The sequence below is a fragment of the Lygodium microphyllum genome, chromosome 8 (assembly GCF_053477565.2).
Source record: "Lygodium microphyllum isolate KBCC chromosome 8, Lygodium_microphyllum_v1.1.10, whole genome shotgun sequence".
In the NCBI taxonomy this organism is placed as follows: domain Eukaryota; kingdom Viridiplantae; phylum Streptophyta; class Polypodiopsida; order Schizaeales; family Lygodiaceae; genus Lygodium; species Lygodium microphyllum.
Window position 1 is genome coordinate 156,362,317 of NC_141142.1, and position 288,358 is coordinate 156,650,674.

The window sequence follows — 288,358 nt, forward strand, 5'->3', positions numbered from 1 at the left end:
AACCGACTACACTAGTCGACTGGCGCTATAACTATGCCAGCTGTAAATAGGTGTAACAACCTGAATATAATAAGTAATGAGTCAGTGGCCATGTGAGAGTCATAACGACCACCGACATGCTAAGTGTAGACGTGTGGACCCATCTAACCAGGCGGTCCATCATCCATGTCCACATGTGTTGAGCTTGCCATCTCAACACTCCCCCTCAAGCTCAACTGTATCTCTGCAACTCCAAGTAAGCTTCGAAACTTTTGAAGCTTCTCTGTACCCAATGCCTTCGTGAAGATATCAGCTATCTGATCCTGTGTGCTGACATACACCAAGTCAATCTCACCTGCTAGTACCTTCTCTCTCACAAAGTGGTAGTGTACCTCAATATGTTTTGTCCTGGCATGGAACACAGGGTTCCTAGCCAACTGTATACTGCTCATGTTGTCACAATAAATGACAACTGGACCTTCCACCTGCACATCCAAATCAGCCAGTAACTTTTGCAGCCATACTACCTCACATGCTGCAACAGCAGCACCTCTATACTCAGCCTCTGTACTCGACAAAGCAACTGTAGATTGCTTTTTGCTGCTCCAAGCAACTGCTGCACTACCAAGAGAGAAAATGTATCCGCTGGTAGATCATCTATCAGACATACTACCAGCCCAATCTGCATCTGTGTATCCAAACACCTGTACATCTGTACCTGCCTCATAGAAAAGTCCATAATGTAATGTGGACTTCACATATCTCAATATGCGTCTGACTGCATCCAAATGTGGCTTTCTAGGTACTTGCATAAACTGACTCACAAGACCAACAGCGTAGCTCAAGTCTGGCCTTGTAATGGTCATGTAGATCAAACTCCCCACTATCCTCCTGAACATAGTAGGGTCTTCTATCTCATCCCCAACATCAGCACTCAGCTTCACATTCTGCTCCAACGGGACTGAAAGTGGTTTGCATGCAGTCATACCATACTTGGACAACATATCCAAGCCATACTGTCTTTGGAACAGCCATATACCATCATCACATCTGATCACCTCAATGCCAAGGAAGTACCTTAGCTCACCTAAATCCTTCATCTCAAACTTCATCTTCAAACAGCCCTTGACTTCAGCAATTCCACTATCACTATCACCTGTAATAATCAAGTCATCCACATAGATGACTATGATGACCAAACCTGCATCTCCCTTTCTCACATAAAGTGAGTGATCAGCATCAGAAACATAAAAGCCAATATTGACAAGATACTCTCTGATCTTGTCAGACCATGCTCTTGGTGCTTGCTTGAGCCCATAGAGTGCCTTCTTCAACCTGCACACATACGTGGGATGCTCTAAATCTTCATAACCTGCTGGCTGATCCATATACACTTCTTCCTGCAAATCACCATGCAAGAAGGCATTCTTTACATCCATTTGCTGCAACCTCCAACCTTTGGCTGCTGCCAAAGCAATCACACATCTGACAGTTGCCATCCTAGCAACTGGACTGAAGGTTTCATCATAATCTATGCCATATGTTTGGGCATAGCCTTTTGCAACCAGCCTAGCTTTGTACCTGGTAATAGAACCATCTGCATTGTGCTTAATCTTATAAACCCACTTACATCCAATAGCTTTCTTTCCCTTTGGCAATGATACTAGATCCCAAGTCTTATTGGCCTCTAATGCAACCATCTCCTCATCCATTGCTGCATCCCAATGAGCATGACCAACAGCCTCCTCAAAACATGTGGGCTCAACATCCTCAACTAGTTTCACCATATAAGCATAATGGTGAGCTGCATAACCCTCAAAACCAAATCTTTTAACAGGGTATCTCACCCTGCTAGACGTGCGTACCACTGGATCACTCAATGGAGTCTTTGCATTAACACGTGCTCTCTGCACACCTGGAGTCCTCACTGAAGGAATGCCAAGCTCATCATCCAAGCTCTCTGAGCCACTGGAGTCTCCATCAAGAACTGCATCAATGCCTTCTGACACTTTATTCTTTCCTTTGTCTTTACCTGTAGTGCTACTAGATGCACTCGAAGATGTAGAGGTACTCCTTAGTCTCCCAGACCAAGGACTACCAGATGATGTCTCTGGTCCACTAAGAGTCCGTGATTCTTGCCTTTCAGCCTGCACATGAGTGTCATGATCATCATCAACGTCCAATGCATCACCACTAGATGCATACCAACTGCTCATTTCATCAAAGATGACATCCCTGCTCACTCTGAACTTACATGTGACAGGGTTGTAACAGCGATACCCTTTTTGCTCTAAAGAGTATCCAATAAAGATACACTTTTCAGCCTTTGGATCCAGTTTCTTCCGCAACTCATCTGGTACATGAACATACGCAATGCAGCCAAACACTTTCAAGTGTGAAACATCAGGCTTCTTACCTGTAAAACATTCTTCGGGGGTCATACCATGAACTGCAGCTGTGGGAGTTCTGTTCATAATATAAACAGCAGTATGAACAGCCTCAGACCAAAAATGCTTAGGCATATTCTTTTCAGCCATCAAGGCGCGTGCAACTTCTGCAATATGCCTATTTTTCCTTTCTGCAACCCCATTTTGCTGTGGGGTATACCTGCATGTGAACTGTCTCTTTATCCCATGAGACCTCAGAAAATCACTGAACTCATTTGAGAGGTACTCTCCCCCTCCATCTGACCTCAGGCACTTTACTTTCAAGCCTGTTTCTCTTTCAACTGCAGCCTTGAAAGTTCTAAAATGCTCAAAAGCTTCACTCTTTTCCTTCATAAAATATACCCACAGCTTTCTAGAACAATCATCAATGAATGTGACAAAGTATGAACTGCCTCCAAGAGATACATTTTGTGTAGGCCCCCAAATGTCTGTATGTACAACATCAAGAATATTTCTGCTTACATCTCTATCATGTGAAAAAGGTTGCCTTGCCTGCTTACCAAACTGACATGCTTCACATACCTTCTGAAATTCTGCAACTCTAAATGTAGGCAAACCTGTAACCAACCCTTTGGACTGCATTAGTTTCAGCCTTTGTACATTTGCATGTCCAATGCGTTTGTGCCAAATTTCAATGTCTGCAACAACACCTTTTCCTTTGGCATACATAGCAGCATTCATAGTAGGGATTCCGGCATCTAGAGTGAACATACATCCAACTCTACTTCCCTTTGCTACCAACCTGCACTTGTCATTGAAGTCTTCTACAAAGCAGCCCTTTGCATTAAATCTGACTTGCAGCCCTTGCTCTACCATTTGACCGACTGACACCAAGTTCTTTGTAATAGATGGTACATGTAATACATCTGAAAGACTCTTTGTCTTACCATCATGCAAGGACAAGGGAACTTTTCCAATGTGTGAAATTGGGTGGCATGAGTCATCACCCGTCTGCACATAACCTGCATTCTGCAAATTCTGCATCTCTCCAAACCATTCTGCATGACTGGTCATATGATTGGATGCACCTGAATCAACATACCAAACATCTTCATGTGTTCCCTTTCCTGTAACAGCATTCAGCATATGCTGCATAACGAACAAACGTTCATTTTTGTCTTCATTCTGTCGTGAAGACGATGCATAGTTTCCTTGCTGCAACTTACCACTGCGGATATCATCTCTCTTAGCATAACATTGGGCTGCAATATGACCTGTTTTACCACAGTAGTGGCACACAATACCAGAGTTGTTAGAACCTTTGTTCTGCCATCCACCTCTTCCTCTAAAGCTCCCCCTGCCTCTAAAGTTACCACGACCTCCTGAAACCTGCATATCGCCAAATTGCTGATTCAATCTGTTTTGCTGGTTGTCACTACCACGTCCTGTACCACGGCCTCTTGAAGAGAACCTGCCACGTCCCCTTCCAGAACTGGAGTAGAAAGCTTGGACCTGTTCACCACTTCTTTCAGATGTCTCACTCTGCATGTTGATCTCTTCAGTGATCATAAGGGAGACCAATTCATCGAAATCTGGAAATGGCTTTCTGACATATACGGAAGTTACAAAAGACTTCCAAGCCTTTTCATTGTTAAGTCCACCCAAGGTAGACGACACCAAATCATCATCATCGGGCATTGCATCAATCGCTGCCAATGCATCTGCAATGCTTCTTACTTTCAGTGCATACTCATTGATAGACATTTTCCCTTTCTTCAATGTATTCAACTCTTGCTTGAGTTGAATCTTTCGTGCCTTTGTATTTACAGAAAACATACTTTCAAGTATGGTCCAAGCTGCATATGCATTCTCTGCATTTCTAATGTGTCCCAGCATGTTATTGTCAATTACTGCAGACAACCAATACATGACCTTCTTGTCTTTTGCATTCCATTCCTTTCGTGCCTTTGTCTCTTCTACAGTTGGAGGATCACTCACCTCCGGCTCCTTTTCTTCACCTGAAACGAACTCATAGAGGCCTTTTCCAATAAGGAAGTTCGTGAGACGAAACTTCCATGATGGGTAGTTGTTCTTGTCGAGCTTCTCAATGATGGGGCTTCCACTGTTCTCTGCCATTATCACAAAACTAATACCAAACAGCAAGCAAATCTTCTGCAACCCTTGACCTGTAGTGCACAGCAATATACCAGACAGCCTTTTTTACTGTCTGCTCAACAATACATGCAATCTGCAACCAGTTTGCAGATAAACCTTGTGTTTACTCACTGATAAACACCTTTGAACTTACAGATCTGAAATCTGTAACCTGCGCACCCACGTTCGGTCAATACAGTCGAAGTCACAGTGTACCCGAAACTGCTGTCCGCAACCTTGCGGCTCTAAAACGGGCCCTGAAACGGCCTCAAATGCCCAAAATCTCTGTGGGGAAGCCCTTTAGGGCTGTTTCTTCTTCTTCTTCCACACACTTTACAATGTACACAAAGTATAGATAAGATACAACATAAAAGGAAATGGCCTAATAAGTCAAACAATGCATAACCGACTACACTAGTCGACTGGCGCTATAACTATGCCAGCTGTAAATAGGTGTAACAACCTGAATATAATAAGTAATGAGTCAGTGGCCATGTGAGAGTCATAACGACCACCGACGTGCTAAGTGTAGACGTGTGGACCCATCTAACCAGGCGGTCCATCATCCATGTCCACATGTGTTGAGCTTGCCATCTCAACAACAACCCCACTTGTTGTGGGCTGATTAGCTCGAAATAGGGAAGTACCAAGAATTCCACTTGCACTCAAAGAGCTACTCGTAACACCTAGGTTACTAGGACCACTGCCACTTATGCGTAACGGGCTACTCCTTTGAAGAGAATACCGTCTTACAATCTCCAACTGCCGTCTAGCCTTCTCAGCACGTTCTATTTTTTGTATATCGACTTGATGGTCCTTGTTAGAGGACATAAACCAACTATTTGATCCCTAAAAACCCTACATTGGAGAACCACCACTTGTTGGCGGCTCTCGGAAGATGCACCATTGATGGGACCTAAAAGGGGCCGGCACTGGCTATAGCACTAGCCGGACCTCATGCATACAAAAGACAGCCCCACCACACTGCCTCGCAAGCCAAGAGTGTCTAAAACTCACTTTGCACTAAATACTTATGATGATTTTGCATTTGTATCCAATATGTAGTCCAACGTTCATCTTCCCTTCTCCTCAGAGGGAGATCCCATAACATATAGGCATAATGCCTCATAATACACACATAGGGAAGCACCTGTCGGGCTGATCATCGCAGCTCCACTGCAACTCTCCTATACCTTAGGAATTAGCCCCAAGATGCATCGCTAACACATATAACATGTCAAAGATGCGGGATCTAGAGCATGGAAAAGGCGGAAGCTATGGAGGATGGAAGATAAAGACACATCTCATGTTGACATGACAATGTAGACAACTGTTACACAAGTGAATTAGGTTTCACGATTGAGACTTGAATTCATAAACACAATCTTCTGTATGGACAAAAATGACACAGACACTTGACAGAAGAGACAAGTACTATTGCATTATCATCATATGAAAGTGATAGTTCAAGTACATCATTATATAGAGTTCTTTGGTAGCACTTAATATCCACTGTGCATATGGGATTTTGTCTCTCTTCCTAGAATGGACTGCATCTTCCTAGCCTAGCTGTCCTATACAAAGGGACTAAAGTAGGTGTGATTGCAAATATCTCAACACCCCTCCTCAATCACAACCAAAAGTACAAAGTGTGTAGAGGCTTTAGTAAAAGCAACACCTGCAAAGTGTGGGCACACCATAAACATGGCAAAACACCATAGACTGCAGAAAAGGCTAAGTGTGGGTACCACAAACATGATGAATATCCAAAGGCTGTAGCAAGGGCCTTACAAAGTATACAGAGGTTGTAGTACAAGGATAACCCAGGAGTTTTACAAGTTTATGTTTGAGACATTAGGGCTAGGAAACACAAAACTAAAAAAGTCTATGTGAATAGAAGGACTGATGAGGTTTGTCTTTCTCCTAGTGGCCTTCTTCTTCTTCTTCCTTTGCTCCATTTTCTTCTTCTTCTTGGACTGCAAATAGATAGGCCTTTTGGGACCTCTTCCTTGCGTGGCAAAACTTCTCGGTGTGTCCGGTCCTTTTGTAGAAGTCATAGAAGAGTTGATCCTTCTTGCCTTTGTACCTGTTGCCAACATATAATGCATGCTCATATCTAGAGGTACTTGGTTCTTCCTTAGTTTTTAGCTTATTTTCCTCTTCTAACAGTGATGCCTGGATATCAACAAGTTCAGGATTTGGCATGTTGATTAAAGTTGTTGATACATTATTATATTCAGGAGGCAAACTCTTCAGTAGAACATCGATGCAAACATCTTCTTCCATTTTAATGTTGATTCCTGCAAGTTGGGTTAGAAGTCCTTCCATGTAATTTAGATGTGTGGCAAGTGATGTGCTGGACATCATTTCAAGCCTGAGAAACTCAATCAGGAGACCATACTTTGATGATTTAGACTGTGCACCGAACAAGGTGTCAAGTCTCTTCCATGTATCCTGTGAGGTCTCATAGTTATCCACGTGGTGGATATAGCTGTTGTCTAGCTCTAGTTTGATAATGGCCTAGGCCTTATCATCATTCTTTTTCCAAGTTACAGCAAGATCTGCATCACGAGGCTTCTTTTCTTTTCTAGTGGTAATGGCCTAGAGACCCTTCTTCATCAAGATGAGCTTCATGTGGTTTTGCCAGGTGTAAAACCCAACTCCCTTGAACCGAGCTGTCGGTGAGTCTTTTCCCATGATGGAGAGCTAGAGCAGTAGCAAATCAGTTCCAAGATTCTCAAATTTTACAAGTGAAAGAGCAGATTACAATGTGTCAAGAGACACAAGTAATGGTAGTGTGAAAACACACTATGTTTGACTTAATGTTGAGCTTGAATCTTCATGTTCGGGTCTTCGATCCTTTGTCGATCTTTCTAGGTCCTTCCCCTCCTTTATTTGATTCTAGGGCAGTAGATCAGAGTGGCAGTGGGTTGCTCTAGGTGGCAGGAGAGAGAAAATGATGAGATTTTTTAGCTTGGATGAAAAGGGCTATAGCTAACAGTTTAGGGTTTCAGACATGGCCTAGTTTTTTTCTGACTGTAGGAGCTATACTTGATCATTTCCTAAGATTTTTTTATGGAAAGAAAGCTTGACTCATGGGCTTTCATTGCCCCATAACCATCTCAAGATCTGGTAGAGCAGCAGGCATGTAGGATGACGAAACGAAAATAGGCATAGTTAGGACAGATTTCGACAATTTTAACAATGCTAGGAGCAGAGGTGGCTAATGTCAGCAGCTGTGATACTAGGCTGTTGTGCCTTAACTAGAGGAAGAGGTCTTTAGAAGGAATCATCAGCAAATATGCTTTGTATTAAGAGATCCAATGACTCCAAGAAGGGTATGTCCTACAAGTCACAGATTTAGGCTATGGTAGTGACTGACAATTTGAGCAATGCTGAGCTATGGAGTGGCCAATGTCAAGCTCTTAAGTGATATAGAGAAACCTTGGGAGTCAAGGAACAAATGTCTAGAAGAGATGAGGTTCAGATATGACCTGTGGAGAGAGATCCAGGAGCTTCAAGTTGACAGGGTGCTGCTCGCTATGGGTACCAAGGAAGGTCAAGTAGAGATGGAGGTGAGAAATGGAACCATGAGCTCAACTTGAGCTGACCTGAGGTTAAGAGAGACTGAGAGAGTAGAGAAGGGAGTTATGCCATGCTCGACTGGGCTTTGATACCATGTCAAAGATGCAGGATCTAGAGCATGACAAAGGCAGAATCTATGGAGGATGGAAGATAAAGATACACCTCATGTTGACATGACAATGTAGACAACTGTTACACAAGTGAATTAGGTTTCAAGATTGAGACTTGAACTCATAGACACAATCTTTTGTATGGACAACAATGACACAGACACTTGATAGAAGAGACAAGTACTATTGCATTATCATCATATGAAAGTGATAGTTCAAGTACATCATTATATAGAGTTCTTTGGTAGCACTTAACATCCATTGTGCATATGGGATTTTGTCTCTCTTCCTAGAATGGACTGCATCTTCCTAGCCTAGCTGTCCTATACAAAGGGACTGAAGTAGGTGTGATTGCAAATACCTCAACATAACATTTGCACAAACTCCACTCTTTCATAATTCAGCGTTCGAAGAGATTTTGATTTGTCTCACAAAACTTTCCCCAATGGAAGCACCCGTCTAACCTACGACTTAGGTTTCCGGTCCTCTCAGCGTTGGTCAAAGTTTATCAATCAATTGCAATGCATTCCAGGAGATACCACGTGGCATGCTTGATGGAAGCTGTATGAAAATTTTGCACAACCATTTTATGATTTAAAAAACCATCCATGTGAGGTGTAGAAAACAGCCATTTCATGAATTTTAACTAAGCGTTACGTGTTGCGCTGCTTTAGGGACTAGCATCAGAACTTCCACGCTACTAGTCACCTATATTTAATCATGGAACGGTCCCTAAATGCTATGCACAAATAGGTAAATCAAAATTTCTATATTTTCAGCAATTAGATCATCGCACAAACTTCATCCCTCCCTTACCGTTTAGATGTTGCTGCTGTGCATAGGTGTAAAGGGTTGTTTTGTATCATTTTTGTATGTAAAAAGCAATAAACACAGACTATAATACAAAGAAAAATACCAAACTAAGGCTTAACCTCATGCTTTAACCTTGCCAAACATTCACACACACAAATCTTATTTTTCCATATTTTTTAAGGCACGAAAAACCCAATTTTCTCTATTTTTTGCTATTTTTTCTATTTATTATTCATGAAAAATAGATATTTTCTGATTCATTTTTATTGTCTTATTATTTTGATTGAAACTTAACATTTTCTCTGATTTTGTTTCATTTCCACCTCTTTTCTCCAACTCAAAATAGAAAAAAACCACTAATTTCCATTAAAAATGACATTTTGCGAGTTTTAAAGAATTAATAACGACTCTAAATCATTACGGGTTTTGTATTTCTATAATTCCAGCTCTCAACCATGATGCAAACAATATTCAAACAAAAATTCATTGCATATGAACAACATTAGGACCATGAAACAATAAAAACAAGAAAATTTCTTCATAAAATTGGAGCATACAGCGTGTCTTGCGTGTTGCGGGTTTTATAATAATTATTATGAGCAGCCCACTGACCAACCAGCAAGCATTCTTCAAGGCTGAACCTCTTTCCTCAGCCTCCTCTTCATCTTGAAGCAATCCGACAAGCATTCTTCAGCCCGTCTTCTTCTTGATTTCTTACACATGAATAGCCTCTATGTAGGAGAGAGAGAGAGGAGAGAGAAATACTGGTTTTTTATCTCCACAACTAGGCAGCCAATGGAGGAGCGGTCTGGAGCGATGCAGAGCGAAGACTGAATGTAGATCAAGCAAGTAATTAGTTGGGGGGTTTGTTCACAGGCCCCATCCTCCAAAATCATCCACATAGATGACTATGATGACCAAACCTACATCTCCTTTTCTCACATAAAGTGAGTGATCAACATCAGAAACATAAAATCCAATATTCACAAGATAATCTCTAATCTTGTCAGACCATGCTCTAGGTGCTTGCTTGAGCCCATAGAGCGCCTTCTTCAACCTGCACACATACGTGGGATGCTCTAAATCTTCATAACCTACTGGTTGATCCATATACATTTCTTCCTGCAAATCACCATGAAGTTTTGCCAATAAAGCATTCTTCAGGAGTCATCCCATGAACTGTAGCTCTGGGAGTTCTGTTCATAATATAAACAGCAGTATGAATAGCCTCAGACCAAAAATGCTTAGGCATATTCTTTTCAGCCATCAAGGCGCGTGCAACTTCTGCAATATGCATGTCTTTCCTTTCTGCAACCCCATTTTGCTGTGGGGTATACCTGCATGTGAACTGTCTCTTTATCCCATGAGACCTCAGAAAATCACTAAACTCATTCGAGAGGTACTCTCCCCCTCCATCTGACCTCAAGCACTTTACTTTCAAGCCTGTTTCTCTTTCAATTGCAGCCTTGAAAATTCTAAAGTGCTCAAACGCTTCACTCTTTTCCTTCATAAAATATACCCACAGCTTTCTAGAACAATCATCAATGAATGTGACAAAGTATGAACTACTTCCAAGAGTTACATTTTGTGTAGGCCCACAAATATCTGTATGCACAACATCAAGGATATTTTTGCTTAGATCTCTGTCATGTGAAAAGGGTTGTCTTGCCTGCTTACCAAACTGGCATGCTTCGCATACCTTATGAAATTTTGCAACTCTAAATGTAGACAAACCTGTAACCAACCCTTTGGACTGCATTAATTTCAGCCTTTGTACATTTGCATGTCCAATGCGTTTGTGCCAAATTTCAATATCTGCAACAACACCTTTTCCTTTAACATACATAGCAGCATTCATAGTAGGAATTCTAGCATCCAGAGTAAACATACGTCCAACTCTACTTTCCTTTGTAACCAACCTGCACTTGTCATTGAAGTCTTCTACAAAGCAGCACTTTGCATTAAATTTGACTTGCAGCCCTTGCTCTATCATCTGACCAACTGACACCAAGTTCTTTGTAATAGATGGCACATGTAATACGTCTGAAAGACTCTTTGTCTTACCATCATGCAAGGATAAGAGAACTTTTCCAATGTGTGAAATTGGGTGGCATGAATCATCACCTATCTGCACATAACCTGCATTTTGTAAATCCTGCATCTCTCCAAACTATTCTACATGGCTGGTCATATGAGGTCATATGATTGGATGCACCTGAATCAATATACTAAAATATCATCATGTGTTCCCTTTCCTGTAATAGCATTCATCATATGTTGCATAACAAACATACATTCATTTTTGCCTTCATTCTTTTGTGAGAACGATGCATAGTTTCCTTGCTGCAACTTACCACTGCGAATATCATCTTTCTTAGCATAACATTGGGCTGCAATATGACCTGTTTTGCCACAGTAGTGACACACAATACCAGAGTTGTTACAACCTTTGTTTTGCCATCCATCTCTTCCTCTAAAGCTCCCCGTGCCTCTAAAGTTATCATGACCTCTTGAAACCTACATATCGCCAAATTGCTGATTCAATCTATTTTGTTGGTTGTCACTACCACATCCTCTACAATGGCCTCTTGAAGAGAACCTGCCACGTCCCCTTTCTGAAATGGAGTAGAAAGCTTGGGCCTGTTCACCACTTCTTTTAGATGTCTCACTCTGCATGTTGATCTCTTCAGTGGATCATAAGGGAGACCAACTCATCGAAATCTGGAAATGACTTTTTGACATATATGGAAGTTACAAAAGACTTCCAAGCCTTTTCATTGTTAAGTCCACCCAAGGTAGACGACACCAAATCATCATCATCGTGCATTGCATCAATCGCTGCCAAGGCATCTGTAATGCTCCTTACCTTAAGTGTATACTCATTGATAGACGTCTTTCCTTTCTTTAATGTATTCAAATCTTGCTTGAGTTGAATCTTTCATACCTTTGTATTTACGGAAAACATACTTTCAAGTATGGTCCAAGCTGCATATGAATTCTCTGCATTTCTGACATGTCCCAGCATATTATTGTCAATTACTGCAGACAGCCAATACATGACCATTTTGTCTTTTGCATTCCATTCCTTCCATGCCTTTGTCTCTTCTGCAGTTGGAGGATCACTCACCTCTGATTCCTTTTCTTCACCTGACACAAACTCGTAGAGGCCTTTTTCAATAAGGAAGTTTGTAACACGGAACTTCCATGAAGGGTAGTTGTTCTTGTAGAGCTTCTCAATGATGGGGTTTCCACTGTTCTGTGCCATTATCACAAAGCTAATACTAAACAACAAGCAAATCTTCTGCAACCCTCGACCTATAGTGCACAACAATACACCAGACAGCCTTTTTCACTATCTGCTCAATAATACATGCAATCTGCAACCAGTTTGCAGATAAACCTTGTGTTTACTCATTGGTAAACACCTTTGAGGTTATAGATCTAAAATCTGTAACCTGTGCACCTGTATACGATAGACACAGCTAAAATTGCAGGCTATCTCGAATTGTTGTCCACAACCTTGCGGCTCTAAAATGGGGTCTGAAATGACCTCGGATGGCCAAAATAACAGCAGGAAAGCCCTAAAGGGTTAATCTATAGAATACACAGCTCTCTTCACACCAAATCTCACTACAATCTGAGATTTTTGCTCTACCCTGTTTCTGGTGCCTCCACAGGCACTGTCCAAGAGAAAGAGTGAAAGAATGGGAGAGCTTCTTACCCGTGGCTTGCTTGCTCGAACCTTGCTTCTTCTCCTTCACTTCAACCTTTGAAATTAGCCTCTCTTAGTGGCGCGGCTCTGATACCATGTCAAGAATCACGTGGTGGGGGGACTTTCTCAAGATGCTGCACCGAACATACACAGAATGCACAAGGAGAAGCTCACTCAAGAGACAAGAAGAGAGATGGAGGCCAAAACATTTTCTTGTTGGTTTCTTCTTCTTCTTCCACACACTTTACAATGTACACAAAGTATAGATAAGATACAACATAAAGGAAAGTGGCCTACTAAGTCAAACAATGCATAACTGACTACACTAGTCAACTGGTGCTATAACTATGCCAGCTGTAAATAGGTGTAACAATGTGAATATAATAAGTAATGAGTCAGTGGCCATGTGAGAGTCAGCTGTAAATAGGTGTAACAACAGCTGTAAATAGGTGTAACAACGTGAATATAATAAGTAATGAGTCAGTGGCCATGTGAGAGTCATAATGACCACCGACGTGCTAAGTGTAGATGTGTGGAACCATCTAACCAGGCGGTCCATCATTAATGTCTGCATGTGTTGGGCTTGTCATCTCAATATCAAGCAACATAGGCATGGATTCTTTGTATTTGCACCATTGGAGATTCCACATATGCATTTTAAAGTTTTCAAGTCTCCTACAAGATGCCATTCAACCAAGTATTGACCATACACTTCAACAGAGAGCATCTCACCATGTTCCTGACGATCGATGATGCTTGGAATGCTTGTGCACATAAAGAAAATCTACAGCATCTCAAATGTTTCCTTAAGAACCTCAAATGTAGCGAGCCACTACACATGGCACTTAGATTGAACACTAAAGTTCCCTGGGTTGTTCTTGTTGAATTGTAAAGCTCTATTCATTAGAGTTACACTAACTCTTTTAAGCTTTACTGCTTTGACGACATCACTTTCATCTAATTTTATAACAAACTGCGATTGACCATTACATTCCTCAACAGACATATTGTAGTACATTACCATTGCCAACTGCACCTTGTACAAATCTAAATACTAATTGTTAAGTTCGGTGAACTTCACCTCATATGCATTTTTTGTCCCAACCTTTAGTGTTTCCACACATTGAACATGCATGGGATCTCCTATTAGCTCCAAAACCTTTGTATTAAGTTACCGTTGGGCCTCTATTAAATTTGAAGGTTGAGGAAGAGGCAAATTCTATTTCTCTTAAGGACACGACCAAACCCAGCCTTTACACCTTTGAATATCTTTGAGTAAGTCATTGTGCTAATACCGGCCGTGTCACAAATAGATTGTGCATCCACAGCTGAGAACTCATTTGACACATCTTTTAATGTGCACTCAATTACCTTTTCCTTCACAGCCTTAAACTTAGGATTGCTCAAAGCATTTTCCAATGTACTTGCCTTTAGCAATCTACTAATACAAGATCCAACCTCACCCTCACCAAGTTTCTCTTTTTGAGCTACCTTACATGCTTTGATATATTGCTTCCACTGGTCACTATTCACAATTAACTCATTGATTGGCTTCTTCTTTCGTTTTCTCTCCTATGTTAGCTTGCTGTTGATCTTTCTCAAGTCATCCAATTGCGCCTTTGCCTCCTCATATGAGATACCAATGTCATGGATAGTGTCCTGCATTGAAATAATTTGATTGTCTTATTGAATTATAGTGTCATTCAGCCACTTGTCCTATGAGCTGTTGTATATGAAGTTGATGTGCAGTGATCATATCATGACAATTTTTTATGGTTGCTTGGCAAGTTGTAAATACTTTGAATGCCTAATCATTGAGCCGCCTAGTATAACCAAGTAACCCATATTCACCCTCGCACACATACTTCAACAAATTTGTAATTTCTGAGAAAGTTGGAGGTCTATTGTTTAAGGGGTCAATTGGGTAGATTCCCCCATCAACCCACAAATCCACATGTTTCAATCCCATGTGCCTGTAACTCTGCAAAACCTAAGGGTTGACACTGGTACATTGGGTTCTTTTGAATAATGGGGCATATTCAATCTCTACCTCAATATGTAGCTCTGTCTTTCTTGTGTTCATTTTACTATTAATAGAAATGGGGAGCCTACTTGATTGTCACAAGAGGTAGAATGGAGATGCACAGAGAGGTATACAAAGGTGCCAAGGGAAAGGAGGGTGTAAGTAATTTACTCTGTTAATGAAGGTTGCATAAACACATAGAAGAGGTCAAATAGAGCCATGAGAGAGTATAGATGTGGGGGGAAATAGCTCAGAGGGGGTAGGGATGTCCAAGACTTTTAGTATTTTAGATATTTCTATTTTACCTCCAAAAACATCTCTAAAAGACACGAAATTTGACCAGTTGGTTTGTTTTTTGACCAAAAGCTAGAATATAAAAAATCCCCAAAATATCTAAAAAGAAACTTTCAAAATTTTATTTTCCTTGTTCTTGATTAAAAAATCAATTATCGTATCTACTAATCATTTTGCATTGAAAATGAAGCACCACACTCCCGTAACTAACTCCTTTTTGAATATAAAATTTGGTTGAAAAAGACTTCTTGAATGAGGAGAGAGAAGGAATCCGAGTATATCCTTGTAGATAATATAAAAAAGGCAAAACAAGATTGCAAAAATGGAGAGAGAAGATGATTATTTTACTATTCTTCTCTCCTCTTTTCCTTGTTTTAAGGAGGAGAGAGGGGGGCTAAAAGGCCCATTTTTGGTTTCATTTTTTTCCTAATGAGAAAGTAGCATTATATGGCAAAATTACATGTTTAGTATAACCACTGGAAGACCTAGTGGGAAAGGCATCATGGATAATTTGCTTGATGTTTATGTACATGGGATCCAACAAGTGGTTAATCTATAAGTGGGTCCAGTATGGCAACTCGTAGAAAACTGAGAGCTGTCACATTCTGTTTGGATGCGACTCTGTGTGGACCATTTTCAGCTCATACCAACTTTGGGCATTCATTTGTGTTGGAGGTCATGTAAGAAAACCTTCCCTCATTTCACGACCCTCTAGCAAGAAAGCGGTGTGTCCTTGATATACCATCTTCTTAATGGTTCGTGACCTTTGGGAGTCTAATTGTGGGGCCCACACAATGGACATGCATGATAACTTGAGGTAACGAGACCTGTCCCAACACCTCCATCTAGTGAATACAAACTTGAATGAGCTATGATAGATATTACCAATGAGTACAGAAGCCTGCTTACTTGAGCACACCCCGAATCCTGAAAAGTCATGCATGGTCCACATGAGAATGGCTCGTATATTGGCAGACCATTGACCATCGCGATTGCTCCTAAACTTTGTAGTGACCCCCTCCTCACACAAAATCTTAAGCTCATCGACTAATGGACAAAGGTACACGTCCATATTCTTGACTTTGTAGCGGCCAGGAAGGAGCAAGCTAAGGATGAGGTGTCCTTTCTTCATAGAAAGCTATGGAGGGATGTTATAGTTAACAAGGACTACAGACCACACATTATAAGAAGTTGAGCACAGACTGAATGGGTTCATGCCATCCATAGCAAGACCGAGCCAAAGATTCCTTGGCTCTCGAGAAAAGCTTGGAAAGGTAGAGTCAATGTGGCTCCATGCATGTGTGTCCGCTAATATTTGTTGGACTCCATCTGTGGATCTATTCTATTCATGCAACATTGTCAAGCTCGCCATGCTGGAGGTACGAAACATGTGATGTATACGGGGGATAAGCGAAAAGTCTCTAAGAACTTTTTCAGGGATGGTCTACCCTTGCAAGTTCTCTTGATACCTATGAGCACCACACTTTGGACATATCTCTAGAGTCTCGTATTCTCCTCGAAACAGTACACAATTGTTGATACATGCATGGATGTTGTTGTAGTCCATGTGCCAAGCTTTCGTAAAACATGTTGGATGTTATCATGAGACTCAGGCATGGTATTTGCAAGTGGTAATATCTGATACTTTAGCAACCTGAAAAGAAATCATAAAGCACCTTGAAAAATCATAATTGTTTTTTATGATGGTGCCCAAAAGAAATTAGTCAAACGTACGTAGAAGGTACCTGAACAACTCAATCACACTTGCAATGCTCCACCTGTATTTTGCTTGCACACTTAGGAGTTCAAGTAGTGTCTTCAGGTGAGACACTCACCACCCATCATATAGTGGTATGGATGCTTCCTCTCTAAGTGGATCAGGTGGCTCGACATCCATGGGTACTAATGCATCGATCATTGCTTCCATCTCAGGCTCTAAGATTGTAGGACATTCTGAAAGGTTTCATGTCTCCTCTGGTATTGACGGTATAGATTGGGTAGTGCCTTCCAAGTGGTGGATTGGCTCAGGCACTCCATCCATCGTACACCCACGAAACAGATGTGAAGAATTTGTTGGAAAAAAGAATTCTCAATAGCAAGGTGGACTTTGCTTTGGGAAAGGTACTTGGAATTTCTAAATGTGCATTTCATGAGGATATTATTGATATCATCAAGAGGAAGTTACAAGTTTTGGGAGATTCTACCAATCCTCACTCACAAGGAGATGGAGAGACCTTAAAGTCCCCAAGGGAAATATGATATACAGGAGGTATGTGGGACACATGCACATGATAAAGATGCAAGAATCATGGTGGATTGTAATCAATTTTTGAGATAGATAAAGTAGTTTGATTTGAGTATGATGAGGAGTCTAAAGTCTTTCACAGAAGCTACTATTCAAGGAATCATTGGGCCATGGCTATGATAGAGATTCTAGTTAATGTTGGTGATCTTGATGAGCCATGTGTTGCACCCATAGATCATGGTTCAAAAATTAATTTTATGTCCAAGAGTCTCTACTCCAAAGGAAGGTGGCGGATTGACATGAATCATGGGTGGAGAATTTAGGCTATGAACAACTCATCAAGGGATTTGTATGGTGCTTATCCTAATGTGAAAGTGACTATTGGAGATGTTCAAGATGAACATAATTTCTTTGTATAAGATGTCTCTTCTTACCTTTTGATTCTTGAACAAACATATATTACTACAGCCTATATGGAGACTAAGGTGATGGACGATGGTTCTACTTATGCTGTAATAAGAAGTCATGATGGGCAACATGTTGTTCAGTTCTTGACTGTATGTGTGGATAAGAAGAATCAAGAAAGCCTTCACAAGCAATCTTTACCAAAGATTATCAAGGAGTTCAAAGAGCATCAAGATATGATGGGTTTTCTACATGTACTGTTGTAAAGTGGAACTATAATGGTATGCAAAGAAAAATATTCTCGTTTAATTTAAAAGGTAAAAAAGATTTTTCTACAAGATTCATAGGACTAATAGTAGAAGGTTCCATATGTTTTAGAAAGTTTCAAGATTTACAGAGAAAGAAATAGTAGCATGTTGGTGTTGGGACCAAAAATAGACTCGACACTAGCTCTAGGGATCTAGTTGAGGGCTCTTATGCTTGCCAAACCGCCCTTATAGCCTCGCGGCTAGGAGCATCTGGAGACTATATGCTACTCTAAATAAATCACTCGTTTGTATCAATTTGTAGTCCAACGATGTTTCCTATCCCAACTCCAATAGAGGGACTATACCACATATATAGGTGAATAATACCTTGTTGCACACACCTATAGAGCACCCCTCAGTTGATCATTGTGGCTCCTATGACTCTCTTACATCTCAAGGCTTGGCACCAAGATGCACTGTCTCAAAACATAAAACACAATCGTAAGTAACATTAACCACTCTTTTTCTAAGCTGCATGTTTCAAGAGATATTTTTGTTTTCTCACTTATTGAGTCCCCAAAGAAAATCACACTACCCTATAGCTCAAGGATCCTTACACTCTCATCATTGGTCAATAGTTTTAGCAACCAATTGCAATGCATCTAGGAAACTTTCTCTTTCTTGATGCCATGTATAAGAATGCAAACGTAAGGTGTAATACCATATAGTGTACAAACAAATTAACCACAAATCAGTCTTGTCATGTGAAAAATATTCTTTCTAACATATTGTTGCATTGCGTAGAAACAATACAAGACTAATCCATGCTATTGTTTCTTTAAACTTAAAGGAAGCAAGTCTATATGTAATGATATATGCATGTAAATAAGAATTTCATTGATACATAGCTTTTCACAACCCATTTCTCCCTACCATTTAGGTTTTATAATCGTACCTCAATTTAAGAGGGTGTTTCATGTCACTTTTTTCATGTAGAAAAGTGGTAAACACACACTTTCATATAAGGATGGAGATAGAATGGGGCAAATCCTCATGCCCTGCCTTCATCATACATTCATATATATATATATATATCTAATTTATAGTAAATTTTTGCACATAAAAATAAAAATTTCATTAAATGTTTTATTTTTTATGATTTTAATAATTTATTTTAATATTAATTTCTATATTTTTCATTTTTAAATTTATGAAGCTTAGGTGGATTGTGATCTAGCATTATATTCAATATAACTCTATAGGAACACCATTTGAACCATAGAAATCCATGAAAATATCATTTTTCTACTAAATCTCGCATTACAAGTTTTATGATTTTGCTTTCTATTACATGCATTACTGAGAATGACTGATTATTCTATAGTTTCAAATGTATTTAAGTATATTCGGATATTTTCAATTAGTTTTTATAATAAGAATGAGAGATTCATCATAAAATTCAATAAAAGACGGCTTACTCTATAAACCACATGTGCATTCCATCGTATTTCAAAAACAAGAAGTTGGTGTTGACACTATTTTCTAGCCGCCATTGACACATCCAAATCACTCGATCTATGAGCCATTACATATCTTATTCGTCTTACATCCATGAATCCATTGTCTCAGCCCTCCTCTCTCTCTCTCTCTCCCTCTCTCTCTCTCTCTCTCTCTCTCTCTCTCTCTCTCTCTCATGCAGCTATAGGGACAAAGAACAAAGAGGAGAAAGAAAGATTGAATTTATTTACTACACCAAATCGTGTGCATTGTGGAGCGATTTGAAGTGATGAAGAATTACAGGAATCCATGGCCAAGAGGAGGAGACATGCCTTAGAGAGTTGCAAATGACAAAAAATAATAAAAAATAGGGCACAAAAAAATTTATGCCCCTCCCCCCATCTTGATAGTTTTTTTTTTGGCTTCTTTTAATCAACATGAGCCACTTAAACTTTTAAAAATTTGGTTTACTCTATGTTCACATTATCCCGCAAGTGGTTTTGGGCGAACACAGGGGAAAATGTCTTCGAATTCACAATTTGACTGGATAAGTGGATTTCTAGAATTGAAACCTATTATGTTGGCCTTTATCACTTGCTTTCTCGCTTTTAGATTAGGTAGCTACTTCATAATGCCAAATGTTGCGGTCATTAAATAGGGAGTCAAACAAACTCCGATCAACAAGTGGATATTTGAATTGGATTCCTTGATCCACGATCCATTTTCCACTAAAACCGCCACTTTTATGGCTCTTAGACCACTTTTGTGTTTTGAATTTGGTCTTAAAATTTAGCTTTCACTATCAACCACAAGTTAGAGTGACTTAGCCCATCAAACCCGAAGAGTGATCTACATAAACATAAACCATAAAGAGCATCAGGCTTCTTCAAATAAACTACATAACACATCACAAACACAGCCCTCACCCTATCCCCTGCTGACAAAATCAAAGCATGAAGTCCACAAGGTATAGGTCTAGTATAGTCAAAGATTTGGAGAACTAGTTGCTAACTAGCTACTCCAACACAAACCGGCTAAAAAAGGAGTCATTCTAACTAGTGGTCTCACCTACCTACCTAACCTAGGGCAATTGAATTGAAAACTCCTACTACTGTAACATGCTCGCTTGTCTGCTTGTGGGACATGGCTTAGCAGCCCATCGCGAGGAGGGTCTAGAAGGCTCCGCCTGGCACTCGTAGGGAATGATATAGGGTTTGCAATCTAGGTCTTCCCGAGTCTGCCCCCCGAGCAAAAGTGTCCAACCGTTCCCACTTGGAATCGACCTGAGGTTAGGGTCCCTTTCCTATCAGTAAAGTCTCTAGGAAGGAGCTAGCGTCGAGCTCCAGTTGTACCACCTTTCATAGGGACAACAGAGACGAAGTGGTTTCAAGTTGCACTTGGTTCATGGAGATTGGAAAACGAGAGGGATGCAAAGCTCAACCTCTTTGCCGTACGGCATAGCCCCATTCCTTTCCCCGAAAACAGTATAAACCGAAAATTCTACATCTACTGACACTAGGTCTTCATTGTCTTATTATCTCATCATTTGAGAAAAGCTCCTAGCTAAGAGGGACCACCCTTCCATAGGACATACCTAAGTCACGTCCACCGCACTTTCCTCAGTTTGCTTTAGTTATCTAATTACCTAACACATTACGTTTTGACATGCAAAATCAGCTTCCTTAATTAAACAAATTAATCACGGGTTCCTTCACGTAACTTAGGCATTAACACAAAAACAATGTCAAGCAAGTTCCTTTTTCCCAAGTATCTGTTCTTTATTTATCATAATTCCAGATTACATCCAATATCATGCTTGAAGTCTATCCCAACAATCTATAGGATTGCTGCTCCAAGTTCCACCCGTTGACTAGTACACGGGCCTCGACATCCCATCTCGAGTCATGTCGGCCTCTTGTACAGCATTCGGAGGCAAGGGATTTACAGGCAGAGCCTCACGTGGCACCCAAGCCTCCTCCTGCTCCAAGTACCACCTACGGAGAGACCTCTCATGGCAGGTTAGGCCCATATACCCGGCACGGCTAACAACCCCCTTGGGTAGGGCCAGGCAGACAGTCGAAGGTAACTGTTCCTGCCTCCCCCTCGAGGCTTTCAACCTGAAGCATTAACTACTTTCCTTGAATTAGTTCGTTGAGCAAAGAGATCAAATAATGTATCTAAGTACAAGCACGAACATTTTCGAAGGTCGTTTGTGCCACCGATTGCTAAGGTGTGACTCTCTTTTCCCGGATGCTCCCAGCACCCGATCTTCGGTCTTTTCGCAACTTAGTGAGATCCCAATAACTTCGAACAAGATATGCAAGAAAATGGTCTTGGTAAGTTGACTTACACTCAGTCTTGCCCTTTTCCCTTGGGTTTTACCTTAGGGTATCTTAGTTCCTAACTCAAGCATTACCTGGTCAGTCAAGGCAATGGACATGCCTTATTCGCAGCCCAACCAAGGGTCCTTTAATCTCTCATTCCAACCAAGCTTAGTTAACACACATGGCAACACATGATTCTTCATTTAGGCTTTCAAGATGCAGCTTAGATTCATGCGATCCTTTCAATTCTCTTAGCGCGGTTCTATGCAGGATTTCCCAATCAACCTTAACCATCATGCGCATTGTGCATTTAGTATAGTTGTACCTCCTAAATGACTTTTATCTCTCTTTATTCCTTGCAATGAGTACTTATTTCTAATGCGCCGGATCACGTGTGATTTGCGTATATGAAAGTTTATCTCATGGACAGAAAATAACATTTCATGTGTTTCTTTTAACCATGATTGCGAAACGGGAATTCCAAATGACTATTCATGCACTAAACAAGTTAAAAAGCTATCATTTTATGTGAGTAAACCCTATCATTTCATGTGAGTAAAAGCTATCATTTCATGTGAGGTAAGGCGATAACCTTATCATTTTATGTGAATTCCAAACTCTTTCATTTGCACATGCAACTTAGTTCTTAGAGTAAACAAAAAACCCTATGCATGACATCAATCCTTCCATCCATTCCACGAGAATTAATTCCTAAATTAATTTTTAATGCTTACAACCTGGGCTTGATTCGTGTGTGCTGCGTTGGTCATTCCGCTTGCCCCTCCAGCATTACCACTGGCTTGGACACCTACGCTTCCCACGACTTTCTTCTTAGGAGCCATTCGCCTTGCGAAGATTGGGTAGTCCGGACCTTAACAGTTTCGGTTTGACACGTTTGGTTGGGAAAGACCGCTGGATGGGGTTCGTTGCCGAGAGAGCGGTTTGGATGACTTGTAATGGTTACTCTCTTTCTCTCGCTTCTTTTTTTTTCTTACTCTCCTGCTCTCTCTCCCTCTCCTTCTCTCCTTCTCCTTCTCTCTTATTCCTCTACTCTCTCTCTCTCCTTCTCCTTCTCTCCCTCTTCCTCACTCTCCCACTCCTTTTCCTCTCTCCTTCTCCTTCTCTCCCTCTTCTTTTCTCTCCTTGGTCCTTCTTCTTTTATCTTCTCACTCCTTCTCTCCCACCACTTCTCTTTTCTCTACCACTCTTTCTTCTTCTCCTTCTCTTCCTCTTTCTCCTCTCCTCTCTCCCTCTTCTTCTTATCCTCCTCTTCTTCTCTCCCTTTTCTCTCTCTTCCCTCTTCTTTTCACTCTCTCTCTCAGCCCGTAGTATCATTGCCTTATGCCCCCGTAGTCCCCTAGTGGGGAGGGGTATCATTTTTCTTTTATAGGTTGGGGGGGTGTTATATAGGTGATTGGGGGGGTGTATTATTCTCTCTCACCCTACTTGCGACTTTGCCACCTGCTCTCCATGCTGGCGCGTGTAGTGCTAGGTCTACTAGAGGCTTGGGCTGATGAGGATGATGACGATGAAGATTATGATACTGATGACGCAGGAGGGAGTGATGGAGATGGCGGTGCTGATGACGACGTGTTTAGAGGGAGGATCGGCGGTGCTCCACGACAGCATGTACTTCTTCGTTTTTTTCTTTTTTCTTTTTTTTGAGACATTACATCCTCTCCCCCTTAGAGGAATCGAGATGTCCTCATATTGAGAAGAAATTGGGGAAGACAAGCACTAGTGGGGCTTATGACCTTTGGGTTAAGACCCACCATGTGTTCGTTGTACTACTCTTAATGTTTTAAGTAGTGCACTCATATTATTTGAATTGACCATAGGTACAAGAGAAGGATTTATTCCAAGTACAAGACTTATTACTTCAAGAAGATCTTCCTAGGGTATCTAGTCATCCTCAAAGGTTACAATAGGTTCCAAGCCTTCATCATCATATGGTTCATAATTTTAGCCAAAAGTAGAGTTTAGACAGCTTTGTTTGACTGCACGTTCCTGATTCTCAAGGTCCAACTCACGACAATCTATTTGGATGTGTCCTAGTTCATTGCAGTGGAAACATCGGCGGTTGGGCCATCTCTTACGGATGTGTCCTATCTCTCTGCGCTTGTGGCACCTCTTGTCTTGATCCTGTGAGTCATATTCATCAAAGTTGCCTCATTTAAGTTCTTGCATGATTGGATTCACTCAGAGTAATGCATCTTGCAAGTCCGTTGGGTGCATTGATTCCAATCGAGTGTTTACGGGTGGATTCAACCCAACACAAAACTTTGACACCTGTTGTGTCATATCCATTGGGGGTGCATACTTTAGGAGTGAAACGAACTTTGAATAATATGCTTCAAGGGATAATCCTAGCTGCTTCAAGTCGTAGAATTCATTCACCTTTTGTGTGCGGTAGGTAGGTGGCAGATACCTCCCTCGCACAGCTTCCTTAAGCTTATTCCAGGTGACTATCCCCTCTGAGATCACTTGGTCTCTACACCACAGTTTCCACCAAAGTCTCGCTTCACCTGTAAGCTTAAGTTTTGTGAGCATGGCTTGGTTAGCAGGTGCAATTCCTTCTACCTCAAATTAGTCCCCCATGGATTGAATCCAGATCTTGGCGTCAGCTTGAACAGTCCTTCCCTTGCCATCAAACTCGGGTGGCTTAATTTGCTTGAGAAGGAACTTCTTCTCTTGCATGTCAGCATTTGTGGGTGTAGAAGATGCATGACAATCAAGCCATACCACTTAGGGTATTTTTTCTTAGGATATGTCTACGAATCAAAAATTAATCAATCATGTATTATTATGAAGTTTTACTCTGATACCAATTGTAACGTGCCCGTTGCTTAGGGGACACATCTTAGCAGCCCATCAGGAGGAGGGTCTAGAAGGCTTCGCCTGGCACTCACAGGGAATGAAATAGGGTTTGCAATCTAGGTCTTCCCGAGTCTGCCCCGAGCAGAAGTGTCCAACCATTCCCACTTGGGATCGACTTGAGGTCGGGGTTCCTTTCCTATCAGCAAAGTCTCTAGGAAGGAGCTAGTGTCGAGCTCCAGTTGTACCACCTTTCGTAGGGACAACAGAGACAAAGCGGTTTCAAGCTGCACTTGGTTCATGGAGAATGGAAAATGAGAGGGATGTGAAGCTCAACCTCTTTGCCGTACAGCATAGCCCCATTCCTTTCCCCTAAAATAGAATAAACCGAAAATTCTACATCTACTGACACTAGGTCTTCATTGTCTTATTATCTCATCATTTGAGAAAAGTTTTCAACTAACCAGGACCACCCTTCCGTAGGGACCTAAGTCACACCCACCGCACTTTCCTCAGTTTGCTTTAGTTATCTAATTACCTAACACATTACATTTTGACATGCAAAATTAGCTTCCTTAATTAAAAAAATTAATCACGGGTTCCTTCACGTAACTTAGGTACTAACACAAATACAATGTCAAGAAAGTTCATTTTTCTCAAGTATATATTCTTTATTTATCATAATTTTGAATTACATCCAATATCATGCCCGAAGGCTATCCCAGCAATCTACAAGATTGCTGCTCCAAGTTCTGCCTACACGGGCCTCGAGATCCCATCTCAGGTCATGTCGGCCTCTGGTACAGGATCCGGAGGCAAGGGATTTAGAGCCAGAGCCTCCACTGGCACCCAAGAATCCTCCCGCTTCGAGTAGCACCTACGGAGAGTCCTCTTGCGGTGGGTTAGGTCCATATACCTGATGCGGCTAACAACCCCCTTGAATAGGACCAGGCAGGCAGTCGAAGGTAACTGTTCTTGCCTCTCCCTCTAGGCTTTCAACCTAAAGCATTAAGTGTTTTCCTTGAATTAGCTCCTTGAGCAAAGAGATCAAATAATGTATCTAAGTACAAGCATGAACATTTTCAGAGGTCGTTTGTGCAGCTGATTGCTAAGATGTGACTCCCTTTTTTCGGGATGCTCCCAACACCCGATCTTCGGTCTTTTCGCGACTTGGAAAGATTCCAATAACTTCAAACAATATACACAAGCAAATGGTCTTGGTAAGTTGACTTATACTTGCCCTTTTCCCTTGGGTTTTACCTTAGGGTATCTTAGTTCCTAACTCAAGCATTAGCTGGTCAGTCAAGGCAATGGACATGCCTTATTCGTAGCCCAACCAAGGGTCTTTTAATCTCTAATTCCAACCAAGCTCAGTTAACACATGGCAACACATGATTCTTCATTTGATCTTTCAAGATGCAACCTAGATTCATGCGATCCTTTCAAATCTCTTAGCACAGTTCTATGCAGAATTTCCCAATCAACCTTAACCATCATGCGCATTGTGCATTTAGTATAGTTGTACCTCCTAAACGACTTTTATCTCTCTTTATTCCTGGCAACTAGTAGTTAGTTCTAATGCACTGGATCACATGTGATTTGCGTATATGAAAGTTTAGAGTTTTGTCTAACGATGCAAGTATATCTCATGGACAGAAAATAACATTTCATGTGTTTCTTTTAACCATGATTGCGAAACATGAATTCCCAATGACTATTCATGCACTAAACTGGTTAAAAAGCTATCATTTTATGCGAGTACACCCTATCATTTCATGTGAGTAAAAGCTATCATTTCATGTGAGGTAAGGTGATAACCTTATCATTTTACGTGAATTCCAAACTCTTTTGTTCGCGCATGCAACTTAGTTCTTAGAGTAAACAAAAAACCCTATGGATGACATCAATCCTTCCATCCATTCCACCAGAAATAATTCCTTAATAATTCCTAAATAATTCCATCCATGCAACTTAGTTCTTAGAGTAAACAAAAAACCCTATGGACGACATCAATCCTTCCATCCATTCCATGAGAAATAATTCCTAAATTAATTTTTAATGCTTATACCTGGGCTTGATTTGTGTGTGTTGCATTGGTCGTTCCACTCGCCCCTCCAGCATTACTGGTGGCTTGGACGCCTACACTTCCAGTGAATTTCTTCTTAGGAGCCATTTGCCTCACGGAGATTGGGCAGTCCAGACCTTAATGGTTTCGGTTTGACACGTTTGGTTGGGAAAGACCGTTGGATGGGTTTCGTTTGCCGAGAGAGCAGTTTGGATGACTCGTAGCAGTTACTCTCTTTCTCTTGCTTTTTTTTTTCTTACTCTCCTACTCTCTCTCCCTGCCCTTCTCTCCTTCTCCTTCTCTCCCTCTTCCTCACTCTCCCACTCCTTTTCCTCTCTCCTTCTCCTTCTCTCCCTCTTCTTCACTCTCCCACTCCTTCTTTTCCTCTCTCCTTCTCCTTCTCTCCCTCTTCTTCCTCTTCTCTCTCCCTCCTTCTTTCTCTTCTCTCCTTCTCCTTCTCCTTCTCTCCCTCTTCTTTTCTCTCCTCACTCCTTCTTCTTCTATCTCCTCACTCCTCTCCCACTACTCTTTTCCCTACAACTCCTTCTTCTTCTCCTTCTCTTCCTCTTTCTCCTCTCCTCTCTCCCTCTTCTTCTTATCCTCCTCTTCTTCTCTCCATCTTCTCTCTCTTCCCTCTTCTTTTCACTCTCTCTCTCACCCCGTAGCATCATTCCCTTATGCCCCCGTAGTCCCCTAGTGGGGAGGGGTATCATTTTTCTTTTATAGGCTAGGAGGGGTGTTATATAGGTGATTGGGGGGGTGTATTATTCTCTCTCACCCCACATGCGACTTCACCATGTTCTCTCCATGTTGGCGCATGGACTGCCAGGTCTACTAGAGGCTTCGGTCAATGAGGATGATGACGATGAAGATTACAATGCTGATGACGCAAGAAGGAGTGATGGAGATGGTGGCGCTGATGACAACGTGTTTGGAGGGAGAATCGGTAGCGCTCCATGAGGGCAGCTATGTCTTTGTTTTTTTTTTTTAAAGACATTACATCCTCTTCCCCTTAGAGGAATCGAGATGTCCTCATCTCGAGAAGAAATTGGGGAAGACAAGCACTAGTGGGGCTTATGACCTTTGGGTTAAGACCCACCATGCAGGTGTTGTGCTACTCTTAATGTTTTAAGTAGTGCATTCATATTATTTGAATTGACCATAGGTACAAGAGCAAGATTTATTCCAAGTACAAGACTTATAACTTCAAGAAGATCTTCCTAGGGTATCTAATCATCCTCAAAGGTTACAAAAGGCTCCAAGCCTTCATCATCATATGGTTCATAATATGAGCCAAAAGTAGAGTTTAGACAGCTTCGTTTGACTACACGTTCCTGATTCTCAGGGTCCAACTCAGAACAATCTATTTGGATGTGTCCTAGTTCATTGTAGTGGAAACATCGGCGATTGGGCCATCTCTTACGGATGTGTCCTATCTCTCCACACTTGTGGCACCTCTTGTCTTGATCCCGTGAGTCATCTTCATCATAGTTGCCTGATTTAAGTTCTTGGATGATTGGATTCGCTGGAAGTAATGCATCTTGCAAGTCCGTTGAGTGCATTGATTCCAATCGAGTGTTTATGGGTGGATTCAACCCAACACATAACTTCGACACCTGTTGTGTCATATCCATTGGGGGTGCATACTTAAGGAGTGAAACAAACTTTGAATAATATGCTTCAAGGGATAATCCTAGCTGCTTCAAGTCATAGAATTCATTCATCTTTTGTGTGCGGTAGGCAGGTGGCAAATACCTCCCTCACATAGCTTCCTTAAGCTTATTCCAAGTGACTATCCGCTCTGAGATCATTTGGTCTCTGCACCACTGTTTCCACCAAAGTCTTGCTTTGCCTGTAAGCTTAAGTTTGGTGAGCATGGCTTAGTTAGCAGGTGCAATTCCTGCTGCCTTAAAATAGTCCTCCATGGACTCAATCCAGATCTCGACGTCAGCTTGAACACTCCTTCCCTTGCCATCAAACTCGAGTGGCTTAATTTGCTTGAGAAGAAACTTCTTCTCTTGCATGTCAGTATTTGTGGGTGCAGAAGGTGCTTGACAATCAAGCTATGCCACTTAGGTTATTTCTACTTAGGATATGTCTATGAACCAAACATTAATCAATCATGTATTATTATGAAGTTTTGCTCTGATACCAACTGTAACGTGCTCGCTTGTCCTTTTGCGGGACAAGTCTTAGCAGCCCATCGGGAGGAGGGTCTAGAAGGCTCCGCCTGGCACTTGCAGGGAATGATACAGGGTTTGTAATCTAGGTCTTCCCGAGTTTGCCTCGAGCGGAAGTGTCCAGCGGTTCCCACTTGGGATCAACCTGAGGTCGTGTTCCTTTCCTATCAGCAAGTCTCTAAGAAGGAGCTAGTGTCGAGCTCCAGTTGTACCACCTTTCGTAGGGACACAGAGACGAAGCGGTTTCAAGATGCACTTGGTTCATGGAGAATGGAAAATGAGAGGGATGCGAAGCTCAACCTCTTTGCTGTACGGCATAGCCCTATTCCTTTCCCCTAAAATAGAATAAACGGGAAATTCTACATCTACTGACACTAGGTCTTCATTGTCTTATTATCTCATCATTTGAGAAAATTTCCCAGCTAACCGAGACCACCCTTTCGTAGGACTGACCTAAGTCACATCCACCGCACTTTTCTCAGTTTGCTTTAGTTATCTAATTACCTAACACATTACGTTTTGACATGCAAAATCAGTTTCCTCAATTAAACAAATTAATCACGGGTTCCTTCACGTAACTTAGGCACTGACACAAAAACAATGTCAAGCAAGTTCCTTTTTCTTAAGTATCTATTCTTTATTTATCATAATTTTGGATTACATCCAATATCATGCCCAAAGACTATCCCAACAATCTACAAGATTGCTACTCCAAGTTTCGCCCGTTGACTAGTACACGGGCCTCAAGATCCCATCTCGAGTCACGTCAGCCTCTTGTATGGGATTTGGAGGCAAGGGATTTATAGCCAGAGCCTCCACTGGCACCCAAGTGTCCTCCTACTCCAAGTAGCACCTATGAAGAGACCTCTCGTGGTGGGTTAGGTTCATACACCCGGTGCGGCTAACAACCCCCTTGGATAGGGCCAAGCAGACAATCGAAGGTAACTGTTCATGCCTCTCCCTCCAGGATTTCAACCTGAAGCATTAAGTCTTTTCCTTGAATTAGTTCCTTGAGCAAAGAGATCAAATAATGTATCTAAGTATAAGCACAAATATTTTTCGAGGTCGTTTGTGCAGCTGATTGCTTAAGTGTGACTCCCTTTTTCCCAGATGCTTCCAGCACCCAATCTTGGGTCTTTTTGTGACTTGGCAAGATCCCAATAACTTCGAACAAGATACGCAAGCAAATGGTCTTGGTAAGTTGAGTTATACTTGCCCTTTTCCCTTGGGTTTTATCTTAGGGTATCTTAGTTCCTAACTCAAGCATTAGCTGGTTAGTCAAGGCAACGGACATGCCTTGTTCGTAGCCCAATCAAGGGTCTTTTAATCTCTAATTCCAACCAAGCTCAGTTAACACACATGGCAACACATGATTCTTCATTTGAGCTTTCAAGATGCAGCCTAGATTCATGCGATCCTTTCAATTCTCTTAGCGCAGTTCTATGCAGGATTTCCCAATCAACCTTAACCATCATGCGCATTGTGAGTTTAGTATAGTTGTACCTCCTAAACGAATTTTATCTCTCTTTATTCCTAGCAACGAGTACTTAGTTCTAATGCACTGGATCACATGTGATTTGTGTATATGAAAGTTTAGAGTTTTGTCTAACGATGCAAGTATATCTCATGGACAGAAAATAACATTTCATGTGTTTAAAAGGTTTCTTTTAACCATGATTGCGAAACGTGAATTCCAAATGACTATTCATGCACTCAACTGATTAAAAAGCTATCATTTTATGTGAGTAAACCTTATCATTTCATGTGAGGTAAGGCGATAATCTTATCATTTTATGTGAATTCCAAACTCTTCCATTCGTGCATGCAACTTAGTTCTTAGAGTAGACAAAAAACCCTATGCACGAAATCAATCCTTCCATCCATTCCACGAGAAATAATTCCTAAATTAGTTTTTAATGCTTAGAACCTGGGCTTGATTCGTGTGTGCTACGTTAGTCGTTCCGCTCGCCCCTCCAGCATTACACCGGTGGCTTGGATGCCTACGCTTCCTGTGACTTTCTTCTTAGGAGCCATTCGCCTCACAGATATTGGGCAGTCCAGACCTTAATGGTTTTGGTTTGACACGTTTGGTTGGGAAAGACTACTGGATGGGGTTCGTTGCCGAGAGAGCAGTTTGGATGACTCGTAGCGGTTACTCTCTTTCTCTCGCTACTTCTTTTTTTTTCTTACTCTCCTACTCTCTCTCCCTCTCCTTCTCTCCTTCTCCTTCTCTCTTATTCCTCTACTCTCTCTCTCTCTCCTTCTCCTTCTCTCCCTCTTCCTCACTCTCCCACTCCTTCTTTTCCTCTCTCCTTCTCCTTCTCTCCCTCTTCTTCCTCTTCTCTCTCTCCCTCCTTCTTTATCTTCTCTCCTTCTCTCTCTCTTCTTTTCTCTCCTCACTCCTTCTTCTTCTATCTCCTCACTCCTTCTCTCCCACTACTTCTCTTTTCTCTACCACTTCTTCTTCTCCTTCTCTTCCTCTTTCTCCTCTCCTCTCTCCCTCTTCTTCTCTCCCCCTTCTCTCTCTTCCCTCTTCTTTTCACTCTCTCTCTTAGCCCGTAGCAGCATTCCCTTATGACCCCATAGTCCCCTAGTGGGGAGGGGTATCATTTTTCTTGTATAGGCTTGGGGGGGGGGGGGGGGGGGTGTTATATACGTGATGGGGGGTGTATTATTCTCTCTCACCCCTCCTGCGACTTCGCCACGTGCTCTCCATGTTGCCGCATGGACTGCCAGGTCTACGAGAGGCTTCAGCCGATGAGGATGATGACGATGAAGATTACGATGCTGATGATGCACGGGAGGGGGTGATGGAGATGGCGACGCTGATGACGATGTGTTTGGAGGGAGGATCGGCGGCGCTCCATGATGGCAGGTACGTCTTCGTTTTTTTCTTTCTTTTTTTCTCGAGACATTACAACTACTAAGCAAGGACTCTTATAGCCTGGTCTTTTGACAGTCGAATTTTTCATTTTTCCATTTTCTTTATTCTTCAGTACTTTATACTCGGGTATGTAAAAAGGAGGGAGCTGAGCGTATTGTGACCCAAGGAGAATAAGGCATCGATCTGAGGTCAGTACCCAAGAATACCAAGCTCTTGCAAGGCAACACTAAATACTTTTTCTTCATCTCACTTTTATTTTCACTCCAACCATCCTAATTTATTTATTTTGGTTAAATTCCTTCCCTAGGAAGATAAGGCTTTAGCCTTGAATATCCCAGGTTTGACTCATCTCTCGAAGAACCTACCAAGCCTTTGTAAGAAGGTTATGATCTTCTTTTGGAATTTTTATTCCTTTGAAATTTCTTATTTCAAGGGTTAGAACCCCTTTTTACACGCCTTTGTATCTTATAAATTTCAAATTTATTCTTTATTATTCCTCTTTTATTTGATAAGTTCCTTATCTGCCTCACAACAACTAATGGGGATTCCAAGAACCAATTGTCTATAGCAAAACATGGTCACTAGGACTACCCTAAAAAATAGCTCTTATAGTTCATGATAATGTCTTTACATGAGGTAGACAACTGCTCAAATCTCCCCAGACACACCTAACCTAACGTTGGGACATCATGCCTTGAATGTCGGTCCCCAAAAAAACAAAAATATCCCACATATATATACACATATAACATAAAACACTATATTAGGGAATTTGGAAATTTTCGTGTACTTTGGGAGCCCCCAATACCTTTATTATTTGACCACATGGTCAAATCTTGTTGTCTTATTTAAAGGTGGAGTCTACCCTAAAAATTTCTATATAAGCTACCTTTCCAAATCCCACTTTCAAATATGGATCAAGATTTAGCCACGTGGTCAAATATTTATAACTTATTTGAAAGTTGAAAATTTTCCAGATTCTCTAATATGGTGTTATAAAGGGAAATAACTCACAAATGAAAGGATATCACCTGGACTTGACTACGAGAAGTTTCTGCACAGCAAAAGACTCCCTACATGTGCTCTGTTGAATCTATTTAGAGCAACACTAAAACAAAACCTATTAACCACACCCGCACTAAATAAACAAATGGACCTTTTGGCCTAATGAGATAAACTATTTCATTACAAAATAAATGGCCCTCTTGACCTAACAAAATATGACGATGAAGCACACCATTAAGTAATCTACTACCAAAGCAAACCCTTCGTGCCCACATAAACTCTACTGAAGCACAAAACTAGATCAAGGGGATGGCCATTTAGGCCCTACACTAAATACATCAAATTATTAGCTAATCTCCTTGCATAAATGGCAAGGGTATTATGCCGTTGAACTATCCCATACGTCTATGATAGAATAGGAAGATGGTCAATCGCCATTTGGCTCATAACCCATACTAACCATGGGTGGCAAAAATGGAACATGTCAATAAGAAATCCCCATAGTAGCCCTACTCTAACATTAGGAGGCAATCGTAAAGCTCCTCAAGACCATAGTTAAAAAAGACATTTTCCACAAATGCATAATTAGCCAAGGAGTCTACAAAGCGATTCCATTGTCGAGAAAGGAATTAGCTAGCAAGACACTACCTCAAAGATCTCAAGGATGTCCAAGGTTGCATGATGGTATATCATTAGAATGGGATCCCTCACACTATAGATCCTATTCAATTGGATAATCACTAACTGTTGCAAGTCACCTTTCACCTATAACTGGAAAACACCACCACGTCTGACTAGATGTAAGCCCGTATGCAAGGCCTTGTATTCTACCATGTTAGTCGTAAAATTAGCATCTAAATACACTCCCATTTTTAAAACCACTCGATGACGGAGGTCTTTTATGACAACTCCTACACTCGTACGCTTAGCAGGTCCTCAAGAATCGCCATCAAAATATAATGTATAAACCAAGGCTTCATTGATGTCACCTGCCATGGCAATCAGCGTATTCAAATTATGAAAATCAAAATCTAATCGAGAGAAAGGGTATAAGATAAGTACAATCCCTCCTTCCTCACTAAACTCAATGGGGATGCTAATAAGAATCCAATAACAATAGTGGAAATAGACTCAAATATCCTACGTAAAATAGCTACCTTGCCACTTAGTAATGTGATAACCCTTACTCCACCAAATTAATGCCTTGGTGGTAATACTGCTCTAGATAAGGAATGACTTTTCCTATCCAATAGTCTTGGTACCCTCTGCATGTTTAAGATGGATTGTGAATAACCTGCAAAGGCACCAAGTCCAATGTTAGCCCCTACACATAATAGGACTTCAATTTATTGAAGTTTACTTTATTTTTGAACTCTACCCCTTGCAAATCTACTAAAAGGGCTATATAGCCATTCTTTCCTATACAGACAACCTTCTTATAATAGGGACCATCCCATTTGGGTTCCAACTTGCCTGGGAAGAGCTCACAATGGGCATCATAATATAGAACCAATTGTCCCTTGAAAAATGTGTACTTTCTAGCACGAAGATCATGAAGCATGTTCATCCACTCCTTTCCTACTTCCTTTTGTAACAAGGCTTGTAATCTAATCTCATCAAGATGTGCAAGGGAAGTGAGCCTTTCTTGCAATGCTTGCTCTTCACCCAAAGAATGATTTAGATCAAACCTTAATGTAGACAGCTCAATCTCCAAAGGTAAAACACAATGTTCCCCATATGCTAATTTAAAAGGTGTATGGCTTGTAGCTCTTTTGAATGTCATATTATAAGCCCAAACAGCCACGTACAACTTCTTATCCCAATCACACTTAATTTTTGAAATAGTCATTGATTAAATCCTCAAAATCTACTTACTAGTATTCTCTACTTGCCCATTAGCTTGGGGGTTGTAAGGCATGGTCTTATTATGTTTCATCTTAAGAGATTCCATCAAAGCCTAAAACCACTTTATTCAAGAAATACCTTCCATGATGAGACACAAGCTCCTTAGGTGAACCAAAATAGTAAACAATTTGTTCCAAAATAAAACTAATCATTTTCTTGGCAATATTTTTCATCATAGTGTGGGATTTAGACCACTTTGTGAAATATTTTATCACTACAATGATAAAAAGCTTTCATCTAGTTGACGAAGGATGTATAGATCTAGTGAATTCCATGCTTCACTTCTCAAATGGTAGTATAGCCATAATAGAAGTCAGTGGTGGTGGACACTTCCTATTCTCCCTATTTTCATGTCTCTTATATATATCACATCTCTTACTTTACGCAAATGTATCCTGGAAAATGGATAGCTATTAATATTTGGCTCTCAAAGCTTTCTGCATGGTCAACTCTCCGTGATCAACAGTCCAACAAAGTGACCTCCACAAGTGGAGTCATGACACCTTTCTAAGATAAATAGAACCTCATCAAGGCATCACACATCCGTGATAAATATCATCGACCCCTTTTTGATATAGTGTTCTTGCAAAACAATCAATGCAAATTTCAAGGCTTGTTGTCGAATTTTCCTCTTTTCATCCTTTGACAAAGCTGTTCCAGCCTCTCCTTTTGATAGATAGTATTTATGGCAACATAGTAGGATGAAATGGAGATCGTATTGATTTTGAATAGACCCTCAAGGTCACTACCTTTAGCCAAGACTTCCTTGGACTCCTTGAAATCCACAAGACAGTCAATGATATCCTGCAACTTTGGTGGCTTACTCCTAATTTCATAGTCAAACTCCTCTAAAGTGATTAGCCACTTTGCTAGGTAGTCAAGTTGTTGCAACTTATTCAACAATAGTATTAGGCTCTCTGCCTTTCTCTAAAATGCTACCTTTTCATACATGATGTAGTGCTTTATTTTTTAATTGAAAATGCCATCCCAAGGCACAGCTTCTCCATGTAAGTATAGTTAATCTCAAACACCCCCTATCTGCAAACTGGTTGCAGATTGCACGTATTATTGAGCAGACAGTGAAAAAGGCTATCTAGTGTATTGATGCGCACTACAGGTTGAGGGTTGCAGAAGATTTGCTTGTTGTTTGGTATTAGTTTTGTGATAATGGCAGAGAACAGTGGAAACCCCATCATTGAGAAGCTCGACAAGAACAACTACCCTTCATGGAAGTTCCGTGTCACGAAATTCCTTATTGGAAAAGGCCTCTACGAGTTTGTTTCAGGTGAAGAAAAGTAGCCTAAGGTGACTGATCCTCCAACTATAGAAGAGACAAAGGCATGGAAGGAATGGAATGCAAAAGACAAAAATGTCATGTATTTGTTAAGATTGTGGGAGAGAAGGAAGGAGTCTCACTTGTAGCTTTCGTGCTTGCACAATGGGGGAATACACACAAAGGTGGAGGTTGAAAACAGTTTTCCTCTTCTTAGTTGTGTAAGCCAAAAAGAACTCTAGTACATAGAAAAATAGAATAACCCTATATATGGGTCTCAAACCAAACTCAACTAACTAAGGTGGCATACTAACTGAGCCACGAACTAGAGTAGATAAGGATAGCCGTCATCTAGCTATTATTCATGGGTGGTATACCAACCGTATCTGCAACTAACAAGTCGGTGACATAAATGCACACTGGCCGGTCACGCTGGCATATCACGAGTGGAGCTCGATATCTCAACACTCCCCCTCAAGCTCAATCCCAATTCCTGCACACCAAGCAGGTCTCTGAACTTGCGCAGCTTCTCTGCGCCCAATGCCTGTGAAGATTGTGGGAGAGAAGGAAGGAGTCTCGCTTGAAGCTTTCTTGCTTGCACAATGGGGGAAGACACACAAGGGTGGAGGCTGAAAACAATTTTCCTCTTCTTAGTTGTGTAAGCCAAAAGAACTCAAGTACAAAGAAATAGAAGAACCCTATATATGGGTCTCAAACCAAACTCAACTAACTAAGGTGGCATACTAACTGAGCCACGAACTAGAGTAGATAAGGATAGCTATCATGTAGCTATTATTCACGGGCGGTCTACAAACCGTGTCTGCAACTGACACGTCGGTGACATAAATACACAACGGTCACCCTGGCGTATCACAAGTGGAGCTCGATATCTCAACACTCCCCCTCGAGCTCAATCCCAATTCTTGCACACCAAGCAGGTCTCTGAACTTGCGCAGCTTCTCTGCACCCAATGCCTTCGTGAATATGTCAGCTACCTGATCCTCTGTGCTGACATAAACTAGATCAATAAGACCTAGTAAAACCCTCTCCGGTACATAGTGATAATGCACCTCAATGTGCTTTGTTCTAGCATGATAGACTGGGTTATTTGCCAAGTGTATACTACTCATGTTGTCACAATAAATGACAACTGGCCCATCCGTAGACTGATGCATATCATAAAGTAGCTTATGCAACCAAGCTACCTCACATGCAGCCATTGCTGCACCCCTGTACTCAGCCTCTGTGCTCGACAAGGCAACTGTAGGCTGTTTCTTGCTGCTGTCAAGAATCGCGTGGTGGAGGGGATTGCTCAAGATGCTGCGCCGAACACACACAGAATGCACAAGGAGAAGCTCACTCAAGAGACAAGAAGAGAGATGGAGGCCAAAACGTTTTCTTGCCGATTTCTTCTTCTTCTTCCACACACTTTACAATGTACACAAAGTAAGATACAAGATAAAAGGAAAGTGGCCTACTAAGTCAAACAATGCATAACCGACTACACTAGTCGAATGGCGCTATAACTATGCCAGCTGTAAATAGGTGTAACAACTTGAATATAATAAGTAATGAGTCAGTGGCCATGTGAGAGTCATAATGACTACCGACGTGCTAAGTGTAGACGTGTGGACCCATCTAACCAGGCGGTCCATCATCCATGTCCACATGTGTTGAGCTTGCCATCTCAACACTCCCCCTCAAGCTCAAGTGTATCTCTGCAACTCCAAGTAAGCTTCGAAACTCTTGAAGCTTCTCTGTACCCAATGCCTTTGTGAAGATGTCAGCTATCTGATCCTGTGTGCTGACATACACCAAGTCAATCTCACCTGCTAGTACCTTCTCTCTCACAAAGTGGTAGTGTACCTCAATATGTTTTGTTGTGGCATGGAACACAGGGTTCCTAGCCAACTGTATACTGCTCATGTTGTCACAATAAATGAAAACTGGACCTTCCACCTGCACATCCAAATCAGCCAATAACTTTTGCAGCCATACTACCTCACATGCTGCAACAGCAGCACCTCTATACTCAGCCTCTGTACTCGACAAAGCAACTGTAGATTGCTTTTTGCTGCTCCAAGCAACTGCTGCACTACCAAGAGAGAACATGTATGCGCTGGTAGATCTTCTATCCGACATACTACCAGCCCAATCTGCATCTGTGTATCCAAACACATGTACGTCTGTACCTGCCTCATAGAAAAGTCCATAATGTAATGTGGACTTGACATATCTCAATATGCGTCTCACTGCATCCAAGTGTGGTTTTCTAGGTACTTGCATAAATTGACTCACAAGACCAACAGCGTAGCTCAAGTCTGGCCTTGTAATAGTCATGTAAATCAAACTCCCCACTATCCTCATGAACATAGTAGGGTCTTCTATCTCATCCCCAACATCAGCACTCAGCTTTACATTCTGCTCCAACGGGACTGAAAGTGGTTTGCATGCTGTCATACCATACTTGGACAACATATCCAAGCCATACTGTCTTTGGGACAGCCATATACCATCATCACATCTGACCACCTCAATGCCAAGGAAGTACCTTAGCTCACCTAGATCCTTCATCTCAAACTTCATCTTCAAACAACCCTTGACTTCAGCAATCCCACTATCACTATCACCTGTAATAATCAAGTCATCCACATAGATGACTATGATGACCAAACATGCATCTCCTTTTCTCACATAAAGTGAGTGATCAGCATTAGAAACATAAAAACCAATATTGATAAGATACTCTCTAATCTTGTCAGACCATGCTCTAGGTGCTTGCTTGAGCCCATAGAGTGCCTTCTTCAATTTGCACACATACGTGGGATGCTCTAAATCTTCATAACCTGCTGGCTGATCCATATACACTTCTTCCTGCAAATCACCATGCAAGAAGGCATTCTTTACATCCATTTGCTGCAACCTCCAACCTTTGGTTGCTGCCAAAGCAATCACACATCTGACAGTTGCCATCCTAGCAACTGGACTAAAGGTTTCATCATAATCTATGCCATATGTTTGAGCATAGCCTTTTGCAACCAGCCTAGCTTTGTACCTGCTAATAGAACCATCTGCGTTGTGCTTAATCTTATAAACCCATTTACATCCAATAGCTTTCTTTCCCTTTGGCAATGATACTAGATCCCAAGTCCTATTGGCCTCTAATGCAGCCATCTCCTCATCCATTGCTGCATCCCAATGAGCATGACCAACAGCCTCCTCAAAACATGTGGGCTCAACATCCTCAACTAGTTTCACCATATAAGCATAATGGTGAGCTGCATAACCCTCAAAACCAAATCTTTTAACAGGGTATCTCACCCTGCTAGACCTGCGTACCACTGGATCACTCAATGGAGTCTTTGCATTAACACGTGCTCTCTGCACACCTGGAGTCCTCACTGAAGGAATGCCAAGCTCATCATCCAAGCTCTCTGAGCCACTGGAGTCTCCATCAAGAACTGCATCAATGCCTTCTGACACCTTATTCTTTCCTTTGTCTTTACCTGTAGTGCTACTAGATGCACCCGAAGATGTAGAGGTACTCCTTAGTCTCCCAGACCAAGGACCACCAGATGATGTCTCTGGTCCACTAAGAGTCTGTGATTCTTGCTTTTCAGCCTGCACATGAGTATCATGATCATCATCAACAACCAATGCATCACCACTAGATGCATACCAACTGCTCATTTCATCAAAAATGACATCCCTGCTCACTCTGAACTTACATGTGACAGGGTTGTAACAACGATACCCTTTCTGCTCTAAAGAGTATCCAATAAAGATACACTTTTCAGCCTTTGGATCCAGTTTCTTCCGCAACTCATCTGGCACATGAACATACGCAATGCAGCCAAATACTTTCAAGTGTGAAACATCAGGCTTCTTACCTGTAAAACATTCTTCGGGGGTCATACCATGAACTGCAGCTGTGGGAGTTCTGTTCATAATATAAACAGCAGTATGAACAGCCTCAGACCAAAAATGCTTAGGCATATTCTTTTCAGCCATCAAGGCGCGTGCAACTTCTGCAATATGCATGTTTTTCCTTTCTGCAACCCCATTTTGCTGTGGGGTATACCTGCATATGAACTGTCTCTTTATCCCATGAGACCTCAGAAAATCACTGAACTCATTTGAGAGGTACTCTCCCCCTCCATCTGACCTCAAGCACTTTACTTTCAAGCCTGTTTCTCTTTCAACTGCAGCCTTGAAAGTTCTAAAGTGCTCAAAAGCTTCACTCTTTTCCTTCATAAAATATACCCACAGCTTTCTAGAGCAATCATCAATGAATGTGACAAAGTATGAACTGCCTCCAAGAGATACATTTTGTGTAGGCCCCCAAATGTCTGTATGCACAACATCAAGGATATTTCTGCTTACATCTCTGTCATGTGAAAAGGGTTGTCTTGCCTGCTTACCAAACTGACATGCTTCACATACCTTCTGAAATTCTGCAACTTTAAATGTAGGCAAACCTGTAACCAACCCTTTGGACTGCATTAATTTCAGCCTTTGTACATTTGCATGTCCAATGCGTTTGTGCCAAATTTCAATGTCTGCAACAACACCTTTTCCTTTGGCATACATAGCCGCATTCATAGTAGGAATTCCAGCATCTAGAGTGAACATACGTCCAACTCTACTTCCCTTTGCTACCAACCTGCACTTGTCATTGAAGTCTTCTACAAAGCAGTCCTTTGCATTAAATCTGACTTGCAGCCCTTGCTCTACCATTTGACCGACTGACACCAAATTCTTTGTAATAGATGGCACATGTAATACATCTGAAAGACTCTTTGTCTTACCATCATGTAAGGACAAGGGAACTTTTCCAATGTGTGAAATTGGGTGGCATGAGTCATCACCCGTCTGCACATAACCTGCATTCTGCAAATCCTGCATCTCTCCAAACCATTCTGCATGGCTGGTCATATGATTGGATGCACCTGAATCAACATACCAAACATCTTCATGTGTTCCCTTTCCTGTAACAGCATTCATCATATGCTGCATAACGAACAAACGTTCATTTTTTTCTTCATTCTGTCGTGAAGAGGATGCATAGTTTCCTTGCTGCAACTTACCACTGCGGATATCATCTCTCTTAGCATAACATTGGGCTGCAATATGACCTGTTTTGCCACAGTAGTGGCACACAATACCAGAGTTGTTAGAACCTCTGTTCTGCCATCCACCTCTTCCTCTAAAGCTCCCCCTGCCTCTAAAGTTACCATGACCTCCTGAAACCTGCATATCGCCAAATTGCTGATTCAATCTGTTTTGCTGGTTGTCACTACCACGTCCTGTACCACGGCCTCTTGAAGAGAACCTGCCACGTCCCCTTCCTGAACTGGAGTAGAAAGCTTGGACCTGTTCACCGCTTCTTTCAGATGTCTCACTCTGCATGTTGATCTCTTCAGTGATCATAAGGGAGACCAACTCATTGAAATCTGGAAATGGCTTTCTGACATATACAGAAGTTACAAAAGACTTCCAAGCCTTTTCATTGTTAAGTCCACCCAAGGTAGACGACACCAAATCATCATCATTGGGCATTGCATCAATTGCTGCCAAGGCATCTGCAATGCTCCTTACCTTAAGTGCATACTCATTGATAGATATCTTCCCTTTCTTTAATGTATTCAACTCTTGCTTGAGTTGAATCTTCCGTGCCTTTGTATTTACAGAAAACATACTTTCAAGTATGGTCCAAGCTGCATATGCATTCTCTGCATTTCTAATGTGTCCCAGCATATTATTGTCAATTACTGCAGACAACCAATACATGACCTTTTTATCCTTTGCATTCCATTCCTTTCGTGCCTTTATCTCTTCTGCAGTTGGAGGATCACTCACCTCCGGCTCCTTTTCTTCACCTGAAACGAACTTGTAGAGGCCTTTTCCAATAAGAAAGTTCGTGACACGGAACTTCCATGAAGGGTAGTTGTTCTTGTCGAGCTTCTCAATGATGGGGCTTCCACTGTTCTCTGTCATTATCACAAGAATAATACCAAACAGCAAGCAAATCTTCTACAATCCTCGACCTGTAGTGCACAGCAATACACTAGACAGCCTTTTTCACTGTCTGCTCAACAATACATGCAATCTGCAACCAGTTTGCAGATAAAACTTGTGTTTACTCACTGGTAAACACCTTTAATCTTACAGATCTAAAATCTATAACCTACGCACCCACTGTCGGTCGATACAGTTGAAGTCACAGCGTACCCTGAAACTGTTGTCCGCAACTTGCGGCTCTAAAACGGGCCCTAAAACGGCCTCAAATGCCCAAAATCTCTGCGGTAATGCCCTAAAGGGCTTATTTGCAGAATATACAATGCTCTTCGCGCACACCAAATCTCACTGCAATCTGAGATTTTTGCTCTGCCCTGCTTCCGGTGCCTCCACAGGCACTATCCAAGAGAAGGAGTGGAAGAATGGGAGAGATTCTTACCCGTAGCTTGCTTGCTCGAACCTTGCTTCTTCTCCTTCACTTCAACCTTCGAAATCAGCCTCTCTCAATGGCGCGGCTCTAATACCATGTCAAGAATCGCGTGGTGGAGGGGATTGCTCAAGATGCTGCGCCGAACACACACAGAATGCACAAGGAGAAGCTCACTCAAGAGACAAGAAGAGAGATGGAGGCCAAAACGTTTTCTTGTTGATTTCTTCTTCTTCTTCCACACACTTTACAATGTACACAAAGTAAGATATAAGATAAAAGGAAAGTGGCCTACTAAGTCAAACAATGCATAACCGACTACACTAGTCGAATGGCGCTATAACTATGCCAGCTGTAAATAGGTATAACAACTTGAATATAATAAGTAATGAGTCAGTGGCCATGTGAGAGTCATAATGACTACTGACGTGCTAAGTGTAGACGTGTGGACCCATCTAACCAGGCGGTCCATCATCCATGTCCACATGTGTTGAGCTTGCCATCTCAACAGCTGCTCCAAGTGACTGCAGCACTCCCAAAAGAAAACACATATCCACTGGTAGATCGTCTATCAGAAATACTACCAGCCCAATCAGCATCAGTCTATCCATGCAACTGTATCTGAACCCCAGTCTCATAAAATAGTCTATACTACAATGTGGACTTCACATACCTGAGTATGCGTCTAGCCGCATCCAAATGCGGTTTCCTTGGAGCCTGCATAAACTGACTTACCAATTCAACAGCATAGCTCAAATCTGGCCTGGTAATAGTCATATAAATGAAACTTCCTACTATGCGTCTGTACATAGTAGGGTCTTCCAGAAGCTCACCTGCATCTGTGCTCAGCTTCACATTCTGCTCCAAAGGAACTGAAATAGGCTTACAGCCTGTCATCCCATATTTGGACAGCATGTCCAATCCATACTACCTCTGCAAGAGCTGTATCCCACTTGGTGATCTAATCACCTCAATGCCCAAGAAATAACGCAGCTCTCCCAAATCCTTCATCTCAAACTTCTGCTTCAATAGCATTTTCACATGAAGGATATCTTCATCATTGTGACCTGTCATAATCAAATCATCAACATAAATGACAAGTAGCATAATACCTTTCTCTGTTTTTCTCACATAAAGTGAGAAATCTGCCTTGGAAATCTGAAAGCCAATAGTGACAAGATACTGTCCTATCTTGTCAGACCATGCTCTAGGTGCTTGCTTCAAGCCATACAAGGCTTTCTTCAACCTGCAAACAAACTCAGGATGAACAGCATGCATATAACCTGGTGGCTGCTCCATATAGACCTCTTCTTGCAAATCACCATGCAAGAAGGCATTCTTTACATCCATTTGATGTAAAGACCATCCCTTTGATGCAGCCATAGCAATGATTGCTCTTACAGTTGCCATCCTTGCAACCGGACTGAATGTTTCTTCATAGTCAATGCCATATGTTTGTGCATACCCCTTGACTACTAATCTTGCCTTGTATCTATTCACAGAACCATCTGCATTGTGCTTCACCTTATAAACCCACTTACAGTCAATTGCATTTTTACCTTTAGGCAAAGGTACCAATTCCCATGTAGCATTTGCTTCCAAGGCATCCATTTCTTCATCCATGGCTTTCTCGCATTTTTCTTTTCCCATGGCTTCCTCAGAAGAAGTGGGTTTTGGTTCCTGTATCACTTTAACCATATATGCATAGTGAATGGCTGTAAGTCCATCATATTTCAGCCTATCCACAGGATACCTAGCTCTCGTAGACCTGCGCAAAGTAGGTTCACTCCCAGGTGCTCTCAAAACATCCCTGGTCTTCCTTACTCCAGGTGTAACAATAGAAGGAATACCCAACTCATCATCAATGCTCTGTTCTGAGCCACTGGATTCATCATCCACATAAGAGTGACCTGCATTCACATCAAACATGGGCTGATCAACCTTCTCTTTTCCTTTTCATGATACCTGCAAACCACTATCTGCATTACTTTGAGAAGATTCTCCTGATCTCAATCTGCCTGTCCATGGTGAAGAATGCGAACCACTACTAGAGGACGCTCCAGGTCCACTAATATTTTGTGACTGTTGCTGTGAATTTTGTGCAGCATTACCATTTTGTGCATCTACATCATCAATCACATTTACTGGTTTATACCAGCTACTCATCTCATCAAAAACAACATCTCTGCTCACTGTAAACTTACGAGTAGAAGGGATATAGCATCTATACCCTTTTTGCTGCAGAGAGTAACCAATAAAGATGCACTTCTCAGCTTTTGGATCCAACTTGGATCTCAACTCATCTGGCACATGTACATAGGCAATGCAACCAAAAATTTTCAAATGAGAAATATCTGGTTTCCTACCAGTATACCTCTCCTCTGGAGTCATCCCATGTATTGCTGCAGTGGGAGTCCTGTTCATTATATAGACTGCTGTAGCAACTGCTTCAGCCCAATAAAAATTTGGCAATCTTTTTCATTGAGCATGGCACGAGATACCTCTCCAATATGCTTGTTTTTTCTTTTTGCAATTCCATTTTGTTGTGGGGTATAACTGCATGAATATTGTTGCTTTATGCCATGCTCCTACAAGAACTTTGCAAACTCATTTGAGAGGTACTCTCCCCCTCCATCTGACCTTAGGCATTTTATTTGCAGACCTGTTTCTTTTTCAGCCATAGCTTTAAGGATTTTGAAATGCCCAAAAACTTCACTTTTCTTTTTCATAAAATACACCCAAACTTTTCTGCTATAGTCATCAATAAAAGTGACAAAATAATGACAGCCTCCAAGAGATGCAGCTTTAGTAGTCCACACATCAGAGTGGATTAATTCCAATGGCTTCTCACTCTCTTGAACATGTCTAGGAAATGGTTTCCTTGCATGTTTTCCAAACTAGCAGGCTTCACATACCTTATGCATTTCTGCAACCTTGAATTTTGGCAATCCTGCAACAATATTTTGGGCCTGCATTGATTTAAGTCACTGTATATTAACATGACCAATGCGTTCATACCAGATATCAATATCTGCAACTACACCGGTCCCATGTGCAAACATTGTTGCACTCAATTCAGACATGTCTGCATCCAACGTAAACATTCTGCCCTTCTTCTTTCCTTTTGCTATCAAGCGACCTTTATTTTTCATATCCTCAACAAAGCATCCATGAGGATTAAATCTGACCTGCAAGTCCTGCTCAACCATTTGACCGACAGAAACCAGATTCTTGGTGATATGCGGGACATGAAATACATCGGACAGGTATTTCTTTTTCCCATCCTGCATAGACAAGGGAATTTTTCCAATCTGCACAATAGGATGTGCAGTATCATCACCAGTCTCCACAAATCCTGGTTTTTCCATTTTCCTTGTATCCTCCATCCATTCTGCATGACCTGTCATGTGGTTTGATGCACCTGAGTCAACATACCACACATTGTTGCTTTCTTCTGCACTTGTCACAGAATTGTTCATGTGTTGTACCATGAACAAATGCTCATTTCTGTCATCACCCTGTCTACTAGAAGATGCATAATTCCCTTGTAACTTTCCATTCATGATGTCATTTTGCTTTTTATAGCAGTCTTTAACCATATGACCCATTTTACCACAGTAGTAGCATTCAACATTACTGTTTGCATTTTGGCCTCTTTGCCATCCACCACGACCTCTTTGGCTCCCCCTGCCTCTAGAGTTACCACGTCCTCCTCCATAGGACTGGTTTTCTTGAGTTTGCTGCATATTCTGATTTCTACCACGGCCTCCAAATCGGCCTCCTCTACCTCTGCCTCTACCTCTTCCAGCATTTGAGTAGAAGACAGCTTCTTTTGAAGTTCCTCCTGAAGAAGATGCACCACCATTTCTCTGTTCCTCAGAAATTAGAATAGCAATCAACTCCTTAAAATCAGGAAATCTTTCACGAACTGAAATGGATGTCCGAAACTGTGCATAATCCTTTCCTAGACCATTCAAGGTCACAGAAACTAAATCATCATCTTCCACTGGTGACCCAATGGAAGCAAGTGCATCTGCAATCTTCTTGACTTTCATGTGGTAGTCGTTGATGCTCATATTTTCTCTTTGCATATTGTGCAACTCTTGCTTGAGCTGCATTTTCCTGGCTTGCGTATTTGTGCTATACATTTTTGACAAAGTATCCCATGCCTCCTTTGGCGTACTTGCATCTTGAATATGCACAATCATAGAGTCTGAAATGCTGATAGACAGCCAATACATAACTTTCCTGGCTCTCTCATGCTATGCTTTAAATGCCTGCATTTGCTGTTGATTGGGAACATCAGGAAGAACTGGTTCTCTTCTTCATTTCCTGCAACAAATTCTATCCTTTTCCCATAAGGAAATTCATCATTCTAAACTTCCATGCTTGGAAATTGTTTTTGTCAAGCTTTTCAGTGACAATCTGTGAAAGAGAATCAGATGCCATTACAGAAGATTGCAAAAAATTCTGTCACTGCAAAAACCACAGCTTCACCCTCACAAGGGAAAATCTGCAAAACTGGCGAAAGTGGTATTTGACCACACAGTCACTTCCTAGTGACGATTTTGCATCAACAGACAACAGGGATGATTCTGTAACTCCCAATGTCTCTGCGCACAAGCATACAATGCAATTTTTACAGTAACTATTCACTGACCTGTAGAACAGTGACTGCACAGCATAAAACTGGGCCTTTTCTTGAGTGCGTGCAGAAAACTTCTGCCTCCAAAACAGGCCCCGAAATGGCCTCAAATAAAAAAAACAAGGTCGCCGAGGGCTAAAGCCCTCGCCCGCAGCATATACTGCCCTCTTGCTTCACCGCGAAGGGCGTCTCAACCTGAGACAATGCACTCCTGCACTTTCCGGCTGTGCTACCTGCAGAGATCTGCTCCCAAAACAGAAAATGAAAGCAACACTGCTCCTCTTACCAGAACACCGCGAGCTTGGCTTGCTTTCTTGAGCTCCTTACCATGAACAAGGCTCTGATACCATGTGAAGATTGTGGGAGAGAAGGAAGGAGTCTCGCTTGAAGCTTTCTTGCTTGCACAATGGGGGAAGACACACAAGGGTGGAGGTTGAAAACAGTTTTCCTCTTCTTAGTTGTGTAAGCCAAAAGAACTCAAGTACAAAGAAATAGAAGAACCCTATATATGGGTCTCAAACCAAACTCAACTAACTAAGGTGGCATACTAACTGAGCCACGAACTAGAGTAGATAAGGATAGCTATCATGTAGCTATTATTCACGGGCGGTCTACAAACCGCGTCTGCAACTGACACGTCGGTGACATAAATACACAACGGTCACCCAGGCGTATCACGAGTGGAGCTCGATATCTCAACAATGCCTTCGTAAATATGTCTGCTACCTGATCCTTTGTGCTGACATAAACTAGATCAATAAGACCTAGTAAAAAACTCTCTCGCACATAGTGATAATGCACCTCAATGTGCTTTGTTCTAGCATGATAGACTGGGTTATTTGCCAAGTGTATACTACTCATGTTGTCACAATAAATGACAACTCGTCCATCTGTAGAGATTGATGCATATCATAAAGTAGCTTATGCAACCAAGCTACCTCACATGCAGCCATTGCTGCACCCCTGTACTCAGCCTCTATGCTCGACAAGGAAACTGTAGGTTATTTCTTGCTGCTCCAAGTGACTGCAGCACTTCCAAAAGAGAACACATATCCACTAGTAGATCGTTTATCAGAAATACTACCGGCCCAATCAGCATTAATGTATCCATGCAACTATATGTAAACCCCAGTCTCATAAAATAGTCCATACTGCAATGTGGACTTCACATACCTGAGTATGCATCTAGCCGCATCCAAATGTGGTTTCCTTGGAGCCTGCATAAACTGACTTACCAATCCAACAGCATAGCTCAAATCCGGCCTAGTAATAGTCATATAAATCAAACTTCCTACTATGCGCCTGTACATAGTAGGGTCTTCCAGAAGCTCACCTGCATCTGCGCTCAGCTTCACATTCTGCTCCAAAGGAACTCAAATAGGCTTACAGCCTATCATTCCATATTTGGACAGCATGTCCAATCCATACTACCTCTGTAAGAGCCATATCCCACTTGGTGATCTAATCACCTCAATGCCCAAGAAATAACACAGCTCTCCCAAATCCTTCATCTCAAACTTCTGCTTCAATAGCATTTTCACATGAAGGATATATTCATCACTATCACCTGTCATAATCAAATCATCAACATAAATGACAAGCAGCATAATACCTTTCTCTATTTTTCTCACATAAAGTGAGAAATTTGCCTTGGAAATCTGAAAGCCAATAGTGACAAGATACTGTCCTATCTTATCACACCATGCTCTAGGTGCTTGCTTTAATCCGTACAAGGCTTTCTTCAACCTGCAAACAAACTTAGGATGAACAGCATGCACATAACCTGGTGGCTGCTCCATATAGACCTCTTCTTGCAAATCACCATGCAAGAAGGTATTCTTTACATCCATCTGATATAAAGACCATCCCTTTGATGTAGCCATAGCAATGACTGCTCTTACGGTTGCCATCCTTACAACCGGACCGAATGTTTCTTCATAATCAATGCCATGTGTTTGTGCATACCCCTTGACTATTAATCTCGCCTTGTATCTGTTCACACAACCATCTGCATTGTGCTTCACCTTATAAACCCACTTACAAGCAATTGCATTCTTATCTTTAGGCAAAGGTACCAATTCCCATGTAGCATTTTCTTCCAAAGCATCCATTTCTTCATCCATGGCTTTCTCGCATTTTTCTTTTCCCATGGCTTGTGCAAAAGAAGTGGGTTCTGGTTCATGTATCACTTTGACTATATAGGCATAGTGAATGGCTGTAAATCCATCATATTTTAGCCTATCCACAGGATACCTAGCTCTAGTAGACCTATGTAAAGTAGGCTCACTTCCAGGTGCTCTCAAAACATCCCTGGTCTTCCTTACTCCAGGTGTAACAATAGAAGGAATACCCAACTCATCATCAATGCTCTGTTCTGAGCCACTAGATTCACCATCCACATAAGAGTGACCTACATTCACAGCAAACACGGGCTGATCTACCTTCTCTTTTCCTTTTCGTGATACCTGCATACCACTATCTGCATTGTTTTGAGAAGATTCTCCTAATCTCAATCTGCCTATCCATGGTGAAGAATGTGAATCACTGCTAGAGGACACTCCAGGTCGACTAATATTTTGTGACTGCTGTGAAATCTGTGCAGCATTACCATTTTGTGCATCTACATCATCAATCACATTTACTGGTTTATACTAGCTACTCATCTCATAAAAAACAACATCTCTGCTCACTGTAAACTTACGAGTAGAAGGTTTATAGCACCTATACCCTTTCTACTGCCTGCAGAGAGTAGTCAATAAAGTGCACTTCTCAGATTTTGGATCCAACTTGGATCTCAACTCATCTGGCACATGAACATATGCAATGCAACCAAAAATTTTCAAATGAGAAATATTTGTTTTCCTACCATTATACCTCTCCTCTGGAGTCATCCCATGTATTGCTGCAATGGGAGTCCTGTTCATTATGTAGACTGCTATAGCAACTGCTTCAGCCCAGCAAAAATCTGGCAAGTCTTTTTCGTTGAGCATGGCACGAGATACCTCTCCAATATGCATGTTTTTCCTTTCTGCAATTCCATTTTGTTGTGGGATATGACTACATGAATATTGTTGCTTTATGCCATGCTCCTGTAGGAACCTTGCAAACTCATTTGAGAGGTACTCTCCCCCTCCATCTGACCTTAGGTATTTTATTTGCAGGCCTGTTTCTTTTTCAACCATAGCTTTAAGAGTTTTAAAATGCCCAAACACTTTCTTTTCTTTTTCATAAAATACACCCAAACTTTTTTGCTATAGTCATCAATAAAAGTGACAAAGTAATGACAGCCTCCAATAGATACAGCTTTAGTAGTCCACACATCAGAGTGGATTAATTCCAATGGCTTCTTACTCTCTTGAACATGTCTAGGAAATGGTTTCCTTGCATGTTTTTCAAATTGACAGGCTTCACATACCTTATGCATTTCTGCAACCTTGAATTTAGGCAATCCTGCAACAGTATTTTGGGCTTGCATTGATTTAAGTCGTTGTACATTAACATGACCAATGCGTTTATGCCAGATATCAATATCTGCAACTACATCGGTCCCATGTGCAAACATTGCTACACTCAATTCAGACATGTTTGCATCCAATGTAAACATTCTGTCCTTCTTCTTTCCTTTTGCTATCAAGCGACCTTTATTTTTCATATCCTCAACAAAGCATCCATGAGGATTAAATCTGACCTACAAGCCCTGCTCAACCATTTGACCAACAGAAACCAGATTCTTGGTGATATTCGGGACAATAGGATATGCAGTATCATCACCAATCTCCACAAATCCTAGTTTTTCCATTTTCCTTGCATCCTGCATCCATTCTACATGACCTATCATGTGGTTTGACGCACGTGAGGGGTGCATCAACATACCACACTTCATTGCTTTCTTCTACACTTGTCACAGAATTGTTCATGTGCTGTACCATAAACAAATGCTCATTTCTTTCATCACCCTGTCTACTAGAAGATGCATAATTTCCTTGTTGCAATTTTCCATTCATGATGTCATTTTGCTTTTTATAGCAGTCTTTAGCCATATGACCCATTTTACCATAGTAGTAGCATTCAACATTGTTGTTTGCATTTTGGCCTCTTTGCCATCCATCACGACCTCTTTGGCTCCCCCTACCTCTAGAGTTACCATGTCCTCCTCCATAGGACTGGTTTTCTTGAGTTTGCTGCATATTTTGATTTCTACCACGGACTCCAGATCGGCCTCCTCTACCTCTGCCTCTACCTCTTCCAGCATTTGAGTAGAAGACAGCTTCTTTTGAAGTTCCTCCTGAAGAAGATGCACCACCATTTCTCTGCTCCTCAGAAATTAGAAGAGCAATCAAAGCCTCAAAATCAGGAAATCTTTCACAGACGGAAATGGATGTTGAGAACTGTGCATAATCCTTTCCTAGACCATTCAAGGTCACGGAAACTAAATCATTATCTTCCACTAGCGACCCAATGAAGCAAGTGCATCTGCAATCTTCTTCACCTTCATGTGGTAGTCATTGATGCTCATACTTTCTCTTTGCACATTGTGCAACTCTTGCTTGAGTTGCATTTTCCTGGCTTGCGTATTTGTGGTATACATTTTTGACAAAGTATCCCATGCCTACTTGCATCCTGAATATGCACAATCATAGAGTCTGAAATATTGATAGACAGCCAGTACATAACTTTTCTGGCTCTCTCATGCCATCCTTTAAATTCATGCATTTGTTGTTGATTAGGAACATCATGAAGAACTGGTTCTTCTTCATTTCCTGCAACAAATTCCCAATATCCTTTCCCCATAAGAAAATTCGTCATTCTAAACTTCCATGCTTGGAAGTTGTTCTTGTCAAGATTTTCAGTGACAATCTGTGAAAGAGAATCAGACGCCATTACAAAACACTGCAAAAAATTCTGTTACTTTAAAAAAAAACACAGCTTCAGCCTCATAAGGACAAATCTGCAAAATTGGCGAAAGTGGTATTTGACTACACAGTCACTTCCTAGTGACAATTTTGCATCAACAGGCAACAAGGATGATTCTGTAACTTCCAATGTCTTTGCGCATAAGCATAGGATGCAATTTCTACGGTAACTTTTCACCGACCTGTAGAACAGTGGTCGCACAACATAAAACAGGGCCTTTTCCTGAGTGCGTACAGAAAACTTCCCCCTCCAAAACAGGCCTCGAAATGGCCTCAAATAAAAAAAAAGAGCGAAGGGCGTCTCAATCTCCCGTAGCATATACTACCCTCTTGCTACACCGCGAAGGGCGTCTCAATCTGAGATAATGCACTCTTGCACTTTCCGACTGTGCTACCTACAGAGACTTGCTCCCAAAACAAAAAAATGAAAGCAACACTGGTCCTTTTACCAGAACACCGTGAACTTGGTTTGCTGTCTTGAGCTCCTTACCATGAACAAGGCTCTGATACCATGTTAAGATTGTGGGAGAGAAGGAACGAGTCTCACTTGTAGCTTTCTTGCTTGCACAATGGGGGAATACACACAAAGGTGGAGGCTGAAAATAGTTTTCCTCTTCTTAGTTGTGTAAGCCAAAAAGAACTCTAGTACATAGAAAAATAGAAGAACCCTACATATGGGTCTCAAACCAAACTCAACTAACTAAGGTGGCATACTAACTGAGCCACGAACTAGAGTAGATAAGGATAGCTGTCATCTAGCTATTATTCATGGGCGGTGTACAAACCGCATCTGCAACTAACAAGTCAGTGACATAAATGCACAACGGTCACCCTGGCATATCACGAGTGGAGCTCGATATCTCAACAGTATTGGCTATTTGCAATAATTGGAAATAATATGCTGGAACATCTTAGAAATGCAGAGAATTCATATGTAGCTTGGACCATACTTGAAAGTATGTTTTCCGTAAATACAAAGGCACGAAAGATTCAACTCAAGCAAGAGTTGAATACATTGAAGAAAGGGAAGATGTCTATCAATGAGTATTCATTGAAGGTAAGGAGCATTGCAGATGCCTTGGCAGCAATTGATGCAATGCCCGATGATGATGATTTAGTGTCGTCTACCTTGGGTGGACTTAACAATGAAAAGGCTTGGAAGTCTTTTGTAACTTCCGTATATGTCAGAAAGCCATTTCCAGATTTTCATGAGTTGGTCTTCCTTATGATCACTGAGGAGATCAACATGTAGAGTGAGACATCTGAAAAAAGTGGTGAACAGGTCCAAGCTTTCTACATGTTGATCACTGAAGAGATCAACATGTAGAGTGAGACATCTGAAAAAAGTGGTGAACACGTCCAAGCTTTCTACTCTAGTTTAGGTAGGGGACGTGGCAGGTCCTCTTCAAGAGGCCGTGGTACAGGACGTGGTAGTGACAACCAGCAAAATAGATTGAATTAGCAATTTGGCGATATGCAGGTTTCAGGAGGTTGTGGTAACTTTAGATGTAGGGGCAGCTTTAGAGGAAGAGGTAGATGGCAGAACAGAGGTTTTAACAACTTTGGTATTGTGTGTGACTACTATGGCAAAATAGGTCATATTGCAGCCCAATGTTATGCTAAAAAAGATGATATTCGTAGTGGTAAGTTACAACAAGGAAACTATGCATTGTCTTCACGATAGAATGAAGACAAAAATGAATGTCTGCTTGTTATGCAGCATATGCTAAATGATGTTACATGAAAGGGAACACATGATGATGTTTGGTATGTTGATTCAGGTGCATCCAATCATATAACTAGCCATGTAGAATGGTTTGGAGAGATGCAGGATTTGCAAAATATAGGTTATATGCAGACATGTGATGATTCATGCCACCCAATTTCACACATTGGAAAAGTTTCCTTGTCCTTGCATGATGGTAAGACAAAGAGTCTTTCAGATGTATTACATGTGCCATCTATTACAAAGAACTTGGTGTCAGTCGGTCAGATGGTAGAGCAAGGGCTGCAAGTTAGATTTAATGCAAAGGGCTGCTTTGTAGAAGACTTCAATGACAAGTGCAGGTTGGTTGCAAAGGGAAGTAGAGTTGGACGTATATTTACTCTGGATGCTGGAATTCCTACTATGAATGCTGCTATGTATGCTAAAGGAAAAGGTGTTATTGCAGATATTGAAATTTGGCACAAACGCATTGGATATGCAAATGTACAAAGGCTGAAATTAATGTAGTCCAAAGGGTTGGTTACATGATTTTCTACATTTAGAGTTGTAGAATTTCATAAGGTATGCGAAGCATGTCAATTTGGTAAGCAGGCAAGACAACCCTTTTCACATGATAGAGATGTTAGTAGAAATATCGTTGATGTTGTGCATATAGATATTTGGGGGCCTACACAAAATGTATCTCTTGGAGGCAGTTCATACTTTGTTACATTCATTGATGATTGTTCTAGAAAGCTGTGTGTATATTTTATGAAGGAAAAGAGTAAAACGTTTGAGCACTTTAGAACTTTCAAGGCTGCAGTTGAAAGAGAAACAGGCTTGAAAGTAAAGTGCTTGAGGTCTGATGGAGGGGGAGAGTACCTCTCGAATGAGTTCAGTGATTTTCTGAGGTCTCATGGGATAAAGAGACAGTTCACATGTAGGTATACCCCACAACAAAATGGTATTGCAGAAAGAAAAAATAAGCATATTGCAGATGTTGCACGGGCATTAATAGCTGAAAAGAATATGCCCAAACATTTTTGGGATGAGGCTATCCATACTGCTGCCTACATTATGAATAGAAGTCCCATAGTTGCAGCTCATGGGATGACTCCTAAAGAAAACTTTACTAGCAAGAAGCCTGATGTATCGCACTTGAAGGTATTTGGCTGTGTTGCATATGTTCATGTACGAGATGAGCTACGGAAGAAGCTTGATCCAAAGGCAGAAAAATGTGTCTTTATTAGATACTCTTTAGAGCAGAAAGAGTATTGCTGTTATAACCCTGTCACATGTAAGTTTTGAGTGAGCAAAAATGTCATCTTTGATGAAATGAGTAGTTGGTATGCATCTAGTGGTGATGCATTGAATGATCATGATGATCACGACACTCATGTGCAGGCTGAAAAGCAAGAATCACAAACTCTTAGTGGACCAGAGACATCATCTGGTAGTCCTTGGTCTGGGAGATTGAGTAGCTCTACATCTTCAAGTGCATCTAGTAGCACTACATGTAAAGACAAAGGAAAGAATAAAGTGTCAGACGGCATTGATGCAGTTCTTGATGGAGACTCCAATGGCTCAGACAACTTGGATGATGAGCTTGGTATTCCTTCTGTCAGGACACCAGGTGTACAGAGAGCTCATAGTAATGTAAAGGCTCCATTGAGTGATCCGGTGGTACGCAGATCTAGTAGGGTCAAATATCCTGTTAAAAGATTTGGTTTTGAAGGTTATGCAGCTCAGCATTATGCTTATATGGTGAAACTAGTTGAGGATGTTGAGCCCACTTGTTTTGAGGATGCTGTTGGTCATACTCATTGGGATACAGCAATGGATGAGGAGATGGTTGCATTAGAGGCCAATAAGACTTGGGATCTAGTATCATTGCCAAAGGGTAAGAAAGCTATTGGATGCAAGTGGGTTTATAAGAGTAAGCACAATGCAGATGGTTCTATTAGTAGGTATAAAGCTAGGCTGGTTGCAAAAGGCTATGCCCAGACATATGGCATAGATTATGAAGAAACCTTCAGTCCAGTTGTTGCTAGGATGGCAATTGTCAGATGTGTGATTGCTTTGGCAGCAGCCAAAGGTTAGAGGTTGCAGCAAATGGATGTGAAGAATGCCTTCTTGCATGGTGATTTGTAGGAAGAACTGTATATGGATCAGCCAGTAGGTTATGAAGATTTAGAGCATCCCACGTATGTGTGCAGGTTGAAGAAGGCGCTCTATGGGCTCAAGCAAGCACCTAGAGCATGGTTTGACAAGATCAAAGAGTATCTTGTCAATATTGGATTTTATGTTTCTAATGCTGATCACTCACTTTATGTGAGAAAGGGAGATGCAGGTTTGGTCATCATAGTCATCTATGTGGATGACTTGATTATTACAGGTGATAGTGATATTGGGATTGCTGAAGTCAAGGACTTTTTGAATAAGAAGTTTGAGATGAAGGATTTAGGTTAGCTAAGGTACTTCCTTGGCATTGAGGTGATTAGATGTGATGATGGTATATGGTTTTCCCAAAGACAGTATGGCTTGGATATGTTGTCCAAGTATGGTATGACACCATGCAAACCACTTTCAGTCCCGTTGGAGCAGAATGTAAAGCTGAGTGCTGATGTTGGGGATGAGATAGAAGACCCTACTATGTTCATGAGGATAGTGGGGAGTTTGATTTACATGACTATTACAAGGCCAGACTTGAGCTACGCTGTTGGTCTTGTGAGTCAATTTATGCAAGTACCTAGAAAACCACACTTGGATGCAGTGAGACGCATATTGAGATATGTCAAGTCCACATTACATTATGGACTTTTCTATGAGGCAGGTACAGACGTACATGTGTTTGGATACACAGATGCAGATTGGGCTGGTAGTATGTCGGATAGAAGATCTACCAGCGCATACATGTTCTCTCTTGGTAGTGCAGCAGTTACTTGGAGTAGCAAAAAGCAATCTACAGTTGCTTTGTCGAGTATAGAGACTAAGTATAGAGGTGCTGCTATTGTAGCATGTGAGGTAGTATGGCTACAAAAGTTATTGGTTGATTTAGATGTGCAGGTGGAAGGTCCAGTTGTCATTTATTGTGACAACATGAGCAGTATAAAGTTGGCTAGGAACCCTATGTTCCATGCCAGGACAAAACATATTGAGGTACACTACCACTTTGTGAGAGAGAAGGTACTAGCAGGTGAGATTGACTTGGTGTATGTCAGCACATAGGATCAGATAGCTGACATCTTCACGAAGGCATTGGATACAGAGAAGCTTCAAAAGTTTCGAATCTTACTTGGAGTTGCAGAGATGTAGTTGAGCTTGAGGGGAAGTGTTGAGATGACAAGCTCAACACATGCGGACATTAATGATGGACTGCCTGGTTAGATGGGTCCACACGTCTACACTTAGCACATCGGTGGTCATTATGACTCTCAAATGGCTACTGACTCATTACTTATTATATTCAGGTTGTTACACCTATTTACAACTGGTATAGTTATAGCACCAGCCAACTAGTGTAGTCGGTTATGCATTGTTTGACTTAGTAGGCTACTTTCCTTTATGTTGTATCTTATCTATACTTTGTATACATTGTAAAGTGTGTGGAAGAAGAAGAAGAAACCAGCAAAAAAGCGTTTTGGCCTCCATCTGCCTTCTTATCTCTTGAGTGAGCTTCTCCTTATGCATTCTATGTGTGTTCGGCGCAACTTCTTGAGCAAGTCCCCCCATCAAGCGATTCTTGACATCTTAGCAACCCATCGGAAAGAGAGTCTAGAAAGTGTTGCCCGGCACTCCCAAGGAATGTCATGGGGTTTGCGATCTAGGTTTTCTCGAGTCTGCCACGAAGCAAAAGCATTCCAGCCATTCCCAGTTAGGACTCGGGGTTTTCCTAAGGGTCAAGTTCCTAGGAGGTAACTAGCGTCGAGCCCTAGACGCGAACTATTTTGTGCAGAAACATCAAGGTCGAAGCGGATTTATATTGAACTTGGTTCAAGGAGAATGGGAAACGAGAGGGATAGAAGCTCAACCTCTCTGCCGGTAAGGCATAGTCTCATTCTATTTTCCTAAAATAGCATAAATCGGGTCTCTAGCTCTATAGATTCTAGGTCATTGTTACCTCCTTGTCAATTCCTTTTAGAAAAGTTCCTGGCCAACTACGACCACCCTTCCGTAGGACGGACCCAGGGTCACATCCACTACACTTTCCTTAGGTTGCTTTAGTTATCTAATTACCTACCATATTTAGATTGACAAGCAAAAACAGCTTCCTTAATTAACCAATTAATCACTGGTTCCTTCACATAACTTAGGTGCACTGACTTAGAAAAACAATGTTAAACAAGTTCCTTTTCAACATTTGATCTTTATTTATTAGTCTTTGGAATACATCATATAATCCATGTTGAGATATCGAGCTCCACTCGTGATATGCCAGGGTGACCATTGTGCATTTATGTCACTGACTTGTCAGTTGCAGATGCGGTTGGTACACCGCCCATGAATAATAGCTAGATGACAGCTATCCTTATCTATTCTAGTTCGTGGCTCAGTTAGTATGCCACCTTAGTTATTTGAGTTTGGTTTGAGACCCATATATAGGGTTCTTCTATTTCTTTGTATTTGAGTTCTTTTTGGCTTACACAACTAAGAAGAGGAAAATTGTTTTCAGCCTCCACCTCTGTGTGTATTCCCCCATTGTGCAAGCAAGAAAGCTACAAGTGAGACTCCTTCCTTCTCTCCCACAATCTTGACATGGTATGAGAGCCTTGTTGTGGTAAGGAGCTCAAGAAAGCAAGCCAAGCTCGCGGTGTTCTGGTAAGAGGAGCAGTGTTGCTTTCATTTTCTGTTTTGGGAGCAGATCTCTGCAGGTAGCACAGCCGAAAATTGCAAGAGTGCATTGTCTCACGTTGAGACGCCCTTCGCGGTGAAGCAAGAGGGCAGTATATGCTGCGGGCAAGGGCTTTAGCCCTTGGCGACCCTGTTTTTTTGATTTGAGGCCATTTCGGGGCCTGTTTTGGAGGCGGAAGTTTTCTACACGCACTCAGGAAAAGACCCAGTTTTATGATGTGCGACCACTATTCTACAGGTCGGTGAAAAGTTACTGTAGAAATTGCATCGTATGCCTGTGCACAGAGACATTGGGAGTTACAGAATCATCCTTGTTGCCTGTTGATGCAAAATCGTCGCTAGGAAGTGAGTGTGTGGTCAAATACCACTTTCGTCAGTTTTGCAGATTAGCCCTTGTGAGGCTGAAGCTGTGTTCTCTGCAGTGACAGAATTTTTTGTAGTTTCTTGTAATGGCGTCTGATTCTCTTTCACAGATTGTAACTAAAAAGCTTGACAAGAACAACTTCCAAGCATGGAAGTTTAGAATGATGAATTTCCTTATGGGAAAAGGATATTGAGAATTTGTTGCAGGAAATGAAGATGAAACAATTCTTCCTGATGTTCCCAATCAACAGCAAATGCAGGCATTCAAAGCATGGCATGAGAGAGCCAGGAAAGTTATGTACTGGCTGTCTATCAATATTTCCGACTCTATGATTGTGCATATTCAGGATGCAAGTACGCCAAAGGAGGCATGGGATACCTTGTCAAAAATGTATAGCACAAATACACAAGCTAGAAAAATGCAGCTCAAGCAAGAGTTGCATAATGTGCAAAGAGAAAGTATGAGCATCAATGACTACCACATGAAGGTGAAGAAGATTGCAGATGCACTTACTTCCATTGGGTCGCCAGTGGAAGATGATGATTTAGTTTCTGTGCCCTTGAATGGTCTAGGAAAGGATTATGCACAGTTTCAAACATCCATTTCCGTCCGTGAAAGATTTCCTGATTTTGAGGAGTTGATTGCTCTTCTAATTTCTGAGGAGCAGAGAAATGGTGGTGCATCTTCTTCAGGAGGAACTTCAAAAGAAGCTATCTTCTACTCAAATACTGGAAGAGGTAGAGGCAGAGGTAGAGGAGGCCGATTTGGAGGCCGTGGTAGAAATCAGAATATGCAGCAAACTCAAGAAAACCAGTCCTATGGAGGAGGACGTGGTAACTCTAGAGGCAGGGGGAGCCAAAGAGGTCGTGGTGGATGGCAAAGAGGGCAAAATGCAAACAGCAATGTTGAATGCTACTACTGTGGTAAAATGGGTCATATGGCTAAAGACTACTATAAAAAGCAGAATGACATCATGAATGGAAAACTGCAACAAGGGAATTATGCATCTTCTAGTAGACAGGGTGATGACAGAAATGAGCATTTGTTTATGGTGCAGCACATGACCAATTCTGTGACAAGTGCAGAAGAAAGTAACGATGTGTGGTATGTTGACTTAGGTGCATCAAACCACATGACAGGTCATGCAGAATGGATGCAGGATGCAAGGAAAATGGAAAAAATAGGATTTGTGGAGACTGGTGATGATACTGCACATCCTATTGTGCAGATTGGAAATATTTCTTTGTCTACGCAGGATGGGAAAAAGAAATACCTATCTGATGTATTTCATGTCCCGAATATCACCAAGAATTTGGTTTTAGTTGGTCAAATGGTTGAGCAGGGCTTGCAGGTCAGATTTAATTCCCATGGATGCTTTGTTGAGGATATGAAAAATAAAGGTCACTTGATAGCAAAAGGAAAGAAGAAGGGCAGAATGTTTACATTGGATGCAGACATGCCTGAATTGAGTGCAACAATGTTTGCACATGGGACCTGTGTAGTTGCAGATATTGATATCTGGCATAAACGCATTGGTCATGTAAATGTACAGCGACTTAAATCAATGCAGGCCCAAAATATTGTTGCAGGATTGCCAAAATTCAAGGTTGCAGAAATGCATAAGGTATGTGAAGCCTGTCAGTTTGGAAAACAGGCAAGGAAACCATTTCCTAGACATCAAGAGAGTAAGAAGCCATTGGAATTAATCCACTCTGATGTGTGGACTACTAAAGTTGCATCTCTTGGAGGCTGTCATTATTTTGTCACTTTTATTGATGACTATAGCAGAAAAGTTTGGGCGTATTTTATGAATAAGAAAAGTGAAGTTTTTGGGCATTTCAAAACTCTTAAAGCTATGGTTGAAAAAGAAACAGTCCTGCAAATAAAATGCCTAAGGTCAGATGGAGGGGGAGAGTACCTCTCAAATGAGTTTGCAAGGTTCTTGCAAGAGCATGGCATAAAGCAGCAATATTCATGTAGTCATACCCCACAGCAAAATGGAATTGTAGAAAGGAAAAACAGGCATATTGGAGAGGTATCTCGTGCCATGCTTAATGAAAAAGACCTGCCAGATTTTTATTGGGCTGAACTAGTTGCTAGAGCAGTCTACATAATGAACAGGACTCCCACTGCAGCAATACATGGAATGACTCCAGAGGAGAGGTATACTAGTAGGAAACCGGATATTTCTAATTTGAAAATTTTTGGTTGCATTGCCTATGTACATGTGCCAGATGAGTTGAGATCCAAGTTGGATCCAAAAGCTGAGAAGTGCATCTTTATTGGTTACTCTCTGCAGCAAAAAGGGTATAGATGCTATAACCCTTCTACTCGTAAGTTTACAGTGAGTAGAGATGTTGTTTTTGATGAGATGAGTAGCTGGTATAAACCAGTCAATGTGATTGATGATGTAGATGCACAAAATGGTAATGCTGCACAGAATTCACAGCAGCAATCACAAAATATTAGTGGACGTGGAACGTCTTCTAGCAGTGGTTCACATTCTTTGTCATGGATAGGCAGATTGAGATTAGGAGAACCTTCTCAAAGCAATGCAGATAGTGGTATTCAGGTATCACAAAAAGGAAAAGAGAAGGTAGATCAGCCCATGTTTGATGTGAATGCAGGTCACTCTTATATGGATGGTGAATCCAGTGGCTCAGAACAGAGCATTGATGATGAGTTGGGTATTCCTTCTATTGTTACACCTGGAGTAAGGAAGACCAGGGCTGTTTTGAGAGCACCTGGGAGTGAACCTACTTTGCGCAGGTCTACCAGAGCTCGGTATCCTATGGATAGGTTGAAATATGATGGATTTACAGCCATTCACTATGCATATATGGTGAAAGTGATACAGGAACCAGAACCCACTTCTTTTGAGCAAGCCATGGGAAAAGAAAAATGGGAGAAAGCCATGGATGAAGAAATGGATGCCTTGGAAGCAAATGCTACATGGGAATTGGTACCTTTGCCTAAAGGTAAGAATGCAATTGGCTGTAAGTGGGTTTATAAGGTGAAGCACAATGCAGATGGTTCTGTGAACAGATACAAGGCAAGATTAGTAGTCAAGGGGTATGCACAAACATATGGCATTGATTATGAAGAAACATTCAGTCCGGTTGCAAGGATGGCAACCGTAAGAGCAGTCATTGCTATGGCTGCATCAAAGGGATGGTCTTTACATCAGATGGATGTAAAGAATGCCTTCTTGCATGGTGATTTGCAAGAAGAGGTCTATATGGAGCAGCCACCAGGTTATGTGCATGCTGTTCATCCTGAGTTTGTTTGCAGGTTGAAGAAAGCCTTGTATGGCTTGAAGCAAGCACCTAGAGCATGGTCTGACAAGATAGGGCAGTATCTTGTCACTATTGGCTTTCAGATTTCCAAGGCAGATTTCTCACTTTATGTGAGAAAAATAGAGAAAGGTATTATGTTGCTTGTCATTTATGTTGATGATTTGATTATGATAGGTGACAGTGATGAAGATATCCTTCATGTGAAAATGCTATTGAAGCAAAAGTTTGAGATGAAGGATTTGGGAGAGCTGCGTTATTTCTTGGGCATTGAGGTGATTAGATCACCAAGTGGGATACAGTTCTTGCAGAGGCAGTATGGATTGGACATGCTGTCCAAATATGGGATGACAGGCTGTAAGCCTATTTCAGTTCCTTTGGAGCAGAATGTGAAGCTGAGCACAGATGCAGGTGAGCTTCTGGAAGACCCTACTATGTACAGACGCATAGTAGGAAGTTTGATTTATATGACTATTACCAGGCCAGATTTGAGCTATGCTGTTGGATTGGTAAGTCAGTTTATGCAGGCTCCAAGGAAATCGCATTTGGATGTGGCTAGACGCATACTCAGGTATGTGAAGTCCACATTGCAGTATGGACTATTTTATGTGACTGGGATTCAGATACAAAGGCTGAGTACAGGGGCGCAGCAATGGCTGCATGTGAGGTAGCTTGGTTGCATAAGCTACTTTATGATATGCATCAGCCTACAGATGGGCCAGTTGTCATTTATTGTGACAACATGAGTAGTATACACTTGGCAAATAACCCAGTCTATCATGCTAGAACAAAGCACATTGAGGTGCATTATCACTACGTGCGGGAGAGGGTTTTACAAGGTCTTATTGATCTAGTTTATGTCAGCACAGAGGATCAGGTAGCTGACATATTCACGAAGGCATTGGGCGCAGAGAAGCTGCGCAAGTTCAGAGACGTGCTTGGTGTGCAGGAATTGGGATTGAGCTCGAGGGGGAGTGTTGAGATATCGAGCTCCACTCGTGATATGCCAGGGTGACCGTTGTGCATTTATGTCACCGACTTGTCAGTTTGCAGATGCGGTTGGTACACCGCCCATGAATAATAGCTAGATGATAGCTATCCTTATCTACTCTAGTTCGTGGCTCAGTTAGTATGCCACCTTAGTTATTTGAGTTTGGTTTGAGACCCATATATAGGGTTCTTCTATTTCTTTGTATTTGAGTTCTTTTTGTCTTACACAACTAAGAAGAGGAAAACTGTTTTCAGTCTCCACCTCTGTGTGTATTCCCCCATTATGCAAGCAAGAAAGCTACAAGTGAGACTCCTTCCTTCTCTCCCACAATCTTGACAATCCAGCCCGAAGGCTAATCCATAATCCGCCCGTAGGCTAATCCATAATCCACCCAAAGGCAATTCCAGCAATCCTCAGGGATCACTATTCCAAGTTCTGCCCGTAGACTAGTATGCAGGCCTCGAGATCCAATCTCGAGTCACATTGGCCTCTTATGCAGGACCCGGAGACAAGGGTTTTATGGCCAGAGCTCCCCTAGCACCCAAGCGTCCTCCTGCTCCAAGTAGCACCCATGGAGAGACCTCTCGCAGCGGGTTCAGTCCACATACCTGGTGCGGCTAACAACCCCCTTGGATAGGGTCAAACTGACAGTCAGGGGTAACTGATGCTGCCTCTCCCTCCAGGATTTCAACCTAAAGCATTAGCTATTTTACAACATTAATTCCTTGAGCAAAGAAGAACAAACAGTGTTGCTAAGTGTACAAACACAAGCACTCCAGTGGTCGTTTATATGGCCAACTACTAAGGTGTGAATCCTTTTCTCCGAATACATCTAGCATTTGATCTGGGATCAATTGCAACTTGGCAAGATCCCAAGGGTTTCGTAAGCTGTGTTACTTGTTTACCCTTTATCCTTGGGTTGGGGTTTATACCCTGTTGACCCAAATTGTCAATACCTTAGGTTTTCTTATATTAAGGTCAATAAATCCTGGACAACCTCGTTGCCCTAACTTAGTTGGTCAACTTCTTTCTAGGCAAATTCGTAACTCCCCTAACCTTGGAAAATCAACCCCAAGGAAGGGTTATGGAGTAGGATGACTACTCATCCTCTAGAAAATTAGACTTGTACTTAGAACTTGCCAACCTTGTCCTAAGGAGTGGCAATACCATTTTGTGATCTAGACAAAAAACCATGCGACGTTGCAATTTGTTGCACGAGATAGGTATCAATACCAATTTGTGGGGTTTACATCTTTCTTCGTGTGGTATTTCTTTATCAAGAATACCTTTGATCAAGATAATGGGTTTGGAAGTCCTCTTGACCCAACCCAACCTTAACCCTACTAAGACAATAACGCTTTGGCTCTAGGGCTCCTAGTTTCCTTGCGGAAGTCTCGCATTTGGTCATCCGATCACTAGGGTGAGAATCCTACAAGTGGACAAAAGGACACATTACAAGTTGGTATCAAAGCGAACCAACAGGATCTAATATTTACAAGGGAACTTAATGAGGGAAAATAGAGCAAATTTTGCTGTTAAGAACATGGATGCTGGCTTGTAGAGTTGTGAAGTATGGAACAAATTCTTGGTGTTCTAGGTTATGTTTATGTCTACGATGCGTGCTTCGGATTATCGACGAAGGCTAGGTATGATGAATATGCTAGACCGCATCTACAATCCTTCACCCATGTACATGGAACGAAGATGGACAGGTGAACCAGGAATTTACTACATAGCTGCCCACCAACTTGCATACCTTCGGACCAACTTGAAGAGAATCAAGTGGATGGAGGACTTAAAGATCGTGTAGCTGTTCATCTTTGTCGAGGCTCACGCAAACACAGCCTTACATGTCGGTGGTCGAAAGGTTAAGCAGATTAAGTATATGTACGATGAAGTGACTCGAATAATCCCTGCCAACAGAATCAAGGTGTTGGGACGTTATGAGAAGAATGGGTATCAAAGGAAGGGATACCCCAAGCTTCCTATGACCTATCAATTCCTAAAAATCCATGACCCCAATCCATATTATTACTCAGTTCCCGTGGCTGAATGTAACACAATCTTATTCTCCCCAAATTAATGTATCAGCTTGTACTTGAAAGGGCTATGCCCACATGAATGAATAATATTTTTTATCACTATCTGTCTTGGCTATAAGTGTTGGTAAAGGAGTTAAGTGATTAGGTCACTTGGCTAAAAATTGAACTAGGCTTGTTAATGTAATGTGAGAATCATTTAGCAAGTAATTAACGTAAATAATCTTAAAGCCAAGGCACAACCGCAAGTGCAGAGACGGACCCCTACACCAAGTATAGCTGTAATTCAGGAGAAGAAGTTTCTTCTCAAACAAATCAAGCCACCAGAATTCGATGGTAAGGGAAGGACCATCCAAACTGATGCCAAGATCTGGATCGAATCCATGGAGGATTATTTCGAAGTAGCAGGTACTGCACCCGCTAACCAAGCTATGCTTGCCAAACTGAAGCTTACCGGTGAGGCAAGACTTTGGTGGAAGCAATAGTGTAGAGACCAAGGGATCTCGGAAGGGTCAGTTACCTGGGAGAAGCTTAAAAGAGCTATGTGAGGAAGATATTTGCCACCTGCCTATCGCACACAGAAGATGAATGAATTCTATGAACTAAAGTAGCTTGGTCTATCCCTTGATGCTTACTACTCAAAATTCATCTCTCTCTTAAAGTACGCGCCACAAATGGATATGATACAATAGGTGTTGAAGTTTTGTGCCGAATTAAACCCACCCATAAACACCCACCTGGAATCAATGTGCCCAACAGACCTTCAAAACGCGCTCATTCAAGCTACATCGATAATATAGGAGGTGCAGACCAAGCCAAGAAATAATAGGACTTGGTCTTACAGGGATCAGAACAAGGGAGTATATAGGTCTCAGACCAAGAGAGTGCATGGCCAAAACCAGGAGCAAAGGAAGAAAGCTAAGGTGAACACTGCTAATAACTTTGTTCCTGCACAAGGTAATTGCCGCAATCTCTGTTGCTTCCATTGCAACGAGCCTGGTCACTTTAAAAGAAGTGTCCCAAGCTTACCAGAGGACAACGTCAAGGGCCATTCCAAGGAGCTGACCATGGACAAGGAGCCACCATCTCAGGGCTAGAGGGAGAACCTCCAATGTCGCCAGCAAGGAGTTGTGTGATGAAGAAGATCCAACCATGAAAGCTGACATTGAGAGGGCAACAGTTCATGCCGCCCTTTACAAGAAAGGCCCAAATTTCCAATTCTCGATAATTCAAACCCCTTCGGATTACCAAGGTAAAATCTTCAAAACCTTGATTGATTGTGGTAGTACACATTCCTTCATTTCACCAGTATGTGCAAGAAGATTAGGAATAACCACAAATGATGCACCTACCTTACTTGTGGAATTAGCAAATGGTTGTGAGGTCACTTGTACCAGGAAAACTGCTAAGGTGAAATTCTTATTGGGTGGAAAGTTGACTTTAGACAGATTCAGGCTAATGAACCTAGGTGTCCGCGAATGTTTGCTCGGAATGGATTGGCTAATTGCAATCTTCTCACAACGCTAGTGACCACCTTGTAACTCTAAGTCTAGGAGATCTGTTTAGCAACATCCGACGCTATGGCAAGAGCTAAAGCAATGGAGCCTTAAGAGGAACACCAAGAAAATAGGGAATCTATTACAAGAAAATCTATATTGTATCATCAACAAACATTGTTTTCATATTTGATATGTCCACAATAAGAAAAAGAACACCAGGAACAAGAAGTCTTCATGTAACTTCATAGAACAATTCTCCCACGGCTTTAACTTGAACAAAATTTATTATGCTCTTCATAGTCTTCATAGAACTCATCAAGAAACCACAAATACATAAGAGAATACACCACTTTGAATGAAATCATCACATGTTATTCTTCTTCAAAAGTTCTGTAGTTTTCTCTCACAATCTCTCACTCATAGATACACTGTTTTACACAAATTTTGCTCTCACACACACTCTCTCTCACATACATAATCTCTCTAAAATTTACAATGATATAATCAAGAATAATTATTCATAACCCTTCTTAGGTCATGGATATCCCTGCCAAGATGTATGTCTAATATGAAAGGTCACTGGAGCCACCACAATGTTCCTTAAGAGCTCAGTATTGTCACTGTCACTTCAATATTCAGCTACTTCTTCCACTTCTTTGAGCTAATTTGAACTTATATTCATCTCTTTCCAAGATTGGAATTTTTTTCCAAGCTACATATTCATCCACCTTCACATTTACATAGGCATACAGAATAGAAACAAAGGCCTTACAGACAGTCAAACAGAAGGTTAATAGAAGGCATCAGAAAGTCTTTGGCTCACTTAATTCATTCCAAACCATCAAAAATCAATCAATAAGCTTCCAAAAACTCTCAAAATTCATCAATCATCATTCTAATCCCTCATACAGAAGCAAAATAGAAGGTCAACAGACTCAAACTGACACAATCAAACATTAGCATGATATGAACAGAACATGTCAGAACATCACATCTCCACTATAAAACATCATGAGCTTTAAAAAAATAATCACCTTCATCAAAAACACTCTGAAACACTTCCCAAAAAACTAATCACCATTCAAAATCCATAAAAAATAAACCATTGAGTCCTCAAAAATGTTGAGAAGCATGGATCTAGAGCATGGATATGGAGGTTGAAAGAGAAAGAGTGAGCTCATGAGGTAACACATATCAAGACCAAATGTCACACAAGTGAATTAGATTCCAAGATGGAAGCTTGGAATCATAAACGCAATCTGGTGTGTTGTCAATGACACATATACTTTGTTGGAAGTATAAAAGGACTATGACATTGCATTAAAAAGAGAGCAAGTACAATGCTTTATAGGAATAGACTAGGTTGCACTTTCCACCACTGTGCATATGGGATTCTATATCATGAGCCCACATTGCTCCATACAAAGAGGCTAAGCTGAGTGTGATTGCCAATATCTCAACAAAAATCAACTAAAATATCAAGTCATTTCAACCCTCAACATATTCCCACATTTAATTAGGAAGCATCCTCGCGACCTAGGAAAAAGAGAATATAAGTTCAAAATATAGCTCAACTCGGTCTTCTTCGACATCTTCAATAAACACTATCTGTTGGGGGTAAAGGTGCCTCTACCTAGCCGCCCGTGTATTACTACACTGACAGTCACTGCCATTGCGCACTGCTGCAAGTGGCAGGCGCCCGCCACCGTCACTTTATTCTTTATTCTTTTATTGATAGTTTGAATAAAGGAAGGCCCAGTCACACATTGTGACTGTTGGAGTTTCCATTTCTAGTCTCTCACTTTCTTGCCCTTGCTCTCCCACCATAGCTCTCAAGTCCAACCTTCGATCTGTCGCCCCCTTTCAACTAGTATGAGGGCTTTGCTTTCTGACTCTTGAGGTTGGTTCAAGGCATTCTCAGCATCCCATCGACTCCCTACTTGCATTGGGTCTCCTTCCCGGCACCCATATCCGACTCCTTCGAGCTCCCATCACTCCTCGGCTTCCCGAGCACCTTCTCGACATTTTTGGGCACCTTCACGGCATTACATCAGAGGTATTTGATCATTTTCTTCAGGGTTTACTTTAGTTCTTAGGTCACATAGGCTGTAAACAAGATTGGGGTAGCCACCATTGAAGCTCCCTTGCTTCATATCTCACTTGCCTTTGAACAAGACTTGTTGGAGCTTGTTTAAGGCCTTCCTTGGCTTTAACCAAACCCCTCCGAAGCTTAGCCACCATTTTTTGCAACCCCAAGACCAGCATTTACAGTTGGCAAAATCACGCATCCCTCCCATATGTGTCTTCAGCATTGACAATCACAACAATAGCTCTCCCCCTCCATTGGCACTTGGAAAGGCTCCATTTCAGGCATATGAACATGCTTTGATGCTTGGTTTTGATGGTTGATGTGTTGGCATAGCATTTGGACTGATTTAACACTATTTTGGGACTATCATAACAGTCCACATGTAGTTTATGACAGTGTTACGCTGACATTTGATGCTACAACTTGTTTGGCATTGTCATTTGATGCCCGATTGGTCCCGTTTGATGCCCGGATGTTAGGGGAATGTATGCCTATTGTTTGGCAAACATTTGGAGCTGATTTTGGCGCTGAAATTCTCAGTTTTGAACAGTAAATCATTGTTGTACACAGTTGGGCTGAAGTCATTTTAGTCATGTATACTTATGCCTATGCTTTTCGGGCTATGTTTCGAGCATATATGGTGATGTATTGACACTTGGGGCTCAATATAGAGCTTGGTTTTGATTCGGAATTGCTGGTTGAGCTTGAGTTCACTTTGCAAAGAATTTGGATGCTCCGTCCTGGATGTACTTATGGCATGTATGTTGCTTATGTCTGACTGGTCTTGACATGCTTAGCCTGTGCCATTACTACATGCTAGTTACATTATTTGGAGCCTATTGCTATTGGTGCTCGGTCTTGGCTTGACCTTGGATTCTCAGAGCTTACTTGAGCTATTTATTGGCTTGCCAGAGTTGTATCTTGGGATGTACTTGATGTCTTACATGCTTATGGATGCTACATACAGATGCTCTATCGCCTACATGTTCGGGATGTACTATTGATGTATTGTCTTAGACTTATGTCATTGGCATTGTGTCTTGCCTTAGCTTGAGCTCTTAAGCTCCTACATATGGCTTTTGTGCCAGTGGGAGCATTCCTGAATGCTTATCAGACATTGAGCAGGTGGTACTTTTATGCATTGAGCCGTTACATGGTATTGAGCAGTTACAAACACTTGAGACTTTGGGACTTCTTACCTTTTGGGATGATACATCATATGTCTTGGTTCACTGTATGCTTATGAGCTAAGTCTCAATTTTGGATCCGTATCTTTGTGAACTAACACCTACTTATGTCAAGTTTTGGTAGTGGCAGGAACACTTTGCCCCGTTGCCTAGGGGGTGTGCCTACTCACTAGCAGATGTTTGTATGACATGAGATTCATGCTTATCGACCGTCATATGCTTATGCTATGCCTGCATGATATCGGCTTTGGTCTTGGCAATATTTGATTTCCTTGGGATCTGATTTTGGCACTATTAGCTCTCTTTTACTAAAATCTGAAATTTATTACAGCAAGCATATGTGTATGGACTGACATGGATTTTTCATGCTGAAACACTGTGAAATGATGTACTTTCACTAGTACTTAGTGGGCAGTAGCTTTGGTTTCACTTTCTTTGCCATTTTTCCTCAATTTTGGCGATTTTTTGGTCATTTTCTACAGAATAGCAAGCAGTTTTGAACTGTCTACAATCTTTCAGCCTGCATTATGGCGAGTTCGTCCACTGATCATGCTATTTTCAACATCACTAAGCTTGACGGTACGAATTACTCTTACTAAAAGAATAAAGAATAAAGTGACAGTGACGGGCACTCACCATCTGCAGTGTGGAGTGGCGATGACTATCAGTGTAGTAATACACAGGCGGCTAGGCAGAGGCGCCTTTACCCCCAATAACCTCCCACTTAAAGGCGAATTTTCCCTAGTGAGGAGTGAAAAGAAAAAAAAAGACAATACAACATGTACACATGTACAACAGGATGAGGAAAGATGTCATCTCATCCCACGCCCATCAACCTCCTGAGGAAGGCAAAGCGCTCTGTAGGGAGGCTTTTCGTGAGCAGATCTGCAGGATTCTGGTCAGTCGAGATCTTGAAAAGATCAACAGACTTGTCCTCAACAACCCCACGTATGAAGTGATACGTCACCTCAATGTGTTTCGTCTTCGCATGGAAGACCGGATTCTATTCTTGGCTAACTGAATAGCACTCATAGAATCGGAATGCAGTGTAGGGATAGCATCAATACCAAGGTCAGCAACTAAACAACCCAACCAAATGGCCTCCTTGCAAGCCTAAGTGGCTGCAACATACTCAGCCTCTGTAGTAGAAAGGGCCGTGCATTTCTGCACCCTGGACATCCGAGAAATAGCACCTCCAGCATAGGTGAATACATAGCCAGAAGTGGACTTCCTACTATCTGCATGTCCTGCATATTCATAGTCAATGTACCCCACGACTCCTGTATCCTGGCTGCCATAGCATATGCACATATCTGCAGTGCCCTTCAGGTACCTCATGATACCCTTCACGGCATCCCAATGCTTCTTGCCAGGTATAGCCATATAGCATGCCACAACACCAATTGCAAAGGCAATATCTGGATGAGTGGCTATCATGGTATACATAAGACTGCCCACTGTGGATGCATAGGGAATCTTGGCCATCTCGGTCCTCTGCTCATCTGTCTGCAGACAATTAGCCTGTGATACCTTCACATAAGAAGCCAATGGATAGCCGATAGGCTTTATGTCTTGCATGCAGAAGCGCTCAAGGACTTTATGAATGTACTCCCTCTATGACAAGTAGAGGAGTCCCTAATGCATGCCGCGTATCTAATGCACATACCAAGTATGTGAGTGGCATGTCCCAGATCTTTCATCTCAAAGCTCTTCTTGAGAAAAGCCTTAAGAGCATCTAGCTCATCATGAGTTTTCCCAACTATCAGCATATCATCCACATAGAGTACCAAAATCAATAAAGAACAATCACGGGCTTTCTTCCTGTAAAGACACGGATCCATAGCACTCCAGCTATAGCCCTGTGACTACATGAAGGCATCAAACTTATGATACCACTCCCTAGGTGCCTATTTCAAGACATAAAGACTTTTCTTCAATTTGCACACTAGGTGCTGCGTGCCAGGTTCTACAAAGCCCTTAGGCTGCTCCATATTAATCTCATCATGCAAGTCCCCATGTAAGAAAGCTATCTTGACATCCATTTGGTATAAATCCAAGTCAAGCTGAGCAACCAAATCCAAGACTAAGTGCAGGGTGGTCATCTTAACCACAGGAGAAAAGACCTCGTCAAAGTCCACACCATGCTCCTGCTTAAGACCCTTTGCTACCAATCTAGCCTTGTATGCCGACTTGGGGTGTCCAGGGGTACTTTTTAGCTTTTACACCCACTTGCATGGCAAAGCCTTCTTGCCTGTAGGCAAGGAAACCAAATCCCAAGTGTCATTCTTATGCAAGGAATCTATTTCAGACTGCATAGCCCTCTCCCCAGAGTGACTGTCACCCCTGTGCATAGCCTTGTCATAAGTGAAAAGCTCTCTTGCATCTATAACCAAGACATAATGCATCGAGGGCTGAAATCTATTAGGTGGACGTTTGTCTCTAGTAGACTGTCTCACGACAGGCTCTGTTGCCTGCCCAACTACCTGTCCAACACCCTGACCATGAGCATATGTTGTAGCTGTAGGCTGTCCAACTAGCTATGCGGGAGCTCTCACCTCCTCTTGAAATATGACCCTGCGGATCTCAACAACTCGCTCAGGTTGCCTATGCATTTTGCCTTCATGGAAGAATACATCATGACTACGGATGAATTTTAGCACCTACAGATCCTAGAGACGGTAGCCCATCTCGCCTGCATCCCCATAACCAAGGAAAATGCATTTGACACTCTTGGGATCCAGCTTACTTCTCTTGTATCTGGGCACATCGCAAAATGCCTCGTATCCAAAGACACGAAGATGCGCATAAGAGGGAGGTTTTCCAGTCCATACCTCCTCTGTGACTGGAAATCCAACCACTAGAAGGTGATCTATTTATGACATGCACAGCTATACTAATTGCCTCAGCCCAAAAGCTCTATGGTAGGCCTGCATGGCTAAGCATACTGTGTACACGCTCCTGGATGGTTCTATTCATCCGCTCAGCCAAACCATTCTGGGGGGGTGTAGGGGGTAGTCAACTGCTGCTTAATACCCCTCTCATCACATAACTGCTCAAAAGCACGTGAGACATACTCAGCCCCATTATTTGTCCTTAGGCATTTTAGCCTATACCCATACTGGTTCTCAACCAATGCAAGTCATCTCTAAAACACAGCCAAGACATCGGATTTCAGCTTAATGGGATAAGCCCAAACTTTCCGTGAAAAATCATCTATGAATGTAACAAAATACTTTGCACCACCCATAGACTGACAAGGCATGGGCCCACAGACATCCGAATGTACCAATGCCAAGGGCTCACTCATGCGTGGCCTACCAAACTTCTTATGCGTAGACCTAGTCTGCCTGCCATAAAGACAATGCTCGCATGAATCAAAACATGCATAATCAAGGGGCGGTAAGTTTTGCAAACCAAAAATCATTTTCATTCCCTTCAAAGACATATGGCCCAAACGGGCATGCCAAAGAGATACATGTGGGATAGAACCCACAGACAAAACATGATCAAGGGAAGAAGTTGATACAATCAAGGGGTAGAGACTGCCAGCCTTGGCACCTCTCGCAATCACAAGTCTACCTCTGTTCTTCTCCTACAAAGCCTCTACAGAAGCAGAGACAGAGCCTCCAGAGGAAGAGGATGAAAATGATGAGAAAGAAAATGAAGCAGGATATGAAAGTGCAGATGAAGAAGTTCCTTTGATAGCAGACAATCTTGTTGATGTCCCTATAGAGACCTCAGATGCCAAAAATATCGGAGTGTTGGAAGTGTTGGATGGAATGACCATGGTTCCATTTGGGTTGACCAATGGACCACAAAGTATGCAGAATCTGCATAAGCAATGGATCAAAGGCATAAAAATTAAGTTCACAGTGGCTCTTGTCGCCCTAACCATTCATTTGGGAGAAAAGATGATGATGATGCCTCTTGTCAACATAAGCCAGAGTTATTAGAGCCTCGACTTCTAGAAGGTCCGTGCTATGTGACATCCCTAGACACATCCTCTGAAGATGAATCCCTAAGTCCAAAAGAAATCACCACTCACGCAGAAGCAAACAAAGCTCTGCTACCCTTCCAACAATCTCAACAGACAAATAATTCATATGTTTAGAAGGAGGACACTGGTTCTAGTGGAGCATTAGATGATGACACTACTCCCTTGAAAGAGTCACACCTCTATCCAGAAGCAATCCATGGGACATTTATCCACGAAGTGGAAAGTGAAATACAAGTGACGTTTCTAGATACTGACGGTACTAAATGTCACCTAAAAGTGGGTCTCAATCTTCCAAAAGAAGAACTAGTGGTCCTGCGAGACTTACTAAAGGAGAACTTAAATGTGTTTGCTTGGTTATATAAAGATCTAAAGGGGATTGATCCCACAGTATGCCAACATTATATTGACCTAGAGCCTGATGCCAAACCTGTAAGGCAAAGACAAAGGCGTATGAATCCTAATTATTATTCTCTGGTGAAGTCTAAATTATTGAAACTTCTTGAAGCTGAGTTCATTTATCATGTGGCTAACAGTGAATGGGTTTCACCCATTGTGGTAGTACCTAAGAAGAACGGGACACTTCGAATATGTGTGAAATTTTGAAAGCTGAACTCAAGACAAAGAAGGATCATTTCCCTATCCCTTTTACAGACCAACACTTGGACACAGTGGCAGGCCATGAGTTGTATTCCCTCTTGGATGGATTCAACGGATATAACCAAGTCCAAATCGTAGAAGATGACCAATCCAAAACAACCTTCACCACAGAATGGGAGATCTATGCCTATAGAGTGATGCCATTTGGGCTCTATAATGTTCCTCCACCTTCCAACGACTAATGATGTTTGCCTTCCAGAATCATTTGCATGATTTCATTGAGGTATAACTTGATGGCTTCTATGTCTATAGCTTAATACGAGAGCATTGGAGACACCTAGAGCAATGTTTTGATAGATGTAGAGAGTATGGGATTTCTCTCAACCCTGACAAATGTGTCTTTGGCATTTCATGAGGAGTTCTTCTGGGCCATATTGTCTCTGCACAAGGGATTGCAATAGACCCGGCGAAGATTGAGAAGATTGCCGCCTTGATAGCACCAACAAACCTCAAGCAATTGAGAGGATTTCTTGGCCATGTGGACTAGTACAAAAGATTTATTGCACATTTTGCAACCAAGGCAGCCCCTCTACACAAGCTCCTAAGAAAAGATGCAGATTTCTTTTGGACTAATGAATGCAAAGGAGCCTTTAATACCCTAAAACTATGCCTTATCCAAGTACCTATTTTGCAACCTCCTGATTGGACGAAGGAGTTTCATGTACACACAAAAGCATCAATTGAAGGGCCAGGTACTGTCTTATGTCAAAAGGGCCCCTCTAAATTGGATCGACCAATATATTATGCAAGCTAAATGGTCACTAATAGGGAATGGAAGTACATAGTGACAGAGCTTGAGTGCTTAGCAATGGTGTTTGCACTGGAGAAGTTTCGACACTATCTATTGTTAATGCGTTTCAAGTTCTACTACATGGACCATGAAGCCCTCTCCTTCTTAATGAACAAAGAAGATGTCAAAGGACGACTGATGAGATGGTTTCTCCTATTCCAAGGGTTTAATTTTGAAGTGGTCACTAAGTCTGGCCATTCCCATGTCCTAGCCGATCATCTATCACAGATCCCTCAAACTACAGAAGAGGAACATGATGATCTGGACCTTCTTGATGCTTCCTTATTTCTAGTTGAAATAGCTAATTTTTGGTATGCAGACATAGCCAACCTCCTGGCAACTCAACAGTATCCTCCTAGTATCTCAAGTCATGAGAAGAAGAAGCTTCTGTTAGAATCAATCCCCTACACTTTGCTAGATGGTGCATTGTACAAGAGAGGCAAAGATGTATTGAAAACATGCCATGAGTAACCATATGATGGACACTTCGCATGAGAAGTGACAGACAGGAAGGCTTTGTTAGTAGGATACCAGGTCGACCCTCCAGAAGGATGCATATGACTACTGCAAGAGATGTGATGCTTGTCAGTAAATGGGGAAACCCACCAAAACAAGTGCCATGCCATTGCAACCTATTCTTCCCCTAAAGACGTTCTAGAAGTGGAGGATTGATTTTGTGGGTCCCATTGATCCACCCACCAAATGGAAGCAGAACAGATACATCTTAGTATGTATGGATTATGTCACAAAGTGGTGTGAAGCTAAAGCTCTAAAGTAGGACGATGGTAATAGTGTAGCTCTGTTCATATATGAAAATATTATCACTCATTTTGGTAGTCCCCTTGAGTTGGTAAGTGACAGAGGTATTCATTTCCTTAACAAAATCATGGAGGAGCTAATAGAGCTGTATAAGATCTACCATCGCAAGTCCACTCCTTATTACCCCAGAGCCAACGGCCAAGTTGAAGCCACCAATCGCATCCTCTACTCGATCCTGACAAGAACGATTGCCGCACATCGTCGCGACTGGGACGATCGACTTACAGAGGCCATCTAGGCATACAGAACCTCCCATAAGGCAGGACAAACCCCTTTTCAGCTAGTGTATGGCACAGAAGTCGTCTTCCCTGTTGAACTGGAATTGCCCTCTTTGCGAGTGGCAGTTAAAGAGCGCTTGGGAGATGATGAGACACTTCAACGCCGCCTCCTACACTTGGAATATTTGGATGAGATACGTTGGATGGCCCTACAATGCATGGAAACCACTCAAGTGCAATGCAAGGCCTATCATGATAGCTTCATCAAGCACAAGGAGTTCAAAGAAGGTATTCTTGTCCTAGCCTATGATTCAAGATTTGGCAAGTTTCTTGGCAACCTTCAACAACAGTGGATAGGCCCGTACAAGGTATTTGCTATCAATCCTAATCGCTTTGTTCAGGTGCAAATCGTTGATGCCTCTGATGATCCTTTTCTGATCAATGGCTATTGTCTGAAGAAGTACTTCCCTCCCTGGGGATCTTGATAATCATAGTCAACTCACCCTTTCTCTTTTGGGCATTGCACTATCATTTCCTCCGTGCTTCTGATAGCCCTTATGATTCTCCTCATGAGACGGTCTCGTTCTGCTAGCCGCTCACAGATATCTCTCAACCCTACCTTGTTCTCTTCTCGTATTAACCAAAAAAAAGACAAAAAAAACAAACAGACAAAACTATTATGGCAAAAAAGGAAGAAATTCCCTATCATAACAGGCCTTGTTCCAAGAAAATATGGAAACACCCTTGGGCGGGAAGCTGACTATGGAAAATGTGGTAACACCCTACAGTTCAGGATAGCTGACTCACCAACAACATCTTTTCAGTAAGTAATTTGAAGCCACCTCCCTTGGTGCGCTGTCTCTGCAATATCAATCCATCTTCCCTTCTTAACAAGCGACCTTTCTTACAAATCATTGAAGTACCAGACTTGTTGGTTGCCTCCTTGGGTACTCCTCTTCTTCAATATCCTGATGAAAACAACAACCGACACAATCTTCATCACCAACCCCTTGAATGATGTGAGCTTTCATCCTAATAGGATGGGGATGTGAGTATGCATTGCTCTCTATATCTATTAATAGAGTGTGAGATAGAGGGTGGGGTGAGTGACCAATCTTTCCCTTCAAATCAAGAGAGAGGTGAGATGTGTGACTTGAGTGTTGCACGCACAGGATGGGCCTCTCAATGCACAATGCACGATCTGTTCCTATGCACTACACCATAAGGCTCCCTGGCCTTCCTTCTTGCACTGTATGCCGGCACAAGGAGGGATGCACAGTTGCACCATCAAATGCGCACAAGGCATACAACCTCTGCACAAGTAGCAATGAGGATTACATCAATGGGTTTCAGGAATGGGGTTGCCCTCCTGGATCTTTCAACAGAGAGTGAGACAGAGGGTGGATTAAGTGTGACTAGTGTTTCTTCAATCCATTATTGAGAGGTGAGAATTGAGGGACGTTACAACAATTAGTGTCAGGTATATTTCTGTTTCCTTATGCACCCACGGGATGGGTCTCTACCATCAGCACAGGACAAATCACTCTGTTCTATACACTGCACTACAAGGCTCCTTGGCCTTCCTCCTTGCACCTATGCCAGACGGGTTGGATGCACTGATGCACCATCAACTGTATACCCTGGCATACTCCCTTTGCACCATTCCGTTGTCGATTCCTAAACCAGGTGTGAGATCTAGGTTTCCATCAATATTCACTCGCGTGATGCAAGTTCTGGGGCAAGTGACTATTCTCTCATCCCATATGAGTGCCAGTGAGTTGAGTGACTATCCTTCGTCAACGACACCTCCCCTGATAGATTTCATCAACCAGCTACCTCCCTAGGTGCTACTGCATGGTCCCTACAATATAGTCGACATATTGGCTAAATGCTGGAGTGAGCTGTGGTACCTCTTGCAGCCGACTCCAACCCTTCTGTGTAGCAGTGACGGTTCGTTCAACCATACGCGAAACGGGCCAAGTCTTTATAACCTTATTATTATGATTGCAAGTGTACGTTCTATTTTAAGTATGGGGATGCCAGAGTCTAGTCAGTTGATGAGTCCTAGGTTGTGTTGCTGCATTTAACTCTATCCATTAAGGTTTTAAGTGTGGAGACGTGTCCCTGCGCATCTATGATGCATACCCCTCTTCTGCATATACCTCACTTTAATCTGTATGTATGCCATGACCTGATTTTACCCTGATGGGATCCCTTCCCCACCCACTCGTCCTTGTTCAATCCACCCTTGGGGCCCTTCCTTCTCTTTTTCCCTTTATCCCTTATTGTGATGATTTTCCATGTGAACGCATCCTACATTCATCGAAACCCAAATCTCCCTTGTAGCTCTGTTTGTCCCTTTGACTTGACCATTTTTCCTTTTACCAACCCTTGTTCTGACTGCCGGTTCTTGAATTATTAATTTTTGAAGCATTTCCTGTAAATTAGACAGTTTTCCATGTGAACATACCTTTATTGATTCCAAACAATAATTTGACATGACAGTCCTGTCCTTCATCTTTATCCTGACATTTTTTCTTTTTTCTCCTTGTCCTTCCGATGCACGTCTCATCTGATATTAATTTTTGCGCGTTTTCGAGCAATTTTCATGCATATTTTTAACATTTTTCCATGTGAACATGCCCTATTTTCACTGAAATTCCAATTTCATTTGACTTCTATATCCCGCTAGCCTTTTTCCATATTTTTCCTTTTTTCTCCACCCTATTTAGACCGCTGTGTTTCTTGTTATTAATTTTTCAATATATTTTTTGTTCTATTTTTTGTGTTTTTCACATGTGAACCCCTTCTCACTCCACCGGAAGTGAGTTTTAATGTGACAGACCTATGCATCCCCTTTTTGCAGACATTTTTTCTTTTTATTGCCCTTCATTTCGCTACTCGGTTCTTTCCGTATTCATCTTTAAGCCCATTTTCGAGTTTTTTTTTGGGTTTTCTCCATGTGAACACATCCTCTCTCGGTCAAAATCGTGTGTTGACATGATGGATTTGTCGGGCACATTATTTGGCACAATTTTTCTTCTTTCCATTCTGCATTCCGACGTGTTGATTTTCCAATATTAATCCCCGTATGTATTTTTTACGTCGTTTTTTGTGTTTTTCCCAGGGAAACGCCCTGATTTGATCTTGTCCACCCCATTATACTTTTTCGCAGTCTCCCTCTTACCTTGCGGCCTAGTTTTCCTTTTTACCGCATTGCATTCCGATGAACGGTTTGCGAGTTATTAATTTTTCTTTGTTTTGCCATGTCCCCGTGCACCTTGTCTTACGCGTGAACGTGCGTTTTTTTGAATTTAAGCACCTCGGCATGCCCTGTTCTCTTCGCGCCCTTTTGTCTCGAAGTCCTAACCCCTATTGTTTCCCATCCATGTAAATTTTTTTAACCCCGCCCTACGCATGCACGCGGGATAAATAAATAAAATACCAACCCAACCATTACCAAAAACACACACACACAAAACCATTAAAAAAAACACACATGATGATTCAAAGATAACTCTTATATCCTTTATGACTTTGTGTTGGTAACAATTTAAAAAATTGGAGATAATATTCAAAAAGGGTGTTTTCATTTCGTTGTGGTATTATTAGATATACATGTGATAAGTTGGGGTCGTGGTGGAGTGATTGTTGAAGATACTAAAGAAGATCAAATTGAGCTCTTCACTGAAATTACATTCTTATTTTCCTTAGGTCGTGAGGATGCTTCCTTTCTAAGTGTGAGGATATGTTGAGAGTGGAAAAATACTGAATTTTTGACTAATTTTTATCGTTTTTGAGGTCTGAATGGTTGATTTTTTATGGATTTAGACTGATGTTGTATAGTTGTTAATGGAAGTGTTTGAGAGTGTTTTGGATGATATTGATTATGTTTTGGAAGCTCATGATGATTCTTAGTAGAAATATGAAGCTTTGTGATGTTCTGATAGGTTCTGTTGAGGTTCTGATTGGTTCTTATACCTTCTATATAGCTTTTGTTTTGTATTGATTTTCTTATTTATGAAGCATGGATTGATGATTGATGAAGGTTGAAATCTTTTGGAAGTTTATTGAATAGTTTTTGATAGTTTGGAATGGTTTTGGTATGAGTTATGAGGATCTGCTGTTTTCTGATGACCTTCTATAACCCTTTATAGACCTTCCATAGAGCCTCTGTCTCTGCTCTGTTCTTGTTCTGTTCTGTTTTGTAGATCTTCTGTAAGTGTTCTGTAGAATGTATTTGTGACTTTGAAAAAAATTTCTAACTTTTGGAAAGGATGAATCTAAGTTCAAAAGAGCTAAAACAAATGGAAGAAGCAACTGCCTAAGACTGAAGAGAAGACTGAAGTGATAGAGATAGTAGTGAGCTATGAAGAGACACTGTAGTGGCTCTGGTGCCTCTTCAACATAGACATACCTCTTGGGAGGTGCATCCATGACCTAAGAAGGATTATTGAGAGTCATTATTGAGTATTGTAGTAAGGAGATAATGTACTATTGAGAGAGAGAGAAAGAGTCAGAGATAGCTAATTCTATCAAAACAATGTATCTACTATGAGAGATTGAGAGAGAAAACTATGAAGACATTTTGCCAAATTCTCTACCAAAAATGTCAACTCAAGAGGAACAATATGGCACAAGGGGCCCCCTACAATTTTGGTTGGGAATCCCCCTCACATTTATGGGTCTTGTCAGGTGACACCTCTATTTCTTCATATCTTGGCCTCCCATGTCCATTTTTAATGGCTCAAAATGTGATAAGAGCTTTTCAAAGAACACAATGGATCCCTCTCCCTCCCCCCTCCTCCCCCCTCCCCCCTCCCCCCTCTGTCCTTGCATTATGTTAGCTCTATGCTAGCATAATGTGAGAGGACCTTGGGCCAACATAATGCTAGGGGGAACCCTTCAACAATCTTAGGGGATCCTCTTCATGTTGTGCTAGCCTAAGTCCCCCCCCAATGGAATCCACCTTTGGTCATCTATATCTAAAATATATATTTTTCATTGAAATAGAAAGCAAAGCAAATGAAAACATTAAATAAAAAGTAGGAGTGACAAGAGTGAATCGCATATAAAATTTTGGGACAAGAGACAACTCATTTAATACTCAAGAGTTTCAAGAAGAAGATAGATGTACTAGAATGGAGGGAGAGTATTTCAATATAATAGTTGGGAATTACAAAAAAAATGATAGGAAGAATGGAAGGGTGTATGAAACTGACAAAAGTTGTTGCTATCCAGTCTCTTCAATGGTTTGGAAGCCTCTTTTTTTGTGCCTCAATGAATTTGTCCCCAAAAATACCTTAAAATATTTTTTGTTTGATATTTTTATGAATGAGATAAGATATTTATAGAAAATAAAAATATCTATTTTTACCATAATGATAGCTCTCTCCTTAATCATTGACAGACTTTCTCTCTCTAAAGGTAAAAGGCCCAAATGTGAGACTAAATCTCCCCTAATGAAAATGTGGATATATTTAATGGGCCAATACCATTTGAATTCGAGTGTAATGATTTTATAAGCCATTAATTTGGAAAATTTTCAACTTTTTTTGGAGGTTTTTAGGAGTATTGTGAATACAATGGAGTTTTTGCATTCAAGTTTAGAGTTTTTAGGGAGTATTGTGGATCCCACACATTTTTAATATATTTAATTTAATTACATATTTCTTTTTTTTTTGAAGTGTTCTTACCAATTTGCTACATCTATAAATAAGAACCACACATTATGTAACGTGTCCACTGGAACCCTCTAGGACACGTCTTAGCAATCCATCGGAAAGGTTGTCTAGAAAACTCCACCCGACACTCCCATGGAATGTTACGGGTTTTGCAATCTAGGTCTTTCCGAGTCTGCCACGTAGCGGAAGTATCCTGGCCGTTCCCACTTAGGATCGACCTGAATTTGGGTTTCCCTATTTGGTCATTAGCTATCAACAACTAGCGTCACACCTGATCGAACTACTTTACGCAGAACGCCCGGTCTGAAGCGAATTCATGCTGCACTTGGTTCAAGGAGAATGGGAAACGAGAGGGATGCAAGGCTCGACCTCTCTGCCATAAGGCATAGTCCCAGTCCGTTCCCCTAAAACAGCGTGAATCGGGTAATCGGTAATTCCAAGTCATCATTCTCATTACTTGTTTCGGAGATGACGATCATCCTCTGTTCGCCGAAGACATTGAGAAAAGTTCCCGGCTAACCGGGACCACCCTTCCATAGGAGAGACCCCTGGTCCATCCTCCGCACTTTCCTCGGTTTGTTTTAGTTATGTAATTACCTACCACATTAGTTTGACATATACAAACAGCTTCCTTGATTAACCCTGTTATGCACTGGTTCCTTCACGTAATCTTATCACAGGAAATAAAGAAAACAATGCCAAACAACTCCTTTATTATCATTATATCCTTTTATCTTTGAAATACAAGGAGTTCCCACCCTTAGGCGCTTTCATAATCCACCCGAAGGCTATCCAGTAATCCTTCCTGTGATTACTATCCCAAGTTTCTGCCCGTAGACTAGTATGCGGGCCTCGAGATCCAATCCCGAGTCACGTTAGTCTCTTGTGCAGGGCCCGGAAGGCGAGGGATTTACAGCCAGAGCCCCCCCTGGCACCCAAGCGTCCTCCTGCTCCAAGAAGAACTCAACGGAGAGACCTCTCACGGCGGGTTCGGTCCACGTTCCCGGCGCGGTTCACAACCCCCTTGGTTAGGGTCAGGCAGGCAGTCGGGGGTAACTGAAGCTGCCTCTCAGGCACCAACCTGAAGTATTTAGATATGTTTTCATCCATTAGTTCATTGAGCAAACAATACAAACAATCCTTTCTAAACTGTTACAAGCACAATCAATTTCAATGGTCTTTTAGCTGGCAAACTGTTAAGGAATGACTCCTTTCCTCCGAATGCAATCCGCATTCGTTCCGGAATCAATTGCAACTTAGCAAGATTCCTATTATTCTTGGGTTAGGGTCATACCCTTCCCATACTTAAGGTTTTATTGTGGCAGGATCCAGCGACCATGTCGCTTTAGATTATGATCGGTCATTTGCTTCAAGGCAAATACTTAACTTTCCTTTTCCTTGGCAAACTTTTCCCAAGAAAAGTGAATAACAGGATGATTACTCATCCTCAATAAATTAACTTCCTTCAATAACTTGTCAACCTCATTTCGAGAGATGGCAAGACTCTTTGCGGACAAATTCCAAGACTATACAATGTTGCGGCTTGTGCGCAAGTATTGCATCTATTCTACGGAATCCTCCTATCCACTCCTTAGCGTTCCGATCACGGAATTTAACCCTAGCCGAGTAACAGGATTTTGGGATATCCTCCAGTCATTTCTAATTAGGTTTGGCTCATGATTCTAGAATATGCAACTCCGTCGGAGTTCCATCATGATCCTTAGGTTCACAGTTTTTGTCTTAAGCGAGGTCGAATTATCCTTGCCTAAATCCTAGTTACCTCTTAGGACTCCTATGTTTATACGATTCCTTGTGGTTTATATTACTTAGCCAATTCAATTAAGCCTGTTTGCGACAAGGATGATCCTTCTAGGGTGATAAACCAAATCTAACGGAATCGAATTTGCGTAAACATGCGATTGATTGCCGTTTCCTTGGTGAGGTAAAATTACTTACTAATATGTACTCTAACTTTCCTAATTAATCAAGCCTACTACTTTGTAGTCTATGCTCTCGAAACTTATGCCTTGGGGAATCATACAATCTTTCCTTGGTGCACGATAATTTGGTTACTAACTTTTCCTAGGACCTCCTACTAGGTCTTACATCAATAGTCGTACCTACAACCTTGTTGTTTATCCTTTTTCATCCTATGCTTTTACACCTAATTACTGCTCTTAATGATTGACCTTTTTCTCATGACGACTAAGCAATTTCTAACATTCTCCTAGCCACGAAGTCGTTGGTGAACCACAAGCGAAACTAGTGTTATTCTATTCCATCTTATAACTATTTTGCAAGTCATACGTTCACTTTAGTACCCTATTAATTCTTTCCGAATGAAACCTTATGGTGCTAGCCTTTTCCTATGAAATCATTACGAGAGGTATGTTACCTAATGTGCAGCATACGCTTAATCTACCATATCTAGGATGACAAATAATGCACATATAAATTCCGTTTCCTTGCTTAGGATTAGATTCCTTACCTTGATAAGGTACCAACTACATGCATCTAACCCTCTAATCGTTCAATCTTTCATAATGTTCAAAAGATGCATTTCTTTCAATTTCCATATGCTTGTAATTTAAACGTAAACATGAAATTCCCTTTCTAAGCGTGCCTAATCATTTCCTTATGCGGAATTAACACGAAGAACCTGGACTTGTGGAGTCGGAGTGATGTCCACTTGCACATTCGGAGTCGAGCCTCCCGCGGTCGCATCTTGGGATCTTTTTGGAGCCATCGTAGCCGTAAATTCGACTTCCGATCTGCCTTTGTGCTTGTATGCGGTTGGGTTCCTCTTCGGGATAGAGCTTGCGACAAAAGCTTAGGAGTCCCCACGACTCTCGAATCAGCACGGTATTTGGACGGCTTGCGGATTTAATGTCTTTGTCCGAAGTCTTGTCGAAGGTTCTTGTGAGGTCTTTATGGCCTCACCGTCTCCTTCTTTAGAAGTCCCGGGGTATTTAATGGATCTTCGGGAAGATGCCGTGGGAAAGGTCCTTTGGGACAAGTGGTGGAAAAGTGCCTTTTGGCCAGGTGGTGGGAAAAGGGGTTATGAAGGCCTCCTTTTTACAAATGGTGGAAGAGGGCCGTGTGAAAGGGGGTTAATGAGGCCCCCTTTTGGAAGCTTCTAAAGAAGCTTCCAAAGAAGCTTCTGAGCTTCTTCAGCTCACGTGGCTAAGGGGGGAAATCATGGACGACGTGGCGGACAGGATGGCGGCAACGACGGCAGTCTGGCGGCCTGGCGGCCTGCACTGGCGGACTGGGGCGGAGCTGGGCGGCAGCAATCGGCTGGCGGTCTTCTACATGGCGGACCTCTCGTCCTCTCCTCCACGGCCCGACAGGCTTCCCTCTCTCCCAGTCCCCTCTCCTCCCACAGCTCTTCCAGCACAGCCCCTCTCTTCACTCCTCCTACGCAGCTCCTTCCTTCATGTCGGCAGCGGCAACCTCCATCCACGGCCGGCCCCTTCACACGGCGGCTCACCCCTTCACGGCACACGACAGCCTTCTCACACTCTTCTTACCCCCTCCTTCTCCCCAAGAGGGGGTTTTTATAGGCCAAGGGGAGTGAGGGTTCCTCCCCACGTGTCAATTGCATGGCCTCTCTCCCATCCTTCCTTCCCATGCTAGCCCATCTCCTTTCCCCAAGCCACACATCGGCTGGGGAGGGTAATAAAAAAAAATTGCAATAATATCACCTTATCCTCTTGACCTCTTCCCAAGAGGCTGTTTTCCCGCGGTTATGCGGTTTGAATTCCCCGGCCCTATTCTCGTAAGGTAGAGTGTCACTATTTCCCGCGTGTGGCTATAAATCAACTGCTGGCACTAGTGATAATCCTTGTGCGAGATTCATATGACGTGCGGAGAGTTAATATTGACCGTACGCGGTACGCGGAAATATTACATTCTCTCCCCCTTAGAAGAATCGAGATGTCCTCATCTCGAGGTAAACTGGGGATGTCAAAGTTTGAGGGAGCTTTCATCCATCTAGGTAGCATCCTCCTTAGGATGATCTTTCCACTGGACGAGGCATTCTCTCAAGGTTCTGGATCTCAGTTGTCTCACCCTAGCATCCGGCCTTAGTTCACGGATTCCTTGACTAGGCATTACAATTTGTTGGTCATCAAGTACATGATTAGGGCTAGGTACATACTTCATTCTTCAATAGACTGTTATGGAATACATTATGAACCTTTAGGTTTTCAGGGAGTTGCAGTCTATAAACATTAGGTCTTAAGCACTTAAGGATCTTAAAATCATATTCCTCCAATACTTCAATCTATCGACGTTGCCTCATGTTGAGCTCGTTCTGGGTGAAGATCCATTTGAGGCTCTTATGATCGGTTACTAGAGTAAACTTGTTATCCAATAGGTAGTGTCTCCAAAGCTTTAGAGCATGGATGACAGCTAATAACTCCAGATCATGAGTAGCATAATTCTTTTCGTGACTCTTCAATTTCTTTGAAGAGTATGTTACTGGATGATTTTCCTACATGAGCACATATCTTAAGGCAAGCATGCTAGTATCAGTTACTACCTCTACTCCTTACTGTGGTCTAGAAGTTTTAGAATAGGTGCTGATACCAAACTTCGCTTCAACCTATCGAAGCTAGTTTGTTCGGTAGTTGACCATGTAATGGACGTTTGCTTCCTCAATAATTTCAACCTTGAAATGAGGCAATAGTAGTCCTAGGCTTGTCACTTTTGAATATACAAAAAGGAAACTTGCTAATAAGGTCCTACAATTTCATAGTCACCTTATGCTCTTTTCATTCATTCCTTTGAATGTACCGATGATCAATTTCCATATCTTAAGCTATTTCTAATAATGTTCAAATAGCCAATTCATGTTCCAATTGCATTTAACTTGACTAGTTGCAATTGACATGCATAAGTGCTTCCTAATCCGTGAAGTTATCGTGATTAATTTAATACTTTGGTTGACCATGCAATGTTTGCTTCTTCAGTAAGTCTTTCAAAGGTGCTGCAATCAAAGCATAGTTTTTGATAAAGATCCTATACCATCCTGTCAAGCCAAGAAAACTACGTATCTCTTTGACAGATACTGGTATTGGCCATTCAAGCACATCTCTGACTTTGGCTGGATCCACTGAAATTCCTCCTAGATATTTAATCTGACGCTTGAAGAATGCACACTTCTTCATTTTTGCATACAACTTATGGAACCTCATTGTCTCCAACACAATTCGTAGTTGGGCCTCATGATCTTCTTCCTGTTTAGAATAGACTAAAATGTCATCGAAGAAGACAAGCACGAAATCATCAAGATATGGTTTAAAATATCCCGCATTAATCTATTGAAGGTGGCAGGTGCATTTGTAAGCCCGAATGACATAACCAAGAATTCAAAGTGCCCATATCTTGTATTGAAGGCCGTTTTTGGAATATTCTCATCCTTGATCCTGATTTGATAGTAGCCTGACCTGAGATCAATTTTGGAGAAGATCTTTGCACCTTGAAGGCGATCGAGAAGCTCATCTATTCTAGGAATAGGGTACTTGTTCTTGTCTGTTGATTAATTCAACCTACGGTAATCAATACATAGTCGAAGTGTCCCATCTTTCTTTTTCTGGAATAATACTAGAGCTCTCCATGGGGAACTGCTAGGTCTGATGTAGCCTTGGTCTAACAGTTTCTTGAGTTGCTCCTTCAACTCAATAGCCTCTGGAATGGACATTCTATAAGGTCTCTTTTGCAATTGGCGCAGTCCGGGTATTAGCCCTATTTCATGATCAACTTCTCTTTGAAGTGGGCGTTTTGTTAACTCTTCAGAACTACATCCTCGTATTCTTTTAGCCAAGACCAAATTACTTTTATCAATATTCATGTCAAGACAATCGTTGATTAAAAAGTTTTATTCCATTCATATCAACATAACCCTTTCGGGATGCAATTATTTCTTGGGGCGATGGAACAAGTTAATACATTAATTCGAGGAGAATAAGATATTATTGCATTCAGCTACAGGAACTGAGTAGTAGTACGGATTGGGGTCATTGATCTTCAGGAATTGGTAGTTCATTGGAAGATTAGGGTATCTCTTCCTTCGATATCCATTCTTCTCACAACGCCCCAAAACCTTGATTCGGTCAGCAGGGATTCTTTGAATCACTTCCCCGGACACATACTTATTCTGGTTAACCCTTCGACCTCCGACCTGTAGGGTCGCGTTTGCACGAGCCTCAATAAAGACGAACAGCTTTATGATCTTCAAATCTTCCATCCACTTGATTCTCTTCAAGTTAATTTGAAGGTGCGCAGGTTGATAGGCAGTTATGTAATAGATCCCTGTAACACCCATCCATCTCCATTCCACGTACACAGGTGATGGATTGTAAATGCGGTCTAGGATGTTCATCATCTCAACCCTTTGTCGATAATTTGTGGAATGCATCGCGGTCATAAACATGACTCGGAACACTAAGAACCTGTTCCATGCTTCATAATTCTGCAAGACAGTATTCAAAGTAAGGAAATGTTTGGGACACAACATTTGCTTTACTTCTTCTTATTAAAATTTCCTAAAAACAAGTCCTTTGTTGGTTTGCTCTGATACCAACTGTAACGTGTCCACTGGAACCCTCTAGGACACGTCTTAGCAGTCCATCGGAAAGGTTGTCTAGAAAACTCCACCCGACACTCCCATGGAATGTTACGGGTTTTGCAATCTAGGTCTTTCCGAGTCTGCCACGTAGCGAAAGTATCCTGGCCGTTCCCACTTAGGATCGACCTGAATTTGGGTTTCCCTGTTTGGTCATTAGCTATCAACAACTAGCGTCAGACCTGATCGAACTACTTTACGCAGAACGCCCGGTCTGAAGCGAATTCATGCTGCACTTGGTTCAAGGAGAATGGGAAACGAGAGGGATGCAAGGCTCGACCTCTCTGCCATAAGGCATAGTCCCAGTCCGTTCCCCTAAAACAGCGTGAATCGGGTAATCGGTAATTCCAAGTCATCGTTCTCATTACTTGTTTCAGAGATGACGATCATCCTCTGTTCGCCAAAGACATTGAGAAAAGTTCCCGGCTAACCGGGACCACCCTTCCATAGGAGAGACCCCTGGTCCATCCTCCGCACTTTCCTCGGTTTGTTTTAGTTATGTAATTACCTACCACATTAGTTTGACATATACAAACAGCTTCCTTGATTAACCCTGTTATGCACTGGTTCCTTCACGTAATCTTATCACAAGACATAAAGAAAACAATGCCAAACAACTCCTTTATTATCATTATATCCTTTTATCTTTGAAATACAAGGAGTTCCCGCCCTTAGGCGCTTTCATAATCCGCCCGAAGGCTATCCAGTAATCCTTCCTGTGATTACTATCCCAAGTTTCCGCCCGTAGACTAGTATGCGGGCCTCGAGATCCAATCCCGAGTCACGTTAGTCTCTTGTGTAGGGCCCGGAAGGCGAGGGATTTACAGCCAGAGCCCCCCTGGCACCCAAGCGTCCTCCTGCTCCAAGAAGAACTCAACGGAGAGACCTCTCACGGCGGGTTCGGTCCACGTTCCCGGCGCGGTTCACAACCCCCTTGGTTAGGGTCAGGCAGGCAGTCGGGGGTAACTGAAGCTGCCTCTCAGGCACCAACCTGAAGTATTTAGATATGTTTTCATCCTTTAGTTCATTGAGCAAACAATACAAACAGTCCTTTCTAAACTGTTACAAGCACAATCAATTTCAATGGTCTTTTAGCTGGCAAACTGTTAAGGAATGACTCCTTTCCTCCGAATGCAATCCGCATTCGTTCCGGAATCAATTGCAACTTAGCAAGATTCCTATTATTCTTGGGTTAGGGTCATACCCTTCCCGTACTTAAGGTTTTATTGTGGCAGGATCCAGCGACCATGTCGTTTTAGATTATGATCGGTCATTTGCTTCAAGGCAAATACTTAACTTTCCTTTTCCTTGGCAAACTTTTCCCAAGAAAAGTGAATAACAGGATGATTACTCATCCTCAATAAATTAACTTCCTTCAATAACTTGTCAACCTCATTTCGAGAGATGGCAAGACTCTTTGCGGACAAATTCCAAGACTATACAATGTTGCGGCTTGTGCGCAAGTATTGCATCTATTCTACGGAATCCTCCTATCCACTCCTTAGCGTTCCGATCACGGAATTTAACCCTAGCCGAGTAACAGGATTTTGGGATATCCTCCAGTCATTTCTAATTAGGTTTGGCTCATGATTCTAGAATATGCAACTCCGTCGGAGTTCCATCATGATCCTTAGGTTCACAGTTTTTGTCTTAAGTGAGGTCGAATTATCCTTGCCTAAATCCTAGTTACCTCTTAGGACTCCTATGTTTATACGATTCCTTGTGGTTTATATTACTTAGCCAATTCAATTAAGCCTGTTTGCGACAAGGATGATCCTTCTAGGGTGATAAACCAAATCTAACGGAATCGAATTTGCGTAAACATGCGATTGATTGCCGTTTCCTTGGTGAGGTAAAATTACTTACTAATATGTACTCTAACTTTCCTAATTAATCAAGCCTACTACTTTGTAGTCTATGCTCTCGAAACTTATGCCTTGGGGAATCATACAATCTTTCCTTGGTGCACGATAATTTGGTTACTAACTTTTCCTAGGACCTCCTACTAGGTCTTACATCAATAGTCGTACCTACAACCTTGTTGTTTATCCTTTTTCATCCTATGCTTTTACACCTAATTACTGCTCTTAATGATTGACCTTTTTCTCATGACGACTAAGCAATTTCTAACATTCTCCTAGCCACGAAGTCGTTGGTGAACCACAAGCGAAACTAGTGTTATTCTATTCCATCTTATAACTATTTTGCAAGTCATACGTTCACTTTAGTACCCTATTAATTCTTTCCGAATGAAACCTTATGGTGCTAGCCTTTTCCTATGAAATCATTACGAGAGGTATGTTACCTAATGTGCAGCATACGCTTAATCTACCATATCTAGGATGACAAATAATGCACATATAAATTCCGTTTCCTTGCTTAGGATTAGATTCCTTACCTTGATAAGGTACCAACTACATGCATCTAACCCTCTAATCGTTCAATCTTTCATAATGTTCAAAAGATGCATTTCTTTCAATTTCCATATGCTTGTAATTTAAACGTAAACATGAAATTCCCTTTCTAAGTGCGCCTAATCATTTCCTTATGCGGAATTAACACGAAGAACCTGGACTTGTGGAGTCGGAGTGATGTCCACTTGCACATTCGGAGTCGAGCCTCCCGCGGTCGCATCTTGGGATCTTTTTGGAGCCATCGTAGCCGTAAATTCGACTTCCGATCTGCCTTTGTGCTTGTATGCGGTTGGGTTCCTCTTCGGGATAGAGCTTGCGACAAAAGCTTAGGAGTCCCCACGACTCTCGAATCGGCACGGTATTTGGACGGCTTGCGGATTTAATGTCTTTGTCCGAAGTCTTGTCGAAGGTTCTTGTGAGGTCTTTATGGCCTCACCGTCTCCTTCTTTAGAAGTCCCGGGGTATTTAATGGATCTTCGGGAAGATGCCGTGGGAAAGGTCCTTTGGGACAAGTGGTGGAAAAGTGCCTTTTGGCCAGGTGGTGGGAAAAGGGGTTATGAAGGCCTCCTTTTTACAAATGGTGGAAGAGGGCCGTGTGAAAGGGGGTTAATGAGGCCCCCTTTTGGAAGCTTCTAAAGAAGCTTCCAAAGAAGCTTCTGAGCTTCTTCAGCTCACGTGGCTAAGGGGGGAAATCATGGATGACGTGGCGGACAGGATGGCGGCAACGACGGCAGTCTGGCGGCCTGGCGGCCTGCACTGGCGGACTGGGGCGGAGCTGGGCGGCAGCAATCGGCTGGCGGTCTTCTACATGGCGGACCTCTCGTCCTCTCCTCCACGGCCCGACAGGCTTCCCTCTCTCCCAGTCCCCTCTCCTCCCACAGCTCTTCCAGCACAGCCCCTCTCTTCACTCCTCCTACGCAGCTCCTTCCTTCATGTCGGCAGCGGCAACCTCCATCCACGGCCGGCCCCTTCACACGGCGGCTCACCCCTTCACGGCACACGACAGCCTTCTCACACTCTTCTTACCCCCTCCTTCTCCCCAAGAGGGGGTTTTTATAGGCCAAGGGGAGTGAGGGTTCCTCCCCACGTGTCAATTGCATGGCCTCTCTCCCATCCTTCCTTCCCATGCTAGCCCATCTCCTTTCCCCAAGCCACACATCGGCTGGGGAGGGTAATAAAAAAAAATTGCAATAATATCACCTTATCCTCTTGACCTCTTCCCAAGAGGCTGTTTTCCCGCGGTTATGCGGTTTGAATTCCCCGGCCCTATTCTCGTAAGGTAGAGTGTCACTATTTCCCGCGTGTGGCTATAAATCAACTGCTGGCACTAGTGATAATCCTTGTGCGAGATTCATATGACGTGCGGAGAGTTAATATTGACCGTACGCGGTACGCGGAAATATTACATTCTCTCCCCCTTAGAAGAATCGAGATGTCCTCATCTCGAGGTAAACTGGGGATGTCAAAGTTTGAGGGAGCTTTCATCCATCTAGGTAGCATCCTCCTTAGGATGATCTTTCCACTGGACGAGGCATTCTCTCAAGGTTCTGGATCTCAGTTGTCTCACCCTAGCATCCGGCCTTAGTTCACGGATTCCTTGACTAGGCATTACAATTTGTTGGTCATCAAGTACATGATTAGGGCTAGGTACATACTTCATTCTTCAATAGACTGTTATGGAATACATTATGAACCTTTAGGTTTTCAGGGAGTTGCAGTCTATAAACATTAGGTCTTAAGCACTTAAGGATCTTAAAATCATATTCCTCCAATACTTCAATCTATCGACGTTGCCTCATGTTGAGCTCGTTCTGGGTGAAGATCCATTTGAGGCTCTTATGATCGGTTACTAGAGTAAACTTGTTATCCAATAGGTAGTGTCTCCAAAGCTTTAGAGCATGGATGACAGCTAATAACTCCAGATCATGAGTAGCATAATTCTTTTCGTGACTCTTCAATTTCTTTGAAGAGTATGTTACTGGATGATTTTCCTACATGAGCACATATCTTAAGGCAAGCATGCTAGTATCAGTTACTACCTCTACTCCTTACTGTGGTCTAGAAGTTTTAGAATAGGTGCTGATACCAAACTTCGCTTCAACCTATCGAAGCTAGTTTGTTCGGTAGTTGACCATGTAATGGACGTTTGCTTCCTCAATAATTTCAACCTTGAAATGAGGCAATAGTAGTCCTAGGCTTGTCACTTTTGAATATACAAAAAGGAAACTTGCTAATAAGGTCCTACAATTTCATAGTCACCTTATGCTCTTTTCATTCATTCCTTTGAATGTACCGATGATCAATTTCCATATCTTAAGCTATTTCTAATAATGTTCAAATAGCCAATTCATGTTCCAATTGCATTTAACTTGACTAGTTGCAATTGACATGCATAAGTGCTTCCTAATCCGTGAAGTTATCGTGATTAATTTAATACTTTGGTTGACCATGCAATGTTTGCTTCTTCAGTAAGTCTTTCAAAGGTGCTGCAATCAAAGCATAGTTTTTGATAAAGATCCTATACCATCCTGTCAAGCCAAGAAAACTACGTATCTCTTTGACAGATACTGGTATTGGCCATTCAAGCACATCTCTGACTTTGGCTGGATCCACTGAAATTCCTCCTAGATATTTAATCTGACGCTTGAAGAATGCACACTTCTTCATTTTTGCATACAACTTATGGAACCTCATTGTCTCCAACACAATTCGTAGTTGGGCCTCATGATCTTCTTCCTGTTTAGAATAGACTAAAATGTCATCGAAGAAGACAAGCATGAAATCATCAAGATATGGTTTAAAATATCCCGCATTAATCTATTGAAGGTGGCAGGTGCATTTGTAAGCCCGAATGACATAACCAAGAATTCAAAGTGCCCATATCTTGTATTGAAGGCCGTTTTTGGAATATTCTCATCCTTGATCCTGATTTGATAGTAGCCTGACCTGAGATCAATTTTGGAGAAGATCTTTGCACCTTGAAGGCGATCGAGAAGCTCATCTATTCTAGGAATAGGGTACTTGTTCTTGTCTGTTGATTAATTCAACCTACGGTAATCAATACATAGTCGAAGTGTCCCATCTTTCTTTTTCTGGAATAATACTAGAGCTCTCCATGGGGAACTGCTAGGTCTGATGTAGCCTTGGTCTAACAGTTTCTTGAGTTGCTCCTTCAACTCAATAGCCTCTGGAATGGACATTCTATAAGGTCTCTTTTGCAATTGGCGCAGTCCGGGTATTAGCCCTATTTCATGATCAACTTCTCTTTGAAGTGGGCGTTTTGTTAACTCTTCAGAACTACATCCTCGTATTCTTTTAGCCAAGACCAAATTACTTTTATCAATATTCATGTCAAGACAATCGTTGATTAAAAAGTTTTATTCCATTCATATCAACATAACCCTTTCGGGATGCAATTATTTCTTGGGGCGATGGAACAAGTTAATACATTAATTCGAGGAGAATAAGATATTATTGCATTCAGCTACAGGAACTGAGTAGTAGTACGGATTGGGGTCATTGATCTTCAGGAATTGGTAGTTCATTGGAAGATTAGGGTATCTCTTCCTTCGATATCCATTCTTCTCACAACGCCCCAAAACCTTGATTCGGTCAGCAGGGATTCTTTGAATCACTTCCCCGGACACATACTTATTCTGGTTAACCCTTCGACCTCCGACCTGTAGGGTCGCGTTTGCACGAGCCTCAATAAAGACGAACAGCTTTATGATCTTCAAATCTTCCATCCACTTGATTCTCTTCAAGTTAATTTGAAGGTGCGCAGGTTGATAGGCAGTTATGTAATAGATCCCTGTAACACCCATCCATCTCCATTCCACGTACACAGGTGATGGATTGTAAATGCGGTCTAGGATGTTCATCATCTCAACCCTTTGTCGATAATTTGTGGAATGCATCGCGGTCATAAACATGACTCGGAACACTAAGAACCTGTTCCATGCTTCATAATTCTGCAAGACAGTATTCAAAGTAAGGAAATGTTTGGGACACAACATTTGCTTTACTTCTTCTTATTAAAATTTCCTAAAAACAAGTCCTTTGTTGGTTTGCTCTGATACCAACTGTAACGTGTCCACTGGAACCCTCTAGGACACGTCTTAGCAGTCCATCGGAAAGGTTGTCTAGAAAACTCCACCCGACACTCCCATGGAATGTTACGGGTTTTGCAATCTAGGTCTTTCCGAGTCTGCCACGTAGCGAAAGTATCCTGGCCGTTCCCACTTAGGATCGACCTGAATTTGGGTTTCCCTGTTTGGTCATTAGCTATCAACAACTAGCGTCAGACCTGATCGAACTACTTTACGCAGAACGCCCGGTCTGAAGCGAATTCATGCTGCACTTGGTTCAAGGAGAATGGGAAACGAGAGGGATGCAAGGCTCGACCTCTCTGCCATAAGGCATAGTCCCAGTCCGTTCCCCTAAAACAGCGTGAATCGGGTAATCGGTAATTCCAAGTCATCGTTCTCATTACTTGTTTCAGAGATGACGATCATCCTCTGTTCGCCAAAGACATTGAGAAAAGTTCCCGGCTAACCGGGACCACCCTTCCATAGGAGAGACCCCTGGTCCATCCTCCGCACTTTCCTCGGTTTGTTTTAGTTATGTAATTACCTACCACATTAGTTTGACATATACAAACAGCTTCCTTGATTAACCCTGTTATGCACTGGTTCCTTCACGTAATCTTATCACAAGACATAAAGAAAACAATGCCAAACAACTCCTTTATTATCATTATATCCTTTTATCTTTGAAATACAAGGAGTTCCCGCCCTTAGGCGCTTTCATAATCCGCCCGAAGGCTATCCAGTAATCCTTCCTGTGATTACTATCCCAAGTTTCCGCCCGTAGACTAGTATGCGGGCCTCGAGATCCAATCCCGAGTCACGTTAGTCTCTTGTGCAGGGCCCGGAAGGCGAGGGATTTACAGCCAGAGCCCCCCCTGGCACCCAAGCGTCCTCCTGCTCCAAGAAGAACTCAACGGAGAGACCTCTCACGGCGGGTTCGGTCCACGTTCCCGGCGCGGTTCACAACCCCCTTGGTTAGGGTCAGGCAGGCAGTCGGGGGTAACTGAAGCTGCCTCTCAGGCACCAACCTGAAGTATTTAGATATGTTTTCATCCTTTAGTTCATTGAGCAAACAATACAAACAGTCCTTTCTAAACTGTTACAAGCACAATCAATTTCAATGGTCTTTTAGCTGGCAAACTGTTAAGGAATGACTCCTTTCCTCCGAATGCAATCCGCATTCGTTCCGGAATCAATTGCAACTTAGCAAGATTCCTATTATTCTTGGGTTAGGGTCATACCCTTCCCATACTTAAGGTTTTATTGTGGCAGGATCCAGCGACCATGTCGTTTTAGATTATGATCGGTCATTTGCTTCAAGGCAAATACTTAACTTTCCTTTTCCTTGGCAAACTTTTCCCAAGAAAAGTGAATAACAGGATGATTACTCATCCTCAATAAATTAACTTCCTTCAATAACTTGTCAACCTCATTTCGAGAGATGGCAAGACTCTTTGCGGACAAATTCCAAGACTATACAATGTTGCGGCTTGTGCGCAAGTATTGCATCTATTCTACGGAATCCTCCTATCCACTCCTTAGCGTTCCGATCACGGAATTTAACCCTAGCCGAGTAACAGGATTTTGGGATATCCTCCAGTCATTTCTAATTAGGTTTGGCTCATGATTCTAGAATATGCAACTCCGTCGGAGTTCCATCATGATCCTTAGGTTCACAGTTTTTGTCTTAAGCGAGGTCGAATTATCCTTGCCTAAATCCTAGTTACCTCTTAGGACTCCTATGTTTATACGATTCCTTGTGGTTTATATTACTTAGCCAATTCAATTAAGCCTGTTTGCGACAAGGATGATCCTTCTAGGGTGATAAACCAAATCTAACGGAATCGAATTTGCGTAAACATGCGATTGATTGCCGTTTCCTTGGTGAGGTAAAATTACTTACTAATATGTACTCTAACTTTCCTAATTAATCAAGCCTACTACTTTGTAGTCTATGCTCTCGAAACTTATGCCTTGGGGAATCATACAATCTTTCCTTGGTGCACGATAATTTGGTTACTAACTTTTCCTAGGACCTCCTACTAGGTCTTACATCAATAGTCGTACCTACAACCTTGTTGTTTATCCTTTTTCATCCTATGCTTTTACACCTAATTACTGCTCTTAATGATTGACCTTTTTCTCATGACGACTAAGCAATTTCTAACATTCTCCTAGCCACGAAGTCGTTGGTGAACCACAAGCGAAACTAGTGTTATTCTATTCCATCTTATAACTATTTTGCAAGTCATACGTTCACTTTAGTACCCTATTAATTCTTTCCGAATGAAACCTTATGGTGCTAGCCTTTTCCTATGAAATCATTACGAGAGGTATGTTACCTAATGTGCAGCATACGCTTAATCTACCATATCTAGGATGACAAATAATGCACATATAAATTCCGTTTCCTTGCTTAGGATTAGATTCCTTACCTTGATAAGGTACCAACTACATGCATCTAACCCTCTAATCGTTCAATCTTTCATAATGTTCAAAAGATGCATTTCTTTCAATTTCCATATGCTTGTAATTTAAACGTAAACATGAAATTCCCTTTCTAAGTGCGCCTAATCATTTCCTTATGCGGAATTAACACGAAGAACCTGGACTTGTGGAGTCGGAGTGATGTCCACTTGCACATTCGGAGTCGAGCCTCCCGCGGTCGCATCTTGGGATCTTTTTGGAGCCATCGTAGCCGTAAATTCGACTTCCGATCTGCCTTTGTGCTTGTATGCGGTTGGGTTCCTCTTCGGGATAGAGCTTGCGACAAAAGCTTAGGAGTCCCCACGACTCTCGAATCGGCACGGTATTTGGACGGCTTGCGGATTTAATGTCTTTGTCCGAAGTCTTGTCGAAGGTTCTTGTGAGGTCTTTATGGCCTCACCGTCTCCTTCTTTAGAAGTCCCGGGGTATTTAATGGATCTTCGGGAAGATGCCGTGGGAAAGGTCCTTTGGGACAAGTGGTGGAAAAGTGCCTTTTGGCCAGGTGGTGGGAAAAGGGGTTATGAAGGCCTCCTTTTTACAAATGGTGGAAGAGGGCCGTGTGAAAGGGGGTTAATGAGGCCCCCTTTTGGAAGCTTCTAAAGAAGCTTCCAAAGAAGCTTCTGAGCTTCTTCAGCTCACGTGGCTAAGGGGGGAAATCATGGACGACGTGGCGGACAGGATGGCGGCAACGACGGCAGTCTGGCGGCCTGGCGGCCTGCACTGGCGGACTGGGGCGGAGCTGGGCGGCAGCAATCGGCTGGCGGTCTTCTACATGGCGGACCTCTCGTCCTCTCCTCCACGGCCCGACAGGCTTCCCTCTCTCCCAGTCCCCTCTCCTCCCACAGCTCTTCCAGCACAGCCCCTCTCTTCACTCCTCCTACGCAGCTCCTTCCTTCATGTCGGCAGCGGCAACCTCCATCCACGGCCGGCCCCTTCACACGGCGGCCCACCCCTTCACGGCACACGACAGCCTTCTCACACTCTTCTTACCCCCTCCTTCTCCCCAAGAGGGGGTTTTTATAGGCCAAGGGGAGTGAGGGTTCCTCCTCACGTGTCAATTGCATGGCCTCTCTCCCATCCTTCCTTCCCATGCTAGCCCATCTCCTTTCCCCAAGCCACACATCGGCTGGGGAGGGTAATAAAAAAAATTTGCAATAATATCACCTTATCCTCTTGACCTCTTCCCAAGAGGCTGTTTTCCCGCGGTTATGCGGTTTGAATTCCCCGACCCTATTCTCGTAAGGTAGAGTGTCACTATTTCCCGCGTGTGGCTATAAATCAACTGCTGGCACTAGTGATAATCCTTGTGCGAGATTCATATGACGTGCGGAGAGTTAATATTGACCGTACGCGGTACGCGGAAATATTACACATTAATAATCTTGTAAAAATAGAAACCATGATGATGATCAACAAAGAATGAATGTTAAAGTGACTATTTACATACTAACACACTGAAGTCTCCCTCTAGACAAGTACAATATTATGAACCTTCCCTTGTCAACTGAGGAATATTTTAGGAAATATTTCCTTTATTATCGATCTAGGGGTCCTGGTCCCGGTTCCCTATTAGAGAGGCTATTAGCCCCTTCAATCTCGCTAGCTAGGGGCCACTTCCATGGTCCTCAAACCCCAAAATAGGGATCCTTGATAACTCCCACACCCCACAACTTGATGCATTGTGTCTCTGTCAAGAATCACGTGGTGGAGGGGGTTGCCCAAGATGCTGCGCCGAACACACATAGAATGCACAAGGAGAAGCTTACTCAAGAGACAAGAAGAGAGATGGAGGCCAAAACGTTTTCTTGCTGATTTCTTCTTCTTCTTCACACTCTTCACAATGTACACAAACTATAGATAAGATACAAGATAAAAGAAAAGTGGCCTACTAAGTCAAACAATGCATAACCGACTACACTAGTCAACTGGCGCTATAACTATGCCAGCTGTAAATAGGTGTAACAACCTGAATATAATAAGTAATGAGTCAGTGGCCATGTGAGAGTCATAATGACCACTGACATGCTAAGTGTAGACGTGTGGACCCATCTAACCAGGCGGTCCATCATCAATGTCCACATGTGTTGAGCTTGTCATCTCAACAGTCTCAAGTTGCTACCACATAAATACTCTATCTAACCCAAAGGCTAGATTTACAAAGGTTACCTTTTTGCCATCTGGACACGTAGACCTCATCTAACATATAAGTCAAGACCCAACCAATGTCTATGTTGAGACATAGAAACTCCTCATAATGGGGGCATTATAACAACTTAGCACACCATTGATCATTAATGCCACCTTACAAGGGTGAGGTATTGGGCATATCTAATGTCCACCCGCATAGGTGAACAATATCCTTAGCCCAAGGCCAGCCCAAGGCCAAGTCTCTAAAGATGAACTTGAAGTAGATCCTTCATAAGAGCTTTGGTGAAGATATTTTCTCTATTCTTCTCCATTGGATAATAGACAAGCTCTACTATCGTATGCTTGAACAAGTCATGTACATAGTAATATTGGATCTCAATGTGTTTGGTGCATGTATGAAGAACTGAATTTTTGGCAATGGGGATGCAAGTTTGATTGTCACATCTTAGCACTATTACATCTTCATCCTATACTTCCATAATCCTCCTTAACCATACTGCTTCACATGTAGCAAAACAAACTACATTATATTCTAATTATGCCAAAGTTGGTTGCTTCTTAATCCTCCAAGAGAATTTTCTTGAATTTAAAGAGAAACAATATCTAAAAATAAATTTTCTGGAATTACTATCACCTATCCTATTTGAATCAAAATTCCACACAATAGCACTTTTGGAACTATGTGATACCATAGTCAAAATTTCCATTCAAGTATCTAAGCACTCGCATCCCAGCTTTCCAATGACTTTCTTGTGGTTTATTTAAAAACTTTCTCAAAAAACCAATAGCAAAACTGATATCTGGCATAGTGTTGAAAATTAGCATTTGAGGCATATCTTTCGAAATTCAAGCCTAAAAAGAATTTATCTACCTACTAGTACCATGCTCTAGGGCCTTGTTTCAGCCCATACGATGCCTTCTTCAACTTACAAACTTATTTTTCATGATCATGGGGAGCCTCAAAACTTTGGTGACTGAGCCACATATACCTCCTCCTTGAGGTCTCCATTCAAGAATACTAAATTTAACATCCATTTGGTAAATTGGTTATTTTTTATGAGTGGCCACTATAAGTACTATGCAAATGGTGGTCATTCTAATAGTTGGAGAAAATGATTCTTGAAAATCAAATCCTTCAACCTCCTAAAATCCCTATGTAACTAATTTTTCTTTGTACTTTTCTAAGCTACCATCAACCTTGTATGTTACCTTTCAAACCCACTTAAGGATATCCATCATTTTCTAGGTTTTCTTTTCACTACACTTATGTGTACTAAACATAATCCAAACCACTTTATAACCACAATTGGATTATGCATGGAGATTCAAAAGCTTGTACCTACTAGTCAAACAATGCCAACCATTTCATCATTAAAAGAGTAGAAACCCTCATGATTCTTCCAAACTCCATGCCTAAGCTTTTCAATATGCTCTTCTAACATCCATGAGCTCTTCTTCTTATAATCATTATAGCCATGGCTTTCTTGTAACCATGTGCAAGTTGGAAATACTTTTTTGAATGCTTATATATAATGCTCATATATTCCAACTTTATCATTTGGTGAGATCTCTAACTCAAGCTCTTATTCAACCTAATTAGTGGAACATAAATCAAGCATCAAATATTTATACAAACTACCTTGTAAAACAAACAGAACATGCTCATAATGATGTTGTCTTTAGCAATGCTAAACATCTGATTTATGACCAATTTTCAAGGTTTTTCATGAGTGGATATGCAATGTCATAATAATGTCACCTCATTGGAGACTCAAAATTGTTAGATATGCTCAATGTCCCACCCCTTGCAAAGTGCCACCAATGATCCATGGTGCTCTATGTTGCAAGGCTTCCATCATGAGGAGAAGCCATGTGTGATCTTAGGTATTAGTTAGGCCTTGAATTATATGTTAAATGAGGTCTATATGATCATATGGGAAAAACATGATCTTTGTGGGTCTAATCTCCAGGTTAAATAGAGTAGATAAGCTAGTAGTAACTCCAAGGCACATTGCATAGAGTTACAGGGTGTGAAAGGTAGTCTAGTGGAGAGATGTAAAGATGCCAAAAGACTTGGAAGAAGTAATTACCAATCCAACATGGAGAGTAGCTATGAAAGATAAGTATGAGAGCATAATAAACAATGAAAGTTGGGAGTTAGTGGATCAGATCTAGGAAAGATGAAGATTATTGGTACAAGTAAGTTTAGAAGGTGAAGTATAAAACTAATAGCATCTTAGAAAAGTACAAAGATAGTTGATTGCATAATAATTTTTACAAGTTAAAGGACTTTATTTTCAAGAACCATTCACTCCAATTGCTAGAATGACCACTATTTATATACTACTTATAGTGGCCACTCAAAAGAAGTGATTAGTTTACTAAATGGATATTAAATCAACATTCTTGAATGGTGACCTCAAGGAGGAGAAGTATGTAGCTTACTCACTAGGTTTTGAGGTCTCCCATTCTAAGAACAAAGTTTGTAAACTAAAGAAGGCATTGTATGGGTTGAAAAAAGTCCCTAGAGCATACTGTCAACAGATAGATAAATTCCTTTTAGGCTTAACTATAATATATGTGTCTCACATGATAACTTATATGTTTATAGGGATGGTGAAAAGTTTGTAATGGTAGTTCTATATGTGGACGACCTTTTTATTACAATTGGCTATGGAGATATAATTGATTAGACTTGAAAGGATCTAAGCTCCAAGTTTGAGATCACAAACTTGGGCTTGCTATACTATTTTTGGGGATTGAAGTCTTGCCATAGCCTAGCAAAATATTCATCTCTTAGAAAAATTATGCATGTGTAATCTTGAAAGCATTTGGCATGGTTGAGTAAGGACATAACTACACCTATGGAGGTCAATGTGAAGTTATCCATTGAGGATACACCAACACTAGAGGACATTGAAAGGTACAAGAAGTTGATTAGTAGTCTCATATATTTGTGCAACACCACACCAAATATCTCTTTTTCTTTTTCTTTTTCTTTTTAGTAGGGTATCAAACAAATCGAGAGAAAGTCATTAGAAAGATGGGATTTAGATGCTTAGATACTTGAAGAAAACTCTTAACTATGGTATCAAATACAATTCTGGGTATTCTCTAGTGGAAAATTGTGATTCAAAATAGGTAGATGAAAGTGATTCTAGAAAATTAGTTGCTGATTCTTCTCTTGGATCAGTAAAAGGCAACTAATAGTAGCCTTTTCTTCTACCAAAGTAGAGTACAAGGCATATTGTTTTACTATATATGAAGTAATATGGCTAGGAGGATCTTATGGCATATGGGAGCATAAGATCACCCAATAGTGCTAAGATATGACAATCAAGGTTACATCACCATTGCCAAAAATCTTTTGTTTCATGTGCACACCAAAAGCATTGAAATCCAATATCTTTATTTGTGTAATTTGATCAAGGATAGGATAATAGAGATTGTCTATTGTCCAAAAGGAGGAGAATGGAGCAAATATTTTCACCAAATCAAATGTTACTGAAAGAAATAAGAATAAAGTGACAATGATGGGTGTCCACCACCTGCAATGTGTACAGGTGTGCGGGTAGACGGGTATTGTCAATGTAACTAATACATGGGTGGCTAGGCACAAGCGCCTTTACCCCTCAACAACCTCCCACTTAAAGGTAAATGTGCCCCTAGTGAGGAGAGAAAAAGAAAAATGTGACAAAGTAAAAATGTATGTAAGTATAACAAGATGAGAAAAGATGTCATCTTATCCAATGCCCATCAACTTCCTAAGGAAGGAAAACACTCTACTAAGAGACTTTTGGTGAGTAGATCTATAGGATTTTGATCAGTTGAGATCTTGATAAGCTCAATGGACTTGTCCTCAATGACCTCTTGAATAAAGAGGTAATGCATGTCAATGTGCTGTGTCTTTTCATGGAAGATCAAATTAATTGAATAGCACTCATAAAATCCAAATGTAGTGTAGAGACCACATCAATAATGCCAAGGTTTGCTACCAAATAGCCTAGTTAGAGAGCCTCCTTATAAGCCTCTGTGGGCTGCAACATACTCTTCCTTTGTATTAGTACATATGGCCATGCATTTTTGCACCTTGCACATCTAAGAAATAGGAGCTTCAGCAAAGGTGAAGGCATAGCTAGAGGTGGACTTCCTACTGTTTGCATGTTTTGCATAATTAGAGTCAATGTATCCTAGGATTCTTGTATCTTGTGTACCATAACAACAGATGCACATAGTTGATGTGCCTTTTAGATACCTCATGATATCCTTGATGACATCCCAATGCCATCAGCCAAGGGTAGCCATATAGCGTGCCACCACAACTCCCACTAGAAATGGTATGCCAAGACAAGTGGCTGTCATGGCATACATCAAGATGCCCATTGCGGCAGATGAATAAGGGATCTTGGCCATCTCCGCCTTTTGCTAATCAGACTATGGACAATCGGCGTGACTAACCTTCACGTGAGGAGGTAAAGGATAGCCAATAGGCTGAAACAGCTCAAGGACCTTCTAGATGTACTCCTTCTATGATAAGTAGAGGAGCCCCTTTGAGCGATTATACATAATGCACATCCTAAGAATATGTGAGGATTGTCCCATGTTCTTCATCTCAAAGATCTTCTTGAGCTGGCCTTTCACAAGGCGTCTAGCTCATCATGAACACTCCCAACAATTAACAAACCATCCACATAGAGGATCAAAATTGTAAGGATGCCATCACGAGCCTTCTTCTTATATTAACACAAATCCATATCATAGCGGAAATATCCCTATGAATGCATAAAGACATAAGGGCTCTTCCTCAATTTGCACACTAGGTGTTCCTTGTAATTTTCTACGAAGCCCTTATGCTACTCCATGTAAATCTCATCATGCAAGTCCCTATGAAGAAAAAGTTTCCTTGACATCCATTTGATAAAGAGCTGAGTAACCAAAGCTAGTACCAAGCATAGGGTAGTCATCTTCACAACAGGAGAAAAGAATTCATCTAAATCTACACCATGTTCATACTTGAACCCCTTAGTAGCAAATCTAGCTTGTATCCCGGCTTTGGACATCTAGAGTGTTGAGATATCGAGCTCCACTCGTGATATGCCAAGGTGACCGTTGTGCATTTATGTCACCGACGTGTCAGTTGTAGATGCGGTTGGTACACCACCCATGAATAATAGCTACATGATAGCTATCCTTATCTACTCTAGTTCGTGGCGTGGCTCAATTAGTATGCCACCTTAGTTAGTTGAGTTCGGTTTGAGACCCATATATAGGGTTCTTCTATTTCTTTGTATAAGAGTTCGTTTGGATTACACAATTAAGAAGAGGAAAACTGTTTTCAGCCTCCACCCTTGTGTGTATTCCCCCATTGTGCAAGCAAGAAAGCTACAAGTGAGACTCCTTCCTTCTCTCCCACAATCTTGACATGGTATCAAAGCCTTGTTCGTGGTAAGGAGCTCAAGAAAGCAAGCCAAGCTCGCGGTGTTCTGGTAAGAGCAGTGTTGCTTTCATTTTCTATTTTGGGAGCAGATCTCTGCAGGTAGCACAGCCGGAAATTGCAAGAGTGCATTGTCTCAGGTTGAGACGCTCTTCGCGGTGAAGCAAGAGGGCAGTATATGCTGCGGGTGAGGCCTTTAGACTCGGCGACCCTGTTTTTTTTATTTGAGGCCATTTCGGGGCCTGTTTTGGAGGCGGAAGTTTTCTGCACGCACTCGGGAAAAAGCCCTGTTTTATGCTGTGCGACCACTGTTCTACAGGTCGGTGAAAAGTTACCATAGCAATTGCATCGTATGCTTGTGTGCAGAGACATTGGGAGTTACAGAATCATCCTTGGTTCCTGTATATGCAAAATCGTCACTAGGAAGTGACTGTGTGGTCAAATACCACTTTCGCCAGTTTTGCAGATTTGCCCTTGTGAGGGTGAAGCTGTGTGTTTTGCAGTGGCAGAATTTTTTGCAGTGTTCTGTAATGGCGTCTGATTCTCTTTCATAGATCATAACTGAAAATCTTGACAAGAACAACTTCCAAGCATGGAAGTTTAGAATGACAAATTTCCTTATGGGAAAAGGATATTGGGAATTTGTTGCAGGAAATGAAGAAGAACCAGTTCTTCCTGATGTTCCCAATCAACAGCAAACGCAGGCATTCAAAGCATGGCATGAGAGAGCCAGGAAAGTTATGTATTGGCTATCTATCAGTATTTCAGACTCTATGATTGTGCATATTCAGGATGCAAGTACGCCAAAGGAGGCGTGGAATACTTTGTCAAAAATGTACATCACAAATACTCAAGCCAGGAAAATGCAGCTCAAGCAAGAGTTGCATAATGTGCAAAGAGAAAACATGAGCATCAATGACTACCACATGAAGGTGAAGAAGATTGCAGATGCACTTGCTTCCATTGGGTCGCCAGTGCAAGATGATGATTTAGTTTCTGTGACCTTGAATGGTCTAGGAAAGGATTATGCACAATTTCGGACATCCATTTTAGTTCGTGAAAGATTTCTTGATTTTGAGGAGTTAATTGCTCTTCTAATTTTTGAGGAGCAGAGAAATAGTGGTGCATCTTCTTCAGGAGGAACTTCAAAAGAAGATGTCTTCTACTCAAATGCTGGAAGAGGTAGAGGCAGAGGTAGAGGAGGCCGATCTGGAGGCCGTGGTAGAAATCAGAATATGCAGCAAACTCAAGAAAACCAGTCCTATGGAGGAGGACGTGGTAACTCTAGAGGCAGGGGGAGCCAAAGAGGTCGTGGTGGATGGCAAAGAGGCCAAAATGCAAACAGTAATGTTGAATGCTACTACTGTGGTAAAATGGGTCATATGGTTAAAGACTGCTATAAAAAGCAAAATGACATCATGAATGGAAAGTTACAAGGGAATTATGCATCTTCTAGTAGACAGGGTGATGACAGAAATGAGCATTTGTTCATGGTACAACACATGAACAATTCTGTGACAAGTGCAGAAGAAAGCAACAATGTGTGGTATGTTGACTCAGGTGCATCAAACCACATGACAGGTCATGCAGAATGGATGGAGGATGCAAGGAAAATGAAAAAACCAGGATTTGTGGAGACTGGCGATGATACTGTACATCCTATTGTGCAAATTGGAAAAATTCATTTGTCTATGTAGGACGGGAAAAAGAAATACCTGCCCGATGTATTTCATGTCCCGAATATCACCAAGAATCTGGTTTCTGTTGGTCAAATGGTTGAGCAGGGCTTGCAGGTCAGATTTAATCCTCATGGATGCTTTGTTGAGGATATGAAAAATAAAGGTCGCTTGATAGCAAAAGGAAAGAAGAAGGGTAGAATGTTTACGTTGGATGCAGACATGCCTGAATTGAGTGCAGCAATATTTGCACATGGGACCGGTGTAGTTGCAGATATTGATATCTGGCATAAATGCATTGGTCATGTTAATGTACAGCGACTTAAATCAATGCAGGCCCAAAATATTGTTGCAGGATTACCAAAATTCAAGGTTGTAGAAATGCATAAGGTATGTGAAGCCTGTCAGTTTGGAAAACAGGCAAGGAAACCATTTCCTAGACATATTCAAGAGAGTGAGAAGCCATTGGAACTAATCCACTCTGATGTGTGGACTACTAAAGCTGCATCTCTTGGAGGCTATCATTATTTTTTCACTTTTATTGATGACTATAGCAGAAAAGTTTGGGTGTATTTTATGAAAAAGAAAAGTGAAGTTTATGGGCATTTCAAAACTCTTAAAGCTATGGTTGAAAAAGAAACATGCCTGCAAATAAAATGCCTAAGGTCAGATGGAGGGCGAGAGTACCTCTCAAATGAGTTTGCAAGGTTCTTGCAAGAGCATGGCATAAAGCAGCAATATTCATGTAGTCATACCCCACAGCAAAATGGAATTGCAGAAAGAAAAAACAGGCATATTGGAGAGGTATCTCGTGCCATGCTCAATGAAAAAGACCTGCCAGATTTTTATTGGGCTGAAGCAGTTGCTACAACACTCTACATAATGAACAGGACTCCCACTGCAGCAATACATGGAATTACTCCAGAGGAGAGCTATACTGGTAGGAAACCAGATATTTCTCATTTGAAAATCTTTGGTTGCATTACCTACGTTCATGTGCCAGATGAGTTGAGATCCAAGTTGGATCCAAAAGCTGAGAAGTGCATCTTTATTGGTTACTCTCTGCAGCAAAAAGGGTATAGATGCTATAACCCTTCTACTCGTAAGTTTACAGTGAGCAGAGATGTTGTTTTTGATGAGATGAGTAGCTGGTATAAACCAGTAAATGTGATTGATGATGTAGATGCACAAAATGGTAATGCTGCACAGAATTCACAGCAGCAGTCACAAAATATTAGTGGACCTAGAGCGTCCTCTAACAGTGGTTCACATTCTTCACCATGGACAGGTAGATTGAGATCAGGAGAATCTTCTCAAGGCAGTGCAAATAGTGGTATGCAGGTGTCACAAAAAGGAAAAGAGAAGGTAGATCAGCCCATGTTTGATGTGAATGCAGGTCACTCTTATGTGGATGGTGAATCCAGTGGCTCAGAACAGAGTATTGATGATGAGTTGGGTATTCCTTCTATTGTTATACCTAGAGTAAGGAAGACCAGGGATGTTTTGAGAGCACATGGGAGTGAACCTACTTTGCGCAGGTCAACCAGAGTTAGGTATCCTATGGATAGGCTGAAATATGATGGATTTACAACCATTCACTATGCATATATGGTGAAAGTGATACAGGAACCAGAACCCACTTCTTTTGAGCAAGCCATGGGAAAAGAAAAATGGGAGAAAGCCATGGATGAAGAAATGGATGCCTTGGAAGCAAATGCTACATGGGAATTGGTACCTTTGCCTAAAGGTAAGAATGCAATTGGCTGTAAGTGGGTTTATAAGGTGAATCACAATGCAGATGGTTCTGTGAACAGATACAAGGCAAGATTAGTAGTGAAGGGTATGCACAAACATATGGCATTGACTATGAAGAAACATTCAATCCGATAGCAAGGATGGCAACCGTAAGAGCAGTCATTGCTATGGCTGCATCAAAGGGATGGTATTTACATCAAATGGATGTAAAGAATGCCTTCTTGCATGGTGATTTGCAAGAAGAGGTCTATATGGAGCAGCCACCAGGTTATGTTCATGCTATTCATCCTGAGTTTGTTTGTAGGTTGAAGAAAGCCTTGTATGGCTTGAAGCAAGCACCTAGAGCATGGTCTGACAAGATAGGACAGTATCTTGTCACTATTGGCTTTCAGATTTCCAAGGCAGATTTCTCACTTTATGTGAGAAAAACAGAGAAAGGTATTATGCTACTTGTCATTTATGTTGATGACTTGATTATGACAGGTGACAGTGATGAAGATATCCTTCATGTGAAAATGCTATTGAAGCAAAAGTTTGAGATGAAGGATTTGGGAGAGCTGCGTTATTTCTTGGGCATTGAGGTGATTAGATAACCAAGTGGGATACAGCTCTTGCAGAGGCAGTATGGATTGGACATACTGTCCAAATATGGGATGACAGGCTATAAGCCTATTTCAGTTCCTTTGGAGCAGAATGTGAAGCTGAGCGCAGATGCAGGTGAGCTTCTGGAAGACCCTACTATGTACAGACGCATAGTAGGAAGTTTGATTTATATGACTATTACCAGGCCAGATTTGAGCTATGCTATTGGATTGGTAAGTCAGTTTATGCAGGCTCCAAGGAAACCGCATTTGGATGCTGCTAGACGCATACTCAGATATGTGAAGTCCACATTGCAGTATGGACTATTTTATGAGACTGGGGTTCAGATACAGTTGCATGGATACACTGATGCTGATTGGGCTGGTAGTATTTCTGATAGACGATCTACCAGTGGATATGTGTTCTCTTTTGGGAGTGCTGCAGTCACTTGGAGGAGCAAGAAACAGCCTACAGTTGCCTTGTCGAGCACAGAGGCTGAGTACAGGGGTGCAGCAATGGCTGCATGTGAGGTAGCTTGGTTGCATAAGCTACTTTATGATATGCATCAGCCTACAGATGGGCCAGTTGTCATTTATTGTGACAACATGAGTAGTATACACTTGGCAAATAACCCAGTCTATCACGCTAGAACAAAGCACATTGAGGTGCATTATCACTATGTGCGGGAGAGGGTTTTACTAGGTCTTATTGATCTAGTTTATGTCAGCACAAAGGATCAGGTAGCTGACATATTTACGAAGGCATTGGGTGTAGAGAAGCTGCGCAAGTTCAGAACCTGCTTGGTGTGCAGGAATTGGGATTGAGCTCGAGGGGGAGTATTGAGATATCGAGCTCCACTCATGATATGCTAGGGTGACCGTTGTGCATTTATGTCACTGACGTGTCAATTGTAGATGCGGTTGGTACACCGCCCATGAATAATAGCTACATGATAGCTATCCTTATCTACTCTAGTTCGTGGCGTGGCTCAGTTAGTATGCCACCTTAGTTAGTTGAGTTTGGTTTGAGACCCATATATAGGGTTCTTCTATTTCTTTGTATAAGAGTTCTTTTGGCTTACACAACTAAGAAGAGGAAAATTGTTTTCAGCCTCCACCCTTGTGTGTATTCCCCCATTGTGCAAGCAAGAAAGCTACAAGTGAGACTCCTTCCTTCTCTCCCACAATCTTGACATAGAGATACTTTTCGACTTGTATACCCACTTTCATGGCAAAGAATTCTTGCCACTAGGCAAAGGAACCAAATCCCACTATGATTTTGTTGTAGTTAGTCACACTCTAATTGCATGGCCCTCTTCCAAGAGTAACTATCACCTCTGCACATGGCCTCATCATAAGTAAGAGACTCACCAGTATCATCTGTCAACATAACATAATCCATAGAGGGCTCAAGCCATACAAGCTATCATCTATCTCTAGTAGACCACCTCAAAGTTGGCTGTGTGGCCTATATATCTTGTGGAGCATCAAAATGACCTGGGCCACTAGGGCATCAACTATTGCTGCAAGCCATCTAGCTGGCTGCATAGTAATGGGAGGTTCCTCCTGAAAGATAACTCTGCATACCTTAACAATATGATTAGGTTTCTTATGCATTTTCTTCTCATGGAAAACAACATCATGGATGGGGATAACCTTCTGAGCCTTCAGATCCCATAGGAAATAGCCCATTCACATGCATCCCCATAACCAAGAAAGATACATTTCATAGACTTAGGGTCTAGTTTATTGTGCTTGTCCTTGGGTATATGGAAAAAAGCCTCACAATCAAAGACACACAAATGAGCATATGAGGGAGGTTTTCTAGACCATACCTCCTATGCAACTTGATAGTCAAGAGTAGTACATGGGGACCAATTTCAAGTTTACAACATTAGTAACTACCTCAATCCAAAAATTCTATGGTAAGCTTGCTTGGCTAAGCATACTGCAAGAGCTCTCTTTTGACTTGTCCTATTCATGGGCTCAACCATACCATTGTGGGGTGGAATGTACAGGGCAGTCAATTGATGCTTAATACCCCTCTCATCATAAAATTTCTCAAAGGCTTTAGAGACATACTCACCCTCATTATCTAACCTTAGGCATTTCAGCCTATAACCAAATTGGATCTCAACCAAAGCAAGCCAACACTAAAATGTAGCAAAGACTTCCAATTTTTTCTTAATAGGATATGCCCAAAACTTATGCATATAGAAATCAATGAAAGTAACAAAATTTATCATGCCACCTAACAACCTGTAGGGCAGGGGACCATATACATCCAAATAAACAAGAGCATCCATGTGTGTCATACCGGACTTAGCATAACATTGGGCTGCAATATGACCTGTTTTGCCACAGTAGTGACACACAATACAAGAGTTGTTAGAACCTCTGTTCTGCCATCCACCTCTTCTTCTAAAGCTCCCCCTGCCTCTAAAGTTACCACGACCTCCTGAAACCTGCATATCGCCAAATTGCTGATTCAATCTATTTGCTGGTTGTCACTACCACATCCTGTACCATGGCCTCTTGAAGAGAACCTACCATGTCCCCTTCCTGAACTGGAGTAGAAATCTTGGACCTGTTCACCACTTTTCTCAAATGTCTCACTTTGCATATTGATCTCTTCAGTGATCATAAGGGAGACCAACTCATCGAAATCTGGAAATGGCTTTCTGACATATACGAAAGTTACAAAAGACTTCTAAGACTTTTCATTATTAAGTCCACCCAAGGTAGATGACACCAAATCATCATCATCGGGCATTGCATCAATTGCTACCAAAGCATCTGCAATGCTCCTTACCTTCAGTGCATACTCATTGATAGACATCTTCCCTTTCTTCAATGTATTCAACTCTTGCTTGAGTTGAATCTTTCGTGCCTTTGTATTTATGGAAAACATACTTTCAAGTATGGTCCAAGCTGCATATGAATTCCGTGCATTTCTAATATGTCCCAGCATATTATTGTCAATTACCGCAGACAGCCAATACATGACCTTTTTGTCTTTTGCATTCCATTCCTTTTGTGCCTTTTTCTCTTCTACAGTTGGAGGATCACTCACCTCTCCGGCTCCTTTTCTTCACCTGCTGAAACAAACTCGTAGAGGCCTTTTCCAATAAGGAAGTTTGTAACACGGAACTTCCGTGAAGGGTAGTTATTATTGTCAAGCTTCTCAATGATGGGGTTTCCACTATTCTCTGCCATTATCACAAAACTGATACCAAATAGCAAGCAAATCTTCTGCAATCTTTCACAACACATGCACAGCACTACACCAAGCAACCTTTTTCACTGATTGCTCAATAGCACATGTAATCTGCAACCTGTTTGCAGATAAACCTTATGTTTTCTTCTTGCAAACACCTCAAAAATTATAGATTCACAATCTGTAACCTATGCACCCACTTTCGGTCAATACAGCCGAAATCACAATGTACCCTGAAACTGATGTCTACAACCATGCGGCTCTAAAATGGGGCCTAAAATAACCTCGAATGGACAAAATAACAGCATGAAGGTCCTAAAGGGCTGATCTGTAGAATACACAGTGCTCTTTGCGCACACCAAATCTCACTGCAATCTGAGATTTTTTGCTCTGCCTTGCTTCTGGTGCCTCCACAGGCACTGTCCAAGAGAAAGAGTGAAAGAATGGGAGAGCTTCTTACCCGTGGCTTGCTTCTTCCACAAACTTTTCAATGTACACAATATATAGATAAGATACAACATAAAGGAAAGTGGCCTACTAAGTCAAACAATGCATAATCGACTACACTAGTCGACTGGCGCTATAACTATGCGAGCTGTAAATAGGTGTAACAATCTGAATATAATAAGTAGTGAGTCAATGGCATCCACTTCTAGTCAACTCAATCAAAATCACAGTATGCCCTAAAACTGCTATCTACAACCTTGTGGTTCTAACAATAATTTGACATTTTTGTTGTGCCCTACTTTTGGTGCATCCACAAGTACTAGCCAAGAGAAAGAGTGGAAGTGTCAAGAATCGCGTGGTGGGGGGGACTTGCTCAAGATAATGCGCCGAATACACACAGAATGCATCAGGAGAAACTCACTCAAGAGACAAGAAGAGAGATGGAGGCCAAAACTTTTTCTTACTGGTTTCTTCTTCTTCTTCCACAAACTTTTCAATGTACACAAAGTGTAGATAAGATATAACATAAAGGTAAGTGGCCTACTAAGTCAAACAATGCATAACCTGCTACACTAGTCGACTGGCGCTATAACTATGCCAGCTGTAAATAGGTGTAACAACCTGAATATAATAAGTAGTGAGTTAGTGGCCATGTGAGAGTCATAATGACCACCGACATGCTAAGTGTGGACGTGTGGACCCATCTAACCAGGCGGTCCATCATCAATGTTCGCATGTGTTGAGCTTGTCATCTCAACACTCCCCCTCAAGCTCAACTACATATCTGAAACTCCAAGTAAGCTTCGAAACTTTTGAAGCTTCTCTGTACCCAATGCCTTTGTGAAGATGTCAGCTATCTGATCGTGTGTGCTGACATACACCAAGTCAATCTCACCTGCTAATACCTTCTCTCTCACAAACTGGTAGTATACCTCAATATGTTTTGTCCTGTCGTGGAACAAAGGGTTCCTAGCCAACTGTATACTACTCATGTTGTCACAATAAATGACAACTGGACCTTCCACCTGCATATCTAAATCAACCAATAACTTCTGTAGCCATACTACCTCACATGCTGCAACAGCAGCACCTCTATACTCAGCCTCTGAACTCGACAAAGCAACTATTGGTTGCTTTTTACTGCTCCAAGTAACTACTACACTACCAAGAGAGAACATGTATCCGCTGGTAGATCTTGTATCAGACATGCTACCAGCCCAATCTGCATCTATGTATCCAAACACCTGTACATCTGTACCTACCTGATAGAAAAGTCCATAATGTAATGTGGACTTCACATATCTCAATATGCGTCTGACTGCATCCAAATGTGGCTTTCTAGGTACTTGCATAAACTGACTCACAAGACCAACAGCGTAGCTCAAGTCTGGCCTTGTAATGGTCGTGTAGATCAAACTCCCCACTATCCTCCTAAACATAGTAGGGTCTTCTATCTCATCCCCAACATCAGCACTCAACTTTACATTCTGCTCCGATGGGACTGAAAGTGGTTTGCATGCTGTCATACCATACTTGGACAACATATCCAAGCCATACTATCTTTGGGACAGTTATATACCATCTTCACATCTTATCACCTCAATGCCAAGGAAGTATCTTAGCTCAGCTAAATCCTTTATCTCAAACTTCTTCTTCAAAAAGTCCTTGACTTCAGCAATCCCACTATCACTATCACCTGTAATAATCAAGTCATCCACATAGATGACTATGATGACAAAAAATGCATCTCCCTTTCTCACATAAAGTGAGTGATCAGCATCAGAAACATTGAAGCCAATATTGACAAGATACTCTCTGATCTTGTCAGACCATGCTCTAGGTGCTTGCTTGAGCCCATAGAGCACTTTCTTCAACCTGTACACATATGTGGGATGCTCTAAATCTTCATAACTTGCTGGTTGATCCATATACACTTCTTCCTGCAAATCACCATGCAAGAAGGCATTCTTCACATCCATTTGTTGCAACCTCCAACCTTTGGCCGCTGCCAAAGCAATCACACATCTGACATTTGCCATCCTAGCAACTAGATTGAAGGTTTCTTCATAATCTATGCCATATGTCTGGGCATAGCCTTTTGCAACCAGCCTAGCTTTTTACCTACTAATAGAACCATCTGCATTGTGCTTAATCTTATAAACCCACCTATACCAATAGCTTTCTTGCCCTTTGGCAATGATACTAGATCCCAAGTCTTATTGGCCTCTAATGCAGCCATCTCCTCATCCATTTCTGCATCCCAATGAGTATGACCAACAGCATCCTCAAAACAAGTGGGCTCAACATCCTCAACTAGTTTCACCATATAAGCATAATGGTGAGCTGCATAACCTTCAAAACCAAATCTTTTAATAGGGTATCTGACCCTGCTAGATCTGCGTACCACTGGATCACTCAATGGATCCTTTACATTATTATGAGCTCTCTGTACATCTTGTGTCTTGACAGAAGGAATACCAAGCTCATCATTCGAGCTCTCTGAGCCACTAGATTCTCTATCAAGTACTACATAAATGCCATCTGACACTTTATTCTTTCCTTTGTCTTTACCTGTAGTGCTACTAGATGCACCTAAAGATGTAGAGCTACTCGTTAGTCTCCTAGATCACGGACTACCAGATGATGTCTCTAGTCCACTAAGAGCCCGTGATTCTTGCTTTTCAACCTACACATGAGTGTCATGATCATCATCATCATCCAATGCATCACCACTAGATTCATACCAACTGCTCATTTCATCAAAGATGATATCCCTGCTCACTCTAAACTTACATGTGACGAGATTATAACAGCGATGCCCTTTCAGCTCTAAAGAGTATCCAATAAAGACACATTTTTCTACCTCTGGATCAAGCTTCTTCCATAGCTCATCTGGCACATGAACATATGCAACACAGCCAAATATCTTCAAGTGCGATACATCAAGCTTCTTGCCAGTAAAGCATTCTTGAGGAGTCATCCCATGAACTGCAGTTGTGGGAGTTCTGTTCATAACATAAACAGCAGTATGAAGAGCCTCAGACAAAAAATTCTTAGGCATATTCTTTTCAGCCATCAAGGCACGTGTAACTTTTGTGATATGCATGTTTTTCCTTTCTGCAACCCCATTTTGCTGTGGGGTATACCTGCATGTGAACTGTCTCTTTATCCCACGAGACCTCAGAAAATCACTAAACTCATTTGAGAGGTACTCTCCCCCTCTATCTGACCTCAACCACTTTACTTTCAAGCCTATTTCTCTTTCAACTGCAGCCTTGAAAGCTCTAAAGTGCTCAAACGCTTCACTCTTTTCCTTCATAAAATATACCCACAGCTTTTTAGAACAATCATCAATGAATGTGACAAAGTATGAACTACCTCCAAGAGATACATTTTGTGTAGGCCCCAAATATCTGTATGCACAACATCAAGGATATTTCTGCTTACATCTCTATCATGTGAAAAGGGTTGTCTTTCTTGCTTACCAAACTGACATGCTTCGCATACCTTATGAAATTCTGCAACTCTAAATGTAGGCAAACCTATAACCAACCCTTTGGACTGCATTAATTTCAGCCTTTGTATATTTGCATGTCCAATGCGTTTGTGCCAAATTTTAATATCTGCAAATACACCTTTTCCTTTAGCATACATAGCAGCATTCATAGTAGGAATTCCAACATCCAGAGTAAACATACGTCCAACTCTACTTTCCTTTGCAACCAACCTATACTTGTCATTGAAGTCTTCTACAAAGCAGCCCTTTGCATTAAATCTGTCTTGCAGCCCTTGCTCTACCATCTGACCGACTGACGCCAAGTTCTTTGTAATAGATGGCACATGTAATACATCTGAAAGACTCTTTGTCTTACAATCATGCAAGGATAAGGGAAATTTTCTAATATGTGAAATTGGGTGGCATGAATCATCACCCGTCTGCACATAACCTGTATTTTGCAAATCCTTCATCTCTCCAAACCATTCTGCATGGCTGGTCATATGATTGGATGCACCTGAATCAACATACCAAACACCATCATGTGTTCCCTTTCTTGTAACACCATTCAGCATATGCTGCATAACAAACAGACGTTCATTTTTGTCTTCATTCTGTCGTGAAGACGATGCATAGTTTCCTTGCTGCAACTTACCACTGCGAATATCATTTTTCTTAGCATAACATTGGGCTGCAATATGACCTGTTTTGCCAGAGTAGTGACACACAATACCAGAGTTGTTAGAACCTCTGTTTTTCCATCCACCTCTTCCTCTAAAGCTCCCCCTGCCTCTAAAGTTACCACGACCTCTTGAAACCTGCATATCGCCAAATTGCTGATTCAATCTGTTTTGCTAGTTGTCACTACCACGTCCTGTACCATGGCCTCTTGAAGAGAACCTGCCACGTCCCCTTCCTGAACTGGAGTAGAAATCTTGGACCTGTTCACTACTTTTCTCAGATGTCTCACTTTGCATGTTGATCTCTTTAATAATCATAAGGGAGACCAACTCATCGAAATCTGGAAATGGCTTTCTGACATTTACAGAAGTTACAAAAGACTTCTAAGACTTTTCATTGTTAAGTCCACCCAAGGTAGATGACACCAAATCATCATCATCGGGCATTGCATCAATGGCTGCCAAAGCATCTGCAATGCTCCTTACCTTCAATGCATACTCATTGATAGACATCTTCCCTTTCTTCAATGTATTCAACTCTTGCTTGAGTTGAATCTTTCGTGCCTTTGTATTCACGGAAAACATATTTTCAAGTATGGTCCAAGCTGCATATGAATTCCCTGCATTTCTAAGATGTCCTAGCATATTATTGGCAATTACTGCGGACAGCCAATACATGACCGTTTTGTCTTTTGCATTCCATTCCTTTTGTGCCTTTGTCTCTTCTACAGTTGGAGGATCACTCATCTCTCCGGTTCCTTTTCTTCACCTTTGCTGAAACAAACTCATATAGGCCTTTTCCAATAAGGACATTTGTGACACGGAACTTCCATGAAGGGTAGTTGTTCTTGTCAATCTTCTCAATGATGGGGTTTCCATTGTTCTCTGCCATTATCACAAAACTGATACCAAATAGCAAGCAAATCTTCTGCAATCATTCACAACACGTGCATAGCACTACACCAAGCAACCTTTTTCACTGATTGCTCAATAGCACATGTAATCTGCAACCTGTTTCCAGATAAACCTTATTTTTTCTTCTTGCAAACACCTCAAAAATTATAGATTCGCAATATGTAACCTATGCACCCACTTTCGGTCAATACAGCCGAAATCACAGTGTACCCTGAAACTGATGTCTACAACCTTGCGGCTCTAAAATGGGGCCTAAAATGACCTTGAATGGCCAAAATAATAGCATGAAGGTCCTAAAGGGCTGATCTATAGAATATACATCACTCTTTGCGCACACCAAATCTCACTGCAATCTGAGATTTTTTTCTCTGCCCTGCTTCTGGTGCCTCCACAGGCACTGTCCAAGAGAAAGAGTGAAAGAATGGGAGAGCTTCTTACCCGTGGCTTGCTTGCTCGAACCTTGCTTCTTCTCCTTCAGTTTAGCCTTTGAAATCAGCCTCTGTCAGTGGCGCGGCTTTGATACCATGTCAAGAATCGCATGGTCGGGGGACTTGCTGAGGATGCTATGCTGAATACACACAGAATGCATAAGGAGAAGCTCACTCAAGAGACAAGAAGAGAGATGGAGGCCAAAACGTTTTCCTTCCGGTTTCTTCTTCTTCTTCCACAAACTTTTCAATGTACACAATGTATAGATAAGATACAACATAAAGGAAAGTGGCCTACTAAGTCAAACAATGCATAATTGACTACACTAGTCGACTGGCGCTATAATTATGCGAGCTGTAAATAGGTGTAACAATCTTAATATAATAAGTAGTGAGTCAATGGCATCCACTTCTAGTCAACTCAATCAAAATCACAATATGCCCTAAAACTGCTATTTACAACCTTGTGGTTCTAACAATAATTTGACATTTTTGTTGTGCCCTACTTTTGGTGCCTCCACAAGTACTAGCCAAGAGAAAGAGTGGAAGTGTCAAGAATCGCGTGGTTGGGGGACTTGCTCAAGATGCTGTGCCGAACACACACAGAATGCATAAGGAGAAGCTCACTCAAGAGACAAGAAGAGAGATGGAGGCCAAAACGTTTTCTTGCTGGTTTCTTCTTCTTCTTCCACAAACTTTTCAATGTACACAAAGTGTAGATAAGATATAACATAAAAGAAATCAAACAATGTATAATCTACTACACTAGTCGACTGGCGCTATAACTATGCTAGTTGTAAATAGGTGTAACAACCTGAGTATAATAAGTAGTGAGTTAGTGGCCATGTGAGAGTCATAATGACCACCGACGTGCTAAGTGTAGATGTGTGGACCCATCTAACCAGGCGGTCCATCATCAATGTCCGCATGTGTTGAGCTTGTCATCTCAACACTCCCCCTCAAGCTCAACTACATCTCTGAAACTCCAACTACTCTTCGAAACTTTTGAAGCTTCTATGTACCCAATGCCTTTGTGAAGATGTTAGCTATCTGATCCTGTGTGCTAACATACACCAAGTAAATCTCACCTGCTAGTACTTTCTCTCTCACAAATTGGTAGTTTACCTCAATATGTTTTGTCCTGTCGTGGAACATAGGATTTCTAGCCAACTATATACTACTCATGTTGTCACAATAAATGACAACTGGACCTTCCACCTGCATATCTAAATCAGCCAATAACTTTTGTAGCTATACTACCTCACATGCTGCAACAGCAGCACCTCTATACTCAGCCTCTGAACTCGACAAAGCAATTGTAGGTTGCTTTTTACTGCTCCAAGTAACTACTACACTACCAAGAGAGAACATGTATCTGCTGGTAGATCTTCTATCAGACATGCTACCAGCCCAATCTGCATCTGTGTATCCAAACACCTGTACATCTATACCTGCCTCATAGAAAAGTCCATAATGTAATGTGGACTTCACATATCTCAATATGCGTCCGATTGTTGCATCCAAATGTGGCTTTCTAGGTACTTGCATAAACTGACTCACAAGACCAACAGCGTAGCTCAAGTCTGGCCTTGTAATGGTCGTGTAGATCAAACTCCCCATTATCCTCCTGAACATAGTAGGGTCTTCTATCTCATCCCCAACATCAGCACTCAACTTTACATTATGCTCCAATGGGACTGAAAGTGGTTTGCATGCTATCATACCATACTTGGACAACATATCCAAGCCATACTATCTTTGGGACAGTCATATACCATCATCACATCTTATCACCTCAATGCCAAGGAAGTAACTTAGCTCAACTAAATCCTTTATCTCAAACTTCTTCTTCAAAAAGTCCTTGACTTCAGCAATCCCACTATCACTATCACCTGTAATAATCAATTCATCCACATAGATGACTATGATGACCAAACCTGCATCTCCCTTTCTCACATAAAGTGAGTGATCAGCATCAGAAACATTAAAGCCAATATTGACAAGATACTCTCTGATCTTGTCAGACCATGCTCTAGGTACTTGCTTGAGCCCATAGAGCACTTTGTTCAACCTGCACACATACGTGGGATGCTCTAAATCTTCATAACTTGTTGGTTGATCCATATACACTTCTTCCTACAGATCACCATGCAAGAAGGCATTCGTCACAAGGTTGATGTGTATAGTTTAGATGGTCCAAAAATATTAGATTTTGGGCAAAGCTAGTATATTTTAGATATTTTAGATATTATCCTTTTAAAAAAAAGATATGGAGATTTTTAGAACTAGATGTCATTTAAAAGAAAAGACAAGTGATATTTTAGTTAGTTTGAAGATTTTATAAAAAGAAAAATAAAGAAAAGTGAATGGCAAAATCGCGCGCGCCGCGATGGTAGTTTACAGGCAGTAGACAGCACTTCGAACAGAGAAAAGAAGAAGGAGTGAACTAAGAGCTTTCTAACCAAGTGTCTTGGTGTTTTACCCACCTTTCGGAGCCAATGGAACCATCAGATTTATGATCTGAGCATCAGATCACTGATCTTTCCAAGATCCCCCTCCACAAAGAGCTCCACTTCTCAACCACAAGCCCTCTTTTCTAATTCACTATAAATACGGGGCATGGGAGAGGCATAGGAAGCATAAGGAGACACCGAGAGGCTGCGAGAGAGAGGTAGAGAGAAGGATACCCCTCCAAGAGATTGTGAGGAAGAGCTTGAAAGAGAGCTTGAGAGAGAGAGAGAGAGAGAGAGAGAATAGTCACCCCGAGAGGCTGCAAGGAAGAGAATTAGCTCAATTCCCTCTATCTCGATCCTCGACTTAACCATCTTCTCTTACGATCTTCCATCTTGAATCTATTCTACCTTCTTAATCTCTTGAGTCTATTTGCGGACGATGGCCTCCAAGCAAAGAATGTCACGTGTGGATGACAATCCTGCAACCAACAACAAGGCTTCGGGCAAAGGCATCACCGTCAATCCAACTGCAGTTCCGGTCGTAAGTAATGTATTTTCAAATTGATTGATGCTTGCTTTGATTCTCGTATGAGATACGTTAGGCCCCATACTGTAAACGCCCCGAACAACGTAGTATGCTTAACAATTATGATATTTGCTTGTTTTCGAGATTTAATATAAAAGAGAATGAACACTTAAAGTTGAAAATGAAAATTACTCACAAAATTACAGCCATGAAAATGTAAAAGTAATGGAGACAAGATTGAGGGTTGAAGATGGGCAACCCCCCCCTCGAAGGAATGTATTTATGCTCAACCCAAGTCCCTTAGGGAAGAGCTCAGTTACAATCAACCTGAGAGTGAGAAGAAGTAATTCTCACTCTCACAAGATCATGCAAAGATGTACAAACACACATGCATTATCTATTATGCAATGATAAGAACTGATTTCTTTACAATATGAGAGAAGAAAAAGGGGAATTCAGCCTTTCTCCATCGTTGATCAGCAGTACAGGGATAGAGCTTGCTTCTTGTAGCTAAAATGGAAGAAAGAGCTCAAGAAGGAGGTGCTGTAATGAATTTACGGGCTTGCTGTCTTGTAAAACAGCAGTGATAGAAGAGGGAATATGGAGGAATTTGATAATGGAGAAGTGGGGGATGATGATGGGGATGGATGGGGCCAGTTTCTGGCTATCTGTGGGTGCTGTACATGAGTTTACAGCAAAGAAAAATGATGCTCAATGAAGAAAAACGAGCTCTTATTTATAGGAGAGGGGAGAGCTAGTACAAAAGGGGAAAGTGGAGTAGCACAAGACAAGTGTCCAGCCACATGTCATGAGATGTGACAAGTGGTGGGACACTTGGAAACTTGTGTGACAAGTGTCTTGACACTTGTCTCTTCTCTATGGCCTTCCTTTTTGGGTTGAATACTGTCAAGAATAGAAACAACCAAATTTAGTAAGCACAGTCAGAGTACAGAACTTACTATTTTTAGAATGACATCCCTATTTTTTAGGACTAGCATTTTTAGGCTAATTCGAGGCTCCTAAAATTTAGGGACCTCCTAAAATTTAGGGATCTCCTAGAATTTAGGGACCCCCCCAATATGGGTATCATATGAAAGCTTTTTCCGTGTACATCGCAAAAATGGTATCGGAATCTTCATGTGACTTTCCTATGCAAAGAAATGTGCATTTCAAGCTTTCAGCCCACACATGCACATTATACAAGCATTTCATGATCATGCCATCTTGTTGATTGTAACTGTCTGTTCTGGTGGATCTAGCCCACACTTCAAGGCATCAATCCTTTCTGTGTGCGAGTCTAACCCTGATATGCGTGAGTTCTAGTCACAGGCGCCCAATCGGGTCATATAGGTGGAAGTGTGAACTATCTTTTCTCTAACCCACCGTGTGGGTCCACCATAACCTGTGACCACTCATCAGTGGCCAACTCCAATGCACTTTTCTTTATATCTAATTAGTGCAAAGGAAATAAATTTAATAAATCATTATATAGATAAATTAATGAAAAAGGATACAAATTCTGTTTCTATAGAGTTGTGACACATACTATTGCACGAGTATAGGTAATAGGAAAGGATAAATTTCATCTCACCTATTCGGAAGATGGAGTTTGCGAAGTGCATATAACAAGGATAGATAATTGCATCCAGTTACATATGACGTATTTGCTAGTAGAGCAATTACAAGGAAGAATCAGTCAAGCGTTATGAATGGCATAGTCGTCAAAAGAACGACATTAAAAGATTGGGCATGCAAGCGTTAGATTAAAGTATAGTCAAGGGTTATAACTAGCATGATTGCTAAGAGAATATGACATTAAGAATCATGAATAGAGAAGTACTAGTTTAAAGTTTAGATACTTCAAAAGTACTTAGCCTAACAGGCCAAATATTAAGAAAAACTAGATTCTAGGTCAATGCGAGGCCTATTGGAGTCTAATTACTTGAGATCATCTCCCACATATCTTATCAAGTATTTATATGTTATGCCTATAACATGTTTGATATATGAGGATAAATTTCTATTTGCCTCATGACTTGACTAAGAGCTAGTACAAGAAATTGATCATAAGGGTTAAAACTAGGATGTCTTGAGATCCGTTGGATAAGGATGACTTTTACCAATCCAAATTCAGGGTTGGGTTATCAATCAAGGTAAGTGACCTATAGAACTTACATCATGAATAGTGTTTGAACCCTTAACATATGCCCTAGCCGAAGGAAGGAAGTGTTAAGAACATGTTTGCATGGTATTGCTCTTAGATCCCAAGGGAGAGAGCAAATATACGATGGAAATGTTATATCGTCTATTCTTGCATTGTTTGGAAAGAATGCAATTGGTTTTGTTGATTGATCGAACAACATCCTAAATGTTTTTATATTCAATTGGTTGTTAGTTATTGTTTGGATGATTATTCCAAGTGCTTGTGATTTATGGAAAATGCATGGCAAGGGTCTGTGATGACAAGTCGCCATGGGAATAAAGGAATGTTTTCTTAGAAATTGTTATTAGGCTGAATGCCTTGTTTGTGCTTGATTCTTAAAGGATTTAATTAAGGAAGGATATATTGTACGGGTGGATCACGTCCATGGTCGCACCGCGTATTAACCCGAAAAGGGCACTGCTCGATTCATGGGCCGAAGGTCGAGTGGTGAAAAGGCCAACCACGGGAATGATGTTTCGCTCCTAGACAGCTTGTGGGTCAGTTGGAGCTCTGGACACCCCTTGCTAGGTCAAGAATGGAGTTGAAGACCTCCGTGGCCCCCAACATCTGGGCATGTTGGGAGATCCTATTCTAGATAAAGGATTGAGTTTTGGTGCCATGTGAATTGGACCAGTTACTTCTGCAGGGCAGAAGGGATACTTCTGTTGGACAGAAGCGAAACATAATTTCTCCTGTATGGGCGGGAGACAAAGATTAACTTGAAGATAAGTTAAGGAACTTGTTTGATCTTGTTTGTCAATAGATTGCTTTGCTCTGTTTTCGTGTCTGTGCTATAATTTACGCGAACAAACCTTGTTTCCTAAAAGGCTTAATTAATGAAGCTGATTTTAAGTGTCACACATAAATGTGGTAGGACCTAATTAGAAAACTAAAGCTATTAAGGGAAGTGGGTGGGTGGAACCCCCGACGGGTCCATCCTATGGCAGGGTGGTCCCAGAGAACTGGGAGGCTTCTCACAAGTTTTTTTAATCGTCATTCGACCTTTAGATATTGTTAGGTTAGAACTCGATTCATGCCGTTTTAGGGGACCGGAATGGGACTATGCCCTATGGGCAGAGAGGTTGAGCAACGCATCCCTCTCGTTTCCCATTCTCTTTGAACCAAGTGCGGCATAGATCTGCTTCGGGTTGGGTATCTCTGCGTAAAGTAGGATGTCCAATACCCGACGCTAGAATGCTAACAGGAGACCTTGACAACTAGGAACCCAAATTTCAGGTCGATCCTAGTGGGTTCGGTCGTGAACGTTCCGTTGCGAGGCGGATTCGGGAAACCCTAGGCGACAAAACTCGGAACATTCCTTGGGAGTGCCGGGCAGCGACGCTTAGATTCGTTTCTCGATAGACCGCTAAAAGAGTGCCTGGAAAGCCGATGGGCGGGCACCTCACATAGGCTTACAGCCTGTCATTCCATATTTGGACAGCATGTCCAATCCATACTGCCTCTGCAAGAGCTGTATCCCACTTGGTGATCTAATCACCTCAATGCCCAAGAAATAACGCAGCTCTCCCAAATCCTTCATCTCAAACTTCTGCTTCAATAGCAATTTCACATGAAGGATATCTTCATCACTATCACCTGTGATAATCAGATCATCAACATAAATGACAAGCAGCATAATACCTTTCTCTGTTTTTCTCACATAAAGTGAAAAATCTACCTTGGAAATCTGAAAGCCAATAGTGACAAGATACTGTCCTATCTTGTCAGACCATGCTCTAGGTGCTTGCTTCAAGCCATACAATGCTTTCTTCAACCTGCAAACAAACTCCAGATGAACAGCATGCACATAATCTAGTGGCTGCTCCATATATACCTCTTCTTGCAAATCACCATGCAAGAAGGTATTCTTTACATCCATCTGATGTAAAGACCATTCCTTTGATGCAGCCATAGCAATGACTACTCTTACGGTTTCCATCCTTGCAACCGGACTGAATGTTTCTTCATAGTCAATGCCATATGTTTGTGCATACCCCTTGACTACTAATCTTGCCTTGTATCTGTTCACAGAACCATCTCCATTGTGCTTTACCTTATAAACCCACTTACAGCCAATTGCATTCTTACCTTTAGGCAAAGGTACCAATTCCCATGTAGCATTTGCTTCCAAGGCATCCATTTCTTCATCCATGGCTTTCTCCCATTTTTCTTTTCCCGTGGCTTGCTCAAAAGAAGTGGGTTCTGGTTCCTGTATCACTTTGACCATATATGCATAGTGAATGGCTGTAAATCCATCATATTTCAGCCTATCCACAGGATACCTAACTCTAGTTGACCTGCGCAAAGTAGGTTCACTCCCAGGTGCTCTCAAAACATCCCTAGTCTTCCTTACTCCAGGTGTAACAATAGAAGGAATACCCAACTCATCATCAATGCTCTATTCTGAGCCACTGGATTCACCATCCACATAAGAGTGACCTGCATTCACATCAAACATGGGCTGATCTACCTTCTCTTTTCCTTTTTGTGACACCTGCATACCACTATTTGCACTGCCTTGAGAAGATTCTCTTGATCTCAATCTCCTTGTCCATGGCGAAGAATGTGAAACACTGCTAGAGGACGCTCCAGGTCCACTAATATCTTGTGATTGCTATTGAGAATTCTGTGCAGCATTACCGTTTTGTGCATCTACATCAGCAATCACATTTACTGGTTTATACCAGTTACTCATCTCATCAAAAACAACATCTCTGCTCACTGTAAACTTACGAGTAGAAGGGTTATAGCATCTATACCCTTTTTGCTGCAGAGAGTAACCAATAAAGACGCACTTCTCAGCTTTTGGATCCAACTTGGATCTCAACTCATTTGGCACATGTACATAGGCAATGCAACCAAAAATTTTCAAATGAGAAATATATGGTTTCCTACCAGTATACCTCTCCTTTGGAGTCATCCCATGTATTGTTGCAGTGGGAGTCCTGTTCATTATATAGACTGCTGTAGCAACTGCTTCAGCCCAGTAAAAATCTGGCAAGTCTTTTTCGTTGAGCATGGCGCGAAATACCTCTCCAATATGCCTGTTTTTCCTTTCTGCAATTCCATTTTGTTGTGGGGTATGACCACATGAATATTACTGCTTTATGCCATGCTCCTGCAAGAACCTTGCAAACTCATTTGAGAGGTACTCTCCCCCTCCATCTGACCTTAGGCATTTTATTTGCAGACCTGTTTCTTTTTCAACCATAGCTTTAAGAGTTTTGAAATGCCCAAAAACTTCACTTTTCTTTTTCATAAAATACACCCAAACTTTTCTGCTATAGTCATCAATAAAAGTGACAAAATAATGACAGCCTCCAAGAGATGCAGCTTTAGTAGTCCACACATCAGAGTGGATTAATTCCAATGGCTTCTTACTCTCTTGAACATGTCTAGGAAATGGTTTCCTTGCCTGTTTTCCAAACTGGTAGGCTTCACATATCTTATGCATTTCTGCAACCTTGAATTTAGGCAATCCTGCAACAATATTTTGGGCCTGCATTGATTTAAGTCGCTGTACATTAAGATGACCAATGCATTTATGCCAGATATCAATATCTGCAACTACACCGGTCCCATGTGCAAACATTGCTGCACTCAATTCAGACATGTCTGCATCCAACTTAAACATTCTACCCTTCTTCTTTCCTTTTGCTATCAAGTGACCTTTATTTTTCATATCCTCAACAAAGCATCCATGAGGATTAAATCTGACTTGCAAGCCCTGCTCAACCATTTGACCAACAGAAACCAGATTCTTAGTGATATTCGGGACATGAAATACATCGGACAGGTATTTATTTTTCCCATCGTGCATAGACAAAGGAATTTTTCCAATCTGCACAATAGGATGTACAGTATCATCACCAGTCTCCACAAATCCTGGTTTTTCCATTTTCCTTGCATCCTCCATCCATTCCACATGATCCTGTCATGTGGTTTGATGCACCTGAGTCAACATACCATACATCATTGCTTTCTTCTGCACTTATCACAGAATTGTTCATGTGCTGCACCATAAACAAATGCTTATTTCTGTCATCACCCTGTCTACTAGAAGATGCATAATTCCCTTGTTGCAGTGTTCCATTCATGATGTCATTCTACTTTTTATAGCAGTCTTTAGCCATATGACCCATTTTACCACAGTAGTAGCATTCAACATTACTTTTTGCATTTTGGCCTCTTTGCCATCCACCACGACCTCTTTGGCTCCCCCTGCCTCTAGAGTTACCACGTCGTCCTCCATAGGACTGGTTTTCTTGAGTTTGCTGCATATTCTGATTTCTACCACGGCCTTCAAATCGGCCTCCTCTACCTCTGCCTCTATCTCTTCCATCATTTGAGTAGAAGACAGCTTCTTTTGAAGTTCCTCCTGAAGAAGATGCACCACCATTTCTCTGCTCAGAAATTAGAAGAGCAATCAACTCCTCAAAATCAAGAAATCTTTCACGAACTGAAATGGATGTCTGAAACTGTGCACAATCCTTTCCTAGACCATTCAAGGTCATAGAAACTAAATCATTATCTTCCACTGGGAACCCAATGGAAGCAAGTGCATCTGCAATCTTCTTCACCTTCATGTGGTAGTCATTGATGCTCATATTTTCTCTTTGCACATTATGCAACTCTTGCTTGAGCTGCATTTTTCTGGCTTGCGTATTTGTGCTATACATTTTTGACAAAGTATCCCATGCCTCCCTTGGCGTATTTGCATCCTGAATATGCACAATCATAGAGTCTGAAATACTGATAGACAGCCAGTACATAACTTTCCTGGCTCTCTCATGCCATGTTTTAAATGCCTGCATTTGCTGTTGATTGGGAACATCAGTAAGAACTGGTTCTTCTTCATTTCCTGCAACAAATTCCCAATATCCTTTTCCCATAAGGAAATTCGTCATTCTAAACTTCCATGCTTGGAAGTTGTTCTTGTCAAGCTTTTCAGTGACAATCTGTGAAAGAGAATCAGATGCCATTACAGAACACTGCAAAAAATTCTGTCACTGCAAAGAACACAACTTCAGTCTCACAAGGGCTAATCTGCAAAACTGACGAAAGTGGTATTTGACCACACAATCACTTGCTAGTGACGATTTTGCATCAACAGGCAACAAGGATGATTCTGTAACTCCCAATGTCTCTGCGCACAAGCATACGATGCAATTTCTACAGTAACTTTTCACCGACCTGTAGAATAGTGGCTGCATAGCATAAAACTGGGCCTTTTCCTAAGTGCGTGCAGAAAACTTCCGCCTCCAAAACAGGGTCGCCGAGGGCTAAAGCCTTCGCCCATTGCATATACTACCCTCTTGCTTCACCGCGAAGGGCGTCTCAACCTGAGACAATGCACTCTTGCAATTTCCGACTGTGCTACCTGCAGAGATCTACTCCCAAAATAGAAAATGAAAGCAACACTGCTCCTCTTACTAGAACACCACGAGCTTGGCTTGCTTTCTTGAGCTCCTTACCACGAACAAGGCTCTGATACCATGTCAAGATTGTGGGAGAGAAGGAAGGAGTCTCACTTGTAGCTTTCTTGCTTGCACAATGGGGGAATACACACAAGGGTGGAGGCTGAAAACAGTTTTCCCCTTCTTAGTTGTGTAAGCCAAAAATAACTCAAGTACATAGAAAAATAGAAGAACCCTATATACGGGTCTCAAACCAAACTCAACTAACCAAGGTGGCATACTAACTGAGCCACGAACTAGAGTAGATAAGGATAGCTGTCATCTAGCTATTATTCATGGGCGGTGTACCAACCGCATCTGCAACTGACACGTCGGTGACATAAATGCACAACTGTCACCCTGGCATATCATGAGTGGAGCTCGATATCTCAACAGGTAGAACCCACCCTTCAAGTTCAAAAAGGGCATGGGGTTTGGAATTCCTGGCTTTTTTAAAGGCAAGCCAAAACCATTGAATAGTTTGATGGAAGGCCCTCCCTTTTTCTATTTTGAAAATGTTGAGAACGTTCCCAATTCAGAGTAGGAGACCATCAAATGGGATTTTAATGGCATAGATCCAGAGTTCACAGACTCTAGATATTTTTCAGCATGCTTTAGGCTGAGGTGGTTATGTTTATAACCTTCCAGTAGATGGAAGAAGGTTGATCCTTCCCCCTGCTCCCATGACAATCTTTGAGGTGCTTCCGAAAACAAAGAAGTATTGGCCCCCATGGGATTCGAGAGAGAAGCTGAATTGCATAAACACACGGGGTGACCCTAGCACTATATGTGGATTAATCAGAAAAATATTTTCTTCCCATAAAAAAAGCAAGATACCTTCTTATCTTCAACATGAGATTGTCCTAGCATGCAAAATATGGAACTTGGTTTGGGTCAGCCCAGGCCAAGCTACCCCACTTGAACCCCATGAGATTGAGCTGGTGCTTGGATATGATCATGACCACACTTGAGGCTGCTCTACCCTTTCAGATCGGTATGATGCATTGGGCAACTCATTTTAGGTCAATACTATTGCATATAGTCTTTCACCACTGAAAGAATTATATCCGCAAGGTTTAACAATTCTGTCCTTATTCTTGAGCCTTGGTGGGAAAGAAGTGGCATTGCACAAATTGGGTATAATTTTGAAGGCTGTTGTTATTGTGGAGATCAATGATAAATGTAAAAACATAGTAGCCAACTAGTGGAACAAAACCTTCCAAACAGGCCGATTTCTAATGGAGGATGATGTTAGAGATCTTACTGATGATAAGTTGGCTGAGATTGTGGATGCAGTGGGAAAGATTGACCTCATAATTGGGGGAAGCCCCTGCAACAATCTCTCAAGCAACAATAGAGTAAGCAGGGTAGGCTTGGGCGGCAAAGAATCCTATATTTTCTTTAAATTTTCCAAGATTCTGAGTAGTTTAAAACATATGATGCAAGCAAGAGGTTACTTGAATATGACCAAACCTCTTAACAGCTAGCATTTTTTTGAATAGGGCATGATTGGATGTATATACGACATAATTACACCTGGATCATACGCTAGGACATGATATACATGTATAGGATCATGCAGACATGATATACATGTATATACGACATGATATACATGCATAGGGCATATGCATGCATAGGACATGATATACATTACCAACTTTACTTCTTTTTTAGTATTAAAAATATATATCCAATCATTCAAAGCTAATTACATATATGTGATTTCATGCCCTATATACATCCAATCATGCCCTATACAAATGTGATTGGATAGGGCATGATGATTGGATGTATATATAAATCAAAGGTTGACTTGTGCATTTGCAATATATATATATATAGAGAGAGAATTGATCAATACACTCACATGTCTCATTTAATGTTGTGCACTTAACCTAGCCATGCATGCCAATTCATAGCATGAGTAGATTGATGTAAATCTGTTGGCTTGTGCATATGCAAGCTATTCCAATCATGTCAAGGTGCACTTATAGCTCACATATCTTTGATTGATTGATGGATAATATACCTTTCTCTATCTCTTTCGTGTACACCTTCATTGCATTATCTTTCTCTAGCTAAAAACCATTCGTGCTTTATCCACCTATTGATACGTAAGTGGGATAATATGCAATTGTAAGTGGGATGGCCTAGTAAGTCACTACATATAGGTGTGCCAATTGACTTGCCAATGTGTTATCTCTTATCCTCAAGATTTGTTATATATGTCACCACATAGGTCAATTGATTCCCTCAATGCATGCATTGATTTCTTAAATTGTTGCTGCGCGTCTGTAAGCACGTATAATAGGAATTATCTGCGCATATACACGCGCTAACAGATGCACCACGCAAGTATAGAAAAATTTAAAAAAAGTTGTGGCTTTCTTTTCAACCCTGTGCTTTCTTGCGTTTTTTGCGCGTTTTCTACAGTTTGAGCTCGACATCACTACTCGTGTCTATCTATCACTTCATGAAGACAATGAGGCAAGGAAATAAGAGTAAAAAGAGGACAGGAGGAAAGAAGAGCCAAAGAGTAAATAACAAGAGACAAACAGTAAGGAAGAGAACAAGATTGAAGCAACTTACCAAGGGAAGGGAGAAGGAGGACAAGGAGCTTGCAACCTAGCTGCCGCCACCCGTTGGAATAAGCAAAGAAGGTGAGTTCTTCTTCTCTCTCTCAATCTTGTTTGGTTTCTCTGTTTGTTTGTCTCTCTCTTCACATGTTGGATCTTGTCATCTATGGAGGTTTTTAGCTTTTTTTTAAAAGCAAGTTTGTGAAGAAATGGTGCGACTATGCACGTCTGTCAGCGCATCCAGATAATAGTGTAGTGTCAAGATTGTGGGAGAGAAGGAAGGAGTCTCACTTGTAGCTTTCTTGCTTGCACAATGGGGGAATACACACAAGGGTGGAGGCTGAAAACAGTTTTCCTCTTCTTAGTTCTATAAGCCAAAAGAACTCTAGTACATAGAAATAGAAGAACCCTATATATGGGTCTCAAACCAAACTCAACTAACTAAGGTGGCATACTAACTAAGCCATGAACTAGAGTAGATAAGGATAGCTGTCATCTAGCTATTATTCATGGGCGGTGTACCAACCGCATCTGCAACTGACAAATCGGTGACATAAATGCACAACCATCACCCTGGCATATCACGAGTGGAGCTCGATATCTCAACACTCCCCCTCAAGCTCAATCCCAATTCCTGCACACCAAGTAGGTCTCTGAACTTGCGCAGCTTCTCCACACCCAATGCCTTCATGAATATGTCAACTATCTGATCCTCTATGCTGACATAAACTAGATCAATAAGACCTAGTAAAACCCTCTCCCGCACATAGTGATAATGCACGTCAATGTGCTTTGTTCTATCATGATAGACTGGGTTATTTGAAAAGTGTATACTGCTCATGTTATCACAATAAATGACAACTGGCCCATCTATAGGTTGATGCATATCATAAAGTAGCTTATGCAACCAAGCTACCTCACATGCAGCCATTGTTGCACCCCTGTACTCAGCCTCTGTACTCGACAAGGCAACTGTAGGCTGTTTCTTGCTGCTCCAAGTGACTGCAGCACTCCCAAAAGAGAACACATATCCACTGGTAGATTGTCTATCAGAAATACTACCAGCCCAATTAGCATCAGTGTATCCATGCAACTGTATCTGAACCCCAGTCTCATAAAATAGTCCATACTGCAATGTGGACTTCACATATCTGAGTATGCGTCTAGCCGCATCCAAATGTGGTTTCCTTCGAGCCTGCATAAACTGACTTACCAATCCAACAACATAGCTCAAATCTGGCCTGGTAATAGTCATATAAATCAAACTTCCTACTATGCGTCTGTACATAGTAGGGTCTTCCAGAAGCTCACCTGCATCTGCGCTCAGCTTCACATTCTGCTCCAAAGGAACTAAAATAGGCTTACAGCCTATCATCCCATATTTGGATAGCATGTCCAATCCATACTGCCTCTACAAGAGCCATATCCCACTTGGTGATCTAGTCACCTCAATGCCCAAGAAATAACGCAGCTCTCCCAAATCCTTCATCTCAAACTTTTGCTTCAATAGCATTTTCACATGAAGGATATCTTCATCACTATCACCTGTGATAATCAAGTCATCAACATAAATGACAAGCAGCATAATACATTTCTCTGTTTTTCTCACATAAAGTGAGAAATTTGCCTTGAAAATCTGAAAGCCAATAGTGACAAGATATTGTCCTATCTTGTCAGACCATGCTCTAGGTGCTTGCTTAAAGCCATACAAGGCTTTCTTCAACCTCCAAACAAACTCAGGATGAACAACATGCACATAACCTAGTGGCTGCTCCATATAGACCTCTTCTTGCAAATCACCATGCAAGAAGGCATTCTTTACATCCATCTGATGTAAAGACCATCCCTTTGATGCAGCCATAGCAATAATTACTCTTACGGTTGCCATCCTTGGAATCAGACTGAATGTTTCTTCATAGTCAATGCCATATGTTTGTGCATACCCCTTTACTACTAATCTTGCCTTGTATCTGTTCATAGAACCATTTGCATTGTGCTTCACCTTATAAACCCACTTACATCTAATTGCATTCTTACCTTTAGGCAAAGGTATCAATTTCCATGTAGCATTTGGTTCCAAGGCATCCATTTCTTCATCCATGGCTTTCTCCCATTTTTCTTTTCCCATGGCTTGCTTAAAAGAAGTGGGTTCTGGTTCCTGTATCACTTTGACCATATATGCATAGTGAATGGCTGTAAATCCATCATATTTCAGCCTATCCACAGGATACCTAGCTTTGGTAGACCTACGCAAAGTAGGCTCACTTCCAGATGCTCTCAAAACATCCCTGGTCTTCCTTACTCCAGGTATAACAATAGAAGGATGATGGACCTAAAAATGGGCCGGCACTGGCTCATGCACTAGCCGGGCCTCGTCACTACGCACAAGACAACCCCCCGGCCTCGCGGCCAGGAGCGTCTATCAAAATCTCTATCTTCCTAAACATTGCATTTGTAATACGTTGTAGCCCAACTGATCCTAACCCAATATTACTCCTCAGAGGGAGTCCCTTTCACATAGCCAAAAGGCTCGAATCACATACACATGGGGTTCCTCCTACGGCTGAATGCCGTCAACCCTCTGCGACTCTCCTACACCTTGGAAATTGGCCCCTCAGTGCGTTGCTCAACAAATAGACACATCGCACAAAAGTCACTCAAGGTACCAAATAAGCGTGTCCAGGAATGTACCATTGCTTCCTCACGTACTTTCCCATTGACCCCCACGACTAGCCTACAGCATGGGTACCTCACTGCCTCTCAACGTAGGTCATGTCCTAATAAACCAATTGCAATGCATGTCCAGGAGCTGGTCACTGATATTTTCTAAATTCTTTTTCATGCTCTATGCATTTGGTGGATGCCTAGTGCTCAAACATTTAGCAAAACAGTGTCGCGCACAGGTGCAAAAACATTCTTTTAATGGTTTCCAACTACCGTTCGTGCTTCGTTGCATGGGCTTAGCACCGAGGTGATCCTCGTGCTACTAAGCTCTTAATTTTAATTATCATCCATCCTAAATGCTATGCATAGAAATCAGCGACTTTCCCATCATCTCACACGGCATTTAGACATATTTCAACTCCTCCACCCTTCCCTGTTTAAATATTGCATCGTTGGATAGATTTACAAGGTATTTTGACATCATTTTTTGTGTAGAAAACAGAAAAAGACACACTAGAACAAGAAAGTGGGGTTGAACTGAGGCAAATCCTCATGCTTCAGTCCCCACAAACATTCACAAACATTGTTCTTATTTATCTTTATTTTTCGGAACCCAAAATGCATTTTCCCCTATTTTTTAGGGTTTTTCCACCCTTTTCTTATATTTTTCCTTATTTTTATGCATTATTTAATTACTGAAAATTAAGAACAGATTAGGGGCTGTGGCCCTTAGTTCCTTCTTGCAGAAAAATGGAACTTTAATTGATGTTCCTATTCATTTTCCCATTTTTATGCCAAAAAACCATCATTTTTCCTTGATTTTTCATATTTTTCGTGTTTTAATGTATTATTTTGAACCACAAGATGCATATTTTTCTAATTTTTTGATTATGACCAGCAAGAACTCATAGAAAATAGTAGCATGAACAATTTTTATCCCACATATTGAACAACATTTCATCAATCAAAAGCTATAGAATCTCAAATTTCCTTTGAAAATTTTAAATTACCACTTATTTGCATGTTTCGGGTTTCATGTCCATGGCTGCAAATTTGGAAATCAGCAGCACTTCATGTCCAGCACAATCACCAACCACCATTTCCAGCCCGTGGAGCAATCCGATCCATGCCGGACAAGCCTCCATCATTCTTCCTTCTTCCTTCTTCTTCCCACATGAACTTGCGTTTAGAAGAGAGAGAGGGAGGAGAGAGAAAGACTGAAATCAAAGATCTTCAAAGAGGGCATCATTCGATGGGCGAAGGGCGGCGATATGATCAGCAGGGAGAATGTAGGCAAGTCCCATGATCAAATGGGTAGGTTGTTTGCAGGCAGGGATCACCCTCATCCATCCAAAAGGCGCAATTTTCGGCCGCTTGTAGACGTCGTGCTCCTCCATCTCTCCACGATTTTTTTTCCCTAAAATGTTAAGTGGCATCAAATGCCCCAACTCCCCAAAGGTCATGACCACTTGACCAAAGTTTGGTCCACCTTTTCAAATCTTGCCCGGTTTCTTGGCCATTTCCCCGTCCGGACTCCGAATTGAGCTCTGAAAAATCCTGGGCATCCCGCTTAGCATCCCGCATTGGCCAGTAGCTCGTGTCAAGCCGCCCGACTGTCTGAAAATTTATGAAAAATCAACAAGTGTCGCTCGGGCGCCTTTAAAGCACTTTGACGCTTAAAATCGTCTTAGATCGAGCCGCCGCCTTTGACGGTGAATATTTTTCCCTTGATATTCATAATTTTTAGCTATTTTTAAGCACTTCCCGGCACCTAAATTCCACTCTCATTGGCGACACGGGATAGGGCGACTCAGCCCGTCGAATCCACGAACATATTTGCACATAAACAACCAAAGAAGCATCAAACTGATACAAAACAAATATATAATAAAACTCAGCACAATGCTCCCCCTACCCCTGGACAGAACCAAGGCATGACATCCACAAGGAATAGGCCTAGCATCATCTAATAGAAGATCCAAAGTGAGTCACGAACCAGCTGCTCCAACACAGCCAAACTAAAAAAAACCTATCAAAGAGGTTGTCCGAAGTGGTAGTCTACACTACGTACCAACTAAAGACAACACAACTGGGAGATCCTACAAGGCGAGGACTCCTATAGCCTGATCAAAGAGTATTTTCTTTCAGTACATTTCTTCTTTTAGGGTTGTTTATTTTATCAACATACTTGGGCATGTAAAAAGGAGGGAGCTAAGCGTAGTGACCCAAGGAGAACAGGGCATCGGTCTCAGGACCTGTCTCGGTGCCCAAGAACCTACCAAGCCCTCGCAAGGTGACACTTAATCCTTTTCTAATGCTCACTTTTATTTTCGCTCCAACCTTCCTTGTTTTGTCAATTTTTTCCAGCAAGAAGCCACCCCTAGGAAGACAAGGTATCGGCCCCAGGTCTGATTCGTCCCCAGGAACCTACCAGGCCTTCGCAAGGCAATGATCAACTGCTTATATATTTTCATTCCTTTTCTTTTCTTTGCTAGGGGTTAGAACCCCTTTTTACACACCTTCGTATTTATATTCATCTTTTAGGATATTCAGGATTTCTTGGCATCGTCATTATTATCTTCTGGCAGGCTTCTCTAACTGCCTCACTACTAACAAGAACTCCTAGAACGGCTGCCTAGCAGGTTAGCAGAATAGGGCCACTAGGATGTCCTTCTAAAACAGGTCTTTCGATGCCTGACAATGTCTTTACAGGAGGCAATGACTACTCCGACCTCCCTCAAACATACTTAGCCTAAACCTAGGACTTCATGCCTTGGCTGCCGGTCCCCAACAAAATGTATCCCCTCGACAAGTACAAATACACATATAACAGGAAAGAAAGGTACTCGTAAAGGAGAGGTATCACCTGGATTGGCCACAAGAAGCGTCCATCGATGCCGCGACAAAGGCTCCCTCCAAGCTTGCCTTCAAACCTGTCTAGCATAGCACTTAAAACAAAAACCCAATTAAACACACCTGCACTAGACAAGGAAATGGCCCTCTTGGCCTAATGAAATCAGACATGACTTTGCTATAAAACTAAATCGGCCCTCTTGGCCTAATGAAATAAAATAATACTACATAATATCCTCCTGGAAACAACTATGATAGACATCAAAGCATACCATTCCCAGGGGAACAAAGGCTCGTAGCCCTAAACTAGGTGCATTAAATTATGACCCATCCCTCCTGCATATATCGCAAGAGGTGTTCGCATCACATGCCATCTAATTTGTCTGTGGGTCCAAGATAATAAAGGCAGATGAGTCTCGCTTACCCTCTGCATCACCCAAATCAACCATCGTCTGCCAAAGAGGGCATATTCAGAAAGCATACCCCACAAACGACCAGGTCCTGTCTCACCATCAATAGATATATCGGGACAAGGCCCACCATTAAAGAAGAGGTCTTCTTCATACACAAAATTAGCCAAAGAATCAGCAAACTGATTCCAATTCCATGGAATCAGCTGAAAAGACACTCTATCGAATTCGTCTAGCAGGGCTATGGCAGTATGATGGTACATACAAAGGATGGGGTTTTGTACCATGTACATCCCATTGAGTTGATTTAAAACCAACTGAGAGTCCCCTTTCACCAACAACTGGTGGATACCACCCTCCTTTGCAATATTCAAACCCATAATCAGGGCTTTGTATTCCGCCATATTATTGGTAAAATTCGCCCCGAGATAAGCAGCTAGCTTCATGACAATGCGTCGTCGGGGGTCTCGGATGACAACTCCTACACTTCCTTTTTTGGATGCACCCCTGGACGCCCCATCAAAGTACAAGGTGTACGTCCATAAAAGGTTTACATATCCCGCCATCCGAAACTCTACTCGTAATTATGGTAATCGAAATTCAGCATATTCAACGGGTGGACTGTAGGCTCCATCCCTCCATCGTCATTGAATTCAACAGGGATGCTCGTCAAAATTTGTAGGCAGTGATGGCAGAAGACCTTGATCTCCCAAATAAATGTCCCGCCTTCTTGCTCAATCACCTTGTATCCTTTGCTCCACCAAATGAGCTTTCCTTGATGATACCTCTATTCCAAATATGGGTGTTTTAAATAAGGGATCAGATGACCCATCAACCTTTATCACGATTTCCTTGCAGATGTTTGATCGATCTCTCCTAGACCTGCAAGGCAGTCATAGCATTAGTGCAATCAGAAATAATAAGGTTTAATCTTATTAAGATTAACCTTATTTTTAAATTCTATCCCCTCAAGGTCAGCTAACAAGACTGTGGATTTATTCTTTCCTATTCTAACGATCCTATAGGGCCCATCCCATTTGGGCTCTAGCTTGCCTGGAAATAATTCACGTTGTGCATCATAATACAGAACAAGCTGTCCTTTCTTGAAGGCGTATTTCTTGGCTTTGAGGTCATGTAGCTGCTTCATTCGGCGCTTCGCCACTTCTTGGTGCAATAAGCTCTGCAACTTAAGCTCATCTAAATGTGCCAGTGTCGTCAAGCGCTCAAAAAGTGTGTCTTCATCACTCAAAGAATGATTGATGGCAAACCGAATAGTCGGCAGCTCAATTTCTAAAGGCAAGACACACTCCTCCCCATATACTAACTTGAATGGGGTATGGCCAGTGGCTCGTTTGAAAGTCGTATTATAGGCCCACACTGCCACGTATAACTTTTTATCCTAATCCCGTTTCTTTTCCGATACAATTTTGGACAGGATGCCCACAAGCTGCTTGTTGGTGCTCTCAACTTGCCCATTGGCTTGCGGATTATATGGGGTTGTCTTGTTATGCTTGATTTGCCACAACTCTGTCAAACCTTTAATCACCTTATTCAGGAAATGTGTTCCGCGGTCCGACACTAATTCTTTCGGCAGACCAAACGGGGATATTATCTGCTCTAAAAGGAAACTAGCAGTTTCTTTAGCATCATCCTTCCTTGTTGCACGTGTTTCTGACCACTTTGTGAAGTAGTCAGTTGCGACAATGATGTACCTCTTTTGCGTAGTCGACGACGGAGTAATAGGACCCACAAAGTCTATTCCCCACTTCTCAAATGGAAGTATCGCCGTAATAGGGGTGAGTGGTCGTTTCCTATTCTCTCGACTATCATGTTGTTGGCAAATATCGCATCGCTTAACATACGCAAACGCATCCTGGAAGATGGCAGGCCACCAATAACCTGCTCTTAAAGCCTTTTCTGCTGTAAACCGTCCAGCAAAATGGCCACCGTAAGCAGAATCATGGCACTCTTCCAAAATGAATGGCACCTCGTCAGGCATCACACACCGGTGATAGATGTCATCAACCCCTTGCCGATATAATGTACCTGCGATCAAAGCAAACTTTAATGCTTGCTGCTTAATTTTCCTTCTCTCAGCTTTAGATAGTTCAAATCCCGCCTCTCCTGTTGATAAATAATGTGTTATTGCAGCATACCAGGAGGGAATAGATGCCGTATCTATTTTAAACAACAACTCCATGTCACTACCTTCAACCACAGATTCTTTCGGCTCCCCAAAGTCCACAAGACATTCCACGAGGCCTTGCAACCTTGGTGGCTTACTCTTGATTTCATAATCAAATTCCTGCAAAGTGATCAACCACTTTGCTAGACGATCAGGCGGCTGTAGCTTATTCATCAATAGTCGAAGTCCCTCCGCCTTCGTATACAGTACGATTTTCTCATAGAGAATATAATGCCTAAATTTCTTGGTCCCAAAGACCATAGCTAGACACAATTTCTCCATGTAAGTATAATTGATTTCGGATACCCCTAGCTTCCGACTAGCAAAAGTAATCGGGTGGTACCACTTCTCTTCCAAAATTTGGGCTAAACAGCAGCTGATACTATACATGGTGGCTGCTGAGAATATATAAAACACTTCACCTCTTTTAGGTGCTTTTAAAACGGGCGCTCTTGCTAGCTCTTGTTTCCCATCCTCGAATGCTACCTTACAAGGGTCACCCCATACAAACAAACAGCTAAAGGACAATAAATTTGTAAGCGGCAACGTTCTTTCTGCTAAGGCGTTGATGAATCTACGGTAGTAACCAACCGAAGACAGAAAGCTATGAACTTCCTTCAGAGTGCGTGGTGGACCCATGGCAACTATAACTTTGACCTTCTTCGGGTCTGTCGCAATTCCTACCAAACTGACCACATGACCCAGCAATAGCCCATAAGGTACTCCAAAAACACACTTCCGTGGGTTTAGGGCGATGCAAAATTGTCTACAGCGCTCAAAGCATTTTCTTAGAATGATCAACTGCCTTTCTCTCACGGTGGCAGCCCCTAAGTCATCAATAAAAACCTTCAACTCTTCAGGGGATATGTCACCGAACGTCTTATCTGCTGTTCGTTGCCACGAACTAGGTGCCTTGCATAAACCAAAGGCCATCACATGGTACGCAAAAGTACCAAATACAGTGATAAAAGTTGTTTTCAACTTATCTTCTTCTGCAATTGCCATTTGGTTGTATCCTGCAAAGCAATCCATAAACGAATATATCTTCCTACCCGCTAATTGATCCAAAATATGGTCAGTAAATGGCAACGGGTAGTAGTCCTTAATTGTCTGCTTATTCAGCTCCCTAAAGTCTACACATAATCGGATTTGATTATTCTTCTTCTTTCTTATCACAACCGGCGAACACCATTCCGTGTGTTGCACAGGAAAAATCAAACCCGCTTTCCGAAGCTTCTGTAACTCTTCAAACAACCCATCCCTCAGTTCGAAAGGCATACGCCTTACTTTCTGCCGTACAGGACGGCTACCCTCTTTCAACGGAATTGTATGCACAGCAAGACTAGGAGGGATGCCTCTCAACTCATCATAACTCCAGGCAAAGATATCACGGAATTCCTGGATCAAGGCCACATAGTCCTCCCTTTCTGCTGAGCTGAGCATAGAACCTAATTTGATTGGCCACGAATCATCAGGCATACCAAGGTCTAGCTCGATAACATCTGCATCTCTTATACGATCTTGGCCCTCTATCGGCTCATTCAAAGTGATCTGATAGATGTCTTCCATGGTGGATCCCTCTTTAGACTCATCACTCAATGATGTCTCACTGGCAGATAAATCTTCTAGTGTCTCCAATTCTATAGAAGATAGAGGAGCTCTCTCACTCTACAGGGACTCAAGATAAGCATCAACCACCACACGCTGGGCACCTCTGCCAAATATTAGCCGACCGACGGGTATATCTACTTGGCAGTCCACTTGCAAGATCCAAGGTCGTCCGAGTAATACTTGGTAACTTGGACGGCCTGCAAAACGAATCACTCTAAAGTCCAACAGGCATTCTACATTTGCAACAGTGACATGGACCTTAGTAATGCAACCTTTTGGCTGTCTCAAACTATCATCTGCCATTCTAAGAATTGTGGAGGTATCTTTCTGAATCGCAAGACCCAACCTTTCCATCAGTTTAGAACTCATAATGTTAACCGATGATCCCGTGTCGACAATGGCATAATCTACTAATATCCCATCGATATAGGCCGCAACCCTTGGGCAATGCTTCTCAGCATGCTCGAACCAGTCATTACCAACTTGCGCAATACCCAAAGGTTCTACGATATACCCGGTACGTAGGATCTTTCTAAATTCCTTGCGTACTCCTGGGGAAAGCTTAATAAGTTGTAAAAGATTCACATCCGGCTTGACTTCACAAAGAGAGCTCGCCAAATCGAATTCATGATAGTTCGATAGAGCTCGCTTTTCACGCCAAACCATCCGCTCTTTAGGTCGCTGAACCGGCTTTATTGCCTCTTTCTTAACTTTCACCTTCTTCTTTGGTGGTTCCTTATCGGCTTTACTTTCTACGGGCTTCAAAGGTCCCCCTTCCATGGAAGGGTCCAGAACTTGTGTTCCTTTGTCGCCTTGTTTAGGGTTTCCATCGACAGGCTTATCCTTGTCGGCTTCTCTACCCTTTTGAATTGGTTGGGCGATTGGGCTGGTGCTAGTGCGGGATTGTCGTGAGGTCGGGTAGGGCACATGTCGGCCAAGACATGTGCCGTCAACCCTCTGCGACTCTCCTACACCTTGGGGATTGGCCCCTCGATGCGTCGCTCAACAAATAGACACATCGCACAAAAGTCGCTCAAGGTACCAAATAAGCGTGTCCAGGAATGTACCATTGCTTCCTCACGTACTTTCCCCTTGACCCCCACGACTAGCCTACAGCATGGGTACCTCACTGTCTCTCAACGTAGGTCATGTCCTAATAAACCAATTGCAATGCATGTCCAGGAGCTGGTCACTGATATTTTCTAAATTCTTTTTCATGCTCTATGCATTTGGTGGATGCCTAGTGCTCAAACATTTAGCAAAACAGTGTCGTGCACAAGTGCAAAAACATTCTTTTAATGGTTTCCAACTACCGTTCGTGCTTCGTTGCATGGGCTTAGCACCGAGGTGATCCTCGTGCTACTAAGCTCTTAATTTTAATTATCATCCATCCTAAATGCTATGCATAGAAATCAGCGACTTTCCCATCATCTCACACGGCATTTAGACATATTTCAACTCCTCCACCCTTCCCCGTTTAAATATTGCATCATTGGATAGATTTACAGGGTATTTTGACATCATTTTTAATGTAGAAAACGGAAAAAGACACACTAGAACAAGAAAGTGGGGTTGAACTGAGGCAAATCCTCATGCTTCAGTCCCCACAAACATTCACAAACATTATTCTTATTTATCTTTATTTTTCGGAACCCAAAATGCATTTTTCCCCTATTTTTTAGGGTTTTTCCACCCTTTTCTTGTATTTTCCCTTATTTTTATGCATTATTTAATTACTAAAAATTAAGAACAGATTAGGGGCTGTGGCCCTTAGTTCCTTCTTGCAAAAAAATGAAAGTTTAATTGATGTTCCTATTCATTTTTCCATTTTTATGCCAAAAAACCATCATTTTCCCTTGATTTTTCATGTTTTTCGTGTTTTAATGTATTATTTTGAACCACAAGATGCATATTTTTCTAATTTTTTGATTATGACCAGCAAGAACTCATAGAAAACAGTAACATGAACAATTTTTATCCCACATGAACAACATTTCATCAATCAAAAGCTATAGAATCTCAAATTTCCTTTGAAAATTTTAAATTACCGCTTATTTGCGTGTTTCGGGTTTCATGTCCATGGCTGCAAATTTGGAAATCAGCAGCACTTCATGTCCAACACAATCACCAACCACCATTTCCAGCCCGTGGAGCAATCCGATCCATGCCGGACAAGCCTCCATCATTCTTCCTTCTTCCTTCTTCTTCCCACATGAACTTGCCTTTAGAAGAGAGAGAGGGAGGAGAGAGAAAGACTGAAATCAGAGATCTTCAAAGAGGGCATCATTCGACGGGCGAAGGGTGGTGATATGATCAGCAGGGAGAATGTAGGCAAGCCCCATGATCAAATGGGTAGGTTGTTTGCAGGCAGGGATCACCCTCATCCATCAAGAAGGCGCAAATTTCGGCCGCTTGCAAACGTCGTGCTCCTCCATCTCTCCACGATTTTTTTTCCCTAAAATGTTAAGTGGCATCAAATGCCCCAACTCCCCAAAGGTCATGACCACTTGACCAAAGTTTGGTCCACCTTTTCAAATCTTGCCCAGTTTCTTGGCCATTTCCCCGTCCGGACTCTGAATTGAGCTCTGAAAAATCCTGGGCGTCCCGCTTAGCATCCTGCATTGGCCAGTAGCTTGTGTCAACCTGCACGACTATCTGAAAAATTATGAAAAATCAACAAGTGTCGCTCGGGCGCCTTTAAAGCACTTTGACGCTTAAAATCGTCCTAGATCGAGCCGCCGCCTTTGACGGTGAATATTTTTCCCTTGATATTCATAAATTTTAGCTATTTTTAAGCACTTCCTGGCACCTAAATTCTGCTCTCAAAGGAATACCCAACTCATCATCAATGCTCTGTTCTGAGCTACTGAATTCACCATCCACATAAGAGTGACCTGCATTCACATCAAACATGGGCTGATCTAGCTTCTCTTTTCCTTTTCGTGATACATGCATACCACTATCTGCATTGCTTTGAGAAGATTCTCCTAATCTCAATCTGCCTGTCCATGGCAAAGAATGTGAACCATTGCTAGAGGATGCTCCAAGTCCACTAATATCTTGTGACTACTGCTGTGAATTCTGTGCAGCATTACCATTTTGTGCATCTACATTATCAATCACATTTACTGGTTTATACCAGCTACTCATCTCATCAAAAACAACATCTCTGCTCACTATAAACTTACGAGTAGAAGGGTTATAGCATCTATATCCTTTCTGCTGCAGAGAGTAACCAATAAAGATGCCCTTCTCAGCTTTTGGATCCAACTTGGATCTCAACTCATCTGGCACATGAACATAGGCAATGCAACCAAAAAATTTCAAATGAGAAATATCTGGTTTCCTACCAATATACCTCTCCTCTGGAGTCATGCCATGTATTGCTGTAGTGGGAGTCATGTTCATTATGTAGACTACTGTAGCAACGGCCTCAGCCCAATAAAATTCAGGCAGGTCTTTTTCATTGAGCATGGCACGAGATACCTCTCCAATATGCCTGTTTTTTCTTTCTGCAATTCCATTTTGCTGTGGGGTATGACTGCATGAATATTGCTGCTTTATGCCATGCTCCTGCAAGAACCTTGCAAACTCATTTGAGAGGTGCTCTCCCCCTTCATCTGACCTTAGGCATTTTATTTGTAGGCCTGTTTCTTTTTCAACCACAGCTTTAAGAGTTTTGAAATGCCCAAAAACTTCACTTTTCTTTTTCATAAAATACACCCAAACTTTTCTACTATAGTCATCAATAAAAGTGACAAAATAATGACAACCTCCAAGAGATGCAGCTTTAGTAGTCCACACATCAGAGTGGATTAATTCCAATGGCTTCTTACTCTCTTGAACATGTCTAGGAAATGGTTTCCTTGCTTGTTTTCCAAATTGACAAGCTTCACATACCTTATGCATTTCTGCAACCTTGAATTTTGGCAATCCTGCAACAATATTTTAGGCCTGCATTGATTTAAGTCGATGTACATTAACATGACCAATGCATTTATGCCAGATATCAATATCTGCAACTACACCGGTCCGATGTGCAAACATTGTTGCACTCAATTCAGGCATGTCTGCATCCAATGTAAACATTCTGTCGTTCTTCTTTCCTTTTGCTATCAAGCAACCTTTATTTTTCATATCCTCAACAAAGCATCCATGAGGATTAAATCTGACCTGCAAGCCCTGCTCAACCATTTGACCAATAGAAACCAGGTTCTTGGTGATATTCGGAACATGAAATACATCCGACAGGTATTTCTTTTTCCCATCCTGCATAGACAAAGGAATTTTTTCAATCTGCACAATAGGATGTACAGTATCATCACCAGTCTCCACAAATCCTGGTTTTTCCATTTTCCTTGCATCCTCCATCCATTCTGCATGACCTGTCATGTGGTTTGATGCACTTGAGTCAACATACCACACATCGTTACTTTCTTCTGCACTTGTCACAGAATTGGTCATGTGCTGCACCATAAACAAATGCTCATTTTTGTCATCACCATGTCTACTAGAAGATGCATAATTCCCTTGTTGCAATTTTCCATTCATGATGTCATTCTGCTTTTTATAGCAGTCTTTAGCCATATGACCCATTTTACCACAGTAGTAGCATTCAACATTACTGTTTGCATTTTGGCCTCTTTGCCATCCACCACGACCTCTTTGGCTCCCCCTGCCTCTAGAGTTCACGTCCTTCTCCATAGGACTGGTTTTCTTGAGTTTGCTGCATATTCTGATTTTTACCACGGCCTCCAGATCGGCCTCCTCTACCTCTTCTAGCATTTGAGTAGAAGACAGCTTCTTTTGAAGTTCCTCCTGAAGAAGATGCACCACCATTTCTCTGCTCCTCAGAAATTAGAAGAGCAATCAACTCCTCAAAATCAGAAAATCTTTCACTGATGGAAATGGATGTTCAAAACTGTGCATAATCCTTTCCTAGACCATTCAAGGTCACAGAAACTAAATCTTCATCTTCCACTGGCGACCCCAATGGAAGCAAGTGCATCTGCAATCTTCTTCACCTTCATGTGGTAGTCATTGATGCTCATATTTTCTCTTTGCACATTGTGTAACTCTTGCTTGAGCTGCATTTTCCTGGCTTGCGTATTTGTGCTATACATTTTTGACAAAGTATCCCATGCCTCCTTTGGCATACTTGCGTCCTGAATATGCACAATCATAGAGTTTAAAATGCTGATAGACAGCCAATACATAACTTTCCTGGCTCTCTCATGCCATGCTTTAAATGCATGCATTTGCTGTTGATTGGGAACATCAGGAAGAACTGGTTCTTCTTCATTTCTTGCAACAAATTCCCAATATCCTTTTCCCATAAGGAAATTTGTCATTCTAAACTTCCATGCTTGGAAGTTGTCTTGTCAAGCTTTTCAGTGACAATTTGTGAGAGAGAATTAGACGCCATTACAGAACACTGCAAAAAATTCTATCACTGCAAAGAACATAACTTCAGCCTCACAAGGGCAAATCTGCAAAACTGACGAAAGTGGTATTTGACCACACAGTCACTTCCTATTGATGATTTTGTATCAACAGGCAACAAGGATGATTCTGTAACTCCCAATGTCTCTGTGCACAGGCATACGATGTAATTTCTACAGTAACTTTTCACCAACCTGTAGAACAATGGTCGCACAGCATAAAACAGGGCCTTTTCCTGAGTGCGTGCAGAAAACTTCCGCCTCCAAAACAGGCCCCAAAATGGCCTCAAATCAGAAAAACAGGGTCACCAAGGGCTAAAGCCCGCTCTCGCAGCATATACTGCCCTCTTGCTTCACCGCGAAGGGCATCTCAACCTGAGACAATGCACTCTTGCACTTTTCAGCTATGCTACCTGCAGAGACTTGCTCCCAAAACAGAAGAATGAAAGCAACACTGGTCCTCTTACCAGAACACCGCGAACTTGGCTTGCTTTCTTGAGCTCCTTACCACGAACAAGGCTCTGATACCATGTCAAGATTGTGGGAGAGAAGGAAGGAGTCTCACTTGTAGCTTTCTTGCTTGCACAATGGGGGAATACACACAAGGGTGGAGGCTGAAAACAATTTTCCTCTTCTTAGTTGTGTAAGCCAAAAGAACTCTAGTACATAGAAATAGAAGAACCCTATATATGGGTCTCAAACCAAACTCAACTAACTAAGGTGGCATACTAACTGAGCCACGAACTAGAGTAGATAAGGATAGCTGTCATCTAGCTATTATTCATGGGCGGTGTACCAACCACATCTGCAACTGACAAGTCGGTGACATAAATGCACAACAGTCACCCTGGCATATCACGAGTGGAGCTCGATATCTCAACATGTAGACACGGAAATAGACGCGCTGACAGATGCCCACAGAGATGCACTGACACACGCTCACAGAGACGTAGGTATAGACGTTGTATGTAATATGTTTTATCTACACAGGGTAATATGATTTTTGTTGTGTAGATGTGGAATTCTGGATCCTCAAGTACCCCATTCAACAAGGAGCAATTCATGGGGGAGATAACCAATTATCTTGGTCACCCTCCCATTGCAGATGAGGTTTTTAGAGTGATGTTTGGGACACCTATCACATCTTTGCCTACACACGGATCAGCTGAGGTACATGGATCGACCGAAGCACATGCATCTGCAAAAGCACGTGTATCGAGTGAGGTAGAGGGTAGTGCACATCGAGGGAGGAGGAAGAGTGGTGTGGGAGGACGAAGAGGTCGAGGGCTTTGTGGGGGTTGCCTAAGTGGTGGCTCTTCATCACCCTCACCAAAAAATGAGAGAGGTGAGCCTCCACAAATGTACTACTCTATCACTGATATTGATGGTATCTTGCATGACTTTGAGGGGAGGGAAGTGATAGCCTACTTGAGGAGTGTCGTGCATGCCACATACAAAGATTGCATGATTCCCTTCAAGCACCAAAAAATTGGTTTGTGGCAAGAGGTGCTACGGGCAGTACATAAAAGGTACCCTAATCCCGAGAATTCACAATTCTCAGATGATTGGGGACGATCAAAGGTGAGAGACGCGCTTCATAACAAGAGGTCTCACCTTATGACACGCGCCAACGAGTCATTGCAGAGACAAGAGCAGGGGCGCCCTGGATATGGCCAACCGCCCAATTGCCACCGCAAGGAGTCTAAAGAGGCCAAGAAGAGAGCAGCGGAGAAAATGACAAGTTGTCAGCATGCAAAGGCGCGGCGTATCCAGATGGCAACCATAGGATCATCGCATTATGGATCAGGTGGCAAGGAGTCATGGGAGGCTGAGTTTGTAAGTATTATTTGATTTTTTTTAAATTAAATTTTATAATTTGTTTCACTTCATTATGTAGTGTGTTTTAATATGTTGTATGTTCAAATTGTTTTGTAGTATCATATCATTTATAGGATGCCTACTCCTAGAGAGGTAGGCTACCATCGAGGTCATAACCGGGCATCCACTTGGCAGCATTTCTACAAGGAGGGACTCATCACGAAGGAGCAATATAATCGCACCATGAGGATTCCACCACCAGAAGAGATATGTTTTATTTTTTGCATGAAAAGTATAGATAACTCTTATTTATTGTTTGTAATGGTATTTATATACCTTAATCCTTTGTGTAGGCGAACCCTGATGCAGTTGAGGATAGCGAAGGGGGGACTAGCAGTAGCGGTGGCGGCAACAACAGCGGCACAGGCAGCGGTGGTGGTATCAATGATGATGCCTCTTTTGAGGAGATATAGAGGAGCCCCATGCATGCATGCCTCGGCTTGTAAGTTTCATTTTGGATATGTATTACTTTCAGCTAGTGCTTGCGACCATGACATCACAAGCACTAGAACTCATAATGTAAAAACGTTTCATCTATATATATGACATTTCATGTGCTACATACATTGTTTTGTTTTCAGTATCCAATCTTCGAAATAATATTTCTCTGTTATCCCTAAGCATACAATTTGATGCTAATAGGGGGAAAAAAACCAAAGAGCATGTGGCTTTGCAAGCCACATGCTCTGTTTTTTTTTTTCATACCTCTGTTTTGTGCGTCTATCAGCACGTCTAAATTGCAGGATAAATGTGCGTCTATTCTCGTCAAAAACTTTTAGAGTAAACGCGGTTTTAGACGTGTAGATACACGCTTGTATAGACGCACAATATGAATATGTCTACTTTTTTATAAATATGATTATATATTTACGTAGCGCGTTTATATGCACGTCTATATGTGCGTCTAAGTGTGCATGTAACTCTGATCATAAGCGCGCTTTTAGACGCGATTTTGAAGATGTGCAAATAGACGCGTTAATAAACGCGCCAGACATTTCTTTTCACAATTCAAATATCGCATCTACAAGTGCGTCTATGAACCCTTTTTGTTGTAGTGTAGGGCTGCATGAGGAAGATTTAACTCTAGGTAAGTGACCTAAAAACTCAAATCAACGAAAGGTTGTGTAAGTTCTACATACGACAAATTCATTTGGAAATGAAAGTAGAAAAAGGCTACATGTTTAAACATAAAACCCTAAAGCCTAGTAGCATGAATCTTGTTTGCATGTTATAGGATGATCAATTGGAATTATGCTATAACTTAGCCTAAGCTTCGATCTTAACCTGAAAAGTTGGGGTTTTGTAAACCAACTTATACGTAGGCAATGAATCATGTGGTTACGGAAATGGTAGTGTAATTATCTTCAAGAATAGACATGTTAAATTGGTTTAAACCTAAACACCTAAAATCGTGAGGTACTCGTTTAGGAAGGGTTAATTCAATGCAACATATCCCAAAGAGCTAACTAGGGTTAGCACGTTGAGGACATTTACCTAGTCGCTTGTATTGCCAAAGCTGAAACTCCTATACCCTAAAGACTTGTCCACATTCACGGAATGTAGGGATAGTAGGACATACTTGCGAGAAAATGATCTAGGGTTTTCACTAAGAATCTCACACTAAACAGATGAAACTCAGTTTGAACTTGGAACCCTAGGACTAACAATGTCGGCCTAATGCAATCAGGAACAAATTGTTTCATGACTCCATTCAATGGGTAAATAGTCCCATACTTTGGTGTGACACTTGTGCAACAAGTTGTAGAGTCGCACGATCTTGTGAATTAATCACAAGAGAATGGCCAATTCCTCGGAATGAGATTGGTAGATTCTTACGCAAGTTTATCTTACAAGAGGATGAATAATTGTCTTGATATAGTACCTTTCTTGGGTAAATTGACCAAGATATGGGGATTAGATATTTGCCTGGAAGCAAAAGACCAATGAATAAATTGGAATAATATATGAACTTAGGGTATTGACTAAGTCACATTAATAGGGTACGGCCCTAACCCAAGGATATAGGATTAACAAACAAAGCCTTGGGGATCTTGCCAAGTCGCAATTGATCCCGAATCGAGTGTTGGATGCATTCGGAAAGAAGGATTCGCTCCTTAGCAGTTGGCCAAATAACGATCAATGAAAATGATTGTGCTTGTAATAGTTTTAAGAGCACTGTTTTGCTTTGTTTTCTCAAAGAATTAAAGGATGAAAAGATATCTAATGCTTCAAGTTGAAGGCCTGAAGGGAGAGGTAGCTTCAGTTACCCCCAACTGCCCGCCTGACCCTAACCAAGGGGGTTGTTAACCACGCCAGAAAGGTGGACCGAACCCGCCGCGAGAGGTCTCTCCGTTGAGAGCTACTTGGAGCAGGAGGACGCTTGGGTGCCAGAGGGGGCTCTGGCCATAAATCCCTCGCCTTCTGGGCCCTGCACAAGAGGCCAACCTGACTCGAGATTGGATCTTGAGGCCCACATACTAGTCTACGAGTGGAATCTTGGATTAGTAACCCCTGTCGATTGTTGGATAGCCTTCGGGCGGATTATGGATAAGCCTAGGGGTTGGACTTTATGTATTTCAAAGATAAATATGATAACCTGTTGAAAAGAAACTTATTTGACATTACTTTTATGTGTTAAGTTCTATGATTACGTGAAGGAATTAGTGCCTAACGGGCTAATTAAGGAAGCTGATTGATGCATGTCCAACTAAATGTGCTAGGTAATTAAATAACTAAAATAACCTGAGGAAAGTGCAGTGGATGTGGCCATGGGTCCGTCCTACAGATGGGTGGTCCCGTTTGGCTGGGAACTTTTCTCAATCATGATGGACAGGAAGAAGATCATTCAAAGAACACGAACAGCAAGAGTGCTGACCTAGAGTCTAAGTTATAAATGATCCCGATTTACGCTATTTTAGGGAAATAGAATGGGACTATGCCTTATGGCAGAGAGGTTGAGCTTCACATCCCTCTCATTTTCCATTCTCCTTGAAGCAAGTGCAATATGAATCTGCTTCAGACCTGGCGTTTCTGTGTAAAGTAGTTCGCTCGGGTTCGACGCTAGTTGCCATTAGGAAATGACCAATAAAGAAAACCCTAATTCAGGTCAGTCCTAAGTGGAAATGGCCAAAATACTTCCGCTACGTATGACAGACGCGAAAAGTCCTAGATCGCAAACCGTGTAATATTCCATGGGAGTGCCGCACGAAGCTTTCTAGACATCCTTTCCGATGGACTGCTAAGACGTGTGATAACAAGTGGATAAGTTATAGTTGGTATCAGAGAGAACCAATGAGGGATTTGTTTTAAGAAATCTTAATAAGATGACGCTAAGCAAATATTGCTGTCCAAACATTTCCTTAATTTTGATGCTGTCTTGCAGAATTACGAAGCATGGAACAGGTTCTTAGTATTTCGAGTCATGTTTATGACTGCGATGCATTCCGGGATTTCAACGAAGGGCTGGAATGATGAACAACCTAGAGCATATTTATAATCCATCGCCTTTGTACATGGAACAAAGATGGACGGGTGCCTCAGGAATCTACTATATAGCTACCCACCGGTTTGCATACCTTCAAACCAACCTAAAGAGGATCAAGTGGTTGGAAGACCTGAAAGTCGTGAAGCTGTTCATTTTTGTGGAGGCTCACGTAAACTCAACTTTACATATTCAAAGTCAAAGGGTTGAACTGAACTCATATGTATATGAGGAAGTGACTCGTGTAATCCCAGTCGACAAGATCAAAGTGTTGGGGCGCCATGAGAAGAATGGGTTCCAAAGGAAAGGATACCCTGATCTTCCAATGACTTACGGATTCCTGAAGATCTATGACCCGAAACCATACTATTATCCAGTTCCCGTAGATAAATGTAATAAAATATTATTCTCCCCAAACTAAATGTAAACAGTTGCCCTATTATCCCAATAAATGTTGTATTCTAAAAGGGCTATGCCCATATAAATACAATAAGACTTCTTTTTATCAATGTTTGTTTGTGCATGAGAATTGATAAGAAGTTAAATGGTTAGATTGCTTGGTTGATAGCTGAAATGGAGATGAAATATAAATCGTAACGATTAACGAGTAATAACATTAAGAAACCTTTATCCAGGCACAACCCCAGGTACAGAATCCCAGTTCGCCTGCTACATCAAGTACTGTTGTAATCCAGGAGAAGAAGTTTCTTCTCAAGCAAATTAAGCCGCCCAAATTTGACAGGAGAGGAAGGTCCGTCCAATCAGATACTGAAATTTGGATTGAATCCATGGAGGATTACTTTGAAGCAGCCGGTACTGCACCCACCAATCAGGCTATGCTTGCCAAGCTAAAGCTCACCGACGAAGCCAGTCTTTGGTGGAAATAATGGTGCAGAGATCAAGGGATCGCGGAAGGATTCGTTACTTGGGAGAAGCTGAAGAAAGCTGTGCAGGGAAGATACCTACCACCTGCGTATTGCACACAGAAAATCAATGAGTTCTACGAGCTAAAATGGCTAGGACTCACTCTTGACGCATACTACTCTAAATTTGTTTCACTTCTTAAGTATGTACCACAGAAGGACATGACACAGCAAGTGTCAAAATTTTGTGCTGGTTTAAACCCACCAGTGAATACCCGTCTCGAATCGATGCGCCCATTAGATCTTCAGGACGCACTCATTCGAGCTGCCCCTATAATTCAGGAGGTGAAGGCTAGATCAAGAGGTAACAAAACTTGGTCTTATAATGGCCCGAACAGAGGAGCATTCAGGCCTCAAATGAAGAGAGTTCAAGGTTAGAATCAGGGACAAAGAAAGAAAGCAAGGACTAATAATGTCAATAACTTTGTCCCTACTCAAAGCAATGGCCAAAACCTCCATTGTTTCCACTGCAACGAGCCCGGTCATTCCAAGAGGCAATGTCCCAAGCTTGGAGGAGGACATCGCCAAGCACCTTTCCAAGGAATTGGCCGTGGTCAAGGAGCCGCTACCCGAGGCAATGGAAGAACTGCCTGTGTTGCCAACAGGGAAATGTGTGAAGAAGAAGAAGATCCAACCATGGAAGCAGAGTTTGAAAGGGCAACACTCCATGCCGCTCTCCACAAGAAAGGGCCGAATCGCCAATTCTCGGTGATTCAGACACCGTCCGACTATGAAAGTAAAGGTTTCAAGACCTTGATTGATTGTGGCAATACGCATTCCTTTATCTCACCAGCTTGTGCAAAAAGATTAGGAATAGCCATAGTAGAAGCAGCTATCTTGCTTGTGGAATTGGCAAATGGTCATGAGATCACTTGTACCAGGCAAACTGCTAAGGTGGAATTCTTTCTGGGAGGAAATACGACTTCAGTCAAATTTAGAGTCATGAGCCTAGGTATCCATGATTGTCTACTCAAAATGGATTGGCATAAACCTAATGACGCCCACATTCATGGTGGAAAGGGCCAAATTTCCTTTCGAAACTTTGAAGGGGAATTGGTCACAACTCAAGGAGAAGCAGGGAAGCCAAAAATTCAATTGGCCAAGGCATCTTGGATTATAAAGGGAGTCAGAAAATGACTACCTGTCTACTTGATTAAGCTCAACAAGTTAGATCAGGAGCACGAGTCTAGTGAAGGACCTTCATGGCTAAAGGAATACGCGGATGTATTTCCTGAAGAGTTGACAGAACTCCCGCCTCAAAGAGAAGTGGATCATGAGATCAAGCTAGTACCAGGAGCTGTGCCAATTGCAACAAGACCTTATAGAATGTCCATACCGGAAGAAATTGAGCTGAAAGAACAACTCAAGTAACTGCTAGATCGGGGCTACATCCATCCTAATAGTTCACCATGGGGAGCTCCAATACTGTTCCAGAAAAAGAAAGATGGAACACTTTGACTGTGTATTGATTATAGAGAATTGAATCAATCAACTGTCAAGAACAAGTACCCTATTCCTAAAATAGATGAGATTCTTGATCGTCTTCAGGGTGCGAAGATCTTCTCCAAGATTGACCTCAGATTTGGTTACTATCAGATAAGGATCAAGGACAAAGATATCCCAAAGACATCTCCATATACACCTATCCTAAAGATAAGTGGATCTTTAGGATAGGTGTTGAAGCAAAGTTTGGTATCAACACCTATCCTAAAGCTTCTAGACCTTAGTAAGGAGTCCAAGGTAGTAATTGATGCTAGCGCACTTGCCTTAGGATGTGTGCTCATGCAAGAAGGTCACCCGGTAGCCTACTCTTCAAGAAAACTGAAGAGTCTTGAGAAGAATTATGCTACGGATGATCTAGAATTGTTAGTTGTCATCCATGCTCTAAATCTTTGGAGACACTACCTGGTAACAAGTTTACTCTAGTGACTGATCACAAGAGTCTCAAGTGGATCTTTACCCAGAATGAGCTCAACATGAGGCAACGTCAGTGGATTGAAGTGCTGGAGGAGTATGACTTTGAAATCAAGTACCGACCAGGAAAAGAGAATGTAGTTGCCGATGCACTTAGTCACAAGGCATTCCTTAATTCTCTAATCTTGCAAAACCCATCAATAGCTAGATCTCTAGCCACAAAGGTATCCATGCCAAACAACCCAATACTTGAGTTATCTAGAGAGGAAGCATGCCATGATCCAGCCTATCAAAAGATGCTAAGGGAGATCTCTATCAAGGATCAGGACCAAAAGCTGCAGGCTAAGTATCATGATTTCTCTATCAATAGTGGACTTGTCTACTATAGAAGGAGGCTATGTTTACCAGAAAGCCAGTCACTTAAGCAAAAGATATTGTGGGAAGCTCATGATTCCCCTTTCTCAGGACATCCTGACTATGCCAAGACTCTCAATGCAATTAGAAAGAGCTACCATTGGGAGAGGCTTAAAGGTGAAATTCTCAAATATATCACCGATTGTTTGTCTTGTCAACATATCAAAGCCGAACATGTCAAGAAGCCAAGGAAGTTGCAACCACTTGACATTTCCCAAATGAAATAGGAATTCATCAGTATGGACTTTGTTATTGGCCTACCCCAAGTTCAGGGAGGATACAACTCCATCATGGTTGTGGTTGACATGTTGACTAAGGTTGCACAACTTACTCCAGTAAAGACAAACTATAAAGCCTCAGACATTGCAAGATTGTTTATCAAGGAGATATTCAAGCTACATGGGCTACCTAGAAGAATCGTTAGTGATCGTGATTCTCTCTTCACATCGCACTTCTGGAAAGCCATCTTTGAATCCATTGGGACTCAACTCTGTTTTAGCACAGCTTACCATCCCCAAACGGATGGCCAAACGGAGCGAGTCAATCAAGTCATAGAGGATATGCTTAGGGCACACTGCTGTCGTGAGCCAAAAAGGTGGACTCAATACTTGCCTTTGGTTGAATTTTCCTACAATTCTTCTTACCAACAAAGCATTCAGATGACCCCTTTCCAAGCATTGTACGGTCATGACTATCAAAGTCCCCTAAACTTCTCAGATCCAAGCTTGAGGGTTGAAGCTTCAAGGCAGATGTTGGAAGAGATGGATGACCAAATAAAGTCAACAAGATAGGACATCCAAGCCACCAAGGATAGACAGAAGGCATACACGGATTGGAAGCATCAAGATAGAATCTTCGAGAAAGGAGACATGGTCTTCATTCGCGTACATCCAAAGAAAAGTTCTCTATCATTAGGAGATTGTAAGAATCTAAGTCCAAGGTATTGTGGACCATACAAGATTCTCAAGTGCTTAGGACCTAATGCCTATAGACTGCAACTCCCTGAGAACCTAAAGGTTCACAATGTATTCCATATCAGCCTATTAAAGAAGTATGTACCAAATCCTAACCATGTACTTGATGACCAACAAGTTGTAATGCCTAGTCAAGGAGTCCTTGAACTAAGGCCTGACAGGATCTTAGATGTTAGGGAGAGACAACTGAGATCCAGAACCTTGAGAGAATGCCTCGTCCAGTGGAAAGATTATACCGAGGAGGATGCCACTTGAATAGATGAAAACACTCTCAACCATCAATATCCCTAGTTTATCTCGAGATGAGGACATCTCCATTCCTCCAAGGGGGAGAAAATGTAATATTGCCAAGGCCAAACGGATAAGGGCAAAATTTTTTAATTATCCCCTCCTTCTCCCCCAGTCGACAGTCGTGCTGGAGGAGAGGGAGGGGAGGCACAATGACAGAGCACCATGTTGGAGCTCATGGAGGGGGCAAAGGCATGCGTGATGCCGCGTGGGGGAGGGAGGATCCCCTCCCCTACTATATAGCCTGTACCATGGGAGAGAGGTGGAAGGCGTTCACACTGTGAATTGAGAAGGGAGAGGTCGTAAGGAGTCTACACTGCCGCCGCCATTGAAGGGGAGGAGAGAGTCGTAGATGCCGCAACAGCGCTACCATCACAGGGGAGCTTGCCCTGCCGCCATCAAACCACCAGCTGCCGCCATACCCCTTCCTCCACGTGGGCTTCCACGTTCTTCAGAAGCTCTAGAAGCTTCTTAGGAAGCTTTTAAATCCTCCTAGGAAACTCCCCTTCATGTGGGCTTGATAACCCCCTCCCCCTGGGTCCAAAGCCTCCACTTCCTGTAGCTTCATTAAGCCTTCCTCTTGAAGGTTTTCATAACCTCTTTTCCACTCCTTGGGATTTAAACCCCATTCCCATAGGTTTCTCTCCCCCCTCCCCCCTCCATGGAAATAACCCTTTTTAAGGTCTTTTAAACCCTTTTCCTTTTTTAATCCGCTAAAGTCCAATTAGTATCCTTTTTCCCGTAGAGTCCTATTCGAGGCCTTTAAAAAGCCTCGTCAAGCCCTTTTTTTTTCCCCTTGGATTTCCTACAATCTCCCAATTAGCCCAAATGCTAAACCCCTTCCCGTGTAGAAAATTTGCACCTCGGAGCTTCTACAAAAGGAAGGAGAAATTAATAAGTTCCATTTCTAAGGTTCGATTATGAAGGACGGTGGAATCACAAAGGGAGTTTCGTGTGCGAAGGAGACGGCCAACATCATAAATCTGCATCCAAGGCGGAAAGGCCGAATTCACGATGGCTCCTAAGAAAGCACAAGGCGCAACTGCTGGAGGATCGTCTCCTAACATCCATGTGGACATTTCACCACAAGTCCAGGTTCTTCTTCCTAAATTTGATTAATGTTATAATATTTCAATTACGCATGGATCATTTGAGGAATAAGGATGCATGTTTTTTTTAAATTGAAAATACTTTGGCTAATAGGGATTCGATCATTAGTATTTTTTTTCAATAAAACAAACAAAATAAAGTGAGCATAAGATTCCTATGCATTTCTAGCAAGTGGTTTTTATGCATTGCAAGGAAATGAAATTAGATTAATTAATGTCCATTTTTACAAAACGGAATGATGATAGTACACTTCAATTAAGTATGGAAGGAATAAACCACTTATCGCATTATTGAACATTTTTTTTCGAGATGATTCTTAAGGAAAGTTACTAGCAACCGTAGGAAATTGCTAGGGCTGCATGAGAAAGATTTAACTCTAGGTAAGTGACCTAAAAACTCAAATCAACAAAAGGTTGTGTAAGTTCTGCATACGACAAATTCATTTGGAAATGAAAGTAGAAAAAGGCTGCATGTTTAAACATAAAACCCTAAAGCCTAGTACCATGAATCATGTTTGCATGTTATAGGGTGATCAATTGGAATTATGCTATAACTTAACCTAAGCTTCAATCTTAACCTAAAAAGTTAGGTTTTGTAAACCAACTTATACGTAGGCAATGAATCATGTGGTTACGGAAATGATAGCGTAATTATCTTCAAGAATAGACAGGTTCAATTGGTTTAAATCTAAACACCTAAAACCGCAAGGTACTTGTTTAGGAAGGGTTAATTCAATGCAACATATCCCAAAGAGCTAACTAGGGTTAGCACATTGAGGACATTTACCTAGTCGCTCATATTGCCAAAGCTGAAACTCCTATACCCTAAAGACTTGTCCACATTCACGGAATGTAGGGATAGTAGGACATACTTGCGAGAAAATGATCTAGGATTTTTCCCTAAGAATCTCACGCTAAAAAGATGAAAGTCGGTTTGAACTTGGAACCCTAGGATTGAAAATGTCGGTCTAATGCAATCAGGAACACATTGTTTTGTGACTCCATTTGGGTAAATAGTCCCATAGTTTGGTGCGACACTTGTGCAACAAGTTGTAGAGTCGCAGGATCTTATGAATTGATCACAAGGGAATGGCCAATTCCTCGGAATGAGATTGGCAAATTCTTACGCAAGTTTATGTTGCAAGAGGATGAATAATTGTCCTAATATAGTACATTTCTTGGGTAAAGTGACCAAGATATGGGGATTATATATTTGCTTGGAAGGAAAAGACCAATCAATAAATTGGAATAATATATGAACTTAGGGTATTGACTAAGTTGGGTTAATAGGGTACGGCCCTAGCCCAAGGATATAGGGTTAACAAACAAACCCTTGGGGATCTTGCCAAGTTGCAATTGATCCCAAATCAAGTGCTGGATGCATTCGAAAAGAAGGATTCGCTCCTTAGCAGTTAGCCAAATAACGACCAATGGAAATGATTGTGCTTGTAACAGTTTTAAGAGCACTGTTTTGCTTTGTTTGCTCAAAGAATTAAAGGATAAAAAGATATCTAATGCTTCAGGTTGAAGGCGTGAAGGGAGAGGCAGCTACAGTTACCCCCGACTGCCTGCCTGACCCTAACCAAGGGGGTTGTTAACAGCGCCGGGAAGGTGGACCTAACCCACTGCGAGAGGTCTCTCCGTTGAGAACTACTTGGAGCAGGAGGACGCTTGGGTGCCAGAGGGGGCTCTGGTTGTAAATCTCTCGCCTTCTGAGCCCTGCACAAGAGGCCAATGTGACTCGAGATTGGATCTGAAGGCCCGCATACTAGTCTACAGGTGGAATCTTGGATTAGTAATCCACGAGGATTGCTAGATAGCCTTCGGGCGGATTATGGATAAGCCTACGGGTTGGACTTTATGTATTTCAAAGATAAATATGATAACCTCTTGAAAATGAACTTGTTTGACATTGCTTTTCTATGCTAAGTGCTATGATTACGTGAAGGAACAGTGCCTAACGGGCTAATTAAGGAAGCTGATTGATGCATGTCTAACTAAATGTACTAGGTAATTAAATAACTAAAACAACCTAAGGAAAGTGTGGTGGATGTAGCCATGGGTCCGTCCTATGGATGGGTGGTCCCGGTTGGCCGGGAACTTTTCTCAATCATGATGGACAGCAAGAAGATCATTCAAAGAACACGAACATCAAGAGCATTGACCTAGAGGCTAAGTTATAAATGATCCCGATTTACGCTATTTTAGGGGAACGGAATGGGACTATGCCTTATGGTAAAGAGGTTGAACTTTGCATCCCTCTCATTTCCCATTCTCCTTGAACCAAGTGCAGCGTGAATCCGCTTCGGACCTGGCATTTCTGCGTAAAGTAGTTCTCTCGGGTTCGACGCTAGCTGCCGTTAGGAAATGACCAATAGAAAAAACCCTAATTCAGGTCGGTCCTAAGTGGGAACGGTCGGAATACTTCCGCTACGTATATCAAAGAATGATTACTATGTATGCTAAGGGAAAAAGAGATATGTTCTATGTAGACTCGTAAACATCTATATGCATAACATGAATTATTTTTATTCTCACATCTCTGTCATTGCGAAAAAGGTTGCCTTTCTTGCTTACCAAGTTGACATACTTCACATGATTTATGAAATTCTCTAAAACTAGGCAACCATGTAACCAATCCTTTGGATTATATTAATGTCAGCCTCTCCATATTTGTATGTCCAATACATTTGTGCCATATTCTAATATCTACAACCACTCATTTTCCTTTAGCATACATAGTAATCATTCTAGCATCTAAAGTGAACATGAAGCCAACTCTAATTTCTTTTGTGACTAACTTACACTTATCATTAAAGTCATGTACAAAACAAACTTTTGCATTAGATCAAATATGTGACCCTTGCTCTATCATTTAGCTAAAAAACAACAAATTCTTTGTAATTGATGGCACATATAATACATCTGAGAGATTCTTTGTCTAGCCATTATGCAAGGACAAGGAAACCTTTTCAATGTGTGAAATTGGGTGGCATGAATCATCACCTATATGTATGTAACTTGGATTTGTAAATCCTGCATCTCTCCAAACCATTTAGTATGACTGGTCATGTGATTAGATGTACCTGAATTGGCATATCGTATATCATCATGTATCCCCTTTTTGATAACAACATTCATCATATGTTGCATAACAAACAAACCCTTATTTTTGTCTTTATTCTATCATGAAGGCAATCTGTAATTTTCTTTCGCTACAATTTACCATTGCGGATATCATCCTTCTTAGCATGATAATGAGTTGCAATATGATTTATTTTGCCACAATAATGACAAACAATTCTAAAATTGCCAAAACTCTAGTATGCCATCCACCTCTTCCTCTAGAGCTTCCTCTACCTCTAAAGTTTCCATGACCTCTTAAAACCAACATTTCACTGACTTGTTGATTTAACTTGTTCTATTGGTTATCACTAGCATGTCCTATACCATGGCGTCTTGAAGAGGATCGGCCACATACTCTTTCTGAGCTTGAGTAAAATGTTTGGACATGTTTACCACTTCTTTCAAATGATTCATATTGCATATTGATCTCTAGCTTCTCAATGATGGGGCTTTCAACATTCTCTACTATTATCACAAAGTTGATACAAACTTGCAAGCAAGTCTTTTGCAACCTTTCACAACAAGTGCACAAGAATACAATAAGTAACATTAATTGCTAACTACTCAATAGTACATATAGTTTGCAACATATTTGTAGATAAAACTTGTATTTTTTTCCTATCAAATATCTCAAGTCTTATAAATTTGAAATCTGTAACATGTACACTCACTTTTGGTCAATACAACCAAATTGCACTATACCCTGAAACTACTATCCACAAACTTACAGCTCTAAAATGGGCTATGAAACGGTCTTAGATTGTCAAAAAAGAAACTTGCACACCAAATCTCACACATCAATATGAGATTCTTGCTCCATCTTGCTTCTAGTTCCTCCATAGCCACTATTCAAGAGAAGGAGAAGAAGAATGGGAGTGCTTTTTACCTTGGATCAAATTCTTGCTTCTTTTCCTTCACCCTTCTTCAAAACCAACCTCTCTCAATGGCATCACTTTGATACAATGTTAATAATTTCATGATGGGGGGATTTGCTAGAGAGGTGCTGCACCAAACACACACCATACACACAAGAGGAAGCTCACTCAAGAACATAAGAAGAGAATTACTAGTTTCTTCTTCTCTTACATGAAATACAATGTACATAAAGTATAGATAAGATACAACAAAAAGAAAACTCACTTACCAAGTCAAATAGTGCATAACCATAAATGTAGCAATACAAAGGTAAAACATGAATTTGCTTATAAATCTTCTATCAAACATGATACTAGCCCAATTTACATCTGGGTATCCAAACACATGTATATTCTTACCCACGTCATAAAAAAGTCTATAATGCAAAAGTGAAGTTCACATATCTCAATATTTATCTAACTGCATCCAAGTGAGGTTTTCTAGCCAACTACATAAACTGACTGACAAGGCCAACAACATAGCTCAAGTTTGGCCTTGTGATAGTCGTGTAAATCAAACTTTCTACTATCCTATGGAAGATAATGGAGTCTTCTATCTCATTCCCAACATCAATACTCAACTTCACATTTTCCTCCAATGGCATTGAAAGAGGCTTACACACTATTATACCATACTTGGATAATATATCCAAGTCATATTGCCTTTGGAATAGCCATATGCCATCATCACATCTGATCATCTCAATACCAAGAAATTACCTTAGCTCACCCAAATCCTTCATCTTAAACTTCCTCTTCAAAAAGTCCTTAATTTTAGCAATCTCACTATCATTATCACCTGTAATAATCAAGTCATCCACATAGATGACTATGATGAATAAGGTTGCATCTCCCTTTCTCACATAAAGTGAGTGATTATCATTAGAAACATAAAAGGCAATGTTGACATACTCACCGATTTTATTAGAGCATGCTTTATAAGGTGCTTGCTTAAGCTCATAGAGTGCTTTCTTTAACTTTCACAGATATGTGGGATGCTCTAAACCCTCATAACTTGTTGGTTACTCCATATACACCTCTTATTGCAATTCACCATGCAAGAAGGCATTCTTGACATCCATTTGCTACAAACTCCAATCTTTGGCTGTTGCCAAAGCAATCACATATCTAATAGTTACCATTCCAACAACTAGACTAAATGTCTCTTCATAATCTATACCATATTTTTTAGCATTGCCATTTGCAACCAGCCTAGCCTTATACCTACTAAAAGAACCATTATCCAAATGAGCATGACTAACAACATCCTGAAAGCAAGGTGAGTGGGCTCAACTTCCTCAACTACCTTTACTATACAAGCATAATGGTGTAATATTTTTGCAATGAAATATTAACAACCCTAGATCCCACGCAAGAGCAATTTCGAGTGATCTCCTGCAACAAAAAAACTTTGGGCTAAGTGCTCTCTCCGCGTGCATCAACAAACACCAGCCCCGCGTCGCATATAGGAAGTCGTGGCTTAAAACCGTAGCCCAAGCGAGAACACCCCTTCATGGGACAAAAAGATAATGAATTAAGTGCAAATTTTTTTATTAAAGCCCCTCCCCTTTAGCCATTGCATGGCAAGGAGAGGGAGTATGAGTAATGTTGTGGAGGGGCATGGGGAGGAGGGCATGCACCCTGCCACGTGTGTGGCTACCCCCCTTCAAGCTATATGAACCCCCTCCCAAGCTTGAGGGGAGAGAGGAGGAAGGAATTGGTAGTGCTGTTGCCCGCTGTGTGGAGCCGCCCGCCTATGCACCGCCAGGACTGCCGCCGCTGCCTGTTGTTGCGCCCCATCGTCTTCATCTCCATCATCATCATCATCACCATCATCATCATCATCGTCATCATCTTCACAATCATCTCCCCATCCACATCATCTGCCTGTTTTCAGAAGCTTGGAAGCTTCTAATTTGGAAGCTTCTAAGCCAGGTTCACCCATGTGCTCCCGGTTTTCTTAAAACCGTGTCTTACAAGGCCCAATTTCTGCGCAGGGAAGAAATCTTGGGCAGTAGGGAGTTTTGGAAATCGGATAAAGGGCAAGGAGAGTTTGCAGAGTCCAAGTCTACTGTGTCAATGGCTCCTAAGCAAAAGTGGAGAGGAGCACACGCAGGAGCTTCCACCCCGAGTACGCGAGTGGACAACGCCCCGATTCTTAATGCCCACGTTCTGATAATATTCCCGCATGAAAGAATGCATTAAGCATGTCTTTAATTCTCCTAGGAAAATTTAAATGCATTGGGAAATTTATATACTCATTCGATCTACAAAATTTAGTTGCATGTCAAGCATTTGCAATTGCTTGCACTTCCGTGGTTATGGGTAGTTGAAATTCTAAACGTATGATGCATAAGTAAAAAGATGGAATTGCGCAAAGGCATCTTTGTTGCATCGCGCAAAGGATAGGGTAAATAACACATAATGCACTTAGGTAATAATTTCCTAGTTGTGACTCGTGTATAAGATAATCGTAGATGCCCATTAAATGATGTCTGAGTAGTTGCAATGCATGGAAAGGATTTATGAACCTTGCAAATTGCATGCGATGATAGTTACATTCTAGGTTGGGTTAAGTAATAAAGGACGGATTAAATCAATGAAGGACTCATGGCATTCACTCATGCATGGAGTTATTTTATCGAAGTTTGAATTTAAGAAAGGATGCATCTTCATATTAAAGCTTGAATTCAATTCATAAAACGTAGGGTTTTTAATAATAAGCTTTGAATGTCAATCAATATCGCATAGGGCAAGGAAAAGAAATATCACTATAAGTTGCATAAAAGCAGAAGGTATATGGTTTGAAATTGCATACTCGCATGGAATGATACATCTCTTACATCTTGCAATTATTTACATCTTTTAGGAAAAGTATTTGCATCTCTAAGGAAAAGATCACCTCTTGTCGTAAGACAATTAGATCAATTAGGTAAATTTATTGTAATTGTGTAACTCATATGGGATTCATAAAGGCATAAATAGTTAGTGTACGACGAACACCTCAATGTGCTAGATAGGGTTAAGCTATGTTAAAATTCTGCCTAGTATCGCACTTAGGATGCCAACCTAATATTTCCGATCTCAAAGGTACTACCCACATTCACGGAATGTTAGGGTTATCTAAACGCCCATGCAAGAATGAACTAGGGTTTTCACCCTAAGGATCAATTGACCAAATACTAGACTTTCGTATGAGTTTAGGAACCCTAGGGCCAAAGCGTTATTGGCCCAGTAGGGTTAGGGTTGGGTTGGGTCAAGAGGACTCCCAAGCCCTTATCTTGATCAATGGTATTCGTGATCAAGAAAGACCATACAAAGAAAGATATAATCCCACAAGTTAGATACTAACACTTATCTCGTGCTACGAGCTGCAACGCCGTAGGATCTTGTGTCTAAATCACGAAATAGTATTGCTACTCCTTAGTCCAAGTTTGGCGAGATCTAATCACAAGTCAAATTTCCTAAGAATTGAGAAGTCATCGTGCTTCAAAAATCTTCCTTGAAGACTGATTTGTCAAGCCAAGGTAGCAATGAATTGCCAAGAAAGCAATTGACCAACCAAGTTAGGGCGAAGAGGTTGCCTAGGATTTATTGTCTATAATTTAAGGATATCTAAGGTAGTGACAATTTAGGTAAACAGGGTATAAACCCTAACCCAAGGAAAAAGGGGTAAACAAGCAACTTAGCTTACAAAACCCTTGGGATCTTGCCAAGTCGCGATTGATCCAGGATCGAATGTTGGAAGTATTCGGGGAGAAGGATTCACACCTTAGCAGTTGGCCGTATAAACGACCACTGAAATGCTTGTGATTGTACACTTAGGAGCACTCTTTGTACTTATTTGCTCAAGGAACTAATGTTGAAAAAATAACTAATGCTTCAGGTTGAAAACCCGGAGGGAGAGGTAGTACCAGTTACCTCCGACTATCTGCCTGACCCTATTCAAGGGGGTTGTTAACCACGCCGGGTACGTGGACCAAACCCGCCGCAAGAGGTCTCTCTGTGGATGCTACTTGGAGCCGAAGGACGCTTGGGTGACAGGGGGAGGCTCTGATCGTAAATCCCTTGCCTCCGGATCTTGCACAAGAGGCTGACGTGACTCAAGATTGGATCTCGAGGCCCGCATACTAGTTAACGGGCGGAACTTGGAATAGCGATCCCTGAGGATTGTTGGAATAGCCTTTGGGTGGATTATTTGATGTATTCCAAAGATTGATAAATAAAGATTAAATGTTGAAAAGGAAATTGCTTGACATTGTTTTTCTATGTCAGTACCTAAGTTACGTGAAGGAACCAGTGATTAATTGGTTAATTAAGGAAGCTATTTTTTCTTGTCAAACTAAATGTGGTAGGTAATTAGATAACTAAAGCAACCTGAGGAAAGTGTGGTGGATGTGACTCTGGGTCCGTCCTATGGAAGGGTGGTCCCAGTTGGCCAAGAACTTTTCTCAAAGGAATTGACAGCGAGGTAGCAATGACCTAGAATCTAGAGAGCTAGAGGGAACGGAATGGGACTATGCCTTATGGGCAGAGAGGTCGAGCTTCGCATCCCTCTCATTTCCCATTCTCCTTGAACCAAGTACAGTATAAATCCACTTCGACCCTGATGTTTCTGCGCAAGTAGTTTGTCTGGGGCTGGAAGCTAGTTACCTCCTAGGAACTTGATCATTAGGGAAACCCTGATTAAGGTTGGTCCTAAGTGGGAACAGTCGGAATGCTTTCACTTCATGGCACACTCGGGAAGACCTAGATCGCAAACCCCGTGACATTCCTTGGGAGTGCCGGGCAGGGCTTTCTAGACTCTCTTCTCGATGGGCTGCTAAGACGTGTCTTACAAGTGGACAGGGGGACACATTACAGTTGGTGTCAGAGCGAACCAACGTAATCTAATATTTACAAGGAAACTTAATGAGGGGAAATAGAGCAATGTTTCCATTAAGAACATTTCCTTACTTACTTATGGATCCTGGCCTGCAGATTCATGAAGCATGGAACAAATTCTTGGTGTTCCAGGTTATGTTAATGACTGCATTGCGTGCTTTGGATTATCGACAGAGGCTAGGTATGATGAATATCCTAGACCACATTTACAATCCTTCACGGCTGTACATGGAACGAAGATAGACGGGTGAATTAGGAATTTATAACATATCTGCCCACTGACTTGCATACCTTCGAACCAACTTGAAGAGAATCAAGTGGATGGAGGACTTAAAGACCGTGAAGCTATTCATCTTTGTCGAGGCTCACGCAAACACAACCCTACATGTCGGTAGTCGAAAGGTCAAGCAGAACAAGTATGTGTACGAGGAAGTGACTCGAATAATCCTTGCCGATAGAATCAAGGTGTTGGGCCGTTATGAGAAGAACAGGTATCAAAGGAAAGGATACCCTAAGCTTCCTATGACCTATCGATTCCTGAAAATACATGACCCCTCTCCATATTATTACTCAATTCCCATAGCTGAATGTAACACAATCTTATTCTCCCCAAATTGATGTGCCAATCAGCTTGTTCTCCCTTCCCAAAATAAATGTACTCGAAAGGGCTATGCCCATGTGAATGAAATAGACTTTTTATCACTGTCTGACATGGCTGTAAGTGTTGGTAAAGGAGTGAAGTGATTAGGTCACTTGGCTAAAAGCTGAACTAGGCATGTAATGTAATGCGAGAAACGTCTAGCAAGTTTTTAACGTAAAGAAATTTATTGCCCAGGTGCAACCTCAAGTGCAGATTCCTAGTCCGACCCCTATACCAAGTATAGCCCTAATTCAGGAGAAGAAGTTTCTTCTCAAACAAATCAAGCCACCAGAATTCGATGGTAAGGGAAGGACCGTCCAAACTAATGCCGAGATCTGGATCGAATCCATGGAGGATTATTTCAAAGTAGCAGGTGTACTACACCCGCTAACCAAGCTATGCTCGCCAAATTGAAGCTTACCGTCAAAGCAAGACTTTAGTGGAAACAATGATGCAGAGACCAAGGGATCTTGGAAGGGTCAGTTACGTGGGAGAAGCTTAAAAAAGCTGTGCGAGGGAGATATCTACCAGCTGCCTAACGCACATAGAAGATGAATGAATTCTATGAATTAAAGCAGCTTGGACTATCCCTGTATGCATACTATTCAAAGTTTGTCTCTCTTTTAAAGTACGGGCCACAAATGGATATGACACAATAGGTGTCAAAGTTTTGTGCTGGGTTAAATCCACCCATAAACACCCATCTGGAATCAAAGCGCCCAACAGACCTTCAAGATGTGCTCATTCGAGCTGCACTAATAATACAGGAGGTGTAGACCAAGCCAAGGAATAACAGGACTTGGTCTTACAAAGATCAAAACAAGGGAATGTATAGGTCTTTGGCTAAGAGAGCCCATGGTCAAAGTTAGGGACAAAGGAAGAAAGCTAGGGCCAACACTATCAATAACTTCGTTCCTACCCAAGGTAATGGCTACAATCTCCGTTGCTTCCATTGCAACGAGCTTGGTCACTTCAAGAGGCAGTGTCCCAAGCTTAGCGCAGAGGACAACGTCAAGAGCCATTCCAAGGAGCTGTCCATGGCCAAAGAGCCACCGTCATGGCCAAAGGGAGAACCTCTAGTGTTTCCAACAAGGAGTTGGGTGATGAAGAAGATCCATCCATGGAAGCTGACATTGAGAGGGCAACATTTCATGCCGCTCTTCACAAGAAATGCCCGAATTGCTTATTCTTGGTGATTTAAACTCCATCGAATTATCAAGGTAAAAGCTTTAAAACCTTGATTGATTGTGGCAGTACACATTCCTTCATTTCACCAGTCTGTGCAAAAAGATTAGGAATAGCCACAATAGATGCATCTACCTTACTTTGTGGAATTAGCAAATGGACGTGAGGTCACTTGTACCATGAAAATTGCTAAGGTAAAATTCCTACTGGGTGGAAAGTCGACTTCGGTCAGATTTAGGGTAATGAACCTAGGTGTCCACGAATGTTTGCTCGGAATGGATTGGCTAATACCCAATGATGCCCACATTCAGTGTGGAAAGGGCCAAGTTTCCTTTTGAAATTCTGAAAGGGAACTAGTCACAACTCAAGGAGAGGCTGGGAAGCCAAAAATTCAACTGGCCAAAGCAACACGGATAATAAAAGGAGTTAGAAAGGGGCTACCTGTATATTTGATTAAGCTAAATAAGCTAGATCAAAATCAAGAATCTAGGGAAGAACCTTCATGGTTAAAGGAATATGCAAACGTATTTCCTGAAGAGTTGACAGAGCTTCCTCCTCAAAGGGAAGTCGATCATGAATTCAAGCTAGCGCCAGGAGCTGCACCAATCGCAAAGAGACCATATAGGATGTCCATCCCGAAAGCAATTGAGATCAAGGAGAAACTCAAGCAATTGTTAGACCAAGGCTACATCCGTCCTAGCAATTTGCCATGGGGAGCTCCACTACTATTCCAAAAGAAGAAAGATGGAACACTTCGGCTATGCATTGACTACAAAGGGTTGAATCAATCAACCATTAAAAACAAATATCCCATTCGAAGGATAGATGAACTTCTTGACCATCTTCAAGGTGCGAAGATCTTCTATAAGATAGATCTCAGGTCTGGATATTATCATATAAGGATCAAGGAAGAAGATATCCCAAAGACGGCATTCAACACAAGGTATGGACACTTTGAATTCCTAGTCATGTCATTCCGACTGACAATGCTCCTGCTACCTTCAACAGGTTGATGCAGGATATCTTTAGGTCCTATCTCGATGACTTCGTACTCGTCTTCTTTGACGATACCCTAGTCTACTCCAAGCAGGAAAAAGATCATGAACCCGAGCTTCGCATTGTTCTTGAAACAATGAGAGCACACAAGCTTTATGCCAAGAAGAAGAAGTGTGCATTTTTCAAGTGACAGATCGAATATCTGGGATTCATTGTATCAGCGAAAGGAATTTCAGTGGATCCGGCCAAGGTCAGAGACATTCTGGAGTGGCCAACACCAACATCTATCAAATAAATACGTAGTTTTCTTGGATTGACATGATGGTACAGGGTCTTTATCAAAAAACTATGCTTTGATTGCAGTGCCTCTGATTGATCTACTAAAGAAGCAAGTATCAATTGTATGGTCTCCTGCTGAACAGTCCAGCTTTGACAAACTAAAGCAAAGCTTGGTATCAGCACCCATCCTGAAACTTTTGGATCTTAGTAAGAAGTTTGAAGTGATAACTAATGCTAGCACGCTAGCCTTAGGATGTGTGCTCACGCAAGAAGGTCATCCCGTAGCATACTCTTCAAGGAAACTGAAGAACCGTGAAAGGAATTATGCTACCCACAATCTGGAGCTGTTGGCTGCCATCCATGCTCTCAAACTTTGGAGACACTACTTGCTGGGTAATAAATTTACCTTAGTAACGGACCACAAGAGTCTTAAATGGATTTTTACCCAGAATGAGCTCAATATGAGGCAACGTCGATGGATTGAGGTGCTGGAAGAATATGATTTTGAAATCAAATACCGGCCTGGAAAGGAGAATGTAGTTGCTGATGCACTCACTTGCAAGGCATTTCTAAATTCTCTGATCTTGCAAGATCCATCAATATCAAGATCTCTAGCCATAAAGGCATTTATGCCAAACAACCCAATTCTTGAGCTAGCTAAAGAAGAGGCATGCTATGACCCAACCTATTAGAAATCGCTAAGGGAGATCCCCATCAAGGATCAAGATCTGAAGCTACAAACAAAGTATCAAGAATTCTCTATCAATAGTGGACTCATCTACTATAGGACGAGATTATGTATACCGGCAAGCCAATCACTCAAGCAGAAGATACTTTGGGAAGCCCATGACTCCCCTTTCTCAGGACATCTTGGCTATGCCAAGACCCTCAATGCGATCAGAAAGAGCTATTATTGGGATAGGCTCAAAGGTGACGTTCTCAAATATATCATTGAATATTTGTCTTGTCGATGCATAAGGCTGAACATGTCAAAATGCTAGGGAACTTGCAAACACTTGAAATTTCCCAAATAAAATGGGAATTCATTAGTATGGACTTTGTCGTTGCCCTGCCCCAAGTTCAAGGAGGATACAACTCCATTATGGTCGTGGTAGATATGCTTACCAAGGTTGCACATCTTATCCATGTTAAGACAAACTATAAAGCCTCAGACATTGCAAGGTTATTCATCAAGGAAATATTCAAACTACATGGGTTACCCAGAAGAATCATTAGTGATCGTGACTCTCTCTTCACCTCACACTTCTGGAGGGCTATCTTCGAGGCCATTAGGACTCAACTCTATTTCAATACAGCTTATCATCCCCAAACTGATGGTCAAACGGAACGAGTCAACCAAGTCATTGAAGATATGCTTAGGGCACACTGATGTCGCAAACCCAAAAAGTGGATTCAATATTTGCCACCCACTGGTTGAGTTTTCCTACAATGCTTCCTACCAACAAAGCATTCATATGACCCCTTTTCAAGCATTGTATGGGCAAGATTGTCGTACTCCTTTAAGCTTCTCGGATCCAACCTTGAGGGTTGAAGCCTCAAAGCAGGTGCTGAGAAACATGGATGACCAAATCAAGTCAATAAGACAGGACATCCAATCCACCAAGGATAGACAGAAGGCTTATGCAGACTTGAAACGTCAAGACAGATCCTTCATTGAAGGTGATATGGTCTCATTCGCGTACGTCCAAAGAAGAGTTCCCTATCCTTGGGTGGATGAAAAAAGCTAAGTCCAAGGTATTGTGGACCCTACAAAATTCTCAAGTGCCCAGGGCCTAATGCTTACTGACTACAACTCCCCGAAAACCTAAAAGTTCATAATGTATTCCATATCAGTCTATTGAAAAATCATGTGCCTAACCCTAGTCACGTGTTTGATGATCAATAAGTTGTAATGCCGAGACAAGGAGTCCTTGAGCTACGGCCTGACAGGATCTTAGATGTTAGGGAGAGGCATTTGAGATCCAAGATCTTGAGAGAATACCTCATCCAGTGGAAAGATTACCCCAAAGAGGATGCCACTTGGATAGATGAAAGTACTCTCAACCAACAATACCCCCAAGATCTTCTCGAGATGAGGACATCTTGATTCCTGTAAGGGGGAGAGAATATAATATTTCCGCAACGAAATATTAACGACCCTAGATCTCGCACATCCCGTGCAAGAGCAATTTCGAGTGATCTCCTGTAACAAAAAAACTTTGGGCTAAGTGCTCCCTCCGCGTGCATCAACAAACACCAGCCCTGCATCGCGTATAAGAAGCCGTGGCTAAAAACTGTAGCCCACATGGGAACACCCCTTAATGGGACAAAAAGATAATGAATTGAGTGCAAATTTTTTATTAAACCCCCTCCCCTTCAGCCATTGCATGGCGGGGAGAGGGAGTATGAGTAATGTTGTGGAAGAGCATGGGGAGGAGGGTGTGCACCCTACCACGTGTGTGGCTACCCCCCCCTTCAAGCTATATGAATCCCCCTTCCCAAGCTTGAGGGGAGAGAGGAGGAAGGAATTGGTCGTGCTGCTATCCGCCCTGTGGATCCGCCCACCTGCTGCACTGCAAGGACTGCCGCCGCCGCCTATTGCTGCGCCCCATCGTCTTCATCTCCACCATCATCATCATCACCCATCATCATCATCATCTTCACAATCATCTCCCCATCCACGTCATCTGCCTATTTTCAGAAGCTTGGAAGCTTCTAATTTTGAAGCTTCTAAGCCAAGTTCACTCGTGTGCTCTCGGTTTTCTTAAAACCGTGTCTTGCAAGGCCCAACTTTTGCACATGGAATAAATCTCGGGCAGTAGGGAGTTTTGGAAATTGGATAAAGGGCAAGGAGAGTTCGTAGAGTCGAACTCTACTGCGTCAATGGCTCCTAAGTAAAAGTCAAGAGGAGCACACGCAAGAGCTTCCACCCAGAGTACGCGAGTAGACAACGCCTCGATTCTTAATGCCCAGGTTCTGATAATATTTCCGCATGAAAGAATGCATTAAGATGTCTTTAATTCTCGTAGGAAAATTTAAATGCATTGGGAAATTTATATACTCATTCAATCTATAAAATTTAGTTGCATGTCAAGCATTTGCAATTCCTTGGACTTTTGTGGTTAGGGGCAGTTGAAATTCTAAACGTATGATGCATAAGTAAAAAGACGGAATTGCGCAAAGGCATCTTTGTTGCATCACGCAAAGGACAGGGTAAATAACACATAATGCACTTAGGTAATAATTTCCTAGTTGTGACCCGTATATAAGATAATCGTAGACGCCTATTAAATGATGTCCGAGTAGTTGCAATGCATGGAAAGGATTTATGAACCTTGCAAATTTCATGCGATGATAGTTACATTCTACATTGGGTTAAGTGATAAAGCACAGATTAAATCAATGAAGGACACATGGCATTCGCTCATGCATGGAGTTATTTTATCGAAGTTTGAATTTGGGAAAGGATGCATCTTCATATTAAAGCTTGAATTCAATGCATAAAACATAGGGTTTTTAAGAATAAGCTTTGAATGTCAATCAATATCGCATAGGGCAGGGAAAAGAAAGATCACTATAAGTTGCATAAAAGCAGAAGGTCTATGGTTTGAAATTGCATACTCACATGGAATGATACATTTCTTACATCTTGCAGTTATTTACATCTTTTAGGGAAAGTATTTGCATCTCTAAGGAAAAGATCACCTCTTATCATTACAAACACAATATTAGTGAGTTTGGGAATCTCCCAATTCCCATTTTTTGAATACTAAAAAGGTGGCACCCGGATAACATACCCATAAGTTTCTTAAAACCATATGATGTGACCTATCATTGGAAAGCGCTTGAAAAATGGAATCTATTGAGTTATAGAGTGATCGATTTGGAGTTATAGTATTCAAGTTATGACAAATCCAAAGATTTAACCACGTGTCCCAAACTTATGGGAAATTCCCATATTCTCCAATATGGTGTTCGTAAGACAATTAGATCAATTAGGTAAATTGATTGTAATTGTGTAACTCACATGGGATTCATAAAGCCATAAATAGTTAGTGTATGATGAACACCTCAATGTGCTAGGTAGGGTTAAGCTATGTTAAAATTCTGCCTAGTATCAAACTTAGGATGCCAACCTAATATTTTTTATCTCAAATGTCCTACCCATATTCACGGAATGTTAGGGTTATCTAAATGCCCATGCAAGAATGAACTAGGGTTCTCACTGTCAAGATTGTGGGAGAGAAGGAAGGAGTCTCACTTGTAGCTTTCTTGCTTGCACAATGGGGGAATACACACACAGGTGGAGGCTGAAAACAGTTTTCCTCTCCTTAGTTGTGTAAGCCAAAAGAACTCTAGTACAAGGAAATAGAAGAATCCTATATATGGGTCTCAAACCAAACTCAACTAACTAAGGTGGCATACTAACTGAGCCACGAACTAGAGTAGATAAGGATAGCTTTCATGTAGCTATTATTCATGGGCGGTGTACCAACCGCATCTGACAAGTCGGTGACATAAATGCACAATGGTCACCCTGGCATATCACGAGTGGAGCTTGATATCTCAACACTCCCCCTCGAGCTCAATCCCAATTCCTGCACACCAAGCAGGTCTCTGAACTTGTGCAGCTTCTCTGCGCCCAATGCCTTCGTAAATATGTCAGCTACCTGATCCTCTGTGCTGACATAAACTAGATCAATAAGACCTAGTAAAACCCTCTCCCGCACATAGTGATAATGCTCCTCAATGTGCTTTGTTCTAGCATGATAGACTGGGTTATTTGCCAAGTGTATACTACTCATGTTGTCACAATAAATGACAACTAGCCCATCTGTAGGCTGATGCATATCATAAAGTAGCTTATGCAACCAAGCTACCTCACATGCAGCCATTGCTGCACCCCTGTACTCAGCCTCTGTGCTCGACAAGGCAACTGTAGGCTGTTTCTTGTTGCTCCAAGTGACTGCAGCACTCCCAAAAGAGAACACATATCCACTGGTAGATCGTCTATCAAAAATGCTATCAGTCCAATCAACATCAGTGTATCCATGCAACTGTATCTGAACCCCAGTCTCATAAAATAGTCCATACTGCAATGTGGACTTCACATACCTGAGTATGCATCTAGCCGCATCCAAATGCGGTTTCCTTGGAGCCTACATAAACTGACTTACCAATCCAACAGCATAGCTCAAATCTGGCCTGGTAATAGTCATACAAATCAAGCTTCCTACTATGTGTCTGTATATAGTAGGGTCTTCCAGAAGCTCACCTGCATCTGCACTCAGCTTCACATTCTGCTCCAAAGGAACTGAAATAGGCTTATAGCCTGTCATCCCATATTTGGACAGCATGTCCAATCCATACTGCCTCTACAAGAGTTGTATCCCGCTTGGTGATCTAATCACCTCAATGCCCAAGAAATAACGCAGCTCTCCCAAATCCTTCATCTCAAACTTCTACTTCAATAGCATTTTCACATGAAGAATATCTTCATCACTGTCACCTGTCATAATCAAATCATCAACATAAATGACAAGTAGCATAATATCTTTCTCTGTTTTTCTCACATAAAGTGAGAAATCTGCCTTGGAAATCTGAAAGCCAATAGTTACAAGATACTGTCCTATCTTGTCAGACCATGCTCTAGGTGCTTGCTTCAAGCCATACAAGGCTTTCTTCAACCTCCAAACAAACTCAGGATGAACAGCATGCACATAACCTAGTGGCTGCTCCATATAGACCTCTTCTTGCAAATCACCATGCAAGAAAGCATTCTTTACATCCATCTGATGTAAAGACCATCCCTTTGATGTAGCCATAGCAATGACTGCTCTTACGGTTGCCATCCTTGCAACCGAACTGAATGTTTCTTCATAGTCAATGCCATATGTTTGTGCATACCCCTTGACTACTAATCTTGCCTTGTATCTGTTCACAGAACCATCTGCATTGTGCTTCACCTTATAAACCCACTTACAGCCAATTGCATTCTTACCTTTAGGCAAAGGTACCAATTCCCATGTAGCATTTGCTTCCAAGGCATCCATTTCTTCATCCATGGATTTCTTCCATTTTTCTTTTCCCATGGATTGCTCAGAAGAAGTGGGTTCTGGTTCCTGTATCACTTTGACCATATATGCATAGTGAATGGTTGTAAATCCATCATATTTCAGCCTATCCACAGGATACCTAGCTCTCGTAGACCTGCACAAAATAGGTTCAGTCCCAGATGCTCTCAAAACATCCCTGTTCTTCCTTACTCCAGGTGTAACAATAGAAGGAATACCCAACTCATCATCAATGCTTTGTTCTGAGCCACTGGATTCAGCATCCACATAAGAGTGACCTGCATTCACATCAAACATGGGCTGATCAACCTTCTCTTTTCCTTTTCGTGATACCTGCATACCACTATCTGCATTGCTTTGAGAAGATTCTCCTAATCTCAATCTGCCTGTCCATGGCGAAGAATGTGAACCACTGCTAGAGGACGCTCTAGGTCTACTAATATTTTGTGACTCCTGTTGTGAATTCTGTGGAGCATTACCATTTTGTGCATCTACATCATCAATCACATTTACTGGTTTATACCAGCTACTCATCTCATCAAAAACAACATCTCTGCTCACTGTAAACTTACGAGTAGAAGGTTTATAGCATCTATATCCTTTTTGCTGCAGAGAGTAACCAATAAAGATGCACTTCTCAGCTTTTGGATCCAACTTGGATCTCAACTCATCTGGCACATGTACATAGGCAATGCATGTTGGGATATCGAGCTCCACTTGTGATACGCCAGGGTGACCGTTGTGTATTTATGTCACCGACTTGTCAGTTGCAGACGCGGTTGGTACACCGCCCATGAATAATAACTACATGATAGCTATCCTTATCTACTCTAGTTCGTGGCTCAGTTAGTATGTCACCTTAGTTAGTTGAGTTTGGTTTGAGACCCATATATAGGATTCTTCTATTTCTTTGTACTAGAGTTCTTTTGGCTTACACAACAGAGAAGAGGAAAATCTATTTTCAGCCTCCACCCTTGTGTGTATTCCCCCATTGTGCAAGCAAGAAAGCTTCAAGTGAGACTCCTTCCTTCTCTCCCACAATCTTGACATGGTATCAGAGCCTTGTTCATGGTAAGGAGCTCAAGAAAGCAAGCCAAGCTCGCGGTGTTCTGGTAAGAGGAGCAGTGTTGCTTTCATTTTCTGTTTTGGGAGCAGATCTCTGCAGGTAGCACAGCTGGAAAGTGCAAGAGTGCATTGTTTCAGGTTGAGACGCCCTTCGTGGTGAAGCAAGAGGGTAGTATCTACTGCAGGAACGGGGTTTAGCCCTCGGCGACCCTATTTTTTTTATTTGAGGCCATTTCGGGGCCTGTTTTGGAGGCGGAAGTTTTCTGTATGCACTCAGGAAAAGGCCCAGTTTTATGCAGGGCAGCCACTGTTCTACAGGTCGGTGAAAAGTTACTGTAGAAATTGCATTGTATGCTTGTGCACAGAGACATTGGGAGTTACAGAATCATCCCTGTTGCCTGTTGATGCAAAATCGTCACTAGGAAGTGACTGTGTGGTCAAATACCACTTTCGCCAGTTTTGCAGATTTTCCCGTGTGAGGGTGAAGCTATGGTTTTTGCAGTGACATAATTTTTTCCAGTCTTCTGTAATGGCATCTGATTCTCTCTCACAGTTTGTCACTGAAAAGCTTGACAAGAACAACTTCCAAGCATGGAAGTTTAGAATGACGAATTTCCTTATGGGAAAAGGATATTGGGAATTTGTTGCAGGAAATGAAGAAGAACCAGTTCTTCCTGATGTTCCCAATCAACAGCAAATGCAGGCATTCAAAACATGGCATGAGAGAGCCAGGAAAGTTATGTATTGGCTGTCTATCAGTATTTCAGACTCTATGATTGTGCATATTCAGGATGCAAGTACGCCAAAGGAGGCATGGGATACTTTGTCAAAAATGTATAGCACAAATACGCAAGCCAGGAAAATGCAGCTCAAGCAAGAGTTGCATAATGTGCAAAGAGAAAGTATGAGCATCAACGACTACCACATGAAGGTGAAGAAGATTGCAGATGCACTTGCTTCCATTAGGTCGCCAGTGGAAGATGATGATTTAGTTTTCGTGACCTTGAATGGTCTAGGAAATGATTATGCACAGTTTTGAACATCCATTTCCATCCGTGAAAGATTTCCTGATTTTGAGGAGTTGATTGCTCTTCTAATTTCTGAGGAACAGAGAAATGGTGGTGCATCTTCTTCAGGAGGAACTTCAAAAGAAGCTGTCTTCTACTCAAATGCTGGAAGAGGTAGAGGCAGAGGTAGAGAAGGCCGATATGGAGGCCGTGGTAGAAATCAGAATATGCAGCAAACTCAAGAAAACCAGTCCTATGGAGGACGACGTGGTAGGGGGAGCCAAAGAGGTCGTGGTGGATGGCAAAGAGGCCAAAATGCAAACAGTAATGTTGAATGCTACTACTGTGGTAAAATGGGTCATATGGCTAAAGACTGCTATAAAAAGCAGAATGACATCATGAATGGAAAACTGCAACAAGGGAATTATGCATCTTCTAGTAGACAAGGTGATGACATAAATGAGCACTTGTTTATGGTGCAGCACATGAACAATTCTGTGACAAGTGCAGAAGAAAGCAATTATGTATGGTATGTTGACTCAGGTGCATCAAACCACATGACAGGTCATGCAGAATTGATGGAGGATGCAAGAAAAATGGAAAAACCAGGATTTGTGGAGACTGGTGATGATACTGCACATCCTATTGTGCAGATTGGAAAAATTCCCTTGTCTATGCAGGATGGGAAAAAGAAATACCTGTCCGATGTATTTCATGTCCCGAATATCACCAAGAATCTGGTTTCTGTTGATCAAATGGTTGAGCAGGGCTTGCAGGTCAGATTTAATCCTCATGGATGCTTTGTTGAGGATATGAAAAATAAAGTTCGCTTGATAGCAAAAGGAAAGAAAAAGGGCAGAATGTTTACATTGGATGCAGATATGTCTGAATTGAGTGCAGCAATGTTTGCACATGGGACCGATGTAGTTGCAGATATTGATATCTGGCATAAATGCATTGGTCATGTTAATGTACAACGACTTAAATCAATGCAGGCCCAAAATATTGTTGCAGGTTTGCCAAAATTCAAGGTTGCAGAAATGCATAAGGTATGTGAAGCCTGTCAGTTTGGAAAACAGGCAAGGAAACCATTTCCTAGACATGTTCAAGAGAGTAAGAAGCCATTGGAATTAATCCACTCTGATGTGTGGACAACTAAAGGTGCATCTTTTGGAGACTGTCATTATTTTGTCAGTTTTATTGATGACTATAGCAAAAAGGTTTGGGTGTATTTTATGAAAAAGAAAAGTCAAGTTTTTGGGCATTTCAAAACTCTAAAAGCGATGGTTGAAAAAGAAACAGGCATGCAGATAAAATGCCTAAGGTTAGATGGAGGGGGAGAGTACCTCTCAAATGAGTTTGCAAGGTTCCTACAGGAGCATGGCATAAAGCAGCAATATTCATGCAGTCATACACCACAACAAAATGGAATTGCAGAAAGGAAAAACAGGCATATTGGAGAGGTATCTCGTGCCATGCTCAATGAAAAAGACTTGCCAAATTTTTATTGGGCTGAAGCAGTTGCTACAGCAGTCTACATAATAAACAGGATTCCCACTACAGCAATACATGGAATGACTCCAGAGGAGAGGTATACTGGTAGGAAACCAGATATTTCTCATTTGAAAATTTTTGGTTGCATTGCCTATGTACATGTGCCAGATGAGTTGAGATCCAAGTTGGATCCAAAAGCTGAGAAGTGCATCTTTATTGGTTACTCTCTGCAGTAAAAAGGGTATAGATGCTATAACCCTTCTACTCGTAAGTTTATAGTGAGCAGAAATGTTGTTTTTGATGAGATGAGTAGCTGGTATAAACCAGTAAATGTGATTGATGATGTAGATGCACAAAATGGTAATGCTACACAGAATTCACAACAGCAGTCACAAAATATTAGTGGATCTGGAGCGTCCTCTAGCAGTGGTTCACATTCTTCTCCATGGACAGGCAGATTGAGATCAGGAGAATCTTCTCAAAGTAATGCAGATAGTGTTATGCAGGTATCATGAAAAGGAAAAGAGAAGGTTGATCAACCCATGTTTGATGTGAATGCAGGTCATTCTTATGTGGATGGTGAATCCAGTGGCTTAGAACAAAGCATTGATGATGAGTTGGGTATTCCTTCTATTGTTACACCTGGAGTAAGGAAGACCAGGGATGTTTTGAGAGCACCTGGGAGTGAACCTACTTTGCGCAAGTCTACGAGAGCTAGGTATCCTGTGGATAGGCTGAAATATGATGGATTTACAGCCATTCACTATGCATATATGGTCAAAGTGATACAGGAACCAGAACCCACTTCTTTTGAGCAAGCCATGGGAAAAGAAAAATGGGAGAAAGCCATGGATGAAGAAATGGATGCCTTGGAAGCAAATGCTACATGGGAATTGGTACCTTTGCCTAAAGGTAAAAATGCAATTGGTTGTAAGTGGGTTTATAAGGTGAAGCACAATGCAGATGGTTCTGTGAACAGATACAAGGCAAGATTAGTAGTCAAGGGGTATGCACAAACATACGGCATTGACTATGAAGAAACATTCAGTCCGGTTGCAAGGATGGCAACTGTAAGAGCAGTCATTGCTATGGCTGCATTAAAGGGATGGTCTTTACATCAGATGGATGTAAAGAATGCCTTCTTGCATGGTGATTTGCAAGAAGAGGTCTATATGGAGCAGCCACCAGGTTATGTGCATGCTGTTCATCCTGAGTTTGTTTGCAGGTTGAAGAAAGCCTTGTATGGCTTGAAGCAAGCACCTAGAGCATGGTCTAACAAGATAGGACATTATCTTGTCACCATTTTCTTTCAGATTTCCAAGGCAGATTTCTCACTTTATGTGATAAAAACAGAGAAAGGTATTATGCTACTTGTCATTTATGTTGATGATTTGATTATGACAGGTGACAGTGATGAAGATATCCTTCATGTGAAAATGCTATTGAAGCAGAAGTTTGAGATGAAGGATTTGGAAGAGCTGCGTTATTTCTTGGGAATTGAGGTGATTAGATCACCAAGTGGGATACAGCTCTTGCAGAGGTAGTATGGATTGGACATGTTGTCCAAATATGGGATGACAGGCTGTAAGCCTATTTCAGTTCCTTTGGAGCAGAATGTGAAGCTGAGCACAAATGCAGGTGGGCTTCTAGAAGACCCTACTATGTACAGACGCATAGTAGGAAGTTTGATTTATATGACTATTACCAGGCCAGATTTGAGCTATGTTGTTGGATTGGTAAGTCAGTTTATGCAGGCTCCAAGGAAACCACATTTGGATGCGGCTAGACGCATACTCAGGTATGTGAAGTCCACATTGCAGTATGGACTATTTTATGAGACTGGGGTTCAGATACAGTTGCATGGATACACTGATGCTGATTGGGCTGGTAGTATTTCTGATAGACGATCTACCAGTGGATATGTGTTCTCTTTTGGGAGTGCTGCAGTCACTTGGAGCAACAAGAAACAGCCTACAGTTGCCTTGTCGAGCACAGAGGCTGAGTACAGGGGTGCAGCAATGGCTGCATGTGAGGTAGCTTGGTTGCATAAGCTACTTTATGATATGCATCAGTCTACAGATGGACCAGTTGTCATTTATTGTGACAACATGAGTAGTATACACTTGGCAAATAACCCAATCTATCATGTTAGAACAAAGCACATTGAGGTGCATTATCACTATGTGCGAGAGAGGGTTTTACTAGGTCTTATTGATCAAGTTTATGTCAGCACAGAGGATCAGGTAGCTGACATATTCACGAAGGCATTGGGCGCAGAGAAGCTGCGCAAGTTCAGAGACCTGCTTGGTGTGCAGGAATTGGGATTGAGCTCGAGGGGGAGTGTTGAGATATCGAGCTCTACTCGTGATACGCCAGGGTGACCGTTGTGTATTTATGTCACCGACTTGTCAGTTGCAGACACGGTTGGTACACCGCCCAGGAATAATAACTACATGATAGCTATCCTTATCTACTCTAGTTCGTGGCTCAGTTAGTATGCCACCTTAGTTAGTTGAGTTTGGTTTGAGACCCATATATAGGGTTATTCTATTTCTTTGTACTAGAGTTCTTTTGGCTTACACAACAGAGAAGAGGAAAACTGTTTTCAGCCTCCACCCTTGTGTGTATTCCCCCATTGTGCAAGCAAGAAAACTTCAAGTGAGACTCCTTCCTTCTCTCCCACAATCTTGACAATGCAACCAAAATTTTTCAAATGAGAAATATCTGGTTTCCTACCAGTATACCTCTCCTCTGGAGTCATCCCATGTATTGCTGCAGTGGGAGTCCTGTTCATTATGTAGACTGCTGTAGCAACTGCCTCAGCCCAATAAAAATTTGGCAGGTCTTTTTCATTGAGCATGGCACAAGATACCTCTCCAATATGCATGTTTTTTCTTTCTGCAATTCCATTTTGTTGTGGGGTATGACTACATGAATATTGCTATTTTATGCCATGCTCCTGCAAGAACCTTGCAAACTCATTTGAGAGGTACTCTCCCCCTCCATCTGACCTTAGGCATTTTATTTGCAGGCCTGTTTCTTTTTCAACCATAGCTTTAAGAGTTTTGAAATGCCCAAAAACTTCACTTTTCTTTCTCATAAAATACACCCAAACTTTTCTGCTATAGTCATAAATAAAAGTGACAAAATAATGATAGGCTCCAAGAGATGGAGCTTTAGTAGTCCACACATCAGAGTGGATTAATTCCAATGGCTTCTCACTCTCTTGAACATGTCTAGGAAATGATTTCTTTGCATGTTTTTCAAATTGGCAGGCTTCACACACCTTATGCATTTCTGCAACCTTGAATTTAGGCAATCCTGCAACAATATTTTGGGCCTGCATTGATTTAAGTCGCTGTACATTAACATGACCAATGCGTTTATGCCAGATATCAATATCTGCAACTAGACCGGTCCCATGTGCAAACATTGATACACTCAATTCAGACATGTCTGCATCCAACGTAAACATTCTGCCCTTCTTCTTTCCTTTTGCTATCAAGCGACCTTTATTTTTCATATCCTCAACAAAGCATCCATGAGGATTAAATCTGACCTGCAAGCCCTGCTCAACCATTTGACCAACAGAAACCAGATTCTTGGTGATATTCGGGACATGAAATACATCAGATAGGTATTTCTTTTTCCCATCCTGCATAGACAAAGGAATTTTTCCAATGTGCACAATAGGATGTGCAGTATCATCACCAATCTCCACAAATCCTGGTTTTTCCATTTTCCTTGCATCCTCCATCCATTCTGCATGACCTGTCATGTGGTTTGATGCACCTAAGTCAACATACCATACATCATTGCTTTCTTCTGCACTTGTCACAGAATTGTTCATGTGCTGCACCATAAACAAATGCTCATTTCTGTCATCAGCCTGTCTACTAGAAGATGCATAATTCCCTTGTTGCAGTTTTCCATTCATGATGTCATTCTGCTTTTTATAGCAGTCTTTAGCCATATGACCCATTTTACCACAGTAGTAGCATTCAACATTACTGTTTGCATTTTGGCCTCTTTGCCATCCACCACGACCTCTTTGGCTCCCCCTGCCTCTAGAGTTACCATGTCCTTCTCCATAGGACTAGTTTTCTTGAGTTTGCTACATATTCTGATTTCTACCACGGCCTCCTCTACCTCTGCCTCTACCTCTTCCAGCATTTGAGTAGAAGACAGCTTCTTTTGAAGTTCCTCCTGAAGAAGATGCACCACCATTTCTCTACTCCTCGGAATTTAGAAGAGCAATCAACTCCTCAAAATCAGGAAATCTTTCACGGACGGAAATGGATGTTCAAAACTGTGCATAATCCTTTCCTAGACCGTTCAAGGTCACTGAGACTAAATCATCATCTTCCACTGGCGACCCAATGGAAGCAAGTGCATCTGCAATCTTCTTCACCTTCATGTGGTAGTCATTGATGCTCATACTTTCTCTTTGCACATTGTGCAACTCTTGCTTGAGCTGCATTTTCTTGGCTTGCGTATTTGTGCTATATATTTTTGACAAAGTATCCCATGCCTCCTTTGGCGTACTTGCATCTTGAATATGCACAATCATAGAGTCTGAAATGCTGATAGATAGCCAGTACATAACTTTCCTGGCTCTCTCATGCCATGCTTTAAATGTCTGCATTTGCTGTTGATTGGGAACATCGGGAAGAACTGGTTCTTCTTTATTTCCTGCAACAAATTTCCAATATCCTATTCCCATAAGGAAATTCGTCATTCTAAACTTCCATGCTTGGAAGTTGTTCTTGTCAAGCTTTTCAGTGACAATCTGTGAGAGAGAATCAGACGCCATTACAAAACACTGCAAAAAATTCTGTCACTGCAAAGAACACAGCTTCAGCCTCATAAAGGCAAATCTGCAAAACTGACAAAAGTAGTATTTGACCACATAGTCACTTCCTAGTGAGGATTTTGCATCAACAGGCAACAAGGATGATTCTGTAACTCCCAATGTCTCTGCGCACAAGCATACGATGCAATTTCTACAGTAACTTTTCACCGACCTGTAAAATAGTGGGCTGCACAACATAAAACTGGGCCTTTTCTTGAGTGCATGCAGAAAACTTCCGCCTCCAAAACAGGCTCCAAAATGGCCTCAAATAAAAAAAACAGGGTCGCTAAGGGCTAAACCCCGCTCCCGCAGCATATACTGCCCTCTTGCTTCACCGCGAAGGGCGTCTCAACCTGAGACAATGCACTCTTGCAATTTTCGGCTATGCTACCTGCAGAGATCTGGTCCCAAAACAGAAAATGAAAGCAACATTGCTCCTTTTACCAGAACACCGCGAGCTTGGCTTGCTTTCTTGAGCTCCTTACCATGAACAAGGCTTTGATACCATGTCAAGATTGTGGGAGAGAAGGAAGGAGTCTCACTTGTAGCTTTTTTGCTTGCACAATGGGGGAATACACACACAGGTGGAGGCTGAAAACAGTTTTCCTCTTCTTAGTTGTGTAAGCCAAAAGAACTCTAGTACAAGGAAATAGAAGAACCCTATATATGGGTCTCAAACCAAACTCAACTAACTAAGGTGGCATACTAACTGAGCCACGAACTAGAGTAGATAAGGATAGCTATCATGTAGCTATTATTCATGGGTGGTGTACCAACCGCATCTGCAACAACTGACAAGTCGGTGACATAAATGCACAACAGTCACCCTGGCATATCACGAGTGGAGCTCGATATCTCAACACTCACCCTAACGATCAATTGACCAAATACTAGACTTCCATATGAATTTAGGAACCCTAGAACCAAAGCGTTATCAGCTTAGTAGGGTTAGGGTTGGGTTGGGTCAAGAGGACTCCCAAGCCCTTATCTTGATCAATGGTATTTGTGATCAAGAAAGACCATACAAAGAAAGATATAATCCCACAAGTCAGATACTGACACCTAACTCGTGCTACGATCTGCAACGCCGTACGATCTTGTGTGTAAATCACGAAATAGTATTGCTACTCCTTAGACCAAGTTTGGAGAGTTCTAATCACAAGTCAAATTTCCTAAGAATTGAGAAGTCGTTCTGTTTCAATACTCTTCCTTGAAGACTGATTTGTCAAGCCAAGGTAGCAATGAATTGCCAAGAAAGAAATTGACCAACCAAGTTAGGGCGACGAGGTTGCCTAGGATTTATTGTCTATAATTTAAGGATACCTAAGGTAGTGAAAATTTGGGTCAATAGGGTATAAACCCTAACCCAAGGAAAAAGGGGTAAACAAGCAACTCAGCTTATAAAACCCTTGGGATCTTGCCAAGTCACGATTGATCTAGGATCAAATGCTAGAAGTATTCGAGGAGAAGGATTCACACCTTAACAGTTGGCCATACAAAAACGACCACTGGAATGCTCGTCATTGTACACTTAGGAGCACTGTTTTTACTTCTTTTCTCAAGGAACTATTGCAAGAAAAATAACTAATGCTTTAGGTTGAAATCCTGGAGGGAGAGACAGTACCAATTACCTCCGACTATCTACCTGACCCTATCCAAGGGGGTTGTTAACCGCACCGGCTACGTGGACCGAACCCGTCACGAGAGGTCTCTTCGTGGGTGCTACTTGGAGCAGAAGGATGCCTGGGTGCCAGGGGAGGCTCTAGCCGTAAATCCCTTGCCTCCGGATCCTGCACAAGAGGTCGATGTGACTCGAGATGGGATCTCGAGGCCCGCATACTAGTTAACGGGTGGAACTTGGAATTGCAATCCCTGAGGATTGCTGGAATAGCCTTTGGGTGGATTATTTGATGTATTCCAAAGATTGATAAATAAAGATCAAATGTTGAAAAGGAACTTGCTTGACATTGTTTTTCTATGTCAGTGCCTAAGTTACGTGAAGGAACCAGTGATTAGTTGGTTAATTAAGGAAGCTGTTTTTGCTTGTCAAACTAAATGTGGTAGGTAATTAGATAACTAAAGCTACCTGAGGAAAGTGTGGTGGACGTGACTCTGGGTCCGTCCTACGGAAGGGTGGTCCCGATTGCCCGGGAAATTTTCTCAAAGGAATTGAGAGTGAGGTAGCATTGACCTAGAATCTAGAGAGCTAGAGTCTCGATTTATACTATTTTAGGGGAACAGAATGGGACTATGCCTTACAGGCAGAGAGGTTGAGCTTCGCATCCCTCTCGTTTTCCATTCTCCTTGAACCAAGTGTAGTATAAATCCACTTTGACCTTGATGTCTCTACGCAAGTAGTTCATCTGGGTCTTGACGCTAGTTGATGGACCTAAAAACAGGCCGGCACTGGCTCATGCACTAGCCAGGCCTCATCACTACGCACAAGATAACCCCTCGGCCTCGCGGCCAGGAGCGTAACATTGCGTTTGTAATATGTTGTAGTCCAACTGATCCTAACCCAATATTACTCCTCAGAGGGAGTTCCTTTCACATAGCCAAAAGGCTCAAATCACATACACATGGGGTTCCTCCTACGGCTGAATGCCGTCAACCCTCTGCGACTCTCCTACACCTTGGGGATTGGCCCCTCGATGCGTCGCTCAACATCTAAACATTTCGCACAAAAGTTGCTCAAGGTACCAAATAAACGTGTCCAGGAATGTACCATTGTCCTTACTTCTCTTTCCCCTTTGGGACCCGCGTCTAGCCTACAACATGGGTACCTCATTCCCTCTCAACGTAGGTCATATCCTCATAAACCAATTGCAATGCATGTCCAGGAGTTGATCACTGATACTTTTAAATTCTTTTTCATGCTCTATGCATTTGGTGGATACCTAGTGCTCAAACATTTAGCAAAACAGTATCGTGCACAAGTGCGAAAACATTCTTTTAATGGTTTCCAACTACCGTTCATGCCTCGTTGCATGGGCCTAGCACCGAGGTGATCCTCGTGCTACTAAGCTCTTAATTTTAATTATCATCCGTCCTAAAATGCTATGCATAGAAATTAGCAACTTTTCCATCACTTCACACGGCATTTAGACATATTTCAACTCCTCTACCCTTCCCCGTTTAATTATTGCGTCGTTGCATAGATTTATAGGGTATTTTGACACCATTTTATGTATAAAAAGCGGGAAAAACCACACTAGCACAAGAAAGTGGGGTTGAACTGAGGCAAATCCTCATGCTTCAGTCCCCACAAACATTCACAAACATGGCTCTTATTTATCCTTATTTTTCGAAACCCAAAATGTATTTTTCCCCTATTTTTAAGGGTTTTTTCACCATTTTCTTGTATTTTCCCTTATTTTCCTGCATTATTTAATTACTGAGAATTCAAAACAGGTTATGGGCTGTGGCCCTTAGTTCCTTCTTGCAAAAAAATGAAAGTTTAGTTGATGGTCCTATTTACTTCCCCATTTTTATGCCAAAACCCATCATTTTCCCTTGATTTTTCATGTTTTTCATGTTTTAGCATATTATTTTGAACCATGAGATGCATATTTTTCTGATTTTTTGATTAGGACCAGCAAGAACTCATAGAAAACAGCAACATGAACAATTTTTATCCCACATGAACAATATCAATCAATTAAAAGCTATAGAATCTCAAATTTCCTTTGAAAATTTTAAATTACCGCTTATTTGCGTGTTTCGGGTTTCATGTCCATGGCTGCGAATTTGAAAATCAGCAGCACTTCATGTCCAGCACAATCACCAATCACCATCTCCAGCCCATGGAGCAATCCGATCCATGCCGGACAAGCCTCCATCATTCTTTCTTCTTTCTTCTTCTTCCCACATGAATTCCCCCTTAGAAGAGAGAGAGGGAGGAGAGAGAAAGACTGAAATTAGAGATCTTCAAAGAGGGCATCATTGTGCGAGCGAAGGGCGGCGATAGAGTCAGGGTTCAGAGGGAAATGAAGCCCCATAATCATTGTAGGGGGTTGTTTGCAGACTGCCATCTCCATTGATCAACAATGGGGCGCAATTTTCGGCGCCATGTTGATCACGACTTCTCCATCTCTCTCTCTCCACGATTTTCATCTAACATTTCATGTGACTTTTTATCTTGGGCTCCCAAGAGTCACTTACTCATTTGGGCCAAATTTTGTCCACCCCTTCGCATCTTGACCGGTTTCTTGGCCATTTTCCCGTCCGGACTCGGAATCGAGCTCTGAAAAATCCTGGGCATCCGGCTTAGCATCCCGCATTGGCCACTAGCTCTTGTCAACCCGCACGACTATCTGAAAAATTATGAAAAATCAACAAGTGTCGCTTAGGCACCTTTAAAGCACTTTGGCGCTTAAAATCGTCCTAAATCGAGCCACCGCCTTTGACAGTGAATATTTTTCCCTTAATATTCATAATTTTTAGCTATTTTTAAGCACTTCTCGTCACCTAAATTTCGCTCTCATTGGCGACCACGGGATAGGGTGACTCAGCCCGTCGAATCCATGAACATATCTGCACATAAACAACCAAAGAAGCATCAAACTGATACAAAACAATTATATAATAAATACTCAGCACAATGCTCCCCCTACCCGTGGACAGAACCAAGGCATGACATCCACAAGGAGTAGGCCTAGCATTATCTAATAAAAGATGCGAAGTGAGTCACTAACCACCTGCTCCAACATGGCCAAACTAAAAAACCTATCAAAGAGGTTGCCCTAAATAGTAGTCTGCACTACTTACCAACTAAAGACAACACAACTAGGAGCTCCTACAAGGCGAGGACTCCTATAGCCTGATCAAAGAGTATTTTCTTTCAGTACATTTCTTCTTTTAGGGTTTTTATTGGATGAACATACTTGGGCATGTAAAAAGGAGGGAGTTGAGCGTAGTGACCCAAGGAGAACAGGGCATCGGCCTTAGGACCTGTCTCGGCACCCAAGAACTTGCCAAGCCCTCGCAAGGTGACACTTAATCCTTTTCTAATGCTCACTTTTATTTTCGCTCCAACCTTCCTTGTTTTGTCATCATTTTTTTGTTCCAGCAAGAAGCCATCCCTAGGAAGACAAGGTATCGGCCCCGGGTCTGATTCGTCCCCAAGAACCGACCAGGCCTCCGCAAGGCAATGATCAACTGCTTATATATTTTCATTTCTTTTCTTTTTCTTGGGATAGGGGTTAGAACCCCTTTTTACACATCTTCGTATTTATATTCATCTTTTAGGATGTACAAAGTTTCTTGGCATTATTATGATTATCTTCTCGCAGGCTTCTCTAACTGCCTCACTACTAACAAGAACTCCTAGCACGGCTGCCTAGCAGGCTAGCAGGATAGGGCCACTAGGACTTCCTTCTAAAACAGGTCTTTCGATGCCTGACAATGTCTTTACAAGAGGCAATGACTACTCTGACCTCCCTCAAACATATTTAGCCTAAACCTGGGACTTCATGCCTTGGTTGCCGGTCCCCAACAAAGATGTATCCCCTCAATAAGTACAAATACACATATAACAGGAAAGAAAGGTACTCGTAAAGGAAAAATATCACTTGGATTGGCCACAAGAAGCTTCCATCGCAGCAAAGGCTCCACCAAATTCCACTAACCACGAAATCTGTCCAGCACGACACTTAAAACAAAAACCCGATTAAACGCACCTACACTAGACAAGGAAATGGCCCTCTTGGCCTAATGAAATCAGACATGACTTTGCTACAAAACTGAATCGGCCCTCTTGGCCTAATGAAATAAAACAATACTACATAATATCGTCCTGGAAACAACCACGATAGACATCAAATCATACCATTCCCAGGGGAACAGAGGCTCGTAGCCCTAAACTAGGTGCATTAAATTATGACCTATCCCTCGTGCGTATATCGCAAGAGGTGTTCGCATCACATGTCGTCTAACCAGTCTATGGGTCCCAGATAATAAAGGGAGATGAGTCTCGCTTACCCTCTGCATCACCCAAATTAACCATCGTCTGCCAAAGAGGGCATGTTCAGAAAGCATACCCCACAAACGACCAGGTCCTGTCTCACCATCAATAGATATATCGGGACAAGGGCCACAATTAAAGAAGAGGTCTTCTTCATACGCAAAATTAGCCAAAGAATCGGCAAACTGATTCCAATTCCGTGGAATCAGCTGAAAAGACACTCTATCGAATTTGTCTAGTAGGGCTATGGCAGTATGATGGTACATACAAAGGATGGGGTTTCGTACCATGTACGTCCCATTGAGTTGATTTAAAACCAACTGAGAGTCCCCTTTCACCAATAACTGGCGGATACCACCCTTCTTCGCAATATTCAAACCCATAATCAAGGCTTTGTATTCTGCCATATTATTGGTAAAATTCGCCCTGAGATAAGCAGCTAACTTCATGACAATGCATCGTCGGGGGTCTCGGATGACAACTCCTACACTCCCTTTTTTGTATGCACCCCTGGACGCCCCATCAAAGTACAAGGTGTACGTCCATAAATGGTTTACATATCCCGCCATCCGGAACTCTACTAGTAATTATGGTAATCAAAATTCAGCATATTCAACGGGTGGACTGTAGGCTCCATCCCTCCATCATCATTGAATTCAACAGGGATGCTCGTCAAAATTTGTAGGCAGTGATGGCAGAAGACCTTGATCTCCCAAATAAATGTCCCGCCTTCTTGCTCAGTCACCTTATATCATTTGCTCCATCAAATGAGCTTTCCTTGATGATACCTTTGTTCTAAATATGGGTGTTCTAAATAAGGGATCCGACGACCCATCAACCTCTATTACGATTTCCTTGGCAGATATTTGATCGATCTTGCCTAGACCTGCAAGGCAGTCATAGCATTAGTGCAATCAAAAGTAATAAGGTTTAATCTTATTAAGATTAACCTTATTTTTAAATTCTATCCCCTCAAGGTCAGCTAACAACACTGTGGATTTATTCTTTCCTATTCTAACGATCCTATAGGGCCCATCCCATTTAGGCTCTAGCTTGCCTGAAAATAATTCACGCCGTGCGTCATAATACAGAACAAGCTGTCCTTTTTTGAAGGTGTATTTCTTAGCTTTGAGGTCGTGTAGCTGCTTCATTCGGCGCTTTGCCACTTCTTGGTGCAATAAGCTCTGCAACCTAAGCTCATCTAAAAGTGCCAGTGTCGTCAAGCACTCAAAAAGTGCGTCTTCATCACTCAAAGAATGATTGATGGCAAACCGAATAGTCGGCATCTCAATCTCTAAAGGCAAGACACACTCCTCCCCATATACTAACTTGAACGGGGTATGGCCAGTGGCTCGTTTGAAGGTCGTATTATAGGCCCACACTGCCACGTATAACTTTTTATCCCAATCTCGTTTCTTTTCCGACACAATTTTAGACAGAATGCCCACAAGCTGCTTGTTGGTGCTTTCAACTTGCCCATTGGCTTGCGGATTATATGGGGTTGTCTTGTTATGCTTGATTTGCCACATCTCTGTCAAACCTTTAATCACCTTATTCAGGAAATGGGTTCCGCGGTCCGACACTAATTCTTTCGGCGGACCAAACCGGCATATTATCTGCTCTAAAAGGAAACTAGCAGTTTCTTTAGCATCATCTTTCCTTGTTGCACGTGCTTCTAACCACTTTGTGAAGTAGTCAGTTGCTACAATGATGTACCGCTTTTGCGTAGTCGACGACAGAGTAATAGGTCCCACAAAGTCTATTCCCCACTTCTCGAATGGAAGTATCGCCATAATAGGGGTGAGTGGTCGTTTCCTATTCTCTCGACTATCATGTCGTTGACAAATATCGCATCTCTTAACATACGCAAACGCATCCTGGAAGATGGCAGGCCACCAATAACCTGCTCTTAAAGCCTTTTGTGCTATAAGCCGTCCAGCAAAATGGCCACCGCAAGCAGAATCATGGCACTCTTCCAAAATGAATGGTACCTCGTCAGGCATCACACACCGGCGATAGATATCATCAACCCCTTGCTGATATAATGTACCTGCGATCAAGGCAAACTTTAACGCTTGCTGCTTAATTTTCCTTTTCTCAGTCTTAGATAATTTGGATCCCGCCTCTCCCGTTGATAAATAATGCGTTATTGCAACATACCAGGAGGGAATAGATGCCGTATCTATTTTAAATAACAACTCCATGTCACTACCTTCAGCCACAGATTCTTTCGGCTCCCCAAAGTCCACAAGACATTCCACAATGCCTTGCAACCTTGGTGGCTTACTCTTGATTTCATAATCAAATTCCTACAAAGTGATTAACCACTTCGTTAGACGATCAGGCGGCTGTAACTTATTCATCAATAGTCGCAGTCTCTCCGCCTTTGTATAAAGCACGACTTTCTCATAGAGAATATAATGCCTGAATTTCTTGGTCCCAAAGACCATTGCTAGACACAATTTCTCCATGTAAGTATAATTGATTTCGGATACCCCTAGCTTCCGACTAGCAAAAGCAATCGGGTGGTACCACTTCTCTTCCCAAATTTGGGCTAAACAGCAACTGATACTATACATGGTGGCTGCTGAAAATATATAAAACACCTCACCTCTTTTAGGTGCTTTCAAAACGGGCGCTCTCACTAGCTCTTGTTTCACATCCTCGAATGCTACCTTACAAGGGTCACCCCATACAAACGAACAGCTAAAGGACAATAAATTTGTAAGCGGCAACGTTCTTTCTGCTAAGGCGTTTATGAATCTACGGTAATAACCAACCGAAGACAGAAAGCTATGAACTTCCTTCGGAGTGCGTGGTGGACCCATGGCAACTATAACTTTGACCTTCTCGGGGTCTGTCACAATTCCTACCGAACTGACCACATGACCCAGCAATAGTCCATAAGGTACTCCAAAAACACACTTCCGTGGGTTTAAGGCGATGCAGAATTGTCTACAGCGCTCAAAGCATTTTCTTAAAATGATCAACTGCCTTTCTCTCACGGTGGCGGCCCCTAAGTCATCAATAAACACCTTCAACTCTTCAGGGGATATGTCACCGAATGTCTTATCTGCTGTTCGTTGCCACGAACCAAGTGCATTGCATAAACCAAAGGCCATCACATGGTACGCAAAAGTACCAAATACAGTGATAAAAGTTGTTTTCAACTTGTCCTCTTCTGCAATTGCCATTTGGTTATATCCTGCAAAGCAATCCATGAACGAATATATCTCCCTACCCGCTAATTGATCCAAAATCTGGTCAATAAATGGCAACGGGTAGTAGTCCTTAACTGTCTGCTTATTCAGCTCCCTAAAGTCTACACATAAACGGATTTGATTATTCTTCTTCTTTCTAATCACAACTGGCAAACACCATTCCGTGTGTTGCACAGGAAAAATCAAACCTGCTTTTTGAAGCTTCTGTAACTCTTCAAATAGGCCGTCCCTCAGTTCGAAAGGCATACGCCTTACTTTCTGCCATACAGGACGACTGCCCTCTTTCAACGGAATTGTATGAACAGCAAGACTAGGAGGAATGCCTCTCAACTCATCATAACTCCAGGCAAAGATATCCCAGAATTCCTAGATCAAGGCCACATAGTCCTCCCTTTCTACTGAGCTGAGCATAGACCCTAATTTGATTGGCCGCGAATCATCAGGCATACCAAGGTCTAGCTCAATAACATCTGCATCTCTTATACGATCTTGGGCCTCTATCGGCTCGTTCAAAGTGATCTGATAGATGTCCTCTGTGGTGGATCCTTCTTTGGACTCATCACTTGATGATGTCTCACTGGCAAATAAATCTTCTAATGTCTCCAATTCTGTAGAAGATAGAGGAGCTCTCTCACTCTGCGGGGACTCAGGATAAGCATCAACCACCACACGCTGGGCACCTCTGCCGAATATCAGTTGACCGGCGGGTATATCCACTTGGCAGTCTGCTTGCAAGATCCAAGGTCGTCCGAGTAATACTTGGTAACTTGGACGGCCTGCAAAACGAATCACTCTAAAGTCCAACAGGCATTCTACATTTGCAACAGTGACATGGACCTTAGTAATGTAGCCTTCTGACTATCTCAAACTATCATCTGCCATTCTGAGAATTGTGGAGGTATCTTTCTGGATCGCAAGACCCAACCTTTCCATCAGTTCAGAACTCATAATGTTAACAGATGATCCCGTGTTGACAATGGCATAATCTACTAATATCCCATCGACATAGGCTACAACCCTTGGGCAATGCTTCTCAGCATGCTCGAACTAGTCATCACCAACTCGCGCAATACCCAAAGGTTCTACGATATACCCAGTACGTAGAATCTTTCTAAATTCCTTACGTACTCCTGGGGAAAGATTAATAAGCTGTAAAAGATTCACATTCGGCTTGACTTTGCAAAGAGAGCTCGCCAAATCGAATTCATGATAGTTTGATAGAGCTCGCTTTTCACGCCAAACCATCCGCTCTTCAGGTCGCTGCACCAGCTTTATTGCCTCTTTCTTAACTTTCACCTTCTTCTTTGGTGGTTCCTTATCGGCTTTACTCTCTAGGGGCTTCAAAGGTCTCCCTTCCATGGAAGGGTCCAAAACTTGTGTTCCTTTGTCGCCTTGTTTAGGGTTTTCATCGGCAGGCTTATCCTTGTCGGCCTCTCTACCCTTTTGACCTCTTGTAAGGACAACTCGCAGATTAGAGGTTTCAGCATCGTTAACGTGTACAGCCTCAATCAAACTAACCCCACTACCACTTGGTAGCTCCTCCACTGTAGTCTTTGGTCGTTGAAGTATTTGTTTAGGCCCGCCCTCTCGCTGGGAATCATTTCCTTGGACACGATGATTAACAGGCCCTGGTTGCCGACTACCTCATTGGAGGGAACTGATCTTACTCCAGCAAGTAGTTGCTAAATGGCCAAATTTTCCACAAATGTCGCACTTAACATTTGGGCAATTTCTTGGATAGTGCTGCCCGCCACACCATTTGCAACTAAACCTCGAAGGTGCACCCTCCTATGGGTATCTACTTCCTATCAAATTTTGTTGTTTTTTAAGGAAGTCGACATCAACGGCTATTTGCTGATACTGCTCTGTAATCATGTCGGTATAATGCTTCATCATGTCCTTAACCTCGCCAAGGACATTGGAAGCACTCGACTCATAGCCTTGGTCATTACCATGTCGTTCCATCGGCCTAACAATTCGATTAGTTACTGGTTGTTGAGCCATAGGCATGGTATTAGAATTGACCGCCTGGCCTCCACCACTTGGAGCCATTTGACTGCCCGTAGGCATCGACATGCTAAGGGGAGCTGGTAATAAAGGCACATTCTGCATCATGTTCCCTCTCCCATTAGGGTTAGCCATCGTTATCCCTTGACCACTACTGCCATTGGCCATTGCCATATTGTTTCCCAATACTAAACCCATATTCGAATTTCCTCGAGAAGCATAGGCTGCTTGTAGTCGGGATTCCACCTCTTGTGCTCGTGTAATGGCAGTATCTATATCCCCCAAGGGAACACTACTCAAGTGCAATTGGATATTAAAGTCCAAACCATGTAGGAAATATTGCAATTGGGCAGCTGCGGGAATAGGAATAGAGATGTCCAACTTACGGAAAACCTCTTTTATCTTCTTCGCATAAGCACGAATATCCTCGTGTGGTTCTTGGCGGGTCACGTTAAGTACACGCAACCAATATTGTCCACCCCTTTCAGGGGCAAACTCCCTTCGAAAAGCTCCATAAAATGCATCAATGTTCAATATGGTTCCGGCTTCTAAACCATGATACCATATAGCGGCTCTTCCTTTGAGAGTCATATTGAAGAACATCATTAAATGTCCTTCTTCTTGGATGCGACAGTTAAACATCAGCTTTTGAAACTCCCTAATGTGGAGTTCCGCATCTTCCTCAACTAGCCCATTAAAAATGGGTAGCGGGTACCCTAGAGCCGGCAAATCCGTCGTTCCTGCTGGAATAGCAATAGGCTGCGCCATGACGAGGATTGGATTTGCACTAGGAATAAGGGATGGTGGGGTTACACCTCCCGTACTTGACGTGGACTGGCTTATAGAAGGAAGGGGAGTACTAGAGCTTCCACCTTCTCCTAACTTACTGCTTGTGGTACTAAGACCACTAGATCCACACCCTCGTAAGGGTTCAGCACCGCTACGCTTAGGGGAATCTCTCCTAAAAATTTCAGCACGTCGCCTAGCTCTTTTGTCTCTTTCTTGCTTTTGGATTTCTGCTAGACGATGCTTATCAATAAATAACGGATCAATCTCAGTATCCTTTGGCATAAACTGCTAGTTGGTCCCTAAACAACCAGGATTCGAGAACCGCCACTTTTAAGCGGCTCCCGGCAAACGCACCACTGATGGACCTAAAAATGGGCCGGCACTAGCTCATGCACTAGCTGCGCCTCATTACTACGCACAAGACAACCCCTCGGCCTCGCGGCCAGGAGCGTAACATTGCATTTGTAATATGTTGTAGTCCAACTGATCCTAACCCAATATTACTCCTCAGAGGGAGTCCCTTTCACATAGCCAAAAGGCTCGAATCACATACACATGGGGTTCCTCCTACGGCTGAATGCTGTCAACCCTCTGCGACTCTCCTACACCTTGGGGATTGGCCCCTCGATGCGTCGCTCAACATCTAAACATTTCGCACAAAAGTCGCTCAAGGTACCAAATAAACGTGTCTAGGAATGTACCATTGTCCTTACTTCTCTTTCCCCTTTGGGACCCGCATCTAGCCTACAACATGGGTACCTCATTGCCTCTCAACGTAGGTCATATCCTCATAAACCAATTGCAATGCATGTCCAGGAGTTGATCACTGATACTTTTAAATTCTTTTTCATGCTCTATGCATTTGGTGGATGCCTAGTGCTCAAACATTTAGCAAAACAGTATCGTGCACAAGTGCGAAAACATTCTTTTAATGGTTTCCAACTACCGTTCATGCCTCGTTGCATGGGCCTAGCACCGAGGTGATCCTCTTGCTACTAAGCTCTTAATTTTAATTATCATCCGTCCTAAAATGCTATGCATAGAAATCAGCAACTTTTCCATCACTTCACACGGCATTTAGACATATTTCAACTCCTCTACCCTTCCCCGTTTAATTATTGCGTCGTTGCATAGATTTATAGGATATTTTGACACCATTTTATGTATAAAAAGCGGGAAAAACCACACTAGCACAAGAAAGTGGGGTTGAACTGAGGCAAATCCTCATGCTTCAGTCCCCACAAACATTCACAAACATGGCTCTTATTTATCCTTATTTTTCGGAACCCAAAATGTATTTTTCCCCTATTTTTTAGGGTTTTTTCACCATTTTCTTGTATTTTCCCTTATTTTCCTGCATTATTTAATTACTAAAAATTCAAAACAGGTTATGGGCTGTGGCCCTTAGTTCCTTCTTGCAGAAAAATGAAAGTTTAGTTGATGTTCCTATTTACTTCCCCATTTTTATGCCAAAACCCATCATTTTCCCTTGATTTTTCATGTTTTTCGTGTTTTAGCATATTATTTTGAACCACAAGATGCATATTTTTTTGATTTTTTGATTAGGACCAGCAAGAACTCATAGAAAACAGCAACATGAACAATTTTTATCCCACATGAACAATATCAATCAATTAAAAGCTATAGAATCTCAAATTTCCTTTGAAAATTTTAAATTACCGCTTATTTGCGTGTTTCGGGTTTCATGTCCATGGCTGCAAATTTGGAAATCAGCAACACTTCACGTCTAGCACAATCACCAATCACCATCTCCAGCCCATGGAGCAATCCGATCCATGCCAGACAAGCCTCCATCATTTTTTCTTCTTCCTTCTTCTTCCCACATGAATTCCCCCTTCGAAGAGAGAGAGGGAGGAGAGAGAAAGATTGAAATCAGAGATCTTCAAAGAGGGCATCATTGCGCAAGCGAAGGGCGGCGATAAAGTCAGGGTTCAGAGGGAAATGAAGCCCCATAATCATTGTAGGGGGTTGTTTGCAGACTGCCATCTCCATTGATCAACAATGGGGCGCAATTTTCGGCGCCATGTTGATCACGACTTCTCCATCTCTCTCTCTCTCCATGATTTTCATCTAACATTTCATGTGACTTTTTATCTTGGGCTCCCAAGAGTCACTTACTCATTTGGGCCAAATTTTGTCCACCCCTTCGCATCTTGACCGGTTTCTTGGCCATTTCCCCGTCCGGACTCGGAATCGAGCTCTGAAAAATCCTGGGCGTCCGGCTTAGCATCCCGCATTGGCCACTAGCTCTTGTCAACCTGCACGACTGTCTAAAAAATTATGAAAAATCAACAAGTGTCGCTCGAGCGCCTTTAAAGCACTTTGGCGCTTAAAATCGTCCTAGATCGAGCCGCCGCCTTTGACAGTGAATATTTTTCCCTTGATATTCATAATTTTTAGCTATTTTTAAGCACTTCCCGTCACCTAAATTCCGCTCTCACTAGTTACCTCCTAGGAACTTAACCATTAGGGAAACCCTGATTCATGTCGGTCCTAAGTGGGAAAGGCCAGAATGCTTCCGCTTCGTGGCACACTCGAGAAGACCTAGATCGCAAACCCCGTGACATTCCTTGGGAGTGCCGGGCGGCACTTTTTGGACTCTCTTCCCGATGGGCTAGCGAAGACATGTCCTACAATCGAATAGGGGGACACGTTACAAATGGTGAGATGCATAACCTTCAAAACCAAATCTTTTAACAAATTATCTAACCCAACTAGACATGTGTACCACTAAATAACTTAGTGTGAGCCTTTACATTATCATTTGCTCTTTGTATACCTAGTGTGTTGACTAAAGGAATGTCGAGTTCATAATCAAAACTCTCTAAAACACTAGAATCTCCATCAAATCCCCAATGACTAGTAGATGTATCATTATCATCCAACACTTTCTTCTTATGTTTGCCTTTACCTACAACACTTGTAGATACGCCTGAAGATGTGGGTCTACTCCTTAGTCTCCTAGATCAAAGGCTAACTATAGATGTAGTACCAGATGATGTTTCTCATCCACTTAGACTCCATGATTCTTACTTTTCTTTCTACACATAGCCATCATAATCATCATCATCCAATGCATCACCACTAAATGCATACTCATCTCATAAAAAATAGCATTCCTACTCACTCTAAACTCACTTGTGATAGGGTTATAACAACAATACCCTTTATGTTGTAAAGAATATCTAATCAAAATACTTATTCAAAATTTTGATCAAGCTTCTTCTACAGCTCATTGGCACATGAACATATGCAATACATCCAAACACTTTTAAGTGTGACACATCGGGCTTCTTGTCTATAAAGCATTTTTTGGGGGTCATCCCATGAATTACAACCATGGAAGGTCTATTCATAATATAGACAATAGTATGAATAGATTTGAATAAAAAATAAGAATGATTATTGTGTATTCCCATGATTGGGATGATTGACTTAGAAAGGCCCTCTAGGCATACAACAATACACCAAGCAACCTTTTTCACTAACTCCTCAATAGTACATGTAATTTATAACCTGACCCATTGACATGCTAAGTATAGATATGTAGACCCAAACTAGTCAGGCGGTCCATCATCAATGTTTGCACATGTTGAGCTTGTTATCTTAACATAACATCCCAAAGCCAATGGCCAAGTCAAAGTCACCAATCACATCGTGCATTTGATCCTAAGAAGAATGATTATTATGTATCCCCATGATTGGGATGATTGACTTAGAAAGGCCCTTTAGGCATACAAAATCTCACATAAGGCTACAATAGGATAGATACCTTTTCAATTGTTCTATAGCTAAAAAGCTATTTTTCTTGTTGAGCTGAAACTACAATCTTTACAAGTGGCCATCACAAAACAATTAGGGGAGGCTGAGTCCTGCAGTATCATCTCTTGCACTTGGAATATTTGGACAAGACTCATAGGATGACCTTAGAATGCATGGAAGCCACTGTTAGATATGATCAATGCCCCACCCTCATTAGGTGCCACCAATGATCCATGGTGCTCAAAGTTGTAAGGCCCCCATTATGAGGAGAAGCCAAATGTGAGCCCGGACATGGGTTGAGTCCTGACTTCTATATCAGATGAGGTCTATGTGACTAATGGCAAAAAGGTGACCGTTGTGGGTATAATCTTTGGGTTAGATGGAGTGGTTAAGCTGGTAGCAACTCGAGGTGCAATGCATCGAGTTGAGGGGTAAGGGAGCTAAAAGGGGCTCATATGGTAGGTCGGTCACGCCGACCTAACAGCCTTCGCATGCTATAAAAGCTAAACCCCTTCACAGCCATCTATCATTCATCTTTCACCCAGTCAGAGTTGTTGTTCCAGCTAGCCTTAAGCTCTTCACTATCTTCTGTCTAGATCGCCATCTAAGCTTCACACAGTGGAAGCGCACTGGTGGACAGAGCCATCTTTGTATCAGCTGTTTGGAGCTAAAGAATTTACTGATTCTCCTCTTATCTGTTGTGTACTCTCTATCTCTTTCTCAGATTCTGTTCGCTACACCGTGTAATATTTTACAGCCATGTAGACTCACCACAAAGTTTACCATGAGAGCTTCATCAAGTAGAAGGAATTCAAGGAAGGTGATCTCATCCTGGCATATGATTCACGCTTTGACAAGTTTTTTAAAAAATCCCAATGGTGTTGGATGGGCACGTACAAGATACTTGTAGTCAATCCTAATGGCTCTATCATGCAAATACAAGCCTCAACCCTAATGGCTTTGTGCAAATACAAGACATAGATGTCTTTGATGATCCTTTTGTGATTAATGTCTATCTCTTAAAGAAGTATTTTCCTCTATGGGAAACTTGGCAATCACAAATGGAGGCTCTTATTTCCCTTTGGTATCACTCTTTAATTCTTCTCATGTTGCTTTTGATAGATTCCATCATTTAGATTCTATTGACAAGGAGGATTACTTCTTTTGTCCCTTTTGTTCTAGCTCTTGTCCTTGTTATATTCCCTTTCCCTTCCAATCCAATAGATATGGCATGGATGATTCTGAATATTGATATTCTTGCCTTTGAAAAAGAAAAATACATTTAAAAAATATAGGTTATGGCAAAAAAGGACTTTGGTCCCTACCATTCTGACCTAGTCTTTGTGAAAAGGTGGAAACATCCTCTACAGAAGGAAGAATAAGAAAATAAAGAAAGAAAAATAATAGATTGTTATGGGAGAAAATGAAAAATTTTCCCTTTCATGATAGGCCTTGCTTTAGGAAAAGGTGGCAAAAACCCTTGGATGGGAAGCTAGTTATGTAAAAGGTAGCAAGAACACTTGGAGTCCATATACACATTCTAATTATACTTCCAAAGTCACCTCCCTTGGTAGGTTCTGTCTTTGTGACTCCAAAGGATGCTTGAATCCTCTAGTAGATAGAAGATCTTCATCCTATCTAGGTTTATGATCTATTGCCTACCCCCTGGATACATCTCTTCTTCACTAAATACTACTCAACATCATCAACAAACTAAATCTGATCTTCCTTGACAACCCGTGAGTGATGAGAACTTTCATCCTAATAGGATGGGAATGTGAGAATGGGCTACCCTTTGCATCTATCAACATAGTATGAAATAGAGGGTGAGGTGAGTGACTGATTTTTTTTCCTTCAATTCAAACGAGAGATGAGATATGTAAATGGAATGTTGCATGCACAAGTTGGGCCTCTTAATATAGAAAGCACGTTTTATTTTGTGGACAGCACTATAAGGCTTCTTGATCTTCCTTCTCACACTATATGTTAACATACAGTAGATGCAATGATTGCACCATCTATTACACACCAAGCATACAACCTTCGCATAAGTGATAGTGAGGATTACATAAATGGATGTCAAGAATCTGGTTGCCCTCCTATATCTATCATCAGAGCATGAGACAGATGGGGGCCAAAGCATGTGATAGACCCAAGATTTGTGCAAAAAGAAGGCACTAAAGTGGACTCTACATGGACATATGCCTAGCATTTGGCTATCTTCTTTGTAATCTCTATGCTCCCAAACATAAAAACATTATGTAAAGATGGCATGACTCAACATTATAAAGTCATGACCCATGAAATTTGGAAAGAAAAAAGACTAGATGTCCCTTCTAATAGACAGGTCATAGGACCTTAGCAAAATGGCAGTGTAAAAATATAATTTTGATAATAATAAAAGAAAGATTGAGGAGTCATGGGAACAAAGAAGTGGTTGTAACGGCTATCTTCTTTGTAATCTTTGTGCTCCCAAACATAAAAACATTATGTAAAAATGGCATGACTCAACATTATAAAGTCATGACCCATGAAATTTAGAAAGGAAAAAGACTAGATGTCCCTTCTAATAGAAAGGTCATAGGACTTTAGCAAAATGGAAAAGTAAAAATATAATTTTGATAATAATAAAAGAAAGATTGAGGAGTCATGGGAACAAAGAAGTGGGTGTAACGTGCCTGCCTATCGATTGTTCAAGCACATTTCAGTAGTCCATTGAGAAACAATTCTAGGTGTCACCGCCTGGCATTCCCATGGAATGTTTGGGGGTTTGTCGCCTAGGGTTTCTTGAGTCCGCCTTGCAACGGACGCAAATTAATCAATCTAGAAAGAGCATTTATGCCTCTTCTTTAAGTGACAATTATCTTTTAGCATTTCTCTACTATGCAACATTTTATCTTGGCTTTATGTTCCTTTCTCCTAAGGCAAGGAGTCGCATGTCATCGATGTAAAGTTCACATAATCTCTCCCATGTATGTACCATTGCAAACCTTAAAAAATATTATCCTCAATAAAGATTAATCAAAGACTCATCAATGCTCAATACTTTAGTGTCCCATATGTTGCTTATGCTATGCATGGATTCATCACATAGCAGTTAGGTGCAATTTAACTCCCCTTGATACAAGCACTTCACAAACTTCATCTTTGAATATTTGAGATGTGATTTATCCTTTTCAATGACCTATTCTAGCACCACAAGGTACGGAGACTAATGTATCTCTTGCGAGCATTAAAACAAGCATCGATCAATTTGAAAATACATTACTTACGATCGGTACCACAATTGGATTAACAATGATGCCTTCGCCCGAAGCTTCATTGCTAGTTGTAGGATTTCCATCTGCATGCAACATTCTTTGCTTGGAGGCCATCATCCGCAAGTAGACTCAAGAGATTAAGAAGGTGGAATAGATTCGATATGGGAGAGTGTAAGAGAAGATAGTTAAATTGAGGATCAAGATAGAGGGAAATTGTGCAGCCTCTCGATGTAACTCTTCTCTCTCTCTCTTTCTCTCTCTCTCTCTCTCTCTCTCTCAAGCTCTCTCTCACAATTTCTTGGATGGGTAACCTCTCTCTCTCCCTCTCTCTTCCAGTCTTTCGAGGTCTCATTATTCTCCCTTATGCCTCCCCATGCCTCCTATTTATAATGAATTAGCGAGGAGGGAATAAGACTGAGAACAAGAGTGGAGGGGCTCTTAGAAGACTCTGTGATTTGATGCTCAGATCATAAATTTGATGGTTGCATTGACTCCAAAAGGAGGGTAAAACTCCAAGTCACTTGGTTGGAAAGCTTTCAGATCACTCCTTCTTGTTCTCCTTGTTCGAAGTCTTGTCTATTGCCTATCGGCTGCGATCGCGATGCATGCGATTTCGCTAGTCACTTTTCTTTATTTTTCTTTTTATAAAATATCTAAAACTAACTAAAACATCACTTGTCTTTTCTTTTAAATGACTTTCAATTCTATCTTTTTAGGATTATATCTAAAATATAATAGTTTTTTTTCCCAAAATCTAATATTTTCAGTCTAGATTTGCATGGCATCATGAATAGCCTCAGTTGCACCACATAATAGGGGATGCACCTAAAAAAGGTAGATTTAATATGCGCATGTGGAAGTGCTAAGCTTAACTACAAGGGCTAGTTTGGTAAATGCAACCCTACATGATGAGTGAGGCTAAGATTTAATTCGACTCAACTAGGGTTCTAATCACAAATAGGTCAAGTTGCCCTTATATCCATATTTTTATTTAGAGTCAACACGCTCTTTGGTCCCTACCCCAATAGCCAACCGCAATGGATCTGAAACACTCCTGGGTATATCATTTTCAAACTATGATACATCTCAAAGCTAACTCAAGTAAGCTTGAATGTCGTGCCCATAAGATGAATGGATATTTGCCAAGTTACATCCGATGCTCGTGACTATTTTGGAATGGTAAATAGACTTAGTTTACGCTTGACTTGCAAGAGGACTAAACACAAGTTACTGCTATCTTGAGGCAAGGAAACCCTAGGATAAACTTAGAACCCCAATAAAATTCTAAGATGGGAAAATGGTTACCAACTGACCAATTAAAATCCTAGATCGGGATCTTAAGATATGAACCAAAAGTTAGTAACTTAGGGAAGCTGTCATCTGAAACTATAGCAAAATTTCTCACCCGTATTACATAGGAGAGAGGTCAGAAAGAGGGTATTCTCTATCTCTTAGAAGATAATGGAAATTGGTTCCAAGGAAAGAAGGACCCAAGAAGGGCATTGCTAGGCATTCAAAGATGGGAACTCCACCTTAGCAGATGACTTGAGCACTCGCCTTGATTGTTGTTTGTACTTGTAAATCTAGATTCGATGTATGTGAAAAGAATGTATGATCCAAGCTCACAAAAGAAATTTGAATAATGAATCAGGTTGAATTCATGGAGGGCATGCCAAGCTATCCCCAACTCGCCACCAATCCTAGCCAAGGGGATTTTACATAACCGTGATGGGAACGTGGAACAAACCCTACATGAGATGTCTCTACATGGCTTAGTTTGAATGGAGGACACTTCGATGCTAGGGGGCTCTGGCTCTGTAAATTCTTGCCTCTAGATCCTACTCAAACAATCCACGTGACTCGTGATAAATTCTCAAGGCCCTATTACCATTACAAGGGCTGAAACTTGGAAGAAATAAGACACATCCTCACGGACTCTGGGATCCGCCGTCCTTTTTGGACAAGACTTGTATTTCACTTAAGATGATAATAAAAATTTTACTTCCAAAGAACTTGTCTGAATTATTTTTGTGTCAATGCTATAAGTTACGCAAATGAACCCTGTTTCCTAAAAGGCTTAATTAATGAAGCTATTTTTAAATGTCACATATAAATGTGGTATGACCTAATTAGATAACTAAAGAATGCCTATTGAGAGAAGTGGGTGCATGGAACCCCAACGGTTCCGTCCTATGAAAGGGTGGTCCCAGAGAACTGGGAGGCTTCTCACAAAGTTCTATAGTCATTCGAACTTTAGGTAATATTAGGTTAGAACTTGATCCATGTCATTTTAGGGGACCAAAATGGGACTATGCCCTATGGGTAGAAGGGTTGAGTGCCGCATCCCTCTGGTTTCCCATTCTCTTTGAACCAAGTGTGGCATGGATCTACTTTGGATTGGGTATCTTTGCATAAAGATGGATGTCCAAGATTCAACGCTACAATGCCGTTAGGAGACCTTGGTAACTAGAAACCCAAATTTCAAGTCGATCCTAGTGGGTTTGGTTGCAAACATTCCGTTGTGAGGTGGACTCAAGGAACCCTAAGCGACAAACCTCGAAACATTCCATGGGAGTGCTGAGTGGCAACGCTTAGAATCGTTTCTCCATGGACCGCTAAAACATGCTTGGACAGCCAATAGATAGGCACGTTACATGCATGGTGGGTCCTATCCCACAGGTTTCAGAACGAAATCCCCAATTCTTCTGAGATAAGGACATCTCGAGTTCTCTAAGGGTGAGAGGATGTAATTTCCTTGCTCCGCGTAGGAACCACCCCCTATTTTAATTAAGGAAATCGATTTTTAACACCCCCTATCAACACCAAAAACTGGCGAAGGGAGGGGGAGATGGAGTAAGAGATGATGATGGGAGGGAGGCAGAGGCAGATGACGTGGAAGAAGAGGAAGTCAATGACGATTGTGGCGATGACATCGAGGGGCAAGCCACGTGGCCTACCACCCCCTCCCTATGGGCATAGCAGTCAGATCATGGGCAACTGGGAGGCTGCGAGTCCCCTACCGCCATGCAAAATAGGTGGTGGTCACTGCTACCACCACACCACCACTACCCCACGTCCCCCCCCCCCCCTGATAATAATCACCTTCCACCCCAATAATAACCCCAAACCCCTATAACCCCCCCACCATTGCAAGGGGGATGGAAGGTCTTAGGAAGAGCCTTAACGACTCGAGCATTGGAGAGAGAGAGAGAGAGAGATAGAAGGAGAGAGAGAGAGAGAGAGAGAGAGAAAGAGAGTCTCTGGAGGATCTCCTTCTCTCCCCCTCCTTAGAGGGGGATCATAGGCATTGTTCCTCTCCCCCTCATTCCGCTTGGTTATCTGCAACTCAATTTTCCCCCCAATTAGCCCTGCTATTTAAGAAAGACATAGGTGAAGTCTTGTGGGGTTGCGTTTAAAGTGAAGGAGACTGGGAAATGGCCCCCAAGCAGAAATTATTGTGCGCAAATGGTGATTTGTCAACGAGCAACGGAGTTTTGGGCAAGGGCATCACTGCCAATGCAACTCTGATACCAGTCGTATGTATTTCCAAATTAAAGGATTTCTTGCTTTGATTTCTGCATGAGATGCATTAGACTGCACGATAATAGAATAACTGAAAGGATAAAGTTCATCTTAAATATTCGAGGATAAAGTTTGCAAAAGGCTTGTTTCAAGGGAAGTTAATTGCCCTAGTTCCTATGCGACAAATCCATGCCTAACATAAGCACTATATAAGACTCTAAAGTATTAACCCCTAGTTTGCTCAAAGGATCCAAGAACAATTTGGTTTAAAGAAGAGAATCCTCCCAAGGACAACCAGGAATCTTGTGACTCCAAGTGACAAAGCTCCATGCTGTTTCTACTGCAAGGAGCTAGGTCATTCAAAAGGGAATGTCCAAAGCAACCTAAACACCGATGCTCTAAGTGCCACAACATTAGACATAACCACACCAATTATCCCAACACGACTCAAAGAGAACTTGAACTTACAAGGAATGAAATTATACATGTGGCATAGTGCGGTCTAATGCATCTCGTGTGGAAACCAAAGAAAGCAATCCTTTCATTTGGAAATACATTACTTACGACCAGTATTGCAATTGGATTGGCCATCTGTACGCAACAATTTTTGCTTGGGGGGTAGACTACACGTGCCTCTTTCTTGAATATCCGAGCCAATTGGGGGGGAAATTAGGTTGCGGATAACCAAGTGGAATGAGGGGGAGAGGAATAGTATATTGCATGTTGAAATTTTGAGAAGTTGATTAGTTTTGTAAAGCTGAGACTTTGAAATGACAAACACATGAGAGAAGGATACTATCACTCAGATAGTTGGTGAAAAGCTCGACTATAACAATTTTGTTCTATGGAAATTCAGGATGTCTAATTTCTTAATTGGAAGAGGCTATTGGGACCTAGTTACAGGTCTTGAAGATGAGCCCAAGCTACCTGAGAATAGACCTCCAACATAGGATTAGTTAAAGGCACACATGACTTGGTTGGAAAAGGCTAGCAAGGTCTTGCATTGGTTGTCATTATGTGTGTTAGACACAAAGGCTATGCAAATTGCAAACTGTACTCCTCCAAATGGTGCTTGGGAATTATTGATGAAGAATTATGGGCATGTCACTCATGCAAGGAAGAGACAACTGAAGCAAAAAATCAGCCACATATCCATGAATGGAAGGTCTATTAAAGATTAGATCCATTGCAGAACAACTAGGCTCAATTGGAGCTGAAGTTGACAATGATGATTTGGTGGCTACTACCCTCCATGGACTTGGACAGGAATATAAGCAATTTGATACTTTCATTTTAGTGCATTAAGAGCAACTTGATTTTGATGAACTTGTGGCACTTCTATTGCATGAAGAAGTGAAACTTGGACTTAATACAAGTTCCAGTGGGTTTAAAAACAACAAAGACAGTGTCTTCTACTCCAATCAAAGGGGTAGAGGTGGAAGAGGAAGATCAAATTTTAGAGAGAGGTGTGCTGGAAGTGCATATGTAGCCTATGGACAACAAGCTACTGGATGGCAAAATAGGCAGTCTCAAGCAACTAGAGGTGCCTCTGTGATGGTCCAAACGAAGAAGGTCCTGTTGTTCAAGATCGTGAGGTGTATCTTAATCAGCATGTCCCATGTCCTTGCTCTCTCAATGCAAGTTGGCAATTAGATGAAAACGCCGATTGTCTATAGAACATGTACTACGATTTGGCGAGTTTCAATCTGTGCAACTTAGCATAAGCCAAGATCTGCTAATGGTTGGAGGCAAAATGAACATCAAAAGAGGATTGTCCCTCTACAATAGACTCTCCATGCCTCACCTCACCCCTCCTCATCATATAAGCTTGATAACCCATTGTATAATCCCTTCCATGCAAATAGTTTTATCTAGCCTCAAGGCCTAATCCTTGGTTTGCATTTTGTAGGTCCCCCTACGGTAGTAGTCATGGACCACATAGTGCAACTGGCGTGCAAGGAAGCTCTCCGCGGTCGGAAAGAGCATAAGGCACTAGTGCCCCCACCAAAATGCTATGTGCCTACTCTAAAGAGGTATGCGCTGAAAAGAGGCCCCAATTGACACTGCCCAGGATGCAGGCCAAAAACCCCCCTAGCCAAGAGGAGGACTCAAGGGAGCACATGGGGTGTGGCAACACCAGCCGTGCAGGCTCCCACCATACGCTCGGGCACTAGGTGCTCGAAAGAGGAGAGGGCAGCTCGAGACAAGCAGGAATTTGATGCATTGTTTAAAAACATTTTGGAAACAGTTGTGGCCAGGGACTACACCATCCGGGTCTCAGTCGACATCTTCTCCAACCAGCCTCACAGGAGCCCCTCACCAACAGAGCCTCAGCCGCTCGACCACCAGGACTCACCCCGCCTTGTGCAAATAGAGTAGCCCCTATGATATATAAGAAACTTAACTAAGGCCATCCTCCCATAACTTTTTTTCTTTAAATGATTAAAGAGGCAGGCTCCCCACCTGTATACACATTCCTTACCTATTGCTAATATATGCCACGTCTTTAACAAGCAGTGGAATATGCATCGCAACTAGCATCATAGGATTTTGATAAAGTAATATCTTGACATGATTGCATCTGTTCGTTGTACTTGATGCATGCGACCTGCATATACTCTCATAAAGTGACAACTAGATGCAGGATGATATAGGTCTTCATGCAAACGTGTTCAATGTCCAAGTCATCATAAGACCACCAACCTCACAAAGAACCGTGACAAAGCCACACTGCTGAAAGAAAAAATCACCCTTGCAAGTGCCCACGTTGCATGGTTCAATACATGATCTTAATCACTTCCTCTTTCTGGGTTACACTCTATGCCAGGCACTCGTGCCAGCTGTTATCCCAATTGTATCAACATTGCATGTTCTAAATAGGGTTGCAATATCTCAAGTGTATCTCTCTATCTCAATGATTGCTTCTCTAACAATGAGGCTAGGGCTCAATCATCGCTGTAATATACATTACCTGAGCCTTCAAAGCTTGATATTTCCCAACCCATTGAAAGGCTAATAGCCTCAACATATTACAATGGTTATACTCAGGCAAGTCCCAAAAAAAAAAGAAACAAGAAAAGGAAACAAAAAAGAAAATGGAAAAGGAAAAAAGAAAAGAAAAGAATGAAAAGATACGAAGCACCCACGATCATAGCACAGCACCTAGGGGTTCTCAAATTAGGTATGTCTAGTGACCTTGGTCGGCTAGCTCCATCCCTAGTCCCCTAGCCCTTTTGTGAAGAATCTCGTAGTGGAGAGACTTGCTCAAGATGCTGCACCAAACACACACAGAATGCACAAGGAGAAGCTCACTCAAGAGACAAGAAGAGAGATGGAGGCCAAAACGTTTTCTTGCTGATTTCTTCTTCTTCTTCCAAACACTTTACAATGTACACAAAGTATAGATAAGATACAACATAAAGGAAAGTGGCCTACTAAGCCAAACAATGCATAACCGACTACACTAGTCAACTGGCGCTATAACTATGCCAGCTGTAAATAGGTGTAACAACCTGAATATAATAAGTAATGAGTCAGTGGCCATGTGTGAGTCATAATGACCACCAACGTGCTAAGTGTAGACATGTGGACCCATCTAACCAGGTGGTCCATCATCAATGTCCGCATGTGTTGAGCTTGTCATCTCAACACTCCCCCTCAAGCTCAACTGCATCTCTGCAACTCCAAGTAAGCTTCGAAACTTTTGAAGCTTCTCTGTACCCAATGCCTTCGTGAAGATGTCAGCTATCTCATCCCGTGTGCTGACATACACCAAGTCAATCTCACCTGCTAGTACCTTCTCTCTCACAAAGTGATAGTGTACCTCAATATGTTTTGTCCTGGCATGGAACACAGGGTTCCTAGCCAACTATATACTGCTCATGTTGTCACAATAAATGACAACTGGACCTTCCATCTGCACATCCAAATCAACCATTAACTTTTGTAGCCATACTACCTCACATGCTGCAACAACAGCACCTCTATACTCAGCCTCTATACTCGACAAAGCAATTGTAGATTGCTTTTTGCTGCTCCAAGCAACTGCTGCACTACCAAGAGAGAACATGTATCTGCTAGTAGATCTTCTATCAGACATACTATCAGTCCAATCTGCATCTCTGTATCCAAACACATGTACATCTATACCTGCCTCATAGAAAAGTTCATAATGTAATGTGGACTTCACATATCTCAATATGCGTTTGACTGCATCCAAATGTGGCTTTCTAGGTACTTGCATAAACTGACTCACAAGACCAACAGTGTAGCTCAAGTCTGGCCTTGTAATGGTCATGTAGATCAAACTCCCCACTATCCTCCTGAACATAGTAGGGTCTTCTATCTCATCCCCAACATCAGCACTCAACTTTACATTTTTCTCCAACGGAACTGAAAGTGGTTTGCATGCTGACATACCATACTTGGACAACATATCCAAGCCATAATGTCTTTGGGACAGCCATATACCATCATCACATATGATCATCTCAATGCCAAAAGGTACCTTAGCACACCTAAATCCTTCATCTCAAACTTCTTCAAAAAATCCTTGACTTCAGCAATCCCACTATCACTATCACCTGTAATAATCAAGTCATCCACATAGATGACTATGATGACCAAACTTGCATCTCTTTTTCTCACATAAAGTGAGTGATCAGCATCAGAAACATAAAAGCCAATATTGACAAGATACTCTCTGATCTTGTCAGACCATGCTCTAGGTGCTTGCTTGAGCCCATAGAGCGCCTTCTTCAACCTCCACACATACGTGGGATGCTCTAAATCTTCATAACCTGTTGGCTGATCCATATACACTTCTTCGTGCAAATCACCATGCAAGAAGGCATTCTTCACATCCATTTTCTGCAACCTCCAACCTTTGGCTACTGCCAAAGCAATCACACATTTGATAGTTGCCATCCTAGCAACTGGACTGAAGGTTTCATCATAATCTATGCCATATGTCTGGGCATAGCCTTTTGCAACCAGCCTAGCTTTGTACCTACTAACAGAACCATCTACATTGTGCTTAATCTTATAAACCCACTTACATCCAATAGCTTTCTTGCCCTTCGGCAATGATACTAGATCCCAAGTCCTATTAGCCTCTAATGCAACCATCTCCTCATCCATTGCTGCATCCCAATGAGTATGACCAACAGCATCCTCAAAACAAGTGGGCTCAACATCCTCAACCAGTTTCACCATATAAGCATAATGGTGAGCTGCATAACCTTCAAAACCAAATCTTTTAACAGGGTATCTGACCCTGCTAGATCTGCGTACCACCGGATCACTCAATGGAGCCTTTACATTATTATGAGCTCTTTGTACACCTGGTGTCTTCACAGAAGGAATACCAAGCTCATCATCTAAGCTCTCTGAGCCACTAGAGTCTCCATCAAGAACTGCATCAATGTCATCTGACACTTTATTCTTTCCTTTGTCTTTACCTGTAGTGCTACTAGATGCACCTGAAGATGTAGAGGTACTCCTTAGTCTCCCAGACCAAGGACTACTAGATGATGTCTCTGGTCCACTAAGAGTCTGTGATTCTTGCTTTTCAACCTGCACATGAGTGTCATGATCATCATCATCATCTAATGCATCACCACTAGATGCATACCAACTGCTCATTTCATCAAAGATGACATCCCTGCTTAGTCTGAACTTACATGTGATAGGGTTATAACAGCGATACCCTTTCTGCTCTAAAGAGTATCCAATAAAGACACACTTTTCAGCCTTTGGATCCAGTTTCTTCCGCAACTCATCTAGCACATGAACATATGCAATGCAGCCAAACACTTTCAAGTGTGAAACATCAGACTTCTTACGTGTAAAACATTCTTCGGGGGTCATACCATGAACTGCAACTGTGGGAGTTCTGTTCATAATATAAATAGTAGTATGAACAGCCTCAGACAAAAAATGCTTAGGCATATTCTTTTCAGCCATCAAGGCGCATGCAACTTCTACAATATGCATGTTTTTCCTTTCTGTAACCCCATTTTGCTGTGGGATATACCTGCATGTGAACTGTCTCTTTATCCCATGAGACCTCAGAAAATCACTGAACTCATTTGAGAGGTACTCTCCCCCTCCATCTGACCTCAAGCACTTTACTTTCAAGCATGTTTCTCTTTCAACTGTAGCCTTGAAAGTTCTAAAGTGCTCAAAAGCTTCACTCTTTTCCTTCATAAAATATACCCACAGCTTTCTAGAACAATCATCAACAATGAATGTGACAAAGTATGAATTGCCTCCAAGAGATACATTTTGTATAGGCCCCCAAATGTCTGTATGCACAACATCAAGGATATTTCTGCTTACATCTCTATCATGTGAAAAGGGTTGTCTTACCTGCTTACCAAACTGACATGCTTCGTATACCTTATGAAATTCTGTAACTCTAAATGTAGGCAAACCTGTAACCAACCCTTTGGACTGCATTAATTTCAGCCTTTGTATATTTGCATGTCCAATGTGTTTGTGCCAAATTTCAATATCTGTAACAACACCTTTTCCTTTAGCATACATAGCAGCATTCATAGTAGGAATTCCAGCATCCAGAGTAAACATACATCCAACTCTACTTCCCTTTGCAACTAACCGGCACTTGTCATTGAAGTCTTCTACAAAGCAGCCCTTTCCATTAAATCTCACTTGCAGCCCTTGGTCTACCATTTGGCCAACTAACACCAAGTTCTTTGTAATAGATGGCACATGCAATACATCTAAAAGACTCTTTGTCTTACCATCATGCAAGGACAAGGGAGCTTTTCCAATGTGTGAAATTGGGTGGCATGAATCATCACCCGTCTGCACATAACCTGCATTTTGCAAATTTTGCATCTCTCCAAACCATTCTGCATGGCTGGTCATATGATTGGATTGTTGAGATATCGAGCTCCACTCGTGATACGCCAGGGTGACCGTTGTGTATTTATGTCACCGACTTGTCAGTTGCAGACGCGGTTGGTACACCGCCCATGAATAATAGCTACATGATAGCTATCCTTATCTACTCTAGTTCGTGGCTCAGTTAGTATGCCACCTTAGTTAGTTGAGTTTGGTTTGAGACCCATATAGAGGGTTCTTCTATTTCTTTGTACTAGAGTTCTTTTGGCTTACACAACTAAGAAGAGGAAAATTGTTTTCAGCCTCCACCCGTGTGTGTCTTCCCCCATTGTGCAAGCAAGAAAGCTTCAAGCGAGACTCCTTCCTTCTCTCCCACAATCTTGACATGGTATCAGAGCCTTGTTCGTGGTAAGGAGCTCAAGAAAGCAAGCCAAGCTCGCGGTGTTCTGGTAAGAGGAGTAGTGTTGCTTTCATTTTCTGTTTTGGGAGCAGATCTCTGCAGGTAGCACAGCCGGAAAGTGCAGGAGTGCATTGTCTCAGATTGAGACGCCGTTCGCGACCTTGTTTTTTTGATTTGAGGCCATTTCGGGGCCTGTTTTGGAGGCAGAAGTTTTTTGCACGCACTCAGGAAAAGGCCCAGTTTTATGCTGTGCAGCCACTGTTCTACAGGTTGGTGAATAGTTACTGTAAAAATTGCATTGTATGCTTGTGCGCAGAGACATTGGGAGTTACAGAATCATCCCTGTTGCCTGTTGATGCAAAATCGTCACTAGGAAGTGACTGTGTGGTCAAATACCACTTTCGCCAGTTTTGCAGATTTTCCCTTGTGAGGGTGAAGCTCTGGTTTTTGCAGTGACAGAATTTTTTGTAGTCTTTTGTAATGGCATCTGATTCTCTTTCACAGATTGTCACTGAAAAGCTTTACAAGAACAACTTCCAAGCATGGAAGTTTAGAATGACAAATTTCCTTATGGGAAAAGGATATTGGGAATTTGTTGCAGGAAATGAAGAAGAACCAGTTCTTCCTGATGTTCCCAATCAACAGCAAATGCAGGCATTTAAAGCATGGCATGAGAGAGCCAGGAAAGTTATGTATTGGTTGTCTATCAGCATTTCAGACTCTATGATTGTGCATATTCAGGATGCAAGTACGCCAAAGGAGGCATGGGATACTTTGTCAAAAATGTATAGCACAAATACGCAAGCCAGGAAAATGCAGCTCAAGCAAGAGTTGCACAATGTGCAAAGAGAATATATGAGCATCAACGACTACCACATGAAGGTGAAGAAGATTGCAGATGCACTTGCTTCCATTGGGTCACCAGTGGAAGGTGATGATTTAGTTTTTGTGACCTTGAATGGTCTAGGAAAGGATTATGCACAGTTTCGGACATCCATTTTAGTTCGTGAAAGATTTCCTGATTTTGAGGAGCTGATTGCTCTTCTAATTTCTGAGGAGCAAAGAAATGGTGGTGCATCTTCTTCAGGAGGAACTTCAAAAGAAGCTGTCTTCTACTCAAATGCTGGAAGAGGTAGAAGCAGAGGTAGAGGAGGCCGATATGGAGGCCGTGGTAGAAATCAGAATATGCAGCAAACTCAAGAAAACCAGTCCTATGGAGGAGGACGTGGTAACTCTAGAGGCAGGGGGAGCCAAAGAGGTCGTGGTGGATGGCAAAGAGGCCAAAATGCAAACAGTAATGTTGAATGCTACTATTGTGGTAAAATGGATCATATGGCTAAAGACTGCTATAAAAAGCAGAATGACATCATGAATGGAAAACTGCAACAAGGAAATTATGCATCCTCTAGTAGACAGGGTGATGACAGAAATGAGCATCTGTTTATGGTGCAGCACATGAACAATTCTGTGACAAGTGCAGAAGAAAGCAATGATGTATGGTATGTTGACTCAGGTGCATCAAACCATATGACAGGTCATGCAGAATGGATGGAGGATGCAAGGAAAATGGAAAAACCAGGATTTGTGGAGACTGGTGATGATACTGCACATCCTATTGTGCAGATTGGAAAAATTCCTTTGTCTATGCAGGATGGGAAAAAGAAATACCTGTCCGATGTATTTCATGTCCCAAATATCACCAAGAATCTGGTTTCTGTTGGTCAAATGGTTGAGCAGGGCTTGCAGGTCAGATTTAATCCTCATGGATGCTTTGTTGAGGATATGAAAAATAAAGGTCGCTTGATAGCAAAAGGAAAGAAGAAGGGCAGAATGTTTACATTGGATGCAGACATGTCTGAATTGAGTGCAGCAATGTTTGCACATGGGACCGCTGTAGTTGCAGATATTGATATATGGCATAAACGCATTGGTCATGTTAATGTACAGCGACTTAAATCAATGCAGGCCCAAAATATTGTTGCAGGTTTGCCGAAATTCAAGATTGCAGAAATGCATAAGGTATGTGAAGCCTGTTAGTTTGGAAAACAGGCAAGGAAACCATTTCCTAGACATGTTCAAGAGAGTAAGAAGCCATTGGAATTAATCCACTCTGATGTGTGGACAAGTAAAGCTGCATCTCTTGGAGGCTGTCATTATTTTGTCAGTTTTATTGATGACTATAGCAGAAAAGTTTGGGTGTATTTTATGAAAAAGAAAAGTGAAGTTTTTGGGCATTTCAAAACTCTTAAAGCTATGGTTGAAAAAGAAACAGGCTTGCAGATAAAATGCCTAAGGTCAGATGGAGGGGGAGAGTACCTCTCAAATGAGTTTGCAAGGTTCTTGCAGGAGCATGGCATAAATCAGCAATATTCATGCAGTCATATCCCACAACAAAATGGAATTGCAGAAAGAAAAAATAGGCATATTGGAGAGGTATCTCGTGCCATGCTCAATGAAAAAGACTTGCCAGATTTTTATTGGGCTGAAGCAGTTGCTACAGCAGTCTACATAATGAACAGGACTCCCACTGCAGCAATACATGGAATGACTCCAGAGGAGAGGTATACTGGTAGGAAACCAGATATTTCTCATTTGAAATTTTTTGGTTGCATTGCCTATGTACATGTGCCAGATGAGTTGAGATCCAAGTTGGATCCAAAAGCTGAGAAGTGCATCTTTATTGGTTACTCTCTGCAGCAAAAAGGGTATAGATGCTATAACCCTTCTACTCGTAAGTTTACAGTGAGCAGAGATGTTGTTTTTGATGAGATGAGTAGCTGGTATAAACCAGTAAATGTGATTGATGATGTAGATGCACAAAATGGTAATGCTGCACAAAATTCACAGCAGCAGTCACAAAATATTAGTGGACCTGGAGCGTCCTCTAGTAGTGGTTCACATTCTTCACCATGGACAGGCAGATTGAGATCAGGAGAATCTTCTCAAAGTAATGCAGATAGTGGTATGCAGGTATCACGAAAAGGAAAAGAGAAGGTTGATCAGCCCATGTTTGATGTGAATGCAGGTCACTCTTATGTGGATGGTGAAACCAATGGCTCAGAACAGAGCATTGATGATGCGTTGGGTATTCCTTCTATTGTTACACCTGGAGTAAGGAAGACCAGGGATGTTTTGAGAGCACCTGGGAGTGAACCTATTTTGTGCAGGTCTACGAGAGCTAGGTATCCTGTGGATAGGCTGAAATATGATGGATTTACAGCCATTCACTATGCATATATGGTTAAAGTGATACAGGAACCAGAACCCACTTATTTTGAGGAAGCCATGGGAAAAGAGAAATGGGAGAAAGCCATGGATGAAGAAATGGATGCCTTGGAGGCAAATGCTACATGGGAATTGGTACCTTTGCCTAAAGGTAAAAATGCAATTGGCTGTAAGTGGGTTTATAAGGTGAAGCACAATGCAGATGGTTCAGTGAACAGATACAAGGCAAGATTAGTAGTCAAGGGGTAGGCACAAACATATGGTATTGACTATGAAGAAACATTTACTCCGGTTGCAAGGATGGCAACCGTAAGAGCGGTCATTGCTATGGCTGCATCAAAGGGATGGTCTTTACATCAGATGGATGTAAAGAATGCCTTCTTGCATGGTGATTTGCAAGAAGAGGTCTATATGGAGCAGCCACCAGGTTATGTGCATGCTGTTCATCCTGAGTTTGTTTGCAGGTTGAAGAAAGCCTTGTATGGCTTGAAGCAAGCACCTAGAGCATGGTCTGACAAGATAGGATAGTATCTTGTCACTATTCGCTTTCAGATTTCCAAGGCAGATTTCTCACTTTATGTGAGAAAAACAGAGAAAGGTATTATGCTACTTGTCATTTATGTTGATGATTTGATTATGACAGGTGACAGTGATGAAGATATCCTTCATGTGAAAATGTTATTGAAGCAGAAGTTTGAGATGAAGGATTTGGGAGAGCTGCATTATTTCTTGGGCATTGAGGTGATTAGATCACCAAGTGGGATACAGCTCTTACAGAGGCAGTATGGATTGGACATGCTCTCCAAATATGGGATGACAGGCTGTAAGCCTATTTCAGTTCCTTTGGAGCAAAATGTGAAGCTGAGCACAGATGCAGGTGAGCTTCTAGAAGACCCTACTATGTACAGACGCATAGTAGGAAGTTTGATTTATATGACTATTACCATGCCAGATTTAAGCTATGCTGTTGGATTGGTAAGTCAGTTTATGCAGGCTCCAAGGAAACCACATTTGGATGCGGCTAGACGCATACTCAGGTATGTGAAGTCCACATTGCAGTATGGACTATTTTATGAGACTGGGGTTCAGGTACAGTTGCATGGATACACTGATGCTGATTGGGCTGGTAGTATTTCTGATAGACGATCTACCAGTGGATATGTGTTCTCTTTTGGGAGTGCTGCAGTCACTTGGAGCAGCAAGAAACAGCCTACAGTTGCCTTGTTGAGCACAGAGGCCGAGTACAGGGGTGCAGCAATGGCTGCATGTGAGGTAGCTTGGTTGCATAAGCTACTTTATGATATGCATCAGCCTACAGATGGGCCAGTTGTCATTTATTGTGACAACATGAGCAGTATACACTTGGCAAATAACCTAGTCTATCATGCTAGAACAAAGCACATTGAGGTGCATTATCACTATGTGCGGGAGAGGGTTTTACTAGGTCTTATTGATCTAGTTTATGTCAGCACAGAGGATCAGGTAGCTGACATATTCACGAAGGCATTGGGCGCAGAGAAGCTGCGCAAGTTCAGAGACCTTCTTGGTGTGCAGGAATTGGGATTGAGCTCGAGGGGGAGTATTGAGATATCGAGCTCCACTCGTGATACGCCAGGGTGACCATTGTGTATTTATGTCACCGACTTGTCAGTTGCAGACGCGGTTGGTACACCGCCCATGAATAATAGCTACATGATAGCTATCCTTATCTACTCTAGTTCGTGGCTCAGTTAGTATGCCACCTTAGTTAGTTGAGTTTGGTTTGAGACCCATATAGAGGGTTCTTCTATTTCTTTGTACTAGAGTTCTTTTGGCTTACACAACTAAGAAGAGGAAAACTGTTTTCAGCCTCCACCCGTGTGTGTCTTCCCCCATTGTGCAAGCAAGAAAGCTTCAAGCGAGACTCCTTCCTTCTCTCCCACAATCTTGACATGGATACACCTGAATTAGCATACCAAACATCATCATGTGTTCCCTTTCCTGTAACAGCATTCAACATATGCTGCATAACAAACAGACGTTCATTTTTGTCTTCATTCTATCGTGAAGACAATGCATAGTTTCCTTGCTGCAACTTACCACTGCGAATATCATCTTTCTTAGCATAACATTGGGCTGCAGTATGACCTGTTTTGCCACAGTAGTGACACACAATACTAGAGTTGTTAGAACCTCTATTCTGCCATCCACCTCTTCCTCTAAAGCTCCCCCTACCTCTAAAGTTACCACGACCTCCTGAAACCTGCATATCGCCAAATTGCTGATTCAATCTGTTTTGCTGGTTGTCACTACCACATCCTATACCATGGCCTCTTGAAGAGTACCTGTCACGTCCCCTTCCTGAACTGGAGTAGAAAGCTTGGACTTGTTCACCACTTTTTTCAAATGTCTCACTTTGCATGTTGATCTCTTCAGTGATCATAAGGGAGAGCAACTCATTGAAATCTGGAAATGGCTTTCTAACATATACGAAAGTTACAAAAGACTTCCAAGCCTTTTCATTGTTAAGTCCACCCAAGGTAGACGGCACCAAATCATCATCATCGGGCTTTGCATCAATCTCTGCCAAGGCATCTGCAATGCTCCTTACCTTCAGTGCATACTCATTGATAGACATCTTCACTTTCTTCAATGTATTCAACTCTTGCTTGAGTTGAATCTTTCGTGCCTTTGTATTTACAGAAAAAACATACTTTCAAGTATAGTCCAAGCTGCATATGAATTCTCTGCATTTCTAATGTGTCCCAGCATATTATTGTCAATTATTGCTGCGGACAACCAATAAATGACCTTTTTATCTTTTGCATTCCATTCCTTCTGTGCATTTGTCTCTTCTGCAGTTGGAGGATCACTCACCTTCGGCTCCTTTTCTTCACCTGAAACAAACTCGTAGAGGCCTTTTCCAATAAGGAAGTTTGTGACACGGAACTTCCATCAAGGGTAGTTGTTCTTGTCAAGCTTCTCAATGATGGGGCTTCCACTGTTCTCTACCATTCTCACAAAATTAATACCAAACAGTAAGCAAATTTTCTACAACCCTCGACCTGTAGTGCACAGCAATACACCAGACAGCCTTTTTCACTGTCTACTCAATAATATATGCAATCTGCAACCAGTTTGCAGATAAACCTTGTATTTACTCACTAGTAAACATCTTTGAGGTTACAGATCTGAAATCTGTAACCTGCGCATCCACTTTCAATCAATACAGTTGAAGTCACAGTGTACCCTGAAACTGATGTCCGCAACCTTGCGACTGTAAAATGGGGCCTGAAACGGCCTCAGATGCCCAAAATAATTGTGGGACTTCCCTAAAGGGCTAATCTGCAAAATACATAGCGCTTTTCGCACACACCAAATCTCACTGCAATCTGAGATTTTTTCTCGACCCTGCTTCCGATGCCTCCACAGGCACTATCCAAGAGAGAGAGTGGAAGAATGGGAGAGCTTCTTACCCGTGGCTTGCTTGCTTGAACCTTGCTTCTTCTCCTTCGCTTCAGCCTTCGAAATCAGCCTCTCTCAGTAGCGCGGCTCTGATACCATGTCAAGAATCGCGTGGTGGAGGGACTTGCTCAAGATGCTGTGCCAAACACATACCGAATGCACAAGGAGAAGCTCACTCAAGAGACAAGAAGAGAGATGGAGGCCAAAACGTTTTCGTGCTGATTTATTCTTCTTCTTCCACACACTTTACAATGTACACAAAGTATAGATAAGATACAACATAAAGGAAAATGGTCTACTAAGTCAAACAATGCATAACCGACTACACTAGTCGACTGGCGCTATAACTATGCCAGCTGTAAATAGGTGTAACAACCTGAATATAATAAGTAATGAGTCAGTGGCCATGTGTGAGTCATAATGACCACTGATGTGCTAAGTGTAGATGTGTGGACCCATCTAACCAAGTGGTCCATCATCAATGTCCGCATGTGTTGAGCTTGTCATCTCAACACCTTTAGCATCACCCACAATTGTTGAGGGCACATCAAGGGCAGGACATACCTAGGGAGCTTTTCTCGCATATGGTTAGACCTATTACCCTGACCCATTTTCACGATTCCCTCTTGCACTCTACCTTAATACCATTGCAATCAATTGTGGTAAGCACAGCACAAATGGCCATGAAAAGTACACTGTCCTCATCAAGCAAGTCCAATAGCTCTCAACTACCAAAAGTGCGGTGTCCTTGTGTTCAATTATGCTACGTCATGCAATCACATGCAAAGGATGACCACCCAAAATGGATTTAGGGTTTTGTATATAAAGTTGAAAAGTAAATGAGAAGCTCATTCTTGTGTGTAGCCAAAAGTAGCTCTCTTCTTCTTGTTCTTATTCTTATTCTTCTTGCTTGCTTGAGCTTGTGCTTGAGAGAGGGAATGTGAGAGTGTGAGGGAGTGAGTGTGTGAGGGTGAGGGACCGAGGAGGAGAAGCTCTCCATCTTCTCCTCTCTTCTTCTCTTCTCTTCTCTTCTCTTGTCTTGCTCGTGGCTATGGATCTTGGAGTGTGGAGCTTGAGGATGGAGCTTTCTTGAAGCTTGCACTTGGATCGTGGAGCTATCGGAGTGTGCGGGAGAGGAGGTAACTCGATCGGCATGAAGATAAGCTCAATACACCTGTAGATATGGATGGCGCGTTGGCTATGTGAGAGGTAGCCATTAGTGCTAGGCTTGGAATGCTTGAAACAATAAGCGGTTCATGGATCTTGATGGTTGAGTGAAAGCTCCCATAGACAGTGTCAAAGGCCTCTTTTTGTGCATGCTTAGCTTCTATGTTGGGGCAGTGTCGCACATACTTTCGATGCTATGGTACCACTGCCATGTAGGATGCTATAGGCTATATTTATCAGCACCATGATTATGATAGTGTATTCTCACTTAAGCATGGTGTTTTTGAGTTTAGGGTGGGTAGAGAGCAGCAAGAATTTTCCTGATATCAAGCTGTTGTTTATCATTTTACTCCATCATATCCTAATGATCAAGTGAATTGTCCCTATTGGGCTTACATCTGTTGATATATGGATGCGACCAAGGGCTACTCTTTAGGATTTTTACCATTGGCCCCTATGCCTTATTATGACGATGGAGTTGCGGCTCTGCTCCATGATGTGATGGAGGTTATTAGCGATGCACACCTGATAGCTGGTTTACGACCTCTGATGTGTCTACGTTGGAGGCTATTTATGAGCATGGTTTAGTTGATAGGCTTGACTTAGATAGTGTGGATGTTTTTGGATTAGGGTTATTTTTTGCAGTAAAAGATCTTAGGGAGTTTGAAGATTTTAGTTTAGATATTTTGTTTTCTTAGAGTCTTTTGGGTTTTTACTTTATTCTACATGTTTGAAAAAACATACAAAACAAATAATTCTTTTAAAAAAACACTTTTGGTTTGTTGATACCTTTACATTTTAGGTTTTAGCACACTTTAGTTTAGTTAGTCTTCACATGGTTAGGTAGTTAGTTGCATGCATGGTTGGGATACTCCTTTAGTGCTACGAGCTCATTACAAGGCAATTTGACTAGATAGCTAATTTTCAAAGGAGTTTCACTCTTTATTGATCTAACATATTAATGGGTTAGTGGTTAGTGGTTGAGTTCTATGTAGGTTTGATGATTGTTGCAATTTGCGAACCACTATATGATTGTTTTCGCTTTATTTTGGAGTTGCAATATCCATGTACATAACAGGTTGTTTCATATCTAATTTATCTATTTCTATTCATTTGAAATACAGGAATGTTAAAAATATCACTTGATTGAAATCATTTAGAGTATTCCAGACCTAAATACTTACATAATAAACACAAACCTCAATTTTTAAAACACCAATACATCAAAAAAGATATATAAAAAATTTAGTCTATATGCGAGTCCACCCACATGGGATGGGGCTTTAGCACTAGAGAGTGATTGAAAGGGGGTGATGTGTGTGCATAACCTAGTGAATTTCATTGTATGGAAGTCTCATTGGGAATTCAATAGAGTTTTTTCCAATCTTTTTGTTGTTTTCTTAACGATGTGTGGTAGCTGAATAACAAGGTTCTCTCCACAAAATTTTGACTAGAAATAGCATGGATGAGAGATGCTGAGCTGATGAGTATCTTTGCTTATAGCAAGAGTGACTAGTATTATGTGCTAGATTAGATTCCTCGAGTAAAGTTGTTGAGCTAAAATGTTTGACCATTCAATTAACTGATGCATTCTTAGCCTTCTAGTGGATCCTTTATTTATTTTTTAAACATAAATTACAATCCAAATAATAAAAGTTCGAAAGATTCTATATATTTATTCTTCGAAAGGCAAGAAAAGAAAAGACAAGAAAGAAGAAGAAGAAAAAACACCCTGAACTCCAAGGTTTTTTTTTTTAAACACCAAAGAAGATAACCATCACCTCTTTGAGGTTCTGGTAGGCTAAAGGGATTTCCTTGACTGGTGCCCTATGTCCGATGCCTTGCATATCTTTGGGGTGGGACCTTTTGGGAAGGAGAATCAATGTGTATACTCTTTTGGCATTGAAGGAAAGCCACTACCATTTTAAAAAAACAAATAGACAAAACTCTGGACCATTGGAAGTTAAGGACCATTAACTGGTTGTTTTAGTAGAACATGGAGGGTTAGCAACTAAACCATAGGAGTCCTATTTGGTGTCGTCATGTTAGCTTTCTTTGTTTGGGTTCTTTGTCAGGCATGGACCTTATTGGTGAGGCTATTTTGGAGGCAATATTCCTAGTAGGATAGTAGTGTGGCATTTCCTTGCCTAGAGGGATTATTGTTGTTTAGTGGCTTTAGAAAGCTTCCTAGTTGGTATGTTCTATAGACTGGATGAAGCTATGTTATGCACTTAAGTGGGGAGAGTGAGTAAGGGAATGTTAGTAAGCACAAATTTTTATATAACTTAATTGAATTATTTGTTTAATATGACACCAATAAATATTTTCCTATCTTTTCAGTGTCTACTAGTTTTCTATGTGTGGTTTTGCAGTTCTTGCAATTGTGCTCGCGAGGACACTTTGCAATTAAGTGAGGGGGAGTATATTTTTCTTTTGAAGCCGCATAGCAGTGCTCATACTAGCTATGTTCGCGATGTTGGATGTTCATTATGTAGCTCTGAGGACACTTCTCAATTAAGTGGAGGAGAAATAACAACACCTAGAAACAATGCCTACTATTGCAAAATTTTTAACAAAATTTTACACAATTGGCACATCATTACCAAATTTTTATATTAATTTAATGCAAATGTGGTGTTTGTTATTGCTATTTTTGGAGGACGTGTCTCTACAGTAGCCTGGCTAGGAGATGTTGATACAAGGAAGTTTTTGTATGAGAGAAAGGTGGTGTTATAGATTAAACCTGATAGATTTCCTTAGTGAATCCCAACCATGACTAATCAATGTGCTAGCAATATTTGAAACTCTCCAGAGAAGTATGGAGCCACTTGAAGATATGTCGTTATTTGCAGTTGTTATGCTATTTTTTTATTCACTGATTGGACTTTAGTTCTTTGGGTTAGAAACTATTCTAGCGAGCGTTCTGAAAGATGTGGTACTTGAGAGGGACAAGAAATTAACATGGAGAGAAAGATTTAAAATTAAATCTGAACAAATGAGGGAAAACTATCAATCTACTATTAGCACTATGTTTTATGCAAAGAAGATTGTGGAAAATGCTGCATCAATCGATACAAGAACCATAAGAATGGTTTTATTAAGGTAAAGCTAGGAGGGAGGAAGTGGAAATTTTTTGAAAGAGGCTTCTATCTATCATGAAGTGTTGATCATGCCGATGATTTTTTCCCTCAATAGTCATGAGATGGATGACAATGGAGCTTTCAAGTTCCATAAGATGGGCATAAAGATACCGTTTTTGTTAGAAGAAATAAATGAAATGATGGCTTTGAATCAGCTAGAAAAAGAGAAACCAGCTCTAAAAGAAAAGGTTGGCAACTTTCGGATTGCTAGGAAAATTCTTGATGTTAATATTAAAACATGTTGCAAACAACATTGCCAACTTCTATACAAATCAAAGACAGGGGGGCAAGGAAATGAAATAAAAGGAAATTTAAAAATTAGAAGAATGAAAGGCCATTGGAGGCCATTGGAAATTTGAGAGGTCATGAAGAAGAGGAGGGCGCCATCATAGTGGAAGATGAAGAGAGGGAGAAGGGGAAAAGGCTACGCTTGCTGTTGGAGGAGGATTAGGAAAAGGGAAAGGAAGCACATAGGGAATCAATTGGAGAAAGGAGAGGGAAGGAGTATGTTGAGGAAGAAGAAGTCGTGATGGAGAAAGGGGGTGCCATTTTTGCTACGATGAGGAGAGAGAGAGAGAGAGAGAGAGAGAGAGAGAGAGAGAGAGAGAGAGAGAGAGAGAGAGAGAGAGAGAGAGAGAGAGAGAGAGAGAGAGCTTGATGAAGAAGAGGGCGTCATATTGAATGTCATTATTGAAGAAGGGAAGAGGCTTTTGAGCCATATCAAAACCAAAAAATGGACAAGGAAACAAGGAAATTGTAGTTGGAGAGGGCAAGAGGAGAGAATTGAAGCCAATGCCTCTCCCATGATCATTGCCATGTCTTCTTATCCAATCTCAAATTTGGAGCTTCAATGTACCCCCTTCTTCTGAAGTGATAGGGTAGGAGAATTGTTTGTTGCCTTCCAATCGCTCTAGTTCGCTCCTGATTCCATGGAAGATGATGGAGATATTGCATTACTCTCCTCCCCCTCTTAGTCATCAACAAGAAACTATGAAGGCTAAGCTCTTAAGCTTGAAATTAATCAAGATTAAGTCTTAAAAGAGTTACAAGTGGCTATTTCTATGGGAACAAGGCAACTTGAAAATGAAAACTCAAGGAAGTGGAAAATGATGAGCTCACTATTGTAAACGATTGGATAGACTACCCTTGGTTGGATTGCAAAGGACACGGCTCCCAAAGATGTAATTTCGATTCTTGTACTTTACATAAGTGCCTTAACTCGTTTAACATAAAAAATTAATTCCACATAAATATTTCTTTGGTTTGAAATTTTTATAAAATGTCTTTGAACCTCATTTTCAACTCTAGATAGTTGTTAGAATTTATATAGGTCTGATTTTATATTTTAAAAATAAAAATAGTAAAAAATGCCTTAAATGGCTTAAAAATGGTATATATTAATTTTTATAAAATATTTGGTTGAATCATTATGAGATATAATATATCTTTGAGGAAGTATATACTATTGAAAGTATTTTAAAGTTTTGAAATTTTTTTGAAATAGGTTTTCAAATGTCTTAAAAATAAAAAACAATTATTTTGGATGAAATTTATTGATTAAAATCATGTTTTAATTCAACAAAAATTAGGATTTTCTATAGAAAACTTGAGAATATAGTTTTTGATGTTTTATGAAATGTTCTTGGGGTTCGAGAAAAAGAAAATAAAGTTGATGTTATTACTTTGAACATTATTAATATAAAATATGATGTGTCTATCTTTATGCAAATTAAAAGTGTTGACAAGGTATTAAGTTATACCAATATTGGACAAGGGAGATGTTTTTAAAATAAAATTAGAGTTTATGGGTTTGAGGAATGTTAGAGTATTTCATAATAAAAGGAATTAGATAGAACTATTGGATTTATGCTCTAAAATTTACTCCTCAAGGGATAAAAATCCTAGGGTTAGTATTTTAGTGTCTAGTATAGAGATAGAGATGAAGTGCGAGAATATGCAAGTTTATTGATATTAGTTGGACTACTATGAATGAGTGTCATAAATATTAAGGAAGGCTAAGATAAATCATAGAAATTAGTTATCAATATCACATATTCAGTGCAACAAGTCCTAGGAGTTGGCTTGACAACCTGGTTAAAAGTGGCTTGATCTTTGGCTAGTCAAAAAGTGGTCCAGTCTTAATACTAGAGAATAAGTAGAGGAGCTTCAAACATCTAAGCAACACTTCTTTCTCCAAGCTAGAGTTCGTTGGGATGGTCTTGAAGGGCCTAGCCTTCGTTAGTGCCCTCAACTTTAGGAAGTTCTTAGCAAAAGCCAGAGAGTATGTCTTATGAAATACGATAATGTCACTCACAAGATGGCCGATATACTCGTTCAATGCCGAGTGATGTATCCTTCCTTGGCTACCAGATCGGCCACCTTGTCTAGATGAAAATTCATCTATATAGATAATGTCCTACATCACACGAGTTCAGTGTTAGATTCACTATGCATGGAGTGTGCTAAGGATATATACATCGAATTCACATGCAAATTTACTAGTAGGGCCTCTAGGGCATCGAGACCATTGATATTAATTTTTGCTGGGATGATCGAGTCCCCAGAGAAGCTGTGGGGGCTAGAGGCTTTTATATGGGGGCCCGATCCCCGAAAAAATTAATCCCAATGGTCCTGATGCCCTAGAGGCCCTATTGGTAAATTTGCGCGCAAATTTGATAATATTAATCCGATAGCATTACCTTATCTGCATCATCTATCTTTGCTGCAATGGACCATCTAGGTCTGCTCCTGCAACTGCGCCACCCTCGTCTCTCTCTTGGAAGGTAATGTGTAGTCGGGTCAAGGCCCAAAAATGCTTTCTTGCAACTGCTCGAACTCCTCATTTGAGATATCATACTATGGCACCACATCCTCAATCTGCTCTTGGATGCTCACAATGGCAGAGATGTCATCGACACTCGTGCCATAATATCGAGCCACCTCATCAACATGTGCTAGGGCATCTTGTATATCAAAATCTATAAAATCATTAGGTGCATCACGCACCATGATAAAATATAGTTCTTCTTCTCTTAGCTCCAAAATTTCTAGTACATTCTGCATGAGTAGATATTCCACCCTCTCAATGATGATAGCATGGAGAGAACCGAGGGGTGGCTCATCGCTAGTCGGCAACTCATTAGGGCAAGGAGGTGGGTGCACAATGGCTAACCTTTGTGCTACCTCTATGCTCAAATCAAGTGAGATCTCTTCGGACTCCCTCTCAAAAATGCTTTAGCTTTTGCAAAGAGGATGCGCCAATCTCTTCGTCATTATCCTCTTGCACCTTAGTGTACAAAACATATATGGCAAATGCTGCATCGCACTCAATGAGATCCATCGTGGCGTGGTCCTTGGATGAGATGAAAACTGCTCTCGTGCAGAGATGCTGCCCCACATGCACGAGGGCTTGATTAATAACCTTTTCATAGCTCGATCTAGCACGTAAACTATATAATAAATCTATGGGGATCCATCTGAGAGCAGAGTTCGGAATAGAGTAGGTGAGAGGATTTGCCGCATCACAAAACGATGCCACTATACTAGATCTAGGGTCTATGGTGGAAAACGAGCTCTCTAGACTCAAGGTCATGCACAACATAGGGTATATTTGGTCTCCTATGTGTGCATAACATGTGGAGCTAATCCATGCGACGAAGGTAGGAGTGGTAGCTATGGCATGCAAAGAGAGAAGGAAGAAGAGCACAAGTGTAGGGAAGTAGAGAATGAAAGTGAAAATGAGTTTGGAGTTATAGCTTTTATGTATCTAGGGTTTTAAATCAAGGTTCTTTTTTAACCCTAAAGTTTCAAACTAAAACTCTTACCTTAGTTTCTTTATTTCAATACTTTAAAGTCATCGTTAAAATTATTCGTACAAACAAACACTTTATTCTACATTATTATATCCTCGAATATACTTGGATCGTTGAGTATATTCAAGTCCAACTAGAGAAAATATAGAAAATTTTTGAGAAAATAAATCTAAAAGACCTTTGAAATCCCTTGGATCCAATTTAATATTTAAATTTACGAAATGATTAGAAGAGATGAGCAACAATATATTATTATGCAAAGACAATATTGCATAGATTTTAGAACTCTAGCCTGCAATTTCATTATGATTTTAACCAGCACAATTGATTAATTATAGTATGTATTATTGCATGCTTGGATCATGGTAAACTAAGATGATCAAAATTGAAAGTACTCACAAGTTTTTAAAAAGTTTATATTCGTTCTGTATACAAGGATTCCACTATCTCAAGAATATGTGGAGAAGCACATTGTTTACATGTCATGGATTGCTCACTACGAATCTTAACTTTTCTATTATCTAACTTGAAATAGAAGTTGCAGAGAGTCTCATTGGACATTAATTGGATTTCTTGTCTCAAAAAAGAAATGGGCCTATGGCTCTCTACACTGACCACAAAAGGATTATGACCATTCCACAAGATAATGACATCTATGAGAGCTGTATATGTCTCATCTCGGGTATCTTGATCCAATGATCCACTCCCCTTGCAAAAGTTTCCATCTTCTATACCGAAAGAGAATGCACAGAGTTTGTCTAGCAATGAAATACCTATAATAAAAACAAAAATAATGGTAAGTAAATGCAACTAATACAAAAATTCATCTAAGCAAAACCTATGTCAATTAAATTAAGGCATTCAAAGTAGTAAAAAGGATTTACCTGAATTTGATATTAGAGTGGTTGACTAAGTGAGATGTGAAGAGGGATTCACGGTCAGTAATGATCCTTCTAGGCAACCCATGGAGTTATTGAGATGGCAAGCTCAACAGGTGTGAACATTGATGATGGACCACCTGGCTAGATGGGTCCACACATCTACACTTAGCACGTTTGTGGTCATTATGATACTCACATGGCCACTGACTTATCACTTATTATATTTAGTTTGTTACACCTACCTAAAGTTGGCAAAGACATAGCACCAGTCGATTAGTGTAGTCGCTTATACACTGTTTGACTTAGTAAGCCACTTTCCTTTATGTTGTATCTTATCTATACTTTGTGTACATTGTATAGTGTGTGGAAGAAGAAGAAAGAAACCAGCAAGAAAATGTTTTGGCCTCCATCTCTCTTCTTGGGTTCTTGAGTGAGCTTCCTCTTTTGTATACATTGTGTGTTTGGCACCGCAGCTCAAGAAAGTCTCTCCACCACGCGATTCTTGACATGGTATCAGAGCCGTGCCACTAAGAGAGAATGATTTTGAAGGCTGAAATGAACAAGAAGAAGCAAGGTTGTCATTCACTTTTATTTTGGGTGTTTGAGGCCATTTCAAGCCCCATTTTAGAGCCGCAAGGTTGCGGACAACACTTTCAGGGTACAGTGTGATTTTGGCTATATTGACCCAAAGTGGGTGCACAGGTTACAGATTGCGAATCTGTAATTTTTTAGGTGTTTGCAGGAAGCAAACATAAGGTTTATCTGCAAACAGGTTGCAGATTACATGTACTATTGAGCAATCAATGAAAAAGGTTGCTTGGTGTAGTGCTGTGCACATGTTGTGAAAGATTGCTGAAGACTAGCTTGATGTGTTGTATCCTTGTTTGTGATAAATGGCAGGGAACTATGGAAATCTGATTATTGAGAAGATCGACAAGAACAACTACCCTTCATGGAAGTTCCGTGTAACGAACTTCCTTATTGGAAAGGGCCTTTATGAGTTTGTCTCAGGTGAAGAAAAGGAGCCAGAGTTGGGTATTCCTCCGACTGCAAATGAGTTAAAAGCATGGAAAGAGTGGAATGCAAAAGACAAAAAGGTGATGTACTGGCTATCTGTAGTAATTGATAATACTATGCTAGGATATATCAAGAATGTAGAAACTTCACATGCATCTTGGACAATTTTTGAGAGCATGTTTTCAGTAAATACAAAGGCACGAAAGATTCAACTCAAGCAAGAGTTGAATGCCTTGAAGAAAGGGAAAATGTCTGTCAATGAGTATGTTTTGAAGGTGAGGAGCATTGTAGATGCCTTAGCAGCGATTGATGTAATGCCGGATGATGATGATTTGGTTTCATCCACTCTGAGTGGCCTTAACAATTTGAAGGCATGGAAATCATTTGTTTGGAAGCCATTTCTAGATTTTGATAAGCTAATCTCTCTCATGATTACTGAAGAGATCAATATGCAGGGTGATTCTTCTGAAAGAAATGGTGAACAGGTCCAAGCATTTTACTCGAGCTCAAGAAGGGAACATGGAAGATCCTCTTCAAGAGGCCGTGGTATGGGACGTGCTGGTGATAACTGTTTTGGTGAAATGTAGGTTCACTCAACAGTTTGGTGAAATGTAGGTTCACTCAACAGTTTGGTGAAATGCAGGTTTCTGGAGGTAGAGGAAACTTTAGAGGCAAGGGGAGCTCTAGAGGAAGAGGTGGATGGCAGAATAGAGATTCTGGAAATTTTGCTATTGTTTGCCATTATTGTGGCAAAACATGACATATTGCAGCCCATTACTATGCAAAGAAGGATGATATTCGCAGTGGTAAATTGCAGCAAGGAAACTATGCATCGTCTTCATGACAGAATGAAGACAAAAATGAGCGTCTGTTTGTTATGCAGCATATGATGAATGCAGTTACAGGAAAGGGGACACATGATGATGTATGGTAAGTCAATTCAGGTGTATCTAATCATATGACTAGTCATGTTGAATGGCTTGGAGAGATGTAGGACTTACAAAATCTAGGTTATGTGCAGATGGGTGATGATTCATGCCACCCAATTTCACACATTGAAAAGGTTCCCTTGTCCTTTTATGATGGCCAAACAAAGATTCTGATAGATGTATTACATGTGCCATCAATTACAAAGAATCTAGTATCTGTTGGCCAAATGGTAGAGCAGGGATTGCAGGTTTGATTCAATGCAAAAGGTTGTTTTGTAGAAGACTTTAATTATAAGTGTAGGTTAGTCGCAAAAGGAAGTAGATTTGGCTGAATGTTCACTTTAGATATTGGAATTCCTGCAATGGATGCTGCTATGTATGCTAAATGAAAAGGAGTAGTTGCAGATATTGAAATATTGCATAAATGTATTGGACATGCAAATGTGCAAAGGCTGAAATTAATGCAGTCTAGAGGATTGGTTACAGGGTTGCCTTCTTTTAGAGTTGCATAATTGCATAAAGTCTATGAAACATGCTACTTTGGTAAGCAGGCGAGACAACCCTTCTCGCATGATAGAGAAGTGAGTAGAAATATACTTGATGTAGTACATACAGATGTTTGGGGGTCTATACAGAATGTATCTCTTGGTGGCAGCAAATACTTTGTCACATTTATTGATGACTGTTCAAGGAAGTTATGGGTATACTTCATGAGGGAAAAAAGTGATGTGTTTGAGCATTTCAAATCTTTTAAGGCAGCTATTGAAATGGAAACAGGCTTAAAAGTAAAGTGCTTGAGATCAGTTGGAGGGGGAGAGTACCTCTCTAATGAGTTCAGTGGCTTCTTGAGGACTCATGGGATAAAGAGGCAATTTACTTGCAGGTATACCCCACAGCAAAATGGTGTTCCAAAAAGAAAAAACATGCATATTGAAGAAGTTGCATGTGCATTAATGGCTGAAAAGAATATGCCGAAACATTTTTGGTTTGAGGCTGTCCATACTGCTGTCTACATTATGAACAGAACTCCCACAGCTGCAGTTCATGGGATGACTCCTGAAGAATGCTTTACCAGCAAGAAGCCCGATGTATCGCACTTGAAGGTATTTGGCTGTGTTGCATACATTCATGTGCCAGATGAGCTAAGGAAGAATCTTGATCCAAAGGCAAAAAAATGTGTTTTTATTGGATACTCTTTAGAGCAGAAAGGGTATCACTGTTATAACCCTGTCACAGGTGAGTTCAGAGTGAGCAGGGATGTTGTCTTTGATGAGATGGGAAGTTGGTATATACCTGATGGTGATGTTTTGGATGATGATAATGATCAGGACAGCTATGTGCAGAAAGATAAACAACAATCACAGAGTCTTAGTGGACCAGAAACATCATCTGGTATTACACCTACAGTGATCCTTGGTCTAGGAGACTAACGAGTAGCCTTACATCTTCAAGTGGATCTATAACAGCTGCAGGAAAGGACAAAGGAAAGAACAAAGTGCTGGATGGTAATGGTGCATCTACCAATCATTTGGGATTTGATAGAGATTCCAGTGGTTCAGAGAGTTTGGTTGATGAGCTTGGTATTCCTTCAGTCAGGACACCAGGTGTACAGAGAGATCATAGTAATGTAAAGGCTCCATTGAGTGACCCGATGGTACGTAGATCTAGCAGGGTCAAATACCCTGTTAAAATATTTGATTTTGAAGGTTATGCAGCTCATTATTATGCTTATATGGTGAAACTAGTTGAGGATGCTGAGCCCACTTGTTTTGAGGATGCTATTGGTCATGCTCACTGGGATGCAACAATGGATGAGGAGATGGCTGCATTAGAAGCCAATAAGACTTGGGATTTGATACCCTTACCTACAAAGTCAAGCATAATGCAGATAGTTCAGTTAGTAGGTATAAGGCTAGGCTGGTTGCAAAAGGCTATACTCAAACATATGGCATAGATAATGAAGAGACATTCAGTCAAGTTGCTAGGATGGCAACTATTAGGTGTGTGGTTGCCTTGATAATAGCCAGAGGTTGGAGTTTACACCAAATGGATGTTAAGAATGCCTTCTTGCATGGTGAATTGCAAGAAGAAGTGTATATGGAGCAGCCAATAGGTTATGAGGTTTTAGAGCATCCCACATATGTGTGCAGGTTAAAGAAGGCGCTCTATGGGCTGAAGCAAGCACCTAGAGCATGGTCTGACAAGATTGGAGAGTATCTTGTCAATATTGGATTTTGTATTTCTGATGCTGATCACTCACTTTATGTGAGAAAGGGAGATGCAGGGTTGGTCATCATAGTCATCTATGTGGATGACTTGATTATTACAGGTGACAGTGACAATGGGATTGCTGAAGTTAAGGACTTCTTGAAGAAGATGTTTGAGATGAAAGATTTGGGTGACCTGAGATACTTTCTTAGTATTGAGGTGATCAGATGTGATGATGGTATATGGTTGTCCCAAAGGCAATATGGCTTGGTTATGTTATCCAAGTATGGTGTGACAACATGTAAGCCTTTTTCAGTACCATTGGAGCAAAATGTGAAGTTGAGTGCTGATGTTGCGGATGAGATAGAAGACCCTATTATGTTCAGGAGGATAGTAGGGAGTTTTATTTACATGACTATCACAAGGCCAGACTTGAGCTATGCTATTGGCCTTGTCAGTCACTTTATGCAGATGCCTAGAAAGCCTCATTTGGATGCAGTTAGACATATATTGAGGTATGTTAAGTCCACTTTACATTATGCACTTTTTTATGAGGCAGGTAAGGACATACAGGTCTTTGGATACATAGATGCAGATTGGGTTGGTAGAATGTCAAATAGAAGATCTACAAGTGGATTCATGTTTTCCCTTAGTACTGCAGCAGTTACATGGAGCAGCAAAAAGCAACCTATAGTTGCTTTATCGACTACAAAGGCTGAGTATAGAGGTGCTGCTATGGCAGCATGTGAGGTGGTATGGCTGCAAAAGTTATTAGGTGATTTGGATGTGCAAGGAGATGGTCCATTTTTCATTCATTGTGACAACATGAGCAACATACAGCTAGCTAGGAATCCAGTGTTCCATGCTAGGACAAAACACATTGAGGTGCACTACCACTTTGTGAGAGAGAAGGTACTTGCAGGAGAGATTGACTTGGTATATGTCAGCTCATAGGATCAGGTAGCTGACATTTTCACAAAGGCATTAGGTGCAGAGAAGCTTCGAAAGTTTCGAAGCTTACTTGGAGTTGTAGAGATAGAGTTGAGCTTGAGGGTGAGTGTTGAGATGGCAAGCTCAACACATGGGGACATTGATGATGGACAACCTGGCTAGATGGGTCCGCACGTCTACACTTAGCACGTTGGTGGTCATTATGATACTCACATGGCCACTCACTTATCACTTATTATACTTAGTTTGTTACACCTACCTACAGCTGGCAAAGACATAGCACCAGTCAATTAGTGTAGTCGATTATGCACTATTTGACTTAGTAGGTCACTTTCCTTTATGTTGTATCTTATCTATACTTTGTGTACATTGTATAGTGTGTGGAAGAAGAAGAAAGAAACCAGCAAGAAAACGTTTTGGCCTCCATCTCTCTTCTTGTGTTCTTGAGTGAGCTTCCTCTTATGTATACAGTGTGTGTTTGGTGCCGCAGCTCAAGCAAGTTCCCCCACCACGCAATTCTTGAAAGGAGTTTGAATATCTCCTTGATGAATAATCTAGCAATATCTAAAGCTTTATAGTTTGTCTTGACTAGAATGAGATGTGTAACCTTGGTGAGCATATCTACTATAACCATAATTGAATTGTATCCTCCTTGAATTGAAGGTAACCCAACAAAAAAGTCCATGCTAATAAATTCCAACTTCATTTAGGGAGTGTCAAGAGGTTACAGTTTCCCAAGAATCTTGACATGTTTTTCCTTAATGCACTGGCAAGACAAGCATTCCGTGACATATTTGAGTACATCTCTCTTAAGCCTTTCCCAATGGTAGCTCTTCCTGACCTTGTTGAGGGTCTTGATATATCCAAGATGGCCTGAAAAGGGGGAGTCATGATATATCCAAGATGGCCTGAAAAGGGGGAGTCATGTGCTTCCCAAAGTACTTTTTGTTTGAGTTTCTTGCTTGAGGGTATGCATAATCTTGTCCTAAAATAGACAAGTCCCCCATTGTGACAAAAAATTCTTGATACTTGCCCTTAAGTCTTGGGTTTTGGTCATTTTCCAAAATCTCATTTATCATCTTCAGATATTTTGGTCATGGCTAGCTTCCTCCTTAGCTAATTAAAGGATAGGGTTACTAGGCATTGACACTATAGTTGCTAATGATTCTGCCATTGAATGTTCTTCCATAATAAGAAAGTTGAGGAATGCCTTGCAACTTAAGGCATCACAAACCAGATTTTCTTTGCTAGGTTGATACATGATTACAAAGTCATATTCTTGCAAAACTTCAATGATGTTGCCTCATATTGAGGTTGGTCTGGGTGAAGTTCCATTTAAGGCTCTTATGGTCTGTAACCAAAGAGAAGTTGTTGCCAAGAAAATAGTGTCACCAAAGTTTGAGGGCATGAATAACCGCTAGTAGCTCCACGTCATGAGTAGCATAATTCTTCTCATGGGTTTTTAGCTTCCTCGAAGAGTATGCTATAGGATGACCTTCTTGCTTTAGTACACAGCCTAGTGCAAGTGAGCTAGCATTTGTGACAACTTCAAATTCCTTTCTCAAGTCAAGGAGTTTCAGAGTGATGTCACTAAGCTATGCTTGAATTGATCAAATCTCGATTGTTCAGTGAGCACCCACACTATGGAAACCTACATTTTTAGTAGATTTGTGAGGGGTGCTGCGATTAAGGCATAGTTCTTAATGAAGATCCTGTACTGTTAATCCAAGAAAACTATGCAAATTGATAGTGGTTGGTGGAGGCCACTCTTGGATATCCTTAACATTTGTAGAGTCTACAGATATTCCTTTGTTTGACACAATAAATCCAAGATATTCAATCTGCCACTTGAGGAAGGCACACTTTTTCTTCTTAGCATAGAGCTAATGATTCCTCATGGTCTTAAGGATGATGGGAACTTGGGGTTCATGATCATTCTCTTCCTTGGAATAAACTAGGGTGTCATCAAAGAAGATAAGTACAAAATCATGAAGATATGGTCTAAAAATGTCATGCATTAGCTTGTTAAATGTGGTAGGGGCATTGGTCAAAACCAAAGGACATTACTATGAATTCAAAATGACCATATCTTGATATTGATTGGTTTCTTAGGAATATTATTATCATTGATGAGGATCTGGTAGTTTCCTGACCTCAAATCAATCTTAGAGAAGATTCTTGCTCCTTGCAATTGATTGAGTAACTCACCTATCCTTGGAATAGGATATTTATTTTTGATGGTTACCTAGATCGAGCCTCTATAATCGATGCAAAGGCAAAGTGTCCCATCCTTCTTCTTTTGAAACAAGACTAGAGCCCCCCAAGGAGAACTGATGGGGTGTATTTACCCTTGGTCCAATAGTTGTTTGAGTTGTTCTTTTAACTCAATAGCTTCAGGAATGGACATCTTGTAGGGCCTTTTTGCAACTGGTGCAGCATTTGGTATTAGCTTAATCTCATGATCCACTTCCCTAGGCGGTGGTAATTCTGTCAATTATTTTGGGAACACATCCACGTACTCTTTTAACCATGATGGTTCTTCATTGGAGTCCTCTAGCTATTGCAGATTTTTTAGCCTGATCAGATAGATAGGTGATCCTTTCCTTATTCCTTGAGCTATTCATGCTGCCTTGACTAGCTAGATCTTTGGTTTACCTACTTCTCCTTGAGTTGTAACTAACTCACCTTTAGGATCCCGAAAGGAGACTTGGCCCTTCCCACAATGGATGTGAGCATCATTTGGGACTAGCCAATCCATCTCAAGTAGGCACTCGTGGACTCCTAGATTCATTACCCAGAACTTAACAGATGTGGGCTCGTTTTCGAGTAGAAATTCCACCTTAGCAGTTTGTCTTGTGCAAGTAATTTCTCGCCCATTTGCTAGTTCGACAAGCAAGGTAGGTCAGCTACAGTGGCTATCCCTAACCTTATCGCACAAGCAAGTGAAATGAAAGAATAAGTACTGCCATGTTCAATCAAGGTTTTGAATTTCTCACCTTGGTAATCTGATGGAGTTTGGATCACCAAAAATTGGTGATTCGGGCCCTTTTTATGGAGAGTGGCATGAATGGATGCCCTCTCAATCTTAGCTTCCATGGATGGGTCTTCTTCTCCATTGATTCCCTTAGTGGTTTCATTATAAGTTTTTTCCCTTCCTATTGCTACACGCCCGTGGCTATAGGTAGTCCTGGCTTGGCCCCCATTGAATTTCCCTTGAGGACAATCTTCGCCAAGTTTGGGACATTCTATTTTAAAGTGCCTAGGTTTCTTTTAGTGAAAACATTGTAGACTTTGGTCATTTTGTTGAGTGGGGAAAACGTCATCAATTGCATTTGCCCTTGTGTTCTTCCTTTGGCCTTGACTCTGTCCTTGTGCCCTTTTAAATTGAGCTTTCAACATCCTTGGATTCTGGTCTTTGTGAGACCATAGTCTATTATTTCTAGACTTTGGTTGGACTTCTTGGGCAATAGGTCCTGCTCTTATCAATGCAACTTGTAAATTTGAAGGATGCATTGATTCCAACCAAGTGTTCATTGGTGGGTTTAGCCCATCACAGAAATTTGAGACTTTTTGGGGAATACTCATTGTCAAGGTATATTTTAACAAGGAGACAAATTATTCAGGGATAGATAGAGATTGGATGGGATGATTTTCTTCTCAAGAGATACATCAATGCCATGTTAATAATTCGCTATTGGATTTAGCTATGGGAATGAAATAGTAATACGGGTTTGGGGAATGGATTCTTAGGAAGTGGTAAGTCATGGGAAGTTCAAGAAATCCTCGTCTGAAAATCCTCATTTGTTATAGCCATGACATTTTTTTCACCCCATTACTTTGATTCTATCTACTAGCAAGACTTTGACCACCTCCTCATAGATGTAGTGAGTCTATTCCACCTACCAGCATTCGATGTGGAGGATCGAGTTTACATGTGCTTCATGGAAGATGAGTAACTTAATAATCTTCAAGTCCTCCAACCATTTTAGCCTCTTCAGATTGTTTTGAAGATAGGCAAGTCGGTTGGCATCTATGTAGCAGTAACCTACACTCCAAGTCCAACACATTTCCACATACAATGATGAAGGATTGTAGAGCCGATCTAGGATCCCCATCATGTTGGTTCTTCTGCGATAACTTGAAGAGTTTATAGTAGTTTTGAACATGATATGGAATATGAGGAACTTGATACATGCCTTGTAGGTTTGGAAGCAGCAACAATCCACAAGTGAGCAAGAATTTTTTTTTTCCAGTCAAGACATCACTTCACTCTTCCTCATTTATTCATATCTTGATTATTTTACTCATTGGTTTGCTCTGATGCCAACTCTAATGTGCCCGTCTGTCGGTTCTCCATGCAGGTTTTTAGCGATCCAAGATGAATCTAAGAAATGCATCCCTCTCATTTCCCATTCTCTTTGAACCAAGTGCAGCATGAGTCTACTTCAGCTTGGGTATCTTTGCGTAAAGTAGGATGTCCAGGATCTGCCGTCTAGGATCTGATGCTAGAATACTGTCAGGAGACCTTGACCACTAGGAATCCAAGTTTTAGGTTGATCCTAGTGGGTTTGGGCCGCGAACATTTCGCGGACTCGAGAAACCCTAGGAAACAAACCCCGTAACATTCCATGGGAGTGTCGGGCGGTGTCGCCTAGATTCGACCGCTAAAAATGTGTCTAGACAGAGCACGTTATAGGCAAGTTTCTTTTTTATATCAATGCATGAGCCACTCTACAATATGCATGTTTTTTTGCTTAGAAACTCCAAATTGATGCAGAGTGTATCTACATATATATTGTCTCTATATACCATTATTCTCACCCTCCATCTAACCTTAGGCATTTAATATGCAACCTTGTGACCAAAGCTTTAAAGCTTTTAAAGTGAGTAAACACCTCACTTTTCTCATGCATTCAATAAACCCATACTTTGCAAGTATGAACATCAATGAAGGAAACATAATACCTGCAAAACCACTCAAAGTTGCAGTCTTTGTAGAACCCCATACATCAAAATGTATCAATTCAAGTGGCTTCATACATACATGCTTTTCATGTGGAAATGTGTGTCTTGATTACTTTTCAAGTTGGCATGCTTCACATACTTTGTGTATCCCATCAACTCTAAACTTACGCAAGTCGTCCACCACAATCTATTTTGACTACTGTTGAGGCAAACGCACCAACAGTCGGGACTTTGGACGGACTTCTATTCTTTTAGAAGCTGCAACTCACGTTGGCGACAATCTCTCACCTTGTCTCTCACGCTCCGCTCTAACTAACCAAGCATTCTCCTCTCCAACCCAAGGAAGCAAGAACACAAGACTAGCTCGAGTTGTAGTGAACTCACCTAACTTACCTTTCAAAAGCTCGAAGATAGTTCCACGACCACGATCAACACAATCCGATGCCGTCGCTCCTTCGCATCCACCACCAAGCACACCAACGAGTCGAAGAGCTAGTAGAGACGACAAGAAAAGCAAGAAGACGACGAAGAGCTTCACCTTCCCTCAGTCCCTCGCTCAACACACCTCTCACTCTCTCCCTCTCAGTCACTCTCAACACAATGGAAGCAAGATGATAGAATAGAAAGATTGAATGGTTGCACTAACAGAGCTTCCGCAGCATGAATGTGCCAAAGGGGTGAATATAACTGAGACCTCCCACCCTTATATAGACATAGAATTAGGGTTAGGGTTAGGGTTTGTGCCCCTTTTGCGTTTAGGGTTAGGGTTAGGGTTTGCGCCCCTTTTGCGTTTAGGGTTTCCACAACTGTGAATTAGGGTTTGCACCCTCTTTGGGCATCCTACCCACATAGTGGGCTTTAGGCCGGTCAATCCTTGAAACATGCTTGAACCTTAGCCTAAATAGACCAAGCCTACACTATTCTTATCACAATTACATATGCGCAACCCACGCAACACATGCGGGTGCGACAAATACAACTACGGGTGATAAATACAATGTGCACGGGAATGAGCCCGGCTCTCACAAAATAATACAACCATGATAGTTTGATGATGTCCATGAGTAAAAAGTAATACACAAGTGCCCAAAGTAATACAATGAAGCTCCACAAAATAGTAATCCACCAAAAAATAGTATCCAGCACTTGCGCTTTCTGCAACCTTCTCAAAATACCGTTAACGTTATTCCCCCCTAGACGAGTGCCAGTCCCATGGCACTCACGTCGTAGGTAGCATGCTGTAGCTTGCATCAAAGATGCGGAATGCTGGGAACAGTCCTGATCAAGTAGTAGTCTTGATGGAGAAGAAATGGATGTGGCTGATGAAGAACAGTGGTTGTTGAAGATGAGGATGTTGCCTGCTGCGGGTGGTACAAATGATGTTGCTCAAATTGTGGTAGATGGTGAGACTGATGGTGTTGCTGGTGACAAATCCTGTAAAAGTTAGCTATGCTGAAGATACACTTGACTGTTGATCCTTCTGATGAATAGAACTTGAATGGTCATTGGAAAATGGAATAGAGGTTGTAGAAGATGGGAGACGCAATGTTGATGTAGAAGTGATGCGCATGATTCTCCACAACTCGAATACCTCCAAAGTAAAACCTCACGTGCAGTCACTCCCTAGGGGAAAAGTGCTAGTCTTCTGATTGTGCACAGGACATATGATGATGTTGGTTTGGGAGATGGGTCGAACTCCAGGCAAGTCTGAAGAGTTGTCCCACACTTGAGGACCCAAAACCATGAATAGGTTATGGTGCAAATACTATAGTGAGTGCACGTGCATACATAGTTTAATACATAGGTAGAAGACTTCTCCATGGGTGCTTCTATTGATGATGATGCTCGATGATGAGGAAGCAAGGGAGCTTGATCTGATGAAGATGGAAAGAATGGTAGGTACTGAGAAAAAAAGGTTGTTGTTGAAGATGCAAGGGAGACACCTAAGTGGGATAGATAAAGGAATTCTTGAAGCGCATGGTTCTCCACTGGATCAACCACATGTGGTAGGTGACCTGAGGTGATGTGGTGTTATGCGATAAATGAAGTAGAAATGAAAAGTGCATGTGACTCAGGGTGACAGGTCTAACCTAGGCGAGCCGAGACTCCCTAGGTTTGTCCTGACCTTGATGTGCCCTAAGCAAATGTGTGGGGAAATGGAAAAAGGGCTAGGGGGTTAGAGACAGAGCCAGCCGACCAAAGCCACTAGACGCATCCAACTTGAGGACCCCTAGGTGGAGTGCAGTGCATGTGAGTGCATATATATATATATATATATCTTTTTCTTTTTTTTGCTTTCTTTTTTTTTTTTCCATCATGTGATGCACAAGGGAGTCACTCCTCAGGAAGTGGCTGCAAGGTAAGTGAAAGACACCTTTTGCTCAAAAGATATGGCTTAAGAAAGGTTTGGAGATAAATGGGTGATTCTGGATAAAAAGGATGGGTACACCGAGCAAATCTGCTATCCACCATATCCTCAAGCAAGGCTACGTAGTAAGAGGGGAATAATACAGCTCGAAGAAGAAGTCTTGCCATGGCAATGCAGTCAATCCCTGTGTTGATGTCAAAGAATAAGGGTGGCAGGCCATCCTCATAGGGAGTCGGTGGCTGCTGTAAGAGCTTGACTATGAGGCAGAGATAATTGCAAGTGACTATGAAGGCAGGATCGGGGCAATTTGAGTAGAGTTTAAGGAAACTGTCAAAAGAGGGTAGTAGATCACACAACTGGAAGTGATAGATATCACTCTCATGCGGAGCATTGATATTGGGAATTTTGGGAAAGTTATGCCTGCCATGCTTCTCAGGATCATAGTTTCTGCCATACCTTCTCGGATCGGGGCAATGGAGTACATCTGTCTTCCTATTTGAGTAGCAAAAGGCGGAATGGGCCATTTCATCCGCTTCAAGGATAGGATATCGCCATTCTGGTTGAAGCTTCCACACCTCTTGTGGCTTCTCGGTGAGATACTTCCTCTTATTCTTCTCCTTGGGAATCTTACAACCTCCTTTCAAAGCCGACCTATCCTGTTTCTTCAACCACTTCTTAGCAATCTTCTCTCCCACTTTAATAAGCTTTTGCATTGTACTGACTGGTAAGGGTGTTCTGAATTTGGCATCTCCATAGACATTGAAATCAAAAATGATGGTCTCCTCCCTCGTCTGCTTCTCATGATAGGTCTTAATGGGCTCATCTAGATCCTCTCTCTATGCCTCGATGCCTTGCATGTCAATGGAATACTCTGGCACATCTTGAGGGGTATCCCTAAGAACTTGAACCATCCTATCAAACTGCTCTTGGACCTCAAGTTCCTTGTCCGACACTGTTGGGGGTACATGTATTTCCTCAGTAGCTCCATCTTCCTGCTCAGCAAAATCTTGAGGATCCATATAATCCTCAGAAGGAACCATATCTTCAAAAGGCTCTACTGCAATATGGTCTTCAACAAGTGTCTCATATTGTAAGTCACATGGCTCAGTAGATGTTGGCTGCATCATTTCTACATCCCTCAATTCTTGATCATTATAGCCCATGTCATGCAAATGATCAATCATCTGGCTGCTAGTTGGGCTTGAGGTCAACAACATGAGCTCCTTACCCTGGTCAAAAGTGGCTAAGGCACTGGTAGCAATTCCCGACTGAGCTTTGAGTTCCTCCACATCATCGGTGCTTTTGGATGATAAAGTGAAAATGGCCTGATGATAAAGCCCTTGCTGTAATGATAGTGCATGTTGATAGGCAGTTGCATGAAGCTTAAACTGGCGTTCCTTGTGAAGGGAATGAGCCAAGTCTGTGAGTAGCTGTTGTAACATCTCCTCGTAAGCTCTGTTAGCTTTTTCCTCAACTTGATTGACAGCAATAGTTAGACTCATTGCAATTGTATCTTGCAACCCTGTAAAGGCTATCTTCATCTGTATCTGAGTCCGATGTGCTTCTGACAACTCTCTGGTGAGAGTTGATGTCCTTGCCTTTTCCTCCTTTAACTGAACCACAAGATCTGCAACTTGAGCACAGAGAATTTCTTCCCTTTTCCTCAGGACCTCAACTTCTTGCAACTGTTCCCTTAGCCCCTCCATCTCCTTATTGTTCTCCACAATCTAAGTCTGTAAGTCATGTAACTGCTGGGTTGAGTGTTTCAAAAATTCTTGATGAGATGATCTCTCTGCCTCATACTTCTTTTGTAATTCCAATTTTTCCAGAATTGCTTGATCCTTGTCATGTTTCAACTCTTCACATAAGAGCTCTAATGTGGTAAGACCATCCAAATTCGCTGATGTCCTTCTTGTGCAAACTTTTGAACTAGTGGTAGTCTCATCTAGTTGCAGCTTCTCTACACTAGAAGTGGCTGTAATTTCTTCATTCTGTCTACCATGTTCCAACATGTTTATCTGGGCTTGCATGGTTTGTAAAGTGGTCATGAGCATCTGAAAATCTCGTGGACCAATCACCGATTGTTTTCCTTGAGTCTTTCCATTTCCTTTGTCAGAATCTTCAGGTTTCTTAGCAACATCTTCTTCAACCTCCTGTGGAGTGGAGGCTTCCTTCCCTCTCATGTCCTTAATGGATGATTCCTGTATGGTTGTGGCTTGATTCTCCTTTTCCTTGTGGAGAGCTTCCCCCAAGTGTTGTGCGTTCTCTAGCGACTCCTCGATTGCTACGTGGTGCTCTGTCTTAAATTTTCCTTTCTTGCTCTTTTTTTGACCCATCTTCTTTAGTGAACTCTCAACACTTGGCTCTTGTTCCTCCCTTGGTCGTTTGTCCTTCAGTTGACCCATCTCAACAACTGCGGGTGTCACCTGAAAGGGCTCGGAGAGTCCCAAGGCTGTGGTGATGACCTTACTGAGTGCACCACCGTAATTTATCATGCATATCTTGGCCTCAGTAGTGGTGAGTCTCCCTTTAGGAGTTTTAGGAAGAGTCTCATGTGCCTTGGCAATTCACAAATCTGATCCATCCAAAACTTATTTAAATCCTCATCAAGTATCCTGTCTGATAAGATATCTTCCATGAAGCCCTTGGGTATTCTCCCTGCACGAGTGCTGGTTTTGTTGTAGGTAAACAAATGGTGAAACACCTGTGCAGTGGCTCTAAGATCCAACTCCTCAATGGCAGAGAACAATAGACCACCAGTAGTAACATTAGGCTTACCCTCCCACCTTTGATCCACTAGATGAGTTTTACTAGATTTACCATGCCCTCTTGACCCTTGATAAAGACCTAAGGCTTGTTCTATTAGCTTAGAAGTAAGTGCTACCTCCCCAACGTTTTGCTCTTTTTCATCCGAGTAGCTCATCCTACTTGTTTTAGTCTTAGGATCGTAGTTTTGAACAAAGTTGTAGCAATTGGCAAAGTGAATAGGCCCATTGGTTGCTCTAATATAGTCGGTTAGCCCACATTTAGCCACCAACTCCCCAATTCTAGGATACCTGTTGACAATATTCTCCAAGTTGGTAAGTTGACGAAACTTCAAGGCCCCAAAACTCCATATGCTGGTCTCTAGACCAAACTCCTTGCATTGCTCCATAGTGAATACTCCCTTGTCCTCATAATGATGATCCTTGACAGCCACCAATGTCGACATTGTAGACATTTCAAACTGTGAACCTGTCATCTGCTTAATCAAAAGATAAGACCACATCTTGAGAAATTTCTAGCTAACCATCACACAAAATATAAAAGTCAAACTATACCTTTTCCTTTTTATAAAAATAATGCCAAAATGGATTGCCTTTGCCTTTTTATAAAAATAATGCCAAAATGGATTGCCAATTGCCCTCCTGCAACAAAAAGACCTAGCAAGCTTCGTAGCTTGCAGGGGTAAGTGACAAAGGACGAAAAAGATGACAGGGCAACACAAAAAGGAAAAAGAAAAAGAAGATGAAGTATGGACAAAGAAAATGGAAAGACAACTAGGTGGACGGGGAAAATGAAGGAAGGATGGACTTCCACCAAGCGTAAAAGTTGGGGTTATACTCCAATTCCACAAATGTATCAAGGTCAAATGGGCGCATAGCCAAACCACACAAATAAGTGGTAATATCTGTGAGGAGACATGGACCAGCAAAGCGACTAGCCACATGTAGTTCTTCCACCATTAGAATTTTATGAAATAAGGGATGGTATTGCACATTGGAAGGCACTTCTAGGTCACGAGCCAAAATGATGACATGGAGTGAAATAGGAGAATGATATGTAGGATCAGACCAAAGGTTACTAATGGCGCGTCGTTGCTCGGCAGTGGTCATCTGACGACTGCCAGCCTGAGTAATCTCAAGCCGATGGTTATACCAAAGGCATAAGAAAAGACTAGAAGAGGTTTGTTTGGTGGAAAGAGCTGCAAGCTCGGCGGAATCAACACATTTGGTCACTGGAGCATAAGAAGAGATTAATTGGGAGGACTGGAGACGCTTCTGAGGAAGAGTCTTGACGTACTCAGCCTGCACCAAGAGACTTTTGCGGAAGAGATGTTCATGCTCCTCCCACATGGGATTCCATCGAGTAGTAAGTTCAAGTGCCTCATTGTCGGCAAGGCCGAGGTCAATCATAGCAAACAATTTTGCAAAGGTGGTAAACATAGAATCGAATTGGAGTAACCAACTAGCGTCGGAGGAGTTGTCCTTCGTGGCCAAGTCTGCAGCCATGCCACTAAGAGAGCGGCAAATGAGCAGAGGTTTTAGACCAGAAGGGGGATCAGGAGCGGTGGAACTAATCTGAAGATGAGGTGGAACCGGGTCCCCGCGTTCATGTTGGAGTTTAGCTTGGGCTGCCTGATCCAACAGGTGGACTGGCCGAGAGAGATTGGAAGAGGAGAATGCCTCAGAGGAAGCTGAGGGCCCAAGGGAAGGTGTAAGAAGAGGGTCAGGAGGGGGTTTCGGAGCGAAAGATGGAGATGAGGAGATAGAGAAAGGTAGTGGAAATGACTTCTTATTAGGAGGTGGTTGGTTAAGGGAAGCGGAATGGGGCGTAGACTCTGACTCGTCATGAGACGGGGCGACTGGAGGTAGGAAGGAATGAGAAACCCGCGGATAAGACATTCGGTGCTTCGAGTAGCCTAGAGGAACGATGGACGAAGCCCAAGAAAAAGGGATAGATGAGAAGTTAGATCATTTGGGAATCCAAATGTAGGTGTTACCCTGGTAATAGCCCTGAGCCTCCAAGAGAGCACGTGCCACCCAACACAAGGAAATTGTGGGCTTTGGAGGAGTTCGACGACGTCGACTCGGTTGCCGATGCAACGGCTTTGAGGGTGGTGAAGGTGGAAATGGAGGTGGTGAGGGGAGGGGAGGTCGCCACTGAAAGTGAGGAAACTTCATAGGCGTGAGTTTTGAGGCGCGACTAACATGAGTAGCATGGTGATGTTGGGCTTGCAGCAACTGATGAAATAAGGAACTACCGGATTGAGAAGGGGTGGGAAGAGGAATTGGCGTTGGCCCCGCAGAAAGATCCCCTTTACTGAAAGCAGAAACTACATGGGCACCTGGAAATTGCAATGTAATGCGCTGATCAACATAGTTGATAGTGCATGGAACCTGATACTTGAAAGGTCAGCCCAAGAGAAGTTCCTTGTCCACATCTTCGCAGTTCGGAAGAACATAAAAAAGAAGAGGGATGCTCTCAGTTGCAATAGTAAGCAAAAGCTTACATTTACCCAAGAGCGAGTAAGGTTGGCCACCATAGGGGTTAAGCTTAGTGTGAGTGGATGTCAAGGTGGGTTGGCCCAAATCCATCCAGAGGTTATATGGAAGGGTGTTGAAGTCAGAACCTTCATCAATGAGAGCGTCAGTAGTGACTTGCTTGGCAGCAGTCAACTGGATTCGAAGGGAAGCCGAGGGAATGACAAGGTCATCCTCAGGGTCAAGTAAAGAAATGGAAACAGCTCGTACATTAAAAAATGAAGAGGAATTCTATGTGGTGCTAGATGAAGCCAACTTATGAGCATCTGCCTTCTACTCAAGTTGCTCATACCAGGTTTGTTCAGCCACCATGACCGCACTGACAGGAACATCAGGAGGGTGCATGGGGCGTTCATGCAAATAATGGTTTGGGGGGTAATACTTCTTAATGCGGCTGCCATTGAAATGTCCTATGCCTTCCCCCTCTAGGGTTTCAAGCTCAACATTGCCCATCCTGCTAATTTGACGAATGCGATACGGTTCTAGGCTGCAAAGTTTCAATTTCTGTTTATGGCCCTTAAGAGAATACAAGAGCACCAGGTCACCTTTATCAAAGGAACACTGTTGCACGTGTCGATCAAACCAGGCCTTATGTTAGGCCTTTTCAGCAAGGAGAGCATGTGTGGCCAAAAGGCGAGTTTCGGTGAGACGTTCCAACTCCACAAGGTGGTTGGTCCAAGCACTAGTGCCTTCCCAATGCTCCTGTACTGCAATGCGAAGACTGGGGATGAGAAACTCAACTGGCATAACAGCGTCAGTACCATAGGTGAGTCGAAATGGAGTCTGGCCAGTTGCAGTCTTGAAGGTAGTGCGGTAAGCCCAAAGGGCAGCCATAAGCTTATTATCCCAATCAGAGCATGAAGCAGAAACAGTCTTGGTCAACACATTAAGCAAAATCTTGTTGGAGGACTCAGCCTGGCCATTTTCCTGAGGATAATATGGGGATGACTTGCGGTGGATAATAAGAAAGGTGGAGAGCAAATGCTCAATGACTTCATTCAAAAAGTGAGTCCCCTGATCACTAACCAACTCGATCGGGCAGCCAAAGTGAGAGATCACCTGTTCCCACAAGAATTTAGTTGTTGTATGAGCATCATTCTTATGGGTGGCACGTGCCTCAACCCATTTTGTCATATAGTCTGTTGCGACTATGATGTAGCGTGCTTGTGAATACTGAGCAGCTGGAGTGATAGGTCCTACAAAGTCAATCCCCCATTTTTCAAAAGGTTGTCTAGCAATGATAGGTGAAAAGTACTTGAAGGGTTCTCTAAATATTGGTCAAATACACACATTCTCTTCATCGTTTCCATTTTTAAAGAAAAACACACGAAGTATGAAATCAAGCTTTCTTCCTTTCAAATACAATGTGCATGGGGACAAGCAATTCTGCCAAGTATCACAACTAGGTCATGATGACAATATGGCAAGTAAGGACGGCACTTGATACCAATACTTAAAGCAAGAGGTTCAAATTTAGAATGTGAGTAAAACAAGTAGGAGTGAAGCTTAAGGCATAGGTTAAGAGACTATGGGTGGGAATGTCAGTGAGAGTTAAGAGAGGATGAGTGAGTAGGGATGAGTGTGGAGAAGTAAGTGGGGGATTAGTGAGAGAGGAGTATGAGTGAGGGGTGATTGGTGCAAGTGATAATTAGGGTTTGTGAGGGATTAGGGTTGGGGTGGTACTAGTGAGTGATAAGAGGTGAATGCGAATGACCTAGGTGGTGCGAATGAGTATGACCTAGGTGGTGCGAATGAGTGTGAGCTAGGTGGTGCGAATGAGGTGGCGCGAGTGAGTATGACCTAGGTGGTGCGAATGAGGTGATGCGAATGAGTATGACCTAGGTGGTGCGAATGAGTATGACCTAGGTGGTGCAAATGAGGTGGTGTGAATGAGTATGACCTAGGTGGTGCGAATGAGGTGGTGCGAATGCGAACGAGGTGGTGCAAATGAGTGTGACCTAGGTGGTGCAAATGAGGTGGTGCAAATGAGTATGACCTAGGTGGTGCGAATGAGGTGGTGTGAATGAGTATGACCTAGGTGGTGCGAATGAGTATGACCTAGTGCAAATGAGGTGGTGCGAGTTGTAAGATTGTGCAAACCCTAGGCGGTTCAAGGATGGTGGTGCGAGTAAGTGAGGTGGTGCGAGTTGATGTGTTAGAGCAAGGGTGAGAAAAAAAAAGAGAAATATATATATATATATATCTCTTTCCTATTCCCCTACCGACCACTCTGGCCGACTTCCCTACTTATTCTCGTTAATCCGCTTCTCCTTCTCAACTGCTTCCACTTCCCTTCTCTCCTAGTCTTCTTCCTCAACTTCTCATATTCTCCTACGCTTCCTCTTCTTCGTACTCTTATCTTCTTCTATCCCCTTCTTCTTATTCTTCTTATTCACCTTCTTCCCCTCTTTCTTCCACTTCTCTTATTCTTCTTCCTCACTCCTTACTTTCTTCTTCTCTTGTTTTTCTATCCTCCTCTTCTTCTTCTTCTTCTATCGTTCTTCTATCTCAATCCTTGCATCTTCTTCTTCTTCTTACTCTTCTTCTTCTAGCTCTCTTCCTCACTACCTCTTGCCCTTCCTTTTTCTCTATTTCACCCTTTTTTTCATCTATCTCTTCTTCTTCCCAACCATCTTCTATCTACTTCTTCTTGGCATCTTTGCTTTCTCCTTCCTCTACCTCACAAGCCAAGAACTTTAGAAGATGAGTACAAAGGCAAGCAGTATATTTGGTTAGATCTCAACCATAAACATGTATGTAACCAATGACAAAAGCAAGAACGATGAACCCTCATCTCCCAACGTTCCCACACAAGATGTCCAACAACAAGAAGAGCGCTTTGAGTTTTGAGTTTTGAGTTTTGAGTTTTGTGTTTTCTTGTGTTTTTGTGTTTTTGAGTTTATGGTTTGTGTTTTCTTCTATTCTACCCTATTCCAATCTCAATCCAACAAATCGGTTCCTTCCGATTTGGCCCTTCCTAACCTAGCTGCATGGGTTTCGGAAGCTAGCCACAAATGCGGACGATCGGAACCACATCGATCCTATCCACGCCCATGCACAAGCCTCCTATTCTGCCACACGGTGGGAGTGTGAGAACCTCGGCGGTTGCACCATCCTAGGTCCCGGCAACGGAACCAAAATGTTGAGGCAAATGCACCAACAGTCGGGACTTTGGACGGACTTCTATTCTTTCAGAAGTTGCAACTCACGTTGGCGACAATCTCTCACCTTGTCTCTCATGCTCTGCTCTAACTAACCAAGTTAGTGAACTCACCTAACTTACCTTTCAAAGGCTCAAAGATAGTTCCACGACCACGATCAACACGATCCGATGCCGTCGCTCCTTCGCATCCACCACCAAGCACACTAACGAGCCGAAGAGCTAGTAGAGACGACGAGAAAATCAAGAAGACGACGAAGAGCTTCACCTTCCCTCAGTCCCTCGCTCAACACACCTCTCACTCTCTCCCTCTCAGTCACTCTCAACACAATGGAAGCAAGATGATAGAATAGAAAGATTGAATGGTTGCACTAACAGAGCTTCCGCAGCATGAATGCACCAAAGGGGTGAATACAACTGAGACCTTCCACCCTTATATAGACATAGAATTAGGGTTAGGGTTAGGGTTTGCGCCCCTTTTGCGTTTAGGGTTTCCACAATTGTGAATTAGGGTTTGCACCCTCTTTGGGCATCCTACCCACATAGTGGGCTTTAGGCCGGTCAATCCTTGAAACATGCTTGAACCTTAGCCTAAATAGACCAAGCCTACACTATTCTAATCACAATTACATGTGCGCAACCCACGCAACACATGCGGGTGCGACAAATACAACTACGGGTGATAAATACAATGTGCACGGGGGAGTGAGCCCGGCTCTCACAAAATAATACAACCATGATAGTCTGATGATGTCCATGAGTAAAAAGTAATACACAAGTGCCCAAAGTAATACAATGAAGCTCCACAAAATAGTAATCCACCAAAAAATAGTATCCAGCACTTGTGCTTTCTGTAGCCTTCTCAAAATACCGTTAACAACTACATGTCTTTCAACCGCTGCATATTCACATGACCAATTCTCTTATGCCAAATTTCAATATCAACCACAATACTTGAACCTTGCGCAAACATGATAGTATCCATTTCAGGAAAATTTACATAAGAGTATACAATATACCAGCATGTTTTTCTTTTGCAATCAACTTGCAATCATTTTTTAGATCCTCTACATAACAACCATCAGATGTGAACTAAACCTACAATCCATGTTCTACCATCTGATCAACAAAAACCAAGTTTTTTGTAATATTTGGTACATGTAGCATATCAGTCAAATACTTAGTTTTACCATCTTGCATACTCAAAGAAACATTTCCAACATGAGTAAGGGGGAGAGCTATATCATCCCCGGTCTCCACATAGCCCGAAGACTTTGGACTATGCATCTCTCTAAACCACTCTCCATGAGAAGCCATGTGGTTAGAGGTCCCTAAATCTACATACCATATATCATTCTTTGATGAATCATCAGCAGTCATAGTATTCATAAAGTACTGCATAACAAATAAGTATTGACTTTTGTCATCATTGTTTCTACTACTAGATGCATAATTATCTTAGTACTTTTTTCTATTTCTAATTTTAGCCTTCTTTTTGAAGAAATCTTTAGAAATATGGCCCTTTTTACCACAATGCCAACATTCTCTCTTATCACCAAAATTTTATAGTCTATTAGAATTTGCAACTTGTTCTCTTTGAATTCCCCTTGCTTTTATTTTGTTGTATCATTATAACCTTGACCACAACCACTACCTTGGTCTCTTCCACGACCTCTACATCTGCTAGTAGAGTAAAATACTTGTTTAGACTTGTTCTTGCTTTGAGAAGAAGAGGAATCTAAGCCAAGTTTCTTCTCATCAAGAATCAACATAGAAATCAAGTATGCAAAATCAAGGATATCATCCCTCGTATTCATAGATGACCTTATGCTCTTATATTCATCTCCAAGTCATCCATCTAAGCATAGACGCATTAAATCATCATCATCAACTACCACATGATAGATCCAAGATCAAGGTATAATCGTTAATGGACACATTCTCTCTTTTCATTGACTTGAGCTATAGATTTCTAGCCTTTGTATTTGCTTCAAACAACCTTGTCAAATTCTTCCATGCAAATAGCGATGGTTTTAGATTCCTACAAATAGTCCATCACACTATCTGTAATACTCACTGAAAAATAGCCAATACATGGCTTTACTCTGCGTTTGCTCTCAATCTTTCTTAGCCTTTACTTGTTCTATAGTAGCATTTGTGTAGGAAATTTAGATGCTACTACCATTTCTTCTTCAATGTAATTCCAAACACATTTTTCTTTCAAAAAATTTGTCATCTTGAACTTCCATGCAGGATAATTATTATTATCAAGCTTCTCACTGAAATCTGGTTGAAGTTGTCCGACAATATGACAAAATAGAAACCCTTGCAAAAACTTATAATCTACAAGCAAGTTGATACTGGATACATCATAAATAAAAATGTATTTTTTAGTGACTACACAACAATACTTATAATTTGCAATCTGTATGCAAATTTCTTTTGTGATTGCAAGCTAGCAAATGCTTGAAATCTTGCAAATTCAAATTATGTAACCTCTGCATCTATAAACAGCGGATACTGTCAAAACTGTAGTTTAGCCAAAACTTCTGTTGACACTACTTGTAGGCCTAGAAGGAGGCCAAAATGACCTCAGATGCCAAAAATCACAATGGATAAAGGGCTTTTCTACATCATATACAATATTCTTCTTACTCACCAAGTTTCACTGCAATTAGAGAGACTGCAACCCTGCTAGCCTCAGGAGCCTCATGCAACTATAACCTAAGGAAAATCGAGCAAGGTTGAAGGGCTTCTTACCCATCTCCTACTTTCTTACTTCCGTGCTCTAATTCCTTCAGCTCAACCTACAATAAAGCTACACGTAGCCATGGGATGGCTCTAATACCATGAAAATAGACTAGAGAGGAGAGAGGTAAAATGAACCACAAGAGGCACTATGCCTTTATGATCAATGCTATGCTACGTTTCATCACCTGTGCATACATATCCATGTCTTTTAGCTACCATATCAGTGAACCAATCACTGTGAGGGGTCATGTGGTTTGGTGCCCCTGAATCAATGTACCATACTACATCATTAGTGGATTTTTCAGTAGCTTTATCTTTCACATACTGCATGACAAACAATCTATCTCCTGAAGTATCGTGTGCCTGACTAGACGTAGCAAAATGTCCATGTTGTTTGTCCTTCTGATTGCCCTGCTTCTTCCACCAGTTCTTGGAAATATGACCATATTTCCCACAGTAATGACAATCCTTATCCTTATTCAAATTGCCAGATGTATGGTGTTGCTCCTAGGAGCCTTTGCCTCTAGGGCTAGATCTCCCCTTGCCTCTAAAGTTTCCACCACCTCCTACATTTGATACCTACTGGTTGTTATTGCCACAGGATGCATTTTGTTGGCCTCCTCTACCAAAACCATAGCCTCTACCACAGCTGCCACGACCGCATTGATTGGAATAAAAGATTGCATCCTTGCTTTTGGAACTGCTTGACCCTATAGCCAAGCCAAGTTTAACCTCCTCGTGGATAAGCAATGCAACCAGCTCATTGAAATCAAGCATTTCATCCCACACAGACACAGAAGTATCAAAAGACTTATACTCAGGCTCCAAGCCATTCAAATTCATAGCAACCATGTCTTTATCTTCAACCTGTGATCCAATAGATACTAGCTTATCAGTAATGGTTTTGATCTTCATGACATAATCATGTATAGATCCACTCTTTCTCTCCATGTTAAATTTCTACTTTAACTGGATCTTTTTGACAGTTGTGGTTGTGCCATAGTACTTGATCAAGATGTCCCAAGCATCCTTAGGAGAGCTGCATTTCATTATGTGCATTACCATGGCATTTGATATACATAGAGACAACCAGTGCAACACCCTGCGAGCTCTCCAAGCTCGATGTAGTCATCTTTGATTAGCTAACTATCGGTTTCTTTGGGAGCTCAGGTTTGGCTTCTACTCCAGTCACCAACTCCCAATATCCTTTCCCGATTAAGAAGTTCTCCATGCAGAACTTCCATATGGCATAATTATGGTTGTCCAATTTCTCCACGTAATATTGTTTGTCATATCAGCATTTGCCATGTCGTATGCTCTGCTTGACTACATGCAAGGCAAAATCTTCCTAACAATTCAGTTTCAGCCTGCAACTGTTTATGATAGTTTTCAGCACTCTACGTGGTCAGACAGTCAGTATTTCAACCTAAAAAACAATGATGCATACACCTCCTGATACTTGGCAATCACCTAGGTATTGTAGCCTGCATGGTACGGACTGCATTCAATGCAAAACTAGCATGTATTTGGGCAACCTATTCATGTACATATAATTAGTCTGTAGGCTGAAAAATAATAGTAAACGACAACTCCTCTTTGAGCTCAACATAGACGGTACATGCACCAAGAACACTTACAGCAGTTTAGAGATCTATCTCTGCATATGGGGTTCCAAACATGTCAATCTGACATTGAGTTCATCATGTACTACAAGTATAAGTGTAGAATATTCTACCTGCAAATTTTAGTCAGCCAAGACTAGCTAATCACATTGTGTTTCAGTCCACAAAACTCCTCATAATTTCACATGCATATGCCACCATACATGGGAGTCAATACATAAACCTAACAATATCCAAGAGTGTCCTGTGTTCCAAGATGCAATGGCATACAAAGCATTTACTATTCATTCACTGTTCATTGACATTCAAGACCATGTCAAACCATTTGCTTCAGCTCCAGACATTTGCATCAACTTCCTTCTCATTGCTCAATGCATTTGACAAACAAAACTCAAGTCATCAAGTACATGGAGCTAACCAAAGTCATCTAATTCTCTTCAAGAGTCAAGAGATACATGTAGCCCACAAATTTGATAGTTTTTAGCCAAGTAAAATGCTTCAGATCTGAGTGCATTTGATTAGTAATCTTTAGCTCCAAGACATTCAAACCAATACATATGACTTCCAGTATATGGCCAATCTTTGGTTGTAGCCAAAGTACATGTCATATAGCTTTGGTGCATCAACAAGAGTCATGTATGTGCTGCCTTGTCACTGTTCACATCAGGCCTAGACTATTTTCAAATCTACATTCAAGTGTCACAGCTCATAGATAAGCTTATCCACAAGTTTTAGCATCCAAAGACAATTAACTACCTTCCAAGGAGTAGATGCATTCTCAACATAACTCATATGATGCTTTGTGCCTCAGTATGTAGCCAATGCCTTCAGCCTGATCAACAAGCACAAACACGTTGTTTGCTGCATCTATTTATAGCAGCTGGTTGTGGTCTTGATGATGGCAAATGTACACTTTATGATGCTCAATAAGGCCTCCCAAAGGCTCCAATAAAGTCACAAATGCTTCTTGACCAATGGCAAGTAGGATACCACAATGCACCTTGTATCATAGACAATGACAGTCAATGGTAGTCAGCTGACACTTCATTCTTCAGGTCTTCTTTCCACATGCACTCCACAAAGCCCAATCATGGGTGCTCTGATACCATGTTTTAAAGTCAGATAAAGGGTTGGAGCTTACACAGGGAGGAGCTGAGAGCTCTCACTCATGTCTTCCATTATCATTAACACATAACTAAAATGATTGTTTACAACCTAAGGTCTCAAGGACCATTCACAAAAAAAAAACTAAGTCCTAAGCATTGACTTATTTAATGTTCTCATCATGTAGTACACTGGACAACTCAAGTGTTGGGTGCAGTCATACCAAAGACAGAAAGATGAGCTTGAAGTCTAACATTATGCCATTTACCCAAGGACAAGCACACAAAGGTGGATCCTAAGACGGTGAAATACATCTTTCTTGGTTATGGGGACGCAAGGGAGATGGGCTATTGCCTATGGGATCCATAGGCTTGGAAAGTCATCCATAGCCATGATGTAGTTTTCCATGAGGAAAAGATGCATAAGTAGCCTAAGCAGATAGTCAATATACGTAGGGTTATATTTCAAGAGGAGTCTCCTACTCCCGGTATAACCAATTAGACAGCCTACACCGACAACAAGTGATGCTCTAATGGCCCATGACCATGATGCTAGAAAAAATGTGTAAGCTCCTCAACCTACCTTAAGACACTCTACTGGAGCTAGACATCCTCCTAAGCTGTTTGAGCCCTCCGTTGATTATGTGATGGTGACAAATTCACGTGAGTCTCTCACTTATGTTGAGCCATGCACCATGGTGATAGTCACTCTTGGAAGAGGTCCATGTAGTCAAAGCTTGACTCTTTACGGAAAAATCATACATGGGAGTTGGTTCCTTTGCCTAGCAGAAAGCCTGCAAAATTGCCTTACAAGTGGGTGTACAAGTTGAAGAGTACCCCTAGATACCCCAACCATGCCTATAAGGCTAGATTGATTGCTAAGGGTTTTAAATAGGAGCATGGTGTTGACTTCGAGGAAGTCTTGTCTCCTATAGTCAAGATGACACTACAAGATATAGGCCTTATACCAACGTTAAAAGTGATGAAAATATTCATAAAGAAAATTTCCCCCATCGTCGCAAAAAACATCGTTATTGGCAACGCCATAGAACAGTCGGTATTAGCATGCGACGCTGATACCGACACAAATAGCGATGTTGATAACGACGGTGACGTATTTTGTGATGCTAATAGCAATGCATGTAGTAAATTTGCGACGCTAATAGCGATGGTAACAGGGGAAAAAAAATTTGTGGTAGGGTAGCAAGCTAACTTGCCACATATAGCACTATGTGCTTTATTTGGGCCATACAAAATAGTTTTAGTAATGTGTATAATGCTCGTGTAAATAAAGGCAAATTGTACTTAAATCATAACACTGATACATGAAATAAATACATGATCGCATAATGAAAGCGATCGGTACAATCATGGTAAGATACTAACACTACATAGAAAATGTCTACATAGATCACATAACCAAAAAAGAAGGGTATGTGAGCTCCAAGGATCCAAGGGCGACCTATAGATCCTTGCCATCCGAAACCTCGTCTTGCCACAAAGGAGCATCAAACAAACTCTGCAAAAAAAGAAACAACTACACATCAGTCCACCATACAATAATGCATTCTAATTAAACATAGTAACTACAAACAAGAAAGATAAGTGACTTACAGGGCCGTTGCGTCCATACAATCGGTCGATCAATGCAGTGAGACCATGACTCTTTGCATATCGAGTCTCAAGGCCAGTGGGATGGTGGTTTGGAATGGAGTGTTGCAAAGAAAACAAAATACAACTCTTAGAAACATGATTGTTAGTACAAAGGATATTGCAAAAAAATAAGCAAGCATAACAAAAGAAAAACTTACAAAGTCCTCCAGATATGTCCTATGGCTGCCACTCCCAAGATGATGGACCACTCCGACCTCTAGTCATGCCCTCGCCGCCTCATGCTGTTGTCTCCAATGTCCTGGAGAATCTATAGCCTCCTCCCTGAGTCGGTGCCAGTTGTCAGCGTCTAGCCACTCGGGCTTTGAAGCCCCACTCTTGAGTGCCTTGCGTGTGTCGGATCGTCTGTGTGACATGTATGCATGCATGCACTTCATCATCCAACCCGTAGAAAATCTATCTGCTATTGCTGGTACCAAAAACTCCTCATGCAAGGATGCTACTATGTAGTCCTTTCTCCCCTCCAGTATGGTCTCCCAATGATCCAAGATGTGCTAAAAAACTTGTTGGCACAACTCTCTCATGCGAGCCATCACCCTCCTCCCCTCATCATTCATGATGATGGATCCTGACCTATCATCTACAAGGTAGGCATACCCCTCTGGGGTATTCCTAAGATGGGTACTCTCCCACTTGGGACCATGCTCTTGGGCATATCCAGGAGACCCCTATACATCTGGTGTACCTACCGGGGTAGTATCTCTTGGAGTAGCACCCATAAGGGTGCCACCTACGAATGGCTAAGAAAAATTTGGAGTGACTAGAGTAGACATCCCCATAGGTGTATCAAATCCCAGAGGTGACGCAACTCCAGCAGAACGACAAGACGGAGACACTGCGTTGATACCTCCATAGCAACCACCTGAGCCACACTCTCTCAAACCACCCCATGAGAGCGAAGAGTAGCACCTATATCTCGAGCCGACCATGGGTTCACTACATCCGAATCTCCGCAGCATCCCCCTGAACCACTCCCTCCGTCTGGCCCAGGTCTAGAGCGTCACCCTCGTCTGAGAAACTGAAGCATCAGAGCGCGCTGAAGCAGATCTAATAGAGCAGCTTGATGGTGTCCGAGACGGTTCCTCGTCACCTATATCTCTGAATCTTGCCATCTGATCTGGAGACATGCACATGAAGATCTCCTATAGCTCCTCGTCACTCATCCCTCAACTCATTGTGATGATCTAAATATCCACAAAGGTCACCTGCACAGAAAAAAATTGATGTTAGCATAATCAATATAAATCATACAAAGCACGGTAATATAAATCTTTAAAAAATGATCTTACTCAAAATGCATATCTTATGTACCCTTATAAGTGATCCGTTAACAAATTGAGTAGGTGGATGCTCCAAGTATGAAGTACCTTATGGTCCCAGGTCAATCTCTTGACACAACTCCACATACACTGGAAGGATGATAGACATGTCACCATAAAAGGATGAGTCCACCTGGTTCTCAAATAATTCTTGGACTCCTGTATTTCCATCATTGTTACCCGATGCTGGCTCCTCTACATGCTCCAAGCTTTCGATGGCCTCTACCCCTTGCAATATTGACCCCTCTATTTTCATATTGTTCTCATCTATACTCGGAACATCGCTTTGATCATATACTCTCACACTCCGGGGAGTTGAAGGTATAACGTACTACCATTGAGGTTGTTGGGGGTTTGAATATAAGAAAATTACATGTTCACAATCACGTACAAGAGAGATTTAACTATTGTGACATGTACCATGTCGTAATACGATTAAAATACACGAGTTCATGCACCTATTCATAATGGGCCGGCAACACAAACGTGTCACGCAAATCCGTCCTTTTTTTTTCGGAATCTATTTCGAGAAAACCATATGAACCTCGTCGAACAGTTACTCCAACTCCTTCAAGTACCACTTTGAACCACTGCCATCGAATAGGATCATGAAGAAGCTACAGTAATCCACTGTGACAATACTTTGCAAGTTTCCAAAGTACTCCATCTCATCTATAACCGTGTTTGGATCCGTTGCTCGTCATCGGCTCTCTTGCTCAAGCCTTGCCATGATACCACAATCTGTTGTGGAGTGCATTTTATCAATACGATCCACGCGGAAATGTTGTCTGTGCAACCACACTGCACTATATATTTTGTACTGTACATTGAAACACTCAATTAGTTGTCACATATAAAATATAGATACGACAAACCCCAAACACGTCATCACCTTTGGACTACATCCCCTTGATAATTCCCACTCCTCGGTTGAGACCTCTGCCCCTTTGCGAGACGCTCGGTCAAAGCTCCATGCAACCATCGCATTAACATAAACTGCAGCATCTTCTCCATGCCCTTGGGATATCGAATCGGTCGATGGTGCGTACTACGTCAAAATTCAGATCGTGCTTCCTCTCAATCTTTCCTAGCTTGCTGGTACCTAACAAGCCATGTCTCCATAGAGGCATGGTGAAACATACAAAAGCGATTCACTTTCTCCTCCATTACAGCATCCATTCTTTTTTCTACCCCATTTACAACCATCACATCTCCGGTCAGTCTATCATCATCCTTCAGTGACTATAGCATATTGTTGTCTGAATCCACCATTGGTAGCCATTGTGAAATATGCACTAGCGCCTCAAACACCAACCAACCTTTAGCCATGCTACCTTCTGGCCGATCTCGTTGTCGCACAAAGCCTTTCACGGTTTTCATGAAGCACTCCAAGAAGAACATCCATCGCATATGGATAGGTCCAGCAATCTCCACTTCATCTACAAGATGCACAAGAAGGTGGATTTGTATCGTGAGCATGCTGATAGGTAGATATTTCTTATCAAGAATCGCATGGTGGGGGGACTTTCTTGAGATGCTACGCCAAACACACACTGTATACACAAGAGGAAGCTCACTCAAGAACATAAAAAGAGAGATGGAGGCCAAAACGTTTTCTTGTTGATTTCTTCTTCTTCTTCCACACACTATACAATATACATAAACTATATATAAGATACAACATAAAGGAAAGTTGCATTCTAAGTCAAATAGTGTATAACTGACTAGACTAGTCGACTGGCGTTATATCTTTGCCAGTTGTAGGTAGGTGTAACAAACTAAATATAATAAGTGATAAGTCAATGGCCATGTGAGTATCATAATGACCACCAATGTGCTAAGTGTAGACGTGCGGACTCATCTAGTCAGGCGGTCCATCATCAATGTCCGCACGTGTTGAGCTTGCTATCTCAACACTTCCCCTGAAGCTCAATTCTATCTCTGCAACTCCAAGCAAGCTTTCGTTGCATTCTAAGTCAAATAGTGCAAAACTGACTAGACTAGTCGACTGGTGTTATATCTTTGCCAGTTGTAGGTAGGTGTAACAAACTAAATATAATAAGTGATAAGTCAATGGCCATGTGAGTATCATAATGACCACCAATGTTCTAAGTGTAGATGTACAAACTCATCTAGTCAAGCGGTTCATCATCAATGTCTGCACATGTTGAGCTTGCCATCTCAATACTTCCCCTCAAGCTCAATTCTATCTCTACAACTCCAAGTAGGTTTCGGAACTATTGAAGCTTCTCTGCACCCAATGCCTTTGTGAAAATGTCAGCTATCTAATCCTGTGTACTGACATATACCAAGTCAATCTCTCCTGCAAGTACCTTCTCTCTCACAAAGTGGTAGTGCACCTCAATGTGTTTTGTCCTAGCATGGAACACTGGATTCCTAGCTAGTTGTATGCTGCTCATGTTGTCACAATGAATGACAACTCGACCATCTCCCTGCACGTCCAAATCACCTAATAACTTTTGTAACCATACCACCTCAAATGTTGCCATAGCAACACCTCTATACTCAGCCTCTGTACTCAATAAAGCAACTATAGGTTGCTTTTTCCTTCTCCATGTAACTGTTGCACTACCAAGGGAAAACGTGAATCCACTTGTAGATCTTTTGTCTGACATGCTACCAGTCCAATCTGCATCTGTGTATCCAAAGAATTGTACGTCCTTACCTGCCACATAAAAAGGTCTATAATGTAAAGTGGACTTGACATACCTTAATATACATCTAACTGCATACAAATGAGGCTTTCTAGCCATCTGCAATAAACTGACTGACAAGGCCAATAGCATAGCTCAAGTCTGGCCTCGTGATAGTCATGTAAATCAAACTCCCTACTACCTGAACATAGTAGGGTCTTCTATCTCATCCCCAACAACATCACTCAACTTCACCTTTTTCTCTAATGGTACCTCAGCTCACCCAAATCTTTCATCTCAAACTTCATATTCAAGAAGTCCTTAACATCAGCAATCCCATTGTCACTATCACCTGTAATAATCAAGTCATCCACATAAATGACTATGATGACCAAACTTGCATCTCCATTTCTCACATAAAGTGAGTGATTAGCATGAGAAATACAAAATCCAGTATTGACAAGATACTCTCCAATCTTGTCAGACCATGCTCTAGGTGCTTGCTTCAGCCCATAGAGTGCCTTCTTTAACTTGTACACATATGTGGGATGCTCTAAAACCTCATAACCTATTGGCTACTCCATATACAGTTCTTCTTGCAATTCACCATGCAATAAGGTATTCTTAACATCCATTTGGTGCAAACTCCAACCTTTGGCTATTGTCAAGGCAATCACGCACCTAACAGTTGCCATCCTAGCAACTTGACTAAATGTCTCTTCATTATCTATGCAATATGTTTGAGCATAGCCTTTTGCAACCATCCTAGCCTTATACCTGCTAACTGAACCATCTGGATTATGCTTGACTTTTTAAACCCACTTATAGCCAATTGCTTTCTTACCCTTAGGTAAGGGTATCAGATCCCAAGTCTTATTGGCTTCTAATGTAGTCATCTCCTCATCCATTGTTGGATCCCAATGAGCATGACCAATAGCATCCTCAAAACAAGTGGGCTCAGTATCCTCAACTAGTTTCACCATATAAGCATAATGGTGAGTTGCATAACCTTCAAAACCAAATCTTTTAATAGGGTATCTGACCCTACTAGATCTATGTACCATCGGATCACTCAATGGAGCCTTTACATTACTATGAGCTCTCTCTACACCTGGTGTCCTAACTGAAGGAATACCAAGCTCATTATTCAAACTCTCTAAACCACTAGAATCTCCATCAAATCCCAAATGACTAGTAGATGCATCATTACCATCCAGCACTTTGTTCTTTTCTTTCTCCTTTCCTGCAACACTTATAGATCCACTTGAAGATGTGGGGCTACTTCTTAGTCTCCAAGACCAAGGGCTCACTATAGGTATAGTACTAGATGATGTTTTTGTTCCACTAAGACTCTATGATTCTTGTTTTTCTTTCTGCACATAACTGTCATGATCATTATCATCATCTAATACATCACCAGTAGGTGCATACCAGCTGCCCATCTCATCAAAGATAACATCCATGCGCACTCTGAACTCACCTATGATAGGGTTATAACATTGATACCCTTTCTGCTCTAAAGAGTATCCAATAAAAATACATTTTTTAGTCTTTGGATCAAACTTCTTCCGTAGCTCATCTGGCACATGAACATATGCAACACATCCAAATACCTTCAAGTGTGATACATTGGGCTTCTTGCCAGTAAAGCATTCTTTAGGAGTCATCCTATAAACTGCAGCTATGGGAGTTCTGTTCATAATGTAGACATAAGTATGGACAACCTCAGGCCAAAAATGTTTGGGCATATTCTTTTTAGTCATTAATTCCCGTGCGACTTTTGAAATATGCCTATTTTTTCTTTCTGCAACCCCATTCTACTGTGGAGTATACCTGCAAGTAAATTTTCTCTTTATCCCATGGGTCCTCAAGAAGCCACTAAACTCATTAGAGAGGTACTCTCCCCATCCATCTGATCTCAATCACTTTACTTTTAAGCCTCTTTCTGTTTCAACAGCTACCTTAAATGATTTGAAGTGCTCAAACACATCACTTTTTTCCTTCATAAAGTATACCCATAACTTCCTTGAACAATCATCAATAAATGTGACAAAGTATTTTTTGCCACCAAGAGATACATTCTGTGTAGGGCCCCAAACATTTGTATACACTACATCAAGTATTTTTCTACTCACTTCTCTATCATGTGAGAAGGGTTATCTTGCCTGCTTACCAAATTGGCATGCTTCACAAACTTTATGCAATTTTGCAACTCTAAAAGAAGACAACCCTGTCACCAATCCTCTAGACTGCATTAATTTTAGCCTTTGCACATTTGCATGTCCAATACATTTATGCCATATTTCAATATCCGTAACTACTCCTTTTCCTTTAGCATACACAACAGCATCCATTGTAGGAATTCTAGCATCTAAAGTGAACATTCCACCAACTTTACTTCCTTTTGCGACCAACCTGCACTTATCATTATAGTCTTCTACAAAACAATCTTTTGCATTGAACCGGACCTGCAACCCCTACTCTACCATTTGGCCAACAGACACTAGATTCTTTATAATTGATGGCACATGTAATACATCTGTCAAACTCTTTGTTTGGCCATCATACAAGGATAAGGAAACCTTTCCAATGTGTGAAATTGGGTGGCATGAATCATCACCCGTCTAAACATAACCTGGATTTTGTAAGTTCTACATCTCTCCAAACCATTCAACATGACTAGTCATATGATTAGATGTACCTGAATCAACATACCATACATCATCATGTGTCCCCTTTCCTGCAACTACATTCATCATATGATGCATAACAAACAAATGCTCACTTTTGTCTTCATTCTGTCATGAGGACGATGCATAGTTTCCTTGCTACAATTTACCACTGCGAATATCATCCTTCTTTGCATAGCAATGGGCTGCATTATGGCCTGTCTTGCCACAATAATGGCAAACAAGAGCAGATTTTCCAGAACCTCTATTCTGTCATCCACCTCTTCCTCTAGAGCTCCCCCTGCCTCTAAAGTTTCCTCGGCCTCTTGAAACTTGCATTTCACCAAATTGTTGATTGAACATATTTTGCTGGTTATCGGCAACACGTCCCATACCATGGCCTCTCGAAGAGGATCTACCACGTCCCCTTCGTGAACTAGAGTAAAATGCTTGAATCTGTTTACCATTTTTTCATATGAGTCACCTTGCATATTGATATCTTTGGTAATCATGAGAGAGATCAACTCATCAAAATCTGGAAATGGCTTCCGTACATATATTGAAGTAACAAATGATTTCCATGCATTCTCATTGTTAAGGCCACTCAAAGTGGATAAAACCAAATCATCACCATCAAGCATTGCATCAATCATTGCTAAAGCATCTGCAATGCTCCTCATCTTCAATACATACTCATTGACACACTTTTTTCCTTTCTTCAAGGCATTCAACTCTTGCTTGAGTTAAATCTTTCGTGCCTTTGTATTTACTGAAAACATGTCCTCAAAAATTGTCCAAGCTGCATGTGAAGTTTTTGCATTCCTGATGTGTCCCAACATTGTATTATCAATGACTGCAGATAACCGGTACATCACTTTTTTGTCTTTCACATTCCATTCTTTCCATGTTTTTAATTCATCTGCAGTCGGAGGGATACCCAGCTCTGGCTCCTTTTCTTCACCTAAAACAAACTCATAAAGGCCCTTTCCAATGAGGAAGTTCATCATACGGAACTTCCATGAAGGGTAGTTGTTCTTGTCAAGCTTTTGAATAATGGGATTTCCACTGTTCTCTGTAATTATCACAAACAAGGATACAACACAGCAAGCTAGTATTCTGCAATCTTTCACAACACGTGTACAACACTACACCAAGCAACCTTTTTCACTGATTGCTCAATAATACATGTAATCTACAACCTGTTTGCAAATAAACCTTACGTTTGCTTCCTACAAACACCTCAAAAATTACAGATTTGCAATCTGTAACTTGTGCACCCACTTTCAGTCAATATAGTCAAAATCATAGTGTACCCTGAAACTGTTGTCCGCAACCTTGCGGCTCTAAAACAGGGCCTGAAACATCTCAGATGCCCAAAATAATTGGGAAAGAGCCCTAATGGGCCTATCTATAGAATATACACTACTTTTCTTGTACAGCAAATCTCACAGCAATCTGTGATTTTTGCTCGATCCTGCTTCCGATGCCTCCACAAGCACTATCCAAGAGAGAGAGTGGAAGAATGGGAGAGCTTCTGACCCATTGCTTACTTTCTCGAACCTTGCTTCTTCTCCTTCACTTCAGCCTTCAAAATCAGCCTCTCTCAATGGCGCGACTCTAACACCATGTTAAGAATCGCATGGTGGGGGACTTTCTTGAGGTGCTGCGCCAAACACACACTATATACACAAGAGGAAGCTCACTCAAGAACACAAGAAGAGAGATGGAGGCCAAAACGTTTTCTTGCTGATTTCTTCTTCTTTTTCCACATACTATAAAATGTACACAAAGTATAGATAATATACAACATAAAGGAAAGTGGCCTTCTAATTCAAACAGTGCATAACCAACTAGACTAGTCGACTAGAGTTATATCTTTGCCAGTTGTAAGTAGATGTAGCAAACTAAATATAATAAGTGATTAGTCAATGGCCATGTGAGTATCATAATGACCACCAACGTGCTAAGTGTAGATGTGTAGACTCATCTAGCCAGGTGGTCCATCATCAATGTCTGCACGTGTTGAGCTTGCCATCTCAATATTTCTCAAAGAGACAAACCATCTCCACTACTCTCCATCTTGCAGATTTAGTAGAGGACGTTTTAATCTCCTTCTGTGAGATCCATTTCACTAAAGTCGACAACCAGTAAATTGCTTCGCATATTTCTAAAGCAAGGCATCTTGCGATCGCGATCGGTAGTACAAACTTCCACAAACAAGGAAGCATTATATGAACAACGACTACACTCCAAATAGCAAAATATACATCCCACTTACAATTCATTCGTAGTACAAACCTAACATATCTTATACCAATCATGGGATTTTAGCCCTGATAATTGGTCGTCTTTAGAAAATGCGGACGTGAAAGAATGCATTATACCTGTCGGAGTGAGAATAGACTTGAATATTTGCTTCACAATGCACTCTTCTTTAGTGGACAAAACCCAAGGAGCACGAGGTAGATGCAAGCTACCATCAACACTCGACTATGGCCAAAGAGTCTCCATCTTGCCTACCTCCTTTAAATCCATTCGTGTCCCTATAGTGTCTCTCTTTCCTATGATTTGGTCCCATAGCAAGTTGCCCATGTTCTTGAAAATATGCATGGGATCCAACAAATGGTTGATCTATAAGTGGGTCCAATATGGCAACTCGTAGAAAACTGAGAATCGATGCATTCCATTTGGATGTGACTCCGTGTGGACCATTTTTATCTCATACCAGATTTGGGCATTCATACGTGTTGAAGGTTGTCTAAGAAAACCTTCCTTGAGTTCATGACCCTCTAGCAAGAAAGCGGCGTGTCATTGATATACCATCTTCTTCATGATTTGTGACCTTTAGGAGTCTAACTGTAGCCCACACAATGGACATGCATGATAACCTGAGGTAACTAGACCTGTCCCAATACCTCTATCCAGTGAATACAAACTTGAACGAGCTATGATAGATATTACCAACGAGAACGGAATCCTACTTATCTGAGCACTCTCCGAATCTCGGAAAGTCATACATGGTACACATGAGAATGGCTCGATATTGACAGACTGTCAACCATCGTGCTTGCTCATATCTTGCACAGTGACCCCCTCCTCCCACAAAATCTTAAGCTCATCAACTAATGGACAAAGATACATGTCCATATTTTTGACTTTGTATCGGCTAGGAACAAGCAAGCTAAGGATGAGATGTTCTTTCTTCGTAGAAAGCCATGGAGGGATATTCTAGTTGACAAGGACTATAGGCCACACACTGTAAGAAGTTGAGTGCAGATTGAATGGGTTCACGCCATCCATAGCAATATCGAGCCGAAGATTCCTTGGATCTCAGGCAAAGCCTAGGAAGGTAGAGTCAATGTGGCTCCATGTGCCTGAATCCGCTAATATTCATTGAACTCCATTTGTAGACCTATTCTGTGCATGCCACATTGTCAAGCTTGTCATGCCAGATGTATACGAAACATGTGGTTTATGTGGGGGATAAGCGAAAAGTGTCTAAGAACTTTTTGAGGGATGGTTTGTCCTTACAAGTCCTATCGATACCTATGAGCACCACACTTTGGATATATCTCTATAGTCTCGTATTCTCCTCAAAAGAGTATGCAATCGTTGATACATGCAAGGATGTTGTTGTAGTCCATACCAAGCTTTCGTAAAACATGTCCCACATCATCACAAGACTCAAGCATGGTATTTACAAGTGGTAATATATGATACTTTAGTAACCTTTAAAAAACTCATAAAACACCTTGAAGAAGCCCAAATGTTTTTAATGATAGTCCCGAAAAGAAATCAACAAAGCATATGTACAAGGTACCTGAACAACTCAGTCACACTCACATCGCTCCACCCGTATTTTGCTTGCACACTTAGGAGTGCAAGCAGTGTCTTCAGGCAAGATACTCGGCACCCATCATAAAATGGTATGGATGCTTTCTCTCTAAGCAAATCAGAAGTCTCAACATCCATAGGCATCAATGCATCGATTATTGCCTCCATTTGAGGCTCCAAGATTGTAAGTAAGTCTGGAAGGTTGTATGTCTCCTCTAGTATTGATGTTATAGATTGGGTAGTACCTTCCAAGTGGTGGATTGGCTCAGGCACTCCATCCAACCATCGCACGCCCATGAACTCTTCTAACTGGCCACAAAGGGTATACTCCTCCTTGGGACGAGACGTCACCTCTCTAGATAGAAAATTTTCTAGTCACACCCAATGTTTTTGTATATGGTATTCAATTAGCTTGCAAATACAATGCAAGATTGACATACACTTTTCTTACCATTTGGTCAAATTTTGAGATCGCCTGAACAATTATCTCGGATCGAAGCGTCATATGTGTTCTGTAGAAAATTGACATTTTCATCTAATTGCCAGCTTACATTGAGAGCAAGGACATGGGACACGCTGATTAAGATATGCCTCGCGATCTTAAACATCACGACCTTCATCGTTTTCCATTTGGTCTACGTTACGACAAACAATTTGTTTTTGTTATCATTCTTTTTTCTTTCTTAAATTGTTTGAGAAAGGATTTATTCTCTTGTAACTCATCAAAATTAACATATGTAAAGTCTCCACCCACCCACAAATCAACGTATGTCAGAGTGTTTCCCGCCGTCTCGTGGTATTGCACCAGACCTCGCCACCACTCTCTCTTTGTTTTTTATCCATTCATTCTCTTCTCTCCTTCCATCTCTCTCTCTTTTTCTCTTTCTTTATTATGTTGTATGTTTATTCCCTCTCTCTCGTTCCTTTTTCCTTTTTCTCTTCCTCTCCCTCTCTCATTTCCTTTAACAAAACATCTCTCTCTCTCTACCACTACCACTACCACTACCACTACCACTACCACTACCACTACCACTACCACTACCACTACCACTACCACTACCACTACCACTGCCATTGCCACTACCACTACCACTACCACTACCATAAACAAGAAAAGAAGAAACAACAACAACAACTACTACTATTACAAAAAAAAACAAGAAAACTAAACAATAATAAACAAGAAAAGAAAAAAAACTACTACTACTACAACAACAACAAACAAGAAAACTACTATTACTACTACTAGTACTACTACTACAATCACAACTACGATGACTACGACCATGACTATGACTACCACAGCAACAACAAATAAGAAAAGAATAAATTAAACAACAACAACAATAACAACAATCTCTCCCTTCCTCCCTCTCCCTCTCTTTCTCTCTTTCCCTATTATGTTTAATGTTTTCTCCCTCTCTCTCTCTCATTCCTTCTTTTCTTTTCTCTCTTCCTCTCCCTCTCATTTCCTCTCTTTCTCTCTCAATACACATGATTTTTAACAAAAAAAGTAAAAGAAAATGAGAAAAAACAATAACAAAGCAAGAAGAAACAATGCACTCACCACAAAGACCCGAGGATGGATTCGGCGGCTCCTCTTCGCGACGACGGCTCCTCTTCACCCTCCGTACGCTTTCTCCTCTTCTTCGCAAATGGCAGCAGTGGTGGTGAGAAGCTTTCCTTCTCCCTCTTTCTCTCTTTCTCTCCCTCTCCCTCTCAAATGCAAGATGGAGTTTGCTCTCTCTTTCGCTCTCCCTTTTTCTCTCTCTTTCATTTGTTCGTGCAAAGTAATGCGCTCGAGTTTTGGCCCGCGCTTTTTAGCACCGTCGCTTTTTGCATCGCAGTTGTGACACAAATAGCTGCTGCCCAGGCTGTCGCCAATTCTGCTACGCAGTCCACCTGTAGCCGCCCACTCCATCGCCATCATCATCGCCTTCATAATCAATATCTTCGCCGTCATCTTTCCTCCTCCCCAATCATTCCCCTCCACGTCACGTTCTGTGATAGAGTATAAGAAGCTTCTTTAGAAGCTTCTAAAGACAAGCTTCCATAAGCCTTGTGCATACGGCTTATCCCGAGAAGTAAAATCCAATCCTCCAAGGCCCCCGATCATCCTGCGCAAGAGAGGAAGATCGTGGAGTGTGAGTCTTTAGGACGCGTGAGTAACCCAAGGGAAGCTGTTGCAACAAAAATAATATGTTGCATCAATGGCCCCAAAACAAAAGATGCAAAGCGCACATGCGGAAGTTTCGAACCCAAGTTTACACGTGGACATCCCTACAAGTCCTCATGCCCAGGTTCTTAGAAGTTTAATTCCGCATAAAAGAAATGCATTAGGCATGTTTAATCTTCATGGGAAAGTTATGAATGCAAATTACTCATTCGTCTTACGAGTTTTAGTTGCATGTTGCACTTTGCTTGCATTTCCAAAGTGACAATCCCAATTGCATATTGCATAGGCTAAAAGGATGAAAATTTTTTTAATTGCATCCTTGTCTTCCTCGCATGAAAGAAAAAGTACATAATGCATCTAGGTAATGATTTCCTAGATATGATTCGTAGGAAATAATCGTTATCTTCCGTTAGAATATTGTCCAAGTAGTCGCATTGCATGGAAATGAAACCATGAACTAGCTTGTGCATGTGCTGTAGAACGGATTAAGTCAACATTAGTCTTATGACATTCATCATACAAGAATTTCATTTATCAAAGTTGTATCTAGAAAAGGTTGCATGCCATATTAAAGCCTCAAATTCAATTGCATTAAACGATAGGTTGTAGGCAAAGCTCTTGATGTAAATCTATGTAGGTTTTATGCAAGTTATCCCCCAAATTGTCAATCACTCTGATTTTAGCAAGGAAAAGAAATGGTCAATTGCAAACCTTATAGTTGCATAGAAGTAAAAGTCTATGATTCGCACACTTGCATGGAATGTTGCATCTTGAATTTATTTATTTGCATCTCTTAGGAAAAGTATTTTCATCTCTTTTAAGCAAAGATCACTCTTGTCGCAAGACAATTAGATCGTTTTAGGTAGATCACTTGTAGTGGTTTATCCCTCAAGGGATTCGTGAAAGCACAATTAGTTGGTATGATGAACACTTCAAAGTACTAGGTAGGGTTTAGTACGTTAAAAATTATGCTTAGTATCGCACTTGGGACTCCAAGTCAAGACTTTTGATCCCAAAGGATCCTACCCATATTCACGGAATGTTGGGTTAGTTAGATGCCCATACAATAACGAACTAGGGTTTTACCCTAAGGATCGATCGACCTAATACTAAACTTTTGATTAAGTTTAGAAACCCTAGGGCCAAACGTTATTGGCCTAGTATGGTTAGGGTTGGGTTGGGTCAAGAGGACTCCCTGTAACGTGTCCACTAGAGTCATCTAGGACACGTCTTAGCAGTCCATCGGGAAGAATGTTTAGAAAACTCCGCCCGGCACTCCCATGGAATGTTACGGGTTTTGCAATCTAGGTCTTTCCGCGTCTGCCACGTAGCGGAAGTATCCTGGCCGTTTCCCACTTAGGATCGACCGGAATTAGTGTTTTCCTGTTTGGTCATTAGCTAACAGCAACTAGCGTCAGACCCGAGCGAACTACTTTACGCAGAAGCGCCAGGTCCGAAGCGGATTCATGCTGCACTTGGTTCAAGGAGAATGGGAAACGAGAGGGATGCAAGGCTCAACCTCTCTGCCATAAGGCATAGTCCCATTCCGTTCCCCTAAAACAGCGTAAATCGGGTAAGATGTACCTCTAGGTCATCGTTCTCGTTATTTGTTTTGATGATGATGATCATCCTGTTGTTTTTCAAGATTTTTGAGAAAAGTTCCTGGCTAACCGGGACCACCCATCCATAGGACGGACCCATGGTCCATCCTCCGCACTTTCCTCGGTTTGTTTTAGTTATGTAATTACCTAACACATTAATTTGACATATAACAAACAGTTCCCTTGATTAATTCCGTTAAGCACTGGTTCCTTCACGTAATCTTATCACGTGACATAGAAAAACAATATCAAACACTTCTTTATTATCATATCATCATTTATCTTTGAAATACAAGGAGTTCCGCTCGTAGGCTTGTCTATAATCCGCCCGAAGGCTTATCCAGTAGTCCGCTAGGGATCACTATTCCAAGCTTCTGCCCGTAGACTAGTATGCGGGCCTCGAGATCCAATCCCGAGTCACGTTAGTCTCTTGTGCAGGACCCGAAAGGCGAGGGATTTACGGCCAGAGCCCCCCCTGGCACCCAAGCGTCCTCCTGCTCCAAGTAGAGCTCAACGGAAAGACCTCTCGCGGCGGGTTCGGTCCACGTTCCCGGCGCGGTCAACAACCCCCTTGGTTAGGGTCAGGCACGCAGTCGGGGGTAACTGAAGCTGCCCCTCCCTTCAGGCCTTCAACCTGAAGCATTTATATATCCTTTCATCCTTTAGTTCCTTGTACAAACAATGCAAACAGTGCTTTCTAAACTGTTACAAGCACAATCAATTCCAGTGGTCGTTTATTTGGCAAACTGTTAAGGAGTGACTCCTTCTCTCCGAATGCATCCAGCATTCGATCCAGAATCAATTGCAACTTGGCAAGATTCCTATTGTCCTTGGGTTAGGGTCATACCCTGTTAACCCAACTTAACCAATACCTTAGGTTTTATTAATAGTAAATCCCGGCGGCCATGTCGCTTTAATTTATTGATTAATCATTTGCGTCCAAGCAAATACCTAACTTCCCTTAACTTGGCAAATTTCCCCTAATGAGGGCGATGTAACAGGATGACTACCCATCCCCTTGCAAGTTAAACTTGCGCAAGAACCTGCCAACCTCATTCCAAGGAATGGCAAAACTTTCTTGTGATCAAACCACAAGGCTATGCGACGTTGCACTTGTTGTACAAGTGTCGCTTCCATTCCAAGAGATCATTTCACCCATTGAGTGGTGTTTTCTGGTCAAAGAATTATGATTAGACTCGAAGTAGGGTTTAGGGTGTCTTCTTACTCACCCCAATCCTAATTGCACTAGACCGTCAACGTTCGGTCCTAGGGATTCCAACTCAATCCAAGTTCTAGCACTAGGTCGAATGATCCTTAGGGTAGAAACCCTAGATCATTATTTGCGTGCGCGTCCCATTGGCTCAACTTTTCCGGGAAGGTGGGTAGGACCTTTGGGTTTGAGGACTTCGACTTGGTGTCCACTTAGGTTACTTGGCCACATCTCTAACGTGCCAAGCCCTAACTAGTACTTGAGGTTTTTATCGAATCGGCTAGTTATGCTTATACGAAACCCTAGCAGTCGTGATACCACAAATGACTTGGGTAAATTGACCTACTTGTCTTATGACAAGGATAATTCTTTCCTAGAGATGATATACTTGATCTAAGTAGAAAAATAGTTGCAAAATGTTACAATACATGTAAACATGTAATTCATTACTTCCACGCACCATAAGATCCGCAATAGCCCTATCCCTTTTTTTTGTTAAAGTCAAAAGGCAAGATAATTTGAAGGATACTTAAAAAGGGTTTACTAGGGTTTACATTGATGAAATAACACCTACAACCTTGTGTCTAAGTATTTGCATTTCATGCTTTTATAAGCCATGCAATCATTCCTAAATGTTACATGATGAAATGAAGTTTGCGAAAGTAAAAGTGCGACCCTTAGATACAACAACATCGTGAATGAAATTCATGCAATACTAAGGCAAGTGTCGATTTAATCTAATTGCAAGCATCTTTTTCCATGCAACTTATAAGATCGGGGTTCTTTATCATGCCGTGCAAAAGAACCTAACAATTTCCTAATTAAACCTAGGCAATATGTGGCTTTCCTTTGAAAATGCACGACGAGGCAATTAAGGTTGTAAGATGGATGGACAATTTGCGTTTATATTGAAACTACCAATTTCTCCCTCTTGTATTTAACTAGGTTAGGTGAATTTAAACATGCACGGGTACTTCCTAATCCTTGGAGTTGTCATGCTTAATGCATTACTTTAGTATGAATTCACAATAGTAAAAACCTGAGTCTGTGGGCTCGGGGAGATGTCCACGTTAATGCTAGGAGAAGAACCTCCCGCAGGCGCACCTTGCAACTTCTTGGGAGCCATCGTTAGCGTGCTTACGGACTTCCGGTTTGCCTTTCCCCTTACTCGTTCGGTGAGTCTTCTCCAACTGTTGCGAGCGCTTCAAAATTGTACGCTGGAGATCCCTTCCAAAGTGCGGATCCTTGAGAGTACCGGGCTCACGGGTTTTTGGGTTTATGGAAGGCCCGGTTTTAAAACTGAAAAGCCCGCATAGGACCAAGGCTTATGGCCTTATCCTTAGAAGCTTCTTAAAGAAGCTTCTAAGAAGCTTCTGGGAATCAGCAGCGACGTCGGGGGGGGGGGGGGGGGGGGGGGTCCCAATGATTGGGAAGAAAAAGACGTGGTCAAGGCGAGGATGAGCGGCGGCCTGGTGGTCTCCAGCAAGGCGGCGGCGTCCTGACGGCGGCTCCCCAGCGGAATAGCGACTCCCCCCTCCTCTTTCCACGCATTCTCTGGCCTACGGCGATGGCAGCAGCCTCGTCTCCCTCCCTTCCCCAACAACAGCGTGGCAGCAGCATCCGTTTTTCCTCTCCTCCCCCCTTCTCTCCTTAGAGGGAGTATATATAGGCAAGGGGGGGGGGAGAGAAGGGCTCCACCACGTGGCCCCTTGCATGGGTTCCCCCCCTCCCATGCAGCCCACGACTCTTCCATGTCCCATCCCCCCACACTCCCTCTTCTCCAGCCGTGCATCGGCTGGGGAAAAGGGATAAAAATTAAAAAAACTTTGCCTTGATAATATTCAATTTGCCCCTCCCAAGAGGGTGTTTACGTGTGATTTGCGGTTTTGAACTCTCGGGTTTGCCTTGCCAATGCGGAGGTCCTGATTTCTCGCGTGCAGGTCATAGATCACACTGCTGGCAATTTCAATATGAAAGATAACCTTTGCACGAGGTTTACGCAGTATGCGGGAAGTCAATATTCACGGGTGGGGAATATTACATCCTCTCCCCCTTAGAAGAATCGAGATGTCCTCATCTCGAGATAAACTGGGGATATTGAAGATAGAGAGAGCTTTCATCCATCCAGGTAGCATCCTCTTCGGGATAATCTTTCCACTGGACGAGGCATTCTTTCAAGGTTCTAGATCTTAGCTGTCTCTCCCTAACATCTAAAATCTTTTCCGGTCTTAGTTCAAGGACTCCTTGACTAGGCATTACAATTTGTTGGTCATCAAGTACATGATTAGGGTTGGGCACATATTTTTTTAAGAGACTAATATGGAATACATTGTGAACTTTTAGGTTATCCGGAAGTTGCAATTTATAAGCATTGGGTCCCAGGCATTTGAGGATTTTATACAGCCCACAATACCTTGGACTTAGCTTCTTGCATTCTCCTAGAGATAGAGAACTCCTTTTTGGGCGTACACGAATGAAGACCATGTCTCCTTCTCCGAAGACCCTCTCTTGGCGTTTCAAATCCGCATATGCCTTTTGTCTATCTTTGGCTGCTTGTATGTCTTGTCTTATTGACCTTATTTGGTCATCCATGTCCTCCAACATTTGTCTTGAAGCTTCCACTCTTAGGGTTGGATCAGAAAAGTTTAGGGGACTTCGACAATCATGACCATACAATGCCTAGAAAGGGGTCATTTGAATGCTCTGCTGGTAAGAAGCATTGTAGGAAAATTCTACTAACGGCAAGTATTGAATCCACCTCTTCGGCTCTCGACAGCAGTAAGCCCTAAGCATATCCTCAATAATTTGATTCACTCGCTCTGTTTGTCCATCCGTTTGGGGATGGTAGGCGGTGCTAAAATAGAGTTGAGTTCCAATAGCTTCAAAGATAGCTCTCCAGAAGTGTGAAGTGAAGAGAGAGTCTCGATCGCTAATGATCCTTCTAGGTAACCCATGTAGCTTGAATATCTCCTTGATAAACACTCTTGCAATGTCGGAGGCTTTATAGTTTGTCTTTACTGGAATCAGGTGTGCAACCTTAGTAAGCATGTCAACTACAACCATAATGGAGTTATATCCCCCTTGGACTTGGGGTAAGCCCACCACAAAATCCATACTAATGAATTCCCATTTCATTTGGGGAATGTCAAGTGGTTGCAATTTTCCTGGCATCATGACATGTTCAGCCTTGATACGTTGGCAAGACAAACATTCAGTGACATATTTGAGAACGTCACCTTTGAGCCTCTCCCAATGGTAGCTCTTCCTAACTGCATTAAGAGTTTTTGCATAGCCAGGATGTCGTGCGAAAGGGGAATCATGAGCTTCCCATAATATCTTCTGCTTAAGTGACTGGCTTGTTGGTATACACAGCCTTGTTCTGTAGTAGATAAGTCCATTATCAATGGAAAATTCCTGATACTTAGCTTGTGACTTCAGACTCTGCTCCTTGGTAGATATTTCTTTTATCATGGTTTGGTAGGCCAAATCATGGCATGCTTCCTCTCTAGCTAGTTCGAGTATAGGGTTGCTTGGCATAGATACCTTTGTAGCCAGAGATCTGGCTGTTGATGGATTCTGCAAGATTAGGGAATTTAGGAATGCCTTGCAACTAAGTGCATCGGCAACTACATTCTCTTTCCCTGGTCGATACTTGATTTCAAAATCATACTCCTCCAATACTTCAATCCATCGACGTTGCCTCATGTTGAGCTCGTTCTGGGTAAAAATCCATTTGAGACTCTTATGATCGGTTACTAGAGTAAACCTGTTACCCAACAGGTAATGTCTCCAAAGCTTTAGAGCATGGATGACAGCTAATAACTCCAGATCATGCGTGGCATAATTCTTTTCATGACTCTTCAATTTCCTTGAAGAATATGCTACTGGATGACCTTCCTGCATAAGTACACACCCCAAGGCAAGAATGCTGGCATCAGTTACTACCTCGAACTCCTTATTGAGGTCAGGAAGTTTTAGAATAGGTGCTGATACCAAACATTGCTTCAATTGGTCGAAGCTATTTTGCTCGGGAGTTGACCATGTAATAGAAGTCTACTTCTTTAGTAAGTCGGTAAGAGGTGCTGCAATCAAAGCATAGTTTTTGATAAAGACCCTATACCATCCTTGATCCTGTCAAGCCAAGAAAACTACGTATTTCTTTGACGGATACTGGTATTGGCCATTCAAGCACATCTCTGACTTTGGCTGGGTCTACTGATATCCCTTCCGATGATACTATGAATCCTAGATATTCAATCTGACGCTTGAAGAATGCACACTTCTTCATTTTTGCATACAGCTTATGAGACCTCATTGTTTCAAGGACAATCCGAAGTTGAGGTTCATGATCTTCTTCCTGTTTAGAATAAACTAAAGTGTCATTGAAGAAGACAAGCACGAAATCATCAAGATATGGTCTAAAAATATCCTGCATTAATCTATTGAAGGTGGCAGGTGCATTTGTAAGCCCGAATGACATAACCAAGAACTCGAAGTGCCCATATCTTGTATTGAAGGCCGTTTTTGGAATATCTTCATCCTTGATCCTAATTTGATAGTAACCTGACCTGAGATCAATTTTGGAGAAGATCTTTGCACCTTGAAGGCGATCAAGAAGCTCATCTATTCTAGGAATAGGATACTTATTCTTGACTGTTGATTGATTCAGCCCACGGTAATCAATACATAGTCGAAGTGTCCCATCTTTCTTTTTCTGGAATAGTACTGGAGCTCCCCATGGTGAGTTGCTAGGCCGGATGTAACCCTGATCTAACAGTTGCTTGAGTTGTTCCTTCAACTCAATAGCTTCTGGTATGGACATTCTATAAGGTCTCTTTGCAATTGGCGCAGCTCCAGGCATTAGCCTTATTTCATGATCAACTTCTCTTGGAGGTGGAAGTTCAGTTAATTCCTCAGGGAATACGTCAGCGTATTCCTTTAGCCAAGAGGGTCCCTCATGAAACTCTTGCCTTTGATCTAATTTGTTGAGTTTGATCAGGTAAACAGGTAATCCTTTTCTAACCCCTTTTATGATCCGCGATACTTTGGCTAACTGGATTCTTGGCACTCCTGCCTCACCTTGAGTTGTAACAAACTCTCTTTCAGAGTTTCGAAAGGAAACTTGACCCTTTCCACAGTGGATGTGAGCATCATTAGGCTTAAGCCAATCCATCCCGAGTAGACACTCATGGATACCTAAATTCATGACTCTGAATTTGACTGAGGTTTTCTTTCCTCCCAGATAGAACTCCTCCTTAGCAGTTTGCCTGGTACAAGTTACCTCACGACCGTTTGCCAATTCCACAAGTAGGGTAGGAGCTTCTACTGTGGCTATTCCTAATCTTTTAGCACACGCTGGTGAGATAAAGGAATGTGTACTGCCACAATCAATCAAGGTTTTGAAACCTTTACCTTGATAGTCCGACGGTGTTTGAATCACCGAGAACTGGCGATTCGGCCCCTTCTTGTGTAAAGCGGCATGGACTGTCGCTCTTTCGAATTCCGCTTCCATAGTCGGATCTTCCTCTTCTTCTGCTTCACATCTTTGCCTATTGGTAATGCAGGTAGTTCTCCCTCTTCCACGGGTGGCGGCTCCTTGACCGCGGCCTGCACCTTGACGGTGTCCCTCGCTGAGCTTGGGACATTGCCTTTTGAAGTGACCGAGTTCGTTGCAGTGGAAACATCGGAGGTTTCGGCCATTACTGTGAGTAGGAACAAAGTTATTGACGTTATTTGTCCTTGCTTTCTTCCTTTGTCCCTGATTGTGGCCTTGAACTCTCTTTACTTGGGGTCTGAATGCTCCTCTGTTCGGGTCGCTATAAGACCAATTCTTAATACCCCTTGGTCTAGCTTGCACTTCGTGAATTATAGGTGCCGCTCGAATGAGTGCATCCTGAAGATCTGATGGTCGCATAGATTCGAGACGAGTATTTACAGGTGGATTTAAGCCCGCGCAAAATTTGGAAACCTGCTGCGTCGTGTCCATTTGTGGCGCATACTTTAAGAGTGAGACAAATTTAGAGTAGTATGCGTCAAGGGTGAGTCCTAACTGTTTTAGCTCATAGAACTCATTCATTTTCTGTGTACGATATGCAGGTGGCAAATATCTCCCCTGCACGGCTTGCTTTAACTTCTCCCAGGTAACGGACCCCTCTGAAGTCCCTTGATCCCTGCACCATTGTTTCCACCATAGTCTAGCTTCACCGGTGAGTTTTAATTTGGCGAGCATGGCCTGATTGGTAGGTGCAGTACCAGCTGCTTCAAAGTAATCCTCCATAGATTCAATCCAAATTTCAGCATCAGACTGGACGAATCTACCTTTCCCGTCAAACTCGGGTGGCTTTATCTGCTTGAGGAGGAACTTCTTCTCCTGGATCACAGCAGTACTTGATGTAGGGGGCGAATTTGGAACCTGTACCTGGGGTTGTGCCTGGGTAAAAGTTTTCTTAACATTATTGTATGATAATTGACATTAGCTTATCTTTAGTTCAGCTATCTCGTAAATCATGCAGCTACTTAACTTTTTGTAACAACCCTGATGCACAATCGGATATTGATAAAATAAGTCTTTATTTATATTTACATGGGCGTAGCCTTATACAGCATCTTGTGTGATGATAATCCAATCATTACATTTAGTTTGGGGAGAACAACGTTGTATTGGATTTGTCTACAGGAACTGTGTAATAGTAGGGTTTTGGGTCATGGATCTTTAGGAATCGATAATTTATCGGAAGTTCAGGATATCCTTTCCGCTGGAATCCATACTTCCCATGGCGGCCCAACACCTTAATCCTGTCGGCTGGAATTACACGGGTTACTTCCTCATATACATATGAGTTCAATTCAACCCTCCGACCTTGAATATGTAAAGTCGAATTTACGTGAGCTTCCACAAAAATGAACAGCTTCACGACTTTCAAGTCTTCCAACCACTTGATCCTCTTTAGGTTGGTTTGTAGATAAGCAAACCGGTGGGCAGCTATGTAGTAAATTCCTGAAGACCCAGTCCATCTTCGTTCTATATATAAAGGTGATGGATTATAAATCTGCTCCAGGATGTTCATCATTTCAACTCTCTGCCTATAATGCGGAGAATGCATTGCAGTCATAAACATGATCCGGAACACCAAAAACTTGTTCCACGCTTCATAGTTCTGCAAGACAGTATTGAGGATGAGGAAATGTTTGGACAGCAACAATTTCTTTACTTCATTTTATTGAGATCTCATGAAACAATTCCATTTTTGGTCGGCTCTGATACCAACTGTAACGTGTCCACTAGAGTCATCTAGGACACGTCTTAGCAGTCCATCGGGAAGAATGTTTAGAAAACTCCGCCCGGCACTCCCATGGAATGTTACGGGTTTTGCAATCTAGGTCTTTCCGCGTCTGCCACGTAGCGGAAGTATCCTGGCCGTTTCCCACTTAGGATCGACCGGAATTAGTGTTTTCCTGTTTGGTCATTAGCTAACAGCAACTAGCGTCAGACCCGAGCGAACTACTTTACGCAGAAGCGCCAGGTCCGAAGCGGATTCATGCTGCACTTGGTTCAAGGAGAATGGGAAACGAGAGGGATGCAAGGCTCAACCTCTCTGCCATAAGGCATAGTCCCATTCCGTTCCCCTAAAACAGCGTAAATCGGGTAAGATGTACCTCTAGGTCATCGTTCTCCTTATTTGTTTTGATGATGATGATCATCCTGTTGTTTTTCAAGATTTTTGAGAAAAGTTCCCGGCTAACCGGGACCACCCATCCATAGGACGGACCCATGGTCCATCCTCTGCACTTTCCTCGGTTTGTTTTAGTTATGTAATTACCTAACACATTAATTTGACATATAACAAACAGCTCCCTTGATTAATTCCGTTAAGCACTGGTTCCTTCACGTAATCTTATCACATGACATAGAAAAACAATATCAAACACTTCTTTATTATCATATCATCATTTATCTTTGAAATACAAGGAGTTCCGCTCGTAGGCTTGTCTATAATCCGCCCGAAGGCTTATCCAGTAATCCGCTAGGGATCACTATTCCAAGCTTCTGCCCGTAGACTAGTATGCGGGCCTCGAGATCCAATCCCGAGTCACGTTAGTCTCTTGTGCAGGACCCGGAAGGCGAGGGATTTACGGCCAGAGCCCCCCCTGGCACCCAAGCGTCCTCCTGCTCCAAGTAGAGCTCAACGGAAAGACCTCTCGCGGCGGGTTCGGTCCACGTTCCCGGCGCGGTCAACAACCCCCTTGGTTAGGGTCAGGCACGCAGTCGGGGGTAACTGAAGCTGCCCCTCCCTTCAGGCCTTCAACCTGAAGCATTTATATATCCTTTCATCCTTTAGTTCCTTGTACAAACAATGCAAACAGTGCTTTCTAAACTGTTACAAGCACAATCAATTCCAGTGGTCGTTTATTTGGCAAACTGTTAAGGAGTGACTCCTTCTCTCCGAATGCATCCAGCATTCGATCCAGAATCAATTGCAACTTGGCAAGATTCCTATTGTCCTTGGGTTAGGGTCATACCCTGTTAACCCAACTTAACCAATACCTTAGGTTTTATTAATAGTAAATCCCGGCGGCCATGTCGCTTTAATTTATTGATTAATCATTTGCGTCCAAGCAAATACCTAACTTCCCTTAACTTGGCAAATTTCCCCTAATGAGGGCGATGTAACAGGATGACTACCCATCCCCTTGCAAGTTAAACTTGCGCAAGAACCTGCCAACCTCATTCCAAGGAATGGCAAAACTTTCTTGTGATCAAACCACAAGGCTATGCGACGTTGCACTTGTTGTACAAGTGTCGCTTCCATTCCAAGAGATCATTTCACCCATTGAGTGGTGTTTTCTGGTCAAAGAATTATGATTAGACTCGAAGTAGGGTTTAGGGTGTCTTCTTACTCACCCCAATCCTAATTGCACTAGACCGTCAACGTTCGGTCCTAGGGATTCCAACTCAATCCAAGTTCTAGCACTAGGTCGAATGATCCTTAGGGTAGAAACCCTAGATCATTATTTGCGTGCGCGTCCCATTGGCTCAACTTTTCCGGGAAGGTGGGTAGGACCTTTGGGTTTGAGGACTTCGACTTGGTGTCCACTTAGGTTACTTGGCCACATCTCTAACGTGCCAAGCCCTAACTAGTACTTGAGGTTTTTATCGAATCGGCTAGTTATGCTTATACGAAACCCTAGCAGTCGTGATACCACAAATGACTTGGGTAAATTGACCTACTTGTCTTATGACAAGGATAATTCTTTCCTAGAGATGATATACTTGATCTAAGTAGAAAAATAGTTGCAAAATGTTACAATACATGTAAACATGTAATTCATTACTTCCACGCACCATAAGATCCGCAATAGCCCTATCCCTTTTTTTTGTTAAAGTCAAAAGGCAAGATAATTTGAAGGATACTTAAAAAGGGTTTACTAGGGTTTACATTGATGAAATAACACCTACAGCCTTGTGTCTAAGTATTTGCATTTCATGCTTTTATAAGCCATGCAATCATTCCTAAATGTTACATGATGAAATGAAGTTTGCGAAAGTAAAAGTGCGACCCTTAGATACAACAACATCGTGAATGAAATTCATGCAATACTAAGGCAAGTGTCGATTTAATCTAATTGCAAGCATCTTTTTCCATGCAACTTATAAGATCGGGGTTCTTTATCATGCCGTGCAAAAGAACCTAACAATTTCCTAATTAAACCTAGGCAATATGTGGCTTTCCTTTGAAAATGCACGACGAGGCAATTAAGGTCGTAAGATGGATGGACAATTTGCGTTTATATTGAAACTACCAATTTCTCCCTCTTGTATTTAACTAGGTTAGGTGAATTTAAACATGCACGGGTACTTCCTAATCCTTGGAGTTGTCATGCTTAATGCATTACTTTAGTATGAATTCACAATAGTAAAAACCTGAGTCTGTGGGCTCGGGGAGATGTCCACGTGAATGCTAGGAGAAGAACCTCCCGCAAGCGCGCCTTGCAACTTCTTGGGAGCCATCGTTAGCGTGCTTACGGACTTCCGGTTTGCCTTTCCCCTTACTCGTTCGGTGAGTCTTCTCCAACTGTTGCGAGCGCTTCAAAATTGTACGCCGGAGATCCCTTCCAAAGTGCGGATCCTTGAGAGTACCGGGCTCACGGGTTTTTGGGTTTATGGAAGGCCCGGTTTTAAAACTGAAAAGCCCGCATAGGACCAAGGCTTATGGCCTTATCCTTAGAAGCTTCTTAAAGAAGCTTCTAAGAAGCTTCTGGGAATCAGTAGAGACGCCGGGGGGGGGGGGGGGGGGGGGCGGGGGGGGGGGGGGTCCCAATGATCGGGAAGAAAAAGACGTGGTCAAGGCGAGGATGAGCGGCAGCCTGGTGGTCTCCAGCAAGGCGGCGGCGTCCTGACGGCGGCTCCCCAGCGGAATAGCGACTCCCCCCTCCTCTTTCCACGCAGCCTCTGGCCTACGGCGATGGCAGCAGCCTCGTCTCCCTCCCTTCCCCAACAACGGCGTGGCAGCAGCATCCGTTTTTCCTCTCCTCCCCCCTTCTCTCCTTAGAGGGAGTATATATAGGCAAGGGGGGGGAGAGAAGGGCTCCACGACGTGGCCCCTTGCATGGGTTCCCCCCCTCCCATGCAGCCCACGACTCTTCCATGTCCCATCCCCCCACACTCCCTCTTCTCCAGCCGTGCATCGGCTCGGGAAAAGGGATAAAAATTAAAAAAAAATTGCCTTGATAATATTCAATTTGCCCCTCCCAAGAGGGTGTTTACGTGTGATTTGCGGTTTTGAACTCTCGGGTTTGCCTTGCCAATGCGGAGGTCCTGATTTCTCGCGTGCAGGTCATAGATCACACTGCCGGCAATTTCAATATGAAAGATAACCTTTGCATGAGGTTTACGTAGTGTGCGGGAAGTCAATATTCACGGGTGGGGAATATTACACTCCCAAACCCTATATCTTAGCCAAACGTATTTCTTGACCAAGAAACGCTGTTTGATGGGAGAAATGATCCCACGAGTTAGGTGCGACACTTGTGCAACAAGTTGCAGCATTGCATGGCTTTGTGATAGATTTGCCACTCCTTGGAACAAGGTTGACAGGTTCCAAGTAGAAGCTTAAATTGCAAGAGGATGAGTAGTCATCCTGCTACTGAGTTGCCAAGATAAGGAAGTTGTGCCTAGCAAGAAATTGACCAATCAAGTTGGGCGACGAGGATTGCCCAGGATTTACTGTCTTAGTTAAGGAACCTAAGGTGTTTCTTAATTTGGATCAACAGGGTATAAACCCTGACCCAATGATAAAAGGGTAAAACAAGCAACAAAACCCTAGAGGGATCTTGCCAAGTCGCTATTGATCCCGGATCAAATGCTGGATGCATTCAAAGGGAAGGATTCACTCCTTAGCAATTGGCCAAATAAACACGGCCAAATAAACAATCACTGGATTGATTGTGTTTGTATAAGTTAGGAGCACTGTTTGTACTCTTTGCTCAAGGAATCTAAGGTTGGAAAATAATTAATTGCTTCAAGTTGAAGGCCTGGAGGGAGAGGCAGCATCAGTTACCCCCGACTCTCTACCTGACCCTAACCAAGGGGGTTGTTAGCTGCGTCGGGAACATGGACCGAACCCACCGCGAGAGGTCTCTCCGTTGGGCGCTACTTGGACACTTGGGTGCCAGAGGGGGCTCTGGCCGTAAATCCCTTTCCTTCCAGGTCCTGCACAAGAGGCTGACGTGACTCGGGATTGGATCTCGAGGCCTGCATACTAGTCTATGGGTGGAAACTTGGATTAGTAATCCCTGAGGATTGCTGGATTGCCTTCGGGCAGATTATGAATTGCCTTCGGGCAGATTATGGATTAGCCTACGGGCTAGATTATATGATGTATTCCAAAGATAAATAAGATCAATTATTGAAAAGGAACTTACTTGACATTGTTTTTCTATGTCCGTGCTAAGATTACGTGAAGGAAACAGTGACTAAAAGGCTAATTAAGGAAGTTGGTTTTTACGTGTCAAACTAAATGTGGTAGGTAATTAGACAACTAAAGCAACCATGAGGAAAGTGCAATGGTGGATGTGGCCATGGGTTTGTCCTACAGATGGGTGGTCCCCGTTGGCCAGGAACTTTTCTCGAAGGAAATTAACAGCAAGGAAAGATGACCTAGAATCTAGGATACTAGAGTCTCGATTTATGCTATTTTTTAGGGGAATGAAATGGAACTATGCCTTATGGGCAGAGAGGTCAAGCTTTGCATCCCTCTCGTTTCCCATTCTCCTTGAACCAAGTGCAACATGAATCTGCTTTGATCTTGACATTTCTGCGTAAAGTAGTTCGCTTGGGGTTCAACGCTAGCTGCCGTTCTAGGAATTTGACCATTAGAAAAACCCTGATTCAGGTCGATCCTAAGTGGGAATGGCCGGAATGCTTCCACTTCGTGGTAGACTCAGGAAAACCTAGATCACAAACCCCATGTTATTCCATGGGAGTGCCGAACGGCACTTTCTGTGTCAAGAATCGTGTGGTGGGGGGACTTACTCAAGATGTTGCGCTGAACACACACAAAATGCACAAGGAGAAGCTCACTCAAGAGACAAGAAGAGAGATGGAGGCCAAAACGTTTTCTTTCTGGTTTCTTCTTCTTCTTCCACACACTTTACAATGTACACAAAGTATAGATAAGTTACAACATAAAGGAAAGTGGCCTACTAAGTCAAACAATGCATAACCGACTACACTAGTCGACTGGCGCTATAACTCTACCAACTGTAAATTGGTGTAACAACATGAATATAATAAGTAATGAGTCAATGGCCATGTGAGAGTCATAATGACCACTGACATGATAAGTGTAGATGTGTGGACCCATCTAACCAGGCGGTCCATCATTAATGTCTGTATGTGTTGAGCTTGTCATCTCAACAATCCCCCTCAAGCTCAACTACATCTCTGCAACTCCAAGTAAGCTTCGAAACTTTTGAAGCTTCTCTATACCCAATGCCTTCGTGAAGATGTCAGCTATTTGTTCTTGTGTGCTGACATACACCAAGTCAATCTCACCTGCTAGTATCTTCTCTCTCGCAAAGTGGTAGTGTACCTCAATATTTTTTGTCCTGGCATGAACCACAGGGTTTCTAGCCAATTGTATACTACTCATGTTGTCACAATAAATGACAATTGGACCTTCCACACCTGCACATCTAAATCAGCCAATAAATTTTGCAGCCATACTATCTCACATACTACAACAGCAACACCTCTATACTCAGCCTCTGTACTCGACAAAGCAATTGTATATTGCTTTTTGCTGCTCTAAGTAACTGCTACACTAGCAAGAGAGAATATGTATCCACGGGTAAATCTTCTATCAGACATACTACTACCCCAATCTGCATCTGTGTATCCAAATACCTGTATATCTATACTTGCCTCATAGAAAAGTCCATAATGTAATGTGGACTTCACATATCTCAATATGCATATGACTGCATCCAAATGTGGCTTTCTAGGTACTTGCATAAACTGACTCACAAGACCAACGACGTAGCTCAAGTCTGGCCTTGTAATGGTCATGTAGATCAAACTCCCCACTATCCTCCTAAACATAGTAGGGTCTTCTATCTCATCCCCAATATCAACACTCAACTTTACATTCTGCTCCAACGGGACTGAAAGTGGTTTGCATGGTGTCATACCATACTTGGATAACATATCCAAGCCATACTATCTTTGGGACAGCCATATACCATCATCACATCTGATCACCTCAATGCCAAGGAAGTACCTTAGCTCACCTAAATCCTTCATCTCAAACTTCTTCTTCAAAAGGTCCTTGACTTCAGCAATCCCACTATCACTATCACATCAAGTCATTCACATAGATGACTATGATGAACAAACGTACATCTCCCTTTCTCACATAAAGTGAGCAATCAGCATCAGTAACATAACAGCCAATATTGACAAGATACTCTTTGATCTTGTCAGACCATGCTCTAGGTGCTTGCTTGAGCCCATAGAGCGCCTTCTTCAACCAACACACATACATGGGATGCTCTAAATCTTCATAGCCTGCTGGCTGATCCATATACACTTCTTTCTGCAAATCACCATGCAAGAAAGCTTTCTTCACATCCATTTGCTGCAACCTCTGACCTTTGGCTGCTGCCAAAGCAATCACACATCTGACAGTTGCCATCCTAGCAAGTGGACTAAAGGTTTCTTCATAATCTATGCCATATGTCTGGGCATAGCCTTTTGCCTCCAGCCTAGCTTTGTACCTACTAATAGAACCATCTGCATTGTGCTTAATCTTATAAGCCCAGTTACAGCCAATAGCTTTCTTGCCCTTTGGCAATGATACTAGATCCCAAGTCTTATTGGCCTCTAATGTAGCCATCTCCTCATCCATTGCTGCATCCCAATGAGTATGACCAACAACATCCTCAAAACAAGTGAGCTCAACATCCTCAACTAGTTTCACCATATAAGCATCCTTTGGCAATGATACTAGATCCCAAGTCTTATTGGCCTCTAATGTAGCCATCTCCTCATCCATTGCTGCATCCCAATGAGTATGACCAACAACATCCTCAAAACAAGTGGGCTCAACATCCTCAACTAGTTTCACCATATAAGCATAATGGTGAGCTGCATAACCTTCAAAACCAAATCTTTTAATAGGGTATCTGACCCTGCTAGATCTGCCTAAAACCGGATCACTCAATGGAGTCTTTTCATTGACGCGTGCTCTCTACACACTTGGAGTCCTCACTCAAGGAATGCCAAGCTCATCATCGAAGAGCTCTGAGCCACTGGAGTCTCCATCAAGAACTTCATCAATTCCATCTAGCACTTTATTCTTTCCTTTGTCTTTACATGTAGTGCTACTAGATGCACCTGAAGATGTAGAGCTACTCCTTAGTCTCCCAGACCAAGGACTACTAGATGATGTCTCTAGTCCACTAAGAGTTCGTGATTCTTGCTTTTCAGCCTGCACATGAGTATCATGAT